General features: G+C 41.3%; 1 protein-coding gene, 1 long non-coding RNA gene and 1 pseudogene across 4 annotated transcripts; 2 read left to right on the top strand and 1 right to left on the bottom strand.

Moving 5' to 3' along the window:
* The first annotated feature begins 46,198 nt into the window (after positions 1–46,198).
* Positions 46,199–55,251, top strand: LOC309837352 (large ribosomal subunit protein mL37-like; annotated as a pseudogene). The gene is made up of 3 exons: positions 46,199–47,041; positions 54,360–54,580; positions 54,978–55,251. The product of its transcript is annotated as a large ribosomal subunit protein mL37-like (transcript).
* Positions 55,252–56,067: 816 nt separating this feature from the next.
* CDH11 (cadherin 11) lies at positions 56,068–201,048 on the top strand. Its single transcript, XM_082676114.1, has 13 exons — positions 56,068–56,223; positions 116,707–116,834; positions 153,756–154,153; positions 158,914–159,208; positions 162,437–162,556; positions 164,391–164,558; positions 167,590–167,777; positions 174,270–174,523; positions 180,817–180,953; positions 181,792–181,925; positions 182,154–182,271; positions 197,083–197,334; positions 199,692–201,048. Exons 3-13 carry the CDS (start codon positions 153,926–153,928, stop codon positions 200,186–200,188), a joined length of 2,391 nt encoding a protein of 796 aa, XP_082532240.1. The 5' UTR covers positions 56,068–56,223; positions 116,707–116,834; positions 153,756–153,925; the 3' UTR covers positions 200,189–201,048.
* LOC309836865 lies at positions 70,570–84,632 on the bottom strand. Of its 2 annotated transcripts, none has more exons than XR_014298185.1 (5): positions 84,494–84,632; positions 82,922–83,030; positions 78,047–78,156; positions 74,417–74,499; positions 70,570–70,766 (listed from the first exon to the last, which is right to left on the bottom strand). It is a non-coding gene; the product is annotated as an uncharacterized lncRNA (long non-coding RNA). The 2 variants fall into 2 exon arrangements; XR_014298186.1 differs by lacking the exon at positions 70,570–70,766 and adding an exon at positions 71,659–71,704.
* Positions 201,049–288,358: the final 87,310 nt, after the last annotated feature.

Here is a 288,358-nt window from a genome sequence, read left to right as displayed (position 1 = left end):
TCCCAAACCTTGGCACTGTGCTGCATCAGCACACAGCTGTGGGATGTCTTACAGAGAAGATGTTTCTTTTCACTGACCCTTCCTCTCCCAAGGTTTAGTGTTATTTTTTTTTTAATGGGTTTAAGTGTGAACAATCACCATCCACATGAAATCTTCCAGCTGCTTCTGAAGCTCTTTGGAGACCAAGGTCCAAAAGCCATAGTCTTCCCTCTTTGAGGGAAGAACTCTAGAGCAGGGGCAAGGCTGGGAGGGAGCACAAGCCAGGGAAAAATCCAAGCCAAAGATGCCTCTGGACCCTCAGTGGCTGAGGGGGGCTGGCTGCTGGGATGATCAGCGGACATGGAAGTCCTTCCAGCGCTGCTCCTGTTTATTTCCCTACTGGTTCTTTTTGTGGATTTCAGGACTTGCTTCCAAGTGATTTTTATTTGGTCTAAAGGAAAAGGCCCCAAGCTTTCTGTCAGGAGCTGCAACTTTTCACCAGATCAGAAGGTAATGAGATCTACTGGATACATTCCAAGTGTATTACAATGTTGCATTACACACTTAAAAAACAACCAAACAAACCAAACTTCTTTACTGAGATAAAATTCACCATTGTAACCATTTTAAAGCATATACGGTGCAGTGGTTTCCGGAACACTCGCAATGTTGTGCAACCATCACCACTATCTAATTTCAGAATATTCCCATCACATCATCTCACTGAACCCCATCCAATATCATGAAGGAGGTGTTCTTGTTGGCACTTTACAGATGGGGAAATGAAGTCTCAGAGACTTGAAGTGACAAGGGTTGCAGAGGTGTGGAGTGCTGGAACTGGGATGCACATACCAGACTGCCTCCTTTCCAAACTCAGCTGAGCCTATGCACCGGGGGCTGCTCATAGTAAGGTTTCTCGATACATGGAGACATTTAAGTGCCACTAAAAACAAGTGATTTACTTCTCGTAAGAAACCCAGAAAATCGGGTGGAGGAGAAACAGTTGGTGGCATCGAGTTTAAAAACCTATCAGGGAAAAATTAGAGAGGTAGCAGGAGACTGCAATCTGTAAGTTACAATGGGCCCTGGGGGGTTTTGACTTGCACCTCAATAGAGCTGAGGGTATAAATGAAAAAAACAAATAATGCAACAATAGAAGTATGTGTTCCCACCAGAAAGTCAACACATAGGTTCGTCCCTCAGTATCTTCGGGGGACTGGTTCCAGGAACCCCCCCATGGATCTGCAGATGCTCAAGTCCCTTATATAAAACGGCAAATAACCTAGACACATCCTCCCATATACTTGAAATCATCTCTAGATTACTTATGATACCTAATACGATGGATGTAAATACTATGTAAATAGATGTAAACACAATGTAAATGCTATGTTAATAGCTGCCTTGTGTGGCAAATTCAAGTTTTACTTTTTGGAACTTTCTGGAATCTTTTTCTAGAATCCTTCTGATCCTCAGTTGATTGAATCTGCCCATGCAGAACCCGCAGATACAGAGGCCTACTGTATGTTGGGTCTGCATCTCGCTATTTCAGCCACGTCTCTGCAGAACTCTTCAGCACGTTACTCTGATGAATGAATGTATTCTACACTCTTATCCAAGTATCAGTAATCTAGCCAACAAGCTAAGCAGCTCGTGGAGGGCAAGACTGGGTTAGTATAGATGGGAAACATCAGTTAGGAAGAATATTTACAAGATTGAGGAGAGGTCATGCCTGACACATGATCACTCAGCGTTAGGGGGAGATCAACTTGGGCAGGAAAGACAGGCAGCAGGAGAGACCCAAGGATAGACGGTTCTAATCTCCTGCATCAGAGAGGGCTTCAGGCAGAATCCTAGAGGAGAAGGGATACTGGGCAGCTCCTGAGGCCACAGCCAAAGCTCTTATTCCTCAATTAGGAGGCTTCCCTATTGCTTCCTCTCTTTCTCTGTAACATTCTGTCTCTCAGAGATGCTGCTTCTTTATGTCACAGCCTGGTTCACATGGGTCCCCAGCATAATCCTCATCACCTCTTCTTGCTGGGCTGGAGGTGAGAACTGGATGTGGTCTTCCAGATGGAGTTATATCGCCCGCTGGATCTAGAGGACTGGCTTCAAGGTCAGAGGTGTGGATTCCTCTTTCTCACTGCTGGTCAGTTAACTCCCTAGGATTCTCTTTCTCCCAATTTATGTTGGTCTTGGGGTCTGAGGTTTGCAGTTGAGCTGTTCTTCTATCTGAGCCCTGAGCCTCAAATCTCTTTTTCCTCAATGACCCCACTTCAACATGACACATACCCCTTTTTAATTCCTTACTCTAAAACTGCTGAAATTTCCCATTTAAAAGACAATATATAAGGGCTTCCCTGGTGGCGCAGTGGTTGAGAGTCCGCCTGCCGATGCAGGGGACGGGTTCGTGCCCCGGTCCGGGAATATCCCACACGCCGCGGAGCGGCTGGGCCCGTGAGCCATGGCTGCTGAGCCTGCGCGTCTGGAGCCTGTGCTCCGCAACGGGAGAGGCCACGGCAGTGAGAGGTCCGCGTATCGCAAAAAAAAAAAAAAAAAAAAAAAAAAAAAAAAAAAAAGACAATATTTAAAAGCAAAGAGGTCAATTTCTCTCCAAATTTATCTCTAAGTACCTCCTATGCAATTCCTATCAAGCTCCCAGCAAGATTTCCTTGTAGACATAGACAAACTTATTCTAATATTTATATGAAAAAGCAAAGGGTTTAAAACAAGTAAAACAATTTTGAAAAACAAGAATGAAGGAGTCACTCTATCTGATGTTAACGGTTATCATATAGCTACATTAATTGAGACAGTGTGGTATTGGCAGAGGGAAAGATACAGAGCCATGAACAGAATAGAAAACCTAGATATAGACCCATGTAAATATACCCAACTGATTTTTGACAAAGGCACAAAAGGATAGCCTTTTCAAAATATGGTACTGGAGCAACTGGACATCCATAGGCAAAAAAAAAAGGAGTCTTGACCTAAAACTCAACTCAAATCTTGCACAAAAATTAACTCAAAATAAATTGCAAACTTAAATAAAAAATGTAAAACTATAAAACTTCTAGAAAAAAATAAAAACAGGATAAAATCATCAGAATCTAGGGCTAGACAAAACACCTTTAGACTTGACACTAAAAGTATGAACCACAAAAGGAAAATGCAATAAATTGGACCTCATCAAGATTTTAAAAATTTGCCCTATGAAAGATCCTGAGAAGGGGATGAAAAGACAAGCTACAGACTGGGAGAAAATATTTGCAAACCAGGTATCTGGCAAAGGATTAATTTCTAGAATATAAAGAGAACTCTTGAAACTCAAGAGAAAAAAAAAAGAAACTAACAGAAAGTATTCAATTAGAAAATGTTCAAAAGACATGGAGAGATATTTCACCAAAGAGGATATACTGACGGCAAATAAGTACATAAAAAGATGCTCAAAATTAATAGCTATTAGGGAAATGCAAATTAAAGCCACACTGCGATATCATTACACGTCTGTCAAAATGACAAAATAAAAAATAGAGAAAACACCAAATACTGGCAACAATGAAGAGCAACTGACCCACTCATACATTTCTGGTGGAACTGTAAAATAGTACCACCACTCTGGAAAAGAGTTTGGCAGTCTCCTATAAAACCGAATCTGCAACTGTTACATAACCCAGCAATCACACTCTGCCATTTATCCTAAAGAAACGAAAACTGACGTTCACACACAAACCTGTACATGAGTGTTATCAGAAGCTTTATTCACAACATGCAAAACCTATAAACAACCCAAATATTCTTCAACAGGTGAATCGTTAAGCCACCTGTGGCACAGCTATACTGTTAAATACTATGCAGCAATAAAAAAGAAATGAACTATTGTTATACATAACAACTTCAGTGGATCTCAAGGGAATTATGCTGAGTGAAAAAAGACAATCTCAAAACATTAAATACTATACAATTCCATTTATATATCATTCTTGAAATAACCAAATTGGAGAGATAGAGAACAGTTAATAGTTGCCAGGCCTTACGATTGGGGTGGGGAATTGGTGGGTGTAGCTATAATGGGATAATGAAAAGAAGCCTTGCGATGATGGAAAAATTCTACATCTTGATTTAATTGTGGTGGTGGTAATAAAATCAACACATGTGACAAAACTGTACATAACTATATATGCATACAAATAAGTGCATATGATTAGCAAACCTGAATAAGCCTTGTGAATTGTACCAATGTCAGTTTCCTAATATCAATATTTTACATAGTTATAGAAGATGTCATCACTGGGGTAAACTGGGCAAAGGATACACGGGAACTTCCAAACATTCTTTTAAACTTCCTGCAAGTTGATGATTATTTCAAAATAAAAAGTAAAAAAATAAACATTTCCTTGAGCACAGTATGTCAACAAATGATCCCCATTTTTTTCCTCCCATAAAAAAGAGCCTACCGACATTTGCCTCTCATGCTTCTCTTTCATTGATTCTATCACTCACAATCTCATTGAACCTCCTACCGATTCATTCAAATTCTTTTCCTTGAGGTCCCTGGCAATGCTTTGGTCTCTTCTCAGTCTTTTAGAGGGATTTGATCATATGGTGAATATTCACCAAACTCTGTCCTGAAGGACACTGATTTGATTAAAGATATTTGAGTAGGAAAATGTTAGCTGAGTCTGTTATTCAAACGCATTTCTAAAATGTTGAGCAAAACAACTTGCTTCACTGCCAAATTGCTGAGAGCCTTTAATGAGGTGATTTACTTTATGTACTTCTAAGAATCTGTCAGGGCTTGAAACAATCCCCTAAGTATCTTTCCACATACGCTTTCATTCAGGGAGCTAATGCATGGGACTGGTGTTCCACATGAGACCACTTTTGGCAACTCTGCTACGCAGTACATAGCCCCACACCCCTATACACCCACACGCACTTACACATCATTCTTTTTATATTCTTTCTCTGACCTGTGTGTTTCTTTGTGATTCGTGTTGCCTGTTCTATTCATGTATCCCTAAAGGCTCATTATATTCCTTTCTTGCAACTTCCCGTCCTGTTTCCCAAACAGTAATGTTTATTGTCTCACGACAGTCAGTATCCAGGACACATATCTTTTTATTCTGCCTCCCCACACTCCGTGTCAATTTTCACGGTTCCCTTTATCTCTATGGGGCATCTTCTAAATGTCTCATCAGTCAGGTGTTGCCTCTCTAATTCACACTCATGTACCCAATCAACAACTGGCATCTCCATCTGGGTGCTGTGAAAGCAACTCCAAACCAACTTGTCCAGAGCTGAATTGCAATTTTCCAATCCTGACTTTATGGACTGAATGTTTGTCTCCCCCTAAAATTCATATGTTGAAGCCGTAATCCTCAACGTGGTGGTATTTAGAGGTGGGGCCTATGGGAAGTAATTCGTTTAGATGAGGTCATGAGGGTGGGGTCCCCATGATGGGATAGTGTCATTTAAGACAAGGAAGAGAGACTGGAGCTCTCACTTTCTCTGCCATGGGAGGAAGGACACAACAAGGAAACAGCCACCTTCAAGCCGGGAAGAGGGACCTCACCAAGAACTGAATCTGCAGGCACCTTGATCTAGAACTTCCTTGCCTCCGGAACCGTGAGAAATAAACATCTCTTGTTTAAGACGGCTATGGTATTTTGTTAGAGCAGCCTGAGCTCACTAAGACACTGGTCTTCTTCTTAGTTTCCTCATTTCAGGAAAAGCCACCTCCACAAACCCAATCATCTAAGCGAGAAACTTGGAGGTGGTTCTACCACCTCTCCCTCCAAATCATAGTACCAGAATTAGCAGTTACAGAGTACCAGTACTCACCATATGAATTAGGTCATATATACCCATTCCCTTAAGGAAAACGTGATTTAGATGTTAAGTTCACACCAAAACCAAAGTAATGCACCTATGTCATAAACCTCTATTTTTCAGACATCAAAATCCAGTCTTTTCACTTAACCATTCCACCTCCTTTAAATTCAATATTTCAACAACCTTCAATATTCATTCTCCCCTTTCCACCTTCTCTGCAGTTCCCCATGGCTTCTTTCCTAAACACTTGTGACAGTCTCCTTAGCTAACTTTTCACCTCCAATCTTTCCCTTCTCTATTTACTATTTCACAGTACCATTACATTTTCATGACCTTCAGTAACAATTATCACCTTCCACTGGATACTGAACTAAGTTTACAATTTTTAATCCCAAAATTAACGTGACTTACAATATGTCCCACCCTCTAGCTCCATCTGTATATATAAAACTGCACTATTTTAAAAAATCAAACCCTCCTCTTTTTAACTACTTATTTATATCTATGTCTTTGGTTTATCCATTTATTTACTGGTATCAGAACCTCTGGATTGGAAGCTCTGGGTCCAGTCTCTATCTTGCTTAACATCTTTTAGCAACTTGTATAAAATAACCTAAAGAACTTTTAAGAACATATGTGAGGAGGAAGCCATATGGGAAAGAAGGTGATAACAAGAAGAGATTAACGTGAATTCAAGCTATTGCCCACCTTCATAGCTATCGGGTTGGCCCAAAAGTTCATTTGGGTTTTTCCATAACATCGTAGGGAATGAGCTGCAAAAGGATTAGTGGAAGAATGGATGCACGAATATAAGCATACATGGATGAACAGGTAGCAGATCACAGTGTGTGTTATAGAATAAGATTTAAATATGTGGGGAAAAAAACAGCTAATGTCCTACATTGCTCAGCCTAAGACACCAAACAGGGAGAATTGGCCTTGCTAATCCCCTACAGATGAAAGCATGAAGACTCTAGCATTATCCAATCCTCAGACTCTGCCTTTTTCCTGCCATCCTAGGAGTAACTCCTACCTAGTCACCCCACATGAAATGAAAAGATACATTGAAAGACCATAAAACGAATGGCAGGATATGTTGTCCTGCCTGATCAGTGGATTTCCAATGGATGTGAGTTTTCTCATCAGTAAATTGAAGACACTGGATAAAATAATGAGGTAGGATAACCCTCTCCTTAATCATGCCTTGTGAATCGGCCATGAGTTAAGCTCTTTCCTAGTGTGGCTTCCACTATAATGGCCTCAGAGAACCATGAATCACTTCCTGCATGAGCAGGATGGGACTATGGGGTCTCAGTAGATCACCTGCCTCTGTCTGAACTTCCCTGGATAACCCACCTATCTGTCTTCATTTCCATTGCAGGCTTGGTTCCCTGAGACGAAGATTAATGCTGCAGTAACTTTATTATGGAATATTCTTGGGATCAACACCTGTGGAAGGATAGGGGTAGAAGCAGAATTGGCTAGACAGAAAAGTCAAGTGCAGTGTGGTCTCAAAAAGGGATTCAAAGGGCTTCCCTGGTGGCACAGTGGTTAGAGTCTGCCTGCCGATGCAGGGGACGCAGGTTCGTGCCCCAGTCCGGGAGGATCCCACATGCCGTGGAGCGGTTGGGCCCATGGGCCATGGCCGCCAGGCCTGCGCATCCGGAGCCTGTGCTCCGCAACGGGAGGGGCCACGGCAGTGAGAGGCCCGCGTACCGCAAAAAAAAAAAAAAAAAAAAGGGATTCAAATGACTTCAAGAGGAGTGCTGAAACCTGGATGGCCTTTTAGAGTTGTCTCCAGTTATAGTGGAGAGATGGGCCTTTATATCCCTGTGTCAACTACACTTTGGATATAGGCTGCCCCAGTTTGAGCAAGGAAGTTCTCTTTAGCCAAGGCACTTCCCAAAGGGACTGACTGCCTGGGGGATATCTGCCAGTGGCACTTTCAGTAGCCGAACAATAGGCTCTTTATTCTTGTAATGGGTCTGGGTGGACCATTATAATGAAGCATTCTGCTCCCAGGTGTCCGGAAATCAGTAATGCCTGGCGAAGAAGTAGGAAGGCTTTGTGTTGGCAGAGGTGTCTTAGAGAATGGTTGGAATTCTCGTGTCTTTCTCACTGTATGGAGAATGACCTGTCACTAGTTAAGCTACCTACACATCCCTCAACAGGCTCGCTGTCACTGACACTAGTAGAGTCATTTACTGCCTGGCCCGCCCTCTCTCTCCCAATATTTTGTTGCCTGGCTAATTTCATTCTCCCATTCTCAATTCACCTCCTGGCCAGAAGACTTCATTGTCATTCCCTTCTGATAGGTCTCCATTGTTCTTCTGGATGGATTGCTTGGAATAGGTTCCTTCATATAAGGCTGACTTGATGGGTTAAGCAATTTGATGGAAATTTGTGGAAAATGGATGGATTTATGGATGAGTGGATGGGTATATTTGATGGAAAAAGAGTTCCCTCTGGCCAGTTTATCTTCAATTCCTCCCTCTGTTCCTTTTGTTGCAATATCAGAAGAGAAAGAATGAAGCTCAAACTGGAACTTTGGTTGGAAAGAAAGAAAGAAAGTAAAATAAAGTACACCAGTGCCAAAGGGAATCAATCTTGCTGATCTCAAATGTACCAGGCTCAGGTCCGCTCTGTTTCTTGCCTATGCACAGTTCTCTCCATCTGTGATTTTCCTGGTCTCCACTCTCATTTCATCCATCCTTCCTGATCCAAGAGAATTCCCCTAGACATCTCTGCCTTCAACAATTTATCTTGTTCTCTGAACCAATTTAATACTCGCTGCCTGAATAACAGAACTCAAGGTAAGAAAAATTCATTGATCACCTATTCTGTAGGGGGACTGAGTTATGACTTCAAGATTAAAGAAGAATGGCCAAACTTGGTTCTTCTTTCAAGAAGTTTGTTTTCCTTTTATACATATTTCATAGTAGTACAACACGGTAGTCATTACCACAGAAGATGCAAGACGTGTTGAGAACAGAAGGTGTATGGTAAATGCTCACTAATTTTTTTAAATGAATGAATGAATGAATGAACAGATTTGCATTTTAGCAATCATTCAGGTCGTATAGATAGTTATGATGCAGGAAGGCCAGGTAGAGGGTGTTGCCTGAAATGAGATTGTGAAAGAGGACAGTGGCAGAGAGGTCACAGAATTAACCAGATAGTTGAGAAAATGTTGCCCTGCCCAGGGATACACACACAGCTTCTCTCAGGGACTTAGCAACACAGCATCTTGGGTCAATGAATGAATGGTGACGAGGCTTGCACCCTGTCACATCCAAAGTAATAAATTCACAGACTTAAAAAGAGTTTATTTTCTTTTTCTTACTATTTTAAGTCTTTTCTTGCAACTTCCATTTCTCCTTTTTCACCAGTTTGTAGCAAATTCATTTATAGTTCAATTTAAGTAATGGAGCATTTTACATAGTGATCTTTTCACATTTAGAATAATCACCCGGTTGTTTTCCCCAAACATATTTATATTAAGACTTTTTGGGAGCAAATTTGTAGTCTGCCAGCCATCAAATGTATAATAAAGCCAAATTTTAGCAGTTTACCAATGAAATAAAACAGACTGAAATCTGAGTTGTCAAATCGTCATTTTGGGTTCGGGAGTGACCAAATGAGGAAGTGCAGGCTTTCTCCTAAGCTCAGAGCTATAGTGCAAAGCACCTCGTTTATTGCTGATTTCTAATACTCGTAGTTTTGAATTTCAGACTTAAAAAAATTATGTCTCTTACCCAACCCCCTGCCACAGATGCATACACTCACTAGCTCAAGCTATAAAAAACAATGAATTGCACCCCCTCAAACACTGTTTTTTTATTCTTCGTGTTTTTGTTCATGGGTTTCTTCAGTGATAAATGTCCTCTGTAAGTCCCTGTTGCTTAACTCCCAGATTTCCACTGTGAGAATTAGCCACTGTCTTCTCTGTCTTGTCTACATCATATTAATATGTGTCATTATTGATGTTTGGCACAAAAGCTGTGTTTGATAAACATCTACTGAATTAGATAAATGCAGAGACCACAAGAGAAAATAAAAGACCAAGAAAGAAATGCATTTGTAAAATCTCAATGAACATACAATTCAGATTTTTGCATTTCATTGGATATAAACTATTATATTTAAAGAAAAAATACTGTAAATAAATATTAACTTTAGTTAGTAATGTGCATACTGAAGTAATTAGAAGGAGTGTACAGGTATCTACCATTTACTTGGAAATGTGTAAAAACTAGATGGATCAATGATGGATAGAGGGATAGATAGATGGATAGATACGTGATTTGCAAAACAAGTAAGATGTACATGGTAGAATTTACGTGATAGGTATGTGCATGCTCACTGTAAAATTCTTTCAACTTTGCTGTATGTTTGAAAATTTTTATAATAAAATGCTGTGGGAAAAAAGGTGAAAAGGAAAGATTTACTAAGGAATGGATAAATGCAAACAAAGTAATCAATATGATCCCTTTTAACTCTGACAATCAGCATTACCTCAATTTTTTTCTCATTAACTTATTTTTAAGTACCCACTATGGGTCACACAACAATGTTGTGCTATAAAATAGGTAAGAAGGAACCTTTGCAAAATATTTCCATGCGAGAAGGAAACCACTAAAGGTCACCCAGGTGGTCACTCCCTTTATGCATACTTACCCCAAAATTTATCCATCAATCTGAGATGAAAACACAACTCATAAGTTCAGAGATTAATGATGGTATATATGTGTTTTTGAGGTATGGGCAGAGACATTTTTTGGAAACAGCCAACCCAAGATTTGTAGCAGGATCACAGGGAGCTCTGGCCTGAAGCCAGTACATCACTCATATACAAAATTTTATTTATTTGGATTTCAAGGAAATAAATTAAGGACACATTTGAGGGGTGAGAATGAAGCTTTGTAAATCACATATATCTGTCTTTAGACTTTAGAGCAGACTAATAAATAAAGGCTGGAGCTTGGTTGGTTAGATCTAAGGAAGGTGGGTAAAACACTGCAGTAATGGGGACCCAGGTTAGCTAGTCCCTTGGGACGAGCCCCTACCTCACAAGTTAATTCACAAATTAGTTCACTCACTTTATACCTTAAGTATTCTCCAAACTCTCCATACCTTAATTGCCTCATCTGTAAAATGGAGCAAGAGTCTTTACCTGAACTTCCTGCTAAACTTGGTGGACTGAACACATTGGTTTGTCTCTGATCCCTCCTAAGAGTTAACTAAAATGACACTATAAGACTAAAGGGGTCCAAGTCTAAAAGCACAAGGAGAACAAAAAAGGAAATCCAAGAAGAAAATGAATGAAAACACAGGAAGCACATGAACAAGAACACTGACTTAGTAGAAGGAACACAGTTAGGGGCATCAACAAGGCAGGCCACTTTGTGTCTGTTTTGAGAAAAGCTCTGAAATCAGACACTCCTGTTGTCTCCGAAGGCAGAATGCGCTGTAAGACTGAACTCAGGCAACTTCCCTGGTGGCGCAGCAGTTAGGAATCTGCCTGCCAATGCAGGGAACAGAGGTTCGAGCCCTGGTCCGGGAAGACCCCACATGCCACGGAGCAGCTAAGCCCGTGTGCCACAACCACTGAGCCTGCATTCTGGAGCCCACGCTCTGCAACAAGAGAAGCCACCACAATGAGAAGCCTGCCCACCGCAACGAAGAGTAGCCCCCGCTCTCCACAATTAGAGAAAGCGTGCGCACAGCAACGAAGACCCAACACAGCCAAATATAAAAAAAAAACAACAAAAAAAACCAAAAAGACTGTACTCAGGAGGGCTTCTTCACTGTCTTTATATAAGGTTGCTAGGATGCTCAGGCCAGTTCTTCCATGCTGTGGGACCAAGTCACCACCATCTCCCAACTTCAGTAGAAGACTGAACTTAATACTTAGAGAAAGAGAACCAGAAACTCTAGCCCCAGGCCATGAGGTACAGATGAAAGTTTAAATGAGACAACATACCCGAAAAAGAGAGATTAGTGAATGTTTACAGACTGAAAGATGAGACTCCACCTCAAACCCTTTCCTCGTCTGGCTCCTGGAATTCTGGTAAGCAGTCTTAGAATTGCAGGAAATATGAGGATTCATTACTGGAGAAACTGACCAGCTCAACATAAATGGAAAAAAAATATTAATAGATGGATGGATAGATGGATGGATAGATGGATGGAGAGAGAGAAAGAGAAAGAACTACATAAAGCTTTTTTAGAAATAAAAAGAGAGGGAGAGAAAGATGGAATATTTGACAAGAGGAAGTGGATATAAAAGAACTAAATCTTATCTTCATGCTATGAAGTCATCAGATTGTATCTAAAAATGAAAAAAAACCCAATATGACCTTGGGCATATTAATTAGAAATGTGAAGGTATACACTTGGTGAAGACAACCAAAGGATTGGAGAGCAGTTGTTTCTGGGTAGAAGATACAAGGCTGGGGAAAGTTCGGGCAAGAAACTGCTGGTTTTTGTTACCTGTTATAGAATAATGTGATTTTTAAAAAACTATGCCCATATTGTACCTTTACAAAAAACTAGTAAACATAACACTAGGGTAACATACGCCACTGCAAATAGTAGGCAGTGGGTCCTAGTGGTTAAGATGTAAGCTCTGAGCTAGGTTGTCTGGAGTCTTCCTCTGGCTCCATAGCCTTACAAGTTGTATGGCCCTGGGAAACTTATTTATGCTCTGATTGCCTCAATTCTCCTATCTGTAAATTGAAGACAATTTCATAAAGAAAATGAAGGACTAGATGAATAGATAAAGAAGATGTGGCACATACAATACATTCCATTGTATAATGGAATATTATTCAGCCATAAAAAGGAATGAAATTGAGTTATTTGTAATGAAGTGGATGGACCCAGAGTCTGTCATACAGAGTGAAGTAAGTCAGAAAGACAAAAACAAATACCGTATGCTAATGCACATATATGGAGCTAAAAAAAATGGCAGTGATGAACCTAGTGGCAGGGCAGGAATAAAGACGCAGACATAGAGAACGAACTTGAGGACATAGTAGGTGAAGGGGAAGCTGCGACGAAGTGAGAGAGTGGCACTGACATATATATGCTACCAAATGTAAAATGGATGGCTATTGGGAAGCTGCTGCATAGCACAGGGAGATCAGCTCGGTGCTTTGTGACGACCTAGAGGGGTGGGATAGGGAGGGTGGGAGTGAAGCTCAGGAGGGAGGGGATATGGGAATATACATATACATATAGTTGATTCACTATTCTGTACAGCAGAAATTAACACAACATTGTAAAACAAGGATACTCCAATAAAGATATTAAAAAAAAATGAAGGACCCATTTCATAGCTTGGCTGTGGGATTAAAGAATTAGTAAATTTCAGTGGATTAGTTTACAGCTAAGTAGGAAGTGCTAAAAAAGTATAGTATCATTATTATACAAAGCCATTGAAAAATGATGTTTCTATGTAAAAATATACAGTAAATAATAAAAAGATAATAAGGTCTATATTGGGATGTTTGGTATATTTTTTTTTTAAATAGGAAAATCCTAGAAATAGAAGCAACATGTAAAGACTGATTTTCTCTTAGTTGTGAAGATTTCTGTACCTTCAAAATTTTCTACTGTGAACATATCTCACTTTTATAATCAGAAATAAAACCTTGATTTTAAAATGCAAATGAGTTTTGGAAGATAAATCTGGCTGTCATAGGGAGAAATGATGTGCAGATTAAATGAGAAATGGTAACATCTGGCACAGCCAGACAAGATATTAGCTTTGTCCAAAGGTAATATTCCGAAAGCAAGGTGACTTCACTAGTTTTATCCAATCTGGGCTCCTGTTGTGACCTGGGGTCCTGGCAACACACATACCCATCTCCACCAATATCTAAAGAAATTCCTTTAATCACATGTATGTGCAACAGTGATAAAATGCTTAATCAAAAATGACTTAAATTAGTCACAAGAACTGCTATATATCAGTGTTTAATAGATAGTAAACAATTTAAAAATATTTATTGATTGAACAGATAAAAACTATTGGGATAAGAACTACATACAGCTTATTGTATCACTGTCTCAAGTGTAATATTTTAAAACAACCCATAAGAGTTGCTGATTGTATTCCTGATATAAACCTTTAATGCCGTATTCATCAGGGAACTATTAACAACCACTGTCATGGGGCCAGTGTATCAGCTGAAGTTTCTCCTGGACTCTTCTCCTGGTGCTGCCCACATTCTGCTGATGTGCTTCTATTCAGTCCTCTCTGCTCCTTTTCACATTGACCTGCATTCCACTTTCTTGTATTAGAGCTCTTGTTACCCTATGCATAAAATCCCTGGCTTTTGCTGATGTTCTCATTAATGTTCACTTTATGTAATTTAACATGGCAAAGAAAACTCGTTTCCCTCCAAAATGTATGTCAAATGTTTTCATTCATTCATTTACTCATTCATTCATTCATCTGTTTTGTCAACAAATGAGTACTGAGAACGTACTATGTTCCTGATGGGCCCTGATGAGCAAGACATAGATAGTTCCAGACCTTGAAAGCTGAAGTCTAGTGGAGACAAGAAACATTTCCCTTTACCTCCACAAGGGAGTGGATGCATGCCTCAGCAGAGGAAAATATAGGGTGCTGATGGGCATGTATAAGGAAGCACCTGATCCAGAGGGGGTGAGTCAGGGTGAACTTCTTAAGGAAGGGAAATGGTTTATTACCTCTGTTCCACTTTTCTAAATGGAATGCCAACTGGTGCTGCACTTCATTCTTCTGTTATTTCTGGGACAGGTATAGTCTCCTAACGTATGATCGACATAACACATCAGTGTAACGTCATCAAATAAGCCCTACATTTAAAACAGCTCAGGGAGCTTCTGTTTAATTTCTTCTCAGTCCGTTACTCTAAGCAAAATTCTGACTTCCATTAGAGCTGAAGAGCAAATCTGTCTTGTTCGTGTTTTAACAAAAGTTTTTAGCACTGCTTCTCACATAGTAGGTGTTTTATGAATACTGGTTGGATAAATAAGAGAATGGACTGTAGAAGATGAATGTCCATTCATCTTTCAAATTAAAGGGCTGGAAGAGATGCTCACCAAGTCCTGTTTCAGCCCAGAAATGTTTTTAGTTATATGTCAAATAGATCTTTTCATAAGAATATTGGCCTCTTGGGGCTTTTCTTCAACTTGCCTTCAACTGCCTCAAATAAGACAGGAACTTCCCTGGTGGCGCAATGGTTAAGAATCTGTCTGCCAACGCAGGGGACGTGGGTTCGATTCCTGGTCTTGGAAGATCCCACATGCCGTGGAGCAACTAAGCCTATGTGCCACAACTACTGAGCCTGCGCCCTAGAGTCCACGAGACACAACTACTGAGCCCGAGCACCACAACTACTGAAGACCGTGTGTCTAGACCCCGTGCTCTGCAACAAGAGAAGCCCGCACACCGAGAAGCCCACACACCGCAATGAAGAGTAGCCCCCGCTCGCCACAACTAGAGAGAGCCCGCGTGCAGCAATGAAAATCCAACGCAGCCATAAACAAAGAAAGAAAAGAAAAGAGAAAAGAAAGGAAGAAAGACATCAAACAGTAAATCAAGGGGCTTAGAATCAAATGCTTATGGACCAAAGGAATGACATAATGGACTTGGACCAGACAGTTCTGCGTTCTGATCCTGGTGCTGCCAGTTACTAATTGTGAATCCCAGGGTCAATTCAGACCCATTCTCTGGGTCTTGGCTTTTATCATCCTCAAAAGAGAAACAGCAATATGTGCGTGATGACATACAGAAGGCACTCAATACATATTTGTTGAGTGAATGAACTTAACAGAAAACTAGATGAAATAACCTATCTGTATTACCTGACGTAAGTATTCAGGTGTCCATTTCCTCCTTCCATGCATTTTACAGTCAAATGCAAGTAAACAGGATGATGGCAGGAATAATGTTTCCTCTGGATTTGAAAAAAGTATGCGTTATGGCAAATATTTAAAGGAATAAAACTGCACGACTTTCCTACTTTCCCACAGAATTTAAATAGAAAAGAACAAGTGAAATGAGACAAGCAATTTATTAATCCATTTCACAATAGGCCCCTATTACATTACCTTTAAGGTCCTTTAACAAACAAAAATTAATTTCCAGACCCACAAGTTGTTGGCACATTGACAGACTCCTTAATTACAGGGTCTTTGGTTTAGAAAATAATGATTGATTATTTTAGACTATATTTCACTTAGGTATGGATGAGACCCTGAGTATGTACACAGAGAAATTATTTCAAAGTTATTATGATTAATAAGTGTTATAGACAGGATGTCTGAATTACTGCAAAATCTGAGACAATGAAAGCAATTTTCTCGGGTATCTGGAAGGGCTGTTCTGAGGTAGATGACAGGAAATTGGGAAAATGAATTGTGCTTCTGTTTATTTATTCCACAAATATTTATTTGGTACTTTCTAAATATCAAACCTTGTGTTGGCCACAGGAGATAGAAAGTTAGAAGAGACATGATTCCTGCCCCAAGAAGATTACAATACTATGGAGGAAACCAAATGCTACACAAATAAATTCAGGGCAGTGATAGAGGTACCACGATAGAGCTCAGAGAGGACTCTCAAACGTGCAGCTTTATTTGATGTGCTAAACGAACAAACACACATCACCTCCTACACAAGAGGACACAAGCTGAAGTTGTAGAGATGAGTAAGGGCTTCCTGGGTGGACAAGGGCAGGGAAGAAGTCCCCGATAGTTGAACCAGCCTGAGCAAAGGCAGCATTATGCTTAGAGGCCCCTTCCAGGAGCGTGACTGTGGAGTAGAGGGTACCAATAGGTGAATGGCAGGGAGGTGAACTGTCCATTGGAGGTTTGCAAACAAGCAAGGAAAATGATCACGGTCACATGTTAAAGAGACCATTCTGGTGTCAACATGAAGGCCTGAAGATGGCTAAAACTGGCCCCATGAGGCCCTTTGAGAAACAATATAGTAAAGAGGGGGAGGCAATGCTGGGATTTAAAATCGCAATTGGATGCAGTAAAGGTAAGGTGACCCTCAGATTTCTGAGTAAGGGTACTGGGTGTGGGGTAAAGAGTGAGGTCACTCACGAAGGTAGGGAACTCAGAGAGAGACAAAGTTTGATGGGTAGGATAGATCAGAAAAAAAAAAGTTCACAGAGATCTGAACTAGAGGTGTTTTTCATTCATTAGAGATATAGTCTTACCTAGATGTGATAAAGTATTTGACATAGTTGTCTTGGTTTTCCAAGTAAGGATCCAAGCTCTCTCAATCCTCTAGTTATTTTAACACTAAGCAATGTGGAATGCTTTATCCTTTAGCCTTGCCAATGGAGTATAAGGGGAAACAACAGTCATAGTAATTTCTGTGGTAGTTGTTCTTGCTTTGGGATTCATTGCCTGCTGTAAAAAGGGAGAGAGACTCCTACCTGATTCACAAGGTAAGGATATTAGGAGAAGATCCGGCTAGAGGTAAGGAAAAGTATAGAAATTCATGGCTTTTCTCAAGCTGGGTTCCAAGCCCATGTTTGTGTGTTTAGTTACACAGGAATAAAAATTACAGGAGAATAAAATCTAACTCCAGGGCGACCTGAGGTGACTTCCATCTTCTTCCCATGGGTAATCCTTGAGATGAGGTTCTTTCCTATTTTGTCTGTCCCTTTTTGTTCCATCTGCATCAAATGCCTTGGCAGAAGAGTTCAAGGAAACAGCGCTGACAACAGAGATAAGATGTCACTGGATGGCCAGCTAAGGGTGCACCAGGACAAACAAACTGAAAACAAGTTCTATGTGTGCAGACAGTGGAAAATAGGGATTGTTCCAGGAACTGTGAAAAAGCAAACATTTAGAGAAGGGAATATAAAGCCCTGGACAGGCAGAGATCTTCCTCTTTTCACTTCCAACCTTTTGATGTAACATCCCTTAGACTAAATCCCCACAGAGGCGGTCTTATGTTACTAGAACACCCCAAAATGGGCTGGAACTCTGGCTCAGTTGCTCTGTATATGACCTGGGGAAAAGCTGCTGAATCTCTCTGATGTTTATTCACATTTACATATCCATTCATTCATGGAGGCAGGGCGACCACAATTGTCATGTAGTTGGCAGGGCTTAAACGAAAGGATAAATTCACATTTTACAGGTGAGGAAACTAAGGTGCAAAGAGAGGCTACAGGGGGTCATAGTGGAGCCTGGGCTTGATCCCAAGTATGGGGATAGTTACCGCGAGCATTTTCCATAGGAGATGGTAAAGGAGATCTCCTACCCTCTGCTTCAGAGGGTGGCAAGACTATGAACTTGATTTGAGTTCCTTGGAATCATATCACCAGTTTTCTTCTGTTCTCAGACCTGTTTAGGGTTGTGGGGCTTCAAGGGTAACTTGGGTAAAAATATTTAAGTAATTTATCAACCCTCCACTTTGCTTAGGCTGTTCAGCTCTGGCCTAAGGGAGTCAAACCAGGAGCCTTGCTCACCAATGAAGGCCATCAATCATTCAGTCCATCCTTGTCCCCAACCCACTGAGAAGAGCTGGAGCAGCTAAAGGGAAGTTTGCTATTATTTATGGAATAGCCAGCACATAAATATGGTCATTCAAGATGCATGCCTTTTAAAAAAGAATTTTTCACAAAGCACCCAGCTGATCTCCCCATGCGATGCAGCTGCTTCCCACTAGCTATCTATTTTACATTTGGTAGAGCATATATGTCCATGCCACTCTCTCACTTCGTCCCAGCTTACCCTTCCCCCTCCCCGTGTCATCAAGTCCATTCTCTACGTCTGCGTCTTTATTCCTGTCCTGCCCCTAGAGGGGTGGGATAGGGAGGGTGGGAGGGAGACGCAGAGGGAGGGGATATGGGGATATATGTATACATATAGCGGATTCACTTTGTTACACAGCAGCAACTAACACAACACTGTAAAGCAATTATACTCCAAAAAAGATGTTAAAAAAAAAAAGAATTAAGGTATAAAAGAGAGAAAAAAAGAATTTTTTTCCTGCAATAAAAGGAAGTAATGATTATCAGGGCAAGATCCATGAAATAGCAGATAAATAAAATAGGCTTTTATTAAGTCACCATTTCCATGTGGTGGAAAGGGAAATAAATAACAGAAGGTAGAGCTAGGGGCTGAGAAAATATTGCCAAGGGTGGAGTCTAACGACTTGACTACGAAGCAAAGACCCAGCGAATTAAATATACTGGTGAAATCAGAATGAATTTTCAAGTTCTCCACTGACCTTATGTGCAAATGCTTCTTTGTTCCCGGACTTTTAAGCTCAAGATGGACCCTTTAAAATTTTTTTCTTTTTCTGATCTCTCCTGATTTCATTTTAAGAAGTTCTTAGCCGTTGTTAGGCTCAAATAAATCCTCTGGTTCATTAGGATTCATTGAGATTTTATAATATGCTATTTTAAATAATACTGCAATTAACATTCTTTGTGCTTTCATTCTCTGGTAAGCTCTCTTGTCTCACCTCTGTGTGCTGCCTTACAGCTATCATAGTCAATTTCATATGTGTATGTATATATATATATATATGATTTCATATTGTGTATATATAAATATATATAATTTTTCTGGTAGGTTGCCTAGGCTAGATTCTGACTGCTTTTATTTTGTAGGTCACTGCAATGTCATATTCATATTGAAGTCTTTAGTAAACTGTGCTTTGTGCTAGGAAAAAAGTAGAAACATGTTAATTTTCCTTCTCTTCTATCCTTAAAAAAAAAAAATCTCACTTTTTAGCATCTTGATGAATTTATACATCAGGCTTTAAGGTTTTATTAAGTTTCAGGTAACAGTAAATTAAAATCTCATTCACAGATGCTTCATTAATTTCATGTTACCAATAAATGCATCTAGATTTCTTGCTACATTTGAATGTGTCCTATAAATATATATTAATAATGAATTCCTAGCAAGAAATATAACACATTGTTGTATAAAGCATATTATAATGTCAAGTATTTTTAAAGTATGTGTTTAATACATAATTCAAATGATCAAAATGTGGGTGTAATAAATCATAGCAGAGTTTAGAAATGAACTTTTCAAATGTGTATATGTAAATTTCTAGCACGAATCTTTCTATTTCTTTCTATTTTTTTTTTTTTGTGAATGTGTGGGTTTGAACAATTACTTGATAGGAATCCACACATACTAATGGTTTCTAAGCATATCATAATTAATATGTCCTCCTAAATGTAGTGCAAAGGTAAGTTTCTCTTTAAATTACTTTAATAGAAACAGTAAAAATACCACAGCTTATGTTTACCGGATAGAATATCCTAACTGTGGCTTTCCTCTTGTTTCAATGAGTTCAGATACTGATATAGGCTGGGTCACTATTTTTGCTTTTGTGTGGTTTAGACAGAGCTGAGGAACTTGGAATGTAGATGGAAAGAAAAAGAACCAGGGACATCCAAGCTGTCTTCTCTCCCTGGATACTGTACCTTCAAATATTTATCCTGAGGGTGTCAAAAATAAGGATCATCAGCAGGGAAGGGGGCGGACACTGGCTCTAAGTAGATGACATTAGCTCAATCTAGTCACAAATAATTAAATTGGAAACTATGTGTGAGTGTAATTGGTCCAACTTTAGAAAGAATGTCTGATCAGCCCAAAATATCACAATATAAAGAAGACAGCCTTAGAGCTAATGTGTTTCCTGCTACTGGAAGTATTTATGCAAAGGCAAGAAAACCACTTGATAAGGAAGGTGGTTTCCTCTAGATGACCATGAAAGGGTCTCTCAACTTGGTTATTTTATGATTCTCCCCGTAGGTCAGAGGCTCCTGAGAAAACAAGAGCTCTTGTGGATTCTTAAATCAGCAGGTCAAATAGTTGGGGGTCACCTAGGTTGGTTTTATCCTCTATGAGTCTGGTAACTCAAAATCTTAGAAACTTGAAACAGAGGGTACTTCTAGACATTTTCTGGCAAAGAGATGTCACGTTAAAGAAACCAGTGTTGAAGGACAGAAGAGTGAAATGATTTAATTAAAAATCACATAGTAAGTTAAGCCTTGTTATGGCTTGAATTGTGTCCCCAGAAATTCATATATTGAAGTCCTAACCCCCAGTACCTCAGGATGTCACCCCATCCGGAAACAGGGTCATTGCAGATATAATTAGTTAAGATGAGTTCATTAGGGTGGGCACTAATACAATATGACTGGTGTCCTTATAAAAAGGGAGAAATTTCAGACACAGAGATAGAAATGCACACAGAGAAAACACCATGTAAAGACTGGAATGCTGCCCCAAGTCAGGGAGCTACCAGAATCTAGGAGAAAGCCCTGCTGTGGATCCTTCTCCAGCACCTTCGGAGGGAGCATGGCCCTGTGGACATGCCTTGATTTCAGACCTAGAGGTCAGATTTCTCTTCTAGAATATGTCCAGTTCACACCCATGGCTGAAGACTGATCATGAAAGAGCAGAATTCCTTTACATTTAAAATTGTACGCTCTTTAATATTTTGACATCTCTTTGAAATCAATACTGTAAATTAGAACTCTTCCAAGATGAAGCAAATCTTCACTTATTTTCTTGCTCCATGTTACAGATATTGCCAGGCTATAGTATAGTGGATCTCCCTGTCTAAGACAATCCCTGATCTGTAGCATGAATAAACACAGTGGCATCTGATACCTGGATCCCCCTGGAATTTTATTTAGGTTTTGCTTGATTTACAAAACACTTGGACTCTTTCATTACCTGATCTCTTCCTACTATCAATTCCAGAAAGTAAGCAAAGAAGCTAGTATGCTACTTTAAATTTTAAAATGTCCTCATTGGTAGAAAGATTAAGTGGACTGTTTAGGATCACACAGAAAATTAATGACAGATTAGGGACCAGTGTATTGGTATTTTGTGCCAAATGCTTTTCATCTAGTGGATGTCTGCATGTGTTTTACTTCCTTCGATATGGAACTCTCAAATATCTACTGTATCTACCTTGGCAAGGGTTAAATACTTTGGCTTCATTGTTTTCTGGTTTGGCCACATGACTTGCATGGTGAATGCAATATGAGGGGAAATAACATGTTTATGTTTAAGCAGAAACCTATACATCATCATGTGGTCCCAACATGCATGGCCCCTCTGGCATAAGACTGGTAATATTCCCAACAGAAACTTTTCTTTCAGCTTGAGTTCTGGCATAAAAGTGGCACATTGCAGGCCACATCCAACATATGATGGTCATGTAAAAGTGGATGAGAATAATCCTTGGTTGTAAACTATTGAGATTTGAGGGCACTTCCTTAGCACAACATAATATAAGCTACCTGACTAATACAGACTTCAAAGAAGTTATCTTCTCTATCCAGCCTTGGAGGGAAGGTTTTATTGTTTTCCAAAAATCAATATAGAGATTTCCCTGGTGGTGCAGTGGTTAAGAATCTGCCTGTCAATGCAGGGGACATAGGTTAGAGCCCTGATCTGGGAAGATCCCACATGCTGCAGAGCAACTAAGCCCGTGCGCCACAACTACTGCACCTGTGCTCTAGAGTCCACGAGCCACAATTACTGAGTCCGAGTGCCACAACTACTGAAGCCTGTGTGCCTAAAGCCTGTGCTCTGCAACAAGAGAAGCCACTGAGATGAGAAGTTCACGCACCACAACTAACAGTAGCTCCCGCTTGCTGCAACTAGAGAAAGCCCGTGTGCAGCAACAAATACCCAATGCAGCCAATAAATAAATAAATTTATTTTAAAAAATCAATATAGTAAAAATAGATATTGAATGTATTATGCAGACTCTTAATTTGATACATTAATACAGATACATTAAATACCTGTGTGTGATAAGACCTAAAACGTACTGAACATCTATTATGTTTTTAAGCATTTTATACCTCATTTTCTCGAACTCTCTCACATCAACCCTGAGTTGTTGTGTGGTAGACTGTAAAAATGTTAACAAATTCTTTCCCTTCCTGTACCACACCTTAGTAACGTAACATAGCAGGTCCTCCATGTAACGTAAGAGCTAGGAAGTGTTAAAACAATAACAACAAGAGCAACAACGCATTTCCTTTTTTAAAAAATGTGAAAATTAAATCTCAAAGAAAGGAAGAGACATATTCAATATTTCTCAGTTAAGGTTTGTGAGAGCGGCAGTACTATAACCCAGTACTCTCTACATCAGTGTTAGCATAACTGACTACCTCAGAAGAAAGGATTTTCTTGAGAAGTGTTGGATTTGTGTTCTTTCCCTTTCATCTATTTAACAACATTTATCTAGAGTTCCCCCCCAGTCTAGAAGGTTGAATTACTCCTGCTTTGCATAAAATTTTAATTGTGAATCATTTTAATGATTGGTATCATCAGGGCTTAAATCATAGACCCACTGTATGATATGTAGACAAGAAGGGGCCCAGCATCTCAAGGGAAATGTGGAGTCGAAAAGTTTGGGACAACATTCAAGTAAATTCTCAGTTTAGTAAGAGTATCTATGAAGATCACTATCTACATGGAGAGCTACTAGGATGGAAACCAAATACACTAGACCAGAGAACAAAGGTGGAAGTTAAAATCTGGTGGAGTTCCCTGACAGTGAAGAGGGTTATCAGAGTGTATTTTCTTAAAAGATCCTGATCTGTGAATGTGGACACTGATGGAGCTGCTCCAGGTGCTAACCTGGCCTGGACATCCAGAGGTGGGAAATGTTCCTTTCAGCAATTCAGGGGCAAAGAAAGTGCTAGATCCTGTGAATTTATAGTGGCATCAATTAAAAAGCCACTGTAGAAGATGGTCTCATGCAATTGACATGCCTCAGAGAAGGTTGCAAAATAAACCAAGAAATGAGTGTAAGATGTATCAACAACTCATCCCCATACATTTGAGAGTGGAGAAAAGGTCAGAGGACATAAGCAGCATCTGTCCTCACATCTTACAGAGGGAAAAATAATACTTGTGGAAAACATGAGACAACTGTAAAGAATGCCTGAGATCAACTACATATATTGTACAATATAAATCACTGTTAAATTGTTTTGGCATCAGTATAAAACTTAAATGATTTCAACAAGAATGAAAAGAAAGAAAAAAAAAAAAAGCAAACCTGTAACGACCAGAAGAGAGAAAGGTAGGGGTTTAGGAAGAAAATATAAATGTCTTAGGTGTAAGAACAACATGGACAAGCATGTGTATAAGTTGGCATACAGATGGACAAGAATGCTTGTGAGGGTGGAGTTTGCCAGAGGAAGGGAAAGGACTTGCAAATATTTTAGTACACTTAGGCCTATGACCTGTTCATTATAACCGCTTGCCCCTGCATCCCCTCTTGGTAAAATCAGAGCTCTTTCTAGATAAGCCACTAGGAAATATCTGTGTGATGGGATACAATGAAGAGGCACTGGCAGGGATCCTTTCTGGCCCCTGTAGTTCGCATTCTAATGATACTCACCCACATTTCCTAAGTAGAATCCTAATGATTGAGACCTTTGACTTTCTCTTTCAACATTTTAAAGCTTTGCTGAAGTGTCTGAAAATTCATTATACTTTGACTTCCTTTTATTGTACAGAAATAAGAAGTCCCTGATGGAATTCTGGAATCAACATTACAGATACTGCACCCAGCAAAGTAGAGGAGAATCTTTAAAAAAATGATGCTCCCTGTAAGTCAATTAAGCATTTACACAAACATGTATGTTTACACATGTGTGCAAGCATATGCACCCACCCACTCACATGATATGGTCACACATTTCCAGCAAAGCCAACCCCCCACCTCTTGCAAATGAGGTCTACCCATCTTTGAAATAAATTACACATGTGGCAAATTACATGGGAAAAGAAAAAAACAAAAAAGTTAAAAAAAAAGGCAATTCAAAAGGGTAATAGAACAGACAGTAGTAGTTAATTATGATTTATAAACTTATTAAGTTGCTAATCACTGCAGAACCAAAGAACACATTTAATTTTAAATAACATTAAAGTAGTGAAGTTGCCTAGTGAAAACACAAGCTAAGGAAATGTATTTAAAGACTGAGAAATCACTGTTTTTTAGGAAATAGCCCAAATGTCACCTTTTAATTCAGCTTTCATCATTTAACATGAAGGCAAGTAGAACTAACACAGCATAATAACAACTCAACATTTCCTAGATAATTGTTATTCAGTGAAATAATGTGAGTTTTTTTCTTCCCTTGACGCAAGTTGCGTATTACTGGCAAAAACAAATCACCATGCAGTTTATAGTTCTGAACTCTAATGTTCTTTGTGCACCTACTCCGTGCAAACCATGATCTAATAGTCTCTATCTTATGCACGTACAACTAAGCAGAAGAAAGCATCATGTCTTCTACTTTGAAAGCAAAAAAAGACATTAAAATGGTATCGAAATTTTGATATTACAGAAATCACCTTCATAATATGTGACGACAAAGGTAACAGCTATATTTGATTACATAATATGAGGTTGAATTATAATTCTGAACTTCCCCGTTTCTGCCTTCTAGCATGTGAAACAAGAAGAAAATTTTAGTAAAAAATAAAACAAAATGTGCTTCTTTAGGCGTATTCTACTTGCCAGTTCTTTACCACCTGGGAAGTGATTCTGTTCCTATACCAATCACTCCAAGTTTAACATGGATTGATGATCAGACGTAAAGGAATAACTGTGTGTCTCCCTATACTAAAAAGTTTTAAGAGACTAAAAACCTACCATACTCTCACCCTTTTTCAAATGAGGCATACATTTCTACATAGCACCTGAGTTTTAGGTTCATATCCTCCTCGTTTTCCTGAACTGCCCAAGTAGAGCTCAACTGTGCCCCCATAGAATCTAGCTCTTTTTTTATATTTATATATAATAAAACTGCACACGTGCTGAGCACTTATTCTATGTCAGGCACTGTGTCAAGGATTTTACAGAGATTACCTAATTCCTCAAAAATAATCCATTCGCTGATGGGAAAATTGAGGATTAGAGAGTTTAATAATCCTCCCTGAAACATCAGGCTGAACTGGTGGAGCTGGAAGGGATCTCAGGCAGCCGAGCTTTGCAGGATGTTCTTAAGTCTCAAGCAGTGGGACCCATTTGGTGGATGGTTGGATGGCTGCTGGGTTGGTCAGTTAGTTGGCTGGTCATCCGTTTGACTGGTTTGCATGCCTTTCCCAATTAACAGGGAGCTTCTTGACAATAAGGATTACAATTTACTTATTTATTCCTGAAGCACTGATTTTCTACCACAGTCTAGACACTGTTCTGGGTAATTGGGATATAACAAGGAATAAAATAGAAAAAAACACCGCAGTCTTGGAGTTTACTTTCTGGAGGGGGAAGAAAGACAAATACAACTTTATAAATAGATAGTGTGTCTGGTGCTGTAAAGTCCTTATGGAGAAAAATAACCCAGAAAGTAGAATAGGGAATGTAAGTATTTAGAAGGCAGGAGAGCTAATTTATAAATGGTAATCAAGGAAGGCTTCAAACTGAGGTGGTACTAATTCCAGATCAGTTATTGCAAAGGCCATGAAGCATGGCTGTATGAACTGTGTAAAAGAAACACCAAGAACAGGTGGTAGGAGGTGAGGTCAGAGAAGTAGCAAGATGAGGGAGGGACCCATCAGATAGAGCCTGAGGCCATTTAAATCCTTTAGTTTATGTATACAGAATGGTTCCCATTCAAAAGATTTTAATTTTAAAAAACAAAACAACTTGACCTGACCTTGACCAGGTCACTCATTGTCTCACTGATGCAGAATCATTACCAGATAAATAATGGGGTTGGTAATTGATTCCTTGACCTCCGCAAATCTGATTTTAAGTTTCACATGTAATCATATCAGTATAAGGTCTATTCTTTAATGACTTGATAAAATAATTTGCAACCAAGACCAGCAATGTCCAAGATCAAAAAACCAAGAGATGACCCTAGACTAATGCTAGGCAACTATACTGTGCTCAGGACCATCTTTTTTTTTTAAGAATCTGGCCATTTATAGGATAATTTAAGGTGTTATGTGAGGGATTTAGTTACCTATTTAGCACTGGCTGTTGGAATACTCAGAGCAAAAGTGGACTGGAGGGGGAGAGCGGAGAAGGAGAGGAATGACAGAGAAAAAGGAGGAGGAGAAAAAGACAGAGAAGAAACGAGGTGAAGGAGGAAGAGAAGAAGGAAAAGAGAAAAAAAATGATAAGTAATTTCTCAAGGACAGAAAACTGGACAGTTGAATCAGTCAAATCTGGGTTCAAATCCCAACTCTTCCACTTGGACACGAGAGAAGGCTGGCTGCCAACCTGCAGACATCCCATTTCCCTTCTTCCTTGATCACCTTGGTCTTGTCTTTATTATCCTCGAAATGGCAATGTCACCAGGGAGACTAAGCCCACCTCAACTTCATGATCTGAATCTTTCTTGGTCTAAGGTCATATTATGGTGGTCTCATTTACCTTGCTAATTGAAAGATTTGGTGTATGTAGGTACAAACTCTATATACACCTACAGTAAGGCTCTGGGAGAGCTTCTGGAAAAGCTTTCTTTGATCTTAAAGAGACACAGGACAGAAATGTTCCCTTAGTTCAGCCTCTAGAGAATGCCAGCTGCATGTGCCAAGCTGCCTTATTTGGACAAGCTAAATTAAGGGTGGCAAAATGTGAAGCTGTTGGAAACCTGATCCACTGGAGTGATGTTGAGTCACTGAATTAAACTGTCTTGGTCTTGAAATAGCAGTAGTATCATTTAAGCCACTTTCAGATGGGTTTTCTGTTTGTTGCAACTCAACTGAAAACCAGCTAAGCAATGAAATTCACAAGACAAGTGATCTCCTTCCATCCACCAAATATTTAGTGAGTCCTAAGAACCATTCTAGGAGTGAAAGGCTCAAGGACGATAAGGTTTCTTAATCCTGCTGAGCCTTAACTTACAAATTTGCAAAGTGGTGCTACTAATACTGACCTCGTAATCTTGCTATGGAGAACAGGTTATTATTATTATTATTCTTGAGCTTTGGAAACTGTAGGAAATCAGCTAAGGGATTATTATTGTATAAGTGGAAAAGTTCAATGGATGCCTTTGGCTGATAAAAATGGTTCCAATACGAGCTTTGGTAATTAAACAAAGACCCCTCTTCAGAATATTAATGCTAAATAAGGATGTCTAAAATGTAGGTAAGTTTTAGCTCCTTACCCTGAAGAAGGTTAGGTAATACCATTGTGGTGTCATGGAGAGAACACAGTTTGGAATCTGGGATCCAGACAGCTATATGATTTATTGCTATGTGACTTGGGGAAAGAACGTAATTTCTCTTGATTCACTGAGAAAATGGAAACAATATTCAGAAAAGAAGTTCCACCTGCTCCCATCAGCAAATATACTAACGTCTCTATCATTATCTGCAAAGGTGTGTCTTTGCTCCTGTTATGATGAGTGAACTCACCATGCTTTGCAGGCCACTTTCTCCAGTGCGCCCTGGGCCCTCTCTGACCTAGCCAAGGATCTCTCTTTTGCTGTTATCTTCTCTCTTTTTTGCATTATCATGTTTCCCCTATTGACTGCATTGTCATCATACAAAATCACTGTAATATTTCCCACGTCACCAAAAGCTCTCCCTTTATCCCAGAACCGCCTTAAACTATTGCCTAATATCTATGTTCTCCTTTACAGGAGAACTCCTAGAACAAGATGTACATTCACTGTCTTGACTTTTCCCCTTCCTTGTACCCATTCCAATTAAGTTTTTAGTGTGACCATGCCCCTGGAACCACTCCTGTCAATTATTTCTGTCACCTAATACAATGGTCATTTATTAATCCTCACTGCACTTATCACATCAGCAGCAATTGACATAAACTCCCTTCATCTTTAAATGCATAACTTGGTTTTAGAGAAAAACCGTAATTCAAAACGATACATGTACCCCAATGTTCACTGCAGCACTATTTACAAAAGCCAAGACATGAAAGCAACCTAAATGTCCATCAACAGATGAATGGATAGAAGATGTGGTGTATACACACACACACACACACAGGAATACAATGGAATATTACTCAGCCATAAAAAAGAATAAAATAATGCCATCAGCAACATGGATGGCCCTAGAGATTATCATACTAGGTAAATTAAGTCAGACAGAGAAACACAAATATCAAATGATATCAGTTATACATGGAATCTAAAAAAAAGATACAAGTGAACTTATATACAAAATAGAAATAGACTCATAGACACAGAGAACAAACTTATGGTTACCAAAGGGGAAAGGGGAGGGAGGGATAAATTAGGAGTTTGGAATTAACAGATACATACTACTATATATAAAACAGATAACCAACATGGATCTACTGAATAGCACAGGGAACTATACTCAACATTTTGTAATAACCTACAAGGGAAAAGAATCTGAAAAAGAATATATATATATATATATATGTGTGTGTATATATATATTTATGTGTGTGTATATATATATATATATAACTGAATCACTTTGCTGTACACCTGAAACTAACACAACATTGTAAATCAACTATACTTCAATAAAGGATTTTTTTAATAAATAACTACATAACTTGGCTTCTGGGACACCACTCGGTTCTCTTCTTACATCACTGGTCATCACCTGTCAGTTTCTTTTTCGTGTTTTCCCTCATTTTCCCCCACTTTAAATAGTGAAGAATCCCAGGGCCGACTCCTCCTTTTATTTATCTAGCTCTACCTAATACCTAGGTTATCTCATTCAACCCTTTGAATGTTGAACTAATGTGTTTATCTGCTTATTTGATTAAACATCTCCAAAGTATTCCATCCCAAGCCAAATTCCTCATTTTTTCCCATCCCACCATGAAATTGGTTCCTTCTACAGTTTTCTCTTGGTAAATGGCAACTTTATCTTACTATCTTTATCTATCTTTATCTCAGTGCACAAACCTGGGTGTCAGGGCCGAGTCCTCTTCTCTCCTCACACCCCATTTCAAATTCATAAGCAAACACCGACAGATCCATCCCTGAAATATTTTAAATTTATTTATTTATTTATGGCTGTGCTGGGTCTTCGTTTCTGTGTGAGGGCTTTCTCTAGTTGCGGCAAGCGGGGGCCACTCTTCATCGCGGTGCGTGGGCCTCTCACTGTCGCAGCCTCTCTTGTTGCGGAACACAGGCTCCAGACGTGCAGGGTCAGTAATTGTGGCTCACGGGCTCAGTTGCTCCGCGGTATGTGGGATCTTTCCAGACCAGGGCTCGAACCCGTGTCCCCTGCATTGGCAGGCAGATTCTCAACCACTGCGCCACCAGGGAAGCCCCCCTTTTTTAAAATAATTAATTAATTTATTTATTTATTGGCTGCATTGGGTCTTCGTTGCTATGCGCGGTCTTTCTCTACTTGCGGCAAGAGGGGGCTACTCTTCGTTGCCGTGTGTGGGCTTCTCATTGCATGGCTTCTCTCGTTGCGGAGCACAGGCTCTAGGCACACAGGCTTCAGTAGTTGTGGCTCGCGGTCTCTAGAGCGCAGGCTCAGTAGTTGTGGCACACAGGCTTAGCTGCCCCGCGGCATGTGGGATCTTTCCGGACCAGGGCTCGAACCCATGTCCCCTGTATTGGCAGGCAGATTCTTAACCACTACGCCACCAGGGAAGCCCCATCCCTGAAATATTTTGAATCCAAGCATTCTTCATGTTCCCTGCTGTGATCTTCGAGTCCAAGCTACTAATTTCTTACCTGATTCTGTATTGCCAATGCTGCTCCCAATCTCTTCCCCTCACAGCAGCCCAAATGACCGTTTTAAGATCGATCATGCCACACCTTAGCGCAGAATCCTCCAAATGCTTTTTATCTTTTTCAGTAAAAAAGCCAGAGTCCTGAAAATTGCCTACAAGGCTGACGTGACTCCCCTGCCACCAACCCACCCCGTGACCTCCTCTCCTACGACTTACCCCCCTCCCTTTTTTTTTTTGCAGGGTTCAAAGATTATGTTTATTATATAATTCTTTTCATATTTTTATCATGTAATATTCCTTAACTTTATTTATTTATTTATTTTACATCTTTATTGGAGCATAATTGCTTTACAATGGTGAGTTCGTTTCTGCTGTATAACACAGTGAATCAGCTATACATATATATATCCCCATATCTCCACCCTCTTGCGTCTCCCTCCCACCCTCCCTATCCCACCCCTTTAGGGGGACACAAAGCACCGAGCTGATCTCCCTGTGCTATGCCACTTGTATATATATGTCCATACCACTCTCTCACTTCACCCCAGCTTCCCCTTCTCTATTACTCAGCCATAAAAAGAAATAAAATTGAGTTGTTTGCTAACACATATACATAGAATCTAAAAAAAAAGGTTCTGAAGAACCTAGGGGCAGGACAGGAATAAAGATGCAGATGTAGAGAATGGACTCCCTCACTTCTTTCAGGTCACATTTGCTTCCTTTTCTCCCTGAAGACTCCAAGTACCTCCAGGGCCTTTGTATCTAGGGTTCTCTCTGCTTGTCTCCAGTTACCTACCTGGATAGCTGCCCCACTTCCTTCAGACTTCTAGTCAAACATCATCTTTTCTATGAGGCTTCTAAGACCAACCCATATAAAATAACCCCAATAGCCCTCTAGCCCCTTATTCTAGTTCGTTTTCTCCAAAGGAGTTTGATCATCTAACATACTATACGTTTGTTTCTTTCTCATACACCCTCCCCTCTTTATAATATAAGCAGCACGAAACAGCAGTTTGGTCAACTTTATTCACTACTGTGCATGGAACTGTGTCTACAAAGTTATAACCTCTCCATAAATGCCCACTGGAAGAATAAACAAATAAATGTACTAATCATCTATGGTCATACAGACTATATACACAAATACTAACGTCACATGTGAGTAGATTTAGCATTTGTGTATCTTTCCTTCTTATCTTTTCCTACGTATACACATACCTTGTTTGCTTTTCTATTCTTTTGTCTTATAGAGTGGATATCTTACATATATATATATATATATATTCATTCCATTTTATATTCTAATTGTTTCACTTAACATGAAAAGCAAACCATTTCACACATTAAACTTTTCATATATGAGTCTTTCAATGGTGAGGTAACCTTTCTTCAAAGAGGTGAGGCAGATTTTACTTATCCATCTGCCCATTACTGGACATTTAGGTTCTCTCCATTTTTTATTTCACTCTTCTTATTAGCAGGATAATAAACATTTTTACCAAATAATTTTCTACTATTTCAAATAATGTCCTTAGGATCGGGTGAAAACAGAACGGGTGGGAGGGTGATGAGTTCTCTGAGACTTGAAAGATTGTTTACATAGCCTCCCAGAAGGGTTAAACCTACTCATACTCCAATACTGGATTTCCTTGGCCAGCCTTGACTTTACGCTGATGTGAACGTATAGCCTTGGTAAACTCTTTTCTTGTATTATTAATGTATTTATTCTTATCAATTCTCCAATCCTAGCCATTACTAGAAATACATGTCTTAGTCCTGTTTCCAATGCTCCAGAAATACAGTGATTTTTTAAAATTAGTTTTCTCAAAGGAGTTGGATCACCCTTATCTTGATGGTCAGTGAGGCTCACGCTTTTTCATATGGAAAATGCATGACGTGGAGTAACTTGGCTATTTTTAGTACCACTCTGCTTCCAGAACTTTAATCTTTTCCACCAATCTTTACATGCTATGCTTTTCACCTGCCTAATCAATTAATATGAGTATTCATATTGGGTTGTATTATTGAAAAAATGGTTTTCACAATAGGGTTTTAGGCCTCACTTTGTCCACACACCAGTGTGGACATCACTATGTTGTCCTGGGAAGAACATGGCCTTTGAGTTAGTTGGGTGTGGATTCGAACACCAGCTCTAACTCTGTGACCTTAGACAGGTTTCTGAGTCAACCTGAACTCAGCTTCTTCACCTATCGGAACAGTAGCGGGAACTCATAGGGTTGTGGTCAAAACTGAATGACAACTGAATGAGAACAGTATATAAAAGTTCTTGGAAAATTATAGAGTTGTTGGCTCTCTTTCCCTTTGTTCAACCAACTGTAGATTATTCTTTTGCTGTTGTTGTTGTTGCTACAGGGGTCCTCCCTAAAGGAAGATTTTACAGACTTACACTGTTAAACTCTAAGGACCAAGTGAATTGCTTTGGCCAATGAAACATGGACCAAGCGATGTGTCACTTCTGAGCAGAAGCTTTGTCCGTCACGCCTTGTTGTACTCTAGGTAATGACAGCCAAAGGAAGACTGCTCTATTAGCCTGGGTCCCAGACTAAAGATGACAGAGAACAGAGCTATAGCTGACCCTCCACGGACATGCAGCATCCGAGAAAGCAGAACCTCCATTTTCTGAGTCACTAGGATTGGGGGCATTTATTATCACAGTTTAATTTTAGCCTAACCTGACAACCGACCCCTACAATAAAAGAAGCGTCTAGAGTGTCTCCCCACTTCAGTAACAAAAAAGAAGCATCTAGAGCATCCAGGTGAAAAAAATGTAAAGCAAACCAAAACACACACACAAAGAGCCATGCTAAGTATGGCCAAGGTTCTTTGTGAGTTATCAAAATTATCTATAGGTGTTATTTGCCCTCAAAGAGATCACAGTCCATTATTTCAGCATATGTTGTTATAAATTATCTCTTTTCTGTTCACACAAGGGAAGATGCTCTCTGACCTGGAAACTTGAAGGAGATGTCAACAAATGCCCTTCTGCCAAAAGGGTGTGGAGTGAAGAGAATTTTTTTTTTCTCATTGTATCTACATCATATTCTACGTATATCCCAAAGCGACGAGCTCGCTGCAGTGTCTGTTATTGTACAAGGACAAAAAGCAATTCCACAAGCTATTTTAGTTTTCCTAATGGAAAAACTAGATGCTGCTGATGAAAGAGTTATTAGAAAAATAAGTTTTAGCTACTCTGTAAAAGCATCCAAAATGCACTGCCCATCGCAGCCAGTCCATCAGCACTGTGAAGGGGTACATTAACAGACAGGATCTCTAATCAAAACATACCTTACATTTCAAGACTTTTTTACCAAGAAAGTAGCCAAAGAAGAAGCAGAGCCAGAAAAGACACCTGAAGCGAACGTGTTCTGATGCATCTGTTTGAGGCACCTGTTTCCAACAGCAGACAGAAGCTCTGCGGCTATGTTCACCCAGGCCACTCGCCCAAGCTCTAGTTTCTCTCCTCCCTTTCCTGGCATTATGGTTCCTTGTCTCCACTCTCAAGTTCTGCTTCTGATGATGTGCTTCTCTGTCCCTGATCTTTGCCATTTCTTCCTTCTTTTGTTTAAATGTTCAATTGTGATAAAATACACATAATATTAAATTTACCATCTTAACCATTTTTAGGTGCACAGATCAGTACTGTTGCCCAATCAATCCCCAGAACTTTTTCATCTTGCAAAACTGAAACTCTATAGCCATTAAATAACAACTTCCAATTTCTCTCTCCCCAGTGCCAGCAATTACCATTCTTAGCTTCTGTTTCTGTGAGTTTGACTACCCTTGATACTGCACGGAAATGAAATCACACAGTATTTGTCTTTTTTGTGACTGATTATTTTACTCAATATAATGTGCTCAAGTGTCCTCTGTGTTATAGCATGTGTCAGAATCCCCTTCCTTTTTAAAGCTGAATAATGTTCCACTGTGTGTATATATGACATTCTGCTTATCCATTCATCAGTTGATAGACATGCAGGTTGCTTTCATCTTCTGCCTATTGTAATTAATGCTGCTGTGTACATGGATGTTCCATCCCTTCTTAATGCTGACTTTATGCAGAACCTCAGCACAAGATAAAATGAGTTTGCTCTTCCCTCCCCAGGTGGTCTGGGTAGGGATCAAACATTGGAGCTGGTAGTGGAGTGAGGTGATGAGGCACTTGCCTTGGGCATAAAGTCAAAAGGGCTCCAAAAAACTCAGCAATCAAGGCCCACAGTATTTCAATGCACTCTTTAAAATACCAAAATTCATACAAAAAATCCATGGTAGACAAACTATCAAAATTTTATGTAGAGACAATAACAGTAACTACTGTACAGAGCCGTATTAGCACCAAAAGCAAAAGAAAAACATTAGTAATATTGATCTTGCCTTTATTTAAAATTTGTCATTTTGTTCATCATGGATGTTTTGCATTTTTTTAAATACTGCATTAAAATATTATCTGAATTAGTGACCTTTTTGGTACCTTCATAAATGGCGTGACACCCATGACAAGAGCCTCCCTTTCCTCGCCCTAGTCCCAGCCCTGGGGAGCAGATTAGAATTAGGTGCTTATGGTCCCCACTGGCTTTATAAAGTCAGATCAGACCAAGCAATAGCTTCTTTATTATTATCTTTCTAAACTGAGAAACAGGCCAAGTTCTATAGCTTAAGTCATCATCAATCTTGCCCATGATCCTGCCAAATATATCATTCTTTGAAACACCCCTTTTTGTGAAAATAAATTTTTCATGGCCAAATTGGTTTTGTAAGTGATCAGTTAAACACAGCTAAACAGATATTACTTGAGAATGTCCAGGAATATATGCTGAATGTGCTACTATATACTTATGTGCCAATATACGAGTCTTTTAGGTAGGCGGAGGCTGTATTATGTTCGTATTTGAGTAAGAAAGCACATTTTCAAGCACAGATCCGACTTGGACATCCAGAGAAATGCCCAGACAGTCTTGGGGAAGAGATCTCAATAAACTCGAAGTACATGCACACAGCTTGTGAAAAGGTAAATTGATAAGAGGCACGCTGACACAACCTCAAAAATGGTGTCACAACAGAAAGTTGAAAATAGCGCACTTGCTACTCGGGGGAAAGGAAGTTTACACTGGGTGATTTAACATCCTCCTGTTGCTAGATAACAAACAGATTCATGGAGGAGAGAGTAGGAGAAATGTGAGTTATTGTTCACAACCCTTTTTTGGCTGATAGACTTTTCATTGACAGAAAAGTACCATTTTGCTGATTTCCTTTTAACTTTCATAAAATCATCATTTAGAGTTGAAAGACAGGGTCAAAGCTGGCTTTACAAAAAGGTAGGGAAATGAAATTGATTAATTTGAAGGCATGGGAAAAGGCTTCTCTCTCAGCATAATAATGGCGAAATCCATTTCACTGAGTGAGACAATGCACAGGCGTTTCTTTTTATTAGATATTGGCAGATCAGTGGTCTTAAGGACATCCCATTATAGAGTAAACAAGGTTTACTCTATAAACTTTGTATAAATAAAGTTTATTGGTTGTTCCCCATATGCCAGCTCCTGTGCTAAGTAAGCACTTACGTGGATTATCATTTTTAATACATACGACGGTCCCATGAGGTAGAAATTATAATTACCCCCATTTTACTCAAGAGGAAATTGGGTTCAGAGAGGTTAAGTCACTTACCTAACTCACATACCTAGTAAATGATGGAGCTTGGAGCAGAAGCTAGGCAGTCTGACTCGCTTTGCCTCATAACCTCTAGAGGCTAGAACCTTAAAACCTTTGCGTACTAAGTATCAGCAAGCATTAAGTTGGCATCTATCTGGGAATACAAACCATCTGGCTAGGAACAACTTAAATAATGCTATCCTGAAAGAATTAAAGAGCAACAAAGGGAACTGGTGGCAGGACTGTCAGCAGCAATTCAATAGGTTCACATTTTTTCATGCGCACAATAGTCGAAGAGAAAACAAGAACAAGCACCCCGTGCCACGGTGGAGTTGTCACAATAAGGGCATTACTTCCTACAAAAACAGAAGACTAAATCTATCTATACTACATCATAGCCACAAACTTCCAGAGAAGGAAAGAAAGTTAGAGGTAAATGATTCTCAAAACCTGACTGTGGTAAAGACATTCACTCTCCTCCCCAAACCTATGTCCCACTCCTCGTTTCTCAGCTCCCTACCAAGAGGGCCATGGGGTGAGGTCTGACCAAGGGATTTGTCAAAGATTTAAGAACTACTACTGCATGACCCTTCAGCTCTTCTCTTTGCCTCTTGCAAGAACATAAATGGCAGAGTCAAAGAAGGAGTATCTTGGATGTTTCTGCAAAGACGACACCTTGTGAATAATATTGCATCGTATGTATGTACCACATCTTCTTTAACCTTCCATCCACTGATGGACACTTAAATTGTTGCCATATCTTGGCTATTGTAAATAATGCTGCAATTAACATGGGGCATGCAAACATCTCTTCAAGATTCTGTTTTCATTTCCTTTGGATATACACCCAGAAGTGGGATTGCTGGATCATATGGTAGTTCTATTATTAATTTTTTGAGGAACTTCCATACTCGTTTCCAAAGTGGCTGTACCAATTTACATTCCAACTAACAGTGCACAAGGGTTTCCTTTTTTCTACATCCTCTTGGAATCTAAAAAAGCCAAACTCATAGAAATAGAAAGTGCAACGGTGGTTACCAGAGACTGGGGGGAAATGGGGAGATGCTGGTCAAAGAAAACAGACTTCCAGTTCAAAGATGAGTAAGTTCTGAGGATCTAATGTACAGCAGGGTGATTAGAGTTAATAATACTGTATTATGTATTTGAAAGTTGCTAAGAGAGTAGATCTTAAATGTTCTCACCACAAAAAAGGAATGGAAATTAATTATGTGACATGATGGAGACGTTAGCTAACCTCTGGTGATAATCTCATTGCAAAACCTAAGTGTATCAATCAACATGTTGTACACCTAAAAATTACACACTGTTACACATCAATTATATCTCAGTAAAGCTCGAAAAAATAAAGGAAAAAATAAAAAAAGAGGACATCTTCTTTAGAGAGTCATCCAAGCAGTGGATTTGTTGAGTAAGAATAAAATTTAATGTGATATGTTTCTGATATTTCATGTTTAATTTGTTACCACAGCATTACATAGACTATCCTGATAAATACAAGGTATCAGGATCACGTAGGGAGCGTACAAAAAAATACAGGTTTTAGGCCCAGATGTCAGTCTACTAAATCAAGGATGGAGCGTGAATCTCTGTCTTTACACAGCTAGGATAGTCTAATGATTAGCACTTTAAAAAAAATACTGTTAGATGTCAGCTTCCTGCTTCCTCTCCAAACCCTACCATGATTGAAACACACACACACGAAAGTCCACATATGTTGGAGCTAAGCCTTGGGTATTCTGGTACAGTATAAGGAAGAGCATGGATTTGGCTACCAACTCTGCTATTTATTACTGGCCTATTTATTGGGCAAATTATATAACTCTAGTGAGCCCACTTTTTCTCATCTGGGAATTAGAGATAAAAATAGCATCTACTTCTGGGGTGATGGAAATATTCCTTTCTTGATTAGAGTACCAGATACACAAATATATACATTTGCCAAAACTTATGAAGTTATACAGCTAATATAGGTGCATCTCATTGAATTAAAGTTGTATAATAATAATAATAATACACCAGTACCTACTAGGCAGAATAGTGAGGATTAAATCAGATAACCATGGAGAACACTTAGCCTGATGCCTGGCACTTTTTGGAAGTCTTGCTATTATTAGAAAATGCTAGCTATCATTACATTTATATTATATGCTGTGTGTTATGGGTTCGTTATCATGTATCATTATCAGAATATCCTCCAAAGTTACACATATTGAAAGCCATAGATTTGAGAAGGTGGGAAGAAAACTTAGACTATTTTAGACTGAATTGCGTTCTCAAGATATATTTCTTCATGTTTTAAGTGCATACATTCTCTTTACCAAAAGTATTTCAAAAAGCAAATTTCATACTTACTCTGTGTCTTACAGAATGCTTTGAATTCATACCTCAGCTTATCCATGACTTATAATTTTGCAAATGGTGCATGCTCCAACACACAATATATATTTTATTATGCCTCTGCTATAATTAATCAAGCAAAAAAATGAGTATTATATTTCCTAATGACGACTTTGTGCCTGCAAAGAAAAACCTTTGCCACAATGTTAATGTATCTATATGATCGCCTGCATCAAAATGCACAATCCTTAATTCTAATTTCAAGCTTTAGTTGCTACAGGCCATACTAATAAGGGATTTTTTTTTTTAAATACACTTTCCGTAGGTTTTCTCTTTAAGAAATGCTACGTAGTATAATGATATATGACACCCAGAGAACAACAGGATAAAAAATACCAAGCATTACAAATGTGTTTGGAGAGAGACAGATTAAGTTCCTACAAATTTTAATTTACTGCAACACAAGAAAATGCACCTAACAATAATATACTTTAAGAATAAGGCAAGGCGCTTCCCTGGTGGCGCAGTGGTTGAGAGTCCGCCTGCCGATGCAGGGGACACGGGTTCGTGCCCCGGTCCGGGAAGATCCCACATGCCACGGAGCAGCTGGGCCCGTGAGCCATGGCCGCTGAGCCTGCGCGTCCGGAGCCTGTGCTGCGTGGCGGGAGAGGCCACAACAGAGAGAGGCCCGCGTACCGCAAAAAAAAAAAGAATGAGGCAAAGGTTTTTGAGTAAGAAATGTGTGAAATGGAATATAGACTCTTCCTTCAGGCAGACCCCAGGGAATATCTGAGTGTTTACTGAGCTTCTCTTCTGGGTGGGGATGCAGACAATGAGGAAGGCAGGATTCCTTTCCTAAGAAACTTACACTTCACATTGGGAATGTTACCCGTAGTTGGGGTTTTGATAAATTGCCAGTCTCCTGTCTCTAGAACTCAAAACAGCAGCAACAACAAACACAACAAGCTCAAGATTAAAAGCCTTAAAATAAAATAAATGATAAGTATGATCGTCACAAAGAGATAAATGACTCTTAGGCAACAGAAAGATTTGGCTGTAGCAGAACTGCTTATATTAACATATTTGAAGAAAAGTGCGGCTATCAAAAGAGAGAGGAGCAGGAAATGACAGACAGATTTACAATGTGTCTGTCCCAGCAATGTTTGGGGGCTGAAACAGAGACCAGACATGCCCACATGGACCCCTCTCCTTTGACAGGGCTGATCCTATTGCAGGGGTGGTGCACAGTGTCTGAAGCACTGACAACGTGGACCATCCCTGTGCTCTCCTCCTTCTTTTGTGAGGCTCCCCAAAACCTAATTATAACAGGTCTTTTCATGCAATTCCCAACACACACACACACACACACACACACACACACACACACACACACACACACACACACACACACACACACACACACACTCTTCTTAGACTTTTCATTGTTACCAACTTCACTAACGTGTTTAGTTTCTTATGAATAGTGGATATAAGTTGGCTTTCCCATAAGAAGATAGTAAGCACATGTTGAGTATTTACTATTTCCATATAGTTTACATTTTCTTTTTGTTTAATACTCTTAAGAACCCTAAAAGCATTATCAAACATGATAGAACTGACTGAAGGTGTTTGGCAGGAAAATAAAGATGAGGACTTAACACTGCATCTATATAGAAAAAAAAAATTCCGTTAGACATTCCTCTGCTCCACAGCCACCTCCTAGCTTTGATGCCAGTGGTATCACCTGAAGTGGTGTGATGTAGCAGCCTGGTACAATTTAGACTCTGACTCCCGATTTTTCATCTCTCCACCAGTCAAGGTGCTCAGTCACAGCAAAAAATTCTCCTGGAGCTATAGTGTCCTTGAGAAGGCAATCTGGGAGCCACACTGAGTGTCTTCTTGCTGCTCACCACCCATACCACATATTATTCATTTCTTCAAAACACATATGGGGCCCCTCTTAAGGAAAATTCTGGTGAATGATGTTTCTTCCCTGCCTTACAATGAGATTGTGTGCTTCTGTTTTGCCCAGATTCAGTGCATTCTTCACAGTTAGAATACCCTGTAAAGCTGCTTAAGACCCCCAGCTGGCATTTCCCTAGTGATACTGTAACTTGCTATATGCATCTCTCGCCACTTGCACAGGAAAGGAAAACAGAGTCAAGAGGGGAAAAAATCCAGTAGGACAAGACAGCACATGATCCTGAATCGAATTTTGTGATGCAGAGGTTAACATCTACAGGATCTTGAGAGAAAACACCAGGAATCAGAGAAGTGAATAAAGACTTTGTTGGGGTGCAGGTCTTGAAAGATGGCTGGAGAATGTATGACACATAAAGAGAACATCGTGTGTGTAAACAAAAAGAAGGCGCGTGTACTTCCTATATATTTCCATATATTATTCCACTGAGGCTAGCATCATTATCTGAATCAGCTCATCCAACTTGGGTTTTTAAGTCCCTTGGGGGAAGAGACTATCTCTATTAAAATTGCTTACAATCATTTGTTTTCAGATATCTTTAATTTTATTATTCTTGATGTACTGACAATATCTCCAAATCTTCTCACCAACTTTGATTTTCCAATTCCTATTCAAGTTCTTCCACTTACCCTACATAGGTCCCTTTTGATTTCTCCTTTGGAGAAGATGTGTGTGAGCCATACACATAAATTGACCTGTTCTCATGCAATTGTGAGGCAGCTCTTCCTATGAAGGATGCAGTGGCCACAGAATCAAGTGGATTCCTCATAGAAATAATTAAACAATCTGTCTTTGATACCTGCAATTTACACAACCAGCAGTGTACACCTAGGTACTCAAGAAAGAACATTTCAGGAACAGAGTATCATTTTTTCCCAAATTAAATCTGATTTAAGCCTAGGATTATCACATGTTATTCCTCTCCTTTGATTTCCTCTCCTCGCCTCTCCTTTCCTCTCTTCTCTTCTCCCCCACCCTCTCTGTAAAACAGACAGGTAACTAATTTTGTGGTGAGACATACATGGGCTTGAGCGTTATTATCTGGCCAACCAGGAGCTGAGGGTTTCACCTCCCAGAGCTTCAGTCCCCCACAACTGCAAAATGGGGTTGAAAGCACGGACCATTCAGGATTGCTGTGCAGGTTAAATGACATAGTGCATGCAACATGCAAAGTGTCTAGCAGAGGGAATATGTACCTTTTACACAGTAGCTACCCTGCAAATCAATAGTAATAGTAATCATAGTAGTGGTGGTAGTAGGAGTATAGTAGTAGTTTTACCATTAGTAGAAATACAGTTCTTTCCGAGGCATATGGTACTCCAACTAGACTTTTTACAATTTCTATTAAAATTTATATTTAGATGAGATCATGGTGGTCCTGTAGTATCTTCTCCTACCCACAGCAGAAGACCCCTGTGAAATATGATAATACCTGTCAGGGGGACGGCCAGTCTGAGTTCCTGTGCCTGACGTGAACCAAAGCCTCTGTTCTGAGGAGCACAAGATCTAGTGGCAGAGACCTTTCGGGCCAGATATCTGTCCTTAGACTGAGCAGCATTTTCTCTCCCTCCCTGAAGTTTCTATCCATCAGTCCCAGTTTCGTACCCCCCCGGGGCCAAGCAAGATGAATCCAAACACACTTCTTCATGACAGTGCTTTAGATATTTGAACAAAGTGATCATGTGCCCCCAGAGCATTCTCTTCTACACACGATACAGCCTCAGATCATTTCTCCACGTGGCTTACATTCCGGGCTCTTCAATGTCCTGACTGTCAGGGTGACGCCCAGGACTGAAAACTCTAACACCGTCTATGGAAGAACACAGAGGGCAGAGAACCACCTGTGATCTGCACTGTGTGTTTAACAATGTGGCTAAATAAGTTGCCAATCTCTTTGTGTTGAAAACTTATCAAGTGCATGATTAAGTAAAACACCCAGCTCTATGATGCGCATGTGTTTGTACAGGTAAGTGTGTATGTGTGTTTATGTATACGTATACACACATGTATCTGTGTGCATATTTCTTGTCCTCTCTCTCTCTCTCACTAGAAAGGATCCTTGTTAACAGTTTTAATCTCACCTGCAAGTTAGGAGATTTAAATGAGTCTACATGTAAACTGCTTACATGGATCAGATGACTATAATGCTACCTATTCTTATTTTATCTTCACATGCATTAATATGGTCTATTTGCCAGCCAAGGTCTGCGACAGGTTCTAGAGATATTGATATATCTGGGAATATGTATCCCTAAATGATGTATAAAATATGGCCTCTGCCCTTAAAGAAATAAGAGCCCTGGGAGAAAAACATTTTTTTACATAATGGGTCAAGTACTGTACACTGTTCCTGACTTATGATGTTTCAACTTTACAATGGTGCAAAAGTGATACATGTTCAGTAGAAACTGTACTTGGAATTTTGGATTTTGATCTTTTCTGGGGCTAGTGATATATGGTCTGATAATCCCTCGTGCTGGGCACGGCAGCGAGCCTGAGGCTCCCAGTCAGCCACTCAAAAACAAAGGTAAGCAACGAATACACTACAACCATTCTGTACCCAGACAACCGCTCTGTTTTTCACTTTCAGCACAGTAAATTACATGAGGCATTCAACACTTTATTATAGAATAAGCTTTGTGTTAACTGATTTTACCCAACTTCAGGCTAATGTAAGTGTTCTGAGCACATTTAAGGTAGGCTAGGCTCAGTTATGATGTTCTGTAGGTTAGGTTATTAAACACATTTTCGACTTAACAATATTTTCAAGTTACGATGGGTTTATGGAGACATAACCCCATTGTAAGTCAAGGAAGACGTTTGGAATTAGGCACGTGGTGGGGTGCACAGAACACAAAGGAAGGATACTAAGTTCATACTGGCAGCAGGGGAGAGAGATGGGCAAGGAGTATCAGGAAAATATTTCTGGAGGATAGGACAGCTGAGCATGGAATTTTCAAAGAATAAATTGGAATTAGCCAGAGCATAAAGGAGCAAACTTGTTCTAAGGAGGGGGAGGAATATATGCAAAGAGGATGATGCTATGGGCCTCTGAACACGGGCAGAGTTGAATAGGTTTCCATGCACTTGGCTTCAGGATATAGATGCATTATGAGATGTTAAATGTCCAGTTTATAGGAAGTTACCATCCCCGCAGACTGAATGCTTGTCAGTTTACATCTGAGAAATACCAGCGCATACTGGAATGAGAAAGCTCTAGGGAGACACCCAAGCTCTAAGCTGTACCAACCTGGACATACAGCTTATCACCTGGCATTACAGTTTCTTCATCAGCAAAATCAGTGTAATTACACTCAGCAATAATACAGAGAAGGCACCTCCTTTCTAGTAACTGCTTAGGACGCTGCTGCTACTACTGCTGCTCACTTGTGACATGATATTTAAAACAGACATTGGCCAAATAAAATGTGGAAAGTAAAAGGAAAGTAAAAGATGTTTATCGTGGAAAAGCAATTACTGGGTGCTGGGCATGAGGGTGAGAAATAGGGTTAGGAGGAAAAGGCTGGAAAGCACTAGCTGCTATTTTCAGCTGCCTTTCTGCTTTGAAATCATACCTCCTTACAAGTGCTGATCTGGATAAATCTATTTGTTCCACCAGAATCTTTTGTAACTACACAAACTTTTAGCTGGAAAAATAATCTTACTTCACTTTATACATCTGCCACATCCAAAACAGTCTTATCTGATGATTGATTATTTTATAGCACATCTTCCAACATTTGCTTCTGTGACTCAACTGACATAAAGAAAATAGACTGTCTGGGTGCATTTTCCCCTTCCATAGATATAAGAAAAGCTATAGGAGGAGAGCAAATCGACTGTAAATACACATGATAAATTTTGCTTCTGTTGATAAACCTTTCTTAGTCAGTCAAGAATTGCTTGTACTGGGGGGCTTCCCTGGTGGCATAGTGGTTAAGAATCTGCCTGCCAATGCAGGGGACACGGGTTCGAGCCCTGGTCTGGGAAGACCCCACATGCCACGGAGCAACTAAGCCCATGCGCCACAACTACTGAGCCTGTGTTCTAGAGCCCGTGAGCCACAACTACTGAGCCTGTGTGCCACAACTACTGAGCCCATGAGCCGCAACTACTGAGCCCTGTGCACCTAGAGCCCGTGCTCCGCAACAAAGAGAAGCCACCTCAATGAGAAGCCCGCGCACCGCAACGAAGGGTAGCCCCCGCTCACTGCAACGAGAGAGAGCCCGCGCACAGCAACAGAGACCCAATGCAGCCAAAAATAAATAAATAAATGAATAAATTTATTTAAAAAATATATATATATAAAAGAATTGCATGTACTAAAGACTAAATGATGACTGTATGTCACATAGTAGAGAATTACTAATGTAATTTGGGCCAGTTAATGGCTTCTGCTTTTACTCTATTTTCCCTTCATATTCTATACCAAATCTCTTTAGAGGAGCTGGCCTGACATACGTGATTTTTTTTCCCCTCCTCTTTGGTCACCATCCCTCTTCGAGGATGCCTTCTTTAAACATCCTCTTTGGCAGTAAACGTTAGCAAACATTTATTGAACACCTACCGTATGCCTGTATGCTTGAGAGACAGTGATGAAGTATCAGTAATTATTGGTCTCTAAATGTCTCCTGCAGAGGGACAGTGGTGGGACAGACAAGAATTGCGGATAATATAATAATACATAGGGGATAATAATAATACACTGTAGCAAAATCAAATTGTAGACAAGACTGTGGGAAGGGAAAGGTCAGGAAATACTTTTCTGAAACGTTTGATGCCTTAGTTCAATTTTGAGAAACGAAAGCTAATGAGAAGTAGGAGTGAGATGAGTGAGGAGCAGAGGAGAAGAAAAACACATTCACTGAGTATTTACTATATTCTAGGCACTGCGATGTGTCACCTTTCTAACTTACAGCAATTCTCTGAAGGAGGTACCGATGTTATTAGATGTGGAAAATGAGGATCACAGAGGTAAAGTATCTGCCAACAGCAAGTAAGGGCCATAATCAGAATTCAAACTTGGGCAGCTCAATTTCCAAGTCCATCGTCTGTGTCATGGAATCCTGCTCCCTCCCCTGATAGGAGCAGAGAAGGAGAAAATAAGATGAGCAATGGTATGGACACTTTAGGTAAGAAAGTGGACAGGTAAAAATCTTTGGAGGCCTTGAACAGCAAGGAATTGTTGACAAATGGCCCTGAGTGGCAACATCAGGGGACCTGGCTGACCTCCGCACTGACCTCTGGGGTAAACTGAATGCCCTCCGTGTGTCCTACCACTTGTGTTTCAGGGCAGGACTCTGACTGACACAGAATCAATATAAATGTATCCTTTGGACATACTTTTGAAAAACTGTGCCTGGAGTGAAGGTAATCAGTAACCATGGGCTTTCAGAGGGAAACAGAAATGTAGAAATCTTTCAGCCAAACTCCTCATTTTAGACAGGAAGTATCTCAGAGAGAGGAAGGTATTTGTCCAAAGTCAGAGTCTGCTCAGAGCTGAGGGATTTCTCTTTTTAACTAATTAAACATCAGGTGACACTGTCTTCCTGACCCAGGAGGATATCTGCGGGCACAGGAAAGGAGAGCAGCCTAGTGCCCAAAATGATTTCATAAAACTGCAGGTTGGGTTCCCAGCACGCCTTGCGCGCGGGAAGATGGCGGCGTCCTGGTGTAGGTCTTGAAGAGATCGGATCGGTATGGCGTTGGCATCGGGGCCAGCAAGGCTGGCACTTGCTCGTCCCAGGCGTCTCGGTCTTGGGAGCTGCGGGGCCCCAAGACGTGGGGCGTAAGAGTGGGGCATGCGCTCCACGTGGAAGCCCGAGCCTCCTCCCCCGGACAGGGTGTACGAGATTCCTGGACTGGAGCCCATCACCTACGCGGGGAAGATGCACTTTATGCCTGGTCTGGCGCAGTGAGTCTTCCCACCCTGGGACCTCGGCTGGACGCACACGAAGTTCCGCCGCTTGACCCCGCTTCACGAGCACCTGCTGTACAGGGACGAGGCCTGCTACATCTTCCACCAGCGTTGCCGCCGCCTCGAGGGTGTAAAGCAGGGCCTCTGGCTTACCAAGACCAAGTTAACAGAAGGCCTTCCTGATAAAGTGCTTAACCTTGCTGACAATCCAAGGAACCACAGAGAACCAGGATGAACGTCTTCTATATGTGATCTCTCACGCTTGTCTCTGGCACTGTAATGAAGACATCCCCAAAAGAGAGACCTCCTGCCCAGTCATTGTGCACAGTCTGATACAGCTGTGTAAATCCCAGATTCTCAAGCATCCTTCTCTGGCCAGGCAGATCTGTGCCCAAAACAACACGTTATCCACCACCTGGAATCGAGAGTCTACTCTTACTCAGGTCCATGGTTCCAGTGGAGCCCAACTGAATGCCAAGGATCCTCTGCTCCCCCCAACACCTTCCAAGAGGAAGTAGAAGCTACTAAGAATCATGTTCTTGAGACCTTCTCTCCCATATCTCCCACTGTGGGTCTTCAGGAATACAACGTTTATGATGTGAATGATGATACAGGATTCCATTTTGTGTGTGTGTGTGTGTGTGTGTGTATCTCACATCTTCTTTATTCATTCATCTGTTGATGGACACTTAGGTTGCTTCCATACCTTGACTATGGTAAATAATAATGCTGTGAACACTGGGGTGCACATGAAAAGACCCTCAACATGACTAATCAACAGGGAAATGCAAATGAGGTATCACCTCACATCTGTCAGAATGACTATCAACAAATAGATAAGACGTAAGTGTTATTAGCAAGGATGTGGAGAAAAGGGAACCCCTATGCACTGTTGGTGGGAATGTAAATTGGTGCAGCCACTATGGAAAACTGCATGGAGGTTCCTCAAAATATTAAAAGTAGGACTACCATATGATCTAGCAATTCCACTCCTGGGTATATATCCAAAGAAAACGAAAACATTAATTTTAAAAGATCCATGCATCCCTTCTTTCTCTCATCCACTTGAAGCCACTATGCTCTTCGTCAACAAATACAATCAGATCACTTCTGCTTAAGAAAAAAAAAAAAAATTCAACAACTGCCCATTGCATTCAAGATATGATTCACGATTCTTTCCTTGTCCTACAAAGCCCTGTGTTATCTGTCTCTGTATTTCCACAAAGCTCATTAAGCATCAGTCTTAGAGATATTTTTTAGCTCCTCAAAAGTTCCAAATTCCATCTTGCCTCAATGCCCTTATGTAGTCTATTTCTTCCATGAATGTTCATGTTCTCTCCCTACACTTACCCTAACTAGCCCGTCTGCATCTTTTAATTCTCAGCTTTGATTCACACCTTTAAGGAGACCTCCACTCACCTCTCCTTACCACCTCTCCCATATAGATTAGTTCCTAGTTATATTCCCATGTAGGCTCTAAGCAATTAAGTCACATTTAATTATTCATTTATTAGCAAACTATTTGAGTAAGCTGACCAATTTTCTGAGCTTCCCTGTTCTTCCCTATAAAATGGGCATAAGAATACTTGCTCTGTAGAACAGTTGTAAAGACTGAAATTAAAGTACTTAATAGGCATTCAATGAAGAGCTATTAAAAGTGTTATTCTTTAATTCTACCCATGCCCAGAACAATACTCTTTGCAATGGGGAATCAATCATGGCTCAAGACCCAGAACTAAAGTGACTGTCAATTAGAATAGAGAGACTTTTCTGGAATATTGTTTCCAAGACGCAAGCTCTTGGGCCACCTGTGTAAAATACTGCATTCCATTTTGACCTACCTTTGCTCTATGGAGACATCACTATTATCTCTTAGCCACCAAAAAGGCAACTGAATAGGGAAAGGGAAACACACAACCACTAGATAAAGCACTGAAATAGTCTATGCTCTGTAAGTTCATCTATCTTGAGCTGAGGACACTAAAGAAAGATTTTTTTTAAGCCTTCTCCATCAGCTAAGGATCATTTCTGCCTTCCCTTCTCAGCACTGATAGTCAATGTTTCAACATTCATGAAAACTGGAACACAGAGCTCTCAAATCCTGTAGTCTAAATTGTAGACTATTTGCAAAGCAAGCCGGTACCAATCTTGAAAATACTTCCAGTGGTTCTCCAGGAGCACAAACATATTTTAATGCACCTATTCACAAGTTTAAAAAGTAACGTAAATGTATGCACATACAAACATTGAAATAGCCCTCTGTGAGGCATTCTATTAAGCCAATTTCTTCGTCCATACATCAAACAAGAATTAGAAATCAGAATCAGAACTGTCATTATGCATACCTGTAATTCATTTTAAGAAATTCATATGTTCTAGAAAAGCTGTCTGCACACCACCACTTTGTAAATTGGATTATATTTTTAAAAGCACTAAACAAGGTAGCTATTTTAATTAGCTTTCCAATAAAACCTTTGGCAAAATGCAGAATCATTTTGTAGTGTGAATAACTGGCATCATTGAATTCACTTTGTAAACAAGGGACACTTGCACCACATTTAGATTCAAGCACATGATTCATCTGCTCTTGGTTTGGGGATTCATTCATTCAGTTAGCATTTTTCATGCATATATTATTCATGTATTCATTCTTCAAATATTTATTGAGTGCTTACCATATGCCTGGCACAGTACTGGATGCTCAAGACACAGGAGTGAATGAGAGAGATGATGTACTTTGCCCTCCTGAAGTTATAGCCTGGTGGAGCAAGATGACCAATAAAAACATGTAAATTAGAATATGTAATATGTCAAGTACATATGTGTTATAAACAAGAAGAAAGCAGACTAAAGGGATAGAAAGTGGTAGACTACGGGGGATTCGAGCATCGAATGGGTGATTCTGCTGGTGAGAGAGCCAGGTAAATCCTGATTAAACAGGCAAAATGAGGGAGCAGACCATGAAATAGGGGCAGGGTGCTTCAGGCAGAGGGCAGAACAAATGCAGATGTCTTGAATCTGGAGTACACGTGCATTTGAACAACAACAAGAAAATAAGTGTGGCTTGAGTGATCAAGGGAGAGATTGGAAGATCAGCAAGATAGTCAGGGGCTGGCTCAGGTTGTAGCATCTACACTGTGGAATGGAGGCATGCGTGAGGCAATTGTTCTCAGCAGCAGTAGGGGCAAGGGATGAGTGACCCTCAGAATCCACACATCTCTGCCCATCATGGAAAGGCATGGTTTTTCCATATAGATCAACATCCTTGTATCTTTTCACTTATATCCTCCTTCTTCCTCTCTTACTTTCTCCACTTCTGCTGACTTCCCCTTCCTCTCTCCCTTACCTCCTTTCACCCTTTCATCTTTTACCCTTCCATGAAAACTTTTTTGTGTACCTACTATATTGCAGACACTGTGCCTAGGGATCCGATAAATGCCCTCTGGCTTGGGTGTAGAGGAAAGTTCCTCTCTCTTCCCCACACACCCGCAAACATATCAAGACTAGAATCTGTTGCATGAGCTTCTCCACTGAAAGGGCAAGCTAGTGGGATGACTTGTGAGTCAAACATACATAGGCTGGAATTCCAGTTCCAGTACTTACCAGTTGTATTTATATTGAGCACGGCATATAATTTCCTTGTCTCAATTCTCTCATCTGTAAAATAAGGATAATACATACTTTGAAGGAATGTTTTGAGAATTTCTAGTTTTATATATAAGTTGGTGATTAACATTATTACATTATTATTTCTGCTTGCTTTCTTCCTTTACAACTGGAACTTCAAAGTAAAGGAAGGACATGGTTAGAGTTTGGTAAGACACTGAAATCGCCTTCTGATCTTGTCTCCTCTAATGTTCTAGAATATTGTATTCGTGATTATAGGATATAACCCCTGGGACCTGACAAGCCAAGATGACCCAGAATGGTGGCATGATGGAACTCTGTTTCTGCTTGTGGGCAGTGCATTAATGGCCCCAACTCTTTACACTTCTCTGTATTCAGACTCTTTGCCATGCAACTTCTGAAGCTTCTTCCACTAAGAAAGCAGATTATATTTCTCCACCCCTTAACTTTCAATCTGGCCATATGGTGTGCTCTGGCCAACAAAATGAGATCGAAAAGATAGTTTCCAGTTCTCAGCCTACACCTCAAGACACCGTGCATATTTCTGCTTGGCATCTTGTGCAGTGGCCATCACCATGAGAATATGCCCAAGCTAGCCCTAAGGAGGAGGATGAGAAATACAGGAAGCTGAGTGGAGTTACCCCAGCCCAGCCCCAGCCAACCCACAGATGTATGAGAGTAAATAACTCTTATTTTAAGTCACTGAGTACCGCGGTTATTCATACCCTAGTATTACTGTGGTGATAGCTGACTGACATACTGGCCTTAAGTTAATAAAAATATTTCTTAATTAACATTATCAGTTAATCAAATATATTGATTGGACTTCTAATGCTGGAGATACAGACAAAAACCAAAAAAGGTATCATCCCTGCCCTTGGGGAACTTATAGTCTAGGTGAGAGGGAAAGACAAAGAAACACTACAGATAAGAGTTAAAGTGGGTTATGTTTGAGAGAGAGGGGATCCTTGGAGTCAGGTCTTAGCCTGAGATGATTGCCTGACTGCTCCTAGTGGTGGAAAGAGGAAATGCACCTAAGAGATGTTTTCAATTTAACAGAGTCTGACTTAAAAAACTCCAGAATTTCAGCTCTGGAAGTATCCTCCTCAGAACTTATGTTGAGTAAGCTCTCATTTACAGCCACGGGAACTGAGGCTCACAGAAAGAAAATTACTTCCCCAAGGTGATTCAGTGAATTTGCAGATCTAGGACATGAAACCCAGGGCCCCTGCCCCCAAGGCTGGCACATCTAATTCTATATGACCCATGACAGGCCTTACAGTGTCAGTAAATTTTGAACTGCTAAAATATTCTTGACCAGAAGTTTTATTACTGATATCATTTATAATAAGATTAATCTCCATCATTATTATAATTCATACTGTAACATGACTCCTTTCTTGCTCAGGTGATTTAAGGTGTGACAATAATCAGACCTCACAATTAATAACAGTAATTAATAACTTTCATTTATTGAGCCTCTGCTTTAAGCACAGTGCTTACTGCTCTAGGTACGTGGGCACATTTAATCCCTGCAACAATCTAGGCACAGATAACAAGCCCCATTTTACAGAATTGGAAACTGAATCTCACAGAGATTAAAGTCTTTGCTAGTAAGCAGCAGAACCAGGAATCAGACTCAGATCAAAGGCCTGTGGTCTCCTCACTTATCTGTGGCCTCAGCTGTGGGAATCTCTATCTGAAGTGCCCGGTTCAGAACAGGCATACCTGTTCAATCTTTCTCAGTGTTCTCCCCCTGCCTGGGGAAGGCATGATGCGGGTCTACTGCAATGTGATAAAACCATCTCCCTATTTGGATCCTGCCTCACTTTTTATACCATTTACCAAAGGATGCCTCTAGAGCAGGAAACTTTGAGGAGGCCTGGGGTAGCCTGGGGCTTCTAAGTGAAAACAAGGAACTGACTCAGCAGGGCCTGGCTATCTTCAGAGTCTGAGGACAGAGGCATCAAAGGGATGAGAGCCTGGTAACTTTGATGAAGGAACCAACAGGAAATTACCAGCCTCTTGCTGACAAGGACAAAGACAAGAAAAGGCCCATTTGAGCCTCATCTCTGTCTGAACTGAAAGAGTCAGGAAGCAGAAGGGACCGTTCAATCCTGCCTCCAGAGCAACCCTGAACCCTGGCTTCCTCCCTTGAAGAACAAGGTGAAGGAAAGGTGAGGCAAGTTAAGATAAACACCCAAACTTTTGGCTGCTGGATGAACTGAATCTTTTAATTTAAACTGTCAGTGGGTTCTTTTTTTTTTTTCTCTTTTCCTTTTTTAATCCAAACTGTAATCACACAATACTCCACCCAAGTGCTTGATATGGATTTCTAAGACAGATCCTAACATAGTCATACAAAAATCCCCTCGGAAATGTGCACTTTGTACTGTGTCTATGTGTAGGTGTGTTTAAAATGTCACGAACTGGAATGCCTAACTCTAGTTCCCAGGAATTAATCACTTAGAAGAGTGATAGGGGGGAATTAACTTGCTTTAACACTTATAAGACTCTCCAAAGCAATCGCCAAAATAGAACTTGCTGAATAGAAGTATGGTTATCTTTCCATAAGAACTAGAACTCTTGTTTGTTTAAACATTTATCTCTCTATAAAACTGCCTTGCAAAAAGTTTTTCCCGTGGGGCTCAGCTGTAGGTCATAGATACTCTGGGAATAAAGGTGTAAAAGAAATTTTTGCCTTTCTTTTTGGTTACAATTCAATGAATTTTAATAAATGTATAGATTTGTGCAACCATCATCATTATCCAATTTTAGAACATTTTCATCTCCCAACAGTTCCTTCATGCCCATTTGCCGTTAATTCCTATTCATACCAAGACAACCACTGATCTGTTTCCTGTCTCTATAAATTTGCCTTTTTTGAATATTTTATATAAATGGAATCAGAAAATATCTGGCTTTTAGCATGTTTTAAGGGTCATTCATACTGTAACATGCATCAGTATTTCTTTTCTTTTTAATGCCGAATACTATTCCATTATATGGATATACCACATTTGTTTATCCACTCACCCGTTGATGCACATGTTAACTGTTTCCAGTTTGGGGCTATAATGACTAACGCTGCTATGCACATTCAGGCACATGTGCCTGTGTGGACGTAAGTTTCCAGCTGTCCTAAGTAGACTCCCACGAATAAAACTGCTGGGTTGTACAAAGGAATATTGACTTCTGCTATACACTGGGTTCCATCTGATTCAGGTGTGCAATGTCAGTAGAAATCTACCAAGCAATTTTTTTTTTTTTTTTTTTTTTTGCGGTACGCGGGCCTCTCACTGTTGTGGCCTCTCCCGCAACGGAGCACAGGCTCCGGACGCGCAGGCTCAGCGGCCATGGCTCACGGGCCCAGTTGCTCCGCGGCATGTGGGATCTTCCCGGACCGGGGCACGAACCCATGTCCCCTGTATCGACAAGGGGACTCTCAACCACTGCGCCACCAGGGAAGCCCTACCAAGCAATTTTTAACATACTTTTGAAAATCCGCTGACGCTATCATTAACGGAAGGGATGGTCTAAAAATAACCGACCACCACCAACAAACAACTGCTGTCACTTAACGAATTCTTAACCAAAAAGCAAAGAACACATTCCGGATAATGTCAGGTCAAATGTGACAAGGCTCATCCTTGGTCCTGTCTCCAAAATGGAATTAATGAAACTTTTCTCACGGATCAAGCGCTGTCCTAACCATCACCAATCCCCGACATCACTGTATACCTGCAATTAGACTGATGAGGCCTTCCCGTTCCCTTCCTGTTTCCACTTTCACTTACGTGGAAAGCATGAGAAAATTCAGACAAGCATTAGTAGACAAGGGCAAACTCCGAGTATCTCTGAGGGAGAGTGGGGCCCTGTTCCCTCCTCTCCTCTGTAACTTCATTTATAAGTGGAAGCGTTGAGGTCAGAGCACCCCATCACCATGTACTGCCCCTTTAGAGTGCGGGGACCTGGGCGGTGGCGTAGGACATACTAAGCCCATACAAAGTTTTACGGCTTAGAGCAGACAGAAGTGGCAGATGAAAAGACAGGACCAGAGAGGATGATAAAGGAAGTAGGCAGAGTGTGGAAGGGACCAACCTGTGGAGGGAGAAGAGACAGGCACCGCGTCCCACTCACTGCGCTCTCGGGGAAAGCGCTCCGCCTCCTCGGCCTCGCGAGGGCCTCGCACCGGCACGTGTAGGGCGAGGGTGGGGGGGTATGTAGCGCCCAGAGGCCTGTCTCCTTGCGGCATTTGGGAGGTAAAGGGGGCCCACTTTACCTCCCAGCGGGAAACTCACCGCCCCCGCCCCCAGCCGAGGAAACGGCAGTTTAAAGGCCACGGCCACACGGAGGGCGAAGGACGCGGCAGCTTGGCTCAGGACGCCGGCTGGGGCGGCGGCCGACGCCTCAGGGATCCCGGAGTAGCCGAGAAGCCGGCGGGCGCACGGAGGGGCGGGGGCGTGGTAGCCGGATGGCCCCGCCCCGCCCGTCGCCCCCGCGCGCAGCCCAGCGCAGTCCCTTGCCGCGTGCAAACGTGAGGGTTCTGAGTGTAGCTGGGACTCAGGCGAACAGGGCTAGGAGCCCGAGAGCCGGCTTTGGCCGCCCCCACTCACCTCCCACTACTACAGTCCCTTCCCCCTTCGCGCACCCTCCGAGGCTTTCTCTTCATTCTTCGACCTCATTAGTGTTAATTCCTCTACTCCTCTCCGCCCCTCCCGCCCGGCTTTCCCTCCGCTTCCTCCTTCCCCTGCTTCGCGGGCCCATCACTCCTTTTCCGTCCTCATCCCCGTCCCTCCTGGGATTCCTTTTCCCCATTATCCGTTTGCTGCTTCATCTTCTCTCCGTCTCTGCTTTGTCCGCCGCCTCCCACCAAAGGAACTTGTTCCGGCCAGGGGTTCCCACCAGGTCACAGACGTCCGCCTCCACCCTAGGGACGGCGGCGTGTGCGGGTCCCAGCACCACTCCCGAAGCACGAGCGCCCCGCCCAGTCCCTGGCGTGATTCCGAAGCCGAGGCCCCGCCAGCCTTTTCTCCCGGCGACTCGCGAGGGCAGGAAGCAGGCCCGGGGCCCCCTCCTCCAACGAGTCCTCCTGGAGGGCTACGGGGACCACCCAGGGAGGATGCAGGCACTGCGCCCTCAGGCCCGGTCTCCCGCAGAACTGCACTCTCCACCGAGCCGGGGCGGGCGTGCGGCGAGGGGGCCTGAGGCAACAAGTGACGCTGTGTGCGGGCGGGGGCCACTGTACCTGCCTGGCGCGGGGGCCGGGCCGACCCTGGCTAAGCGATCCCGGCACCCGCCTTCCCCACACTAGGCTTTGGGGATGGGGGGAGGGGAGGGAGAACTGGGAGAGAACAGAGACGTGGTTCTTCCCAAGTCCAAAGTCTCCCTCCCCCAGGTTTCACCACCCGCGCCCCAAGCAGAGTTTGCTAGGCATGGGGAGAGGGAGTAGGGCAGAAGCCACTGACGTGGAGGGATCTTTGGAACGTGGGGCGATGGGGTGAGGAAGCACGATGCCGGATTGCCTCCCCCACTTGGCCGACGCTTTCCCCCTACCCACCACCCAGGCCTCCTGGGCCAAGGGCCCAGCCTGACCAGCTGGAGCGGATTTGGGCGAAGGAGGAAAGAGGGGCCCCGGAGCCCTCCCCAGTATCCCTGTGCCGCCCTCCCTGATTGGCTGTGCGTCCCTGGAGCCCAACTTCAGTCGCTCCGGACTCCGTCTGAGCCCCAGGGGAGCCGGAGTGCGGCGACCCAAGGCGGGAAGGGGGCGGCCACGAATCCCGGGGGCTGACATCCCGGGGGCCCCTGGGGGGAGGGACGCGGACGGGCCGGCCCCCGCAGCCTCTGCGAGGCCCAGCTCGCCGCGACTAGCGGCCTCCGCTCCTCTCCACCCCCCGCCCTTTCCTTCCCTCCCAGCGGCGGCCTCCCTCCTCCTCCGCCCCCCCACCCCGCCCGCCACCTCCCCCCGGTTTCTCATTCCTGCCACCAGCGCGCTCGGCGGCTCATTCCGCGGCCGCCGCCAGACGAGGGGAGCGTCGCGAGCAGATGCCGCGGGGGCCGCTCGCAGCCGCCGCCGACTTGTGAATGGGACCCGGACTAGGGCCGGGGCTGACACCGCTGCGCTCGCCCTGCGCCAGATACCGACGGCCCGCACCTCGTGCCCACCCTCCAGGGCCCCAGGTGAGGCGCGCCGCCAGTGCCTTCCTCTCGCCTGGATGGAGCTTCTTCGGGTGGGGTGGGGGTGTCTCTGGATGAGAATGTTTGGGGACGGGGGAGAACTGACTCGAGACGGTTTCACTAATGCAAAGCAGAACCGGGGGGAGGGCGGAGGTAAGATTTGTTTAAAAATCGAAAAGGAAGAAGGGAGCCAGCTGTGGACGCGGGCAGCTTAGGGGGCAGAGGCGCCAGATGTGCGCTCCAGCCTCTCCCCCAGCTCCGGCCTTTTATGGGGTCTGCGCCGAGGCCGCGAGACAGGGGCTTTGCACCCGGCTGGAACTAGAGGCTGCAGAGCTGCGCTCCGGACACGCCGACTGCCCCCGGTCAGGTCTCCGGGGAAAGTCGCCCCCGGCGCGGTGCCCGCCCGCCCGCGCTGCGACTCTCTGCGAAAGCGACGACATGACCGCGCTCTGCAGGATCCCTACCCCTTCCTCCCCATCCCCGCCGAGTGCTCCCGGAGACTCAATTCCTCCATCGAGACCGCCGGGGAAACCCCGGAAAACCGAAGGAACCCAGCTCGGGTCGGCGATTCCCCCGGCACTTTTATAGCGTGGGTTTGGGTCCACTGACTGCGGCTGGGGCTGCCGACTGCGATGCGCGCGCCAGCCCTCAAGCCGAAGTCTCTTCGGGGGCTCGGGGGGCCGTTTGTCAGCACCCGCCAGCTCAAGGGGTGACCCGTAAGCGGCTCAGACTCGGGCTCGGCTCTGGCTGGGGCTTGGCGGAGCTTGCCGGGGTCAACGTTAACTTTGCGAAGCGAGCCTTCCCCGCAGCCTGCGCCTCCTCCCGGAACGCGCCGAGCCTCTCCAGCTCCGCACGCACGGCCTCCCTCCCTCATGTTTGCCCCGGAACGGGAGCCGGAGGTGAGGAGCTTGGAGAACCCCGCAGAACGTGGGGTCCGGCGAGGAGAGCACCCTTCTCCCCCTACACCCGGGTACAGCTGTAGGAGGCCTGCCTGGTGCTGTGAAGAAAAGAGTCCCCAGAGAAATTGGGGTCAGGGAGGCCCACGGGTCGCTCTTCTTCATCCCTTTCTTGCCAAGGCCTTGCTCCTTGCTTTCTGGGCGGAGGGGGGGGGGCTCGGGGGCGATTGTGTCCACACGCCTCCTTTTCCCGGGTGAAAGGTTTCGAAATGCTAGAAAAAGAAAGCCCTGTTGCTTTTGCTGATAATGCAGCAGGAATTTCACGGGCCAAAGCACTGCTATTAAGAAATTGCATCTTTTAATTATTTAATAATGCCATCCCTGCATGACGACGGGTCATCCCTAAGGGGTGGGGTGGAAGGTTGTTTCTAAAATCCTGCTGCATGTAGGTATACATCTGCCTATAAAGTCTTCCCTCCCGTTTCCCTCTAAAGAAATCGTTTTCGGATGGCTCTGCAATCTTTCCTGGTTTTCCTCTTCCTATCATTCCTATCAGTTTCATGCGAGGCAGAGTAAGTTTTCGATTTAATCACAGGGAAGACACGATAACTAATCTGGTGAGAGGATGGATCGATTTATCACTTGGGCTTACAGCAAACATCGATGGTTTTGCGGGGTGTCTGGATTTCCCGGGGACCGAGGTGTAGAAGTGTTCTCAGGAGCGAGGATCTGCCAGCATCGCATGAGCACATTTGCCACGCTGGGCTCTGAGAGCTAGAGCCTAATACCATGAGAGAGAAGAGAAGAGGCTGACCTTCATTTCATTAATCCTGGAATTATTTTCCCTACAAATACAGAGATACAGCCATCAGAACCCAGAAGTAATCACTGCCCAACCCCAGCTGCAGGGAGCCTGGTCTTCTTCCAGTAGAAGAAAGGAATAAAAGTTGCAAAACAAAGAGACAGAGGGTTGGGGCCAATGCCAGAGGGACCCTGAAGCTCCTGGTCACTAAAGTTCCTTAATCATGAGCTCTAATTCAAAGTTTTAGAGTTGGCCAGTGGGCCTTGGAATTCAAACCTCTGTGCAAGACTGAAATCCTGCCTAGTACAAAGGAATGTGAGTAGTTTTCAAGTACAGACCAGGAAAAGGCATCTGAGAGGCCAGGAAACTTTGCTTGAGTGAGAATTATCTTTACATCTTGCTTCTGAAACACTGCAAATTAATACATTTAAAATGTCTTGCAGCTGCACTTTATTATTAATAATTATTATTACCATTATTTTCCTTGTTATTTCAGAGTCTGTATAAGCTGGTCATTTTATTACATTGTCAGAAAAGAAATAAATAAATAACCCTCCCCACCCCTGGGGGAGGGAAAATGAAGAGCCGCACTGAACGGACTGAGATACGATAATCTGTTGAGGCCCAGACACGTAGATTTGCTCAAACTGAGCTTATTGCTTACTAGAAAAATAGGCTTTTGAAATAGCTCTAATTGAAGCACTGGACCATCTTGATAGCACTTCAGAACTTTCATTATGTTCAGCATTCTTATCGAAACACCAGACAGTAAAATTACTAGAAACCTAAATTCTGTTTTCAATTAAGATGCAATTTTTTGTTAATTTGAGAATTTTTTAAAAAGTTACATCTGTTTTTTTACGACCCAGAACTCATGTTTCCTCTTTGCAGTGTTGGCTGTGGTTGTGTATGTGTGTTTGTTTATTCGTGTGAAGAGGAGGGGCAGGGTTGGAGAGCCATGCTGTGATTTGGGGGAATACAGATCAATTTCATGGTCCTTTAATGCACTTGTCTTCATAATTCATGGTTTTTCTTCCACTTTGAATAGAATTACATGGCTGCTTTGTAAAGATTCTGGTTTGGGGACCCTCATATGGGAAACGCCATGACTTTGACCTCAAGGCTTGATTTACAATGCCAGAGCTACAGTCCCATAAGCATAGTGTGTCCCAGAACCTTGCCTGTGAATGTCTGTGACTTATGAAGTTGACAGTTCATGTAAACTTTGATCTGTGATATTCAAAGCTATTTTCAGAACCATCTAAATATCTGCAAATCTGATTTTAGTCTGCCTTCATTTTCTACACATTTATGTAGGCAGATGTTCCAAAAATATGATCATTTCGTTTAAGTTTATTTTCAATATTGATTTTTTTCACTTTGATCATAAGAATACCTTATCATTAAATAGTAATGATAAGACAGTGGTCTATAGAGTTTGAAAGTAGGTAGCAAATCTTTTTTTCTTGAAGTGTCAAATTTGCAGAATAACTATAAATTCCAAAGTTTTTATTTTCCCTAGAAAATCTCAGCATTGTGTAAATTCACCAGCCAGTGGTTTAAGGGATTGGAATGTGTTTGGGATGTTTTTCCCTCTTATGCAATTGGTCCTTGTTCCATAAAAAGTTACCTGATTTGTCAAGAACCCCTGTTCTAGATTTACCAAAACATCGTAGTTGTCAGCCTTTCCAGTCCAAAGTTATTACCCCTGAAATATGTAAATATCTTTGGTCTCTCTCTGTCTCTCTATTTATAGATATGTGCGTGTGTGTTATTTAAGGGACTAGGGGAAAAACATCAACAGGTCTGCTAAAAAAAAAAAATAAAGCTGGAGAAAGTTGGACAAATTCTGGTGCACCAGTAGGAATGAGCTTTTCCATCAGGATTACTATGATAGCCATCCACAGCCTCCTCTATGGGCAAAGAAGGACTAAAGAAGACACTCGAGGAGGATAATTAAACATCTTTCTGCTATAATTTTACACTGACATTGAGAGCCTTGTGCATCTCTGGAAATGGGCTCCTTCGCGGAAGATTGCACTTTTGGCCACTAGAGGGCAATGGCACCCTTCTCCAACTTTGTGCGTGAGGCCCATCTTCTTTTGAGGGCACCATGAAAAGCGGTTTTGTTACCAGCAGCCTTGTCTGGACCTCTCAGGAGAGACCGAATTCAATCTAGCTGTGGTTCAGGCTACCGCTTGAGCAGTTTGTCAGGATTAACATCTTTCTAGTCGGTGGATCCCCTTACCTTCACTCTCTTCCCACCTTGGAGCTTACTAGAAAGTTGCAATATCTGAATCTTGAGATGTCTGAGCAGGAGATGGATGGGGGCTGGGCTGTATGAGAAACAAGGTCAGTTCTCACTGAGTCAGTGATCTGGGAGGATTTTCTTTTTTTTTTTTCTTCCCTGCAAAAAAGCATCATTTCAGACTCTGAGGGGAAGAGAATGAATAAAGAAGAAAAATATTAGTGAGATTGCTGTGATATCATTGCCTGTTCTTTCAAGAGGTTTTTGAAGACGTCTGCAAGACATTTTTAATTTGCAAAAAAGAATAGCACTTTGATCTTTGGTAAACACTTTGGGGCCTGGAGCTTTAATAAAACAGTAAATGTTTTACTACTACCTTTAAACCATTCTTGATATTGCTGTACAAAACCTAACTTTAGCAGAGTGTAAAATTTAATTCAAGATTGGTCCTCATGCCCTGGAGTTTAATCATTTGACTTTTTTTTCCTCCTCAGTGATATGGAAATTACTGCTTATGATTAAATTGTGTATTCCAGGCTGCACAAATTTATATTTGTTACTGTTTGATAGTGTCATTAGGAAATTCAGAAGAATGAAACAAAAAACTAATGCTATATTATAATTAAGAGGAAAGCTCTCTTTAAAAAAATAAGTACTGTCTTAAGTAGATTCTTATTTGTATCTTTTTTTTTAAAACTGAGTCCAGTTGCCTCCCTGGTGAATCAGCAGTGGAGTTCTTTGCAGCTCTCAGTGTGTTGGAATGCATGGGCAGTTGATGAAGGAGGGATCAATGCAAATGGATTATGGGAGGGAGTATTAAGTAACTCAGTGGAAAGTAAGACAAAGTGTTTTGTAAACCGAAGCTCACTTACCGCGGGACAGTTTATTTAACTTTTAAAACGAAGCCACTTTTAAATTGTAAGTGCTTGTGAATAATGCACGCTCATTAGAACTGGAGGGAAAATTTCACTGTTATTTGGTTTAATTAGCCGTCAGACAGTCACAGAGTTCCAAGATGCTTATAGAGATAAAGCATTGTTCTCGAGTCTCTGTGGTCAGGGTTTCTGCTCAGGCAGAGAACCTAGTACACAGGATGTTAAATGAGATGGGAGTCTGAGAGAGAAGAAGAGAGGAAAGGAAGAAAGAGGAGGGGGAAAAAAAAAGAGTGTGGGAGAGACTAATGATGCTGTTTCTCATGGCAGGCCAAGGACTGGTGTCTCTCTCCCCTTTCCTCTCTCTTTCTACTCATTTAGACCATGTGAGGTGCTGAATCCAGAAAGCTGGCATACACAGCCTTACAGGCCACAGTAAACAGTGGCCAGAGCCTTATTCTATTGCCGCCTGGCACTGAGTACTCATCAAAGGATGTTGTGAATAAGCACTGCCTTTTTCTCGAAGTTTTCTGGTTATTCCAGTTGAAGAAAAACCTTCATTTACTCCATGAACCTCCTTATTTTCTGGAAATCCTCCTGACACGGTCCTCTGCACTGGCATGACTTCACAAATTAAGATTACTTCTCCACGTTCACTTTTCTTGAAGAAAATCGCCACCATGATGATCACCTAACATAGCAACCATAGCAGTGGAGGCCCCTACCTGAATTTAGTTTAAGACACACAGAGATCTCTTTTCAGCCATTGTTAGGCTCCACCAGTGAGATCAAACAGTGAGAATTTAGAGCAGCATCCCTGCCATGGATGCTGTTCTATTCTCAGTAAGAACAAGCATGGATGAAGGCAGGGATAGACATAACCTCTGATTATGGTACATTCACCCCCACCATGATCTCTGCGTTATGTGTTACTGCTGATCACATCCTGAACACTCCGGCCTGTTACCATCATCCCCCAGGCCTGGACCACCTATTCAGACTTAGAGGCAGTATTGCCAAGCGGCAGGGCCAAGATCAGGGTGAGGAGAGTGAGGCTAAGACATACAAGTGCAGAGTTAGATCCTGTCTGTATTTATTTATTTATTGGCCACACCACACGGCATGCAGGATCTTAGTTCCCCGACCAGGGATCAAACCCGCACCCCCTGCAGTGGAAGCGTGGAGTCTTAACCACTGGACCGCCAGGGAAGTCCCAATCCTGTCTTTATTGAAAATGTTGATATTTTGCTCATTGTGGATTTCTTCTAGTGATCTTGATTTTTTAAATATTTCCTTAAAATATTATTTATCTTGATTACTGAGTTTTTTGGCATCCCCTTATATTCTGTGCCCAAGGACAGAGCTCCACCTGACACCCTAGTTCCAACCCTGCCCAGCAGTTTGATTCTTCTCAATTCCAGCTCCACTGCTTACAAAGTACTAACCAAAAATGAGCTACCTTACTTCTGTAAGACTCGGCTACCTCACCTGTGAAAATGGAGCCCCTCACAATACCCACATCCTAGGACCGTTGTAAGGTAACATAAGGATTGGGTTCAACGCCTGGTTCACAACAGGCACGCAGTGACTGCTCAGGCCTTGTTGTCCTCTCAGAAGGAGACCTGAGCTTCACTTTTATAGACTAATGGTGGCAGGTAGAAGTTCTTCCTCACAATTTTTAGGCCAAAGTCCTTCACTAAACTTTCCCTTTGGCTTGAGGCCTCTCCGAATTAGTGACGAATTGTTTATTAGTACCTGCCTTTTTAAAAAAATCATTTCATAAGTTTAAGTGACCCATCCCTTTTGCATTTAAAATGTTCAAGAGGCAGTTGAGATTTTAGAGAGAAGTATCGCTTTTGAAAAGTGCCTGCCTCCTTCCTACCTTTGCATTTTCTCCCCGCTTGTTTTTACATATGGGTTGCTGTGGAAAAGCTGCCCTGAAGTAATATCTTACTGGGAAAGCTTGCTAAGCATGTGATGTTGAGTTATTCCTCACAAGGGCTGCTTCCCTTTAAAAGGGACGCATTACTATTCCAGACTAGCTTAAATGATAATTAGTCTCTTGATAAATTGTCGCCATTTCCAGAATATGCCTGTTTGTTTTTCAGGTAAATGTAGTTTGGGGTTTTCAGGAGGGTGAGCAGTGACGGTCTGACTTGTGGAAAGACTGCAGCTTGAAGAAGCTCTTGCCCTGTCTGCCGTCTTCCTCGGGCCCAAGCAGAAGCCCAGGGATTTGGCATCACGTTAAAAATAGCAGGAACCGTCACCCCCACGCAGCTGTTGATGGTGCTCTGTTTTCACACCCAGTATCACAGTCAGGCTGGGCTTTCCAAGGCTCCTGGTTCTTCCAGATTGTCCTGCTGTGTCCCATCTGTGGCCTCCTTGTGTCATCTGTTCCTACCCCAGGCCCTGTGCATTTGCTCCTGAGTGCAGGGTGCAATGAAAGGAAGGCTCTGCCTGTGTTTGCTGGGAAAAGGGCAGGGGAGAGAGCCAACTTTATGAGATGCTACTCTGTGAAAGGTGCTGCACCCACTACCTCCTTAATTCTATGCCGTCACCCCATGAGGAGGGTACTGTCAGCTCCATTTTACAAGCGGGGAAAATGACCCCCAGGAGGATTCCAGACACTTGTCCAAGCTCACCAGGCTGAAGGAAGGAAAGCTGGGTGTCCGAGCCTGTCTGACTCCACATGCCCAGCAGCGTTCTGCTCTGTGTGACATGTGTGGCAACCCTGGGCCTCCTCAGCTTCCTGGAGAAGAGCAGCTGGACAGAGAGCTGAGCTGACGGCTTGACCCTGTGCCCCTACAGGATCCCAAATCTTGACCGTAAAAGGAGCCTCTGAGATCTTATGGTCTAACTCTCCCTCTCAGCAGGTTTTCTGCTTGCCACTCACCCTGCGGCTGCTTCAGTGTCCTGATGACAGCACGCTAGTGACCTCTCTGGAAACCCATGACATGAGAGGTGATTCATTACCTCTGCTCATTAGAATGCCCCCTCATATGAGGAGCTAAAATACCCCTCTGCTGTAACTTTCTCCCAGCAGTCACTTTGCCCCTGCTCGCCATCACTCTTTCCTTCTCTGACAGCCCTACAAATATTTGAAAATGGCATCCAATGACAGTTAAAATCCAATAAAAAGTATTTATTGAGCACTTAGCTAGTTTCGGGCACTGTGCTAAGAACATTCTATAACATGAGACTTATCCACAGTGACCCTACGAGCTGGTAAAATGATTGCTAGCTCCTTACAGAGGAAAAAACCCAGACATTCCCAGTGTTCCACAGCTGGAAACTGGCAAAGCTGGGATTCAGACTCGGGCATCTGACACCGAACTTAACCCCTATGTCCGTGTGCTCTGCCATTCAGTGCTTCAGCTAATCTGGCGAGATACAGTTTACAGACCTCTCACCGTCCTCATCTCTCCCTTCTACTTCCACTCCATTTTGTCAATGTCCCCATTAACATGTGACATCTTACATCAGAGTCTCTATTGCAGTCTAACCACCATACGGTGATTGGACCTCCTACTACCTGTAACAAGGACTGGACATCCCACTTTACCAAGTAGAACTCTCAGGAATCAGATGTTTGAAGCCATTAACTGAACTATCAGCTATTCCAGTCGATCTTCTTTTAGCGATGAGGGTCCAGGGACCCAGAGAAGAGCCATGGCTTGCCTGAGGTCACTGGGTGATTTAGGAGCAGAGGGGAGCAAGAACTGGGGAGTGGGGGGTCTTGGCTCTTAACCGGATCTTTTACCACTATCTGAAAGCAGAAGCCTTTTTATTTTTTCTTTAGAGTCTATATACCTGTGGTCTGATTCTTATTTAAACAGATCATTGGTTCAAGTATATAGATGTGTGTATATATATATATGTATTCACCCTGTAACATCATTTGGCAGTTAAATCGTAACATCTATATATGGGGCTTTGCATGAATCTACTATTTGGAAGTCATGGTCAGCCAATGCAGTGCCATTTGATAATATTTTGCAATATGTACCATTTGACTTCACCCTTCAGCTCTGTCCTATCTGAAATACATCTACCACTAATACCTCCATTCCAAGTTTCCAGAGATAACAGAGTAGGAATGGCATCCTCACCTTGCCACCCCTAAGCTTTCACAGGGCCCTCTGGCAGGGTTTGGTTTGAACTCCATCTCAAACTCATTTCTTTGTCCCATACTTTATTGAAAGGCCTGGGCTGGGCACAATGAAGTGGTCAAATCACAGGGCCTTCCCTCAGAGAGCTGACAATATCAATGGTGCAGAACACACTAGGTCTGTCTGTAACATCTCAAGGCCTCATACTGTCCATGCTGCAAAGGAAGTATAAACAAAGAGGGCCACAGTGAGGACAAGCCACATGCAGTTTAATGACCAAGGACGGTCTGGGGAAGGAAAAACAGCATTGCACTCCTGCATGGTAGGAGGGGACCCTAGAGGCCACCCAGACCAACACGTTACGCCATTCCTGGCTACCATGTGGTGATGGCTGGAGCATCATTAGTCATATGGAGCTCATTACCCCTGGATGCAAACCACTGAGACATTAGGAGCTTTCACTTTTAGAAATACTTCCTTAGGTTGAGCCAAACTCTGTTTCCCCAGAGGTTGCATTCTTTGGTACAAGCCTTTGATGTCATGCAGAATAGATATAATTCTTCCTCCCCATTGCAGTTATTCAGGATCTAAGTTGTCTTCCAGGATGCCTTCTCCCTGGTCTTAACATCTCTAGAATGAACACCCCATTCATTTTTGCTCCAGCCCTCCTCGGAGGGAAGGACTGAAGACAGAAATCTAGAGGCAGCTAGACTCTAGACTATCAACTCCCTTCTACACACTTCTTTTATTGCATCCCGAGGCTACATTACATTAGCTTTTATTGCCAGCCACATCACCCAGAGGACTTATGCTCCACAGTTTATTTGTTTATTTGTTTTTCCTTATGTGCTGCTGTTAAGTCACATTTCCCCACCTGTCCCTGTGCACATAAGACATGATAAGGCACCTTCAGCAGTGCTAGGGAGTCAGGCTGCCTTGCTTCAAAGCTTGCCGCTTCCCAGCTGTGCAAGTCACTATATCTATTTCTCAATGTCCTCAACTGTAACACTGGGTTAATGATATCTACCTTATAGGATGGTTCTGATATTAAACGACATTAATATATAAAAAAGTGTTTAAAGAGTGCATGGAATGAGGTTGCTGTTATTATTATCTCTGTTATACTTCATATCTATAGTCTGGGTCCATTGATCCAGCCTTCCAAAATGTTTTTTAAATTTAAACCTTTAGTCTCTTGTCCAGAATATCTGTCATCCCTCCTAGCCCCATGCAATAGGTTGGTTTACTCAGACACCTACCTTTCTTATTAGAAACAAAACACAACACAACAATAAAAAGAAACAGAATAGAAGCAGGGACAGAATCTTGTTAAACTACAGAAGACACTCCTTTTGAGTGATTCCACCCTGAAATACAATATTCTTCATGTTACTCATTTCTTGTAATGCATAATTGCCATTTTGTTTGCTTGTTTGTTTGTTTGACTGCATGGCACCCAAACCCCCTTCCTGTGTTTGGAGACTAACCCACAATAAGACTCTTCAGAAAGAAAGCCCTCCTTCTACTCCACAGCCTTGAAGGGCCACAGAGTTGCTTCCCTAGCTCTCCTGGAAGCTAAAATGCTGATTCAACTTCCCAGTGTGCTTTAAATTTGGATTCAGTATCTTACACTTACGCTTGTGCACGTGAGCACGTGCACACATGTGCACACACACGCACACACAATCACTGGTCATGAAGAACTCCCTCTGGTCATTGTGGCAGTGACTGCTGTATCATCCAATTTCCAAGGGTAACCAGGGTGGTGGAGCAAGCTATCGCTACCCGTGTTCAGCGGGGACAGCCACAGTGCCCTCACCCACCTGGTTCTGTGGCAGGATCTGGTCTCTGGTTCTGACTGCCCAGGCTCCTACATTCCTGACCATTTTCTGACCCTGCTTCTCTAGTCTTCCTGCAAGCACTGTGTTACCCAGAGTCTGTATCTGTTGCTTTGAACTAAGAAACCCAAAAGGCTTCATTTCCCTGCATATCCTTGCAAGACTGTTGTAAGAAAACTTATCCCCTGCAATACTGAGTGGGGTATCTGGCTTTTGAGTTCCTCTCAAATGCTTAATAGAATGTTGATAGACAGTTAGATGTTAAGGTGTGAGGATAGAGCAGAGAAAGCCCTTATTAAACATTGAATGGTCCAGTTTGGGTTGAGCAAGAATTGGGCAGGAGGTCAGGACCTAAGCAGAAGCCTAGTGATAGGCTCAGGAGCTCAGAGGATGAAGTAGGATTTCCATAGGCAGCCATGGTGGAGAGCATAACTGCTAGGCATCTGAATGGCAAATGGTCTCTTGGAAAGAACAGGGCAGATTGTATGGTAAAGTGGCCCATGGATGCTGGCTCTGGAACCAATGCAAAATTTCCAAAAATATTATCCAGAGAAAACTAAGGCCAGATTCAGGGACAAGAGTCCAAATTGTATTCCTAATCTAAGGGCAGCCAGATAGAAAGGAGTATTCTGAATTCAGAGCCAAAATCTTGGAGAAGGCAGGATGGAATACATAGGAGCTCTCTAGGCATTGATACGAGCACAAAGGATGCCCCCATAAGAATGGGCAAGTGACCTCACCACATCCCAGCTTCTGGAGGGGACAGCTCCCACACCCTCCCAGCGTGCTGGCCTCTTTGTTGGCCCAAGGATTGGAAGATCAGGTGGAAGTTGTCAGTGCTTAAATTAGGGCAGATTAGGGCAGCAAGGAAAGACAGAGGAAAGCTTCCTCTGCAGCTGGTCCCTGATCATCCCAGGACAGCCTAACCAACTGCTGAAAGGAATCAGCGTCATCCTTCCAGAGAGTGGAGCTTTCAGGGAAGCTCAGAGTTTCAAAGCTTCTGAGACTTGCTAGCCCGTCTGCTGGGCCAGGGAGTTAAGCCATTGAACGGTTCTGACGTTGTGGCTGACGGCACCCCTTGCCCAGGCCTGAGCCAGCTGTCACCAAGCTGCACAGAAGTCTTGGAGCCGTGCATTTCAGCTTCTGTGTGGCACTCCCTGACAGACCACCGTGGACACAAATCCAGATCATAGACCAAGAACGACCAACTAAACATAGGCGAGGCTGTTCGGGCAGCTACATCGATAGTTATCTTTCCATTGTCTAACTTTTTAAAGCATGCATATTTAAAGGTTTTAAATATTTAACAACATATTTAAAGGTTTTATAAAATAGTTCATTGACAATAGCAGCAAAACTGTGTTTAGATTCCAAATCCAAATTGAAAATCCGGCGTACTTCATGCAAACAACTCCAATTCACAACACTTTCCCCTAAGATATCCCAATAGCGAAGGGAGCTGCTCTTGAACTGCCTCACTCCACCGTATACTTCATATATGGACACACCTGTAGTGTAAGGGGTAGTTTTCATTTTTATTATTATTCTAGGGAACTTAAGAAGCACTATGTAAACGAAGCATCATATTAGTATTATTATCTTAGAGTAAAAATCGCAATTTAGCAGTTAGAACTGGGCACACTCGCCTTCAAAGTAATGCATTGGCGATTCCTGTGTTTTATTCATCACTGTTCCTCCTGCAAACCTTACAGAGAATCTTCAACTTCAGCAAACCTCCACAGTGCGTTTGGGAGCATTAGTCAGGAGACTAATGCAGCCTGAGAGGATATGTCTCTGAAGTGAGGGATAGATCCTGCGGAATCATTTCAGCTGCTCTCGCCATGAACCCCCTCCTGCCGTGCCCCACATTGCAAGCCAGAGAGGGACCCGGTTTTCACTTACACAGAGGCATGTCTCATGTTCTTTTCTCATTGGGTGCTTTTCTTCTGTCTCATTTCCCATGAATGGAGAAAGATAACCTGTCAGCAAGTTTGCAGCCAATTGCTGACAGATTTTCCCTAATAGGCTGCCCTGTGGTTTCCTCCTTCTAGGCAGACCAGCCTAGTGAAACCCTGGTGTTCTGATAAATAGCTGTGTGGCCTTGGGCAAGCCAATTAACCTCAGTTTCCTCATCTGTAAAGTGGCCTTTTGGGTCCTTTCCAGCTCTAAAATGGTCTGGCTCTCAAATCTTCTTCCACAAATCACTTGGCATGGTGCCTTCTGACCGTCACATCTCAGCATTCTGGAGAAGGAGCCATGCAGACAAAAACGCCAGGATGTAAATGCACAGCTTTGTTTTGCCTGCTGGTGATAGTGGGCAGAGGAGGCATGCAGGGTGGTGAGTTTGGGACTCCTTGTGAAGTATGCTGCATGTCAAATTTAGGGCTTTGGACTTCATTCCCCAGGTTCTAGGGAGCCTTTGCGAGTTTAGAGCAGGGGAGTGATGTGTTCAATGCTTTATTAAATGATTTCTGGACCGGCATTGAGAAGAACTGACAAAGGGGCAGAGACTCTAAACAGGGAAACTGACAGGAAGCCGGGAGTAGAGGGCAACATTATTACAATCACTGATGTGTACTGAGCATTTACTATGTGCACACACTGTGCTCAGCACTTTCCATAAATTATGTCAATCCATCCTCACTACAACCTTAACGAGGTGGAAGCTATAATTATCCCCATTTATAAAACATGGAAACCAAGACTCAGGGTAGTTAAACAACTTTCCCCAGTGTTATGTCTCTGGTAAGTGGACAATCAGGGATTTGAACAGAGAGAATTTATGTTCTTCACTGCTCTGTTACAGAAAGACAGACTCAAGAGGCTTCCAGGATAGGTTCATGAGACTTGCTACTGATTGTCAATAAGGAATGGGAATGGGTATTTTGCCAAGCGCTTACTGAGTGCCTGCTACTGAGCCTTCCAGAGATTATCTCTTTGCATCTTCCCAATAAACCCCAATACCACACTGATAGACAGTTGCAAAGGATTTGAACCCAGGACCTGAAAGAACCAGAAAGCTTTTCCTGTGACTCTTCTAATGCATCCCAAATTGCCGGATTCTTGGCTTTCTCCCTACCTGCGATGATTTATAGATGACACCAAATATTGTTTTCTGTCATGTGCTCATACGACTTAACTATTTTAAAAGATGTGTTAGGCAGAATAGAAGTTGTGATTCCATGATCCATGTTCTCTCTTGATATTTTGGTTCCTGTCCAGCCCTGGCATAGGTGAAGGGAAGATGCCGTCAACAGTGTCACAGAAGAACATTTATTTGGCACCCAGGGTTCAAAATGTGTTTCTAGGGGATGTTGAGAGAAGACATGTAAACCCACTCTTTGTCCTTCAGTGGGCACTCTCTCCTTCTGCAGCAAAGGTGGGAGAGTCACACTGCAGCCGCTCTGATGCATATTAATAAGGACCCAGGTTTCTGAGAGAGAAAAAAATATCTACACTGGATTTGAAGAGGACATGAAGATTTGACACTCCAAGCTAGGACTCAAAAACAAATGCAATTGCAAACACCAACCTGGCAGAGTCTTGTTCAAAGAGATGAAGTCCACAGGGCCTCTGTGCTTAGTATTTCTTTGTCTGCTCTCATATTCTTTGAGCATTTTCATCTGTAAAATGACCCATCCATTTCCTCATCCCTAATTTGTTAATCAACTCACCGTGGGACAAGAGGGAACTCACTTCCCTTGTCTGGATTTGTTTCCTCTTCTGTAGAATAAGAAGGTTCCAATGGAAAACTGCCTCCCTCAGGAAGAACAGCTGAGCTCTGTTTAAAAAAGTCCAAAAAGAAGAGTCAGTCACCTGGTTGACCCAGAGAATATACCTGTATTATTCTCCTCTTAACCCAGCTCCTGGACTTCAGATTTTCATTTGGACCGTGAAAACCCAATGGGTGGTAGGCTCTTGGAAACTCAGAACTTAATCCTCAGCTCTGGCAAAGAGCCTCCAGAACCTGTTCCCTAACTCATTTAAAGCAACGGTTATAAAAACAAAGCAAGTGAGACAAGCTTTGTGGGTAAGAATGTCAATTGATTAAATTCATGGAAATAGCATCACTCAAAGATTGCCTGCCTTTGCTTAATGTTGAAACTACTGATACTATCTCTAGTATTGTTTCCCCTGTTTTTACATTTGCATGGGAAATGACTCAACATTTATTTCTGAAGGTTGTTTTCTTCCTCTGAGAAAGTTACATTGACTGTATGGGTTTGGCCCACTGATCATGCCTCCCCATGCAACGCTGATTTGGATGCAAAAGGGAGCTATTTTAGAAACAGTAACTTCACCTGCTTTGTCGCACCTCCTTTCAGGGCTCAGTTGGGCTTGCTACTGGAGAGCATCGAGAATGCCATTCACATGCTCTTGAATGTGAGAAATTGTGCTAATATAACTTTAATTTTTGTACCAAATTGAACAAAACTAACTAAGAAAACTAACTAAGAAATTAGTTTGTTGGAAATAATCATGGCTCCTGCAGAGGTGCCAGGTTGGCTAGTTACTGAAATGTGACTGTTACTTTGTGAGGTGACATTTGTGTTGGGCGGGTGTGTAGATGGAGGTCATCCAGCGTGCTGGACCCGGTTACACCCCCTGGGGGATTCCTAGGGGCCATTCGTGGCAGAAGCTTACCCCAGGTAGGAATATTCCCTCATCTCCCACTGTATTTGGCTCCCCTTCGGCCTCATTCCCAGTGCCCTGCTGGGCCTTGTACAAAAACAAGACAAAACAAAACAAAACAACGCTTTATGTAAATAGTTTGATTTCTATGACATTTATGCTTGACCTTAAATAAAGACATTGTGACTTGATGCTGTGTCTACAAAGGTGACCCTAGGGATGCAATGTAGTTTGGGAAAGACTTCTGTCGCTCATTATACTGAACATGTAGAAACAGATTTTAAGTCTCTTATCTGTGAGGCCAGAAGTCTTTTGGCTTCATATTTCATAGGCTAACTTTTTTTTTTTTTTTTTGTGGTACGCGGGCCTCTCACTGTTGTGGCCTCTCCCGTTGCGGAGCACAGGCTCCAGACGCGCAGGCTCAGCGGCTATGGCTCATGGGCCCAGCCGCTCCGCGGCACATGGGATCTTCCCGGATCGGGGCACGAACCCGTGTCCCCTGCGTTGGCAGGCAGACTCTCAACCACTGCGCCACCAGGGAAGCCCCCCATAGGCTAACTTTTCAATGTTATTTCCCCAAAGCACTCAATAATTTTTGCAGGATCCAGGACACTGCTAATACTTCTGAGTTTCCAAAGTCAGCGTGGGTTCCTCCTCATCTTTTGGAGTTTCTCTTTTGACCTAATGCAGCACAGAGTGATATAAATTCAATATCCTCTCAATGCTCTGTTGTGCCTTCATAACAACAGTAAAAATGTGTACCATTCCTTGATGATCTTGATAACGTGCTTTAAGTTCATTATCTCTAGTTCTGTGGACAGCAGGGAAAGTCTGATCTGAGTATAGAGCAATGATTAAAAGCTCACTGAAGAAGGTTCAGACTAGGAAGGTTGAGATTTCACTGCCACCATTTTTCAGCATGTGTGGCCATGTGTATATAACTTATCCTTTTTTTGTATCAGTTTTCTCATCTGCACCGTTGGGATGACAATGGCATCTACAAAGATCTGAGTACTTAGTAAACGTTAGCTAATAATCTGTGAGTGAGAAGTGTATTGTTATTTCTGTTCTGCAGAGAGGCAGTGGAGATGCAGTGAGTTTAGACACTCTTGCCCTGGGTTATACTGCGAGTGACACTGTGGATATTGTATCCAAGTTCAAGGACTCCAAATTCATTTGTTCCTTTCTGTTCCCTCTACTGAAGTTGACTCAGCTATTGTTTCTCTCTTCCACCCCAAACTCTCATCTGGATTTGAGGGGTAGTTTTCCATTGCTTATGAAGGTTTCATGCTGTACTTTTTTAAAAAACTGCCATAAATAATGCTCTCTTTCCCAGCATGACTCGTATTTGCATAGCTCTGAGGATGTTAAGAACTCAATTTTCTCCACTAAATCCTTTGTTTTTGAGCTTTTGTATGTTTATAATTGAAATATCAGGACAAGGACGATAGCTCTCTAAGCCAGTGCTGTCGAATAGACATGTAACGCAAGCTACCAATGTGAGCCACACATGAAATTTAAAATTTTCTAGTAGTCCAAGTAAAAAAGTAAAAAGGAGATATGTGACAATTGTAATAATGCATTTTAAGCCAATATATCCAAAATATTATGATGCGTAATTAATATAAAATGACTGATGTGATATTTCTCATTCTTTCTTTCATACTAAGTCTTTGAAATCTAGTGTGTATTATACACATAAAGCACATCTCAGTTGGAACTAGACACATTTTAAGAGCTCAGTAGCCACTTGTAGCTCGTAGATACTGTGTAGATAGAGCAGGTCTTAATTTTTCAAAGGACAATTTATACAACAAAAAATTTTTAAACTATTGGTGAGGAAGATGCTCTGTAAGACACATTATTATGTTATCTAATTTTATTCTCAAAACAACCCTGTACTTTCACCCTTATTTTTCAGACAAAGAAACTTAAGGCTCAGGTTATGTAACATGCTTATCATTATGCAGCTGGCAAGATGCAGAGCTTGAATTTAGATTTCACAGGGAATCCCCTGGTGGTCCAGTGGTTAGGACTCCGCATTTCCACTGCAGGGGATACAAGTTCAGCCCCTGGTCAGGGAACTAAGATCCCGCAAGCCGTGTGGCACAGCCAAAAAAAAAAAAAAATAGAAATTAGATTCCACAAATTTTGTCTCCCTTTCCAGGGCTCTTCCTACAATACTGTAACCACCTGACGATGATGATGATGGTGATGCCACGATGATGAAACATTAGTAATATGAGCATAATAACTCTGTTAACCCCGGTAGTGGTGAATTTATAACACTTTCTCTTACATTGTCTCACTTAAGGTTGTGTTTATTCACATATGATACACAACCCTTTAAAATAAGTACTTACATCCTAAATGAGCCCTGAGCAGTTTGCAGATAGAAAGGTCCAAAGCAAACCAAGAAGATGTGATAACTCAGTGAACCCAGCTGCTTCCAGTGCCATGTTTATCCAGGAAATCAGATTCATGTGAAGGTTAGAGAGAGTTTCAATGGAACGAATAAAGTCTGAACAGTAGGGAGATGCAGTGTGGTGCTTGGGCCATGTGGGTACACACGTGTGTGAACATGCTTGTGTTAAGACCTGGACAGAGGGAGACAAGGAAGGCACAGGAGACAGGTTCACAGCCACATGTCAGTCTTGGCACCTTTTGAACCACAGCTTCCTTAGCCCCCTTCTTTAACACTTCTTAGCTCCATTGCAGCTCTCCCAAGTCTCCACCCCAAAGCTGGGTCTAACAGAGGGATCCACAGAAAGGGGGTGGCCAAGATAGAGTCATTCTTACCTACACCCAGAGATAATCCTGGCTTCTAGAAGTAGGAGTGAGCTAACGTTGACACAAGCTTCAGACCTTGCAGTGTGGGCTACCTGAGTACAAAGCAAAATACATTAGATTAAAAATGTGTCATCCATCAATCCATACATTTAGCGAGTTTTCATGATACACTGATAATCAGTTAGGCTGGAGATAAAAGGGTGGGCAAGACAGACATAGTTTCTACTCTTATGGACCTTATATTTTAGTTTGAGGGGAAAGCCAATAAAATATAAACAAATGAACAAAATATTTTTTCAGTAATGATGAGTGTGATCAGTAAAACATGGCACTGTGATGTGTTAGGAAGTGACTGACATTTGAGAATGACAGCCACTCTCTCTGCCCATCCCTGCTGAGGAGTACAGCTGATGAAGATGAGGAAGGTGATTGTGATGTTACTTACCATTATTGGGGGCCTCCAAAGTGATGAGTAGAGGAGAAGAAGGAAGGAAGAAGGAAAATAGAAAAAAGAAGAAGAAAAGTGAAAAAGAAGGAAGGCAGGGATGGAGGGAGGGAGAAAAGGAGGACAGGATATCAGTGTCATGGCCGACATTTTTCATGAATGATTACAGGGAATCCCAACATTTGTTCTGAGAGTCAGGTCCCCTCATGTTGAAGGACAGCCCCAGAGAGGGAAAGGAACTTGACCAGCAACACAGGTGAGGTCAGGGCTCTGCCAAGGGCAGAATCTGGGCCTCTTGGTCACGGCATGTGTGTGCATGCCCATGTCTCCTCATGGGTGTTCACTGCCTTTATGCCAGGGACAGTCTGTCTTAGCAGTGATGTATTGGGGTAGTGGTATGCATCTCTTGGGGCTTCTGAGAGGTGGATGAATGTGTACAACAAGTTTGTGTAAGTAAATGGTTGAAATGGATAGATTTATTAGAATATAGTTCCTCTGAGTAATGAAAAGAAGCTTTGAGATGATGCCTGGAAGAATACAGCCCACACATATTGGAGGGATTGCTTTGAGGGAAAGTTATTAGGTTTTCACTTCTGACAGTATAAAAAAAAAGCAACTAAATGTCCATATCAGGAAGAAACATTTACATTAAATCTGAACTTCTGCCTTCATAAGAGATGTTAACTATTAGTGGAAGAACAGAGAATTGTTTTCTCAGAGGGCATTAAACACAGCAATTGTCTACCCATCTTTCGTATCACCAACAAACGCCATTCTGGTGGAGATACCCTGGTGGCCCCTTAATCCAACTTCCTTAAATTCACTGTCTCTTAGGTTTTCTTAACAAATTTGAAATTTTACTTTTGGATGCAGGTAAGGAGACAACCGTCATTCAGGGGAGTTAAATTGTGTCCCTGACTGCTGTCAGGAGATTGTATAACCCCTTCCATTTCTTTTGAGTATGAAATTTTCTGTAGTTTCCCATTTGTAAATATTGATGTACGCGTAGTGCCTCATCCAGGATTCTATGAGGGAAACGGAATCAATAGGATATACATATATTAAGAGATTTATTGAGAGGAATTGGCTTAAGCTATTGTGCGGGTTGGCGAAGCATGTCTGAAACCCAAAGGGCAGATGGGCAGGAAGGGCAGACGGGAGCTGTAGGGTGTGAGCTGATGCTTCAGTCCTCAGGTGGAATTTCCTCTTCATTAAAGAAGCTTCCATTCTCTTCTTAAGGCCTTTCAACTGGCTGAATCAAGCCCACCCAGATTATCTAGGATAATCTTCTTTACTTAAAGAAGATTGAGTCTAGAGTTTAATTACATCAACAAAATACTTTTGCAGCAACACCTCGATTAGTATTTGACTATATAACTGGAGACTGTAACCTAGCCAAGTTGACACATAAAGCTGACCATCACATGTAGTAACTACATTTTCTAAAAACTGTATTTTAGATGGTGTAGTATAGTAATCAAAGAGTATAATGAGTATGAAGGAATGTAAGATATGGTATTTCTCTTAACAGTGTGAGAATATGGTCGGCCATACCCAGCTATCTAGAGCTCATCTCTTCCAAAGATGTTTGGAGACATCTTTGCATACAACCAATTAGTTGTGATTCTGTCTTGAAACTCACCGTGATGTCACACTGAGAGGCAATGCAGCAAACTGGACAGAGCTAAGAGTGAGGCCAACCTGGACTCAAAGCCTGGCTGTGCTATGTAAGAGCCATGTGAGTGCGTCTGTGACTTAACTGCACGAGAGAATAAAACACTGCCTCGTAAGTTCTGGTGAGATTTGCTTGAGACTTGAGAGAGGCTTGTGCAGTGAAAGGCAATATAGATACATACATGCAGAGATATGTGTATGTATGTATGCAAACACACACACATGCACACAGAAGCTATTTTAGCAAGCATGCATTTATACACAAAGCATCTACTAGGTAATAGCCACAGTGCTAGGTACTAGGCACACTGAGGTAAAACTATCAGTCTCTTCCCTTAAAGTGCTAATAGTCTGGAGGAGGAGGATGTAATTAAATTGGTAATTTCAGTATGTTCTGATCCACGCTGTAATGCACACATTTAGAACCATAAAAAGGCCTCTTAGATGTTGAATAACTGAAAGCAAAATTAATTAGCCAGAAGTCTGTTCTTTGAGTATATGCTCCTTGTACGACCATGAGGACCAACTCTGCCTTAATAAGGAATTACTATGTGTTAGGGGTTAACTAAATCTCTGGACAGGCTGCCAGGAGAAAGGTGGTTGGCTTCCCAGAGGCTGGCCAGGTGAAGAGCTTAGACAGTATGGTTTATTTACTTGTCCATTTATTTGTGGCTGTTTCTGTTCTTAAGAGAGGTTGAAATGGCCTTCATAAATACCAGCTCTGCACTAAGATTTCAACAAAATAAACTTAAAAAGAAATTAAGATGGGGGGAAGCAAGAGGAAGGTTGTAAGGTAGAGCAAGAAACTTCACTGAAAAGCACACCATAATTTATGACGTGCAGCACTGTTTCCTAGTAACCTAAGCAGCTGGAGAAACACCAAGAGTTAGACAACCACCACAAATGAAAAATGCATTAGTTTCCAGGTGAGACAAAACATTTCTTGGCACTGATGCCCGTAGAATTTCTTTCAAAGAGCCTTATAAAGAGACCAGTGCCTCTAACAGTATAACAATAAGCCCAGAAAACTGTACACATAGTACATATGTATTTACATATAGATGTATAGATGTACGTATATATCAATATATATATAGAGAGATGTATATGTATGTATAGATGTGTGTGTGTATATGTATGTGTACACACATATCTCTAGGGTTGCTTAATTCAAGTGGGGGCCCAAGCATACTAGACCACTTAGTAATCAAGATTCTTAGGTAGTGACACTTCCATGGAATTTAGAAGATCCTGTCTCAGTCCAGCATCTCCCCAGTCCTCTCCTTGTTCCTTTAATACACTGCTCCATAGCTTTCTCCCAGAAGGAGCCAAGAGGGCATGGACTAGAAACAGAGGAATATAAGCAGGTAAACCAGAGCTGCTGATTGTTCTAGAACCACACCACTCTTCAGAGTACTGGGCTCTGAGCCACTGAGAGCCCCGAGTTCTGGGCATCTCTGTCTCTAGTCTCCTCTACTAGCTTCATACAAGGCTTTTCCCTTTGTGGCCCCAGAGTTTACCTGTCTATGAGTGGGTCACTGGACTCCTAAAAGTCTTTGGGTCTCAGAAATAAATAGTGAACAGGTACAGCATCCAAGGTGGGTTTTAGCCTTTGGCCTCCCATGAACTCCTGAGAAAAGAGATATTTTTTTCTCATTACTGGAAGTTTAATGAATCTGTTTAGTATATCACATCACTACATAAACAATATTAACACAGGGTTCTTTTTATTTATATACAGACATACCTTGGAGATAGTGCAGGTTTGGTTCCAGACCACTGCAAAAAGCAAGTCACACAAATTTTTTGGTTTTCCAGTGTGTGTAAAAGTTACACTGTAGTCTATATTGTAGTCAAGTGAGCAATAGGATTATGTCTAGAAACATGTACATACCTTAATTAAAGATACTTTATTGATAAAAAATGCTAATCATCATCTGAGCCTTTAGCAAGTCATAATCTTTTTTTAATAGTCACATCAAATATCCCTGGTCACAGATCACCATAACAAATGTAACAATAATGGAAAAGTTTGAAATATTGTGAGAATTTCCAAAATGTGACACAGAGACACGAAGTGAGCAAATGCTTTGGGGAAATGGCCCCAATAGGCTCGCTCAGCGCAGGGTTGCCACAGACCTTCAGTTTGCAAAAAACGAAAACAAACACAATACCTGCAAAGCACAATACGGCAAAACACAAGAAAATAAGGTATGCCTGTACTTTCCTGTAAGGAAAAGCCTCTCAGGATGAGGAGAAACCACAGTGTCTGCTGTAGAATCATGGTTCATGGTTTTGTGCAGGAATGGGACAATGGGCCTATGATTTGAGCTGAGTTATAAGAGAACTGGGGAGATGTGTCTGTGGACCAGGTAAATGGCCACGTGGCACCTGGCCTGGGCTTGGTCACATAGCTGTAGCCATGTCCCACAGCTCCTCTGTGTCCCAGGAGTCCCTACCAATAACTGGAAGATAGTGACAGCTGCCATCTATATTATGGTTGATGTGCAAATGGCTATATAAAGAGAGAATTATACTTAGGGATTTGATAGTGCCAAAGACACCAAGAAAAGGGATTCCTATCACTTTTTTAAAAAAATATTTATTTATTTTATTTATTTATTTTTGGCTGCTTTGGGTCTTTTTTGCTGCACGTGGGCTTTCTCTAGTTGTGGTGAGCGGGGGCTACTCTTTGTTGCATTGTGTGGGCTTCTCACTGCAGTGGCTTCTCTTGTTGCAGAGCATGGGCTTCAGTAGTTGCGGCGCACACACGGGCTTAGTTGCTCCGTGGCATGTGGGATCTTCCCAGACCAGGGCCCGAACCTGTGTTCCCTGCATTGGCAGGCAGATTCTTAACCACTGCGCCACCAGGGAAATCTGGGATTCCTATCGCTTTGGTCCAAAGGACTTCCATTTCCCTTCACTCAGTGTGAGTGAGCATCTCTTTCCTCTGCTCCAGGCTTAGAGATAGCATCACCAAGAAGCTGTGGAAGAACACTGCCCTGGGAGTCAGGAATTCCAGATTCTCACCCAGATTCTGTCATTTTTTAGCTATACCTCGGGCAATTAACTCTCCCTCTTGGGGCATCTGTTTACATTTTCTTTTTAAATAATGGAGCTAAACTTGATAACCTCTAAGAACCTTTCCAGGTCTGAGAGTATACCACGTACTAATTAACAGTTCTACAAGATGGAGCTATGTTAGTGAACCAGACAGACCCTGCCCTCTATGAGACTTCTGTTGGAAGAGGCAGAACGTCCATGATAGGACCATCTCAAATTGGGGTAGTTGTCATAAAGTGCATAAATAGAGTCATGTAATAGAAAGAGCTGAAATGGCTCATTCAAGCTAAGGAGACCCAAGAAGACGTCTCTGAAGAAGTGACATAATTTGATGTTCCTGTTCATCCTTGCAAACTAAACAGTTAAAATGACATCTGAAAGAATAGGCTTGTCCTTTGCAAATTCATCTCAGCAATAGCATTAGATGACAGAACTGATTTACAGAGAGGTCTCCTGCACTAAATTCTTTGTGGAATGTGCCAGGATATAAATAAAGGAAAATAAATGGAGAAGATCTTTACATCTTGAGCAAGAGATACATTTATAGCTCTGGGACAGGGATGGGGCTCCATAAATAATTTTCCAGATGCATTAATCAATTCAGAGAATGTTTATTGAGCACCTACAATGTGCCTGACTTCAAGCAGGGAACTGAGGCTAGGATGTTTAATCATCTAGAATCTTCCTGCAGAAAAGCCTAGTCTAGAGAGAGAAGCAGTATATAAAAATAAATCTCTCTCTCTCACTGTAACAGTGGTGGTGGGAAGGGATATGGGACACCCAGGGACATTGGTAACAGTGCTGGTTTGCTGAGGTATGATCAAAACAGTTCACAGAAAACAATAAGGATGAGTGTTTCAGTGCAAAAAATAAACCACCGAAGTTATTTTAAAGTAATGATATTATTTCTGCTGAGATTTTACAATATTCATCTCACATTTGGGGGAATTAAGACTAAAGAAGTAGCTTGAAATGTTAAAAAATCAGATGCACAAAATATTCATCATAGCAAAAAAAAATGAAAAAGAAAAGAATGCTTAAATATCTATCAAGAGTAGATCAGTTAAATAAATTATGGTGTATTTTTATGGTGGGCTGTAATTGTCACTGGAAGTATTCACAAAGAAGATGTAGCTACGTGGACATATGCTTAGAGTCAAATGTTAAGAGGTGCAAAGTAGGCCACTGAATTACCTGTTCAGTGGGATTTCAACTTTCTACATACACACACCAGAGGATGGAAAGGAGTCATGGAAAGGAGTCATTCTGAAATGCCAGTGGCAATTATGCAGTGAGGGTATCATGAATTATTTTGTTTTCTTTTAAAATTTTATCATTTTTCAATTTTTCATTACTGCACATTAGTACTTGAGAAAGAAACATATTGAACTCCAAACCTAGGGTATTTGGAGAAGAATGAAATAGTGGTTGCTTCTAGTTCAGTCTGTTTCTGATGAATTAGTCATTATTCCTCTGGAAGAGAAGCTGAACCTTGAATTTAAAAATAAACTTTACATTTTGTTTTTAATTCTAGGCTTTTGCAATATCGCAATTCATTTCTACTGTCCACATTTTTTTTCTCTCTCTCCAAATTTAAATGAAGCAAGAGTAAAAAGCATATGTGAGTTTAGAAAATCTGGTTTTATTGTGTGTTTCTGTTGGCAGTCAGGAAGAGCTGAGGAAAAGGGCAGATCTATTAGAAATAAAAAGGACCTTAGCATAGCCATTTTATAGCTAAGAGCAGTAAGGCTTAAAGATGACGGGTGGTTTGCCTATGCACATAGCTAGTTTATAGGAACATTAGGCATCATCATGGTACAGAGGTGGAGAGTAAGGCTAGGAAGGATATGGCCCAAGATTCAGTGTTGTTTTGGTGGTGATGGTGGTGCTGTTTGTAGAGGTATTGGTGATAATGATGATCATGGTATTTAGAGGCAGAATGAAGACTAGGGATCATGCTCAGTTAGAAGTTCAATGCAGTCGTCCTAAGAGTGTAGAACCTTCAGGATACATCCTTTTAAAACCAGAAGCACAATGTCAGAAAGAGAGCCAATACTAAATCAGATAGAACTTAAGGTCTAGATTTAAGCATTGCTATTCCATGAAAACTCAGAACATGTCAATTTTCAGAATAGAAATGTTTATCTCCATATCTGAATTTTAAAATTCATTGTGCATATGTTCTGTGATTTAAAAGTAACAGTCTTTCCCATTTTTCTCATTCTATTGCAAATTGCAATCGCACCATGCCATCAAAAAGTTATTTAGTGACAACTTCTGGGAAGCCACAAAGTTTCCTGTAATTTGCATATATTTTCCACATTTGGAATGCTAGTGATTACATTTTTTTGTGTTCACTTAAAATAATATATTATTATTGAAAATAAATATAATAAAAAATGCAAAATGTTGGCTCTAATGACATATGCTAAACATTTTCACAGTGCAGCACAGCATATGCTTAGTTCTTCATTAAGAGATTTTAAAATAACTCGTATTTAGCAAGAATACATTATCTTTTATTCAAAATTAATTATATGCTGTTTTGTGTACCATAATTTAAAGTGCTACCCACTTCTAATATGTAATACGCAAAAGAAACTATGGTTACAATTCATTAGAATTGGCTTCTTTCCTTTGCAATTTAGTGGCATAATGAATACATAGAGCGGAAATGGTATTTGTTACTTAAATCAAAAGTTACATGAAGTGCTGATAACTAACAGTTACAAATCCTTCATTTTTTTAAATCACAGCATGCCTCAAGAGAATGGAATAAGTCATGAGAGTAGTTCAGGCATAATTAGTTATTTTGCCATTCTTTGATAGTTTTTTTCTAATATAAATTTATTTATTTATTTATTATTTATTTTTGGCTGCATTGGGTCTTTGCTGCTGCCCACAGCTTTCTCTAGTTGCGGCTAGCGGAGGCTACTCTTCGCTGCTGTGCTCGGGCTTCTCATTGTGGTGGTTTTTCTTGCTGCGGAGCACGGGCTCTAAGTGCACGGGCTTCAGTAGTTGTGGTTCATGGGCTTAGTTGCTCCGCGGCGTGTGGGATCTTCCCGGACCAGGGCTTGAACCCGTGTCCCCTGCATTGGCAGGCGGATTCTTAACCACTGCGCCACCAGGGAAGCCCCTTTGATAGTTTTAAGAACAAGTTTTTAGAAGGGCTACTGGAACTAGAGGGTGGAAGAATATTTAGAAATCATTTTGTATTCTTCAAACACAGAGTGTTATTGTTTGGCATGCCCAGACAGACCCTTCTTTGAAAGCAAACTATGACTTTTGTAAAGAATTTAATTCTAGGTATCTATTAAATAAATGTAACATACCTTCTTAAAAATGAAACCCCTTGTCTCAAACAGTGACCTGGAGATGTATTAGTTGTCTGGTTAAGTGACTGCAACTTTTGTTTGATCATCTTCTATTTCAACTCTTTTTCTAGTGATAAGGAAAATGATAAGGTTAAATCCTTAGAGAGGGTAATATAGCTCATGACTGGGAACCCAGAGTTGGAGCTTGTCTCTTTGTTTAGGTAAGGCTGTTATTTGGTTTGCATGCAACTTACTCATATTGTCACTCAACCTTAATTATTAACGAGAAGTTCAATAAGGGAAGCCCCTGTGAATACCATGTTACCTTAAAACTAAGCAGGATGGAAGGACAAAAGCAAAGTGCATCGAAAGTGAAAATGAAAATTCCTAAATGCACTTTCCATTTTTGAACTGTATGGTGACATCTTGACTTCTTCATTAAAAGTGACAGGACCTTAAATACTTCTCCTACTACTCAAGCTGACCAGGGTAGAATAAGATGAGTACTCTAATACTTTGCTGATGGCAGTATGAATCAATACCGGAGGGCATTTGTCAAAGTTTTTCTTGAGATTTAACATACACAGACCCTTTGTCTTAATTGTTTTACTTCTGGATATCTAGCCTTAGGAAACACCTGAAACACAAAGATTGAGTCACAAAAAAAATGTTCTTCCAGGTGATTTCTTATGGTATATGAATCATACTTTAATAAAGCTGTTAAAAATTGCTCATCACATTTTTTTTATTGGAGTCAAAAGTGAAAACATGCTAAATGACTAGCCCTTAGAGGAAATCTCTAACTAGTAACAGTTCATTCATACAACTTAGATTTGAGAAGTCATTTGTTAGATTTATGAAGATATTTTTAATAATATGGGAAAATGTGGTATAGTTTTATCAGAAGATGCATAAAAAGAATTGCATGTAAACCACAATCTCTACTTTGAAAAATAAGTTTTAAAAAGCATGGTTAAAATGATTAGACGGTAATAAACTCAGATGGTAACTAATGACGGTTATCATTGGGTGATAAGATTATCAATAGTTCATTTTGCAGTCATTTGTTTATTTATTCAAATAAATAACTTGAATTTGTTTTAAACCTCTGCATTTTCAAAATGTTCTTCCATGAAAATGAATTACCATTAAAAATTAGGAGAAGGGAATTTTAAAATATTAAAGTGAGTCGTTGTCTTTTAGCGGCATCTTGATGATATCAAAGGATGACCACGTGTGGCATATTTTAGAGTAGATTCAGCTATAGTCCAAAGATAGTCCTTACCTGGGAGGAGGACCCAATTAAATAGGATTAGCAAAATCCATTATCACTTCACTTTCTCAATCATGGTTATCGTGTATCAGCCTTGAGATATCAGGTGGAACATGTTACATCACAAACAATTCGCCTAATGCAATCAATTTACATAAATCCTCCCTTTGACATTTAGCCAACAGTGGGGTTTTTAATTTCCATCATTTGTATCAACTGTAATCAGAGTGTTAAGAGCCTGGAATTCAGAATTTGCTCACTACAGCAGTGTGTGGTGAATGATTGGCATTAATAAGCCAGCCCTCACTGCTCGATACCTTCTCATGGACAGGTCGTCGGGTCCAGTCCAGGATGTAAATGCATTTCCTGCAACTTGTTAACTCAATTACACAGTCCTCTGAATTGCTGCAAACAGTTTTTATACAAAGCGACTTGCAGAGTCTCTATGGTAGCTGACACTCGATAATTCCTACGGGAAGGCATGAAGAATTAGACTAAATTCCCTGCATTCTGAAAGAAAGGGAAAGCGATTAAGACACTGAAACTGCTCAGGCTGTGCTGCTGTCATTACTGGAGGGAGCAATCCTGTGTCAGGTGCAAAATGTAGTAGCTTTGACTACCCCGTACCTATCTTCTGGGACATTTCCAATTCACACCTGACTCTGAAGCCTGCTCTAAATGGAAAGATTCCAGGGTGTGCTGGTCTAGAGCTTCCCCTTTCCTCTCAAATGATATTTTTTTTCTCGTTTAAAATTCACTCTGAAGGTCCTAAAGTCGAATATTTGACTTAGATGTTTTCACACACACACCCAAATTAGATGCACTTTCTCTTACTCTCTGTTATGGAACATCTAAGAGCATACAGTTCTGTGGGATGTCCAATCTCTAGGCCAAACCCTGGCCTTCAGAGCAAAGGGTCTTAGAACCTATTTCCTTACAAGCTCTGGGATTTGTCTTTGTTTTCCAAGGGTTTTATAGGAGGTGGTCTGCACACCGTCTGCTTCCATGTTCCTGGGGACCCTGTTTCAAAGGAAGCTTCTAGGACCCTAAACCCAGCCTTGTGCAGCCAGATGGGGTGTGGGTTCTGAGAAGCTCCATTTATAACAAGTCTCCAGGTGATGGGGAAGCTCTGTAAAGTTTAAGTGCTGGGTTAGCTCTTGTCCATTTTCAGAAAGCGCCCACCCCTACTGCCCCATTCTTTACTTCTTGTCAGCTTTCTTGACAGAGGCACATGGATACTCAGAAAGGGGGAATAAACATTCTAATATCTCAGAACCAACAGAGATGAGTCTAGGACTTGACTTTCAAAATGTGCTCCCTGGACCAGCAGCGTTCATATCACCTGGGCTTGTGTTAGAAATGCATTTAGGTGGTCCAGGCAGTGACTTTCTGAGTCAGAAACACTTGGAGTGGTTTGAAGAGGTCATCGGGTGCTTCTGATGATTTATAAAGTTTGAGAACCACTGGCCTACAGTATAGATGACCCAGCACAAGCTGCATGCCTTCATTTATGCAAGGTGTTCACCCTTCTGATTTCTGTAAAGGATGAGACACTGCTTTCCTTCAGACCACAATTCTTTTTAGAGAAGCTCACAGACCTAAAGATCCAGAAGAGATTTTAGAATCAATGTCATAGGCAGATGATGCCTTTAAAACAGACAGCGGCCCTACCAGGAAGAGGGAATAGTTTGGTCTCTTAAAAGCAGCCTCCAGCTAGTCTGACAAGATCCACTGGGTTTTAAATTAGAAGACAGGCTCCTAAGTTGAAGCTGGTTCAGGTGAATCTTAGTATTGACATGTACCGGCTGTGCAGCTTTTAGGAACGCTCAAGATCATCTGGCAGCCTTACTTTTCGTATCTGAAACAGATATAATGAGAGTTCCTCTCTTTTACATGGCGATTTTGAGGCAGTGAGTGAAAAGGGCTTTGCTGAGGGCCCGGTAATCAGCAAAGGCCCAAAGAATGTCAGAAGACCTGTAACCATGATATGCATTGCAGTTTTCTGATTTTTAGTTCCCTTATTTTAAATTGGAAGTAATTGTAGTGCCTAAAAGTGGTGAGTTTCAGTAATAAAAAAACGGAACTGAGTGAATCTACGCAGCAAGAGAATCTCAGATCTTCCTATGAAAGATGAGAGGACGGAGACTGGACCTGTCTGCATCCCCAGCCTCCAGGACTGGTTTCAGCACATGTTCAGTGCTTGCTGAACGGACACGTGTGCAATTAATCAAGAGCTAAATTTTACAAAAGGAGCTATTTTCAGAATCTAGTTAGAGTCTTTCAGAATCTACTGTATTCTTAAGATAATCTAGATATCTTATTTTGCTTATGATAATCTTTATGATAATTATGCTTATTAGTACGAGCAAAATTCTTTGTCTGATACTCCCAACAACCCCATGAGCAAGGTAGAAGGTACTTATCTCGTTTTACAGAGAAGGAACGCAAGTCAAGGAGCGTGGGTGAACTGCTACGGTGGAACGGAGTGACAGTTTAGGTTATCTGACCTCAGCACCTATGCTCGATTATTCCGCTTGCTGCTTTAACACTCTGGGCGACTTTAGCCGGTATTCTCTAGAAATAAGCAACAGGGGTGGACAAGGTTAGAAATAACTTTTTAAGTACCTGTGGGAAACATGGAAAAAGACATAGAAATGCACTTGGATGAATCAGTGATTTTTTTAAAGTCTGTAGCTATAAGCTAATTAATTCCTAGCCAAAGTGAGAAAAGAAAGGCTTTTTATTTTGTTGTTAATATAATGTTAAACTCTGTTCTTGTTAGATATAATACAGATAACACAAAGACAATTGTACAGCTAAGTGCATTGTTCCAAGGTGAGCACCTCTAAGCCACCATCCCTGTGAAGAGGGAGAAACAGGCAGGACATTGCCTCCGCATAAGCCTGACCACTTTTCTGACTTGTTTGGTGATCACCTTCTCATTGCCAACGTGAGCATCCCCAGACACTATAACTGAATTTTGCCTGTTTGTCTTTACGTAGTCCTTTCCAGTTTATTTTAATCTGTAAGTGCTTCCGTCACTCCCTGTCGTTGAGGAAATGGAATAATCCTATAATACAGGGTTTCTCAGCCTCAGCATTACTGACATTTTGAGCAGGATAATTTTTCTTGTGGGGGTTGTCTTATGCGTTATAGGATGTTTAGCAGCATCCCAGGGCTCTACTCACTAGATGCCAGTAGCATCCCCTTGCCAGTTGTGACAACCAAAAACATCTCCAGGTACTGCCAAATGCACCTTGGGGCTAAACTTGCCTCCAACTGAGAACCATTGCTGTAGAGTTTCCCTCAGTCCTCTTAATCTTCTGAAAATTGGATCTTGGATGAGAGTCTTGACCAGATTCAGATTCAATTTTTGTGTTTCTTTTATTCATTGTTAAGACTACTTCCTAGGTGGTGGTGTGTACTTCCCCCAGGAGGCACATAATGTCTGTAATTTCTCTTTTTGTGTTGCTAGCCACCATTGATGCCAGTGCCTAGATCCTTTGTAAGGGGTTGCAGGATGTTGATATGCCAATTCTATCATCCCCTAGCCATTGATTTGTGAGAACATCTGTATAAAGAGAAGCCTGCCTCAGCTACAATTTGGGTGCCAGTATGGTCTGAACGGGAAAGGTATGATACAGGTGAGCACCTCTAAGCCACCATCCCTGTGAAGAGGGAGAAACAGGCAGGACATTGCCTCCGCATAAGCCTGACCACTTTTCTGACTTGTTTGGTGATCACCTTCTCATTGCCATTCTCCTGGAATGCCTTCTCATTGCCATTCTCCTGGAATGCCTTTCACCTAACAGCCAGCCTTTACCATTCTTGCCATTTAGACACACTCTCAGCTTTTAAGACCCAATTTATCAAATGAGTTGGGACCAGTGTGACCCCTGACATCAATGACCTCATAAGGTCAGCCAGCGCTCCTGTGCTGCTCAGGCTCAGTATGAAACGTATCATGTTGGGCATAATCATTGGTTGTGATTGGTTCCCATGTCCGCTCTCACTAGGAAGTGAGGAAAGACTGTCTCTCACTCTTCCTTCATCTCACTGCCTAGATTCGGACCAGGCAGCCTGGTACCTTGGAAAAAGCACACGCTTGGCAGTGAGACAAAACTGGACACAAACTCCAGATCTGAAAAGCAGCTGCTGGGTAATTCAAGTGAGACACTCAAAGTGTGGGGGCTTCAGTGTATTACCTGTCAAAATATTAAAAGTAAGATCTCACAGAGCTGTGTTTCCGGATCGAGTCATTTGGAACAGTGCTCATGGGAGACACATTCACTACAAGTATACGGTGTGCTTTCCTATGAAAAAAGTATGTCCTGTTTAAGGAACACTTACTATGGGCCATGCTCTACTACGTGTGCCCCTTGTGTGCCTTCTCATTTGATCCCCCTGCAGTGCCCCTATCCTGTGTGGTAGGTGAAGAAAATGAGGTTTATCACAGTCAAGTGGCCTGTCCAAAACTTCCAAGCTGATGGTGGGTTGACTCTAGACTAAACTCAGACCTTCCTGATGCTAAAATCCATTCTGTTATCCACTGTGCATCCTGCCTTTAACTGGGTGTTAAGCTTTGAATGAATGGATGGATGAATAAATGACTGGATATAAGAAGATGATGCTAGAAGTTTATTATCAAATAATTCTTTCTCCCCAGAGGGCCTCTTTTTCCTGAAATTCAGTTAAATCTGGGCTTTTCATTTCACATTAAGGTTGAGGCAAGAAGGAGCAGAGCCGTGATTTGGGTGTGGATGCTGGGGGACAGTAGCATGTCAGGTCCCGTCTGGCTCCTGTGACTGTCCGGTGGTATGGTTTGCATGTTTCTCACCTGTGCTCACACACTGCCTAGCACTTTTTTCTAACCAACTCTTCCCCCTCTTATGATGAGAGGCTCACTGGTCTACACAGTCCTATTGGCAGCATAGCGCCCTGGGTGAGGCCTATGTCCCTGCCTCTTCCTTTCTACACAGCTATTACCTGTTAAAGGGGGAGTTTCCTAGTTGTCACCTGGGCAGACAGTGGAGCTGGGAACCTGGCCAGATGTCAGGGTGCCACTAGAAGGAATTTAAGCCGGCATGGCCCAGGAAGCTGAGCCTTCTTGAAAAGGATGTGGGTGGACAAGCAGCCCTATGGTTTCCTCCAGGGGGTGGGGATCTCCTGTCCACAGCCTCTGAGTGGGACCTCATCCAAGTGGGAAGGGGAGAGACTGTTAGGTGAACTCCCACTGAAATGGGAAGCTGCAGCACCGGGCGTGGTGCGTGGACCAGAGCGGGTCATCGGCACCTCTCTCTTCTTTGTCCCCCTCCCTGTCGGGAATGCTACATGGACTTCGTGTGACATTTCCTGGAACCCATTCTGTGTTCACACTACAAGTCACATCTATGTTTTCAACACAAATTGATTTCAGAACACATTAGTGAACTATACAGCTATTTGAAATCAAGTTTTATTTCAGAATATATTCAGAGTGAAGATTTTTGAGTTATATGATGCCTTTATGGTTTGGAGAATACAAAAAAAAAAAAAAAAAAGTGCCCAGGCTCCCTTTGGGATGTTCTGGGTTTTGATCTAGCAGATAACATTCTACTCTGATAGTCATCCACCATTTTGATCGGCTCTGTTGTATTGCATTGTATTGCAATCGATAGCAGATACTCTCCCTACCTATCTTGTGTGACCCATCCTAGCATTACTATTATATTGAGTGGCTCATCTTTGCAATACCATTAAATTTTCATATCAATTTTTAGGATATGTAGTTTGATGGATCAATTTAAGTATTTAAAAGAAATAATAGAATAGTGAATAAAGAGAGGTGTGTATTTGCAGTATTATCCAATATGAAATATATTCAATATATAAAAATTATATATATGTGCATTTTCATATATAGAAGCAAATCATTTGAGAGATGAGTTTTACTAAGAAAATACAATACAGTTCTATCTGGCAAGGATTTATGGAGGAATGATTATATCCCGGGCTCTGCCATTCCATAAAGTGCTGGAGATACAAAGATGAATAAAGAAGGACACCTGTCCTAATGGAGGTCATGGTACATCTGGGAGCCAGGCATGTGAAGAAACAACCATAAAGGAAAAAAAAAATCACAAAGTAAAGAATGGACAAATTAAACTGCCAACTTTTGTACATCAAAAATATCATAAGCGGACTTCCCTGGTGGCACAGCAGTTAAGAATCCGCCTGCCAATGCAGGGGACACGGGTTCGAGCCCTGGTCCGGGAAGATCCCACATGCCACAAAGCAACTAAGCCCGTACGCCACAGCTACTGAGCCTGCGCTCTAGAGCCTGCAAGCCACAACTACTGAGCCCATGTGCCACAACTACTGAAGCCCACACGCCTAGAGCCCGTGCTCCGCAACAAGAGAAGCCACTGCAATGAGAAGCCCGCGCACGGCAACGAAGAGTAGCCCCTGCTCACCACAACTAGAGAAAGCCCGTGCACAGCAACGGAGACCCAACGCAGCCAAAAATAAATAAATTTATTTTAAAAAAAAATCATAAGCAAAATTATGATTAAAGAGCAAATCTGGGACATACTCAAAACTAATGTGATCTAAAGAAGTATTTTAATATTTGAATAAACAGCTCTTGCAAGTGGATAAGAAAAAAATACCATCACCCCAATGGAAAACAGGGGAAAGACCTAATCATACAGTTCCCAGAATTGTATGTGTGACTGTACACACACACACACACACACACATACACACAAACATATGAAAAATTCAACTGTGTTGCTATTCAAAGAAAGAGAAATTGAAGCAACTATGCATTTACACCTTTTACAATAAAATATGGGTGGAGCAGTTGCTACCATGACGGGACAGAGGAGTGTAACAGCCATTTCCACCCTACTGGTGGGTTTGTTAATTAAAACATATCTTCTGGAGAATAATCTGCAATATGTACATAGAGCTTTAAAATATCCTCTCTTTTGTCCCAGCAGTTTTACTTGTAAGCATCCCTCCTAAGAGAATACACAGGTATATAGACAGAGATTAATGCACAATTAAGTTTTCTTAATTAAGAAAAAATTAAAACTACTGAATAGCCCAACAGTAGGAGGTTGAATGGTCATATAATCTGTTGTCCATCCTGACAGGCAATTACACTACTGTTAAAAGAGGGTTCCCTGGGCTTCCCTGGTGGCGCAGTGGTTGAGGGTCTACCTGCTGATGCAGGGGACATGGGTTCGTGCCCCGGTCCGAGAAGATCCCACATGCCGCGGACCGGCTAGGCCCGTGAGCCATGGCCTCTAAGCCTGCGCGTCCGGAGCCTGTGCTCCGCAACGGGAGAGGCCACAACAGTGAGAGGCCCGCGTACCGCAAAAAAATAAAATAAAAAATAAATAAATAAAGAGGGTTCCTGAAGAATGTTTAGCAGTGGTGAGGTCAGGTGCAGTAGAAGAAAGACCTCAATTGTGTATAAAAATAGGGGAAAATAGCGGAAGGAAATGTTTATTTTCTCATCTCTACATTTTATTTCTCAAAATTTTGACACTGAGTATGCATTATCTGGTAATTTAAAAATATCAATAAGTAAAACCTAAGAACTGAATTGATAATCATAATGCAATGTGAGTCGAGAATTATACAAAGGAGAGAAAGGTTTCCAGGAGATTGATCCGTTAATTCCACCTGATGAGTCAGGCAGAGAAAGCTAGGGAAAAGACGGATTTTAAAGACTGAGACATAATTTACCCTGTGGGAAAGGTAAAGAAGTTCATTTGGGGACCTCCAGGAGCATGTGTTGTGCAAATGACAGAAGCATAAACATACCTGGCATGTTGAAGGGATGAAATTGATCTGGTGTGACTGGACCATGCACTCTGCAAGGCACAGGGCTCAGCTGAATCAAGAAAGGTAAGAGATGCCAGGCTGTAAAAGGGTTTCCATTTTCAGGCCATGCTAAGGAGTTTAAGCATCAAAACCTAACCACAGGGTCTGGAAGACTCACAGCTGAATGCTGATTGGGAAAGACACACACACACACACACACACACACACACACACAGTAAGATAAATTTCATAACACAAATCAAAGCAAAAGCTTACATATAAATATATGTACAAATGCTTTTCAGAAAACATCTTGGGGAGGGGGTAAAAAAATCAGTGTTTTCTCTATGATAAAATTCAAAGAAAACCACGGTAGGAAAAGAATTACCATACTTAAAAATACTGTTTTTTCCCCATCGTTAACTCTTCCCTGTCCTTCAAGGCTTCCCAGCCTTCAATAAATCTGTTGGAGAGGCTATTCCTGAGCAACTCTTCCCATAGCAGCTGTTCCTTCCTCCTGGCTATCTATTAGTGATCACTAATTAGATTGTAGACTTCATACAGACAGTGAAGAGACCTACCGTACATGCCATTGTATCCCCAGCACCTAGTAAACAGAGCATGCTTATACTCCAATAAAGATGTTAAAAAAAGAAAAAAAAGTAAAAGAAACAAAACGCAGAACTAAGAAAGGAAAGGTTAGTGACTAGTTAGGGTAAGTTTAAATTTAAATTTACTCAAAAATAGAGTAATACTATTTTGATTGCTGTAACTTTGAAATATAATCTTTCTCAAGATTTAAAACAAAAACAAAAACACAGCATGCTCAGTCACAGTGCCTACCTGAATGAATTCACCATGCCCCTGCATGTGAAAGGCTTTATCAGCATTCAGGAGGCTGGCTACTTCTGTAACTTCTCATGACTCAGACCACTCCTAGTTTAGGAATAAATGCAGGCATGCTGGAATGGGGTGATAGCACCTTTTATACACATATGGGTGTTCATTTTGAAATTGTTTTTAAGCTTGGAGACAAAGAGTGGCTAGATAACACTTTGCTTGTGGTTAGGCAGTCAGAAGCCCTGGGCTTCTGCCACAGAGGCTTCTCATTTAGCCTCTGCCACAGATTCCCCAAGTGGTATTATTGATAGTTTTGCTTTGTTCCTTCAGTTTCCCCCCCTGAGCTAAGAGGCTCTGAACTTCCTCTGAGTGGCTGATTCTAGCATCCCACCACAGGAGCATTTATTGCTTACCTACCTCATGATCTCTAGTGCAAAGTACAGCAGGAAGCAGCAGCTGATAAATGCTTGATGGCTTGTTCATCAAAATGTCTGTTAGAGGTCTTCCCTCGTGGCGCAGTGGTTGGGAGTCCGCCTGCCGATGCAGGGGACACGGGTTCGTGTCCGGGAAGATCCCACATGCCGCGGAGCGGCTGGGCCCGTGAGCCATGGCCGCTGAGCCTGCGCGTCCGGAGCGCTCCGCAACGGGAGAGGCCACAGTGGTGAGGGGCCCGCGTACTAAAAAAGAAAAAAAAAAAAAAAGTCTGTTAGATTAGAATTCTTTACGTTTTGAGACTGATAACACCATCCTATAAAGTTTCTGGGAAGTTCTTGAAGAAAATATCTGTTTCTTCCAGTGTGACAGGGGATTTTTTACAACTGTACTTCAGTGGGAGAGTCCATGGTTTCCTCTGGGGACTCTCTATCCCTTTATTAGGGTAATAGCATAATATGAAACACAGTTAGCCCTCTGTATCCCCTGCATTCATGGATTCAAACAACTGCAGATCAAAAGTACTTGGAAAACAATTCCAGAAAGTTCCAGAATTCAAAGCTTGAATTTGCTGCATGCCAGCAACTATTTACATAGCATTTACATTATATTAGGTATTATAAGTAACCTACAGATGATTTAAAGCATATAGAAGGGTGTCTGTAGATTATATGCAAAATCTGCACCATTTTATACAAGGGACTTGAGCATCCATGGATTTTGGTATCCGCAGGTGGGGTTCCTGGAACCAGTCCCCCTCAGATACCAAGGGACAACTGCAGTGTTTTTGCTGATGCTAATACTGAAGGTATTTTATCCCCACTGATATATTAAGTGTTCCTGCTGCCACCAGGAACACTGATGTATCACATGTCTCAAGCAGAAGGCAGAGGTTTTGAGCTCAATAAATATATTCATATTTACTCCATAGCAGGGGTCTGTGCATTGTTTTTCTACACATGGAAACAGCAGAGTGAGGGCAAGAAACTGTGAAGTCTTGTAGACAAACACCATCACAGATTTAGCTCCCTTGATTTCACTCTCAGTGTTGGGGCGATTCCTTTGACTTTTATATATTGTCAGGATATATATCTATATCTAGGGATAGACATGGAAGTGATTTCCAGAAGAATGAACAGACGACACCATAATTTGCTTTCAGTGATAATGCATCTCCTGGGGGTGGGGGTTTCTCAAGCAAGTGATTATAGTCCGCAAATCAGAGGATCAACATAATTGCCACCTCCTGCTTCAGAAACACTTGAACTAAATGTCTCTGTGTTTCCATACCTGTGAATGATGTGGACGTGGGTGTTAAGCACACAGAGAACGTACAGATGCATTTCTGGCCAACGTAAATTGAAGTGAAGATATTTGAGAAGAGTAGGCTTTATCCTTGATAGGAAGAGGTAAGATGCTGCAAAGTCTTGAAGATGAATAGAAGAGTGAACTACATAATGTTAAAGCTGTTTTATCTGTCCCATCAAATATGTGGGAAGCTTGATATTGCTGAGGTCTATAGCTGTCTAATGACTTAGTATTTAATTTAAAAGGATTTCCTCCTTTAAGCGTGTGGTGTTGATTGTAAAAACCTGTACACTTCCTCTTAAGGTACCTCATAATTCACTTTCTTCATTGTCTTAACTGCAAGAAGCTTGTTAGGATACTGTGTGGGTGAGATGTAGCATTTACTAATTTTATTTTTCCTTTCTTTTCTCAGTTGCCATTGTGTTTTTGCATTTGAGTACCACCTGTATAATCAGCCTATGCAATAGCTTCAGTTTCATTGTTATCATCCTCTTTACATTAAATTTTCACTTTTCCGCCACAGGCGCCTTATGGTAAAAAAAAAAAAAACCATTTTCTTCTGGAGCCAAGAAAGGAAGTACACACGTGTAATGAGCTTCTGTATCGTGCCAGGCTCTTTGCTCCATTAGCTCATTTTACCCCTGTGTAATCATCAATAAAGATGCTTATACCCATTTTTTCCTCAGATAAGAAAACTGACATTTAAAGGCATTAAGTGATTTTCAGGTGTTCATATGTTGGAATGGAAGTTACACCTGCCGGTGGCTTTACTTCTTCGTGACCTTTGCATAGAGTGTTTGCTGAGGAATAAGAGCCTACGGGATATTTTTTTCCACTTAGAAATAACGTGGTGTTATGGAAAGTGCACGGAATGTGCAGTCAGGCAGGTCTGGGTCCCACTTATACTCCTGATTCTCCCTAGATGCCTGTTGGAGATTGGTTAGACTCTCTTGAGTCTTAGTTGCGCCTTAAAAAATGGGGTTGGCCAGAGCTCTTTCCATGTGTCTGCAGGATTAGAAATACCACTCTCCCGGGATGGGCTGGATCAGAGGGAGCTATTCTTCTCTCTTTTTTTTTTTTTTCTCCACCCATCCTCCGTTTTTTCAGTCTGTGAGCCATTGATGGAGGTTATTGATGGCTTCTCCAGGTGGAAAAGCAGCTCAGTGAGCCCCAGAGAAGGAGGGTTTTCTTTTTCGGTCTGTCGGCATCACCCTGTAAAAGAGAAAAGAAGAAGCAAAGACAGCCATGCCTTTCAAGCCAGCATACAGGAATTGGAAGAGGGGTTTGTAGGCGATAAATCAAAGAAAATAGTCTAGAATTGGTACAAACGAAATTTGAGCTTAACAAGTGCTGGAGTGGTGAGGCGGGATTTGTGCTCCTCTAGCTGAAACGCAAGTACTGTACCTCCAGGGGGAAGGCAGCTTGTTGGCAAATTCTCGGAGGCACAGCAGTACTAATCTCATCCTGCCTGGGATCGGGGACTCACAGCCTTTCTCAAAGGCAGAGCTCTAGGCAGTCAGTCAATGCCCCTTCTTTCCCGGCACACCTCCCTTACCAAAAATATCAGGTACTGTGTACTGAGCCCCACCACAAACCGGGCGCTTGACTACAACAGGGGAGAATTTACAAACAAGTGTATATCCATGGAGCTCCTTATTAATGTTCAACTTCTTGGGTGTTTTTTTGGACTTTGGGAAAGGTAATGTTATTGTTTGTGTATCATACAAAAGTACATATATATGAATTATCTCACAGCAACAATTTAACCTTCATGACAGTCCCCTAATCATGTACATTTTGTCGATGAGACCGCCTGTTCAGAGAGGTTAAACAGCTGCCTCAAGGTCACACAGCTATTTGGGACACAGCTGGTCCATTCAGTGCCATGTGGTCTACACTGGCTTTGCAGTAGCACCTTGTCCAGGGACAGTATCCTGGGAGCATCGGGCTGTGCCCGTTTCATCAAAAGAGATAAATCTGCAGGGCTGTATTGCTTGTTAGAGGTAGATTCTCCTGAAATACCCTTTTAGCTATACTGTGAAAGCCAGTGATTCAAAGATCCTTGCCAAAGGATCATCATAAATCCTGTTTAGACAGAGAAATCCCTGAAGGAAGAAAGGTTCTTTGCAGTGGCCCACAGCCTGGAGCAATAGTGTCCAGAAGAGAGAAATTTGCAACAATGCTTGAATGAGAGCCAAGGGGCTTGTTTACATGGGCAGGGGCACAGATGGCCCCATAAGTAGGATTTGATGAAGAGTGCCCCTCCCCCCACAGGAGAGTGGGTAAGGGCTTTTGGACAGTGCTGCTGAGTGGCCACTGTCACATGTGGATTCTTATAATCCTTGGCCTGAGTTGCTATGTCTCATTCAGAGACAAGCAAGCTTGTCTGATATTCTGTCCCAGACCTTGGTGAAAATTAAAGGCGTGGCTGACAGCCATTTCTTCCAGTCTTCTCTTCTCCATCCTTTTAGTCTAGTGAGGCTGGCAGACCAGTCTGGCAGTACACACCCCCCAAATGGTGGAGAGATGAGCAGATCACCAGACACACAAGCTTTTCCTTCTGTGAAATCAGTCTGCTCGTGTTTGCCAGGATCCACCACGTGTAGGACACAGTGCTCTGTGCTACAGGGTGTGGGATACGAGGGAGGAGAACGGTGAACTTTGTGTGTGTGTGTGTGTGTGTGTGTGTGTGTGTGTGTTTAGGGGTGCTTTCTTCCTTTTGAAAGGATATTTCCAGGTACATGCATTTTAATAAAAAATATATTAACCATTTCTTCCACCCAAGGATGGAAGATGCTTTAATATCACCATAATAAGTTTTGCATTATTCTGTATAACAATTAGGAAAGGCTTATACAGAAAAACACTATTTTGAACACACACCTTCTGAGACAGGGTTGGACTTGGAAACAGAGGTGAAAATTAACACACAGCGTACATCCATGGGAGCTTCTTATTAATGTTCAACTGCTTGGGTGCTTTTTTTGGACTTCAGGAAAAGTAATGTTATTTTTCATGCATCGTACGCAAATCTATATGAATTATCTCACAGCAACAATCCTATAAGGTAGACACCATTAGTATCACATTCCAAATTTTAAAAAAAAGAAGGTTCAGAGCAGTTAAGTCACATGCCTGAGGTCACACAGCTAATATGTGAAGGAACCGTCACCTGGACCCCAGGTTACTAAGTCCAAAGCACCTGCGTTCTTGCTCCTCCCTGGAATTTTATGGAAGGGCAGTGAAAGAGTTAATTCGGGCATGTCGAACTAGTGCTGCTTTATTACTGTCATCAGCAACTTATTCCCTATGGAGCCTGGGTGTTTTTGCAGTGCTAACTGATGCACACCCCCATCCTGTCCTTTGTGACATTCCTGTGCCTGCTTCCACAGCCAGGCAGAGGAACAAGGGAAATAGGAAGTTAAATGAACTCCCCAAAGGGCAGTCACCAGAAGTCAATGGGTATTTGCTTTATTCTATTTGTTTGATTTAGAACAAAACAAAACAACGAATGTTCCCTGCCTCTGGGTCCAAGGACTTAGCAGCAGATTTAACAACAGAGGTTCCCATGAATAATGAAAGAATTTCCAAGTTGTCTGAAAATGACCATGACATCAAAGAGACACACCAAAATGAAGCTCAGGTGTTTACTTCCTTTCCCAAGTGACCCAAGCCTCAGCAGCATCATATCCATCACCTGGGCTCTTATTAGATATGCAGGGCCTCGGCCCCCTCGCCCACACCTGCTGGAGCAGAACTACATTCTACTACTGTCCCCAGGTGACTTGCCCAGTACCTCCCAGCCAAGGCCAGGGCCAGGATGAAGTGAGGGAGTCACTCAACAGGGTCTAAAATTTGAGTGCCCCAAAATGCAGTGATCAACATGAGCAATTATTTAATGCAATATTTTAAAAATATTTTTAAAAAGTTTTAAAGGTAGCTGAACATCTGCAGTATTCTCCTTTCTGGATCCTTGGGGGAGAGGGCAGGAGAAAAGGCTAGAGAAGGTCTGGGAGTTTTGATTTCTTGTTTTCTCTAGATAGTCTGAGTTTTCAGCAAGATAAATTGCATTGAGTTGTTTCTATTTTGGTCTGCATACCTCTATAGTATTGGATTTTCCATAACTGTAATTATACACAAAGAATGTACCATTATAACCTGAACATTTAAGTTCCAAGTTCAGTTCGACTGCCGAACATAGATCATACTAATGACGATGATAATGATCACAGTAAGTAGGTAGCGTTTATCGAGGCCTTGCTGTATGCTAAGTGCGTTACATGAATGAACTTATTTCATTTTTACAAGAACCCTATGAGGGAGGTACCGTTTTTATCTCCACTTTAGAGATGAGGAGATGGAGGGATACAGAAGTTAGGTTAGCTTGTCTGAGGTTGTCCAGTTCGTAGTAACTACAGGAGGACGAATTCAGATCCAGGCAACTCGCTCCAGAGACTGCTCTCTTTACTGCTTTACAAATCTACAAATAAAATGTGAAAAATGAATTTATATGGTATCCAAAGTTATAAAGCAAATTTATGCACGCTTTTATTCCTTCAGTGTGCAAGTATTAGGTTGCCAAGTGTCTTTTTATTTTGAAAATGTCCCTTTTTACATTTGTTTACGTTAAAATGCTCTTTAATTAATGAAATGAGAGTAATAGACGATAGTAGTTGCCTTTTAAAAATGTCCATAAAATTTTGGCTGCCATTTTCTTTTTAATTAAGCCAGGAGTGGGTTGGGGAGAAGATGCTTTTTAGCTGGAGGGAAGACAAATATTTCAGGGTCCTCCTTGCTATGCCGGCAGCACCTATGAGCCCAAGTGGGCCCCATGTGGCCCTGCCCCGCCCCGTCTTTGCTTCTGCTGCAGCCCCTGCTCTTGCCTCTCCGGCTGGTGTCTGTGTGGAACTCATTAGCAGTGGGTGTGTGTCTCGCCACAGTGGCTCATTCTCAGGGCTGCCAGCAATGCCAGGGATCGGGGCCGCCTCTCTGGCTGTCCTGGGAGGCTGCCTCTCTGGGCTGTCCAGTACAAAGCTGGGCTGCACCCTCTCATGGCCCTGCAGACTTTGGTGTCCCCACAGGAGGTGTCCTAAGATCGAGGAGGAAAGGTGCCTTGGAGATGGCATTGTCACCACCGGATCCGGCCTCTCAAGGAAGACTCTAGGTGGCCAGCTGCAGCTCGGTGACCTTCGTGGTGGTGGAGTGAGTAGGCACTGGATTTAATGCGCCTGGCCTCTCCATCTGCCAGCCCGGGGGGGAAGATGCCAGCGACACTGGCCGGCCTGGATGAGGGACAGGAATGGTGGCACAGAGATCCCAGCAAAGGGAACTGGCTTTTGTGGACACAAGCTCAGTGCCGTTTTATGTATGCCTTGCCCACGCTGTTGCAGCTGTCCCCTCCGTACCTCTCTGTATGCTGTGCACTGTCTATACCTGCTACTCACGTCCTGACCTCCATACGATTCAGGGTTTGTTTTTAATTCTGGCTTGGGCGTTGCTGCTGCCAAAGCCAAGGCTCAAGGCTCAGCCTGGACTGTTGATCCTATGTTAGGAGTTTCCGAAAGTTTGTTTTGGCCCAGCTGTGAGAGAACTGACGTGGGCTGGGCCCCGTTGCCAGATTGTAGTGCCTGGGGACATGCGCTTGGGGCATTCTTTCCATCTCTGTCTTTGTCTGGTCTCCTCCTCATTAAATCTTCCTGGGTCTGTGGAGCTGACTACCAATTGGTGCCTGACCTACTTACAGGGAGCCACCACGTTCCCCTTTACTCATCATAATAAATGGATCATAACGGCTGGTTCGCTGTGATTCAAAGTGGACTCTTATTTTAGAGTCATTTCTACCTCCTTGGGGTGTGTATTTCTGCATGTGGATACATACATGTATTCACGTGTGTGGATGCACATACATCCAGGTGTGCGGGTGCGTGTGCGTGCTGTGCAGCTGCCTGAATGAAGGCTGGCGCTTTCCATTGCTATGTTGGGATTTTGCTTTTGGACAGCAGTCCCGTTGCTTTGTATCGAAGACTAGTTAAAGGGCCCGCTGTTTTCCCTGCGTCCACCCCCTTTCATTTTCTACTTGGAGCACTTTCTCTCAAGCCCGGGTGCTCACATTTTCTGCTCTTGGTGTCAGCTCTGTTTGCCTCTCTTCTGCCAAAGGGCACCATGGAGTTACTCAAAGGACCTTTTGAACTGTTTGTTCAATGAATGAAGAGCTCATTCGGGACAGTTACTGGGACAGCACATGCTTCCAACTGGTCCCTGACTCATGCCTTTTGGCTTCTGCCTCTGCTGATCTCAGAAGCCACATGGGATGTTGGTTTTGTCGGTGTATCCCGGTGTCTGACCTTTTCAACACCATTTTATCATGCATTTTGAAAGATACTTTCCCCCTAACAAACTGCATTTATAAAGTAATAACCAATCTGTGTTCTCATTTTTAATTAATCATATATACATAATTGTCAATCAGAGTTTCCAATCAGTATGAGTTAATCAGAGTTAACATTTATTTATTTACCAAGCACCTTCTATATGGCTGACCTATGCCAGGTGCTGGGGATAGAAAATTGAACAAGATTAGCGGGAGTTTTAGTGGGAGTTTCCAATATATAATATTCCTGTTAACTCATCATTTTAATTTGGGTAAAATTTACTGAGCGCCCTTTGTGTGTTTGGAGTGGTGCCGAGTGCCTCGAGTGTATCACCTCTTTACCTGCTCAGAGCGACCCGGTGAGTTAGGCATTAGAGACACACCACTTTTCACGTGAGGAAACTGACAAGAGTTACAGAGTTGAGTCATTCGCTCCAGGTCACCCATTTAATTACAAGGCAGAGGATTTGAACTCAGGATTATAATACTCTAAAGCTTTCCCATGGATATTTCAGTCACCAACTCCCTGAATTCCTTCCTTTTCTTTTCTACTGGGTAGGTGTTTTCTTTTGTGGGCAGGAGAGTGCCCTTTGTTTTCTCCATGTTCTACTGCTTCTAGTTTAGGATTTTCCCCTCAGTTTTACTGAGATATAATTGACATATAACATTGTACTAGTCCAAGGTGTACAATATAATGATTTGATATAAGTATACATTGCAAAATGATTACCACACTTAATTAACATCAATCACCTCACAGTTACAAATTTTTGTTCTTGTGATGAGAACTTTTAAGATCTACTCTCTTCGCAACTTTCAAATATATAATACATGATTGAAGTCTCTGTTTATAGTTTAGTTTGAAGTCTCTGAATGAGTCTGTTCAACAAATGAGTCTGTTGCCTCATAGAATAAATGGAGCTTCAAGTTTCCTAAGACATTCAACTTACTCACCTCCTGATTGCTTAGATGGGGAAACTGAGTAGCAAAGAGGCTTGCCCGTGGTCACAGTGTCAGCGTCTGAGCTTGAACTCAGCACCCCTGACGTGCAGGCCAGTTGTGTTGATCACAGCACATTTCCTTGTTACTGGCTAATTTATTCTGAGCTAGGTGGCACATCTCAAGATATCTTCTGGGTACTTCTATCCAGGCGTGAGGTTAGAGCAGCCAAAATTAGATGATGATGCAAGCTCACTAAGTGCAAGGTCTAATTTTGTCCACCCCTTTGTCCCCAGTCTCCAGCACATTCCCACGTCCACCCTAGGAGGTCAGCAGGTGTGTGTTGGATGAATGAACTGGATGAAATGAAGGGGGGCCTCCAGGGATAATCCTCTCGTGCTATCTTTTTGGTAGTTGCTGACCTCCCTTCTTGGATTCTTCCATACCACAGGGTACTTTAGAATCAAATTGATGGTATCCTTATTTAATTTGACACTTCGATGATTCAGTCATTTAGTATCGTAAACTATTTTCCTGTTTCTATTTTGGAATAAACTGGCTGGTTCTTTTGGTACCTCTTGACAGAATAGGGTTTTTTTTTGTTTTTTGTTTTTTGGGGTTTTCTTTGGCTGTACCGGAAATTGATAGAGGGATCTCAGTTATTAGACCACTAGTTCACTTTGGGTGTGGCCAGCTCACATACCTTCCTTGCGAGAGAGACACTTCGAGTTGCATGATGAGACTATAAAATTACAAATTTATGTCTAGGACAGATAATATTTTTTTAAATTATAAAGAAATGAGGAGGAGAGGAAAAAAAAAAACACTCATGGTTCATTCACTCTGACTCATAAATTGTCCTTATTTTTCTCCTCCCTTCCAGTACTCAACTTAGTCAGGAATATTTTTACATCATCGTAATTGGAGTAAAGACTGTGTTTCATAATGAACCACATTGAAATATCCCAACATGTTCTTCCACATTGCTTTACAATTCACATAATTTCAGCTTTGGGGAAGGACTGCTATTTCATGCAGGGTGTATACTGTGTCTTACTTAAAAATTGTTCTATTACAAGAAGGCAATTTTGGCTTTATGTGAATAGAAAGATGTAATTCTTATTGGGAATCTGGGTGAAATAAAACGGGATTAGAAAAGATTTGCAATACCTAGAAGGTCCTGTACTTCAAGTCAGTTATTCCATATCCATCAGCTTGTTAAAGCTCAAATGCTCTGTTTCCTTAAAGAAAAAAAAAGGACACTTGAAACATGCATAGAGAAGCCTAGAATTGGTCAATACCAGAATTGTTTTGGTCCTTTTTCTAGTTTTAATAATTCAGATAGTTAAGATGCCTTTAAAAGCAAGCATCTTTCCTGATTGCCAGGAGCATTTTCCTCATTTCTGAAGATGGGTAGCATTTAACTGACAGGCAAAACAACCACAGCAATAAGCATTGAAAGCTGAGTACTTAGGAAAGCTGACCTGGTCTTTAAACTTCTTCAGGAAAAACAATCAGAAAGGCAGAAAACAGCTGAAGTAAATCCATCTGCTCACGTTCAGGTCAAAAGCCTGTGAGGATTAGTCCTTAAAGGACGTTATGGGGTTTTAGGGGATGCGGCTGCAGAAGTGATCTGGTGACGAGCTGACTTGGAAGAGAAGGTTGGGAGAGCTGTCATTAATTCTGTTTGTGTCGTAATTCGGCAAGGTCACTGGAGAGGATCTTCCTTAGGCCACTAAAAATAGACAGTCTAATAGATCCAAGCGTGCTGTCATCTCTCCTCTCCTTTCCTTTCGTCGTGTCTTATTTTGGGAGCTCTCTTCATTCTTCTCACCCGCCTGCCTCCTCTGTCAGCTTGCTTTGGATAAGCCATTTGTCCCCGTGTGTCGGGCATGAGAGGGAAGGCAGGGAATGTCAGGACCCCCGCTCACCTTGCAGCTATCAGATCCATCCTTCCTTCCATCCTCCTTCCCTCCCCCTACCTTTCTGTCTCACCTTAACTTGGCCTCCCAATTCTATGTGTTTATCTCTGCAAAGAAACTGGCACATAGAACTACTCAGTATGTAATTATTGAATCAGTGAAGGAAAGAATAAATGAATGAATGGTGAGAGCTGTGGAGAAGGCAGTATTCTAGTAAGGGAACAGTGGGGCTAGGAAGACCTCTCTCTCCCTTCAGTGTACATCCTATTACTGTTGTAATACCCTCCTCTTTCCACTCCCTTGTGCCCACCCCCACCTCCTATGTAATATGTCACCTGTTCACATATGTGTTCTCTCTGTCTAGTCATCTGTCTGTTGTTGTGTACATCTGTCCCTATCTAAACATGCACATCCACTCAGCATGAGATTCTGTAAAAATTCCAAGGAGTCATTTAACTCCTGGATTCATTATTTCTATTTTTCCCCTCTTGATTCTGTGAATTTCATGCAGATGTTTGTGAACAAAATCTTACTCCCAACCCTGCTATGTATAAAATGGACAAACCAGAGCCTGTGTGAATTAAACAGAAGAAAGGAGGAAGCTGTGGGGATCCCAGAACCCTCCACCCATACTGCCCTCACCCACCATAGCCTGCAGTAGCCTTTGGGGTATCTGGGAATTACCCAGTCTCTGCTAAACACAATTAATAGAATCACTGGATTAGATCACCACCGAGTTTCCATTTTGCCCTTACATCCCGTGATTTGTGATGTCCCTCAAACTTCAAGTCTGCGTCTCTGTGTTTAAGGTTTGTAGCAATGCAGATAATCATGCAGTGGGTGCTATAGGAGCTAAAATTACTGCAGACAACAGAGCTTCCGCTCTTCATAAGCTCACAGGGATTGGGGGTGGCAGACAAATGTAATTATTCCCTAAAACAATGAGGTATCCTAGGACTTAAGGCCAGAATGGTTGATAAAGATTATAAGCAGTAGGTATTGCCTCTCATTCCATCAAATGTTGATTGAGCATCACAGCTGATTTAAAGGGATCCTAAGATTCAAACCACCTTAAATGTTCTGTGTCATTCGTCACTATGGTTTGCTGTTTATTTTTCTGTTCACATCCTAACTCTGCCACTGATGACAGCTCTGCAGAAATAGCGGCTGTGCTGTTTGTACTCTAGGGTCCTGAGTAGGATCTGGCACATAGCAGATACTCAAGAAACACTGATGGACAGGTTGAATGGTTGGTAGGGATGATGCTGTGATGAGCTGTGTGTGCAAAGTTGGTAAAGGAAAGTGAATTATCAGAAGGTAATCATTTTGTTAGGGCCTTGGAGGACAAGAAGTTTATAAAGATGAAAAGATGAAAATGCATTCTGTGTAAGGCAAAAGCGGGAGCAATGGTAGGGAACAGTGAGATCATATATGGTAAGTTGAGCAAAAAAAGATCAGTTCCTGGAAGGAGCTGCCCTAGGTGAGGCTGAAGGCCGGCTGAGCTCGCTCATGAAGGGCCTTCCCTGGGGGTCAGGGTGAGGTGAGTATGGAAGCCCTGGAGTCAGTTTGCCTGGGTTTGAAGCCTTATAAGCTGGGAGACTGGGGTACATTAACTCAGCCTCTCTGTCTTATGTTTCTCCATTTTCAAATTAATGTGACGATCCCTGTAAGCACAGAACCTAGAACAAAGCAGGCTTGCTTGTTGTTAAAAACAGAAGAGGCCAACCCAAGGAGACATTCGATGCTTTGAAATCAGGAGTGGCACAAGCAGACTCATGGTGTAGAGGGAGCATGTAGCAGCGTGTGGAGGATGGACTGGCTCTCAAGTCCTCCTGGGAGAAAGATGCTGCCTGCATCCTCCCCCAACCCCTTCCTTCCCTTACCTGCTAGAGACTCTGAGTGTCCTCCATGTGCCGGCACTGCCAAATAATTCTAGTTCCATTACGTTTACTCTCAGGATATTGCTCGTTGCCTAAGGCAGGGTCATCTATGTGAGAACCAATGGGATAAATAACTGTCTGGCATCAGTATCTGGAATGGCTGTGATCTAACTGAGGACCAGTTCTCCCTTCGTGGGCACGTGGTCTTGCACCTGATCGTGTTTTCCTGTCCCTTTGTGTGACGCAGCCCTGGCAAGTGTGTGACTTCTTAGCCAGAGCTCTGCCTGTGAACCTTGGCTCAAATTATTTGATGCTGTCATCTCTCCTTTTCTCACTTTTGTTATGTAAAGCAGCACTGTATGTTTTCTGTGCTACATGCATCTTTGCAGGCAGCCTTAAATTCCCTTTGGAATGAAATGGGATGTGCGTAAAATGCATGACGTGAATTGTAGAGAGAGGCAGGGTGGGTTCTGTGCCCAGTGAGTTTTCAACCTAGTTTCTTCTCCAGGAAGACCTAGGTTCCTGGAGATTTCTAGACTCTGCTCTCACCTCCACCACCAGGTGGGGACTGACATTTGTCTCTTCCTGTCATTCTGTCTCTGCCCTTGGAAGAGAGCCAAGGTCATTCCCCTCACACATATGATCTGACACGGGGTATTGATGAGGATCCTGCAGAGAAACTGGGGGATGTCTGGGGCAGGGTCTCTGTGGGCCCTGCTCATCACCCACTTGCCACTCGGGGCCTCAGTCTCTCCTTCCAGAAAATAATTGCAGCGTGACGGATCAGCGTCCCCTCCTTCAGTCATTCATGTTTGTCTTCACAATATCTGGGTACCACCCACACCGTTATTTACTTAATATGTTCTTTTGACTCATTCTGCTTCCCTTAAGTATTTTTAAAGAAAATTATATCATTATCATTGATGGCAAACTAGTACCTCTTATCATAAATAGAAGGTAACCCCCAAATAGGTAAAATTAAAAGGAAACTATAATACAGTTGACTCTGCTCTGAGCCTGAGACTGCCTTTTCTGTTAAAAGAGAGATTTGCTCAGGAATCACTGCAAATGGAGACATTCCCTTTGCTGAGATCAGGATTGAAAGGTAATTGAAAAGGTACTTCTCTGCTTCCTGATTCATTGTCATTTAATGCCAATAATAATAATAATAATAATAGTAGTTTGTTGGGCCCCTATGGTGTCAGGCATTGCACTATTTTTTGTATGTCTTTATATAGAGTCTGCATAACAGAAAAGTGATAAATTTTTGATCATGATGATGTTGACGAATATTTAGTGAACAATTAATTTGTGCCAGAAACAGCAGTATACTTTACACGTATTGTCTCATTTGTCCTCACCACCAGGGGCTCTGTGGGGTATTGTAGCGCCCGTGTTACAGGTAAGGAAACAGTCCTAAGTCATGCAGCCGGTGAGGAGTCAAGCCCCATACTGGGAACAGGCAGAACTCTGAGTTCACACCCCAGCAGAGGCTGCGCTTCCTGCCACGGTCTGTCTAATCCACAGTGTGGCCCCCTGCTCTCTTCCTGCTTGCTGGGGACAGGCCCACTTGGCCTGGCTCCTGGACAGGGTCATCTGGCTTTCTGCAAGGTGACCAGACCATCTTGTCAGGGACCGTGAAGCCTGGCTGTGTTTACACGTCTCCCCAAGAGCTAAAGGAAGACTGTGCTTGCCCTCATGATCCCCTGCACATGCAGTGTCCTCTTAAAGATGGCTTCATCACGATACCAGGTTTGCCCCATGGAAACACAAACTCCTAATGACTATTAGAGAGGGAAAGATCCCAGAGATCTTCTAGCTCACTATTTTCCCAACTGTGGTCAGAACTCTGCTGGAATGAGTTGGGCTGCTTTTAGCTGGGGAACTGACTTTTTCAATTACAGAATTTGGTAGACTCAGAATAGGAAAGGACCTTACTAACCATCAAATCCAGCCCAGTCCCCAGGGTCAAAATTTTGTATAAGTTGCTGGATAAGGAATGTGGTTTAAATATTTTAAGAAATAAGTGATCAACATGTTAATAGTGTGTGTGTGTAACTTACACACTTACAGTTTCACACAGCTACAGATATCAAAGCCAGATATCCAGCCCAGGCTGAATTCTGAAAACCTGTTTCAAAGTTCAGCCTGGTTTTCTTGGCTGAAGCCTTAAGACAGAGATTTAATAAGTGGGTATTGCAGCGGGGGACCTCACGGAGCCTCTGATTTGAGTACAGATAGGACCATTTGCCTGTCACTTCCACACTAATGATCCAAACCCAGTCTAATAAGATGACCCAACTCACAGCTGTGGACAACGCCATTTTTCTCTTCATTTTCCGTTCTTATCATTGAAATTGGTAAAAACGGACTTCACTTGTAATCATTTCAAAAATTTTTAAAAAGATGAAAAGAAAGAAAGGGATGATGGTGTGTGTGTGTGTGTGTGTGTGTGTGTGTGTGTGTGTGTGTGTGTGTGTGTGTGTGTGTGTGTGTGTGTGTGTGTGTGTGTGTGTGTGTGTGTGTGTGTGTGTGTGTGTACATCTGCCTGGGAGGAGAGTCCAGGGGGAACAGCCTAGATAAAGCTTCCTACGAGGACATTAGATTCTTGACATTGGCATGTGATTTTTCCCAAGATCTTTAAGAATGTCAAAATTGGTGCACACAAGTAGAGAATACTATTCCACCAATAAAATGCAGCAAACTGTAGCTGAAACATTTTAATGGCCCACTTCCCCTGCTGAACCTGAATGAATCCAGTGTACTTAATGAGGTGTGATAAGGATGCAGAGCGCCTGCTAGACTCGCTTGCTGGCTCGCATCAGCCTCTCTATGGCCAAATTCATATTTGTTGTTGAAGAAAATTTCAAGTCACCACCTAGTGTGGGCCTTCATTGGCACCTGTACGCAGGTGGGACTTTGGTATTAGGGACTCACATGGGGTCATTTGTTCAGAAGCTATTTGGGAGCATTAGTTTGTGCCTCTCTCCACCTGGTTTACAGTCAGCAAGAAAACATTCATGCTTCTTGCCCTTGTGGAGCTTGTAGACAATTTGAATTTGTACAGCTTGTGTCTTCAGAGTAAGTGTCTAAGAAGACAGAAATAACAAAATGACATTTTCTTCTTCTTAATTTAATTTCACATTGCAAAAGGACAGTTCCGCTTAATTTTGAGAAGCCTGTTGCTTTCTGAGTGTAACGGCCTCAGAGAGAACCCTCTCCTATTACATCATAAATCAGTCTCACTGCTATAGCCAGTGCAGCTTACTCTTTTTACTATGAGAAGATAGTAGGAGGTCGTGACTATTTCTAGCACATAGCAGAAAGTCTGCAGTGTGTGTGTGCGTGCGTGCATGTGTGTGTGTGTGTGTGTGTGTGTAAATACTTCCCTGACTTTGTGAATATGAAGAGTTGCAAATAAGTGGCTTTCTTGGTTGTATGGAAGTTGCTCAGATTTGATGAAACATTAGAGATACTGTTTCAGGCCTTGGGCCATAGTCAGAGGGCTTTGCTGTTATCGTTTCATTTGGGGGTGGTGATTCATCAATGTTTACGCGCTCTCTCTCTCTCTCTCTCTCTCTCTCTCTCTCTCTTCCTCTCTTCCTCTCTCCCTCTCTCTCTGTCTCTCTCTGGCCTGGTAAAGTGATGCATTCATTGATCTTTTTTTTTTTCTTTAATCATTGGACTATTTCCCTAAATTAGTGCCCTAATTTATGTCTGGAGAAAATAGTTGAGTGTAGCTGTTGGATGAATTGCTATAGGTTCAAACTGCCTGTGTCCTGACTTCGCCGTTTAGTGGCTTTATGAATGAGGGCAACTTTATTCAACATTTCTGTGCCTCAATTTCCTAGTTATGAAATATAATCATAGTACCTGATTATCAGATTGTTATAGGATTAAATTATATATTATAGGAAAGGACTTAGCCCAGGACCTGGCACATTGCAAACTCTCAGTAAATGTTAGAAATCATCTCACCTGTTTGGATTAAGTTGTGTCTACATGACACGCAGCTCCTGGGGGTGTTGAAGAGCTGAAAGAGTTAGCATCACATGTACGTGACTATAATCATGCCCTTAAGTCCTCAAAGGTGATTAAATGCTTCACTTGGCATCAGAGGTATTTGGGAAATATCGATCACACTTTTTCACACTCAGTACATGTACAAACACATGGATTTACTGTCAGTCACTCAGGAAGTACCTGTTGTTACCCAGTCTTGTTAATAGCCGGTTGCTTACAAAATGATAGTCCATTTTACCGATCTTAACTATTTTAAAAAACAAAGTGGACAGCTCCATATTACTTTTATCAAGGCTAAATAATATGGGCCAAGTGAGTATATTATTATAGTCCTTTGAAAAAATTACAAATTTTATCTGTCATTTGACATCAAGTAGATAAAAAGGCAATAGATTTTCAGTGTTTCAGAATTTTAAAAATAGTTTTATGGTGGTTCTCTGTTTCACCTCTACCATTTCTCTATTTCTCCAATAGGCCAAGCCCTTTAGAGGGTTAGCAGGTTGACCCAGGTCAGACAAAAATGACTATAAGATGTGATTTCTGTCTTCAGGGAGCTCAAAGCTTCCTTGGATGCAATGTTGGAAGGGGCAGACAGCCATAATAACAAGGACCTCTACCCGTGGGAGAAATCAAGACGTAATACGGAGTTCTGACGGAATCCGGAAGCCCTCCGAGTCCAGCACAGGGAGCAGGGTAGAGTCCCACCACCATTATACCAACCGTGAAGGGGAGGGGAATTCAGCTGAGGGAACAGTACGTGCAGGGAGGAGCAGAGGTGCTTAGCCTGCCGGGCTCACCTGGGCAGGAGGTGAGGCCAGGACAGACGAGCGAGAAATGCGTAAGCTCTGTCGTCCAGTGCGGGCATTTCCTGACCTGGTAGGAAACCATTTAGAGTTTAAATATTCTCGAATTCTTTACGTAAAGATTGCTGTCCTTCTAAGAAGTAGGTGGCTCCTACCCAGAAGGAAGTTTCTGTCTTGTCCTGTGCTTTACTGTCAAATGTTGAGCTATTTGTTCATTCACAGCAAGGAGACAAATTAGCTAAATAAACTATGGAAGAGGTAAATACTGTTCCAGAACAGATGTGATTGCGTATGCCCTACCTGCTTTGTTTACTCCAGCAATTCTTTCTGAAAGTTTTCCAAATGACCCAGTAGATATCCCAGAAATTCTCCTGAAGTTGGGTTATATTTATTTTTACTTGCTTGCCACTCCCTCCTTACCCCCCTCCCACCAAAAAAATAAATAAATAAAAAGCAAAAGTGCTGCTATTTTAGGGCAAAAATAAAATATACTCTCTTGGAGAAAGGCTTTTTCTTTTCCTTCGATTCTAAGTGTTCCCGGGTTCTATAACAATATAAATAGACTTAAGTGTGTGTGTGATCTTTATAGTGGATGTGTTTAGCTTTTCCCCCTTTTCTGAGGTTGAATTCCTTTATTATTCAGTAGAGAAATCATCATGGCAAAGTGGGAAGGCAGATCTTTGGGAGCATGGGAAATTTAGATTTGCATTCCCATTCTGCTGCTAATTAGCTTTGTTATCTTGGGCAAGTTATTTAACTTCTCTGAGGTTGAATTCCCTTCTCTTTTAGGAGGTAGGAACAGAATAAAACAAGCCCCGCCCAGTGCTGCTGGGAAGATTAATTAAAAGAAAAATGCACGTACAGGCACCAAGGCTATATATATTGGGGATATGTGGTGGGTGACAAATAAAACTGGAGCTCCCAGCACTGCAATTGTTAAAATGTTAAAGGGGAGAAAGCGAAACTCCATCATTTAGGCGAGAAATAGGGATAAAATGTAGAGTAGCAGGAGGTTTGCTCATATGCTAGATGACTGTTTGTTTATTCATTTCCCAAAGATATTACAAAGGCTGTGAATATTTATTTAGTTCTGCTCCCAATAGCCCTTCTAATAGGGAATTATTTGGGTACAACGAAAGACATTTGTAAATGCGGCTGATAAGACTGACACTGGACAAGGAGTGTTTTGTTGGACACAAGAATTCTATTGTCACTGGCTTCAGTTGTCAAGTGCCCGGGGAACCCAGAATTTATGGTGACAGCACAATGGGCCTTTCAGGGCCCAGCAAAAGAGCTGTGAGATCCCGCTCCCCGGCTTTTCAGGGCTTCTAATCTTTTTATCGGGCCCGGACAATGCCGGATTCAGCTGCTGCCTGCGCCTCCTGACTGTCCATTGGCCATCAGGTATTGTGCGGTAATTACCATGGTGACAATGGACTCTCTCTACACCAGTCCATCGGTGCTTTGGAAAACGGCAAAGGTTGTCACTTTGTATTAGGTGCCTCTAAAGGCATGGCTTACTTAGAAAAACTACTAAAGAGAAATAAAGATAATCATGCTAAGAGTTTGATTTAAAGGGCCACTGTGTCAAATCCATTTGTAACCCAGGAACTCTTTATGGATGTTTTCCCGTAATTACAGCCAGACGCTGGGCGTCATCCCTGTACAAGCAGTGAGTGGCCGGCCTTCGAGATTTTGCAGGGAGCCCTGAGCTGTGGGCAGCTGGCAGCCCTTGAAGTCCTATGGGAGCAGAGGTCTAAGCTGAGCCATTGTACTTTGAGGGATCCCTGAACTTCTTTAAAAACTCAGTTTCCTCATCTGAAAAGGAATGGTGTGGAAAAATGCTCATAGATTAATATTAATTATATATCCCGTGAATGTATATTAATATATACAAATGTATGGTTATTAATCAATATATGAAAGCTTTTCCATCTACCATAGGGCTTTGTGAACAGCAAATAGACAATAAAAGGTAAAACTAATGTTATAATCGTGCACAATTGAAAAAGCACCATCTATACCTTTTCATAATCACAGCTACTAATAATCATTGAGTGCCTACTCTAAGTGAGGTATTGCATTTATTATCACTGTTCTTTACAATAATCCTACAAAAGAGTTATTAATATCCCCATTTTATAGTGAAGAAACTGAGGCTCAAAAAGTTCTTGCCAAAGTCAAATTAGCTTGGAAGAGGCAAAGCCTGGATTTTAAGTCCTGTCCCCTCACATTTAATAGCGTCTTCCCTCATTTTTTTAAATCATAATCTACCAATTTATCTTATAAAATATGCTTCACCGTATGGTTTTGGAACTTGGGCAATAACAGGAAAGAAAAACACCCAGTGGTGAGTATTTAATTGGGTTTATTCATCCCTTCAACAATGTCAGGAACATGTGACACCCATAAAAGGAAGAAGCCCGCATCTGCAGGGAACCCAGGCTCTACTGCCTGTGCCCCTTCTCCTGTCTGTGGAGCAAGAAAAACACACAGCAATATCAACAAAACAACTTGGTGTTTCTAGACCAACAGAAAAGTATATGGCCTTTGCTTGACTTCTATGCCCAATAAAAGTTTCAAAAACCTGATATTTTATCGTTTAATAGTAATGTATTTAATCATAGTTTGTATTACTCAGCTCCATACCAAAATATCTCAAATTCCCTGTTGTGTTGTTATACCAAAAAGTAGAAATTATGTTATCACATCCGAGAGAAACGGGCATACTTTACCCGGGGAAGTAGGTCTCGTTGTGGGTTCTTAAAGCTGGCAGGAAAGAAGTAGATTTTTTAGTGATTTGGTCTCTGCTGCTTCCTTGCTCTATGAATTTGGATATTTACCACTTAGCCTCAGTTTTTTCACCTGTAAAATGGAGCTGTCACTCTCTCCTTGGGCTACCCTGCTCCACTCAATGGCAATTCTTTCCCTTTTATACCCATCACCCCTGTGTCATACCTATATATGCACAGTTAGTGGCCTGAGGATCCTGAAGCATGCACTGATGGAGTAAGTGGGGCGGGGACTATTTTAATCTAATTCACATATACTTTCAGCCCTTATCCTCCCCACAGCACTATATGTTGGTGTTTTTGTTGCTGGAGTGCTGTTGACAATGATCCTGGCACACACCTGCCCGGGCTGAGCCCACATTCCGGAAGAAGACCCACACATGGAGAGCTATAAGCCGGGGTATTTGATTTGGAGCAGAAATCCTAAGAGAGGGATGGCAGCATGACTCGTGGGTCAAAGGGAAGGATATGGCTCTGCATGTACTGAGTCTTCAATACAGTCAGAGCTCAGCAAAAGAAATTTGCCACAGTCACATCCCCATCTGTCCCTGAGTTTCCTCCTTGATTTTGATATGCTTGCCAAGTATTTTCTCCATCCCACTTTACACCCTTGGCTTCATGGTGTTCCTCTTCCTGATTTCTCAGTCTCTGAACTAATATATGGCATGGAGTGTCTTCGCCTCTAAGAGGTTCAGTACTATGGGTAGCCGAGCACAGCAATGGAAGGGGCTGGTAGAGAGCAGTGTTTCCCGTACTTGAAGAGGGCCCGTGATGGCATGCAAGCCTTGGGAAATGAAGGGAAGATGCCCTGAGAGTAGGTAGGAGTGCGTGCAGCAGGGCTGCATTGTATTTTTCTGTCTCAAAAGGGACCACACGATTCCAGGCCTCGGGGGAGTCATTAGATGTGGGGAAGGTCTGGGGGGAGAGGGAAAATGAACATTCCAACCAAGAACACCAATGCAGAAAGAGAACATCTGCACTATACCTGCCCAGCCCTCTCAAACCTAATGAACTCTTTTTTCCCATCAATTCTGTTAAAAGCACAAAAACAACTTAGATTTCTTCTGTTCATTTTTTTTCTAAGAAAGATGGTGTAATTGTATACTACAGACATTGTCCACAGAACCCAGAGCCCTCTTTCTCAAATGTTTGCAGTGATCAGAATCATAGACAATTTACCCATTTATTTTTGCTTTCCTTCCATGGCTCTTAATTGTCAGTGCAAGCTTTTGGTGAAAGGAGTTTTAAAGGAGACATTTTGCAGGGAGGTAAAGAATGCAAGGCCAAGTGGGAGTTCAATTCCTTTTTATAGATTAGAGAAGTAAACTTTTAAGAGCACAATGGCTGTATCATGAACTGATTGGAGACCAGAGAAGAAACACAGGCTATGAAGTCTGCACTGCTGGATTCTGATCCCACCTTGGGTGTTATGGGCTGTACACCTCGGGCAAGAGTTTGACCTTTTTGAGTGGTGGGGTGAGATACCCTGATGAGTTCATGATACCCAGAGTGGATATATGCATTTAAAGAGAATACATTGGTAAGGACTGCAACAAATGCCCATTCCATCCCTGTTTATGGTCTCCTATTCATCCATTTCTGGGTAACATACCACCCCCAAATTTAGTGTCTCATAACAACTATTTATCATTACCTCTTACAGTTGAGTTGAGTGAATCATCTGGGCAGTTGTTGCTTGGGCTCTCATGCTGTGTAGTCAGATGGCTGGAGTCACATGAAGGTTTGAGTGGGTTGGATGTCCAAGATGGCACCTTGGCTTACCATCTGGCTCTTCAGCTTGGATGCCTGGAACAGCTAGACATGGCTGGGCATCTCTCTCGCTATCTATGCAGCTTCTCCACATGGCTAGCTGGAGCTTCCTCACAGCATGGAGGTCTAGAGCATTCAGACTTCAGACGTGGCAGCTGACTTCTCCCAGAGGAAGCTTTCCAAGAACACAAGACAGGTTACCAGGTTTTTATGACTCAGCTTCTGAAATCATATAGTATCACTTTTGCAGTGTTTAATTGGTTACCCAGGGGCAACTCGGAGTCACATGGAAGGGGACCACATAAGGGCATGAATGTCTGGGCGTGTGATTCATTGGGGGAGGGCTGCTGGAAACTGGCTACAATGTGGTTGCAAGTTGGGTCCTTCCTTATCAGTTATGTGCTGAATGAACTGCCCCCTGTGACTCCATGTGCATCTTTTATGACTCCATGTGCATCTGCTACTCTATCTTTGACATCCTGGAAATAGCACACATTAGGACAGTTTTCCTGTTCTTGATACAGTCACCAAATCAAGGAGCCATGAACAGATTTCAGTAGATCAGTTCATCCTCAGCCCTTCACCAGAGGGTTTTTCACATGTTGTTGTTGTCCTTGTTTGTTTTGGAGAAGGCATTGTGTGTGAGGAGCTGTTAGGTGGAACCAAGATGAGGCAAGGAAAAGTGGATTTAGGAAAAATGAAAGATAATAAAGTCAAAGTAGGAAGCTGTTTAAGCCCTTAGTGCAGCCCAAGTTGATCCTAGAAGGTAGAAGTTCTGGAGAGGAAGGACATTCAAGAACTCCTTTATGCTGCTGTGTTAGGGACGCTATGCCAGCCGCACCTTCCTTGGTTCAGTGCCTCAGTTTTGGAAGACGACAGCTGTTCAGACACTCCATATTCCTCTCTTCATTCATTCAGCAAATATACATTGAACAGCTGCTCTGGGCTAGGAAACGTGTTAGACACTTCAGGAGACGTGAAGATGAATCAGACCCGAATCGAGGCAGAACACAGCCCCACACAGAAACTCCAGAATGTGGTGCAGAGCAGGAGGGGGGCGGAGAGGAATGTCATCTTGACAAAGAATTGCAGCTCTGTCAGCCCAGTGCTCTGCTTTGCCAGCATGGGGATGACATCTCCTATCACAACTGCCACCACTGTCACTTTCTGCCCTTGAGTCTGTCATTCCATGAGGATTCGACAGCACCAGAACAGTGCTTCTCCCTTTAGGAGGGAAGGAACTTGCTTTGGACGCCAGTAAAATGTGGATTCTATCAGCAACCGGCTCTAAGACTTCCTGTCTCCCCTACAGGTTTGTCGTTAGTGCTAGAGCAGATGCGTGTAAAGTATGTAGCGTATTATAAGAAGTTGGATGTATGACTGCTTTTATCTTTGTTATCAAAGTTCCAGATGCACAAATGGTTCATCAAACCATCCTGTGGGTACCTCTAAATCCATGACAAGTTTTTCCCAGTTTGCACACAATTGTGATAATTTGTTTACATCTTTCTACACCTGGACCGTTATTGTCTGAGAAAAGTGTGTCCTATGCAACTGTGTACCCCCAGTGTCTACTAGTGTATCACTTTATTGATTCATTTCACCTCTAGGTTACTGACGATCCTTTCACTTTTTGCAGAAATCACTGTATATTCGGCTCAGTGGCCTCCTGACGATCATTCCTGTTGCCATTTGTTGAATGACCAATCAGATGGGTGGAGTTTTGCGTTATAGAAATTGGCAGCAAGTATCCAATGGGTGAAGAAGGTAAGATGGACCGGCGTTACTGAGTGTTTCAAATGTAACTGTATTTGTGGAGATGGAAACGATGGCTTCCAGGCCCATCGCATAAACCTGCGGTGGTTTGAACCTTCACAAATCCGGAGTAGAATTTGTCAGGGAAGTAGGCCTGCGCTTTGAGGAATGTGATTATTCACTGTGGTTATTGGGTTATCTCTATGGAGCATCTATTATGTTCCCGTACAAGGATGATGGTAGTTTTTTGTTTTGGGTTTTTTTTTTTTTTTTTTTGACTATAGAAGGTTCAGAGGAGAAAGAAGGAACTAAAGGGGGTTATAATTCCTTAGCAAGAGCTCAGCTGGATAGACTGACTAAGGCAACCGACATGTTGTTTTTTATCCCATTTTCTTCTTTTGAAAACAATTCTCTAAATATGTACAAGGTGGCTTACATCCCATGAGGAAAAGAGATCGCTAGGAGGCTGAACCTTTTAGATCTCAAAAGACAGAGCACTAGATCATAAGCCAGGAGGATGACTTCAACTCCAAGACCTGACTCTGCCGTTCATTGTCTGTGTGCCCCTAGGTTAAGGAGCTCTTCTCTGGGACACAACAGTGGTTGGATCCAGAGTCTCTAACAGTCCTTAAGTCTTAGGATTCTATGAATGTATTTACCTCCTTTATCTGCTCAGTGGTAACTGGAGCTATATTTTATAGGATGTCCAAATATTCAGATAAAAATTTAAGAATTAATTCTACCAGCATGACTTTCCACACTTTAGTGTCCTAGACCCATCCTTCCACGTGTCGGTGGCTCATCTCCATGTGTGTGTCCATCAAGTGCCTTAAATGCAGGGGCCAAATGCAAGTCATGATTTTCTCCTCTAAAGCTTTACCTTGTCCTGTGTGCCACATTTCAGCCACAGCACCAAAATTCACTCACACCAAAAACGTGGGAGGGATCCCACATGCCTCCCAACCCCTACCCCAATAGCAATTGATTCCTGTTGATTTACTCTCTATCTCTGAAACATTTTTATTTTTCTCTATCCCCACTGCCACCATCCAAATGCAAGCCAGATCCCCTTTCTCCAAGATTTTGCCACAGCTGCCACCTAACAGATCTTTTTGCCTCCAGTGTTACTTCTCCCCCTGTCAGCTCCAGCATGATCCATCTTTCATACACATCCTGAACAGTGTCCCTAAATCCAGAGATTATGTTACTTTGCTACTTAATTGCTTTCGATGTTACAGATCTGAACTCCTTCTCAGGCTTCTAGGACCCTTCGTTGATGGGGCCACTGTTCTGTTGTCCAGAGTCACTCTCAGCTGCTCTCTGCACACCCACCCTCACTGTACACGTCCACTCTAGGATCTACTATAAGGCACAACCTTTATTTCCCCAAAGCCCAGTAATCTCCCTGTCTTCACAAGCTAAGTTTTACTCATTTTATACCTTCACTTGGACCTCACTACCTCTAAGGAGTTCTTTCTGATCCCTGAAGACTGGGCTTTGGGTGTCTCCTAGGCTTTAGTCATCGAGATTACACCATTTACTGTGATTCCCACATTGGGTTGTAATTGCCTGTTTAGTTGTCAGTCTTCCCAGCTAGACCTGAAGGTTCTTGAGGATTGGCCTTATTTTGGAACCACCAGGCTCCCAGTTGCAAGCACTGTATCTGGTGCAAAGTAGGTTCTCAATAAATATTTACTAAATGTATGAATAGAGACTTTAAGTATAGTTTAAATAGAAGATGAAGAAGGGGACCTGATGTTACCACAGAGAGAAAAGTCACAATGTTGACAGCTAACAGGTATTGAGTGCTTACGATATGTCAGGCACATAAGGTCTTGAAAGGTATCACCTCCCTTAATCCTTGCAAAAACCTACTGTGATAGATTCTATTAATATCCAAGATATTACAAATGAGAAAACCGAGTTTTAGAAAAGTAACTTGCCTATGGCCATATTGCCATACTTTTATCCTTGGACGTTTTTATCCTTGGAGGTCTGACTTTAGCTAGAGCTTTTATCTTTGCTTACTCCTTTCTTTTGTCTTCCCCAGAATTAATCTGGTCCATTATGGACAAAAAACATTTCCTCCACGTAAGGCTAAGACTTTTCCTGCAGCCCACACAAGCTATTTTTACTTAGATGGTCAGCCCCTGTGACTGGGGCGTGTAAATCTTTGGTGATTTTCCAGGTGTTTTACACTCATATTTTAATGTGGGTTTGTTCTGGGACAAAATTTCAATTTGGGGAGCCCCCCTACTCTTTCCCCCATGTTCTGGCCAATGTTTGTCATGGGAATAAACCAATGAATGAAAACACTCTTAGTGAAGGCAGAGCCATGCTTTCCTGCAAATGCACCAGTATGACTTGGAAATTATGTGGCCGACTCCTCTCATGTTAGCACATTTTGCACTCATTTGCTCTGAAGCCTGGCTCAGCAGAGGGAACGCATCCCTCCTCTGGAAATGCCTGTGAATGATGATCATCTCATTTCTGCCAAGCCAGATGGGTCTCTTCATTTCCTCCGACCTTTGAATTCTTCAGTAGGACTTGCGGCTGACATTTCCTTTTTTTCTTGGTAATAGGGACAATTAGAATGAGGTATCAATGAAACAGAGTCAGAAGTTAAATGGAAAGTACTTCAATTTAATTTGTCTTCTAGGAAATCGTTTAGGTGTTTTTTTTTTCCCACTTAGAAATTAAGAACAGCCTGTTTCGAAGAGTTCTGCATAGCTTTTATTCCAAGGAGAGGAAGGTAAACTATTCTAATGTTTGTAGCACCCTTAAAAAAACACAGGATGGTACAGATGGAACAGTCCTTTGATCTTTCAGGATAATCTTCTTGTTTTAGACATAGGATTTCTTTTTTTTTTTTGCCTAGAGGCAGGAAAGGACTTGGATCATACTATAAGATTTTGGAAGGGCAAAATGAAACTTACCTACAACTTTGGCTCAAGACTCAGATTCTTGATCCCCAATCCATTCAGGATGGCCGTGTTCCTTGAACAAGTGCCTGTGATGTGCCAGGATACAGGCAGGGATGAAAGGCTCTTTCCCTTTCTTCAAGGAGCTTACAGTCAAGGAGCTCTGTATAAAGCACTCAGAATCCTAGTGGGAAGGGAAGAGAGGGGGATGGGAGGTAGAGAGAAAGACTTTTCACAAATGGTTGTGAAGTGGTTTGGACTTAGGGATCAACTCTCTGGCTGACTTCTAGGGAAATCCACTTGAACCTCCGTTCCTGGTACATTTTTCTTACTTAGACACCTCCTCAGAGCAGGAGAGGAATGACCTGAGTAGCTACAGGACAGAGCTTCCTGGCCCCGCTACCACACTGAGCTTTTAGTAGGGCATTGGGGCACAGATTCGAACGTCTTGAAGCGAAAAGTATTTGTTGTTATCCTCATGAAAAGTATACACACGTTGAGACCCTCTTGACTGATAATCAGCAGGGGCTGATCATCACAGGCCACCCAATTACCTTTCATTTGCATAAACATTTGCATAAAAATCAATCCCAAAAAGCCCCCTGGGGGGGCAGCTCACCTGCTCTGGAGCAGCCACCAGGCTCTGCATTGTCCCTGACAGTGTGAAATGTCAGCAGCCTGCCTCCTAACCCCTCTGCCTGCTGGGTCTGTCTGTGAAGGCACATTTCCTATTTTGGGATATAGGCCACTGTGGAGAAAGAGGCCAAGTATCTGTCTGTAGCTGGTGCCCTGAGAATCATAAACAGACACTCAGTTCACTTGCTGACTCCTTTGCAGATCCTCAGTGTGTACACTGTGACTGTCACTAATGCAGTCAACTAAGGGATACAGGAAGCTCTGATGTGCCAGGTAATGTAAATATCCCACCTTTGCCAGAATCAGTACTAAAGGACAAACTTCAACCGAAGCCATGGTTCTGTAATCTTGCTTTATTTAAGGAATGGTGAACAAAGTGCACAGACCCTCCTGATCAGGACAGTGAGAGCTGATGTTTAATGCAACGCCCATGTGCAGACACTGTGCTACGTGCTCTATGTTCATTGTCTTGTTTGACGTCACCAACACTTTGGTATGTGCCATTGTCCTGATTCTTTTATGATGAGGACACGGAGGTTCAGAGAGGTGAATGAACTTCCTGAGGGCCAAACGATGAGCGACGTGTAGAGCTGGGGCCTCCACGCCCCAGTACAGTACCGTAGTGCCTCCAGTGTGTCTCTTCCAATTCTTTGGTGTCTTGCCTTCTGGTCTTAACCAAGTTGGATGGTGGTTATATTATAATTCTTTTGGTGGTCATATCATAAATCTCCACGTGGGTTATAAGGGAGACAGACCTAGGTGCTGCTGGCTAATGTTGCAGTGTGCTGCTGAATGTAGGCACTGAGTGAGAGGCAACCCATGGGGACGGGAAAATCATCAATCATCTCTTGAGAACCATTCCTACTTTAGGCCTTGGACTAGGTGCCGATACAGCAATGAACGAGATGCACATGTATCAACACGACAATTGTACCAAAGTCATATCTTTAAAGAGCACCCCTTCTTGTGGTGGAGCCAGGTCAGCAGAAAATAACCATGGCTTAGAGTTTCTTAGCTCCATGGGTTCGTAGGAGCACAGAGGGACTGACTCTGATAAGAGAAAATCGGGAAAGGCTTCAGTGAGGAGGTGACCTTTGGGTTTAGATGTGACGTATGAGTCAGAATTTACCAGGAGACAATCAGGAAGGATTTTTCAAGCAAAGAGAAAAGTGCAGAGGTTCTTGAGGCAAAATATTCATGACTAGGTGGTTTGTTTGTTTGTTTATATCAATAGGTAAGACAGTTACAAGGTCTACAGAAAATTAAGCATCCTTCAATCCCTATCTTCTAGTCTCTCAATTTCCTTCCCTGGAGGCTGCTACTATTTTCAGTTTTCTGTGTGACCCTCCAGAGAGTTTCCAGGCAGTTACGACGCTACAACCACACACCCATGTACTCGCTTCTTCCATGTTTGTATACGTAGGTGGTATCCAACTGTAAACACTCGTATGTACACTGTTCTACACCTTGATTTTAAAAAGAAAACTTTATTAAGTTTCCCCCCTTGTTTTTGTTGCTTGTTCTCTGATTTTAAGCTTTCTTTAAGTTTTAAAACATTTCAAACCTACAGAAAAGCTGCAAAAATAGTAAAATTAATTCTTATAGACCCTTCATCTTGAGTCACTGATTTTTTTAAATCATTTCCCCCATGTTCCATGCAACAGCTGTATGAACGTAATGCCTAATCGAGGTACAGCTTGGAGGTCAGTTACCCAGACACTTAGGTGAGCTTCTTCTCTCTCCCCAGCACTTACTTAGCAAGATAACCAAGATGTACTTGAAACCAAGAATACGTTCCTCTCTTTGTCAGTTTCCCTGAGATGCCAGAAGCAGCAAATGTACCCCCAGGATGGAGATGGCAGGAGGGGCCCCTCTTTGGGCCCCTTGCTACCCACTTGATGCTCATCTTTGGGAAAGGATCTTCCCCTGTCTCATCAAGTAGGGGAGTCTCAGGCAGGTGATCACGCTCTCTGCACACTTCCCTTCTGGACCCAGTGGTCCAGGATGGGAACAGACAGTCCCGCTGAAATCTACCCACTTCATTTCCGGCAACCAGCCATGTAGATAGTGTGACTTTTCTGTTCTGCTTGTCAGAGTCAACACGGCATCTCAAAGGCTGGTGTAGGGTTCCCTCCTTTTAAAGATCAAAGCACTTGAACACTGCTTGTTTATCTGTGCATTTCCTCCGTGCATTACATGGCAAGGAATAGTTTGTTCTCAACGTGAGAGGGACTTTGAATACTGTGACAGGCAGGAAGTAACCCAAGAAGACAGTGTGATATGGTTTTGCCGTCAAGTGCTCTGGGCCCAGGAGGATTGTTTTCAGGTATTCATTCATTCACTCATCAAATAATTCCTGAAAGACACCGTGACATTCTTTCATGCTTTGTGCCAAGACCTATGCATGCTCTTTGCAGGCTGGGTACTCAGTGTCTGTGGGGTGATAAACATATCTGGGCTGAAGAAAGTAGGTGAACCTGAGAGGGGTCAGGTGGAATCACCAGGGAATGACTTCCTGGCCATTCAGTAATTGATTTATTCGTATATCAAACACATTTACTGACTGCTTACACTGTGCTAACTCCACACATTCACCTGTGACTAAGATTACTGCAGTTCCTGTTCTCATGGAACTCATGCCAGTGAAGAGGGCTCCCCTGACCCCCTTCTAAGTCTACCTGTTTTCTTCAGTTGGGCACATCAGGAAGGTTCAGCTGCTCCCAGAATGTTTCAGGAAAAAATCAGGCCACTGCCCAGCAGCCCTCCCAGCCCCATGTGATTTCCAAGCCAGAGACTCACCATTTCCTCCAGAGGCTACTAACCCAAATTACCCTGTGCCCTGTGGGGCATGCAGAGCTCAAGGCAGTTGGAGAGAGCAGAGAAGGAAGGGTAACAAGACATTAAAATCAGCCACCAATTAACTGTGTCTGCTGAGAATCTAGAAGACTGCAGCCTGACACCTGGCAAATGCCTCCATTTGGAGGCTTTAGAAAAATTGTGGAGGGGCCAGTGAGTTCATCTTTTCAAGAGGCTCTGAATTTTAGAATCTAAGCACCATCTGAAATGATGTTAGGTTTCCACAGCAACAGTTCTTATACTTTTTTTTTTTTTAAAGAAAACATGTTTAAGAGTTTGGCCACATACCTGCAAGAGCTAGAAGGAACCTCTCTAAATGAATATCTAGCAAGTTCCCTTAAGTATCACATTTCTGTCCATAACAGATGCTATTTTGGATCTCTCAACATTCCCAATCTCTTTTCAGAATTTCCACTTGAAAAATGGACCCAGGAGCATTGTTACTCAATGTCCCTAAACCATTCACATCATGCTTTGGGCAAAGAAAAAGTCTTTTTCGCTTGTGTAGTTGCATTCTTGTCCAGGGTTTGCGCTGGACCGCACAGTGGCAGGGAGCAGCCTGTGCTCACACGGGAGGGGCCAGAGTCGCTGGTGACCAGGATCATGGGAGCACATCCGGCTCCCTGATCTCCTCCCGAGTCCTCCTCCACCGAGCTGCAGCAGGATAGATTTTTCTACAGTCTAAATTGTATCAAGTTCCTTCAGTCTAAAACTCCAAGCTTCAGAAGTTTGTGGTCTTTCACAGGATAAATTGCAGTTTCCTCCGCCTGGCTTCTAAGACTGACATGATCCAGTCCCCAGCCCCTCTCATCTCTTGAAGCCCCTATTCCACCCTCCCAGTTAACTCTCCATCCATACCGTATTGCTGAGGGTACCTGTGCTTCATGATGCTTAACACTCCATCCTCTTGCATCAGTTCTCCTTCTCAGTCTCCATTTGTCTGAAGATGCTGTGAAGGATCCTCTCTTCCAGGTGGGTTTCCTGACTCCTGAGTGCCTTGGTACCTTGGGGGTCTCGATATGTCTTCATGGGCCCTGGGCATCTTTGCCTTTATGAGCTCCTTTTTCTATTAAAATAATTAAATGTTATATTTTATGGCTGCTTTGGTATGAAGATGAATATAATCTTTACCCTCAAAGGTCAATTTTTCTTCTGACCTTAAAAGAAACTGAAACATTCCTGTGAGCCCGTAAAGGTATTGTGGACCCCAGGCACGATACTTCCACCTAATGGAGAAGCCTCAGGGGCTTGGCACCTTCTGTTCCCTCACATGCATGGCTCTCCATTATGCAAGGCCTTTCCTGATGTCACAACCTGTAAAGGCACATCCACCCCTCGGTTATTCAGTATTTCATTATTCTGTCTTATCCTTCACAGGAGTCATCATAATGTGTGAATATAATGTCTATTCCCTTTCATGGTTTACTTTTTTATTAGTTGTTTCCCCCATGAGAGTCTAAACCCCTCGAGGTTCAGAGACATGGTCTGCCTTGCCCACCCCTATATTTTCAACGTCCAGAGCAATGTGGTCCACACTAGTAGTAGCTCGGTAAATATTTCTTGAATGAATGACTAAACCAACACCTAATTCTTGAATGTTTCTCTTATGGGTCGACAGGAATATGATGGTGGGTTGCCTGTCTTAGAAAATTGTGGGGGGCCGAGGGCTGGAGCGTGAGCTCCTCCGTGCTGCTGGGTTGCTCAGAATTTTCAGACGCCTGTCTCTCTATTCCTCATTTTCTCCCTCCCTCTCTCTCTCTTGCTCTCGCGCTCGCTCTGAGTTCCTCCTGGGCCACCATTCAGATCGGAGTGGCATCGGTCCCCAGAGCGCTCCACTCTGGGGATGCCAACAGCTGCATCATGGCTTTCTCTCATGTGCATCTGCACATTAACACAGGCCTTTCGGGCCTGCTCTGGCTTGCCTGACCCCAATCCCACCAGGAAAGAATGTGCATCTGTAATACTCTGGAAAATTGGGGCTGACATGTAGCTTGGTACCCAAAGTGGTTTCACTCAAGCAAACAGAGAGAATAATAGCCATGCACTTAAATACTTGAGCAGATATCAACTGGAGGAACGTTCCAATAATCCGTGTTTATAAAGCCCGTGAGTATGAATTTTTGAAATAGCACTTACCCCACTTTATTCTTGACAAATGATGTTTGTAGCCATTGAGATATTTTATTCCAATTATGTGCCAGTGTTGTGGGGAGAAGGCTTCTGACGATAGCAGGATATAAGCCATTTTTACTGTGCCTCTATCACTATTCCCGTTGCTAAACTCGACTGGACAGTTCATTAAGATGAAAAATTAACAGCACATGCTCTGGGGAGAATAATCATGGAACATGACAGCTTGTGGAGGCACTGGCATTCAGAGAAGCAGACAGATGACAAACGTGCTGGTCTTCGGAAGAAGTGCTGATTGGCCAGTCGGCCAGGGGCCAGGCATTTACTGAGCGCCGATTTGTGTGCTCAGCCCTGAGCTGAGGTGCTGGGGGAGAAAATGCAGGCAGTATGGCCTTTGCACTCCAAGAGCATACCGTCTATTTGGGAAGGCTGGGGAGATTTCAGCTGTCAATCTGGAAGCCCCAGAGGGGTGCACATGAAACGCCTGACACTTTGGTGCCGACTGTAAGTTCAGGAGTAACTCAGTGTGGACTTTGGAGAAGATTTCTTAGACCTTGAAGAAGAACAGGATGTTGATTAGTAAACTGTACTCTAAATATAGTAGCTGCTAATGGCTATGATTTTGATTTGGGGAATTGGTGAAATGTTCTAGAATTAGATAGCAGTGGATTGATATACAACTTTGCAGATTTACTGAAAACATGGAATTGTACACTTTAAAAGGGTGGACTTTATGCGAATTATATCTCAAGAAAGCTGTTATTTTTTTAAAATGCTAAATTACAGTAAATCTTATTCAGAGTAAATCTTGTTCAGGGAGTTGAGCTTAGTTCCAATAGAAAAAAGGGATGGGACACACTGACATTGATAGGAAGGAAGCTCATACCCATTTTACCGATGAGGAAGTGAAGGGTCAGACCAGCTCCTGCTTTGCCCAGGAAGCCACAGTGAATAGTGGGGCTGCGACTTCATCTCTAGCCCTCCTTGGCTCCAGCACTTAGATGCTTCCCATACCACGCTCCTGGTGCCCAGAAAAAACAGACCCTGGAATACAACAATAACACGAATGACAACGATGACAGTGAGTTCCCTCTGTAGAGCACCCTCTCCTCTCTTTTCTCTCATTTGTTCTTATGGCACCCCTGTGATGAGTGATCAGTATGAGTGTGCCTGCATCTGTGGAGGTGGGGTGTGTCTTACAAGAAAAGGAGGACCGGGAGAAAGGAGATCACATCTGCTTTGCAGGCTGCATAAAGAATGCTGAATTCTCTTCTTCAGGCATTCAGGGTGTTTCCACCTCCACTTAGGGCTCTGTCTCTCCCTGGACGTTTATATGCATCCTATTTCTCCAGGGCAAGCAGAATTTCTAAGTGAAACCATAGAGATGTGGAATCCACGGATATTTAGAAACAAGGCTTGGAATTGGGTGTCCTGCCCGTTAAATATAGAAGTCAATGCTGTTTCTCTTCTCCTCTGTAGAAGGAGCAGATACACATTTCTGTTGTAAAGCACACGTCTAGATTGAAGTCACTTAAATCATTATCTCCCCTGCAGTTCATAAGAGAGCTTTTGATGTCATTCTCAGCTTACTAGTGTAAATAATGGGTCAAATTCTCATCCTGTTGGACAGGATGGAAATCTGACTCAGGATTTGTAAATACTGCTGCATTTCATTTATTTTCACGGGGACATTTTCTTCCCCAGCAGACAGTGAAATAACAGCATCCTGGGAAACAGCCTGTGGAGGAATCACGACGCATTAACCTAAGCAGTGAGATCTAAACAGAAGCTCTGCGATCTCCCGCCAGAGCCCAAATCCCGGCAGTCCCCACTGTTTGGCTGCGTTCAGGAAGCATAAATAAAACTAGATCTTCGGAGCTTCCCTGGTGGCGCGGTGGTTGGGGGTCCGCCTGCCGATGCGGGAAGCGCGGGTTCGTGCCCCGGTCCGGGAAGATCCCACATGCCGCGGAGCGCTGGGCCCGTGAGCCATGGCCGCTGAGCCTGCGCGTCCGGGGCCTGTGCTCCACAACGGGAGAGGCCACAACAGTGAGAGGCCCGCGTATCACAAAAAAAAAAAAAAAAAGATCTTTGTAGAGTAAAAAGGAGCTGAGATTTAGGAGACGGGAGTCTTTCTCAAGCAGCAGACATCCTCTTTCCCAATTTCATTACAGTTTTCTTAGCTTTTAAAGAAGTTAAAAGAATAAAAAATAATAATAAAAGATTAATACTTCCTGAAATATATCCCTGCCTATTTCAGAGTGTTTGCTTTTTTCCCCTCATTGAAGGGTCTGGACTAGTGGTCTGACTCAGCGGTGGGAATGGCCAGGTTCTAATCTTGTTTCTTGCTGGAAAGTGACTGCTCTGTGCTCCTCTTTGATAATTTGTCAAATGTGTTCAACAATGGGGTGATTATTGTAATCGCCCAATAATTAGTGTCTTCTCTATAGGGATTTTGTGACAGTTGACGGAGCTATTACCTCTAATGCACTTAGAACAATGCCTGTCACATAGAGACGGCTTCCTGAACAGGGCTCAGGGTGGTAGTGATGGCAATGCCTGAGTCTATACAATTCCAAATATCCAGGTGTTTCCAAATTCAGGTTCCTAAACAGAAGTTCGCAGTGAATGACGGAACACAGGTCATAGCCAGGTTTGTAGAGCACAGGCACGCAGGTTGGCCCTGGAGGGCCGGCCTCCCCTCGAGCTGGCCTGAGCGTTAGCCTGTGAAGGTGGCAACAGGCACGGCCTCCGCTGGGCTCTGTTGGCACCATGTGCTGGTTTCCATGAACAGGGTGCTCCTCTTTGCAGAAGGGTGGTGCCAACTAAAGTGCCCCACAAAATACAGAAGAAGCACAGCGCATGGGCCGGGAGTGGCGTCACACACAATGACCTGGGTTGGAATTTTGGGTCTTCCTCTAACTGTGACTTTGAACAGAACAGTAACTCTCTCTTGTGCTCGTGTTTGTCTGTTTTTGTTTTTAATGGAGCAGGAAGCAGTGACCGTCTTGACCGTCTCCCAGGGTTGAAGAAGGACTTGCATGTTTTAAATTGTGAAACTGTACTTTCCTTCTCCTTCCCCAGCGCGATGTAGCTCAGCACAGAGGAGAAGGAGCTATGGCGTCCCCCTCTGTGCATCATCTCAGCTTCCTTGTGAACCGCTACGTGTGACTTCTGCTGAGTGCTTTAACCTCGTGAAGCTTCTGCTTTCTCATCTGTTAAATGGGCGTATTAGTTTCCTGTTGCTGCTGTAACGAACTGCCACAAACCTAGTGGCTTTAAAACAACACAACTTTATTATCTTACAGTTGTGGAGATCAGCAGCCTAAAATGGGCCCCATGGGCTAAAATCAGGTTATCCATAGGGCTCTGTTCCTTCTGGAGGTCCTAGGGGAGAATCTTATTACTTGTCTTCTTCACATTCTAGGTGTCTCCTGGGTTCCTCAGCTCATGGCCTCTTCTTCTGCCTTCAAAGTTCATCACCTCATCCTCTGCTTCTCTCATCCATTCTCTCTCTCTCTCTGTCCCTCCTGCCTCCCTTGTATAAGGACCCTGTGATTACACTGACTCCACCTGAATAATCCAGAATGATCTGCCCATTTCAAGACCCTTAATTAAACCACATTCACAAAGTCCTCTTTGCCTTACAGTTTACTACATTTATAGGTTCTGGTAATTAACACGTGGACATCTTTGTGCTGGGGCATTGTTTGTACTCATAGGACTGCTGCAAGGATCAAATGAGACAATGCATGTAAAGTACTTAGCACGGTTCCCAGCACATAGTAATAACTCGATAAATGTTTATTCTCCTCCTTAGAATCACTGATAATGACATTTGCTTGCATACCACCAGGAGACAGCTAGGGATTGCCACAGTTGTAATTGCCCAGCTCTGCACGCTGGCAGGAACAGTGGCCTTGTTTGGCCGTGGCCGGAGGCTTCCACTCATCTTAGCCCTGTAAGGAAGCCAGTCTGCAGAGACACTTCTGTCTGAATAATGCTCCCTCCAACAGAGTTAGCCTGACCAAGTTTTGCCTCTTTTCTAAGCTTCAGCTTTCTTATTTGTAAACTGAGGTTAGGGGGAGGAGCTTGACTCTGGGGCCCCGGGGTTCAGTGGTTCTTCTGTTGAAAATCTATGAACTATAAGAAATGATCACAGGTGAACCAAAAAAAGTGCAGGTTGGTATTAAGGTATGCTTACTGGCTTCTCAGGGAAAACAGCCCATTGCAAAACAACAACAATAGAAACGGCTATCATCTTCTCTTGCTTTCCATGAGCCTTCATCAGGGTTTCTACCTGCGGGTGCTTCTGGCTCGGGCTGGGCTATGTGATGATGTAGACAGGAGGCTGGCACTGGGTGCTTTCTGTAATGTGTGGATCCCAGATAAGTGAAGATGTGAGCACAGGTTTCCAAGATTAAGGTGGGGGCTGAATTCTTCTAGTTAGAAGATACATCGTTCATAGATCCAGGACTGGAGAGGAAAAAACAGAAAGAGGAAGAAGCCTACTACGTGTCAGACACGTAGGGATGCTGTCTTTGTATCATTTAATTCCCACCACTTTGCCTGGGCTGGGGAGCATTTTATCTCCCTTTTTCAAATGAGAAAACAGAGTGTGAGAAAGATTGACTAATTTGCCTGCTGCCTCACAGCTGGTAAGTGACTCGAGAAGAAGGAAGTTGAATTAATACTTCAAATCCAAAACGGAGCTTCTTAGCTATAGCAGTGAGCCTTCCTCAGTCTGGGCGATCTGGCTTTCTCTGGTACATGGCAGGCCACTGTGAAGTGACTTGGTCAGCCCCCTGAATGTCTCCACTCTCCCCCTCTAGTGGACAGAAAGCCAAGGCCACGGTATATTTCATTTCCTCTTTTACCCAAATTCTTGCGAAAAAAATCTCCAGCTGCCCTGTCGTCTCCTTTACAGTCCTCTGTCTTCCCATCTCAAATCCCTCTTTTTCCAAGTCATTTGAGGCAAAGTCAAGTGATGGATGTTTGCAAACAAGTTGAAAACCTAGCACCCCGGTGATCCCTCTCGCCTTCAGAGTTCACCTCCCATTGGAAGCTGGACACTCGTTGCCTGTGGCACCGTCTTCACTGATGATCTCTTTGGGACTCTTCCGGGGGATCTGTGTTTTGAATCATTTTAGAAGTGGCAAGAGCACTGTCTTGGGAGAATGTTGGAAGTTCGTCAGAGCCACCCAGAGACAAGATGGCTGCAGGCCGTGAGGAGGTCCTGCCACTTAACGTGGGTTGTGGTGAGCAGTGACTTGTGACTCTGATGAGCTGGGTCTGCATGTCTTCTGTGACTTAGAAGCTGCCTCCAACAGGACATTTGGATGCATGGATTCAGGTGTTGGCACAAAATTAATCTCTTTAATTGCAAACCACAGTCCGTACAGAGGAGGAACACAGCAGGCACCTTCCAAGCAGGTGCAGTATCAGACCCAGCACCTCTAAGAGTCCTGAGCAGATGAAGCCAAGCCTTGAATCTGACCTGGTGCGAGGGGCAGTGAAGTCAGGAGGCTCTAGGGGTGGAAGAAAGAAAACAGATACTATAGAGTATTTGTTTTCTATGAGAAAGGCTGTACCAGTTGGGCAATCCTTACAGGCAAATTGCTAGAAGTAGAACCTCTAAGATCAGATGGTCAGGGGTGGTATTAGTTGTGTGACCTTTGGTGAGTTATTTAACCTCTCAGAGTTTCAATTTTTCACCTATAAAATGGGGATAACAGTAGTAAAAAAAAACCCATAGGGCTGTGCACAGATTAATGAAATAAAGCACATAGAGTGCTAGGTGCAGTATTCAGCATGGAATAAGCACCCCGTGATTGTGAGCCCCCCCTACCACTGGCCGCTGTTAATCAGCTGTGTCCTCCTGGATGAGAAGAAGGCCAAACGGGAGCTGATTTTGGAAACCCTGTTCCCCCTCAAGGAAAGTTTTTCCTTTCTTGGGGCAGGATTTTCAGCCTAAGCCCTACTCTCAGATAGCAGCCTTCACCTTCACTAGTAGCTCTGAACATTAGTCTGACTTGTTCTTTCACTCTCCATCAATAAAACAAGGATAATAATAACCCTCGCTTTTGTTGGCTGGTGTGTAACATGAGCTAATGTGTGTGCAAGTCCTTTGTAAATTACAAAGTGCTATAAAGTATGAATTATTGTTGTGATCGTTCCATTCTAGGCATCTCATAAACAATGCGGAAAATTAAGGATGAGTACTACTGGTATTCAAGAAGCATTTATGCCTTTTTAAGTGTGTGACTATAAACTATCAGCAGAGGGACTTGATACTGCGGTCTTCAGTCTGGCTTAAATACTGCCCGCTGAGGGCAACGTTCCAGCAGGGACAGTGCCGGCAGGCAGTGGAGCATAATGGTTAGCTGGGGCAGCTCTGTGATTCCACCAGGTTGGAATACCAGCCACTGATGTGCTTTGCGACTTTGCCCGGAATTACCAAAGGACTTCTGAACCTCACTTTCCTAATTTGTAAAGTAAAGATAGTAATTCTTACCTCACTGAGTTGCTGTGAGGGGTAAGTAAGATAATAATCATCGAGCTCTGGACACATTACACAGTATGGTGATCTGGAGGACCTAGAAACCTCCCTCATTGCAGCCCCCTTGCCTTCTGACTGACAGGTGTGTTCTCTTTCACCTGAGGATTCCCACTGAAACGCTAGTCAGAGTTAGAGCCCTCGCTATCACCTGGGCTCCCAGCAGCCTCACCGAGGCCACTGCCACGCTCACTCAGCAGCCCAGCCCCTGGCTTGCCCTGCTGTTGTTCAGGCCTCCAAGGTCAGTTCCAGTATGGCCAGGCCTTTGCAGATTCCAGTGCCTCCTATTGATAAATCTGTGTGTGTGCTCAGTGGGGTGGGGCATGATATAGGGCAGGAGACCACCTGTTAAAGCCAGTGTGAACAGCCTGAATTCTTGGCCACAACCCTCCAATGGTGAGGGGCCCACCTGGACTCCAAGCACCGTACGTTACCAGCCAGATCCATGTGGACAGTCCAGACACAGCCATGTGCACACTGATTCGATGACAAACCAGAGAAATGTAAAATTGACCTCAACACTATAAAGTTCTAGGGGCTGAGGCTTTAATGCTGACAATGATAAGAAATAGTATTTATTGAGCACTTACTACATGCCACATACAGTGTCCAGCACCTCACAAGAATTATCTCATTTAATGCTCACAGCCACCCAAGGAGAAATGTGCTATACTATTCCCCCGCTTTTCAACTGAAGGCATGTGATGAGGAAGAGCAGAGGTAGGCTTTAAACGCCATGCTCTTGGCCACAGCAGTGCCCATGGCTTATGGGGTGGGGGGTGTAAGCTCATGGCCCGGGGGCGGGTGGCTGGGAAGAACTGACAATCACAATGGGCTATTTTCCCGTCTTGCTCAGCCTGCACTCTGCCCTTCTCCTTCTGTGTCAGTGTCCTGGGGCTGCCATAGTAACCAGGTACCACAAACTGGGTGGCTTGAACAACAGAAATTTGTCTCACAGTTTGGGAGGCCAGAAGTCCAAAATTGAGGTGTTGGCAGAGTGGGCTTCTTCTTGAGGGCTGTGAGGGAGAATCTGTGCCCTGCCATCCTCCTAGCTTCTGGGGGCCTCAGGCAGTTTTTGACTTGTAGATGGTGTTCCCCAGTGACCAAATGTCCCCTTTCAATAAGGACAACAGTCATATTGGATGAGAGTCTACCCTAATGACTTCATCATCATCTTAACTTGATCATCTGCAGAGACCCTATTTGCACATAAGGTCACCTTCACAGGTACTGGGAGTTAGGAGTTCAGCATCTTTTAGGGAAACACAATTCAGGCTATAATACCATCCAAGCTCATTTCTAGGATTACCACTTTAGACACAAATGTGTCCACTATAAGCCTTTTCCCACAGACTCAATCAACAAGTATTCATTGAATGCTTCCCACGTGCTCAATATATCAAGCTACCCACTGGAAGTAAGATGATGAACAAAACACATACGAGCCCCATCGTCATGGAGCATTGATGATGCACTCTTGGAGAATTTCAATCACTAGACCCTCATGGTACTACAGCTAAGCCTTTTATCAGTAATTCCAAATGCCTCATCTAAAGGGATAAGTGAATGTAGCTTCATCGTTCTGAGTAAATCTAAAGAGAGAGTAACCGGACATAAATATTAATATTTGATCAACTTCATTTGCATGTACACATCTCCAGTTCATCCATTGCTTTGCAAAGTGGCATGTGATTTCTTAAAATCTCTGTGTGTTTTTTTCCCCTAGTTTACTGGTAGGGTGTCATCACAGGCCTCCCAGACCAAACACTGTAAATAGAATGATTTTAACCAGTGTACCACTTATTAGATGGGAGAGCAATTAGCCTGTGCTCTGTTTAATTAAGCCTCACTTAATGGGCAAACGTTTTCTTTAACGGGCTTGCTGTCACCTCCTCAGTTATTTAAGGCAGTGCATTTCACAACAGGGGGAAAAAAGAAAGAGATAGGAAAAAAAATTCTCATTTGCTCCAAGTCGATTGGTCTGAGGAAAAGCTTGGCTGTCTAGAAGATGCCTAATTGCCTCTGTGATCCTGTGCTTAGTCTCTATTTAGTCTTAGGCTTCTTATTGAAACGCTAATCAGGGTTAGGTCTCACCTCTTGAATGATTTTGTAAAAACTTGATATTCCTCTGCTTAGCTAGGAATGTCTGCATGCAAGTATAATGCCACTCTGACTGAATGGAAAGATAACTAATCCCCTTAATTTTGCAAAGAGGGCTCTGATTTGGTACATACAGTACAGATCAGGGGAAATCAGAATAAAATTAATTTCCTTCTTTGCATAGGCACCACCTCTGTTATACCAAGAGCCACTTTTCTTTGGCTGAGTTTGTTAGGGATTTGGAGAATGCTTGGCACGTGTATTTGAGCTTATTTCCTGTAGCTGGGGTCAAATTTAGGTTATGCCATTTTATCTGGTGTCAGAACTTGGGGAACTTAAGTTCTTTGATTCTCCGTTTCATCTGTCAAGTAGGAATAATTATCCCTACATCACAAGACTGTAAGGAGTTCAAGTACCATTCATGCTCCTAGCTCAGGGTCTAATTATTGCAGGCATGCAATACAATATATTATCTGCCTCTCCCTTTGTTCTCTGTCCCTTCCCCCAACCACCAACTCTTGAAGGTGGGACAGATGTGGTTGGTTTTGGGTTTTGTTTTTCCCCCACAGCCGTAACACACTCACCTTAAATCTGAGTCGTAGGCACTCTGCTGCTTCTGAGTTCTAAGGTCTTAACACATCTAACGATGAAAAATGACTAATTGAAGCAGACACCCATTTATTTTTGACAGAGGAGAACCACAGTGATGGACATTTGGCTATTCTTGCATGGTCAGCTGACTTGCTGCTGACTTTCCGTCTTTCCATGCTGCAGTACAGGTATGAATTCAAGCATTGCCTTCACCTGCATTGGCCAAAGAGTAAACGCTATCAGTATTATAATTATTATTTATTATTTCTGCTTGTGGTCTGCCTTGTGCCTACCTTTCCTGCCTCACCCACTTCCTCTTCTTGAGCAGTTCCTGTGCTTTCACAGTCCCACATTCCCATTGTTACCCGAACACAGCATCTAATTCCACGCCTTAGATGTTTGTTCCCGCTGGTCTGACCCTGAACATCTGATTCATTCATATATTTCAAGACTTAATTCTGGCTTATCAAGTTAAGTCTTCTCTGCCCAACCACGTGCTCGTGCCCTCATTTATGTGAGTCTCCTATGAGTTCTCTCAGCTCTCTCACTTCCCCATCAAAGCACCTTCCACATTGTTTCCCAATTTTCCAGGCTGCTGCCCAGCCCGCCGCCACCACCATGAGACACTCGGTGACTTGAGGACCATGACAACATCCTCTTGTTATTCCCTCTGCTTAACACCAGGTTCCCACTTCATGCTGAGGGAACGTTTGGCAAATGCATTTTTATTAATTTGTGTGTGTGTGTGTGTGAATAAAGGTCCACGAATGCTGCCTCCTGAAATGACCTTGGAAGCTGCCTGCTAATCCAGCATGGCACATGCTCCTAATATGAATGATCCTGACTCTCAGCTTTGGGTAGTGGTTATTTTCTCAGAACCAGTGTCAAGTCAGAGGATGAAAGAGAACATTCATTCTTCCTAATTCCTCAATCAATTAGCACTATAGATAATTCTTTCATCCTTAGGCCTTTTACACTGTAGGTCGCCTGTCAATATCCAATGGCCTATTCTACCTTCTCCTGGGAAATCTAAAATCCTTCCGTGGTTTTCTCTGACCTCAGTTACACTGATTTTAAAAGCTCCCAAACTGTCAACATTTACCCAAGTGTGATCTCTTCTGCCCAGTGATGTTGCTTCTGTGAAGAAATAGGCAAGAGAATTCTGAGTTCACAGAGAAGATATTTGAAGACAAAATGATTCTGGAAATTAGGATAAAAATAATTTGAAGCTTGAAGATTGGCTTACCTAGTCCAGTTCTTTATTTGTACAAATGTTTCCACTTTGTCAGACAAAATACAGGACTTCCAGTTAAATTTGAATTTCAGATAAACAACGAAGCGTTTTAGTATAAATATGTCCCCCAAATTTTATAAGACATACTTGTACTAAAAATAACTGTTGTTTCTTTGAAACTCAGATTTATTTGGATGTCCTGTACTTTCATTTGCTAAGTCTAGCACCCCTGCTTTCCACTAAAGTTAATGACCTGCCCACTATGATTTGATAGGCTTGACATCAGGCATGATAGGGTTGGAAACACACAGGCTTTCTGAGGCCCAAACCAGTATTCATTCCTAAATCATATGATTGGGAGTGGAAATTTTTCTGCTGTAACACAAAGGGCTTTTGGCAAGTTTGTGATCCTAGAAATCTGCCCCATCTTAGCAAAGCAAGAGTTGGTTCAACACACAACCCAACTCAAGAAAAGTGAGCCATATTAAAACAGTTTTATCAAGGGTAATTGCAACATAGTTTTGTCAGTTCAGCACACCACAAGCCCGACTGCAAATGCCAGGTGTGTGCCCATTGACACCAGGTTCTCTCTAAAAAAATTGCTTTTGTTTTCTGTTGTGTAGGACATGGGCAAAAGGAACTGTATTGAGGATTACCAGAGCCATACAATAGAATATGGGCAAACAGTTTACTCTGAAGCCATCCATTTATCCAGTATGCATGATGTCTAGTTGTCTCCAAAATAAACTCCGATTCTCCATGCTCACTAAGGAACTGACTTAAAATTCTTTAGCCAGTTATAAGTAAAAGAATTTTCACTATTCTGCTATAATCTGAATTTCTCCTCCTTATCATGCTTTCTTGTTCCAAGATGGCTTCACTGGGACAAAAAAAAAAAAAAAAAAATCACATCCTTCTCTTAAGGTCTTCATTACTCTTTTTTTTTTTTAACATCTTTATTGAAGTATAATTGCTTTACAATGTTGTGTTAGTTACTGCTGTATAACAATTCATTACTCTCTGCAGGAAAAAAAAAAATGTATCTTTTCTCATCTACCTGCTCAAAGTGCAATCTCAGTGCCAAGTTTGTGACTTGTAATGATTTGAAGGAGATGTTGCTTCTTTTAAATATGTTCAACAGAATGTCTGCTTGCTTTTTCTTATGACCCCAGGAAGATATTTTTTGGATTTTGGTTTAGATATCACTGGTGTTTTCACTCTGAGTGTTCTCAAAGTGAAACCTCCATCCCCTCCTCATGTCAAGAAACCTATACTCTATTCTCACTTATGGTAAGAGTCACTTTTCAATCTGGATACAATCTGAAAAGCCATTCCCTTTTCAGAAAAGCCATTCCATCCTGTTGCCAGGATGCATCCTGGGTAACAGTTAAATCTTTCCTCTCCTGTAGGAAGATCTTAATGGTTACCCAAGAACTGAAGGCTGGGCATCTGTTGAAGAGGGTGTACAAGCTGGTGAAATACTGACATAAAATAAGAATTTAACTTATGTAGCAGCCGAGGGTTCAGTTCACTCCCTGCTGGATAAAACATGATTCAGCAGCAAGGTGCAGAGACTCTGCCATAGGGCCTGTTGGGACATCTCAGCTGCAGAGTGGGAAGGGCAGGAAGGTGAAACACAGGCGTGTGTGTGCGCGTGCGCGTGTGTCTTTGTGTTTGGTTGGAGCGGTTAGCTAGAATAACTCTAATGCAATAGAAAATATTAAGATCCCAGAATCCCAGAGCCCTTGCTCTGGGTTGGTCCAAAGGGTATACATCTGAGGGAGAAGTACAGTCATCACCAGAGTTACACAGCAGATACAGGCAGGAGGCAGCATCATTTACTGTCTCCTCTGCCCAGATACAAGGGAGACCCCAAGAAGTAGGTAAAAATGCCAAAGTCAGGGGCAGACCCCAGGGAGAAAAACCTGGCATGGCCTAGGTACAACCTCAAAGTCCTAGGCAGTCCAACTGGGCTTATCACCAGAGAAGCAGTCATGGTGAGGATTAGGTAGTGGGTTTCCCAAGAAACAAGGCATCAACTCATGATGTGGAGGGCATGGCTTCTGAGGAGGAATAAGAAGGGGGCTTTAGTACTGTCCTTCCACTTCTACATTCCAAAATTCTACCCATCTGTTTCCAGATCTAGGTCCTATTTCCTTTCTGGGTGAAGTGTCTATGCCATCCTGAGTATATTTTGACCTCTCTGAATGTTCATCTTTACTGTTCATTTTAATGAGCTACTTAATCTGGGGTTGTTAGTATTTTCTGAATGTGTATATTTGTCAAATCAACTAGCTTTCAAATTCTGAATCTCCCCTCCCCAACCCGCCCCGACCTTGTGAGTTCTGGGTGGGATTTACTAGGTTGCTGGAGTTTAGATCTTAAAATGTCTATGCATAGAAGATGGAGAACAGGAATTTAGACCTTGGGGATGCAGAGGGTCCCAGCCTGGGATACCCAGTGAAGAGGTTGTATTCAGAAGCAGGAAGAGACTGAATGAGGAGACCAAGTCATGTTTCTATGTCCCTGAGGGCAGCCATCCTTGAGATGCAAGAGTGGGCATCTCTGTCATGGATGTCTTGCCAGGAAGGCTAAGTAAGTCCTTGATGATAAAGTTCATGACTTATACAATAACTACTTTGTTGTTCAGTCTCCTTCTGCCCCTTGTGTGACTGGGGCAACTCTGGTCCAAGGGACTTCCCCGTAGTGGGTGATGCTAGAGAGCCCATTCCACTTTACCAGCAGTACCATGGATTGCAAAAGTCTGCCCTTCTGATAAAATCTTTTTGGAAAGAGGTACTTGATTAAAGGATGTAAGATTCTTGAGAGCAAGGGCAGAACCCATCCCCTGCTGCACATGCTTCTCCTGGGGAGACATCATGGCATACCTGGGAAATATCCCATTGTACTTTGTCACCTTGGTGCTCTATACACTGATTAAAGTTTTATATTTTTTGTTTGTTTACGTAATTTTGTTAAAAAAAAACAGGTTATTGTCACCACCTCTCCATTTGCTGTTAAAAACAGGATTGAATCTCCTTTGCAGTGTGGGTATTGAAGCAACCAGTGGTCTTCCTGTCAGAGAATACTTCTGGGCCTCACCTTGGATGCCCTCAGATGAACCGTTGATGTGTGGGACTTGCCTCCATGAAGGCATAATCCTTCCTTCCATGAGCTACATACCTAATCTTTTCAATGATGATTAGCTCATGAGATCTCACAGAGCTATCTCATGTTGGGCTGGTTCCTATTGTTGGAAGACATTTATTGTCTGGCTGCCTTCCTATAGTTCCCTGCACCACTTGCATATTATTACTCATTAGCACTTTCTCTGAGGCTGAGGCAGTGAAGGATATAGAGGAAAATTTTGTTCTAAAGTGGAAAATGTTGTGAGAGAGAGGTTTGGAAATCACGATGCATTCCTTCAAGGACTGTTTGGAAGAGTCGGGCAGGCTGGAGAACACCTAGGGAAGGGTTGGGGCAATTCCTCTAAGGAAATGTTAAGGGACTGGTTTTGTTTGAAGTGGAGAATTAATTGCAAGACTCTTGGAGGAAATACGCACTCTCTAAAAATGCTAGTAACCTGAGTTTCTTGAGAGCAAAGAATATGTTTCACCTAAGTTTGTAGCAGTTAACAATTGCAGAGATCCTACAAATATTTATTAAGTGGTTGTGATGTGGAATAAGATCCTGCTGAGCTCTGAGCATCCCCAGAAGGAAAAATTAAGACCTTCAGAGGACAATTACAGAGACGTTCATCATCAAAGGTGGAAAGATAAGAGCTTCCGAATGGGCCATATACGGCTTCAAATTTCATTTCAGGTGCCAACTAAACCGAATGCTCTGAAAGTGAAGTTCCTCTGGCCCTTGTTTCCTTATCTGGACAAAGGAGGCGATAATGCAAAACTCAAAGATGCTGGAGGGAGAGAGGCTATAAAGAATCTACATAAAGCATCTAGCACCTAGCAAGGTGCCTACCACACAGTAGGTGCTCAAAAAAACAGAACCTAGATTGTAGATGATAACTCACTAACAGTTATGCCACCCCCCTCTTCCCCATGGACTGGGCTGTTTCAAGAGGAGGCTGAATGGAGAATGAGTGATTTGCCAAGATGGCCTCCCCAACTCATCCGGTCAGGAGAGCCCACCCTCTCATGTGACAAGTACTTGGCAGCTTTGTCCATACTCCTTATCATCGCTCCATTCTCATCCCATATCAAGGATAACTGAAAGACCCCTTAGTCTCTGCAGAGAAACTTCTGGCCTTTATCCCTATCAAGTCTGGGTCCTTGCTGGAATCAGCCAGCCCCCTCTCCCCAACACACACACCATCCTCTAGGCAAGGAGGTCAGTGTCTTCACAAGTCACCACTACAGAATTCCCTCTGGTCCTGGGGCAAACAAAAAGGATGCCCATGTACATCTGTAGCATCTGGCAGATTTTATAACCTTGTCAGAGAAAAGGAGTGAAATCACATCTCCTTTCTGTAACAGTAACAGGTCATTTACATTTATCTACAATCCACACCACTAAAGGTTAAAAGCCAAAACTTTAAAAATTACTCAAAGAAATGGAAGTTGCCGCTGCTGTCAGCATTTCATCATGCGTCCCCTCACCTGCGTAGCCCACATTATGCTTTTACAAAGAGCTTCCCAAACCATTATCTTATTCGACCCTCAACTTAACTTGGGAGCCAGGGAGGTCATGCATCATTTGCCTTTCTTTTCATAAGAGAAAACAGATTCACAGAGGTGAAGTGAGCTGTCGGTTGTCAGTGGTCCCACGGTTTCCTGAGCCCGGACCTCCTCCCTAAACCAGGAGATAATAGGCACTGAAGCAGGAACGAACTTACTGTTGCTGTATTGAGACAGCAAGTCTGTTATGTATCAAGATCTCAGAAGCGGTTTCTTTTTTCCTTTATTGTTTCTAAGGCAGCTGAACTGCTTTTCAAGGAAGCATTTTGCCCAGTCTAGCTGTGTGTCCTGTTTGCTGTGGAGTATGGGGCCTGTTGGTTCAGCCATCCCCCACCCATTGTAGTCCTATCCCTTGATTTTTCCAGGCATTCTGCTAATGTCATGTGGAGAGTCACTGTGTCACCCAGCCCTTTATTCCACAGATAGGAAAACTGAGGTCTAGATGATTGGCCGTAGCAATGAGTTCATGGCAGGTTTTGAATGCCTAGACAGTGTTCTTTGTCTACCTTCATTCCCTGAACAGGCATTTCTGCTTAAGATGAGGATGTTTTGGTGCCCAAGACCAACGCTGACTAATAAGAGAAGTTGTTTTTCGATGATTGAAATCACCATTGAGCACTTGAAATGGGACTAGCATGTGCAGGAAGTACATTTTAAATTTCATTTAATTTAGATGAATTTAAATTTTAAAAGCTACATGTGTCTAGGTTGCTACCACATTGGCGGGTATAGCTCTAGATCAGTGGTTCTCAGCTTGAATGTACACTGCAACCACCCGGGGAACTTCAAAAATACTGAATCCTGGTTTCTTTGCTTTCGAGTGGTTTAGAGTAAGGCCTTGGCAATGGGATTTTTCAAATAACCTCGCTCCCCTCTGGTTAATTCTAAAATGTAGAAAAGTTCTTGAGACACTATAGTCTAAATTTTAAACCCTATGAGGGGCAGAGGCCATGTCGGCATATACATCACTGTAGCCAGGGGCAAGGAATTCAGTGAGAACTTGGCTATGTTCCCAAATCTTAGGGAAAAGGAAGGGTTAAAAGTGCCCTTATTAAATTGCTTAAAAGGACAGTGTGGGCTTCCCAGGTGGCGCAGTGGTTGAGAGTCCGCCCGCCGATGCAGGGGACACGGGTTCGTGCCCCGGTCCGGGAAGATCCCATATGCCGCAGAGCGGCTGGGCCTGTGAGCCATGGCCGCTGAGCCTGCGCGTCGGGAGCCTGTGCTCCGCAACAGGAGAGGCCACAACAGTGAGAGGCCCGCGTACCGCTAAAAAAAAAAAAAAAAATGTACAGTGTGATCAAACGAATGGAAATGGTCCTTCTTCCTGGCAGAGAGAGAGGATGAAGTAGGTCTCTTTGTGATAATGACTCTGGTAATGAATTATAAGTAAGGTATGCATTTTTTGAAAAATGCATTTGTAGCAGTAGATGTTTTGGCCAAGCAAGTGAACTCACGTCTGTAATTCACAATAGGATTAACCTGGGATTATAGAAAATCTAATTAAGTGAACCATATCATCTGAGAGCCACAAAAGACACTTAGCATTGCCTTTGAAAGTCCTGCCTGTCTGAGAGTGTTTGGCATATGCTTCAGAAAATGCTCTGCACACGTACAAGGCACTTGACTAGTTTGCTGTATCCCATTACTTTTCTTTTATGCTTAACTTTTTTCAAAAAAAAACTCTTACTTTTGATAACTGATGTTAGTGCATTTGAAAAGAAAGAATTGGGCTTCAAAGATTGGATTATTTGAAACCACAATGCGATCATTATGAAGCTATTGTTGGTGTCTGGTTTCTGAAAACAAGGAGGGGCAGGGACTCTCTGTGGGGTATGTAAAGATACAAAAAAAAGCCATTTAAAATACGGCAGAATTTAGTCTACTCCTAGCATGATAGCATAGTTTGGGGAGGTCCATTAGAAAGAGACCTCCAGAACAGCCCACCCACACTCGGGTAAAAATCAAGCTTCTGATAATTGGAAGCAGCTTGACTCTCCATTCCTCACTCCTGTTCAGCGGCTGATTAAACTGGACGGATGCACAGGGACCGCAGTGGATTGAGGTCACAGGCTGGCCTTCTCAGAATTCTAAAGGCTCTCGGAGGTGGTGATTGGAGGCACTCTCTCTCTCCTCGCCTTAGTAATTATTTCAAAAAACCACATCAAGCCCTTGTCAGTTATTAAGGCCACCCTGAGATAACTCCTCCTCTTATTGTTTATGCTTTAAAAAACAGACTTTGTGGTTCCCTGCAGGATGTCACATTCTAGCAAGAACATGTAGATTGCTTTTCCTCTTCCAGTTCTCCACTGATCATCTTTAAAGAGCTCCCAGGTCCTTATTTCTGAATGTCTGTTCCTTTCTTGAACCTGGACTGGCCGTTTCATAGAAATCGTTTGAAAAGGAGGACTGCTTTTAATCCAGGTTTTGAGGGGAAAGGGCAGGATAGATGTTATAAAAATTATCTTTCACTGTCGATACTTGTTCCTCCCCCTATATTTTCGCTCCATACAGTGAGGTCTTTAGGTTTTGTTCATGCTGTCTTTTATTTTGCAAGTTACTTATCATTTCTGTATCTCAGTTTTCCCATCTGTCTGTTGAAGAAGGATGAATAGTGGAAAATCTAAGCTAGGATTTCCCCCAGTTCTGAGATTCTAAGATTAATTAATGCAGCAAAATGTCCGAACTTGAAACAGAAATGCTGACATTGACAATACCTACTACTGGAAGAAGTTGGGAACTGGACTTACTCTGAGCTTTCCACTTGAGCATCAATCCATTGGCTTTACAAGCTTAATATGTTTAAAACCAAACTCATGTTTTTTATCCCCAAACCAGTGTCTTCTTCTTTTGAGGCCAGAAGTAGCACCACTGTCTTCTCACTCTCCCCAGACTGCAGTTGCATCCTCTATCCTCAATCTGTCCAGTTCCCAAGGCCCTTCACATCGCATGATTTCTAGAAAGGCCTTCTTTCCTCCATACAAGGCTTATTTTTCTAGTTCAGAACCATACTATCTCTCACCTGAACTATTGCAATGACTCCAGGAGTCTCCCTGGACTCATATGTTAGTATCATTGCATTTAGCAATCCCTATTATAAATATCGGTTTGTCTGTATCTCCTTAATGGACAGCCTCCTGGAGACCCTTGTGAGGCTTGCACCATACTGCATGTTGTATGTGTATTATATGCCATATTCATGCATCCAGGGCTTATAGTACATATTTATGTATTCTTGTTGAAGGAACAAAACTCCTAATTTATCGTCTTTATCACCTGCTGTGTGCCAGCCCATGTCAAGTACTACACGGAGTTCCCTTCATGCACCATCTTGTTTCATTTTAGAACTCCCCCGTTAAGACCGGTCCTGGTGTTCTTCACATCTTCAGTATTGCAGTGTGGAGACCTACAGAGGTTGAGTCACACAGGTAGTGAGTAGTAACTCTTGAGCTGTAATCCTCTAACCCCATCTGACTCCTGAGCCCATGCTCTCAACAATTTTGTCAGAACTGCCATTTCTCATGTTGGTTTATCCTGTATACCCCTGACAGCTCGGACTCCATCAATCTCCTGACCAGAGAACTTAATGGATTCCCACTGGCCATCAGGTAAAGTCCTGACTTCTAATGCTGGGTTTTAATACCTGTCACATTAGCAGGTCTTGCATTGCCCAGTCCCAGAGGGCCCCATTCACGTTATATCTGATGTAAGTGGGACTCCTGGAGTTGTGCATGGAGCAGCCCTGCCAGTGCAGCAGGATTCAGACCTTCTAAATGAATTTTCATCTCTCTCCATCCAGGGAAAGTTGCTGTGTCTCAGCCCAGCACAGACTCACAGGCTCCTTTAGACAGCTCCTTAACAGGCTGTTGCCAGTCTTCTATTTTATAGAAGGAGAAACTCAGTCCCAAAGGAAGAGTGTCTTTTCTAAGGTTATACAACTGTTTAGTGGCAGAACCTTTGCTACAACACAAGTGTCTTGACTTTTGTTCTACACCTCTCCCTATTGCCCAGTATTCCTTGGAAATTTAGAGAAGAAATAGGCATTTTCTACATCTGAACAAAGGATCTCCACAGCTATAGTACTTCACCCTTGACCAGGGGAAGAACCACCTAACTTTTCCTCTTGATTATTGTATTGATAGTTTACTAGGTTTGCTGTTTGATGATAAAAGAAAGCACTCAAGTTAGCTCATGTACAAGGGGCTAATTGTCATCTGATGTATAGGGAGGGCAGTGCAAACAACCTCATAGAAATTCAGAAACAGAATATCAGTAGGGCTGGGCCCTGTGGAGACAACAGCTGGAGGAAGTCCTTGATTGCCAAGATCTTCAGATAACAGGGCCATGTGCTCTGCCATTTACGTGGCTCAGGGACAGAGGCCATGTTTGTTTCTGTTTGGTTTCTAACTGACTTGCTCATACTTTGATTTCACTGAAACACTGGCCATAAGATGTCACTTTGTGGCTTTGTGGCTACTCCACCCCCCAGGTGCCTCATAACCTTCTGTTTCAGCTCCCTTACTAACTGGCAAATGGTCCTGTTTTCTTTCATTAAAGTTCCCCAGTGAATCTGATTCACCCAGGTTATCTTTTTTTTTTTTTTTTGCGGTACGCGGGCCTCTCACTGTTGTGGCCTCTCCCGTTGCGGAGCACAGGCTCCGGACGTGCAGGCTCAGCGGCCATGGCTCACGGGCCCAGCCGCTCCGCAGCATGTGGAATCCTTCCGGACCAGGGCATGAACCCGTGACCCCTGCATCGGCAGGCGGACTCTCAACCACTGCGCCACCAGGGAAGCCCCCCAGGTTATCATTTTGAACCAGGTTACACAGCTTGATAAAATCAGGGGTTGGTTTATGGTTTGGTTATCACTGGACTATATGTGGTTCAGTCATCCATGGCTCTGGGTGAGAGTGGAAACTCCAGATGTGGGAGATTGTTAATATAGGTATTTGCTTGGAAGGGGCTGGAGTAGGCAAGTACCAGAAGGCAGGAGTGATATGTTACAAATTCATCTGCAGAGATGTGGTCACTGATTCCTCTGTGTTCTTTTACCCAGTCCTGTTTGCACTTATCACATCATATGATCATTCATCTGCTTAGACAACTGTCTCACCATTGTTTGAGTAGAGTCTACAGATCAGAGAGGCACTGCAGCCTCCAGGGTCCAACCCAGGTCTGGCACTGTGAGAAGTTACTGCTGAATGAAGGAACCAGGAAATAAAGAAAGCTTTATAGATATTCACTGCTCTGAGACAAAGAGAGATTTACGTACAGGCCTTTGATACCACAAATGACGTTACATTATGTCGAGCATCTGTTTATCATTACCATTTTTGCCCTAATCTTCCCTCAGGTACTTTCACTCATGCAGAAGAAAAATGGAAAATAAGCTCTCTCTCTTTCCACACATTCATATAGGGTGTGTATTCATAGCCCGAGATGATACTGATGACAGTGTTATTAACTATGTGATGATATATTTTATTCATCTTAATGATTAACATTTTAAAATATTACAGTGAGAAAAAGACTACCTTAAGGATTGAGTAGAGCAAAAATAATAAGTTCTTCATATCACAGATTGTGTTTAGTCATCTTATCATTTGAAGATGATTTAATTACTTGAAAAGATTAATAAATAATCAGTGAATGATTCTATATGTTTGGGGTCTGGGGACTTAAGATGGATTTCTAGAATACTCTGTGGCCACAAAAGCCTAAGAATGGAAAGGCTGATTGTACATGCTCAAATGAACTTCACATCTAACAAAGATTTTTTTCAATGTCAAATACAATATGGAGTTTAGACCATCCTTGGAGATGGTCTGAACCATGTCCTTGTGTTGAAGATCAGGAACATGGACTCTGGTGTTTGGGAGCCAGGCAAAGCCGAAGCTTGGGTTTTGCAGTCACATGAATTTGAATTTGAATTGCAGCCTTGCCCGTGTTTCAGAGTGTATCCTTGAGTGATTTACTTCATCACTCACAACCTCGGTTTCCTGGTAGATTATATTGTGGGTGATATTTACATACAGTTGTGGTGAAAATACAGTTAAATGGTGTATATCAAGCCCTGAGTATACTGCCGAGTACTAGAAAAATCAAGCACCTCGTCAAGGATAATTTCAACTATCATTACCTAACTTTATATAGCCCATAAGTGATGGAACTAGGATTTGGACCCAGGCCTTCCCAATACCAGGCATGGTCTGATCTTTTCACTTCCAAAGCTGACACTCCTGTGGTTCTCTATTTCTCTAGAAGCAGAGAATGAAACTTACATGGAACAGTTTTAAACATTCCACTTGCCCTTAAAGCACGTCATGGTCATTGATAAGGAGCCCTCTTTGCCACCTACTTTTTTTTTTTTTTTGCGCTACGCGGGCCCCTCACTGTTGTGGCCTCTCCTGTTAGGAGCACAGGCTCCGGACGCGCAGGCTCAGCGGCCATGGCTCACGGGCCCAGCCGCTCCGCGGCATGTGGGATCTTCCCGGACCGGGGCACGAACCCGTGTGCCCTGCATCGGCAGGCGGACTCTCAACCACTGCGCCACCAGCTAAGGGAAGCCCTTAGCTACCTACTTTAACATTTGAATTTGGTATCAGAGAGTGGAGTAACATATACAATGCCTGCTTGGCAGTCTCTGCTGTGTATTCTGCACCTGAGCAGAAGTGACTTACCACAAGCTTATGCTTTGCTCCAAGCGTAGAAATCGGGGAAGAAATGTGATTCAGTAGTTCTTGTAATACTTCCTCTCTCCATTCTCTGTGATTTCCACAGACATGGCATAATTCCTGTGATTTGATTTGAAACTAGAGACCAGCTCAGTGCTGAATGATGAGATCTGAACGGGGAATAAAATATGCTTGAATTAATTTGCATAATGGAATCCGATTGGTCACAAAGCTGTGTTTGTTGCAGTGGGGACCAGAGCCCCTGAGCTCCTGACAAGAGGACACTGCACTTGCAGAATAAGGTTTTGAGTTGTGGTGGGCTCGGTAATATTCTTAATGTAATGATAACCTGTAATGATAACCTGTCTTTAACTGTAAATTAACTCCCTGGAAATGAAAAGAACAGGTCAGCCTGTCTGATCCTTCCAGCTCTGTGGGGGAGGAGAAAGCTAAAAAACCAAAGCCGTTTGATTTTTGCTAAGCGTTTTCGTCTTTTTTTCTCTACCCGATAACAATTTCCAGCACGAGTCCAAATATACTTAAACACCCGTATGTCATTTTCTTTAACGGAGACAAAAGCAAACACAGTGAGTTTTATGCTCAAGGCTCAGTAGCTTATGACGGGCTATCTGCTCTCAAGATAGAGGGGCGAGCCTTCCACTTAGAGCTGGTGGTTTTGCAAATTCATTTCCCTGTCACGTTATTACTCCTGTGACTTTCAACAACATTTATTTTTCCTTGCAAGCAATATCCTCCCATCATAAAATAAAGTCCTCCTGTATGTTTTAGTGGAACCTCAATGCTTAGACATTCTTGCATACTGCTAGAAAGTGCTTAAAAGGAAGGACTGTTCAAGAACTGCCTTGGGGGGTCTTTATTAAAACCAGTTAGAACACTGATATATTTCCTTAGTTGTTAACAACATGAAGGTCTTCTTAGGAAGGCGGTCTCCTGTTCATTTTCATGAGTGATTCCTGCAGACTCTGTACCACTGCATACATCAACCAGATCTCTAGATTTTAGAAGCATTTCCAAATAATAATAATCTTTCTGAACACATCTTTTTTAACCTATACATATAGAAATCCTGAAACAGGGTGTTTAAAAATAAAAAAGCAAAGACTTACTTTTGTATACTAGTGCTGTTCAAGGACCTGGTTGTACTGTGTTGTTGATGAACTGATATAATCACTTCCTGTTCCTCTTCACTTTGATCATTGCTATAAAATGCTTTCCTCTTTCTAGTTTGGTTTAATATTTTAGTTACAGTATTACCCCCCACCAGAGTGCCACCAAAACTTAAATTATTTTCATCGTTAGACTATTATGATATGTCTTATGATATGTGTCCATATTTGATCTTCAGCCTTCTCTTAGAGAGGCAGTATCACATGGGATTATAGGGGATAACAATGCAGGTCTTGGAACCAAGCATCCAGTGTTCATATCTCAGCTCCTCCACTTGCTGGCTGTGGAACTATGAGCAAGTTACTTAATCTTGCTATGCCTCAGACTACTTATCTGTAAAATGGGGATAACAATAATACTATTGTGCAGACTTATTGTGAAAATGTATGACTCAACTCATTGAAAGCACTGAGAAGAATGTTAGGCAGACAAGAACACTGGACAAATGTTTACTGTTATTAACATTTTCATCATAGTCATATTATGAGTATACACTAGGTTCTCATACTGGTTTACTGCATGTGGCATCTAGGTTACTGTTTTTATCACAGTGTCCATATCGTCTCCTTATGAATCTCAGAAACCAACAAGTGGTGATAGCTGGTATTGCTCACTGGTTAACGACACAGACTCTAGAGCCAAACGTCATGGGCTCAGATTCAGCACTACAATTTATCTGAAGCATAACTTTGCAGAAGTTGCTTAATCTATCCGGGCCTCAGTTTCCATCCTTTAAAATAAGAATATTCACAGTACCTATTCATAAGTTTGTTATAGAAATTAATGGATGAGTTACTATTTGTAAAGTTTTTAGAGCAATAGCTAGAAAAAGCTTTTGCTAAGTAAATTTTCACTCTGAAATTGAATTTAAAAATGTCTTAGGGCTTCCCTGGTGGCGCAGTGGTTGAGAGTCCGCCCGCCGATGCAGGGGACACGGGTTCGTGCCCCGGTCCGGGAAGATCCCACATGCCGCGGAGCGGCTGGGCCCATGAGCCATGGCCGCTGAGCCTGCACGTCCGGAGCCTGTGCTCCGCAACCGAAGAGGCCACAACAGTGAGAGGCCCGCGTACCGCAAAAAAAAAAAAAAAAAAAGTAAAAAAATGTCTTAAAATTCGTCTTAACATACCTGAGATTAACCATTAAAATAACTTTATATAGTACATACAGCCATATAAGCATTTATAAATAATGGTTTCAAGGAATTACTTTTAAAAGCAAGTTGATTTTGCTATTCTCTCCAACAGAAGAAAATAGATAATTTCACCTTTTTAACAAAGGGTGAAATTTATTGTTTATTGGTCATGTGGAAACTCTTAAATTCATTAGTATCACGCCAGAATTTTTCTTCTGTAAAGGAAAAAGAAAGTTGTCGTCTAGTTTCAACACATTTAGTGTCAGGAATAATTGTGCTTTATAGCAAAATGGCAGCCAGAAGAAAGAGGTACAGAAATATCAACTTGAATTAAACCCTTTCTTTCAAATACACTTCACAGTTTATATGCAAGGATAATTTGTCACCGTGTGAATGAACACTTACTAATTGGCATGGTGTAAAATGGGCAGAGATCTTGTTGCACCATATGCTTTTTTTCTTTTCTATTTCTTCTTCTTGAGATTCTCAGGTGGCAATATCAAGTTTGAACTTGAAGTATCGGGTTCAAATCATACATTCAGCTTTTACTGGTGTCCTGCTTTGAGCTCAGGCATTGGCCATCTACTTGTGAATAAGATATCATCCCAACCATTAAGAGGAAACCAGTATAGTAAGGAGATGGTGTATGAATCAGAAGTGCCCCCAAGCTATCTCACCCCAACTCCAAACAAGAACATGAACCCGGAAACCACTTGTAGAAAATGTCACCCAGTGGCTTCACTTTACAGGGAATGAGGCAGAGCCACCACTCTCGGAGCTGAGGGAGGTCCCACTACCAGCTAAGTGGCAGATTCTTAATCATATTTTTGGCTTTTTGACTTAAATGCAGGTATCTTCCTATGGCTTCACATTGCCTCAGTGTAGGATCAAACTCCTCCTGGTCCCTCCCTGTGCTCTTTCCATGCAGTCAGTTTGCCTTGTAAGAAACAGCATTTGATGTAGTATTGATATGCCTGAGTCTCAGGGTGAAGCTGTTAAGTGATGACACTGCCTTTTGAATCTTTCTCTCTCTTCCACACAGCCATTTGCATATCCCAGAGTCTGTCTACAACAAACACTAAACTCCCTATTCCCTGAAAAGAGACTTGCATAAAACATCATAAAATGGTCCTGAGGACAGTGATGGACGCCTGAAATGAATGCACATCTGTGGCCTCCCCAGATAATATTTTTGCCATATTACAAAGGAGCAGAAAGGCTTAGGTTGATGAAATCAAAGAGCCTCAGAAGAAAAGGGGTTCTGCCAGCAAATTAGAATGCCACCAGTTCCCTTATTTTTGAGACCTCTAAGGCCAGATGGCTGTGGTACCTCCATGTAACTATTATTCCTCAATTCCTCTCTTAGAGAAAGCACCTCACCCCTGTCTTCTGGGCATCTCCACCTGCAGGGCAAGAGCACTTCCTTCTGCTGAGTGAGGGCTGCATGCTTGGACTGTGATGCTCTAGAAAGAGAGGAAGAGATCCAGTGTGTGCCCAGTTCCCTCTCTGTCTTCAGCCCTGCATGTGTGTACCAATTCTTGTCATCCCTATTGTTCACATGAGACTGAGGGGGGCTAAGAGTGCCTGACTGACATGTTGAAGGCCACCCTGATTGAAATATGTAGAAGTGGTGTTCCAATTCACGTTTACCTGACCTCCAAATCTAGGTACATTCCACTCTGCCAAGATGCATTCTCTCTCTCTCCTATTCCCCTCCCCCCCATCTAACCACTTCATCCAAATCATATAGCAAAGAATTAGGTGATGGTTTTTATTCCTACAACACTCAAGAATCTCACCAATTTCACTGGTACAGTCACTATGGAGAACAGTATGGAAATTCCTTAAAAAACTAAAAATAGAGTTACCATATGATCCTGCAATCCCACTACTGGGCATATATCCCGAGAAAACCATAATTCGAAAAGATACATGCACCCCAATGTTCACTGCAGCACTATTTACAATAGCCAAGGCTTGGAAGCAACCTAAATGTCCATCAACAGAGGAATAAATAAAGAAGATGTAAGATATATATATATAAGAACCAGAGTGCTAGAGAGAGGACTGGAGTGACTGTAGGTGAGAAACCACAAGAGGCATGGAAAGGCATTAGCAGCTTATGTGTGTGTGTGTGTGTGTATATATATATATATATATATATATATATATATATATATATATATATATATATATATATATATATATATATATAATGGAATACTACTCGGCCATAAAAAAGAACAAAATAATGCCGTTTGCAGCAACATGCAGCAGCATGGATGGACCTAGAGATTATCATACTAAGTGAAGTAAGCCAGACAGAGAAAGAAAAACATCATATGATATTGCTTATATGTGGAATCTACAAAAAAATGCTACAAATGAACTTATTTATAAAACAGAAATAGACCCAGAGACACAGAAAACAAACTTAGAGTTAGCAAAGGGGAAATGGGGTGGGGGAGGTAAATTAGGAGTTCGGGATTAACATATACACGCTACTATATATAAAATATATAACCAGCAAGGACCTACTGTATAGCATAGGGAACGATAATCAATATTTTGTAATAGCCTATAAGGGAAAAGAATCTGAAAAAGGATATATATATATATATATATATATGTATATATATATAAACCTATATATACACACATATAACTGAATCATGTTGACATACACCTGAAACTAACACAACATTATAAATCAACTATACCTCTCAAAAAAAAAAGAATCTCACCAATTTCATTTAGACCCACTGGTGTTGAAATGAAGTGTCATCCTCCATGCCCAGCAACTTTCTGAGAGTCCCTCCTGTTGGGGATGGGGGTGGTAGTGAGGACAGTCTGGTTCTGGGAACTAGGGGTCTGACTTGTTTCTGAGAGGTGCTCCAAGGGGAGAGGATGACTGTCCAGAAGGAGGTGTAGGATCCTAAGATAGGAGAATGAGCTTTGGAAGTTCCTTAGGGGAGAATTAAGTTTCCAGCACCAGAAAAACAAAGTCCCGTGAAGAAGTCCAGAAACCTGAGGCAGGAGTTAAGGACCAGAGAGAAGAACCAGAGTGCTGGAGAGAGGACTGGAGTGACTGTAGGTGAGAAACCACAAGAGGCATGGAAAGGCGTTAGCAGCTCATCTTTACTATCGATGAGTAGCTGAGTCATGGCTGGGTGCCAGGAACAAGACCTTTGGACCAGCTGGTGGGGATTCTGTCTTATTTTGCTTTTCCTTGTTGCAGAGAGCTTATAAAGTATCCTTGGAAAGACTGTCAAGTTAAGGTAGGATCTTCAGGTTCTTGGGTGGACACTGGACCGGACAAGAGCAAATCTTGCTTACTGAATTGACACTATATTGATCCAGCAATGAGAATTTGACCCATTATTTCACTGACAGATGTTTTAGTGGCCATCAGTGACCATCGTAGGGTCTGCCCCGACCTCCCATATCTAGAAGGATTCATTGCTGGCTTCCTCCTTTCTTATACCGTCCAGTAAGCCGAACAGTCTTGGGACGTGCTATGCTTGTGACCAGCTCTGGGCTTTGGGGCATGCTGTTCCTTCTACCTGGACATCCCGTCCATTCCCTTCTTAGCACAGTAACTCATCTGATGGTTGTGCCCATCCATCCCATCCTTCAGGAAGTCCTCCTTAACGGTCCCCACTCTCTGCCATCTCCATCCTCACCCCCCATCAATTATGTGTTCCTCTCCTGGCCACCCATAATGCCCTAAGTTTCCCTATTACAAAAACATACCCAGGCACAGTTATGATCATAATAATAACAGATAAATATGAAGCGTCTACTGTATAGCAGGCCTTGTGCTAAGAGACTTCGGGGTGTTACTCGTGTATCCCTGTGTGGATCTTGCAGTGAGTTCGATTCGCGAGCCCATTTCATAAATGAGCAAGCTAAGCTCAGTGTCGGCTTACCCCAAACCCAGAGCTAGTAAATGGTAAAACTGACACTCAGACCTGGGCAGCTGGATCCCACAGCGCACACGTTTTATCCTCCTGTAGACCTTGAGGGGTTTCTTCGTGTATGTGTTTATCTTACCCACCGCGTGGTAAACAGCCAGAGAGCAGGGACTATTCCTCACTGGCTTCTGCATCCTCAGTACCCAGAGCAAAGCCCTAACAGGGTCCAAAGTGGGTCAGTGTTCACAGAATGGAATTGAAATGAAGTGGGGATGGAGCCTGCGACTAGTCTGACCTTTCTTTCTGCCTGCAGAGGCCGACCGGGGAAGTGGGCAGCCCTGACGTGATGTGCTCAGCGAGGAGAAACATTCCAGTCCGAGAGAGCTCGGCGTGACGCGTGGGAGGCCACCAGTGGCCAGGCCGCAGCACAGTCGCTGGAAGGGGTGACAGCCGCATCCTCCTGTGCCTACCACGTAACCAAAAATGAAGGAGAACTACTGTTTACAAGCCGCCCTGGTGTGCCTGGGCATGCTGTGCCACAGCCAGGCCTTCGCCACGGAGCGCAGGAGCCACCTGCGACCCTCGTTCCACGGGCACCACGAGAAGGGCAAGGAGGGCCAGGTGCTGCAGCGCTCCAAGAGAGGCTGGGTCTGGAACCAGTTCTTCGTGATAGAGGAGTACACCGGGCCTGACCCCGTGCTCGTGGGCAGGGTAAGGCTGCTGTCACTCCACATTTATTTCTCACTCTCCACCATCCCTGTACTAGGGGATGGTCAAAACAAAAATATAGGAGGGGAAATAATAATGGTCTGGCCATCAGTAAAAACCACAAAATCATTGTTCATACATCCTTTATCCTTTTTTTTTTTTTTTTAGTTCATAGGCTTATCTACGTTAACACTTCAGTTTTCCACTTGATGTTATGCCCTCAAAACTCTGTTTTTTAATGGTTACACAGTAGTCTACTGAATAGAAATGATGATTATTTATTTAACCATTCTCCAACTGGGAACATTTCCCCTACCACATCCAAACCCAAACTTGGATGCCATCGTTTGTGTTCTTTTGATGCTCTGGGCTCTTTTCATCATAGCTTTCCTTTCTGTAGTACACATGTCTACATATTCATCTATCTCCCTCACTGGACCCTAAGCTACTTTCCATCAGGAACAGCGTCATTTTTGTATCCCCAGGTCCTGTACCAAAGTCCAGCTTTGGGGGCGCCTCTGTGAATATTTGACAAGATGAATGGATGTGTCATAAGAATGGGTGGTATGTTATCCACTTTGGCTTAGGGATGGCACAACCCATTTCAGAAGGCTTGAGAGTCTTAGTACTACTGAGAAATCCTGCATTCTCTGTGTACCCCCTCCAAAAAGTGCAAGGGTAGAGAGTTCAAAATATGTTTGAGGGAGTTCCCTAGTGGTCTAGTGGTTAGGATTCAGCACTTGCACTGAGGAGGCCCGGGTTCAATCCCTGGTCGGGGAACTGAGATCCTGCAAGCCGCACAGCACAGCCAAAATTAAAAAACACAAACAAACAAAGGATGTTTGAAAAACTGACTGCCTGCTATATCAATTATGGTAAAACATACAGCCACCTTTTAGAGAACAGTGACCTTAACTGCGAGGAGATAGGTGTTCACACACATAAGAACATAAAGCCTGCTATGGGAAGGTACAGAGTGAGGCAAATGGTAAACTAGGGTAAAATAGTCCTTGGTCTCAAAGAGTTCAGGGACTAGTGGAAAAGAGACACTTACCTAAGTAATTAAAAAACTAAAACAGGGCTTCCCTGGTGGCGCAGTGGTTGAGAGTCCGCCTGCCGATGCAGGGGACACGGGTTCGTGCCCCTGTCCGGGAAGATCCCACATGCCGCGGAGCGGCTGGGCCCGTGAGCCATGGCCGCTGAGCCTGCGCGTCCGGAGCCTGTGCTCAGCAACGGGAGAGGCCACAACAGTGAGAGGCCCGCATACCGCAAAAAAAAAAAAAAAAAAAAAAAAACTAAAACAAGGAGTAGAATAATGAAGAAATTCACTAGCAATTCAGTCTACATGGTAAAGTTTGGGAGGGATGAAGGGAAGTTTCATGGAGACAGTGGTAATAACTTGTGACCTGAAGGATGAGTAAAAGTTATCCTGTGAAGGGGGAAAGGGACAAGAGCAGATTTGTGGGGTGCTCATTTCTGAGCCTCATAGATTTCAGTGAAGTTATCTTAGTTGCTGCTTAACTTGAGAATAGCATTCCATATTTATGGAATTGACATCTTTGGAGGAGGTTCATATTAGCATCTCAATAATATTGTTAAGGGTTGGAAAAGTGCCTTTTTGAAGAGATGTACTAGAGCAATTTCATCATTTATATCCAAAATGGAAAGATTATACCCAAAGTAGAAGTATCCTTGAGAAATGGAGCACAGGGAAATAACTGGCACATAGAATTCCTTCCATCAAGGAGATGGGCTGTATGCCCAGAGAGGAAGAAGAGACTTGAGCCACAGCAGGAACAGTGTGGCTTGAACAATGTGGAGAGCTGTGCATGAACTGTTCTGAGAAAATAGAACATCTGCCACGGGGACTTTCTCAGTGAGAAGCAGGGTGTGTATTAGGGTGGGGAGTGCAGAAGAGACAGGACCTAGAGGGCCATTTCAGCATCTCTGTGGAGCAAGCAGGTGTCATGCCTCCTAAAAGTCAGCAGATGGAAGAGGATGGAAAATCTAGACACACGAAAATGAGCCTGATGTCGGATTGGATGGGGGTAAAAAGAAATAAAGTGGTTGGATCCTATGGAACTTCCTTTTGCGACAATGCTGATCTGTAGTTCCCCATGAATAGGAGGACTAGACTAGATGACTTGTTCCCTAAAAACCTTTGATTTGATGACATTCAAGGCTGAGTGATACAAGATGCTCTCAGTGGAATTTGGGGGGCTTCACTGGTGGTGCAGTAGTTGAGAGTCCGCCTGCCGATGCAGGGGACACGGGTTCACGCCCCGGTCTGGGAAGATCCCACATGCCGTGGAGTGGCTGGGCCCGTGAGCCATGGCCGCTGAGCCTGCGCGTCCAGAGCCTGTGCTCCGCAACTGGAGAGGCCACAACAGTGAGAGGCCCGCGTACCGCAAAAAAAAAAAAAAAAAAAAAAAGTGGAATTTGGCAAACCATGGACTCTTAGATTTCCTGCAGGAAGCACAGTCTGCATCACGCTGTGCTCTGCAGAGGGGATGCCATCAGTCTTGGGAGTTAGGAACTGGCTGTGTCCACCTCAGCAACTGATACCTTGATAGCACTGAATGGTTTGCCAAACTGCTTTTTGTGTTGAAACTAATAAATATCATTGCTGGTTGTATGGCTCATGCTCATCTTTGTTGGAGAGGGAAAAAAAGGAATTTATATCCAACTTTGAACTCTGAAAACAAGATAAAAATAATGAGCAGTATATTTGAATGTTTTTCAGTTATTTGGTTGATCATGAAATTCGTTTAATTCCCAAGAGTCTTGCCGAATTCATATGTAATATACGAAGGTCCCTAGAAACATTCCTTGTCTAAACACTCCCATTAAAGTAAGTGTTGCATTGATTTCCTTGTTGCGTATTCACATGGCTGAGCCCCTGACTTTTGCCAGGTCTGAGGCAGGGAAAACAAATGAACATAAACTATTATTGGGGGTTAGGTGGGGAGCCAGAGGAATGGGGGCAGGGATCCTGCCCTCACTGTGGAAACTTGTATGAAGACTGGGGCAATCTGGGTCATCATTTGTAGCTTCATGTATTCCAATAGCTTTGTATATTACTCGCAAACTGCCTTATTCATAAGAAATGTGCAGTCATAATTTCATGACAGCACATAGCTTGTTATGAATAACAAGTTCTGAAGGAAAGTATGCTTTTTTTCTTTTCCTGAGAAGCACTATAGACTAAAATCAACATGTAATTTGTACCTACAGGTATCCCCCTGAGCTGAAATATTTGGTGTTTCACTGAGGCACTGTAAATCAGTTAGATATTTTGGGGGAAACTGAAACAATACAAAAAGTTTTTTAAAGCAATGTGTTCAATCCTGCTTTGTGATTCTGGACAAGCTTTCTAAGCCTTGGTTTCATAATAATAATAATTAAAATCGCATTAATAATATTAAAATGGAATTATAATAATAAATAATAAGATAATAATTATAAGTAGTAAGCATTATTATATTTCAATGTCATTTGAATAAAGCTTTTTAGTTTATACTAGGTTTTCTTACGTAGTAGGTAGAACCAAGGGCTTTTTATCCACTTGGTTACTCTTGAAGCCTATGAGAATGGTGAAAGTAATGCTTATCTGTTCCCACAAAGGGTAAAATGAGGGCAGAGGAACTCATCAAGATGACAGCTGCAGAAATTGAGGTTGGGCAACAAGGTACAATAAAGAGTTTATTGCTACAGGAAAATTGGATGTGGTCTTTGGGGGGAGTTCCATGTTACAACACACAGAGCAGAGTCAAGGCAGAAGGCACAGGTGGGTAGTTAGGAGACCTGGATGACTTCCTGGCCCTGCCAACTGTGGATTTAGGCAAGTTCCATCATTTCTCTGGGCTTTGTCAACAGAGGGGGAAATCCCAAGGATATATAGTCTTTCTATAGTCTAAGAGCTGCATATATATCAACCCACCCCACTCACCCCATGCTTACGATGGGAATGGGGGCTTGTTCAGGCAGGTTCCATCCTCAGCTCCTCATACGTCCTGCGCCACACAGCAGGTCTTTCAGAAAGTCTGACCAATGGATTGTTTGAGGTAACAAAAGCCTGGTGTCCTTTGGAATCTTAGTGTCCTTTGGAAGAGGACTGAAATTATAATAACATCCATACAGTTGATGAGGTCGATTTATATGTACCAGTGTGGAAGGGTCCTCTGAATTTATTGTGGTAGGAAAGCAGAAGTGAAGAGTGGTTTGTGCACTATGCACTTTATTGTGTAAAAATAAACCAAAGCACGTGTATCTGTATAGATATTCTTGCACATGCATAGAATATGTCTTAGAGGATTCACAAGAAACTGGTCATAAGAGCTGTCTCTGAGCAGGGAAAAAGAAGGAATGGGAATCAGAACTTATAAGATTTACTTATTGCACAAATGTGTGTTTTTTATTTTCTATAGTATGTGCATATTTCTTTCAAAGTAACTGAACTAATATATATTATATATATTTTGTATGTGTGCATATGTAATGGGAGAGTGGGAGGGACAACATGAATCTTAAAATTTAAAAATGTTTGGACCCTGGCTTCACTGCTCCCCAGCTGTGTGACCATGGCCAAGACAATTATCTTCTCTAAGATTACATTTCTTCATTTGTAAAATGGGGTGAGAACATCTCCCTCTCAGTGTGTGTGTGTATGTAAACAGTGTATTGTCTCAACAGCATGTAAGTGTGTCTCTACCTCCCCAGTGCATCTGTCAAGGAATTACAAATCTCGATTTCTCTTTTCCTAGCTTCATTCCGATATTGACTCTGGTGATGGGAACATTAAATACATTCTCTCAGGTGAAGGAGCCGGAACCATTTTTGTGATTGATGACAAATCAGGGAACATTCATGCTACCAAGACATTGGATCGAGAGGAGAGAGCCCAGTACACGCTGATGGCTCAGGCGGTGGACAGGGACACCAACCGGCCCCTGGAGCCGCCGTCAGAATTCATCGTCAAGGTCCAGGACATTAACGACAACCCTCCCGAGTTCTTACACGAGACCTATCATGCCAACGTGCCTGAGAGGTCCAACGTGGGTACGTAAGGGCAGGGGAGGGCGGACCCACTCCACCTGCAGGCCTGGTATCTCTGTGGGTGGGCAGGCTGGTGCCTATTCTCCCAAATCAGGAAGTAGAATTTATGCTGTATCTTCTATGGCAGAATAACAAGCAAAAAAATTTCATATATGTAGCTGACGTTTCAAATATTTTAAATTGCCCTGAGGTTTTAAACTCTAAGCTTACAAAGTATGAGGAGGTGTGGAAGAGTAGGAAAGACATAATCAAATCCATGTCATCCTGGCCCTGGTGCTAATTAACCTTGTGACTGGGAATCAGTTGCATCTGTTCTCTTAGCCTGAGTTTCTCCTCTGTAAAATGGGGATAAAAGTTTCTAGTCATGCAGGATTAGAAATAACATACATCTGGTCACTAGTGCATGTTGGTGTTCAATAAGTAATAGAAGTATTTGTGCCATGTAGGCACCATGCTAATTAATGATTTACATGCAGTATTGCATTTAATCTTGGCAGTGACTCATCTTTGCAATGAGGTAGGTCCTATTGAAAATATTTTGCAGATGGGAAACCCAAGCTAGAAACAGGTTAATGAATTTATTCAAGGTCATCTGAGCTATTAAGTCAATCCAGAATATATATCTAACCATGACACTATGTCATCATCTGTTAGAATAATTCAGAAGCAGCTATGTCTTTTATCATGCATAAAGACACATCACATTGTTAGAGGACAATTCTGTGAAAGATTTATTCAACTAGCTACCTTCTCCTGGCAGTAACCTTTGTTTGGCTTTATAGAATGCATGTAGTTGTGGTCTTTTGAGAAGCATGCCTCATATTAAGAAGGATTTGTCTTTCAGACAATGATCAGAGCTGTACTAATCAGGGAGTGAGTATGCTTACTCGAATCAGAGATTTAAAGTTCCCATGAGGACTTCCCTGGTGGCGCAGTGGTTGAGAATCCGCCTGCCAATGCAGGGGACACGGGTTCGAGCCCTGGTCAGGGAAGATCCCACATGCCACGGAGCAGCTAAGCCCGTGCGCCACAACTACTGAGCCTGTGCTCTAGAACCCGCGAGCCAAAACTACTGAGCCCGCATGCCACAGCTACTGAAGCCCGTGCGCCTAGAGCCCGTGCTCCAGAACAAGAGAAGCCACCGCAATGAGAAGCCTGCACACCACAATGAAGAGTAGCCCCCGCTCGCCGCAACTAGAGAAAGCCTGTGCACAGCAACGAAGACCCAATGCAACCAAAAATAAATAAATAAATTTTAAAAAATAATAAAGTTCCCATGAACGTAAGGATCATCAGGGCCATTTGACAGATGAGGAAACTAAGCATCAAGATTGGGAATCAGTTTGCTCAAGAGTGTTAGATACAGAAATGGCTCTACAACTCTAAGCTCCTTCCATTCTGCATATAGAACTTTTGATGCTAAAAAAAAAATGTCCCCTTCTTCTCCTCCAGCTAAAGTCAAACACTTCTCATACTTTATGAAAACCCAGCTGAGCCTTTTCTGCCTTCTTCTCTTCCCTTTGCCCTGCCCAATTCTTTAGTTTCTCAGTATTCACCTGGGGACTTTAATGAGAAATAGCAGACATCAAATAAATCAGTAAATAGGGGACAGCAGTGTCAGCAGCTGAGCCAGGGGACAAAGGCCAGCCATCATACATGATGCTCTAGGGGAATTTTCATTGATCCCACCTCTTGGGGCAGCTTGGTGCTTAAGGAGTAACATCAGACTTTGCATCATGGCCTATGAGAGTAGAGTCTGCTGCCAGACAGTACTGGGTTGGAATCATGGCTGTGCCTCTGACCAGCCAGGTCAACCCAGACAACATCTTACATCTTTCTCAGTTTTTGTTTTGTCATCTATACAATGAGGATAATGTAAACTCTAATGCAAGTTAAACAACATAGATGTAAAATATAACGAGTTGTAATGAACTTAGTGGATTCCTCGAAGCAAATTAAGCATAAAAAATAATACTTTCCCTAGCTCTACCATGAAGGTAGAGAATAGAGCTTATTAACTCCCTTATAAATCTCCACTACTTAGAACAGTGCCTAGTTATGTGGGAAATGCTCAGAAAAAAGTTATTTGTACGAAAAAATGAATTACAGAAAAAAAAGTGAGATTTATTCTTATGCCATGTGAAAATCACTGACAGCCTTGTAAATTAAAGGGTTGTCAGAGGCTGTGTAAATGGACTCCCTTGCCTTTCACATAGAACCTGGCCCCTCTGCTGAAACTGTCTCGGAAAGCACTTGGGTTTGGTTGTTTGCTGGGTAGAGGTTAGACTCCTGACTCTGGCAATAACCCACTCTGAAAAATAGGTTGCAAAACTTCCTACCTGTCATACTAAGTACCTCACAAGCACAGTGAATGTAAAAACACCCAGCAGAGGGGCAGAATACATGGAACATGCCCCAAACAATGCCTGGCACTGAGGAATTCTATAATAACCAGCTCTCTCCCTTGAGCATCTCCCCTGCCCCATTCTGAAGCCCAGCATTTCATGCCCTCAGATACTTGTGACCATCAGGGAACAGAGGTTTTTTCTAGGAAAAACTGAATCCCATCTTCCTTCAATTCCCTGGTTTCCTTCCATTGTGACCCACAAATGCTTGCCTTAGATCTCACCAGATGTCTACTGGTGGTTTCTGTTATATGACTACCAGACCTGTTAGAGATGGGAAGATGCAATTTTCATGCCAGTAGGGAACAACATTCTGTACAATATTTATAGCCATCACTTAATTAAAATGTAGTATTAGCAGCCATTTTATTACATGCAAAGCAACAATAAAATGATGTATTTATTGCTCTGCTACAGATGGAGGACTGCACTCTGTCCTTTCATGAAAAGCAATTCATCATTAATTATCCTTTATTATACTATTTGGGAAGATTTTTATTTAATTATTTGATATACTGAACATTCCAGTTGCATGGGTCTTAGAATGTTTTTGCAATAATGTTCATATTATTATTTTAACTACTAAGTATAGCAGGATGTACTATGAATATAGAAAGTTCATTTTTAAGCTATGGGAATTAAACAAAAAGGAAGGGAGAGAGGGAGGGAAGGAGGCTATTTTTGCATCTCAACCCCGGAAAATGAAAGCATATTGAATAATTTTGGGGCTCTCCTCAGTTTTTAATCTTAAGATAAAACTTTGCAAACTAGAATATAATTTGAAAAGCTGAGGGACTGTTGCTAATGACTGTATTTCACTTTTAAGGAACATCAGTAATTCAGGTGACAGCTTCAGATGCAGACGACCCCACCTATGGAAACAGTGCCAAGTTAGTGTACAGTATCCTGGAAGGACAACCCTACTTTTCAGTAGAAGCACAGACAGGTACCGTGGAATGGCATTGCGATTTGCGACACATTGTGAATAAGGAGTCCAGGCCTGCTCACTAAAACTTATTTGAGTCCTAGTTTTCTAAAATATAAAAAGGGCCACCTAACAAGGCTATTGTGAGGATTAGATACTGTCTGTATTGCACCATGTCACAGTAATAAATATAATCTTAGATGCAACTTTTCTCTTAAAATCATATCTTAAAATTCAACTTAAGAATTTATCTTAAAGTATGTTTTATCATAAAATTCAACTGTGGATCCAAATTAAGAGACCACAGGACTTGAAGACTGGTATGAAAACTGGCAGCTCTCAAAGCCAGGGCTGGGGGTGGTGGGGGTGGGAACTGATGCTAACGTGTGTCTGGGAGGAGACATATCCCCAGCCTCCTCCACTGTGCTTAGATTCCCAGCGGCATTAGCATCCAAGAAGGAGGCTCTGCAAATTCCATACAGAAAACAAACAGCAAACCGAAAGAGTGAACAAATACAAACAACCAAAGCCCACGCCAAAATGGTTCACTCCATTTGTACCAAATTTGATTCTAGGATCCTTTTATTAGAATAAACACTAAAGTCCTGTGAACATGCTAGTCCACGATATTATACCCCAAACTCATTTCTTTTTTTCCACAGTATACCCCCATGTGTTTGAAAGATGTTTACAAACAATCCGCTTTTATTATTATAGTTAAAATTTATCAAATATATATGTTTATATGTATATATATAGCCTTCCAATCAGATACTTTGCCCACTTATTGAATATAACTTCCACTTACCTATGTAATCATTTATTTGTAGCCTCTTTGCTTCAGATCACAATTTATGGGGCTACTTGCTATGATTTCATCAAAGGCATTTACCAATTAATTTTGCCAATTAATTTTCAGATTAACCAAGGATAAATGTGGGATTTCATATGGATTTTTGAGATGTTAAAATCTCTGGAAGGACTCCAGTTGCAACTTTCGTGTCTCAGGGACTCATAGTTAAGAACCACCAATTTGAACCTACCAAATTATTTAACAGACAAGAAAAACGAGGCTCAGTGAGTTCAAGGATGTTGCTGAGGAACATATAAACATCAGGGTCAGAAAAGGATAAGGGCTTAAAGCTTCCACAGCACTCTCTTATATTTCCAGTATAAATGTTACCGTTATCTACAGACAGAAAAAGCTTGAATATGTTCCCAAAAGATTTAAGTGAGCATGGTTTCCACACCAATAATGTGCTAATATCCAGAGATAATGTAGAATTCAATTATTAACGTATCATTGTTTCCAGTGATAGCGGATAGTAGACAGTAAGTGTTTGTATAAGCATTGTATATATTTTTAACCCATTTGGTATACACTTAAAAAAAATTAATATTAACATTTTAATATATCGCCTTCTACTTTTAACTTAATATGGACCATAGAAATGTTTCTAAGAATTGCATGCAGGCATAGATAGTCAAAAGATTCTGCTGGCAGTCCAAAAGCATGGGTTTGTTACTGATGTTCATGCAGTGCGTCCTCAAATATATCAGTCTTTAGGATCTTTAAGTGTCACACCTGGGAAGGGTGAGGTTATTACTTGAATTTACAGTACAACATATGAAACATTAAATTTTAATGCTGTATTAATAATTAGGACAATTTGCTAGAAAGTATATCTATATGATGCTCCAGGTATGGCTACTTTTGATGATAATTGCCATGTTTGAGTGACTCTTCTGTGAGGGCAGGTGCTGTTCTATTCATCTTTGCTTCCCCTGTGCCTAGATCGTTTTTGTTATAATGTTATCAATGAATATCTGTGATGTTCCCTGCTCACCTGTCCAGGTATCATCAGAACAGCCCTTCCCAACATGGACAGGGAAGCTAAGGAGGAGTACCACGTGGTGATCCAGGCCAAGGACATGGGTGGACACATGGGTGGACTCTCAGGGACAACCAAAGTGACGATCACACTGACTGACGTCAATGACAACCCACCAAAGTTTCCACAGAGTAAGTAGGTGGGCTTGGCTTTCACTTTCCAATGGTGCCACAGCCAACTCTTCTCTGACCCATTCCTGCTGTACTCAACTTTCCAGAAGAAATCTAGAAAAATGGAGGCTCTTTATATCATTCTTGCAAAAAACAAGACAACAAAAAACTTAAGTGGAGGACAACAAAGAACTTAAGTGGAGTAACGACAACAAAAAACTTAAGTGGAGGAGAGGTAGTGGGAGAAAGTGGAGACATAAAATGTTCTACAACCCTGGGAACAGAAAATCCATTTTGCTAAGTGCTCATGATGTGATGTAGTAATTAATTAACCTTTCTCTGTCTCAGTGTTCTCATTTCTAACCTGAATATGTAATAGTACCTGAATCAGTTATCTATTGCTACCTAACAAACTGCCCCAAATCTTGTGGTTTAAAACAATTATAATCGTTTATTTTTGTCATGAGTTTGCAATTTGGGCAAAACCTGAAGGAGGCAGCTTGTTTCTGTTTCCATAGCATCAACTGGCACAGTTTGGGGCTGGAAGATCTACTTCCAAGATGGCTCAGTCACATGGCTGGCAAGTTAATGTTGGCTGTTGGTTCCCCTTCATATCAGCCTCAAAGGAGTGGCTTGGATAGGTTCTAAAAGTGAAGAGAGCCCCAAGGACACCAAGCAGAAACTGTATTGCGTATTGTGACCTAGCTTCAGAAATCACATAGCATCATTTCTCCTGTAGTCATAAGACTGCCCAAATGTAAGTGGAGTTCTTGTAGACCCCACCTTTCAAGGGAAGGACTGTTAAAGTCATGTTGAAAGAAAAGCATGTGGGCTTGGAGATACTGTTTGGACTATTTTTGCAAGATACAATCTTCCACAGGGCTCAATTAATAGGATGTTGTTAGAACTAAATGAGCTAGTGTAAAATCTTACAATGTTATCTGGCATAAGTTGTCAACAAATGTTAGCCATTATTATCAGTATTATCTAGGGGATTATGGTCCTTCTACAAAACTGATAGGCTTGCAACAGGAAATAAAAGAAAAAATGATTTGAAAGGTCATTATTAATCATTATAATTACAACAACTACCATCCTTTAATGAATAGTTACTACTATTACAGATCTCTACAAGAGCCTCCATTTTACAGATAAAACTGAGTCCCATGAAGGGTGCAGTAACTTGCCCGAAGGATATGGCAAAGCCAGATTTTGTACACAAATCTGGTTATGTGTACATTATAAGTAGAGGCAGAGGTACAGTGTGATCGTAATGATGCTGCCGCTGCTAGGTCACGGGGGGTTCACCATGAAAGTGTCTTCTTCATTAATGAGGAGAGTAGCTGGTAGAGACTGTGAGTTTATTGCCAGAGAGATGGCACTTTTTATAAATGAGAGAACAGGGAGGGCCACCAAGTATGGCCCCAGGAAGGCACCATGCATGGTCACTCAAAGGAATCCAAAGACAACAACCTATGCAAGGGAGACATTGAGATAGAGGATTACAAGGCAACAGCCAGTTCTCATAAAGTCACCAAAGAGTTGAAGACTGCCTTGCCTGGTCAGCCACCAGGTTCAGCATCTCCAATAAGCGTAAAGCCTTAAGAAACTGCATGCTCCGTTATCCACTCTAAAGCTGGCTGGTATGCTGGATGCAAAAGGCCATGCAGGACTATTGGCAGATAGTGATTAATGCCCTTGCTCACATACAATCATAGAGTAAAGTTGCATCACTACTGTGAAGATACCAGGTTTACAGCTATGAACTTGACGAAGACTGGGAGGAGGTTTTTCTAAACCTTCATGTAAATTGGTAATTATCTGCAGAGACTCCCACCTCCTACTTGTCCTCTATCATGGAGGGCATGGTGTGTTTAAGTTAAATATGGGTCTGAATCGAAAGTATTCACAGCCAAACAATATATTGGGTTGGCCAAAAAGTTCATTCAGATTTTTCTAAAAGATGTTATGGAAAAACCCAAACAAACTTTCTGGCCAACCCAATAGATAAATGCAGACAGAGTATTAGAACTGATAAAATCCACATAAGGGGAAACTAAAGCTTAAAGAGCTTAAGTAACTTGCCCAAGACCACTTGGCTTAAAAGTGGTAGAGGCCAGGTTTCCAACCCTTGCTTCTCTACGTTGTTTCGCAGAGAGTATTTCTGAATTGTGATAATGCAAATAAGATTATCTCCAATCTCACTTCTCTACTGAAAACCTTTCAGTGGCTTCCCACCAAGTTTAAGGAAAACCTAGTCTTTTCCATCTCCTGCAATGCCCTTTGTGCACAGTTGGGCCCCAGCCTCCCTATATACCCTTACCTCCTACCAGAAGGCTGCAGTCACACTTGTGGTCTTGCTGTTCTGTATGTATTCACTGTGTTCCCACTTCAGGGGTTTCTGCAATTTGCTGTTTGCTTTGTTTATAATTTTTATCCCCAGGTATTCACATGATTTGTCTGGCCCAGTGAGAAGCTTTTCCATATAAGGTATCAGTTAATCAAATGGTGAAGGAGGTAAAGTAAGAAGAGTCAGATATACAGCTGGAAGGATCATGACCATGAAGGATACAACTTGCATTTGATTTTAAAATAAATATGGAGCTACGGAAGGCTTTTAAACAGGGAAGGGTGTTCTTTTTCTGGGCACCTGGCAGTGCCACATGTGAGCCTTAGAATTAACTTACAGACCATTCCAAAGACGGAAAAAAGAAGTTTTGATTTTTTTGAATGTGTGAAAATATACATGGCTCTCCATCAGTTCCTGATGGGAAATGTAACTGGGCATTGTTTTCCTCTCTCACATGTGACGGGTGACCCCACCCTACCACCCTGGACCCTGATATTGTTTCATCATCCTTTGCAGAAAACATTTCTTTGACAAGCAAGCCATGTGGGATCTTTCTCCCATCCATTCACTTCCTTCATGTTTTCAATCAATAGAAAGTTCAATGTCAAACCCTTTGAGAAATTTATTGAGATTCAATGAAATCTAAAGTCTTACAGCTGCCAAATAAAAGGGAAAATAAAAATAGATGTCTTCTTCTTCTAGGCGTATACCAGATGTCTGTGTCAGAAGCAGCTGTACCCGGGGAGGAAGTGGGAAGAGTGAAGGCTAAAGACCCAGACATTGGAGAAAATGGCTTAGTCACATACAATATTGTTGATGGAGATGGGATGGAATTGTTTGAAATCACAACGGACTATGAAACACAGGAGGGTGTGGTGAAACTGAAAAAGGTGAGTTAGGGTGAGGAATCAGATGTGGCAGTGCTGTGGCCTGCCTTGCCAAGGCACCGCTGCTGGAAACAGGGAGTTGAAGGCTAAAGAAAGGAGAATATGGACAACTGAGGGCTGGACCTGACTCTGCAGTTAAACTCTGAGCTTTGGGGAGATAACAGAACTGTATTCCAGAGGAAGCTGGCAGAAGGGGCCAATGATGCCTGCCTGAGTTTGATGGTTAGTTTTTGTATGATTTGGGGAGTATAGTCAATAATAATGTAATATCTTGGTATGGTGACAGATGACAACTAGACTTACCATTTTGAAATATATAGAAATATCAAATCACTATGTTGTGCACCAGGAACTAAGATGGTATTGTAGGTCAATTATACTTCAAAAACAAGCAAACAAATAGACTCATGGAAAAAGAGATCAGATATGTGGTTGCCAGAGTGGGGGGTGGGGGGAGGGGAAGTTGGATGAAGGGGGTCAAAAGGCACAGACTTCCAGTTTTAAGATAAATAAGTCTAGGGATCCAATGTACACTGTGATTAATATAATTAACACTGCTGTATGTTATATATGAAAGTTGTTCAGAGAGTGAATCCTTAGAGAGCTCATCAAAAGGAAATTCTTTTTCTTTTGTATCTATATGAGATGATGAATGTTCACTAAACTTATTGTGGTAATAATTTCCTGATGTATGAAAGTCCAATTGTTATGCTATACACCTTAAACTTAGACAGTGCTGTATGTAAATTATATCTCAATAAAACTGGAAAAAAAAAAAGGGGGGAGTGATAATACCTGCCCTGAGATTGCTGGTTAGTTCTTAAGTGACTTGGCACAGTTTCCCCATGGACAGAAAGATAGCTAGATAAATCTAGATTTTGGACAGACAGCCCTGAGCATACATGGAAGTTCCCTCTTTAGCTCTGCCAAGCTGAGTCTGTTAATATAGGCTCTTTGGAACTTTTCTTACCTCAAACATCCAAGGTCCATTACATTGCTGGGCCTTCTATGAAACTTAAACCAAACCTCTGCTTGATTTTCCCTCAAAATTGAACCTGAGAAGCAATAATAATGGGCCTTCCCTCATAGTCAGCTAAATTGTTGCTAAAAATGTGTCCCTGAGATTAATTCACTACAAAAATGAGATTATTGCTTGTTCTTGTTTGGTTTAAAAAAAATCTAACATTTACTCAGTTCTAAATATTGGCCAAAGCCTGAGCCTCTTATCAGCATTCATTTATTTTACATGATAAAAATCATATAAAGTAGATGTTATTATCCCAGTCAGCAATGATACCTCAGTTTAATTGTGAGGAGACTGGGGCTCAGACAGATTAAATAATTTGACCCGGTTGTAATCACACAGCTAGTAATTTAAAGACATGGAATTCAAACTTGGTGTATTCTAGAACATCTTCCCACTCAAGACATTTTGCAAATAGACAGACCAGAAAGGGGGTATAGAAGAGAGCCAGATTTGATTCACTTTCAGGTAAAGAAACAGTTACAGTATATTCTAAAACGGTTTTACCCCTGATTTACCACTTGAGAAATCAACACTTCTCCATCATCAAAGTATATGGAGTATTAAATCTGAATTGGATGATGGGATTACCCTGGTTTTAATCAAGTATTCATTTTCAACTTGGTTTTGTAACATGAATATGAAGCTCCTTGGTGTGATGGAAAAGATTGGCCTGGAACACTGATAAAAAAAATAATTTGAAGAATCAATAAAGAGGCCAGTAGCTGGAGAGGAGGCAAGGGTGGGGTAGAGGGAGATGCCTGGGAGGAATCTTTCGGTAAGGAGAGCAGGGAGAGAGGTGTTCTAGGAAGCCGACTTTTCACAACATAAGGAAGCATTTTTAGGTTTGGGGGAAATATGAGGGGACCCAAACAAAGAGAAAGTAGAAGTGACTCTGTCATAGAAGAATATGGAAGTCGGGGTGAACTCTGGATACTTGGAAAAGTCAACATTAGTGATGATGAATGGTGTAGCCACAGAAGCCTAATCACCAGCCACAAGGGGCTGGGGTAGTCACTTCTGGTTTCTCCTTTGGAAAAGTAGCTGTGTGACTATGTGTAGCACAGAGCTGTCAACTGGCTTTGTTAGTTAACATTTCTATCCCTCCTCCTTGCCACTGACATATGAGCAGTGACTTCCCATCCTTTGCTGTTCAAGTAATTGGGTAGTTGGTTATGCTTAGGTTGTCACCTGTTTTCAAGGTATTCAGGGTATAAACACACACTGTGTCTCTAAAATCTGAAACATGTAAATCACCCCATGGAACTAACACATCGCACGTGAGCTCTCTGCATATGATTAATTTGCACATTTTCCCCCAATTCAATGTGTTTCTTCCAGGCAAAGGAATAATCTTCTATAAAGCACTGATGTTTAGGTTTAAAACAGAGTAAGATGTTCTTTAATTTGTAAAAGAACGTTTGCTTAAGCTTATAACACAAAGTTCCAACTGTCCAGCAGGAAAAAATATTGAGAGGTGAATTTTATAGAGTAAAATGATGGATCCTTATAGAAATTATTATATATATGATTTAATAATATAAAAAGATAGAGATCCATGAAAATATTTTTGTCTTTTAAAAATATTTTTAATATAGTTTTTTCACTTATTCCTTAATTCATTCAACCTTTTTCTACCAAGAGTTATTGAGTTATTATTATTTGTCAGGCACACCCTTTGTGAGAGGCTGGACATCTAAAACTGAAGAAACAAAGTCCTGGTCACAAGAAGATCACAATTTAACAGGACAGTTAAAAGCGAAAAGACAAATAACATAGAGGGGGTTTTCCCAGCCTTGACACTATTAACATTTCAGGACAGAGAATTCTCTGCTGTAGGGGCAGGGCTGTGCATTGTATGGTGATTAGCAACATTCCTGGCCTCTCCTCACTAGATGTCAGTAAGCACACATCCAGCCCCACCAGTTGTGATACTAAAAATAGCTCTAGACATTCCCTAACATACCTGGGGTGAGGTACAGCAAAATCACTCCCCAGCTGAGAAGCAACTGTGATAAAGTATGATAAGATCTGTGACTATGGGTCATGAATGACTGCTTACAGGGGGCAGTTCTAGAGCTGAGCCTTCATAGATGAATAGGAAATTACCAGATAGATAAGGAGAGGAAGGTCAGAGAAAATGAGCTCATGAAGGACCGGTGTTGAGGGAAATAGGACACAGTTAAGAAACTTGAATAAGTTCAGTCTTGAGCGTTTTGAGATGGATAGAGTGGGACCAGTTGAAGACATCTTGTTGGAATGCAAGGGAGGAATTACAAAGACCTGAAGAAGGCAGAAGAGGTAAAGGTGAAGAATTCAAGAGTTATTTAGGAGCTAGCGTCATTCATTTATTGAATAGCTTAGAAAGCAGTAAATATTTCTTGAGTACTCTGTGTCAGACACAGTAGGTGTCAGGATTATAATGGTGCATGAGAGAGAGAAGCTGCCTTCAGGATACTGAGACAATCTCTGTGTGGTTAGCAAAACAAAGATGAGACTTGTAGGTGGCTTGGTAGACTTGGGGAGGAAAATCCAATCGTGCAGCACCTTTGACCGAGTGGGACTCCAATTATCACTGAGAGATCCTGGCACAGTTTCTGAGGTATTTACTTACAAACAAATAAACTGCCTGTAAAGCAGTGTGAGAACAGCATTAGAAGGCGTTTAAAATATTTTTTAATTAATAATTTTAATAAAGCCAATTTTATGCCTGATTATTTCTTTATATTCTCTGTCCACATGTATATAGATGTGGATATGTAACATTTAAAACAGTTGCAGTCATAGGGTGATCTGATTTGTTAACTTAATGGCACATCATAAACATTTTACATGCTGCTATATAATATACATAATTATTTTTAATGACTACATAACATCCCATCCTATTGATGGACCATTATTTCCTTAATAAAATCTCACAGTTGGATTTGGTGTTTTGTGTGTATGTTTCCCATGATTAAATATAACCCCTCTATGATATCTAAACATCATGCTGGGTTTTTTTTTTGCCATACACGGGCCTCTCACTGCTGTGGCCTCTCCCGTTGCGGAGTAACAGGCTCCGGACGCGCAGGCTCAGCGGCCATGGCTCACGGGTCCAGCCGCTCCGCGGTATGTGGGATCTTCCCGGACCGGGGCACGAACCCGTGTCCCCTGCATCAGCAGGCGGACTCTCAATCACTGTGCCACCAGGGAAGCCCACATCATGCATTTTTGAATATTGTTTGTTTGGGTTTTCTGTTGATTTAATCCCCCAGGAAGAATTTTTAGAGGTAGGATTAGTAAACTCAGGGGTATTGAGATTTGTATGGCTTATGTAGTATGTTGCCTCATTTAGCTTTATTTCAACTACTCATAACATGGATATAAAGGTTCACATGGGAAACTACCTTAAATCCCTTTTGGAAGGAGGCAGGGAATAAACTGTAGGCAAATGCTTAAATGTTGTCCATCCATCAACTCTGCTTCCCATTCAGTCGCAATGATTGGTACATGTGATCACTTGGTATGGTCATTACTGGGCATTGGGGAGGCAAAGATCAACAAGACTCAGTAGAGTCCTTTGGGATGCTCCTCACCTAGCTGGGGTGGGGGATGAGGGACTGCAGATGGGCAACTAAGGGGCCACACAAATCTGTCTGGGGAAGATGGGGAGGACTTCACAAGCCTGGGATGAGCACCAGAAGACAGTAAAATCTCACCAAACTAGGAAACAGACAAACACTTGCAAAGATCTGGGGACCTTCACTTGAGATTCAAAAAGTATCAGTCAAACTGCAGCATGACTATACTGGCTTCAACAACAACAAGGCTTTCCAGTGGAAACAATGCTCTGGGTCCTTAGGTATCTGTCTAAACCAAGTTCAAAACTTTCTGTTCTAGGAGAATCAACAGGCTATCTGAGATCAGAAAATTTCTTCTTACCTGGTCTCAGAATATCATATTCATGTTTTAATTTTGTCTAATAATCGCAGAGATTTTTGAGGAATTGCAGCAGTCTCATACCTTCAGCCTATAAATATCATTTCTTTCTGCTGCTCAGTAACCCAGTGAAGGACAAAGATGCTGCTGAGTTCGGAATGACGGAGCAGCTGGTGACACATTTTGCTTCAGGAAAAGGGAGTGTTCTCTGACTCTGGGGAGGTGGGGGTGGAAAAATGATGGAAAAAGTGTCAAGGGTGTTGAATGCGTTTAACCTTCCTGAAACTGGAATAATCCTCAGTTTAGAGTGCTGGAGAATTAGGTTAGGACTAAGCCCTATGATTATATGCCCATTCAAAATAATACCAGGCAGATGATGACAACATGGCAGGCAGATGCTAGCCTTAAAAGACCCAACTCTTTCCAAACATTTGGGAGTTCAGTATCATCCAGAGTGCTAATTAGAAAGTTCTGTTTCCTAGGCAGGAAGGCTTGTTTCTCTTCTGTAATTTTACTTTTCACCCTTTACTGATTGATTCACAGAACCTTGTCTCCTTCAGATTTAGGGAGTGCTTACCATCAATTTCTTAATAATGACAGCCATTCAAATGCTGCTTCTTAATATTTTTTCACGTCTGTGTAAAATCTATATTGTTTATAATAGTTTTTCTTTAAATGGACTTTTTTTACATATATGTATTCTTTTAATGGGGAAGTATTCACACTGTACTATATCACTTGCCATAAGTAGGAGGTAACCTAAAAATGAATGCAGTCAAAACAAAACGATGTCATTACATTCTAGCTAGAGAGTTATATCATAGTCTCCTGAAAGGGAGATCAGGAAGCGTAACAGGAATGTTAAAAGTTAGCAGTATACTGAGATATCCTTGACGTGTTTGGGAATGGAAGAATTGGAAAAGAAATAATAGGATCAGTAATTAGGATAATGTCATTCAAAAAACCCACCCACGCAAAATTACCCATAAACCACCTTAAGTCAGTGTATGGGTCACTGCTGGTAAGGGTCCCAGACTTTGAGAAATGCTACATGGTCAGAAACTTTAAAAATGAGACTATCAATACGATTAAGCCAGAAGTGTGTATGTGTGGAGGGGAGCAGTCATCTAACAAGACATTGCTTTTTCTTTGCCTGAAATTCATTGACTATTTTTATTACCAAGATTCTTAGTACTTTTCAGAATGGGCTATAACATTTATTTTTGTAATGTCTTAATTCCTTTCCTTAAATGATTTTAGTGACTGAATTGGGCAGCCTTAGTGTGTTCATAGAATGTGGTTCACTTTTGATGATGTGGTCCTTCTGTGTCTGTCATGCTCCTAGAATTACCCATTAAGCACATTCCAAGTTTCAGCAATTGATTTGTCTGATTTTCTAACCAAATGGCTCAGGTAACTGGATATTGAATAAACACTGATTTTCTCTCTTTGAACAACTATTCATGGTGCCCTATAAAACAATCAGGTTTTTCTTTTCCATTATTCTTCAAGGAATTGGTTGTCAATCTTCTCTTCTTTCTTGCCAGCCTGTAGATTTTGAAACCAAAAGAGCATACAGCTTGAAGGTAGAGGCAGCCAACGTGCACATCGACCCAAAATTCATCAGCAACGGGCCTTTCAAAGACACCGTGACGGTCAAGATTGCCGTGGAAGATGCTGATGAGCCCCCCATGTTCTTGGCCCCGAGTTATATCCATGAAGTCCAAGAAAATGCAGCTGCTGGCACTGTGGTGGGGAGAGTGCATGCCAAAGACCCTGATGCTGCCAATAGCCCGATAAGGTACAAAGAAATTTATTTTTAAAGCCTGGATGGGCAATTCCAGAGGCAAGAGATTTTAGGAAATCCCTATAGGAACCAGGTCCTTCCGTCTCAGAAAAGGTCCAAGATATCATTCAGTGTAAACAAGATGAAGACTTAGAAGACATGAGTTCTACTCCACCTCTGCACCAACTCTTTGGATAGACTTGTTCAAGCTCCAGGATTTCTGGAGCAGATTTCCCAATGTATACTAGGTGATGTAACCCTAAGCTTTGCCTGTCTCAGAGAACTGTGGTGAAGTATAAATAATGATTGTGAAATAATAACAGTAATTCTAATTTATTGAACACCTTCCTATGCTCCAGTTACTGCACTAGGGGTATCAGATATATAATCCAATTTATCCCCTCAACGTTATTTTCTAGGAATTATTATCTCTTAAATTAAGAGGAAATTGGGGCTCTGCAGGGCAAAGTGACTTAACCAAAGAGACACAGACAGTGAACAGGAGGCTCAGAAGGCAAGCCCTGTCTATCTATCTGCTGAGCACTTTGAAGAGATAACAAAGTGCCCCTCAAATTTAGGATGCTTTTATTATCACAAATATACTTTTGTGACTTAGACAAGAAAGCTAGAAAAGCCATTCAGAACCCTGCCTCCCCTGCTCCCCAACCTGAGCTAATGACCAATGAGATTGATGATGAAGATGAGAGGGTGATGAGAAAGAGGCTGAGAAGGAGGCTTGAGTCACAGGTTCAAGGCATGTCCATATAGGGCAGAAATGTAAAGTTGGCTGAAACCTGCCCTAGACTGGATTCTAGCAGGTGTTTATTTTTCCATGGCCACTCCCCTAATTCCCTTCTTGCCTAGATTCCTTCCTCGGCCTCCTCATGGTCCCCCTGCCCCCGATCTCCCACCTACCTTTCCATCATCCTGTAGCCAGACTGATTGTTTTAAAATGCACATCCAAACATCACATCACACTTCAGTTAAACAGCAACAATGACAAAAATAATCACTGATCAAATTGTTTCCCATTGTCCCCTACTCCAAAATAGTCTCAATTCTCTTACTTGGCTTAAGGCTCTTCTTCGAGCCCCTCCCCCCCAGTTCCTGCTGTGTCCTGCTGGTCTCCTGCTTTTTGTCTTACTCTCCCTTCTCATCAGACTCTCAGTTGCAGCTAGACTGGGCTACTTCCTGTCCCCTTCTAATTCCTGACCTTTGTGTGTTCTTCCTTCTGGTTGGAGATCTCACTCTCATCCTTTCCAACTTGCTACATGGTACTCATTTTTCCCACCTCCACTTAGGTGTCACCTCCTCTAGGAATTCTTCCAGGGCACCCTAAGATGGATCAAATGCGGCTTCCACCTCACAGCTCTCACCATACATCACAATGACAGCTTACACTGTGTTGTCCCTGGCACAGTCAAAGAGGGCCAGGGATGTGTCTGTCTAGGTCAGGGGTTAATAAGCTACAGCCCACAGAACAAATCCAGCCTCCATCTACATTTTGAGGAATCTCTATACTGCTTTCCATAATGGCTGCATCTTGAACACGTATCTGCACTCTCGTGTTCAATGCAGCATTATTCACAATAGCCAAGATACGGAAACGATCTAAATGTTCGTCGACAGATGAATGGATTAAGAAATAGTGAGATATATATATATATATAGATATATATACATACACACACACACACATATATATGTGTATATTATATATATAAAACAGACTATTATTTAGCCTGAAAAAAGAAAATCCTGCCATTGGTGATAACATATGTGAATTTGGAGGATACTGTGCTAAATGAAATAAGCCAGACTCAGAAAGACAAATATAGCATATCACTCATATGTGGAATCTAAAAAAGTCTGATTTATAGAAACAGAGAGTGGAACACTGGTTGCCAGGGGCTAGGGAGTGGGGAAAATGAGGAGATATTGGTCAGCATGGTAACTATAGTTAATAATAATGTACTGTAGACTTGAAATTTGCAAAGAGGGTAGATCTTAAGTGTTCTCACCACACACACACACACACACACACACACACACACACACACACACACACACAGAGGAAATGGTTGCTGTGTGAGGCAGTGGCTATGTTAATTAGCTTGATTACGGTAATCATTACACAAGGTATACTTATATTAAAACATCATGTTGTACACATTAAATACAGACTTTTTTATTGTCAATCATATTTCAATAAAGCTGGGAAGAAAAGTAAATAGATCTGAGTATGAAAAAGATTGCCATGGACAATGGAGTTTTTCTATTTATACCAAAGAAAATGCTGACAGAGCAGAAGGAAGTCCCAAATGTAAATGCTGTTCAGTTGCCTTCAAGTCTTTGAACATTGCCCCTTTGGTGAGAAAGGAAGGAAATTACCCTTTATTGAGCATCTTCTTGGCCCCAGACAACCCTGCACTAAGTTATTTAAGTTAATCCTCAGACACCCTTGAGGCTATGATCACGTTAGGGTCCAATAGATGGAAATACTGAGGCTCAAAGAGATGATGTGAATTACCCAAAGTCACATGAACAGTCAGTATTGGAGACTGGATTTTAGTCCAGAGCTGCCTTGAGTCCACTATGAGCTGTTTACTCTCGCTGGGCAGCCACTGACGGAAAGATTTCCCAGGAAGGTTTGAGTACCGTGCTCTCTGTGCAAGAAGATACATCAGGTAACGACTGAGGAGCTTGGTAACACCTTTAAACTACTCAAAAATGTTCATGGTGTGAATTTTAAATAAGTTAACTTTAGCCTAGAATATCAAGGTGCATTAGCAGCTTTTTAGAAGAGAGATGATATAAAAACACATGGAACAGCTGCTCATTTCCTTGACACCTCGTTATCTCCAAGGATCCACATCTGTGATTGGTTATTTGGGTCATATTTTCATTGGAAGCTATTCTGTGCATGGAGCCATTTTTCATGTCTATAATTATCCAAAGATGCTCACTATGGCCCTTGAACCAACTCCCCTCACTCACTCAGGTCCTCATTCTTAGAACTGCCAAACAATTCATAGAATAACATTTAAAGGTTTTTATTCAGTGGGTCTCCTAGCCAGACTACCTACTTTCCTGAGTGCTTATCGTCACCTTTAAGGACATTTGTGTCCTTAAACATATGGGTAGGAGGGCCTTATAGTGTCAGCCAAACTCTTAGCTGCTTCGAAATGTTTGCAGCTTTCTTCTCAGACTCTAGCATCAGAGACCTTTTCGTTTACCATTGCCTTCCTGAAATATTCTTTCCTCTTAGCTTCATTGGCAGTAACCTCTTCATGCCTCAGACATACCTGGTGTCTTCAGTAGTCTGAGATCCCAGTCCAGGCACTGGGGGCTCCCTGACACTCAGCCTTTCACTTCAGACTTTCTCTGTGTGCACTTATCTATAGAGTTTCCGTCCATGCTACTAATTGAATTGAGTTAATGCTCTAAATTTTCTGCCTCTAGGCTGATCTTTCTCCCTGATTCTAATTCTGTACTTGTTCTGCTGTCTGCTCTGCATTTTTACCCACTTCCTTTTTCCTTCACCGGCTCATTCATTAAAAACATATTTTTGAGCCTATACTTCTTGTGACATACTTAAAAAAATAAAGACCGACTATACCCCTGACTTTGTGAAACCTCTGATAAAGTTGAATCTTGCTCTCCTGGTGTGGCAGCATAGCCCTAGTGGAAATTCAACCTCTCCTTCCTGGTAAGTTGACTTTGTATTTCCCAATGTCTCCCTCTCTGCGACACTCAGGCTAGAAACTCTCAAGGACTCTCCCAGCCTCCCACAGATCTCCAAATATCAACTGAGTCCCACTGGTTCTGTCTTTATCACAGTCTTCCATTCCCTCTGTCGCTTCTATACCTCACTCTCTCATCACCTCACTCCTTAAAAACTATCAATACATCACCTCCTTAAGTTTCCTCTGTTCCTTCCTCCACTCTCACTAGCTCAGACCACCTTGCCCACCCTATCTTATTCATCACCCTGATAGTCTGAATTAGTTTATTTGTTCCTCTGATCAAAAGCCTTTCATGATTTTTCACTGGCTATAGTATGAAAGTCATACTCTGTAGACTGACATTTGATCTATCCACAGTGTGTAATAGCAGCGACAACAACAAAAATCAGAGCAGCTATATTTGTTGTTCTGTTTACTATGTGTGAGGCACTAGGTTATGCATCTTCAACATCTATCATTTTATGTAATTCTCACTGATAACCTAAAAGTTAGGTTACTATTAATATTCTAGTTTAAGTGATAAGTAAGCTGAAATTCAAAGAACTTAAGTGGCTTTTCCAGTATCACTCAGCATATATGTAGCTAAGCATGAACTTGTACCTAGGACTTTACAAAACTAAAATCCATACGCTTCACTTCTATAGAATAATACTTGTTAATTATCATTCTTCCTGTGAGCCTGTCTTGTCATGTCAACTAGATAGTAAACTCCCTAGTGGCAGGGAAAAAATATTCTATTATTTTCTCTTTATTTTCACATAGAGCTCTGCTGAGCGTTTAGTCACTGAGCCTCTACTGACATTTATGAGGTGTGTGATAGTTTATCTCCTCTTTCCTCACTGGGGAAGGGGACTCATCATTCCATTCTCATAGGGAGCTGTGAAGGCATCGATATCATGGATGAGCTCATGTTTTCTATATTGCGAAGTGCTGCTCTGCACTAAATTCCTCCCCCTTGGAAAGAACATGATCTAGAACTGGAAGATCCAGGTTCTAATATTGGCTCCCCCAGAAGCGAGATAATAGACCATTTGCAAATCCTACCATTTGTAAATTGAAGAGATTAAACTCTGTGACATCCATGGTCTTTGCTAATATTCTCTAATATTCTTTGGTTTTATGGCCCTCAATGAATGCCTTCAGACATATGTACAGTTGGCCTTCTGTATCCATGCATTCTGCATTGATGGGTTCCATGTCAATGGATTCGACCAACCACATGTCCAAAATATTTGGGGAAAAAAAGTCCAGAAAGTTCCAAAAAGCAAAACTTGAATTTGTGGCACACCAGCAACTATTTACATGGCATTTACATTGCATTAAGTATTTTAGTAATCTATAGATGATTTAAAGTGTACAGGAGGGGGCTTCCCTGGTGGCGCAGTGGTTGAGAGTCCGCCTGCCGATGCAGGGGACACAGGTTCGTGCCCTGGTCCGGGAGGATCCCACATGCCGCAGAGCGGCTAGGCCCATGAGCCATGGCCACTGAGCCTGCGCGTCCGGAGCCTGTGCTCCACAACAGGAGAGGCCACAACAGTGAGAGGCCCGTGTACCGCAAAAAAATAGAGATAAAAATAAAGTGTACAGGAGGATATGTGTAGGTTATATGCAAATATTACACCATTTTATATGAGACTTGAGTATCCATGGGTTTTGGTATCCTCAGGTGTCCTGGATCCAATCCCCCATGGATGCCATGGGACAACTGTCAACACTTATTAAAGCCAGGTCTCCAGAACTTTATCCTGGGCAAGTTATTTTACCTTACTACACCACTCCTCTTGACCCATCTTCTACCTCACCTTGCCCCATAATATTCTGGAAATTTTTTGTCTTTTGTTAGAAAAAAGCAAATTTTTTAGTGGACAGGAGTAGCTGAAACCTTCCAACTATGCTGTTAGGCTCAGCCTGGGGTCATTAAAGTGTGGGGAGAATGCTCTACAAATGAATGGCCAAGCCCTCTTTGCGTATTTCACAATGGAATTCAGAACCAAGCTACCCGAGAACCCCTAAAACCAAATAAATTGAATAAATTTACTCAAAATATAGTTACCATTTTCCCTTAAGTAAGGAGAAAACTGATTTTTCAGTACCGTAAATGATCTTTGATGATAACTTAAGACTATTTAATATTTCATATGCAGAAATCTGGCAAGTGTTCCGTACACTTGTGACTTTCTGAGTACTTTGGAAGCAAGGCAGACCCACTTCCCAAATGCAGGTTCATAAATTCAGATGGTGGGTGATTGTAGTAAATATGAAGAAATATGCAGCATGCTAATTCCATTTTTCAATCAGATATGCAACATATTATTCCATTTCTCAATCAAATATGCTAAACAGCTCTTTCATTCATTGTCCTGAATAAAGAATTCCAATGTTGCAAAGTGATTTCTATAAAAGATTCATGTAAGAAGTTTGAAAAGTAAATTTGATTAAAAAGAAAACCTAGCTCAAGCAATTCACTGAAAAAGTTGCTTTAAATATAGCATGGAGAAAATATTCAAATATTAAGCTGCTTGGAATGTCTTGGTCTAATTGCCTCATTTGCATTCTGCTTAGGTATTCAATCGATCGTCACACTGACCTGGACAGGTTTTTCACTATTAATCCAGAGGATGGTTTTATTAAAACTACAAAACCTTTGGATAGAGAAGAAACTGCCTGGCTCAATATATCAGTTTTTGCAGCAGAAATCCGTAAGTATTATCCTAAGGGTTTTGATTCTACTTTACCAAGTATTATTCCTTGAGACTTTCTATATATTCTGGAAAATAACAGCTGAGATAGAACAATTTTTTTTTTTAGTCTTAAACATATTTTTCAATCTTTAAAATTTATTTTTGGTTGTCTATCTAGGGAGACATATAAGCAAATAGAGATGTTTTCATTTTCTTTGGCAGAACTGGGTACAGACTTGGCACATGAGCTGATAGTCTGTAGCAGCTTGAAACTCTTAACCACCGCTGAAAGATTCCCCACTTTATCCTCAGTTTTGTTTAAACCCAGAGCAGCAGAATCCTTAGAGCCAAGATCTGTGGGTTCTTTTTTACCTATAGACCGGTGGTTTGCAAACTTGATCATGCAATGGATTATCATGAAAGGCTTGTTGTAACAAAGATTTCTGGATCCCACTCTCAGAGCCTCTAACTCAGGTCTTGGGTTGGGTTTGAGAATTTTCACTTCCAACAAATTCCCAAACTGTTTGATGCTCCTCTGGGGATCCCACTTTGAGAACTGCTGTTGTGGACTACACTCTGAGAGGGACAGTCTCCATTATAAGCCTTTAGAATTAAACCTCAACAGAAAGGGAAAAGTGGTTTATTTCTTACTGGTCTAATGTCGACCTTTATTCTAGGACATCCCCCTCACATTGGATTTGGCATACTTTGGATTTTAGATGATTTTTGTGCCAACAGTGCCTTTCCCTGCAGGGCCTGAATGAGTGGCTGGAGCTCACTTTTTCCCAAGAGTAACCTTGGACCAACATGGATTCCTCCCTTGCACATGTTTACTGTCTCAATTCTCTCCTTTCAGACAACCGGCATCAGGAAGCCAAAGTCCCTGTGGCCATTAGGGTCCTTGATGTCAACGACAATGCTCCCAAGTTTGCTGCCCCTTATGAAGGCTTCATCTGTGAGAGTGACCAGACCAAGCCACTTTCTAACCAGGTAACGCTGCTCTGCCTTGGCTATGAAAAAGCATTTAGAAACAGAGTTTGGTTTTGAGAGCATCACCTGGAGATCCTTCCCACTGCCCAAGAAGGCTTCAGAGCTCTGGTTTAGCTCTGGAGCTATGTTCTCTAATTAAAATCAGGCTTCTCAGCCAGCCAGGAATTTTTGAATGAATGATGTGCCAATGTCAGCATGATTTATTTATGGGCCACCTTTCTCTTTCAGCCAATTGTTACAATTAGTGCAGATGACAAGGATGACACAGCCAATGGACCAAGATTTATCTTCAGTCTACCCCCTGAAATCATTCACAATCCAAATTTCACAGTCAGAGACAACAGAGGTTCGTACCAAGGTTCCTGTGCATTCAGAGAAGTAGAAATGGAAAATAAATGGCTTTTATATTGCAGAGCACAAGTATTTCCCCTAATCTTAATAATGCCTTTCTGTTGAAGAACAAACAAAAAATAATAATGCCACCTTCATTTTGAGATATGGGCTCTCTTGGTGCATAGGAATAAGTGAGTCTAATTTTATTTTACGTTTTTTGTTGTTGTTGGCTTTGATATTCACGAAGCAGTGCGAAAACCAAGTGGGGGGGCTTACAGGGTCAATACGCAAACAATTTCATTTATCTTTTTTTAAGAGGTTGATACATCCTTAGGGGGAAGCATGGCTTTATGAATATTGATATTAAGTAAAGCGTTAAAAGAGATCAGTTCAACCTTGTAAGGTAATGTAATCTTTCAGCTGTCCTTCCCTTCCCAGCATAGTTTTAATGCAATGTGGTTGATACCTAAAGGTAGTTATGGAATTACTGCCTGAAGGGCATGAATAAAGCATTGTTCTCCACTGTAAACATGCAAAATTTGATGCAATTTCTACTTCTCATTTCATTAATCAAGGAGGTTCTAGACTTGGAAATTATTCGAAGTAGTTGTTTTTTGTTGTTGTTGTAGTATAGGCCCAAACTGATGCAGTCCCTTGACAAAGTGTATAGCAGAGCCAAGATCAAAAAATAAATTTCTTGACTCCTGGCAAGACTCTTTTGGCCTGCACCTGTTCCTATAAGCCTGTGACAATGCAGGTCTATAAAAACAGGAAGACAAATGCCATGATTTGACATAGGAATAAAATGTGGTCCTTCTGAACACGTTTTCATTAGACACGTGCTAGCTATGTACGAGGTTATAGATATATTGCTTTCTTGATGACTGAGATCAGGTTTATAGGATCTTAAATTAATCTAATAAGTAATGTTACTTTCCCCATCACCATTATCAGTGTTATCTATATTTCACATACCAGTAACTATGTTCTAAACACCGTGCCAAGATCCTTCCCATACTTTATTTAATTCTCTCAACAGCATCATAGGTGAGGATTATTATTATCATTCCCATTTTGAAGATGAGGAAAATGAGGGACAGGCCATTAAGTAAATCAGCCATGTGAGAGCGAGACCTAGATTTTAAACCTGGACATTCAGAGGCTAGAGGTTGCAGCCTAAACCACTGTGCCCCATGCTCCTTGGATTTGGGGGGATATGACCTGGCATACTTTATTATTATTTCTTGGACTGATTTGAGCTTTTCATTATGATCCTTATATCTATGTGTTCATATAATCCCCAATTTACATTTGAGGTCTAATTGCTGGATGTATTCCTGGCAATAACCCTGTTTATCGCTGGACACCTCCTAAAACAGCTGGTGTTTCTAGGCTTTTCTTTGCCAACTTTGCCTCCATCACCTGCCTTGTCTTCTTTTTATGTGTGCAATAATATTTAGTTGCTGTTTACCCTCTGAAAATATTATACTAAGACCTATTGTTCTCTAGGGACTTATAAATATTTCACTTTGTCACAGTACTTCGGAATGCCATCTATATTTTCAAGGAGATTATATTACCATGGAGAAGCCAACCTACTGCACAATTTGTTTCCCCTGCCCTTTCCTATAAGAAACTAATCCTTTGTGGAGCTACCACTTTTGCAGGGAATTGCTACTTTTTAAGAAAAATGACTTTATTAACTATGGCAAACAGTTAATGAAAAGTCCCATGTTTAGAGCTATTACAGAACTTTAAAGCAAATACAGTCCTATAATTATCATTTAATAGAGTTTCTTTCTACCAGATCCTAAAAGTAATTACATATTGAAGTGATCCAAAAAGAGTAATCACATTCTACATCCTATTAATAGCCTACTGAGTTACCAAATTTCCCAGCTGAGACTGTTTTCCATAGAAAACATGAGATAATGGTTTACAGCATGCTGAGTAAAAGCATCAGATTTCTCTCTCCTTGAGTGCTTACTTCCATTATGCCATGTAAATAATCAGGATTGTGTTTGCCTAAACTCGGCATAAGCGTTTGGCCTCTTTAAAAATATGAGGGAAAGCCATCTTAATACACACAAGCCTTTTATTTCATTTTTATCTTACTCCGTTCTACAGCCCGAGCTTCAAAGACAACTCAGCAGGCAGCAGGAAAGTAGAACACTGGATAACTCTTCAACATTTGAGTCCATCTGGGGCTAATAATATCAAGAGTGGTGCTGTTTGGGGAAATGAAGAGCTGATCCACCCAGGCTTTGAGATGCATTTACTTTGAAAATATTAGACTTATGGCATCTTTAAAAAAAATAAGGAACACGTAATGAATAAGAAAAGTGCAAAGAAAAAAATACTGAGAAGAGCCCATCTCATTTATGTAGTTCTTCATTGGATTATAAAACCTGCTAATGGCCATTGTTCCACTTAGTTCCTAAACAGCCCTAGGGGTAAACAGCCCTAGAGGGTAGGCATGTTGGATATTTTTATCCCCATTTCCTAGATGAGGAAAGAATATGAAACATCAGAAGATTCAGAGACTTGCCCAAGGTCACTCTAGCAATAAGTGAATTGAACTAAAATGTTTGAGTGTTTGAAGGGTTCTGTCTCATGTAGTAACACTTTATATATTATGAATATAGAGCTTGTGTCTTTTCTAATTAATTATTTTCTTTAAAAATCGTTGTTTACCCCATAATCAAATAACAACAATCTTCAGAAGAGAAAAAATCTAAAATAAATTCATCAATCTAGTATTCCAGGGAAAGTGAATAGAAAAGGACAAACTGTACTTCAAGTTTAATTTTAATCACAGCCATAGTAATTGTAAAATATATTTGCAAGGAATTTTGTAAGTTTCTTCTACTGCATAATTAATACATATTCCTTGTAGGAAAATTATAAAATACAAACAAGCAGAAATAAAATTAGAAATAATAAAATAACTTAATATACTATCCAGAAATAATCACTGCTAATTTTTATAGCCTTCCAGACTTTTTCTTGGCATATATATATATATATATACATATATATATATATATATTTTTTTTTTTTTTTTTTGCGGTATGCAGGCCTCTCACTGTTGTGGCCTCTCCGTTGCGGAGCAGAGGCTCCGGACGCGCAGGCTCAGCGGCCATGGCTCACGGGCCCAGCCGCTCCGCGGCATGTGGGATCTTCCCGGACCAGGGCACGAACCCGCGTCCCCTGCATCGGCAGGCAGACTCTCAACCACTGCGCCACCAGGGAAGCCCGGCATATATTTTGATCTTTAAAAAAGGCAACCATAAAATAATGTCCGCTTTTTTCCCTGCATAATAATACATGATATGCATTTTTCAGCATCAGTATACTTATGTCAACATTTTTTTCCCCTAAATATCCTCCTAACTTCATTACAAGGGTATATGATATCTGTTGACTATTGTTGTGTAAGTACGTTGATTTCACACACCTTTGCCAAATATCTAATTATTCTTTTAGGATAGATTCCTAGAGTGGAATTACTGTATCAGAAGTTTTTGATACTTAATTGACAAATTGCCTATCAGAAATATTATACCAATTTATAATTGCATCAGCAAAATAGGTAAGCTCCCATTTCCTCACATTCAAGCCAACTCTAGATACTATTATTCTTTTTAAATGATTCACAAATTGATAAGTGAATTATAATCACATATCACATTTAAAATTTTCAATTCCTTTCATTACTAGTAAAGTTAGGATTTTTTAAATAAGTATTCTTTTTTTTTAATTGAAGCTCTTTTTATTTTTTGCTTTTATTTATTTATTTATTTATTTATTTATTTATTTATTTTGGCTGCGTTGGGTCTTCGTTGCTGTGCGTGGGCTTTCTCTAGTTGCAGTGAGCAGGGGCTACTCTTCATTGGAGCACGTGGGCTTCTCACTGCGGTGGCCTCTCTTGTTGCAGAACATGGGCTCTAGGCCACGGGCTTCAGTAGTTGCAGCACACGGGCTCAGTAGTTGTGGCTCGAGGGCTCTGGAGCACAGGCTCAGGAGCTGTGGCACATGGGCTTAGTTGCTCCGTGGCATGTGGGATCTTCCGGTACCAAGGATTGAACCCATGTCCCCACATTTGCAGGCAGATTCTTAACCACTGCGCCATCAGGGAAGTACAAAATTTTTTTTTTTCTTTTTTTTGGCCACATGGCATGTGGGATTTTAGTTCCCTGACTAGGGATCGAACCCGTGCCCCTTGCAGTCAAAGCCCAGAGCCCTAACCACTGGACCACCAGGGAATTCCCTGATTCTTTTTTTTGCTTTATAAATCGGCTACTCATGTCCTTTACCCAGTTTTTGAATTGTATATTCATCAATTTGCAATTGATTTATAAAGTCTCTTCATCTTTTAATGCTGTTAACTTGTGACTTATCATACCTATTGCATAGATTTCTGCAATGTTTCAATGTCCTTTCAATCCTCATTATGCTATGTTCTAAAGTATAGATGTTGTACTTTTTGTATCAGTTTTTCTGCTTAAAATTATTCTTAGCAAGACTTTCCTCATGGAAAAGTGATATCAATATTCACCTAGCTTATCTTCTTATATATCATGTTTCCCATTTCAATCATTTATCCATGTGAAATAAATACACAGGCTCCCTTTGTTGGCCATTTCCTAAATATCATTTAAGAAATGGTCATTTCCAATTGCTTTGCAATGCCATCCTTATTTTCACCTACATCACATACTATTAGATTTTATTTTTTTGGACTATCAACTCTCCCTATTCTATTTATTCTCATGATAGTATCATATTTTTCTTTAACGGTTGCACACGTATAATATGTGTGTTAAAATCTGACAAGGGTTTTGTCTACATTATTTTCATTTTATTACTCTTTCTTAGCTTTTGGTTTCTTTGCTCCTCCAGGTATAATTTGGAATTATTTTTCAGGTGCCTGATAAGTATCTTCATGAATTTTATTGAGTTTACCTTAAATTTATGGATTAATTTAACAACTAAGAATTTTAAAATATTCTTCCTATCTAGAAGCATGATCTGACTTTCCACTGATTCAGTTCTCTTTTTATTACCATCAGGAATGTTTTATAGTTTTCTTCATTTTTGTTCTATGCATTTCTTACTAAGTTTATGGCTAGCTACTTTATATTTTAGATACTATTATGAGGTAGATTTTTAAATTATGTATATTTTCTAAGTGACAATTTTTAGTATAAACTATAGCTCTTTTAGTTAGTTCATTTATTATTGGACATTGTTCTAAAGTGATATAACTTCTAAGCTTATTTTCTTAGGTTTTCTAGGGAGACAGCTACATAAAAATTAAATAATAATAATTTGCTTCATTCTTTTTTTAATATTTGGGTTTTTTTACAAATTGCATAGATTTGCATTTTATATGTTAAATAATAGCAATAATAATGGCTTTACTTGTTACTTTAATGGGGATATTACATCTAGAGTTTCATCATTAAGCATAATATTGGTTGTTAGATTAAAATTAAGAAGATTAAAATTAAGATTTGTGTTAGGGTGTGTGTGTATTTTAGGAAGTTTCCTTTCCATTAGCATTTTATTTTTAAAAATGGATGTTCAATTTTTAATCACGATTTTTGGATTCTAACAAAGAGATAGTATGATTTTGACCCTTGACCTAATGACTCAATAAATTAAATTGACATATCCTGATACTGAACCTCATATTTTAAAGTTCCAAACCTCTTATTCTAAACAATGATAAAATATAGAGAAAAGAGCAAGAGCTAAAGATTAAATATTGGCTTTAGCAGATAGTCCCAGATGTCAGGAAATTCCCAAAAGCACATGCAGCAAAGTTAGTTATATTGTGAAAGCACAGCTAATTTTGATAGTGACTATTTCATGACCTACCTGCAGAGGAGCTGTAGCTATCATGATGGCCTCCAAACAGGCTGTCTGACTCTAGTCTTGCCCCCCATTAACTCAGCCCTTACTGATAATGTCTTTCTTCTTAAAATTATTCTATGGGTCTCCATTTCTGGTGGATTTAACTGAAACTTTATAGCCTAGTGAGCAAGAAATGATATGACCTACCTCCCATAAACGTTGCATCTATTATCTCCTTTCTCTTGCTACCTTAAAACGTAGGCTCCAGAAACTTCAAACCACCTTTAGTTTCCCAAATATGCCATGCTCTCACATGTCCATGCTTTTGTTCTGTGGAAAATGTACCCCCACTGCCTATTATACCACCTCTTTCAAGTCTCACCATAGATGAAGTCTCTTAGGGGAAGCTTTGCTGGACATCCCTAGCCCATTTGGATGCTACGTCCTCTATGCACCAGGAACACTGCACTAACCTCTAGTATTTTTCTTATCACTCTGCGTTCTAAGCATACATTTCCCTGTCTGTCTCCCATTAGAATATGAGCTCTGTGGGGGCAGTACCCCAAAACTTAAGAAAAATGGGTTAACTGAATGCAGGAATTAAAGTGAAAGAGTAGATGGAAAGACATGTAATGTGCTTCAGACATTTCAGGGATTAGTTATTACTGTGGAAAAATGATTATGTTATGAGATAAGCTTCAGGCTGAAAAAGACAACCCATCTTTTGGTGTTGGAATGTTCTGTAGGAGCCAATACCACATCATCCATCCATCCATCCTTTCATTATTTATTATTCCACAAAGTTATATTGGACATCTAAGGTTTGGATCCAGGAAGAAGTGACTTTCAAATGTATTTATTTTGCAAGTGTATTATCTAATATGGGCCAAGTTATAGATCAAATGAGCTCTGATACCTGATACATTCAGAGTTAAGTTTGAACTGCTAAAAGATAAAAAAAAAACAAAAAACAAAGAGAACAAAGAAGAGTTTGTATGGGAAGCAGGCTTGGCTGTGTAAGGAAAGATAGCCAAGACAGATTGACCCTGATTAGACCAATTGGCAAACATCTTTCTTTCTTTCCTCTTCCCCCTCCCCCACAACCCCCACTTTTTGGTCTAAACTAAGGACAGTTCTTTTTTTGATGAGCATCACCAAAAATCATCTAAATATGCTTCTGGTTTTTCACTTTTATAATTCAAAGATAGCCAAACAGATTTCTGTGGAACTTTTTCCCCCCTTAATTGCTTCAATATGGAAGATGCTCTGTTGGCAGATCAAAATGGCAGATGGCTTTTAATGCCCTGCCATTTTCACTGTATAAATAATTATGTTCTCTTTTCTGCCTGAAATTCATGCTGCAGCTTGTCCAACACAGAATACAATTTATCTGGAAACCCACCCCCTCCCCAATTCAAGAGAAAGAGAAATAGGTCTTCTTGGTGGATCAGACAGATTCTTCTTTCAAGGTTCCCTCTGGTCACTGACTTAACTACTCTTGGGATTTCTCAACTCACTAAAAGACCCTAAATGTTTATATCCCGCTGAATTCCTTGGTAGTTTTCCTTGTCTTAAACCAAGAAATATATTCCTTTCTCCCTCCCTATCACCAAGGAGAAAATTGTCCTCTAACAAAAGTGCAGGGAGAGTTGATTCTAAGGGATGTGATAATTTATAACAATGAAAAGTCTATTGATACCACGAACAGGGCACACTTAGATGCCTCATACACACATGCACATAGGCAATTATTCCACAGCGTTATTTGTTGCATTTTGTATTTTGCCGATCCCTCAGTGTCAAAGGTGTTATGTAAAAGATCATGATCCTCCCCCTTCCCCTGTAGTATGTAGCCCTTGATTTAGAGGGGAAACATTACAGCCATCAGAGTCTTGGATCAAACAATTTTCTGCATTAATATTTTAAGGCTAGTCTCATAGAATTTACCTCATTGTAGCATTTCCTTTATTCCAAAATATTGAGAAAATAATAGATTTCTTTTTGCCCCTTGCATGTTGGCTTGTTTCTGAAGGCATGTGTGTGTTTCTGGAAGTGCTATGGGAAGAGAGGTGTTGAATGAGTGCCCTTAATTCTTTGTAGGTCTCTCTGACATAAACATCTTAGGTTTCCAAGAGCAGCTCTTTTATCTGGGACCTGAGTCTATCTGGATTTAGCTATAGGCGGTGATGGTGTCCATCTAATTAACTAACCATGTTGGGGAAATTTGGTTAAAAAAAAAAAAGAACCAATGTAATTGGCATGCAATAATATCAGGATTCTAGGGTCTGCTGTGCACTGGGAAAAATATAGTGAAACCTAGAGGAGTTTGAATCCTAGTTTCGTTTGCATTTTCCATGTTATTGTGATCAATTGCTTCCTCCATTTCTTTTCATATAAAATAAAGGTAATTATACTTTATGCACATAATTTAAAAATTCTTTGGGATAAGGTAGGCGGAAGTAACAAGGAATAAGGTTTGCACATATTAGCAGCTCGATAAATGTTACTTAGTTGGATCTGACTCACCCTAAATAATGAGAAAAGAATAATGAGACAAAGAGATGATATTTACTGGGAACAAGATCCATAATATTGATACAGGCAGCGCTGATGGAGTTGGGTTCAAACGTACAAAGTGGGAGAAGATGGAGTCTGGAAATTGATGGCAAGCTAATCAGTAAAATCTGACTGTGTGGGAAAGCCAGATGGATGCTGAGATATAGTGAAAGAAACATCCTTCAACTGTTTATTCCTCTAACACACAAAATACTGCTAACCGAACAGTGATGAGTGAGCAAGGTTCTTGCCTTCAGGGAGGTTACTGTCTGATGGAGAGGACAGACATTCAAACAGTTACCGTAGACTGTGAAATGAAATATGAGCAGTGACTATGGGTAGATAGACGGCTCGTACGGTGTTCAGAAAGACAAGAAAAGATATATATGCAAGCTATTAAGTTCACCTTTAAGCATTAGTCATATCAGAAAATTAATGCTACAAACTTTAAAAATGTTATTTGAAATTTCTATTATTTCAGTCCCTCCCTCAGATTCAAGGTGGCAAATACTGGCGTCAAAAATTGAAATTAATTTTTCAAAAATCACATCTCTAAATGAGTATTAAAAAACCTAAATAATTACACTTTTCAATGATGTCTTTTGTAATTGTATAGCATGTGTACTTCTGAAATTATTAAACTTGAAACTCCACTGAGACTTTTGGGACACACTATATATATATATATATATATATATATATATATGTATGTATATATGTATATATATATATGTATTTTTTTTCATTATTCTTATACAGCTATTGCCACATTTCTAAGGAAAGTAGAGAGGACCCAGAAGAAAGTAATCAAATAATGATTATTCTACTAGTGACTGCATAACTGTCTTCAAGTGTGTGGAAGCTTTTAATGTGGTAGATAGATCTACTTTGTCGCTGAGGTTTGAGCGGAAAGGGTAGAGTGGGTAGATTTGGGTCAGAAGTGAATTAAATAAGAGCAAGGCTTAAGGCTTGGCCTAGATTCTCCATATTTTTTTTTTTTTTCTTTAACAGTCTCAAGAGATGGGCTCCAGTCTGATGCAGACAGCGCCTATCTTCACAGGCTGAAGTATCTCTGATCAAGTTGATCAGTGGGGGAATTTTTAGCTTTGGAACAGAGAGGGACAGAGGAAAAGAAGTGGTAAGGAAGAGCATCTTAAGATGCTCTTTAGGAAAACTACTGGGGCAACATTCTCTCACCTTAGGCCAAGCCTCTCTCCTGACATCATGGTGAGAGTAGAAAGTACTAATCCTTTGCTTCAGTGATTCCTCTTTTCAGGTTGTTAATATGCAGGGGCTATGCCCATATACTGCCCATTTTGCCCTGTTCCCATTATTTTTTTACCTAATATAAGGTTGGCACTCTGTGCAGCCTGTGTATCAAAGGCTGCTCCCCTATCATAATTTTCCCTTTTAATATCAGTTGTATATATTCCTCCCTTGTGTGACATCATCATCATAGCCCATACATTTGCATCTCTAAACTGGTACCATGGAGACATCATTATCAGGAACTTTTACATTTTGTTAGTGTAATGACAAAGTGTGCAGATAAAAACAGCATACGATTAGGAGTCCAGGTTGTAGCCATAAAAATTTGAAACCTGAATTTATTTTCCATTAATAGAAATACTACAATTTGTACATCACATATACTAGTAATTTATAGCCTCATTTACAAGTTTTTGCCTAAGTAGGGGTAAGAAAAAGGAACTGCTAACTGCTTCCATGTTTGTGGCCAGGGAGGAGAACATTGGGTGTCAGGATGAAACACCGAGGTGCTTGAAAAACATTTTCTTGGGCTTCCCTGGTGGTGCAGTGGTTGAGAGTCCGCCTGCCGATGCAGGGGACACGGGTTCGTGCCCTGGTCCGGGCAGATCCCACGTGCCGCGGAGCGGCTGGGCCCGTGAGCCATGGCCGCTGAGCCTGCACGTCCGGAGCCTGTGCTCCGCAGCGGGAGGGGCCACAACACTGAGAGGCCTGCGTACCGCAAAAAAAAAAAAAAAGAAAAACATTTTCTTACCATGGGAAATATATCACCCAGGATTGAAGAGCATGAACTATCTCCTGCCTCTGGATGATGAGCCCTTCTATGTAGGCAACTGCATTCAAAACTGCGATGACATTTCCAAGAATTCACTTTCCTCTCTTTGTCAATATGTTTCTCTTCCTCATTAGTCTACTGCACCAAGAGGAGAGCTTCCAGAATAGAATTAATATTTACTGAGCATCTCCAACAGCCTGGCACTATGCTAAGTACCTTTATGAATGGAATCAAATTTAACCCTAAAAATTATTAGCTTTCTGGATGAGAATACAGCAAATCAAGACATTTACCTAACATGTCTAAAAGTCAGGCAATTGATATGTAGAAGAGTCGAGATTCAAACCCAGGTCTGTCTGACGCCAAATACTGAGAGATTTGCTCTTTGCAAGCTTTATAAAGGAGAAGGGTCTGAGAAATCTCTTGATGGAAATTTAAAAATCCATACAACATTTGTCATTTTCTGCCTCATCTTATTAACCATGGAGCCAATTTGACACTTCCCTGAAAACGTGTCCTCACAGAAGCTCTTATTTTTTTCTTGGGTCACCGATAAACCTCAGAAATGTGTATGTCCGAAGTAAGGGGACCCTCTCAAAGAGAGATAGGGAGTAGCTGGCTAATTAAAATAATTTAGATGAGAGAATCTGTAGCCAAACATAAGATGCAAAATTGATTTCCTAGAGGGTTTTTTTATTACTGTGTGTTTCTTTTTCCGTTTGTTTTTCTAGAGTTGATTTTCATGGAGTCCCTGCCCATAGTGGCTCTTTTTGTTAGTAAAAGATCAGTGATCAGAGTGGACCACAAGAAAGACTATCAGAGAATATGGCACTGTCTCCTCTGATATGGCCCTCCCCCAGAAAAACTCATCCCTGCATTGGTGCTGGGGCCACTTAGATCTAGAGGGGGGATATTTTATGCATTCATGCCACAGCAACTACCTATGTACCACAGTAACCACCTAAGTGCCAAACTAGTCTGGTTAGACATGCTTCTTGTCTAACCATATCTACCCTTCACCAGTTCACCATCCCTGGAGGATCTCAATACTAGTGCTAGGTTTTCTGGTAGAATGATTCCTGAGCCCTCTGGAAGCACAGCCCAGAGGACAACCATGGGCTTTTATTATATTATTTGGTTCCAATAGCAACCCCATGAGGCATGCTTGATATCAACCAGTGTCCTCATTTTAAAGATGAATAAGTGAGGCTCTGACAGGACAAGTGACTCATTCTAAAGCATGGATTTAGAATATGCCCAGAAAGAGACCTTCACTCCATTTATTTTCCACCTCTCAAACTAATCTTAAAATCCATATGTGAAACATGTTTGACTAGAAGACACTTTTTAAAAGTTCTCGAGAGTCTACTGATGAATCACTCAGCGACAGTAAATGGTTCAGTCAGCAGGGTACTTTGATGAGCTTTCATTTCATAGTTAGTGTGTCTGAGAGGACTCAGCTGTTCAGAATGTGAAACATCTTGAATTCGCAGGCTGGTGTCCTGCTCAGAAACATGTTTTCCATTAGTGTGTGATTTTCAATTACCTTCATGTGTAAGCCAGCCTGCTATGATCCGGAGGTACAGTCTTGCATGGATGGCACATTGAAAAATAGATTTTAAATTATGGCTTCCACGGGTTTAAAAAAATAAAAACACTCAGGTCACATTCCCTCCAAACTACACCATGGGTAACAGGGTGGAACCCAATAGATAAACTAAGTGAATGCCCTCTTGGGGATGTCATTTGTATCAGAGAGGTATATTTGACTGAGCAATTAATTTGCTTTTCTTCGTAAATTTTTCATATTCATTTTTATTTACGATGGCATTTGTGACATTTCAGAGCATTAAAATGTGGTAGATATTTTAACTTTTTTTTTTTTTTTTGCGGTACGCAGGCCTCTCACTGTTGTGGCCTCTCCCGCTGCGGAGCACAGGCTCCGGACGCGCAGGCTCAGTGGTCATGGCTCACGGGCCTAGCCGCTCTGCAGCATGTGGGATCTTCCCGGACCGGGGCACGAACCCGTGTCCCCTGCATCGGCAGGCGGACTCTCAACCACTGCGCCACCAGGGAAGCCCCGATATTTTAACATTTCATTTGTGAAAATCTTACTTGAATTCAAAAGAAATTTGTGAGATGGAAAAAATAACATTTGAATTAATTATGTAGATATGTAAATTTTTTGTATTTGTTAAGCATACAACAATGTTATAGCCTAGAATAGGAAAGAACAGTCAGGAAACTGAATATTAACATTCTATTTGACCAGCTTATTATTATTTTTTCATGATTTTTCATAGTACATATAATTTTCCTCCAGTGGTAAGAGCAATATACACCAATCACACAAACTTCAGAAAATACAGAAATGAGGGCTAGCTGTTCTGCCCTGTTTTTATTGAGAGATTGGCAGCAAAGGGCAGAGGATCCGTCATTAATAAGTCTTGCCAGGGGCTTCCCAGGTGGCGCAGTGGTTGAGAGTCCGCCTGCCGATGCAGGGGACACAGGCTCGTGCCCTGGTCCGGGAAGATCCCACATGCCACAGAGCGGCTAGGCCCGTAAGCCATGGCCGCTGAGCCTGCGCGTCCGGAGCCTGTGCTCCACAACGGGAGAGGCCACAACAGTGAGAGGTCCGCGTACCGGAAAAAAAAAAAAAAAAAGTCTTGCCAAAAGCCAGCAGGTACACACACCTTACCTTCTGCAATACTCAGAATATCTGCTCAGTCCTAAATGAGACTGAATCTGCCATTTGTATGTATTTTTTATCTCACACAGAATATATTACATTTCCTTTAACCTAAAATATATGAATTCAATTTTTAGATTCTAAGATAATTTTTCTTACCACAAGAGCTAATTCATGGTCCTGTCAATCCATTTAAAGCATGCTGGCTATTGGGCCCTCATGTTGGTCATAACATTCTTATTGCTATAAATTACTGATTCCTAACTCACACAAAAACATGTGTGCCATATTGAGGATGTGTGTGTGTGGATGTGTGTGTGTATAATTTGATGGAGTATATTCAAAACTTCCACAGTTTTATAATAGCGATGTTTTCCAAATGCAGAGCATATGGCCTAGAAAAATTCTTTATGGCTGGTAGAGATATGCAGAAAACACGATGAGGAAGCATTTGGAGGAATAGGTTACAAACAATTGGGAAATACATGAAAACCAACATCTGGAACTTGGGTGAAACTTTTCCCAGAACAAGGTTACGACATTTGTTCAACAAATATTTATTGAATGTCTGCTCTGTGTCCAGCACTGGAGAGACTGAGATGAATCAGATAAAAGCCCCTATTGTCTAGAAGTTCACAGTCTAGGAGAGACCCAAGTAGTTATGCCACCAAATAATGACAGAAGAGTGGGAGGCTGATTTCTGTAGGAACGCAGTGGGATTGGTCACAAAGGAGAAGAGGGGAGAGGTCTAGAAACGGCTCCCAGAAAGTGACTTTTGGATTCAGTTTTGAGGCTTGAGAAGCTGACTTGTAATGATCAAAGGAACGGCTTTTGGGGGCATTAAAGCAAAGGGTCAAAGCCAAGGTGTACAAAGAGTGTAGTGTGCTGGGGAACAGACACGAGTTCTGCACAGCAGGCTGAACTGGGGCGTCTGGAAAGGGGCGGGCATGAGCCTAGAAGGCAAGGTAAAATCTAGATCAGAGAACTATCTGGTGATCCACCATGTAGATGTGGGCTGTGTTGTGTGAGCAGCAGAGAAAACGTCATCTTTTTAAGCAGGAATGACAGGTTTAACTGGGTGGCTGAATTTCAGAGAAACTGTAAACCTGCTGCTGGGTTTATAAAATATTTCCACTTTAAAGACAATATTTTCCTTTAGGACTTATAAGTGGGTTCATAGTTTGGGCAAGATTTGAGGGTAGATTAGAAATCTCTCAAAAAAGTAACAAAAACTGGCGAAAGGCTTGTCACAAAGTAGAGAAAGTACAAACTTGAAAAAGAAGGGTTTTGTGTGTTTTTTCTCACACTCGCCTATATATTTAATTTTATCGTATATTAACATTGAAGCCCATACTTCCTTGTATTTGAGGAAAGCGACAACACCCAAACAGAAAATGGTGTGGTTACCCGGCCACTGAAGGCATTCATATCGACGAAATAAAAAAGAGCTGATTTCTGCGTTTCATTTCGAGATGGGACAAAACTCAGGGATCCTTTTCATGCCAAATGACTGTGGCTTCTATAGATGTCTAGATTAAAGAACAAGTGGGGAGGATTCAGATTGCAGCCCTGGGGTGAGAAGAGCAGATTCAGATCAGCCAAGCTGAATGCAAAGATGTGAAGTCTGTGATTCCGTGGTCTTGCTCTGCGAGTACACCTTGTCTCCCCTCTTCCAACAGATAACACCGCAGGGGTGTACGCCCGGCGCGGAGGGTTCAGTCGGCAGAAGCAGGATTTGTACCTCCTGCCCATTGTGATCAGTGATGGTGGAATCCCTCCCATGAGTAGCACCAACACCCTCACCATCAAGGTCTGTGGGTGTGATGTGAACGGGGCACTGCTGTCCTGCAACGCAGAGGCCTACATCCTGAACGCCGGCCTGAGCACTGGGGCGCTGATCGCCATCCTTGCCTGCATCGTCATTCTCCTGGGTAAGGGACCTCCCAGGTTACCTGTAGGAAGGGCCTTTCAACCAGATGCCCATCCTTGAAACACATATATTTCTCAAGTTACCGGGAATTGTGCTATATGCCGTGGAGGCAATTTGAGACAAAAAAGAGGGGATGCCTGCCTGCTCATGTATTTTAGGGTATGGTGGGGGAACAGGCAACTTAACAAGCATTAGAGCCGAGTTGGGGGTGGTTGTGATGAGCAAATGCCAGGCATCACAGGACTGCATAACAGAAGACATCTGGGGGCATCAGCAGGGGACGGGGTTGAACATCAGAGATTTTTCAGGAGAGGAATTTAGGCAAAGACCTAGTATATGAACAATGGTGAGCCTTACAAGAGGAATGAGAAGAGTTAGAGGTAGAAAGAATAATCGTGATGTCAAAGACGGTCTATGAAGGACTCAAGGAACTGGATGAAGACTGGCCTGGCTGAAGCTGGATCTGGGCTCCTCCTCTAGATGTCATATGTAATATCTGGGTGCATGCATCAGCTCATGGGGAGCCCAGAGCAGCTTTTCCTGCACTTGCCTGCTGAGTTAGGTGCCCCTCTTCTGCACATAGTCCCATCTGTGGTTTACTCTGTAACAGCAGGAATGTGCTGATGCAGGTAGCATCTACCAGTGCCGGGCCTCAGGAAGATTAGATCAGTCGTCCCAAAGTCTCAGAACTCGTGTATGACAAAAAAATCAGGATTCAAATCTAAGTATGTCTGACATCAAATTTATACTTGTTCCATGATGGTTAGTTCTTCACTGAATGAATTAATGTGTCCCTGATACATAGGGAAGAGCCAGCAAGTTTAGTTCAACCAATATTTCATGAGTATTTTCTGGGTACCAGGCCCTGTGTTCAGCCCTGGGGGATAAAGAGAAGAATCATACAAGATCTCAGTGATCAAAAAGTTCATAGTCTATTGAGGAAAATAGGCATGAGCAGATAAATTTCAGAGGCACATGGTGAGCACCATGATAGAGACACGAACCTAAGGCAGTGGGAGCACAAGAGTAGAAAGTACCTGACATTGACTGGGAAGGTCAGAGACAACTTCCTGGAGGATGTAACATACTTATCAGATGCTGAAAGAGCTTTCCAGCTGGGGAAAGGGGCTGGGATGGATGGATAGTCCTAGCAGAGGGAGCAGAAAACAGAAAAGCTCTAAGTTCATAATCTAGTGGTGGAGGCAGATGTGTGAACAGTGTGACACGTGTCACGGTGATGGCCAGGTGGGTACATAGAGTGGATACCAATAGCCCTGTCTGGTATCAGAATGGCATATCAGGAAGGATTTTTGTGATGAAAGATAAAGAGTCAGCCAAGCAAAGAAAGTGAAAAAGAATGAGCCTGGTGAGGGTGCTGTTACAGAAGGCACAGGGGAAAGACACTGCCTGCTGAGCACTGGAAGCCGTTCACAGTCTGGTCCAGTGCAGACCCTCATCCCTGCATCTCAGAGTGATGGTGGACCCAGAGGGGCTCTCAAGTCACTTGCCAAATTCAGCCACAAACACTTTCTTCAGTCTTGCTGAGTGTGTGGGCGAGTGTTCCAATGGAACATTGTGGGGAGGTGGGGGGGTTGATAGGGAATGAAACAGTGTCAGAGCTTTCCTTATAAGCAACTCTGCTTATTCATCCTAGATGCCCTGAGTTTAGTGGAATCCCCTCTCCCAGGGAAGAGACAGTTACAGTGGTTTCATCTGGAGTTTCAGCTGACGCTGTTTCCCTGTATTCAAATAGAGAAGATTTGTCGTTTGTCTCTTGGGGGTCTTTATAAACTACCCCTCTTCTATACAGTGGTCTGAAGAGAGTCTAGCCATGCTTATGATAAGATTTCTTATAAAGGTAGAGTAAGGTCAATGCTGACCCCACCTCAGAACTCTGGGCAGGGGCTCAGCACCTCCTGTAGAAAGTTAGGACCTCAAGTCTCTGAATGTCCTCATTTGTAAACTTTGGAGAGGCAGCTGTCTTCCTTTGCAAAAAGAAACAGGCATAACCCACTTTTAAGAGGCTGCAGAGGGACACATTTAGAATCTTCCTAATTCTTCTGAAGATGACTTCTAAATAATGTTGGATTCATTTGTAAAAACTCAAAATAGTTCCAACTTGCCAGTTTGTTTGGATATAATATTTTCCTGGAAGCATTTTGCAAATGAAGAGCCAGGTGTAGGGCAACTTTGCACATCTTTGGGGATTCCAGGTAAAGCTCTCATTTCATAGACTGGTCCCAGTTCTGAAGCATGTGTACACCATGCTTTAAGGTAAGCAGAGTTTCCCTGGGAAAAGAACCCAGAAGACTGGGCTTAACCTATGCTTCCTTTCTTTTTCTTTTTTTTCCCCTGTAGTCATCGTAGTGTTGTTTGTGACACTGAGAAGGCAAAAGAAAGAACCACTCATTGTCTTCGAGGAAGAAGATGTCCGTGAGAACATCATTACCTATGATGATGAGGGGGGTGGGGAAGAAGACACAGAAGCCTTTGATATTGCCACCCTCCAGAACCCTGATGGTATCAATGGATTTATCCCTCGCAAAGACATAAAACCTGAATATCAGTACATGCCTAGACCTGGGCTCCGGCCAGCACCCAACAGTGTGGATGTGGATGACTTCATCAACACGAGAATACAGGAGGCGGATAATGACCCAACCGCCCCTCCTTATGACTCCATCCAGATCTATGGTTACGAAGGCAGGGGCTCTGTGGCCGGGTCCCTGAGTTCCTTAGAGTCGGCCACCACAGATTCAGACTTGGACTATGACTACCTGCAGAACTGGGGACCTCGATTTAAGAAACTAGCGGACTTGTACGGTTCCAAAGACACTTTTGATGACGACTCTTAACGAAAACGATACAAATTTGGCCTTAAGAACTGTGTCTGGTGTTCTGAAGAATCTAGAAGATATGTAAACAGGTATTTTTTTAAAACAAGGAAAGGCTCATTTAAAACAAGCAAAGTTTTACAGAGAGGATACATTTAATAAAACTGCAAGGACATCAAAGTGGTAAATACTGTGAAGTACCTTTTCTCACAAAAAGGCAAATATTGAAGTTTATCAACTTGGCTAGAGGAAAACCACTTGGCATACAAAATATTTAAGAGAAGGGGAAGTCTAACGGTGAACTCACAATGAAGGGAAATTGTTTATGTGTTATGAACATCTAAGTCTTTTTTTCTTCTTTTTTTTTTAAATTTGTCAAAGAAGCTTCCACAAAATTAGAAAGGACAACAGTTCTGAGCTGTAATTTCGCCTTAAACTATGGACACTCTATATGTAGTGCATTTTTAAACTTGAAATATATAATATTCAGCCAGCTTAAACCCATACAATGTATGTACAATACAATGTACAATTATGTCTCGAGTATCAATCTTGTTACTGCTGATTCTTGTAAATCTTTTTGCTTCTACTTTCATCTTAAACTAATACGTGCCAGATATAACTGTCTTGTTTCAGTGAGAGGCGCCCTATTTCTATGTCATTTTTAATGTATCTATTTGTACAATTTTAAAGTTCTTATTTTAGTATACATACAAATATCAGTATTCTGACATGTAAGAAATGTTACGGCATCACACTTATATTTTATGAACATTGTACTGTTGCTTTAATATGAGCTTCAATATAAGAAGCAACCTTTGAAATAAAAAAACGATTCTTTTTTAATTCTGGGTTTGATTCTTAACATTGAAAAAAATTATTTCTAATGACCCATTTATAATTCTAATTTAAGATATTTGTGATCTTTTAATAACTCTATTTATGATCTGTTGTAGTCTGCTGCTTTTATTGTTTATTTAAAATCAAATATGTTTTACAAATGTTTTTTCAGACAAGATTCTGTAGCATTGTTTAAAGCTCTTTTGTACATTCTCGGTGTTAGCTTCCTGACTTCTCTTCACACGCATCTTCTATAAAAGAAGGATGCTAAAGATCTAGGTCAGTCTATGATTTTGCAATACTTGTTATATAATATGCGTTTATCTTGTGTATCAGTAATTTGATGGTTATGAGAAACGAGTCCATGAGGGAATGAAACTATCAGAACTCTGAAGTTCAAGATGGAGATTTTATGCCCCATACCGAGCATTTGAGGGTTGGCGGGGTGAAGAGTCAAAAATATACATTTGCCACGTGTAGTTATCAGATCAGACCTCCAATGTTATTCTATTCTTCCTTACTTTGATCTTGCCAGGCTATCATAATGACCCTGCCAGCTGAAACTGCTTATTTTTCCTTTTATAATTTTAACTCCTCTTAAAACAATGTGGCATTCTAAAGTTTGATCAAAGAAAGAGCAATTCATTTCCAAACCTTGTTTTAAAATATGCTTTGGGCCATAAGCTCAGAATGAGGACAGGGACCATGGTGGCTTCTGAGGGTCAATGCCATTTGATCTGTGAGTATGCCTGCAGTCTCCTGCAGTCCCATCTTGCTGCCTGGGGGTTGGGACTTCTGTGAAGGACACTTCACCTGCTCCGTAGGGCCAAAGGTCAAAACATAGCAATACTCGGGGAGAGGACACACAGGTTATGCTATGCTGTAAGTGCTTTTCCTCTTTCCCTTAGACAGAGGGCACACGCTTTCTCTATGATTGCAAATAATTTTTAGATTATCTTCTTTTTTTTTTTAACTTTATTGTGGGAGTTTGTTTCAAGCAATTTCTTGATATCCTGCTACATCCTATTTTTATGACTCAGTCAAAATGCATACAAAGAGAAATGTTTTGATGAAGTGCTCACTTCCATATTCCTTTGCATTTAAATCAAATTGTCTGAACACTTCAACGGAATAAATTCTGTGGACAATGTCACCTTGGAATCTTTCATTTCAGTGAAGGATTGCACACTCTCAAGACTTCCGTAATTGCAGGTTTTGTTCATTTTTTATATGTTTTTTGTAATCCAAAGAATATTTTGCTAGATTTGCACAGATCTCCAGTTGAATTTGAAGTGAAGAAATAACTCAAAAGGAAAATGAATAGCACTGGGCCTTCTCTGGTGGCGCAGTGACTAAGAATTTGCCTGCCAATGCAAGGGACACAGGTTCAAGCCCTGGTCCGGGAAGATCCCACATGCTGTGGAGCAACTAAGCCTGTGAGCCACAATTACTGAAGCCTGCGCGCCTAGAGCCCGTGCTCCGCAACAAGAGAAGCCACCACAATGAGAAGCCCGCACACCGCAAGTAAGAGTAGCCCCCGCTCGCCGCAGCTAGAGAAAGCCCGCATGCAGCAACGAAGACCCAACGCAGCCAAAAATAAATTAATTAAAAAAAGAAAATGAATAGCACTTAAACAAGTATACAGCTGTAAGTAAACCTGTCACCGTGGATGATCCTTTTTTCTAGGAATGTATTTGGATTAGATTTGACAACTACAGTTTCACATTTTTTATGTTTAATTTTTTTTTTTAAAAAAAAGGCTGTCTACTTTTCAATAGTTAAAAATACTTGTTTTTCTTTTTATCTTCTCTTTTTTACTTTAAGCCTCTATTGTTTGTAGAAGAACCCTCTTAGAAGCTTGGGAATAAAACGTCTTTCCCAACTAGTGGAGTCCTTTTTTCATTTGGAACATATTACCTTAAAAGCAATCTTAGTTTAAGTGGTCCTTCCTTATTTCAATATAAAGTAATCACTGCTTTATGACATGGATTCAGCTAAAGAAAGGACTCTGCTTTGTTATTCTTGTCCTTCAGTAGTAGGTATTGTTTCAGTCATCATTCATTCACTCATCAAAATCTTATTTTGTAGACCCTGTGCTAGTTTCTCAAGCTTGCAGAATGAATCTTGCTTCCTGATGTGTTTCAGGCTTTCCAACCCTTTCCAAAATATCTATCCTTTTGCCTTGTAATCAGCTATTTACCTCTATGCTCACCCACCTCCCCAGACAATGCATCAGGCTATTTCCTCTCCTTCAGAGTTGAGGGAAGAAAATAAATAAAAGACATAATAGGATATGGTGAGATGTTAACTGTGAATGGAGGGTACGCCAATCATGGCTTTTCTGGACAGATCTTGTGTTTAGCTAAGCTGCATTTTATATGCCACTGTTCCTGGCATGATGGAGAAAATAAGAGAGCAGATTATCTATATCACTTGGAGAACTCATTAAAAAGTACACATTCAAGTTGCCCAGAGAGTATAACCCTGTGTATAGGGTGACACCTGGTCAATAGTATTTGAAATTGCTCCTGGGTAATTATGCAACATCCTTCACCTCTTTTTGAGAGCCTCTGTAGGACAATGGGGGGTGAGTTGGGACCTCTGAGCAGAAGAGTGGACAAATCTAGCTGCCAGGCAGTGTGGCGGACAGATTAGGAGCATATAAACCTAGAGGCATGTCAGGAGGGTTATTATGAATGTCAAAATGTGATAGAAGTATCCAAAAATAATTCAGTAAATTGGTGATGGAAAAGAGGCAAGGCTTTGCTGTTTCTCCACTGCCACCAGCCTGGTCTAACCCATCATCATCTCTGACCTGAAGGACGAACACAGCCTCTTAGCTGATCTGCTCCCAACTTCTCCACAAAGAAGCCAGAGGGATATGAACTCCCAACTCAGACCACATGACTCCATAACTTAAACCCCTTCACTGGCTTCCCAAAATCTTAAATATATGTCAGTTCCCTTACTTTATTGCTTTACATGATCAGCACCCTGCAAATCTCTCCAACTTCATCTTACTCCATTCTCCTATCAGTGCACTGTGATCCAACCACCTTGGCCACCTTTTAGTTCCTCATACAGACAAAATGTGCCCCCTTTTCCATCTAAAGTAGCTCACTCTCTGTTGGTTTCCTTTGTATCAGTTACAACTCTGTAAACTTATTTTACTTACTGGCTTTTCCTGTATCTGTGAGTCTGACCACCCCACCAGAATGCAAGCCCCAAGAGGGGAGAGATCTTGTCTTCTTGTATTCCCAGTTCTTTGCATTTTGTCTGAAACATATCAGTCAATACTTGAATGAGGGGCTTCCCAGGTGGTCCAGTGGTAAAGAATCTGCCTTCCAATGCAGGGGACGCGGGTTCGATCCCTGGTCAGGGAACTAAGATCCCACACGCCACAGGGCAACTAAGCCCACATGCCACAACTATTGAGCTCGCACGCCTCTATAAGAGAGCCCGCATGTCGCAAACTACAGAGCCCACAAGCTGTGGAGCCTGCGTGCCACAACTAGAGAAAGAAAAGCTGCATGCTACAACTGGAGAGAAGCCCACGTGCTGCAACAAAAGATCCCGTGTTCCTCAACGAAGATACCCCATGCCGCAACTAAGACCCAATGCACCCAAAATAAATAAGGAAAATAAATAAATATTTTTTAAAAATACTTGAATGAATGACGGTACACTGATAAGGCAGACTGATCAAGATTTGATGACTGATTAGAGAATGCCAGTGAGACACTAAGCTTCCTTACTTGAGAAATTGTGCTTTTGGTATCTGGGATTGTAAATCCAAAAGGAAAAGTGGTTTAGGGGGAAAGAAGTTGAATTAAGTTTGGGTTGGAGTTGTAAATTAGAGATGCTTGTGTGGCAGCTAGGTGGAACTAGGTAATCAGAAACATGGATTTGCCACTTAGCTCACTACAGAAGTAGGGCTGGGCATGTGGAGTAAGGGTCGTCAGGTGGTGAAGTCTCAGGAGTGACTATTTCTAACTGGGTTTCACTGCTCTCTCCCAACTTTAAAGGAGTACTTTGATGGTAAAGTAAGTCCCTCTGGTGTTGAAGAGTAATGCTGACTTTAGTTTTATTAATAAGGATAATTAGTAAGCATAAACCTTATCGTTATATGTCAAACACTTTGAAAAATAAGAAGGGAGTATTAATTAATGCACTAATTCTTTTCTTCAATTAATGAGGCTTTTTTTGAGCCTGTACTGTGTGGGAGAACATGTACTAGATACGACACTGACCTCATTCCTATGAGAAGACAAAGTATGTGCTACAATCCCCATCTTACTAGACCAGAGAGGCTAAGTGTCTCTCCAACACATACACAGGAGGTGATTGTCAAAGCTGGATGGGAATAGATCTCGTTTCTCCCACCTTGATCAAGGGTTTTATCCTTTAAGCTTGAAGAGCTAACCGCGATGACTATTCCTCATAATCAGTGACTTAGCTCAAGCTTGGCAGTAAGAACTTGGGATGGACGCTCCTTCAAGCTGCCATTCACCACAGAGCTGGACAATAGGATCTAGTCACACCTCTGAATGCCCAGCCTGCCTTCCAAGTCCAAAGTGATAGATGAGGCAGGACTGTGAATTCTTTTTGCTGGGGTTTGCAGTCTTTCTATAGTATGTTGCAAATCAAATATAAAAGAAACTGGTTAGGCATGTCATAGCTCTTTATAATATGTCTCACAGGGAAGTTTGATATTCCATCCTCTTCATTGCACTAAAATTGTGTGAGGGGAAAAATGTCAGTCTGGAGACTTTGTCAGGCCCCAGTAGACTGGGAGTAAGAACTGAATTTTCATCTTGCAATCTAACTCAGCTAATGATTTTTATGATCATAAAAGGGCCTACTGTCTTCATAAAAGGGCCTTCTTCATTCAAGGTGTTTTAATACATTTTTACATGTGATTTTATAGCTCTTGCCACTTTAATCAGCTGATCGCCGGCACATGGTCATCTGTCACAGGCTCACAGAGGCAACACTAGTCTAAGGCTCAAACTTCATGAACCTCAAATCTTCAGCTCAAGAGTAAAAGCAATATACTACTCCTTGTTGGGTGTGGCATTCATTGCATCACTGTGTGTAAAGCCTGGCTCCAACACTTACTAGCTGTGTGACTTTGGCCAGGTACCTTGACCTCTCTGAACTTCATTTTCCACAAACATGCAATGCAAATAACATGGCCAGTGGTGGTAAAGAATAAATGAGCTCATGTTTCTAGAGCCACTAACAGTTCCTAGAACAGGGCAAACCCTTAAAATAAGGTAGTAATTATACTATTAGTGTCAATATCCTTTTCCCAATCCCAGGTTGCAGAACAATGTAAGGGAAGAATTTCATTTCCTTATGCCTCCCTTTTCCTCTTCAAAATCAATTCACTCTCTCATCTCTCTGTCCTGAGCCAACAATAGAACATAGCTTGGCACACCATAGTTTAGGACAGGCATAGAACTGATTAAGTTTCCTACCAGCAAAAAAAAAAAAAAAATTTTTTTAAATAAGGCTAATTACCTGATGAACGAATTCGCCTGTTTGACTACAATGGATAGCAATGATATTGGCAAAGCGCCAGGTAAAATAGGTTTTAAATGTTCCATTAGAAGACAATAAATAAATTCACATGATTATGAATTATATTTAATTGGGTAGAAACTGTGTATCAAGTGATACATGGAATTTGGATGAGCTTGTCAAGAACTGCACAAACTTACATTTAATACGGGGAATTTCATATTTGATATATTTTTGCCCATTTGTTCAAAAAATGGGACTCCTTTTTAATAGACATAACTCTGAAAATATTTAGATTTGAAGACATATAATTTCATTAGCATACTTTTTTTAAAAATGACCATCCTGATGAGTTTAGTTTAACCACAATTTTTACTTCATTTAGCACTCAGGAAATTGGAAATTATTTTATGCTACAGTAATTTTCTTCCTCCTTTTCTTCCCAAACACTAACTGGGATGTGAATGAAACAGTAGTGCTTGGAAACATAATTTTCAAATTACTTTCTCTTATAAATCAGTAAAGAGGTGTTCACTTTGATGATGGTGACCTAGCAAACTAGATCAGTGGGGCACCCACCTTTTCTTTTTTTTCTCTTTGGATTACTAGCACAGAATAGGTTCTGAGTAAATATTTGGGGCAGAAATATAGGGATGAATGGGTAAAGGAAAATAAATCCTTCACTTTATGGTCTAGGTATTATAGCATTTTAAAACTACTGGAAAGGTATATGTGAGAATTCCTCTGGGTATCTTCCCTCACTCCCCGCCCCCATGTTTTGATAGTACCATTATAATGCTTTGGATTTAGATTTGCCATGACTGGATATTCACCCAACACATAGATCACATTGGGCCTGGATGCACTGAGCAGATCGGTGAAGTGCCATCTGATAATCTATGTGACTTACTAGCCCTGGAAAGTTCACTTAGTGTCTGTGGGTCTCATGGCCTTTATACAGTGGAGATATCTAATCTCTGTCTGGCATTCCTCTAAGAACTCTAGGAAAGATGGACCTAGAATAGGAAAATAATTAAATGTATAATTGTAGCACAAATGAATGACTTTATTGTTGTTTTTGCTGTTATTTGGGCTGTTTCCTACCATAAACCAGATATTTCTAGCATCTGCAAGAGGTAACTTCAGATCCAAAAGTGAAGACAAGGGAGATTAGGCTTCTCTTTTGAAGACTTTGATCCAATTGCGTCAGAGCAGGCTTTAAAATGCTTAGAAGAGATGGCTATTGCATTTTGCCATGTAAGGACTGTGGCCCCAGGGGTTCTCCCAGACGCCTCTCAACTTTGCTGCAGATACTCAAGTCCCTTATATAAAATGGCATAGTATTTGCTTATAACCTAAGCACAACCTCCTGTCTACTTTAAATCATTTCCTGGGGGATTGGTTCAAGATGGCGGAGTAGAAGGACGTGCTCTCACTCCCTCTTGCGAGAACACCAGAATCACAACTAACTGCTGAACAATCATCGACAGGAAGACACTGGAACTCACCAAAAAAGATACTCCACATCCAAAGACAAAGGAGAAGCCACAGTGAGACGGTAGGAGGGGTGCAATCACAATAAAATCAAATCCAATAACTGCTGGGTGGGTGACTCACAAACTGGAGAACACTTATACCACAGAAGTCCACCCACTGGAGAGAAGGTTCTGAGCCCCACATCAGGCTTCCCAACCTGGGGGTCTGGCAATGGGAGGAGGAATTCCTAGAGAATCAGACTTTGAAGGCTAGTGGGATTTGATTGCAGGACTTCGACAGGGCTGGGGGAAACCGAGACTCCACTCTTGGAGGGCACACACAAAGTAGTGTGCACATCAGGACCCAGGGGAAGGAGCAGTGACCCCAGAGGAGACTGAACCAAACCTATCTGCTAGTGTTGGAGGGTCTCCTGCAGAGGTGGGGGGTGGCTCTGTCTCACCATGAGGACAAGGACACTGGCAGCAGAAGCTCTGGGAAGTACTCCTTGGCATGAGCCCTCCCAAAGTCCGCCATTAGCCCCAGCAAAGAGCCCGGATAGGCTCCAGTATTGGGTTGCCTCAGGCCAAACAACCAACAGGGAGGGAATCTAGCCCCACCCATCAGCAGACAAGTGGATTAAAGTTTTACTGAGCTCTGCCTCCGCAGAGCAACAGTCAGCTCTACCCACCACCCGTCACTGCCATCAGAAAACCTGCACAAGCCTCTCACATAGCCTCATCCACCAGAGGGCAGACAGCAGAAGCAAGAACTACAGTCCTGCAGCCTGTGGAACAAAATCCACACTCACAGAAAGACAGACAAGACGAAAAGGCAGAGGGCTATGTACCAGGTGAAGGAACAAGACACAACCCCAGAAAAGCAACTAAATGAAGTGGAGATAGGCAAAATTCCACAAAAAGAAATCAGAATAATGATGATCCATGAACTCGGAAAAAGAATGGAGACAAAGACGGAGAAGATGCAAGAAATGTTTAAGAAAGACCTAGAAGAACAAACAAACAGAGATGAACAATACAATAACTGAAATGAAAACTACACTAGAAGGAATCAATAGCAGAATAACTGAGGCAAAAGAACGGATAAGTGATCTGGAAGACAGAATGGTGGAATTCACTGCTGCAGAACAGAATAAAGAAAAAAGAATGAAAAGAAATGAAGACAGACTAAGAGACCTCTGGGACAACATTAAATGCAACAACATTCTCATTATAGGGGTCCCAGAAAGAGAAGAGAAAGAGAAAGGACCTGAGAAAATATTTAAAGAGATTCTGGTAGAAAACTTCCCTAACATGGGAAAGGAAATAGCCATCCAAGTACAGGAAGTTCAGCGAGTCCCAGGCAGGATAAACACAAGGAGAAATATGCTGAGACACATAGTAATCAAATTGGCAAAAATTAAAGACAAAGAAAAATTATTGAAAGCAGCAAGGGAAAACTGACAAATAACATACAAGGGAACTCCCATAAGGTTAACAGCTGATTTCTCAGCAGAAACTCTACAAGACAGAAGGGAGTGGCATGATATATTTAAAGTGATGAAAGGGAAGAACCTACAACCAAGATTACTCTACCTGTCAAAGATCTCATTCAGATTTGATGGAGAAATCAAAAGCTTTACAGACAAGCAAAAGCTAAGAGAATTCAGCACCACCAAACCAACTCTACAACAAATACTAAAGGTACTTCTTTAAGTGGGAAACACAAGACAAGGAAAGGACCTACAAAAACAAACCCAAAACGATTAAGAAAATGGTCATAGGAACATACATATTGATAATTACCTTAAACATGAATGGATTAAATGCTCCAGCCAAAAGACACAGGCTTGCTGAATGGATACAAAAACGAGACCCATATATATGCTGCTACAAGAGACCCAGTTCAGACCTAGGGACACATACAGACTGAAAGTAAGGGGATGGAAAAAGATATTCCATGCAAATGGAAATCAAAAGAAAGCTGGAGTAGCAATACTCATATCAGATAAAATAGACTTAAGGGCTTCCCTGGTGGCGCAGTGGTTGAGAGTCCGCTTGCCAATGCAGGGGACACGAGTTCGTGTCCTGGTCCGGGAAGATCCCATGTGCTGCAGAGCGGCTGGGCCTGTGAGCCATGGCCGCTGGGCCTGCCCGTCCAGAGCCTGTGCTCTGCAACAAGAGAGGCCACAACAGTGAGAGGCCCACATACCGCAAAAAAAAAAAAAAAAGACTTTAAAATAAAGAATGCTACAACAGACCAGGAAGGACACTACATAATGATCAAGGGATCAATCCAAGAAGAAGATATAACAATTATAAATATATATGCACCCAACATAGGATCACCTCAATACATAAGGCAACTGCTAACAGCTATAAAAGTGGAACTCAACAGTAACACAATAATAGTGGGGGACTTTAACACCTCACTTATACCAATGGACAGATCATCCAGACAGAAAATTAATAAGGAAACACAAGCTTTAATTGACACAATAGACCAGAGAGATTTAATTGATATTTATAGGACATTCCATCCAAAAACAGCAGATTACACTTTCTTCTCAAGTGCACACAGAACATGCTCCAGTATAGATCATATCTTAGGTCACAAATCAAGCCTCAGTAAATTTAAGAAAATTGAAATCATATCAAGCATCTTTTCTGACCACAATGCTATGAAATTAGAAATCAATTACAGGGAAAAAAATGTAAAAAACACAAACAAATGGAGGCTAAACAATATGTTACTAAATAACAAATAGATCATTGATGAAATCAAAGAGGAAATAAAAAATACTTAGAGACAAATTAAAATGAAAATACAACGATCCAAAACCTATGGGATGCAGCAAAAGCAGTTCCAAGAGGGAAGTTTATAGCTATACAAGCCTACCTCAAGAAACAACAAACATCTTAAATAAACAATCTAACCTTACACCTAAAGGAACTAGAGAAAGAAGAACAAACAAAACTCAAAGTGAGCAGAAGGAAAGAAATCATAAAGATCAGAGCAGAAATAAATGAAACAGAAACAAAGAATAGTAAAGGTCAATAAAACTAAAAGCTGGTTCTTTGAGAAGATAAACAAAATTGATAAACCATTAGCCAATCTCATCAAGAAAAAGAGGGAGAGGACTCAAATCAATACAATTAGGTATGAAAAAGAAGTTACAACAGATACCTCAAAAATACAAAGCATCCTAAGAGACTACTACAAGCAACTCTATGCCAGTAAGATGGACAACCTGGAAGAAATGGACAAATTCTTAGAAACGTATAACTTTCCAAGACTGAACCAGGAAGAAACAGAAAATATGAACAGACCAATCTCATGTAATGAAATTGAAACTGTGATTAAAAATCTTCCAACAAACAAAAGTCCAGGACCAGATGATTTCACAGGTGAATTCTATCAAACATTTAGAGAAGAGTTAACACCCATCCTTCCCAAACTCTTCCAAAAAATTGCAGAGGAAGGAACACTTCAAAACTCATTCTAGGAGGCCACCATCACCCTGATATCAAAACCAGACAAACATACTACAAAAAAAGAAAATTACAGACCAATATCACTGATGAATATAGATGCAAAAATCCTCAACAAAATACTAGCAAACAGAATCCAACAACACATTAAAAGGATCATACACCATGATCAAGTGGGATTTATCCCAGGGATTCAAGGATTCTTCAATTTACGCAAATCAATCAACGTGATACACCATATTAACAAATTGAAGAAGAAAACACATATGATCATCTCAATAGATGCAGAAAAAGCTTTTGACTAAATTCAACACCCACTTATAATAAAAACTCTCCAGAAAGTGGGCATAGAGGGAACCTACCTCAACATAATAAAGGCCATATATGACAAACCCACAGCAAACATCATTTTCAATGGTGACAAACTGAAAGCATTTCCTCTAAGATCAGGAACAAGACAAGGATGTCCACTCTCACCACTCTTATTCAACATAGTTTTGGAAGTCCTAGCCACGGCAATCAGAGAAGAAAAAGAAATAAGAGGAATACAAATTGGAAAAGAAGAAGTAAAACTGTCACTCTTTGTGGATGACATGATACTACACATAGAGAATCCTAAAGATGCAACCGGAAAACTACTAGAGCTAAACAATGAATTTGGTAAAGTTGCAGGATACAAAATTAATGCACAGAAATCTCTTGCATTCCTATATACTAATGATGAAAAATCTTAAAGAGAAATTCAGGAAACACTCCCATTTATCACTGCAACAAAAAGAATAAAATACCTAGGAATAAACCTACCTAGGGAGACAAAAGACCTGTATGCAGAAAACTATAAGACACTGATGAAAGAAATTAAAGATGATACCAACAGATGGAGAGCTATACCATGTTCTCGGATTGAAGAATCAATATTGTGAAAATAATTGTACTACCCAAAGCAATCTACAGATTCAATGCAATCCCTATCAAATTACCAATGGCATTTTTTACAGAACTAGAAAAAAAAAATCTTGTAATTTTTATGGAGACACAAAAGACCCCGAATAGCCAAAGCAATATTGAGGGGAAAAAATTGGAGATGAAGGAATCAGACTCCCTGTCTTCAGACTATACTACAAAGCTACAGTAATCAAGACAATATGGTACTGGCACAAAAACAGAAATATAGATCAATGGAACATGATAGAAAGCCCAAAGATAAACCCATGCACCTATCATCTTCTAATGTATGACAAAGGAGGCAAGGATATACAATGGAGAAAAGACAGTCTCTTCAACAAGTGGTGCTGGGACAACTGGACAGCTACATGTAAAATAATGAAATTAGAACACTCCCTAACACCATACACAGAAATAAACTCAAAATGGTTTAGAGACCTAAATGTAAGACCAGGCACTATAAAACTCTTAGAGGAAAACAAAGGAAGAACACTCTTTGACATAAATCACAGCAAGATATTTTGTGATCCACCTCCTAGAATAATGGAAATAAAAACAAAAATAAACAAATGGGACCTAATGAAACTTCAAAACTTTTGCACAGCAAAGGAAACCATAAATAAGATGAAAAGAGAACCCTCAGTATGGGAGAAAATATTTTCAAATGAATCAACGGATAAAGGATTAATCTCCAAAATATATAAACAGTTCATGCAGCTCAATATTAAAAAAAGAAACAACCCAATCCAAAAATGGGCAGAAACCCTAAATAGACAGTTCTCCAAAGAAGACATACAGATGGCCAAGAGGCACATGGAAAACTGCTCAACATCACTAATTATTAGAGAAATGCAAATCAAAACTACAATGAGGTATCACATCACACGAGTTAGAATGGGCATCATCAGAAAATCTACAAACAACAAATGCTGGAGAGGGTGTGGAGAAAAGGGAACCCTCTTGCACTGCTGGTGGGAATGTAAATTGATACAGCCACTATGGAGAACAGTATGGAGGTTCTTTAAAAAACTAAAAATAGAATTACCATATGATCCAGCAATCCCACTAGTGGGCATATACCCTGAGAAAACCATAATTCAAAAAGACACATGCACCTCAGTGTTCATTGCAGCACTATTTACAATAGCCAGGTCATGGAAGCAACCTAAATGGCCATCGTCAGACAAATGGATAAAGAAATGGTACATATATACAATGGAATATTACTCAGCCATAAAAAGGAACGAAATTGAGTCATTTGTAGAGATGTGGATGGATCTAGAGACTCATACAGAGTGAAGTAAGTCAGAAAGAGAAAAACAAATATCATATATTAATGCATATATGTGGAACCTAGGAAAATGGTACACGTGAACCAGTTTGCAGGGCAGAATTTGAGACACAGATGTAGAGAACAAATGTATGGACACCAAGGGGGGAAAGCAACGGGGATGGTGATGGTGGTGTGATGAAGTGGGCAAGTGAGATTGACATGTATACACTAATGTGTATAAAACTGATGACTAATAAGAACGTGCTGTATAAAAAAATAAAATAAAATTCCAAAAAAAAATCATCTCCTGATTACTTATAATACCCAATACAAAGTCAATGTTATGTAAATAGTTGTAAATACAATGTAAATGTTATGTAAATAGTTGCTGGCCTGCAGCAAATTCAACTTTTACTTTTCGGAGCTTTCTGGAATTAAAAAAAAAATTTTTCCCATCCGTGTTTGGTTGAATCTGTGGACATAGAACCCACCTATGTGGAGGGTCAACTATAGTGATTTTTAGGTCTAGGCTATGAGGAACCTTGATCCTTCTAGTCCATTGTTTTCCAAGTTTGGAATGTGCATTTCTGCATCTCTGGTGGTTGGAAGAAAAGGTTTACATGGCATTAACAATACTAAAGAGAGAATAGTGTCCTCTTTTAAATTACTAAAGTGATAATACACACACAATTCTCCCTCTGATTGGAATCCACTTCCTCCTTAGCTGGTTCTTTCCCAGTTTAAAGTTTCCTTCTATTTCCTATTACCTATCACCTATTACCTATTGCTCTCCTGTCATTCTTTGCAGAATGACAAAGACTCTCTCCTTTGACTGAACTTTAATCAGTCTCCTCTGACCCAGCTGCTGGATTAGGCCCAAACTTTGCCTTCTTTGTCTTTGTAGAATCCAGTTTGAGCAAGAATCTTGCTAAATCTCCTGAAGGAAAATTCTCCACCCTCCATGTCTTAATCACCATGGCCTGTCCTCAGCAAGAATTCTGTTGGGTTGGTCTACCGAGAATCCCCCTTACCTTTGAGGTTTCCTCTTAGTAATGTTCTATCCACTGACCTGCTCCTTGGATACACATCTCCACTTGTCCTACTGGAACTGAGTTTGATCTCTCTCCCCTACGACAAGACCTCACATAGTAGCCCAACTTGAAGAAAGCGTGCCTTACAGTCTTTAAGAGATATCATGGATAATTTTTTCTTTAACAAGAATACATGTATCACTTTTTAATTTTTTTTCTCTTTTCATTGCTTTGTTTATTTTCAGTAAATCTATTTACTGTCTAGACTGTAAGCCTTTTGGGAAACAAAGACTTCATATTTTTCTCCATGTATCTCCAATCCTAGACCAGAGCCTGCTGTATTGTAGATGTTCAATAAACAATTGTTGGCCCTTTAGGTGTGTTGGTAAAACTTACATTGCTCCTTCTGACGGGGTAAGGCCTAGTTTGGGGCTGTATGTCTAGCCACTGCAAATCCCGTTTTAGAAAAGGAGATAAAACCTCAAGCCTAAAGTCCTCAGTGTCAAATGTCAAGATAGAATTTAATAACATGGTTTTCTTTCCATGCATATATTTGTGCAGTTACCTTCCATACCATGGAGAGTTTTCCACTCAGCAATAATACAACATTTTCTTTTAAAATTGTGACATTGTGATTTATAATAAGAAATATATATTTGGTCTCCCTCCCATTTCTGGCACAGAGCTCTGTAGTGAGGTGGATGATCTTAGAGTCTATCATACAGAGTGATGTAAGTCAGAAAGAGAAAAACAAATACCGCATGCTAACACATGCTAATATAATATATATATTCCTTATATATATATGGAATCTAAAAAAAAAAAATGCTACTGATGAACCTAGTGGCAGGGCAGCAATACAGACGTAGAGATAGAGAATGGACTTGAGGACAGGGGGTGGGGAGGGGGAAGCTGGGGCAAAGTGAGAGTAGCATTGACATATATACACTACCGAATGTAAAATAGATAGCTAGTGGGAAGCAGCTGCATAGCACAGGGAGATCAGCACTGTGCTTTGAGACGACATAGAGGGGTGGGATAGGGAGAGTGGGAGGGAGGCTCAAGAGGGAGGGGATATGGGGATATATGTATGCATATGGATGAGTCACTTTGTTGTACAACAGAAACTAACACAGCATTGTGAAGCAATTATACTCCAATAAGGATGTATTTAAGAAAAAATTCCCTAAGTAGAGAGAGGTATCTTTTGTTATGTTAATTAGGTGACCTTTTGAACACACCTAAGGATATGCGGGCTGGTTGCTGACCATCCGGGGAGGCGAGAGAGGCTGGAGTTTGAATCTAACCACCAATGATTTAATTGCCAATGATTTAGTCAACCATACCTATGTAATGAAGTCTCCCATAAACCCAAAAGCAGAGGGTTCTGAGAGCTTCCAGGTCGGTGAATATGTTAAATTTGGGGAGAGTGGTGTACCTGGAGAGCTTAGAAGCTCCATGCCCCTTCCCCTTCCCTTGCCCTATGCACCTCTTCCATATGGTTGTTCCTGAGTTATATCCTTTTATAATTAAGCAGTTACCTAGTAAGTAAAATGTTTCTCTGAGTTCCCTGAGCTGCTTTATCAAATTAATCAAACCCAAGGAAGGGGTTGTTGGAACCACCAATTTATAGCCAATCAGTGAGAAGGACAGGTGACAACTTGAACTTGTGATTGGCATCTGAAATAGGTCAGGGTGAGGGGCAATAGTCTTGTAGGCCTGAGCCTTCAACCTGTGGTTCGGTAAGAACACCATCTCCAGAATAGTTTCAAAATTGAATTGACTTGTAGGATATCCAGTTTGTGTCCAGTGATTGCTTGTTGGTGGGGAAATTCCACCCTCCACTGGAATTGGGTGCTGAAACCTTTAAAAATACATCTGTTTAGATAAAAAATGAGCTATTTAAAGATAAATGTATATTATTTAGACAGTTATTCAAATGCGTTGACTGGGAAGAGGGTCGGGGGAGAAGGGTGATGTTGAATTCAGCGGTATCCTGAGGGTTTGGGCAACACTGATGATGTCCAACCAGTCCATTTATGGATAAAAGAACTGAGGTCCTAGAAGTTGTTACCTTGCTTCAAGAATCAGAGGACCAAGAAGAGGATCTGAAAAGAAAATATGGATCTTCTGCTTATGACCTTACTCTCAGTTCTAAGAAACCTGAACTCCAGAGTTACCAGCCATTGAGTCACTTTTTTACTGCCAGGTGTTTTTTTCCTGCCCAGATACATTGACTTTCTCCTTATATCCACCATTGCTCTACTTAAATGTCACCTCCTCAGAAAGGCCTCCATTGACCACATTATGTAAAATGATATCCCTTCTCTCTGAGTCCCTTTCCAAGCCCCTTATCTCAGTTTTTCTTTCACTGCAATTACCACTACTTGACATTATAATTGATATCTATGTATTGTTTATTATTTGTGTCCCCCATCCCACCAGGATGAAAATTCCATGAAAACAATGGTTTTGTGTTGTTCATCTCTGTACACACAGAATTTAGAACAGTGCCTGACATATAAAAGAGCTCAATAAATAATTGTTGAACTAATGAATGCATAACAATAAGCATTATCAACCCTAGCTTTTTAATGTGTAGTTTTAATCGAGTGAGACTTCATTCAACTTCTTCTTTCAGTTCCAATTATTAATAGCAATGATGTTGTCAACCAACTGAGGATTAGAGAAGACAGTGTAACTGCATTCACTCCTTGAATACACGCATTTCAGATACTCAGAGCAGTGATTGATCAGCAATTGTTAACCCCTTATTGGGGTTTTCCCTCTAGCTTTTCCAGCATCCAAAAAGTTACAGCACTGAACAGCTTGGCATCCCCAGTGCTAAAGAAGCGACTCTAGATGAAGTGAATACAGCCCTACGTGAGTGCACTAAGAGCTCATCTGGCCATTTTTGAGGCCAGATGAGCTCTTCTGAGGATCCTCTTTTGAGGGTTCCCAATGTTTAAGTGAAAGAAAGCTTCAAGGGGTTTCCCTGGTGGCGCAGTCGTTAAGAGTTCACATGCCAATGCAGGGGACCCAGGTTCGAGCCCTGGTCTGGGAAGATCCCACATGCCGTGGAGCAACTAAGCCTGTGTGCCACAACTACTGAGCCTGAGTGCCGCAACTAATGAAGCCCATGCGCCTAGAGCCTGTGCTCCACAACAAGAGAAACCACCGCAATGAGAAGCCTGAGCACTGCAACAAAGAGTAGCCCCTGCTCGCTGCAACTAGAGAAAGCCCACACTCAGCAACAAATACCCAACGCAGCCAAAACTATAAATAAATAAATAAATAAAATAAATTTTAAAAAAAAGAAAGCTTCAAAATCCCATTTTAAGGACCCACAAGGATGTAGAAAGCTTTGCTATGAAGTGAGTTTCTAGTTAATGAGATACATTTTTGTTTAAACTATGATGCATTATTATACCCAGACAGGGTGGTAGAAAAGGAACTAAAGTAGTTGTTAGTCATTCTGCTAATGTTAAACACCTGCTCTTACATCTTACCTGTAATGAGTGCAACATGAACGTGATTCCCAGGCTCAAAAATCAAATGGACAATTTAATGGCAGCCTGCTCTGTTCTAGAAATTAGACCCATTTAATATTCATAGTCCTTCCCTTTCAATTGTTCAGCATTATGGGTAAAACTCCAAATGAAATAGAATATATTCTAGATACCACTCACTGTGTGGGATTTTTTTTTTTAACTCTCCAGCAGGATGATTGAAGTCCCAAAGATCCAAGTATCCCATAGCCATAATTTTTGTTTGTTTGTTTGTTTATTAGAAACAAGTAGGGGCAGAGTTCTTCTTATGGGTATGCTAGTTCTCCCTGAGACAGTCCCAGTTTTTGCTTGTGGTTCTACAGCAATTTTTTTAAGAGTGCCCCTTTCATTCTCCAAAATGGCCCATTATGGATAATATTTTATATGGTCACCCTACCAATAATTTTATCCCACAGTATGTTGACAGTGTAATAGGTTTTCAGTGGCTCATAGAGACTTTTCCCACAACTGCAGAAAGGTGATCAGCCTACTGCAGGAAGGAAAGAAAAGGAAAGAGACCTGAGACTCAGTCTCATTAATCTTAAAGCAATACTTCACATAAAATTTTCCCATCTTTGCAGGCTTAAATTTTAAGACTGATTTTTAAAAAGCAACCTTAATCCTCTTCCCCAGGATACAGAAATAACTGAAAATAAAAAAAAAAAGAATATTGGGTTTATATTGTTTATACAGTTTGATGTTCTGTATGCTTCACTTAACATAAGAGCAGTATTCAATATCAAAAAAGTTTTTTTTAACCCTTACTTAAATTATATTACATTACTTAAATAGTATTATATAGTGTGGATGAATCCCCACTTATGTTTTCATTAAATTAGCAAATATTTATTAAACACCTAATTATAAGCTGGACACTCATCACTGCCCAGGGAAAACAATAGCAAAATAGACCAAGTGCCTGCTGGGGCTGTTCAGATGGAGGAGAAACCTAGAGATTAAGACTTAGGGGATATAGCAACCAAAAAAATATCTTGGATCCTTATTCAGTCTTACTTAGATCTTTATTCTAACAAACAAAATGCTAAAAAAAAAAAAAAAGAAAAAGAAAAAGAAAACTTGGACACTGGGACACTGATTGGATATCTGATATTATTTAATATTTGATAATAATTTGTCATTATGTTATTGCTAGTGTGATTCATTTTTTTAAAGAGTTTTTTTCTTTTTACAATACATACCAGAATACATATATTATGATGTGTAAAATTTACTTCATATAAATTGGGACTGGGGATGAGGTGGGGAATAGTAAGGTATATGGGTGAAATAAGATGGTCCATGTGTCGGTAGCTGCTGAAGCTATGTGATGGCTACAGGTGGGCTCAGTCTACTCTTTTTTCTACTTTTGTTTTACATTTTCCATAATAAAAAATAAAGAAAATGTTCAAGTGGCTTTACTGTTGTTGCTGTTCTTGATAATGTAGGGGAGCAAAATTTGCCATCCCCAAATATGTCTCGTTGGCATAAAAATCAATTTAGGCTGATTATTTTTAAGGCCCAAAAGACTCAGAAAGAACCTTTGGCCTTCTTCTTAACCACTTAAAAGAAGGGAGCCATCACCATAGATAACTAAGGTATGAACCAGGTGTGTAGACAGGAGGAACCTAGCAAGGTCCGTTTGTTAAAATTCCTCTGTGTGCCCCACTGTCTCTGCAGGGCCCAGCAAACATTTGGTTTTCCAGCTCCATGTGAATATTCATCCTCCCCACTGAAGGACCACACCACTAGCCCCAACATCCTCTTTTGTCTTTAGCTAAAGATACTATTTGAGGTTGAGGATTTCATTCATTTTGGCAAGTTACTCAGTTTTCCTGGGTCTCTACCACATATACATGTTATTAAATTTTGTTTGATTTTCTCCTGTTAATTTGTCTCATGTCAATTTAAGTCAGACCAGCCAGAAGAACCTAGAAGGGTAAAGGAAATTTTCTTCCTCCACAACAATGTCTTGCCCTCATCCCAGACTGATTGATTCAGAATGAGATGGTACTTAACACATCTGTATTTTTCTAAGCAGTGCCTTATCTAGAAATATTGGAGCCAGAAAAAAAAAGGAAAAATTAGTAATACTAATTCTGCCTTTATTTAAAGAGTCGATATTTTCTTCATCATGTATTTTTTGCATTAATTCTGACTTTCAAAAAAAGTTTGCATTAAATTTTGTTTGCCTTGATAATTGAATTTTCAGAGCTCCCTTGTACTTTGCAGCCAAGGCCAGTGCCTCAGGGGCAATTCCTCCCCCTTGGGATTCTTTTTTTTGTTTTGTTTTGTTTTTGGTTTGTTTGCAGTATGCGGACCTCTCACTGTTGTGGCCTCTCCCGTTGCAGAGCACAGGCTCCGGACACGCAGGCTCAGCGGCCATGGCTCACGGGCACAGCCGCTCCGCGGCATGTGGGATCTTCCCGGACCGGGGCACGAACCCGTGTTCCCTGCATCAGCAGGCGGACTCTCAACCACTGCACCACCTGGGAAGCCCCTCCCTGGGATTCTAATGCATGTACAGTGAGGGCTGAGAAGCCTTCTCCAGTGACTAGTCTAGGCCAACACATCTCAAAATTGAACGTGCATGTGAACCAGTTTGGGATCTTGTTGAAAACTGACTCAGCAGGTCTGGAATGGAGCCTGGGATTATACATTTTTAACAAGTTCCTAAGTGATGCTGATGCTTCTGGTCTACAGAACAAACTTCTGAGCTAATCTGAAAGGTATGAGGTAAAACATTCCTCATATGTACATGGAACCAAAGTGAATGCTATCCCACTGCAAACAGTCCCCTGTCCACGTGGAGTCAAGATAGACTGGATGGGGATCCATGTGCTGCAGAATGTGACTGACAGTGACAGAACCATCTGAGGTGAATCATTTCATAACCCACAGGACTCCCCCTTAAGTAAATGGAGATTTGAAAAACAAGTAGCAATAGGTCTGAGACTCCTCTAGCCATTAATGTTGACCAGGGCATGACCTTGATTCTCCCAGAAGAAACCCCCAAACACAATTTCTTGGAAATCACCATTGGCTGCTTATCTTACTTTATATCCCATTAAAATATGTCCTTCAGGTCCCCAGTCAAGCCTGCCACATTTGGATGAAAAAGTCCCTCTCAGCTCAGCTGTCAGTGGGCAAAACCTCCTACCTGGAGTAGGTACCAAATTCTGTTGCTTTGGTTTGATGAGTTCAGCTTAAGGTGGGTCAGGCTGTGACTAAGAGCTCTCTGACTAGCGAAATTGTATAGATTTTGTACCTCAGACAGCAACACTGTACTGCAAAGAATACCACTGTCCTTTTTCTTTTTAAGTCTATTTAATCTCCAGGGGCATGTTCATTCTGCCAAACTGGAAGAATTGCACCCCAGCCTTTATTGCCCCTCAATTTCCTATTCAGGGTTGCACTGGAATCCGGGAACCTTCTGGAAAATGGAGGAAAGACCTTTAATCTCCACCTCAGTGCAGTCTCAGCAGACACCTTGTGGGTCTTGTGGGGCAGCCCAGTAAGATGGACATCACACCTTTTTGCCTCAGTTGAGGGTGAAGGTGGAAACTTAAATGTCTCCCCTCTCACTGCTATTATTTCTTCATTGGGTTTCATGTTTTACAAAACAGTTGGAAAAGCTATTTGACTTCAGGCTATGTCTGCTTTCTCCAGGGCAAATATCCTTGAGGCTAGAAGCTCAGAACGTTTTGGCAGCTTTTTTTTTTTTTTAATAGAATAGAGTCGGGTAGAGAATATAAGAAGAATCAGGTTTGATTAATATTTAGCAAAAGTATTCTGCTATTTCATTCTGGTGATGGGAGAGGACAGACAGTAAGCACAACAAATCAGTCATAGATAATATAGTATATACAGTTATAATTAAAGTTGAAGTTATATATAGTTGTACAGTGAAAAGTGGTAAGGAGAAAAAAAATGAAAGTGGAAAAGAATTGTCAAGTGGAGGAGAAGTTACTCAAATTTTATATCGTCTGGCCAGAGAAGTCCTCAGTGAGAAGCTGGTATTTGAGTACAGCCCTGAAGGGGAGGAGTAGCTAATCACACAGACATCTGGTGTAAGAGTATTTCAAGCAGTGGGAACAGCTAAAGCAAAGACAACTGAACCAGAAAGGCAAAGAGAGAGATGGGAAAATACGTATGTGAAATACAGCAGGTAAAGGGATCCTATCTTTTAAAAACTAGATAGCTCAAATAAGTCAATAGAGTACTAATAGACAGATGAGTAAAGATTATGAACAAACTGCAGAAGAGTAACTGCACTGACTAGCAACAGCCCAGAAAAATCAAGTATATATCGTCACCGACTAGTAATCAAACAAATATATACTAAACTAAAGTAGCATTTAAACTGCTGTATTTCAAGGAAACCAAGATAAAAACAAATAAAAACAGCTAAAATTATAATGCTTGTCCTGGCAAGAATGCATAGAAGCAAACACATTAGTGTTCTGATGGCAGAAATGTAAATTGGTATACTACTTTGGAATATCAATTTGGTAATCTGTACCATAAGCCAAAATGTCACAGCAGCAGTCATTCTACTACTGAGAATCTATCCAGGGATGTCACCCAAATACAGAAAAATACATGCATGTGTATATTCATCAGGGTGGTCAGTGGTATCAGAAGCAAATTAAATGTCCAGCAATGTGATGTGAGCTAAGGAATTATGGCACAGTCTCTCAATGGATTAATATGTAGTTATCAAAAGTGATGATTCAAAAATGACTAAGTAACATGGTGACATGGTAAATGCTTATGACATGTTGTTACACAGGAGTGGGTAGGAAGAGAGCAGCCTCAGTTGTACCATATGAAATAGATTTCTTGGAGAAAAGAGATACAAGAGGAAGGAGGACAAGTTAGCCATCTTGAGCAGACAGAAGTTCTGACTAGAGTTTACTGCAGGCATTATCCTAGCCAACCCGCTCAGAGCTTTCAGTATGGCATTAATACCTTCTCTAAATAATCATTTTATTTTCCAGGTACATTCCTTTATTTGTTCAACATAATAAAGGGGAAGATAATATATGTCTGTCTGTCCTAGTCACATCACAACTATAGAATCGTTTCTAGATATGAAAACCCCAGTTGTCAAAAAGCCCTAAAAAACTGACATTTAAATGATAAAGGATCTTGAAACCACTTCACAAGGATAAAGGCCAAAGGTACAGTCCTGGTAGTCTAGAAAATAGACCTTTCTGGATGTGTTTAGGACTGACAATAATCCCAAGGATTATCCTGTGGGATGGGGTTAGGCTTCCTCCAGGTAGTATAGTGGGTGGGAATAATAATTTAAAAAATTATTCTCAGTGTAAGGAAGGACTATGGAATTTATGCTTTGGAAACTAATAAGCTCCCCATTACTGGTGGTATTTAAGGAGATATTATAGATTCACTGATTAGGGGTATTGCTTATACATTGATTGTCGGGGATTTAAATCTACAATCGAAGGGTCCTTCATTTATTTATTTTTTTTCAATTTCTAAATACTCTTACCAAACCCAGGAATGTTAGGGTTGGGTGTGGGTATTATAGGTCTAAACACCTATACTTCTCAATGTCACAATGAATATTTTGACACAGCCCCATTTTAAGAAAATCTAGCTTTTTTTTAAAAAACTAAAGAAGATGTATGGATGGCAAATAAACACATGAAAAGGTGGTTAACATATTAGTCATTAAGGAAATGCAAATTGAAGCCACAATGAAAACCACCACTAGACACCTCTCAGAATCGGTAACATACAACAAATAAATAAAAACAACAACAAAAATACCAAGTGTTGGCGAGAACATGGACCAACTGGAATTCTCATATGTTTCTGGTTGTGTGCAAAATATTACAACCGATTTGGAAAACCTTTCAGCAATTTTTCATAAAGTGAGGCGTACCTACTCTGAGGTATTTAACCAAGTGAAATAAAAACAACTGGGAATGGAAAAACTGTGGTACATCCAATAAAAAGAATGAACTATTCATACAGTTAACATCATGGATAAGTTTCAAAAGCATTTATGCTCAGTGAAAGAATCCAGCTTCAAAGGCTGCATACTGCATGCTTCCATTTCTATGACCCTTTTACAAAAAGAAAACTACAGGAACAGTAAGCAGACCAGTGTTTGCCAAGAGCTGGGGGTAGGGGGGAAGTCAACTACAAAGAGAGATGGGGGAATTTTCTTCTATATCTTAATTATGGTGGTAGTTATGTAACTGTCTATATTTGTCAAGACTGGCAGAACTCTGCTCTTAAAAGTGTGAATTTTACTGCATATAACTTACATCTCAATAAAAGAAATGGGAAAAAAAAGTATTAGGATACAAAACTTTGAGGCCTTAATAAACAAGAGCATCTTCATCCTGTGCCATCCTCCCAGAAGGCTTCCTGGTCCAGATCTGAAATTCCAGAAGGTGGGGACCTAGCCACTTGGCATACCTATGTGTACTTAACATAGGGTGGGCTTAATGCCAAAACCAGGCAGCTTCTCAAGCTGCCAGGATGTATTCATCAACTCCCATTAATCCCATTAAGAACAAGCCAATGACTTTAATTTGGATTCCTGATTGAAATATAAACTACACTCCATCTGCTTCGTAGTCTAAGCAATGATAGGCCAACACTTCTTGGAGAGGAATTCACTTAAATGCTCGAATAGGGGAATTGGGCAGCTGAATATGTTGTTGCCCAACCTCTGGTGATTAGGGAGACCTCCTTCAGTTTGAGTGTGAGAAGGGACATTTTCTTGATACGTTCATATTCATCACTTTTAGGCCCATCTGGCATTTGTGGGGGTACAGAAAGTTCACTGCATCTGTTCACACAGCTGTATGAGTACATTTCCATCATCTGTTTGTGCACTTCCACTCCAGGCTAGCAGACATGCCCCAAGCAGTCCTGCTCATTCCTGATGTGGGCAGAAAGGAAGGTTTTCCAATCTGTGCCTAAACTCTCACATCTTAGTTGCTACTTTACTTAACTTTAAGAAAATAAATTTTTCTGGTAGGGCTGGGTACTTTACTTTGTGACCAGAGAAGGATTTTTAGAGCCTTATCAATACAGAATAGTTCCAGGGGAGAGGATACAGCTGAAGTCTGAAGTCCAAAAACCTGTGTGATGAAACAAACAATTGAAGTGATTACCACAGGTAAATAGATTCGGTCCTAGGTTGCTTCCATGTCTTGGCTATTGTAAACAGTGCTGCTATGAACATTGCAGTGCATGTATCTTTTTCAATTAGAGTTTTCTCCGGATATATTCCCAGGAGTGGGATCGTTGGATCATATGGTAACTCTTTTCTGAGTTTTTTAAGGAAACTCCATACCGTTCTCCATAGTGGCTGCACCTATATACATTTTCACCAACAGAGTAGGAGGGTTCCCTTTTCTCCACACACCCTCTCCAGCATTTATTTGTAGACTTTTTAATGATGGCCATTCTGACTGGTGTGAGGTAGTGCCTCACTGCAGTTTTGATTTGCATTTCTCTAATAATCAGCACTGTTGAGCATCTTTTCACATGCCTGTTGGCCATCTATATGTCTTCTTTGCAGAAACGTCTATTTAGATCTTCTGCCCATCATTTTTGATTGGGTTGTTTTTTTGGATATTGAGCTGTATGAACTGTCTGTATATTTTGGAAATCAATCCCTGTTGGTCGCATCATTTGCAAATATTTTCCCTTATTCTGTAGATTTTTTTGTGTCGTTTATGATTTCCTTTGCTGTGCAAAAGCTTCTAAGCTTGATTAGTCCCATTTGTTTATTTTTGCTTTTCCTTCTATTGCCTTGGGAGACTGACCTAAGAAAACACTGCCACGATTTATGTCAGAGAATGTTTTACCTATGTTCTTTTCTGTCTGTTTACATGGTTCTCTCTATTGAACTTCTGTTGGCTCTGCCATTTTGTTTCTACAATGGATTTACCAGCCTCCTCTTTTTTTTTTTTTGTTTTGCGGTACGCGGGCCTCTCACTGTTGTGACCTCTCCCGCCACGGAGCACAGGCTCCGTACGCGCAGGCTCAGCGGCCATGGCTCACGGGCCCAGCCGCTCTGCGGCATGTGGGATCTTCCCGGACCGGGGCACGAACCGGCGTCCCCTGCATCGGCAGGCGGACTCTCAACCACTGCGCCACCAGGGCAGCCCTACCAGCCTCCTCTTAATTGCTCTCCACCAAGATCTCATTTGTTCTCCACAACATCTATTGTCTTAGTCCTTTTGGGCAGCTATAACAAAACAGACTCATTATCTTATCAACAACAACATTTATTTTTCACAGTTCTGGAGGCTGAAAGTCTAAGATCTGGATGCCGGCATGGTTGGATGAAGATCATCTTCCTGTTTCACAGCCAGCACCTTCTCACTGTGTTCTCACATGGTGGAAAGGGGTAGGCATCTCTCTGGAGCCTCTTTTATACCCTGCTGACAAGTACCTCCCAAAGGCCCCACCTACTAAAACCATCATCTTTGAGGGTAAGAACTTTAACATATGAATTTGGGGGAAACACAAACATTCAGACCATAGCACTCATAGGTAAGGAAGAAGAGTGTGGAGCTCTTGTCTTTATGACCTGCCTTTCCCCTGGGCACTGCATAGAACTGGGGATGGGACCCAGTTTTCCAAGAGTGACACCAATGCTCCATTATTGGACATTGTGTGGAAGCAGAAGTCCATGGTCTTCTCAATTTGCCTCTTGCAGAATAGAACCTCCTCTCTATGAATGAACTGGGGTGGAGGTGATGGGGAGGAGTTGATGGAGGGGTGGGGCTGGAAGCATTCTCTTCCCCTAGGAGGGAGGGATGGATGAAGGGAAAACAGCCTCACCTTTTAGCCTATTGACTGAAATAGAGAATAGAGACTCTGTGACATAGGGGTGGGGGATAAAAACCCCCGCAAACAGCCTGCCTCTCCCAGGTGGACCAGTAACCCCACACTGTGAGCTGAGGAAGGGGGAGCCTCTCTCTTCTTGGGTCCAGAGTAGAGTGCCCAGGGTAGAGTTTTTTGTAATGTGGAACTAGCAGGGAAATGGAGTGGGTCCTGGCTCAGATGCCACAGATTCTTGCTTTTCATATTGAAATTTAGTAAATTTTCTTGAATACATATTTCTTCATTTGAGTGTGTCCTTGAAACCATTTCCAGATACCTTAAGTAATCTTTTTTTGTTTTGTTTTATTTTTTTATAATTTCCACCAATAAAATATTTTTTTTGGTAGGGAAAGGGTCCACCACCCTCCTTACTCCACCATTTTAGAAGTCTTGGAATTATTTTCTTCCCACAACAAGTGTATAGTATACCAAACCAGAGAATGAGTGATGTTTTGTCCACACATGATCTCTATTTGCTTACCCTGTCACTTTAATTTTATCTATACAAACTTATATCGCTTAAGCCTGGATTTTTGAAATTCTGCTCCAAATTCACCCCTCTCCCCACGCACTGAGTTTTCATTTATCTTTCTGTTCTTTCTATGAAAATAAATACAATTGTGAGTATTTATTGACTTCTTTCAAATCACTGACTTTATTTCTCTGTACCACATTTGTATGTGCTTAGCATATGGAAGGGGCTTAATAAATATTAGTTTCCTTTCTCCCTTCATCCCTTCCTTCCTTCCTTCCTTCCTCTGCATCACTTACCTGCTATGCCTTAGGTTTAGATGCTGACCAAACCTATCTTATCTCCCTCACTAGACTATTCAGTCTCTGAGGGTAAGGATGCCCATTTTTCTTTCCCTAACTTTCCTATGAAGTTGGCACTATACTTTTCAAGTGGCAGACACTCAATACATGTCTGTTTATTGATTAATTATACTCAGCAAAATTGCCCATGCTGGAGCTCTTCTGGAAAAAGGAAAGGTAGAGAGAAAGTGACAAGACAATGACCAGAATCAGATTATGTATGTTTCATAGCAGACCAAACTGTGGAGGAGGCTACTAGCAGTCTCGCTTCCTTACCTGGACTAAAACTCAGGCTGGATGATCATGGGTACATGAGAGCTGTAGGCAGTGGAAAACCTGGGGCAACAATGAGCATGTCATCACAAAATGTGAGAAAGAGTCCATCCAATGTGGGAAGAATGCACTGGCGTTGCTAAACATGAAGTCCAGGTGTTTATGGAAATCTTGCGGCAAAACTCTGCTAAGATAACAGAAGGCTGGCAGTGCCAGGTGCAGAGACCTTCCAAAAGGAGTTGATATTGACATTTGTGGGACACCAAACTCATGCCAAATGAGAGAGGTGTAAGAGTAACAGCTGAATCAAGACCAAAGTTTGCATCAAACAAGTTGGAATTTTCTCTTTAGCACAATGCAGGGTTCAGGAACACCAGACAAGTCACAGAAATATGTATGTTTATTGTATATTAAAGTAGCCAGACTCTCTGTGCTCTGTGGGTGGGCTGGGTAGAAATGACCCTGACCAGAGAGGGAGCGAGTTGGCCTCTGTGTCTGATGTTGTGTGTGGGGGCTGAGAAGCCTCAAATGTGAAATTTATGAGCACCCGAGTCTGATAATGAAGGGAGGCAAATGGAGACATATGGGCTCAGCGTGTGTGCACAAAACATCGCCCTGGCAAGGACAAGAAAAACTTTTTGATAAAAAGGTGCCTTTTAAAAATTGACTGCAAATATTACACATTAAAAAAAAGAAGCCTGTATACCATGTTCTTGGATTGGAAGAATCAATATTGTGAAAATGACTATACTACCCAAAGCAATCTACAGATTCAATGCAATCACTATCAAATTACCAGTGGCATTTGTTACAGAACTAGAATAAAAAATCTTAAAATTTGTATGGAGACAAAAAAGACCCTGAATAGCCAAAGCAGTCTTGAGGTAAAAAAACGGAGCTGGAGAAATCAGACTCCCTGACTTCAGACTATTCTACAAAGCTACAGTAATCAAGAAAATATGGTACTGGCACAAAAATAGAAATATAGATCAGTGGAACCAGATAGAAAGCCCAGAGACAAACCCACGCACCTATGGTCAACTAATCTATGACAAAGGAGGCAATGATATACAATGGAGAAAAGACAGTCTCTTCAATAAGTGGTGCTGGGGCTTCCCTGGTGGCACAGTGGTTGAGAGTCCGCCTGCCGATGCAGGGGACATGGGTTCGTGCCCTGGTCCAGGAGGATCCCACATGCCGCGGAGCAGCTGGGCCTGTGGGCCATGGCCGCTGGGCCTGTGCGTCCGGAGCCTGTGCTCAGCAACGGGAGAGGCCACGGCAGTGAGAGGCCCACGTACCTCAAAAAAAAAAAAAAAAAAAAAAAAAAGTGGTGCTGGGAAAACTGGACAGCTACATGTAAAAGAATGAAATTAGAACACTCCCTAACACCATACACAAAAATAAACTCAAAATGGATTACAGACCTAAATGTAAGACCGGACACTATTAAACTCTTAGAGGAAAACATAGGAAAAACACTTTTTGACATAAATCACAGCAATATCTTTTTTTGATCCACCTCCTAGAGTAATGGAAATAAAAACAAAAATAAACAAATGGGACCTAATGAAACTTAAAGGCTTTTGCACAGCAAAGGAAACCATAAACAAGACCAAAAGAGAACCCTCAGAATGGGAGAAAATATCTGCAAACGAATCAACAGACAAAGGATTAGTCTCTCAAATATATAAACAGCTCATGTAGCTCAATATTAAAGAAACAAAAAACCCAATCCAAAAATGGGCAGAAGACCTAAATAGACATTTCTCCAAAGAAGACATACAGATGGCCAAGAGGGACATGAAAAGCTGCTCAACATCACTAATTATTAGAAAAATGCAAATCAAAACTTCAATGAGGTATCACCTCACATGCGTTAGAATGGGCATCATCAGAAAATCTACAAACAACAAATGCTGGAGAGGGTGTGAAGAAAAGGGAACCCTCTCACACTGTTGGTGGGAATGTATTGATACAGCCACTATGGAGAACAGTATGGAGGTGCCTTAAAAGACTAAAAATAGAATTACCATATGACCCACAATCCCACTACTGGGCATATACCCTGAGAAAACCATAATTCAAGAAGACACATGCACCCCAGTGTTCATTGCAGGACTATTTACAATAGCCAGGTCATGGAAGCAACCTAAATGCCCATCAACAGATGAATGGATAAAGAAGATGTGGTACATATATACAATGGAATATTACTCAGCCATAAAAAGGAACAAAATTGGGTCATTTGTAGAGATGTGGATGGATCTAGAGACTGTCATACAGAGTGAAGCAAGTCAGAAAGAGAAAAACAAATATCGTATATTAACGCATATATGTGGAACCTGGCGGTGTGATGTATGAACATTTTTAAGACTCTTGATCCATTAATGTCAAATTGCTTTACAAGACTTCTACATCAATTTACATTTCCATGCAGTGTATGGGAGTTCTTAGAAAGATAAATATTAAGACACAGAGAGAGTATGTATGCCAGAGTCTCTAGGTAGGAATTAATGGAATGAGCTGCTGGGTATCACCCAAGAGATGAAAGGAAATATCATCACATCAATCATTTACAAATAGAGAATATTCCTGGCATATACCTGAGTAATAAGTGCGTGCTTGTTCTTGGATAATCACCTTTATTCAAGAGCCAATTTCTATGATACTACCTCCATGACATCCTCCTACTTACTCCAGCCAAACTACGTTACTCTTCTCCTTGCAGATATTCCTTCAGAACCTTTCCTCTGACCTCTCTTTTTAAAATTAGTCCTAACCACAGTGCTGACTCAAGTTCAGGTTCATCACAGGGACTCAGAAAATGTTTGCTGAATTTAATTTCTATGTCCAAAGTCCACGGGAATATGAAAAGAATGGAATCAAGAAGAAAGATGAGCTGCACATAACTATGGAGAGACAGGATGAAGTTAATGAATCAGTTTATTGTGCAAGGTTGGCTTTCTCTTTGGTCATGATGAGGAAACTACTGGCATCAGGATTTTCTGAAGCCTTTGGGGAGGAGAGCAGAGAACTGGTATAGACTGAGATCATCCCACATGTGGGGATGTAAGAGATTGAGTAATTCATATCTTGAGAAATGTGCTGATGTCTGTGAACTGTGATAGGGTCTCATGGGGGTCTCCTGTAGGGAGTGTTAGGGATGGAGGTGGGGAGAGCGGTTCTTAAAGGGAATGGGGACTCCAGCTATCTCAATTGCCCTTGGAGGAAGTCATCTTGAGTAGGAAAGAACCAGGGTGAGAAAATCTCATTTCTGTAGAGGCGTTCAGTGTGGCCTGTGTCCAAAGGAGGGGACGAATAGACTGTACTTCTTTCTGCTATAATCAGATCTTCAACGCAACCTTCATGCACTTGCTGGCCATGTCTATGCAGCCCTTTGTGGATTTCAGGGAAGGGGCTTATCCTAGGACCAGAGGACAGGAAGGTAGAAGAACACAGAGTGGCGGCATGCATAGAGTCACCATCCAATGCACAGCTTTTCCCAGGCAAATGGGGACTTCTTCAGGGTCACTGCCAGAGAGTGAGCTGAGGTCAGCTAAATGAGGAGGTGCAGAAAAGATCAGAGGACCTGATCCTAAGCACACCTGAAGCATCACCTTGGGGACCAGTCAAGATGAGCTCATGATTGCATTCTGCACAGCCAGTTTCCAAACACAAAGGGTGGAAGGAGCTATGTCCATTCTAACTCATGTCACACAGCAACACAACAGGGACAAGATGACTTCCTCTGCTCGGGTTTTTCTTCTCCTCCTGCTACAGAACTTACACATATGTAGACTCAGTAATTTCTCAGTCACCCTATATAGTCAATGGTTATTCATACATTTTTCAAGAGATGATATATATAATTTATATTAAACATAGGTATTAAATTCTGGTTCAGGAAAGTCAGAATCTGGACATCTATAAAGAAAAGTTCAAAGGAAAAAAGAATAAAAAGGTTAAAGAGGGAGAAATTGATCCTTTTCTTTACCAAAAAAAAGTAAAACATAAAACCTATGAAATCAGTGAGCTTTGATTGACACAGCCCACCTATTCTGGGCAAAGTTCTGTGCTCAGCATGGGGATGGCTGAATCAATAGAACACTAAAGCCTCAAACCCATCTTGGAGATGTTTGAATGCCCGAATGGAAATGTTGACCTTTTCTTGCTGGAAACTCACTCCTCCATTTAATGAAGTTGCAGCTGCAAAGAAAAGTGTGTGGTCAGCTGGAGTCAGAAAATAATTTCACAGTGATTGGATGTTGATCATTCCTGACATCAAATCCCCTACCCTGATGCTGTTACTCTAGGCCCTCATTAGAGGGCATAACATGGAACGGTCTAGTCTCCAGCTCCTCTCTGAAGCAGAGCCAAGAGAAACGAGATTTCAGGAAGACTGGCCAAGGGACAAGCCACCCATACATTCTCCGAGGGACTCCAGGGTGGATCAAACAAGACATTGAAAAGCTATCACCTGAAAGGTTTCAAAGGAGAAAAGAACAGTAATGTAAAATTCTGGCTTCCCTCCACTTTCTAGGAAGAGGAAAGGTGATATGTTCCTGGAAGACAGAGATCTTAGAAAAGGATGCTGAGGACACAGTTTTCCTTGGGCTCAAGGTGAGGTCCAGGGATTTTTCAGTGAAAGCCTTGACATTTTGGGGGAAACCAGTTTTCCTCAATACCCTTAGGATGAAGGATGTGGTCTTTTGAAAAAGAGACAGTGCACTTTGAGTTCCTAACAATGAGGATATCAGAACAGGTGCCAGTTTCTCTGTCTCATAAATGCTGAGTTTGTCACTCAGTGGGAATGACTGGTCCCTGTGATGCCTTTGAGTCATATCTGAACAGAGAGATAAGAACTTTCCTCCTTGACGTTAGAAGACACAAATAGAGCCTAAGGTCAGAAAGGGTCAGGAAACTGGAGGTAGTTAGATCTCAAGAGTGTTGTTTTGTTTGTTTGCTTTTAAACGGTCAGACCAGAATGGACTGAGCTCCCTTTGGAGGAGGAGGCATGAGCTCATATCCTCAGAGGTGTCCAGACATGTGTATTCAGAAAGACTTCTCTGCAATGTTGGCAAGATATTAAAGATGCCTGTGAGCAAGGAATGGATGGGGCAGTGTCTTGGGTGTCCTTTAAGGCTCATTTTGATCCCCAGAGTCTGAAACTTCATTTTATCACCTGTAAAGTGGGAATTTAGAAACATCCCGCCCTCATAGAGAGCTCATGAGAATTGAACATGCCTAACACTGCACACCTATGGCAGGACCTTAATTAAATTCGGTTCTCTCCTAGATAATTCAGCTCCAACCCAAGCTTCACTGTTCCTGGAGTTGTGATTAACATTTTAAATACGTATCATGCTCCAAGGTGTCCATCTGCAATGTCTCAGGAAGAAGAAGTTTTAATAAGTACACATGCTTACAATGGTGATATGCTGACATTTAAAAGCAATAATATTTGAACTGAGCAAGGAAAAAGGCTGGCACCCCAACGTGACTGCCTTGCGTAATTGCCTCGACCCTTTTCTTGTTATGAGGCATGACTATGCACCCAAGCTCAGTGTGGCACTGCACGCTTTGTTTGCAGGTGAACTCTAAATCCAATGCCACTCATTGATTTGCTATTGCCCTGCTTGTTTAATGTCGCTGTCAGAAAGTGGAAATGAAAATCTCGTGATTTTTCTCGAAAACACTCATACCCAGATCTCTGGGAGGTAAGAAACTCAGTCTAAAAGGAGCAGTATCAAAATTACGTCCTCAGTAGAGACACAAGGTAATCACCTTTTTTTCTTTGATTCCTAATGGGTGGCTGTGAGTGTTAGGAAATTTCACTAAGTGTTCAAAAAAGCCATTTGCTTAACATGTCTTTAGTCCATAAGTTAATGTACATATTTAATCTAGTCCGAAATAAAACATCAAAAGGAAATTCTCTGCAACAAAGTAAAATTATTATAAAATATATTTGGGCATATACATGTCAAGTAATGGCTTAATGAATTAGCAGATGCTAGCTCTTTTGGGTATAAAACTATATCATACAGCAGCAAAAATAACACAGCATGGTGCTTGTACAAAATCAGACAAATGGATCAATGAGACAGAAGGGAAAACCTATATGTGTAGGTACCCATAGAACTTGTAAAATTGTAGCATTATATAATTGGAAAGAAGGGACCATTTTATAAATGATGTTTGTAAAATTAGCTAATTTTTGAGGGAATGAAAATTTCAACAAATCCTTTGCACCTATATACTAGTATAAATTCCCAATGGATAAAGGACTTACATATAATCTAAGCACAGAAAATGAAAATAAAATCAACCTTTTATGAGAAAATACTTATACATTTTGAAGTAATATAATCTTAAAGGAAAAATCCAACAGTTTTTTCTCCCATAAAATGAAAATGTTCTCTACAGTAAAGTAAAACAAACAAATTTAAGTCAGATTTAGAAAAAAAGGCTAAAATCATCAGCAGTGATGATGATATCTAAAATACCTGTTGAATTTACACATATTGATAATAAAACAATTCCAGATTATAATATATATTAGTACAGAAAAATTCTCAAGTAAGGAAGAACAAATTGTAATCAGAAATGAGGATACAGATGGAATGTTTTCATCTGCTGTATAATCAAAAACAGAAAAATGGACTAATTTGGCATTTTACTTTTGTGGTGAACTAGCAAATTGTTATGCTATGTCGGGGGGCAATGAAGATTGATAGAAACCTTTTGGACATTAACATACAAAACATCCAGAATCATGAAAATATTCAAGCCATTTGAAAGCGCTAACCAAAGAATTAATATTAGGGAAGTTATTCAATGGCAAACCATCTGTCTGATAAAGGGTTAATATCCAAAGTATATAAAGAACTCATACAACTCAATAACAAAAAACAAACAATCTGATTAAAAAATGGGCAGAGAAACTGAATAGACATTTCTCCAAAGAAGACATATAAATGGCCAACAGGAATATGAAAAGATGTTCAACATCACTAATCATCAAGGAAATGCAAGTCAAAACCCCAATGATCTATAACCTCACACCTGTCAGAATGGCTATCATCAAGAAGACATGAGATAATAAGTAGTGCTGCTGAGGATGTGAAGAAAAGAGAACCCTTGTGCACTGTTGGTGGGAATGTAAATCAGTTCAGACACTATGAAAAACAGTATGGAGGTTCCCCCCAAAGTTAAAAGTAGAATTACTACATAATCCAGCAATCCCAAAGGTAACAGAAACAGGATATCAAAAATCTGTTTTCGCCCCATGTTTATTACAGCATTATTCATAATAGCCAAGGTATGGAAACTACCTAAATGTTTGTCGATGGCTGAATGAACAAAGAAGATGTGAAATACACACACACACACACACACACACACACACACACACACACGTATGCAATAGGATATTATTCAACCATGAGAAAGACAGAAATCCTGCCATTTATAACAAAATGGATAGACCTTGAGGACATTATGCTCAGTGAGATAAGTCAGACAGAAAAAGACAAATACTGTATCACTTATATTCGGAATCTAAAAAAGCTAAGCTTGCAGAAACAGAAAGTAGAATGGTGGTTTCCAGAGGCTGGGGGTGGGGGAATTGGGGAGATGTTGACCAAAGGGTATAAAAATACCATTAGAAATGAATAAGTTCTCTAGATATAATGCAGAGCATTGTGATTATGGTCAACAATACTGTATTATATACTTCAAAGTTGCTAAAAGACTAGATCTTAAATGTTTTCAACACAAAATGCAATGATAATTATGCCATGACAGAGGTGTTAGCTAACTAGCTAAGGCTACTGTGCTAATCATATTACAATATATAAATGTATCAAATCAACACACTGCAAACCTTAAACTTACACAATGTTATGTGTCAATTATATCTCAATAAAATAAAATAAAAAAGAGTATGTTGTAAAGGATAAAAACTTTTTTTAAATCTCAAGATATCCTTTGGAGCATTGTCTGAAGCTTGAAAAGAAAAATGAGGGAGACGATAGAAGAAAATTTACAATAGTGTCCAGTTTAGAAGTAGGCTTAGGTCAAGCCACTGAGTATATGTGTATGGGGGGAGGGTGTGAGGGGAAGCATTTCCATCACCGACACTCTGAAATGCTTGCCACAATTTTTGGAAAGAGCCTTTGGAATTAAAGGATACAGTCTAATGATTTTCAGCCATGGCTACACAGCAGTAGCAACTAGGAAAGTTTAAAAAAACAAATACTGACTCCTGGGTCCAACACCCCACCAATTAAGTCAGAATTTCTTGGAGTTGAAGACCAGGTTTCTGTTACCTTTAAAGTTCACCAAGTCATTATAATGTGGAGACAAGATTAAGATCCTTATGTCAAAAAAGCATTTTAACATCAGCTCTCTTATAGCATTCCAGGAATACATAGTTTTCTGTTTCTTTCCTTTTCTTTTTTTTTCTGTTTCTATCCTAAACAAGCATAGAGACAAAGCCAGACTACCTCAGGCCTCAGTAAAATTGAGTAAGAGAAAATATTTACTACTGTTTACTTATGTATTTAATGTATTTATTTACATACTTACATGTTTACACTCTTTTAAAATTAATATTTTATCTGAGTATATGACTTATGGTTATAAAATGTTCTCATTATAAAAATTCAGGTTCATATTGAAATTTTAAAGGAACATGAACATAAAACTCAATACCACCTTAATTTACAGCTCAAAGAAACAACTACAAGTTTTTTGCTGGATTTTTTTCCCCACTCTCCTTATGCATGAGTTTGTATGAATTTTTTACAGTTAAGATTATACTATGTATAAAGTTTTAATGGTATGTTTTCCTATCAAGTCCTGTATTTTTGTTTTTCCCATATTAATAAAAAATCTCAGGATATCATTTGAATTGTTTCTAATTATTTGCTTGCTAGATTTTCTTTTTCTTTCCTTCTTTCTTCCTTCCTTCCTTTCTTTCTTTTCTTTCTTTCTTTCTTTCTTTCTTTCTTTCTTTCTTTCCTTTCTTTCTTTCTTCCTTCCTTCCTTCCTTTCTTCCTTCCTTTCTTTCTTTCTTTCTTTTTCTTTCTCTCTCTCTCTTTTTTTTCTTTCTTTCCTTCCTTCCTTCTGCTGCACTGGTTCTTAGTTGTGGCATGTGGGATATTTAGTTGTGGCAGGCGGACCTCTGAGTTGTGGCATGCAGACTTTTAGTTGCGGCATGCATGCAGGATCTAGTTTTCCGACCATGGATTGAACCCAGGCCCTCTGCATTGGGAGCGAGGAGTCTTATGTACTGGACCACCAGGGAAGTCCCTAGATATTTTTAATTAGAAAAAATTTAATTGTGTGAGGAGGGATAATGAAGTTGCCTGGCTTGTATATGGTTCCATATGAATTATAATAACAATATTTAATCATATCTGCCCTCGGAGAAGTTGTGAGGCTCAAATGAGATGAAGCATGTAAATTCCTTAGCATAATCTCTGTCATTTAGTAGCAGGTAAATAAGTGATTAGAGTGATAGGGCATCTTTTGTTCTATTATTTGGTTTTAGTCCTGGGTTCCTAAAATAACTTCAGATCCAGAAAGGTGAAATGGGTGTTTTGTGTTATTCATAACAATCCCCCTTCAACTATACCTGAGTTTATGTTAATAAGGTGATTTTTGGAAAGCCCCTAGATAACTACAGGATGGGAGCTGGTTGCCAGGGGAACCAACCAGGTGATTAAAGGGTTGGAACTTTTAGTCCAGTCTGGACCTTCTGAGAGGGGAGAGGGGCTGGAGACTGATTCAATCACCAATGGCCAATGGTACTTAAATCATATGTACAATACAAAATGAAGCCTCCATGTAAGTCCCTTATGTACAGATTCAGAGAGCTTTAAGGTTGGTGAACACATGGAAGTATTTGGAGGATGACAGCATGGGAGCTCTGTGATCCTTCCCACATACCTCGCCCTATGCATCTAATCCTCAGGCTGTTCCTGAGTTGTATTCTTTTATAATGAACCCATAACTTAGTAAGTAAACTGTCTTCCTGAATGCTGTGAGCTATGCTAGCAAACTATCAAACCCTAAAAGGGGGTTGTGGGAAACTCGCATTAATAGCCAGTGGGTCAGAAGCACGGGTTACCACCTGGACTTGCAACTGGCATCTGCAGTGGGGTCAGTCTTGTGGAACTGAGCCCTTGACCTGTGGGATCGGATGCTACCTCTAGGTAGAGAGCGTCCAATTTGCGTAAAAGTGTAGGACACCCTGCTGACGTCTGAGAATTACTTGGTGTGGGGCATCCCACACACATTTAGTGACCAGCAGGGTCAGAAATGTTCTGGAAGTAGAATGTGAGAGTAAAGAAGAAACAAAGTTCTTTCTTCTTCAGGATATTTATCCAATGATTCATTTAGTATAAATTCCTAAGGGTGATAGGCACAGAGCATGGTTAAAAATTTTTCAAACATGTCATTAATGAGTAAGGTGGTGCTAGGTTTTGTTCCTATATAGTACATGAGGGTTCCAGTTTCCAAAACTCTTACTGGCACTGGGTATTATGTCTCTTATTCATTCATTCATTCATTCATATTTGCCAAACTGATAGTCAAATTATATATCGCAAATTTTCATGCATTTGATTGCAGGGAACCTGAGACTAATTTACAGGCTTATTGGACAATGTGTTTTTTTCTTTTATGTTCAGAGTATCTGTGTTTCTCCTAACCATACCATGTTGCTTTTCAAAATCTTAATTTCTCATTTCCATGGCTGTGTTGCCACCAGAATCTTCAGACTCTGTATTCATAATGACAACAACAGCAGAAGGCTCTCAGTTGTACCTCTGGAAGGAGTGGCAAGTACCTAAGTACACTGCAAGGCAGTAAGGACGCCTGAGGCAGCCAAGTGTCTGATTCGTGGCTTTGCATTTCCAGCCTTGGAATCCCTTTTGCTGGTAAGCCACAGTCCCCTGGGAAGAGAAAGCTTGTCTGCTGTGCTTCCTGTCTGGCAGCTGTGTGGGTGTTGGCTCAGCTCCCTGCAGAACTCCCCAAGGATCAGGGCTCCTCCTTTCTTAGCTGGCTACCACTTTTAGGGGAGGAGAGGCTGGGATGGGAAGAATGGGGGTGCCTTCTGCTTTGGTCAGACAAGGTGCATCAGAAGGAATGAGTCTGAGCCTCCAGCACTCATCGAGGGTGAATGGGGGAGAAAGTCGTCAAGACCATTCAAGACAGATTGGCTAAGACAGCATGCTTACAGAGAGGATGCTGGGCTACCAAGTAGGTGATGCTGGGCTTTATAAATGTCATCATTTTGCCTTTGTACCTGGTTGGCAAGAGGTGTGTATTATAGTCACCGATTATAGATCATGAAACTAAGCCTTCAGTTTCAGCTATTTCTTCTTATCATGATTCTGGTTCCATCTGGCTTTTGACCATCTTTTCTCTCCAAATCCTAGCAGATTTAGAGTCCTATGCGGAATTCACTGGCATCTTCCTCTTGTGTGTGAGATAGCACCTGCCTCCCTACCCATGCTTTCAGCCCATGGGGGCAGGAGCCAGGGGTTATTCTCAAGCCAGAAGCAGCAGGATCACAGGATGGCTTGGCTGTGGTCTGTGCCGTTTCTCCCAGAGGATGTATCAGAAGTACGCTCACTACCTTCCTGTGCAGTGGGGCTTGATGGTACAGTAAAAAATTATACACTTGTTCCCTTAAGCTTTTATATCACCCCTTGCGTCTTCTTAAGAAGTTTTCTTGCTGTCTCTTGGTCTTTGATCAGGGAGCTCAGAACACTCAAAATGCAGCTAACTTTGCTACCTTCACAAGATTGTCTAGCACTAAGGGAGGGTCAGCTGGGATGGTGACCACTCAGCCAAAAATAAAAGAATTATTCAAAAACAAGATCAAGACACATTTAGTTGTTTGGTTTAAACTATCTGCTACTATAATTTGTCAAGTGCCTGTTTTCTTTGAGCAAAACCACATCCTAATATCAATCTCTGCTTTTCCGTATCTTATATGGCATATACAAGAGAGTATGTTCTGTTTTTTGGGGGGTGGATAATAAGTATTCTGAGTTCCTTTCTGCTACCAAAATTATCCCATTGTATTAAAATCTGCCCCCTACTTGCCTGTCTCTTCCAATAAACTTTGAACCTCTCCGGCAGACACTAAATTGTTTTGATCATTGTAACTCCAGCTTCCCATGCAGTGCCCAATCTGTACATAAATAATTACTGAATGATGAATGAGTGAATGAATGAATGCTTAGATATTGCTTTGAGTTCCAGTCCTCTAGCAATAAAGTTAAGGGTCAGCTTTTTCTCCCTCTGACAAATATGTAAACTCAGACAAAATATCGGAGAAATTTATAGCTAAGGAGGGACCTTTAAGAAATCCTATGATCCAGACATTGTTTTTCCCTAGATGTCTAAGATTATGGCAAAAATGGTCTAAAGTCACAGGGTGCATTCAAGCAATAGTTAGGCAGCTAGATGGATAGATACTATGCTCTATATATCTGTATCAACACACATGTCTATAAATCTAAACATACCTGTTTATACATATCTGTGTGTTCATGTGCACATATATATATGTATACACACACATAAAAAAATATATTTTGTTAAACTGGCTCACTTTTTTTTTAATAAATTTATTTATTTTATTTTATTTTCATTTTTGGCTGTGTTGGGTCTTCATTGCTGCACACGGGCTCTCTCTATCTGCGGCGAGCGGGGGCCACTCCTCATTGCGGTGCGTGGGCTTCTCATTGTGGTGGCCTCTCTTGTTGTGGAGCACGGGCTCTAGGTGTATGGGCTTCAGTAGTTCCGGCACGCAGGCTCAGTAGTTGTGGCTCTAGAGCTCAGGCTCAGTAGTTGTGGCACACGGGCTTAGCTGCTCCGCGACATGTGGGATCCTCCTGGACCAGGGCTCAAACCCGTGTCCCCTGCATTGACGGGTGGATTCTTAACCACTGCGCCACCAGGGAAGCCCTAAACTGGCTCACTTTTAAAGAATACTCACTGGATGCTAACCTTCCACACCCCTCGCACCCCCCCCCCACACACACACACTGTACAAACTTCTGAGGATCACTGATTTGAGAGACTAGCTTGAAGATACTAGGACAGATGCCATGGAGCCAACCAGAGGCCCATTGTGATAATCCAAGCTGACAGGGACAAAGCCCTAGGCTCAGGCGGCATGGAGAGAAGGGCTCTGATTGGGGTGCAGCCAGCAGGGGGTGACTATTCAGGAGATAAAAGCAAGGAGACAACATTCTTGTTCCTCCTCTTCTGAGAGTGGATCGTGCCTTGAGTTTGTCTGTGGTAGCACTGTTACTGGCCTGAGATGTTCTTTTTTTTTTTTGCGGTACGCAGGCCTCTCACTGCTGTGGCCTCTCCCATTGCGGAGCACAGGATCTGGACGTGCAGGCTCAGCGGCCATGGCTCACGGGCACAGCTGCTCCGCGGCATGTGGGATCTTCCCGGACCAGGGCACGAACGCGTGTCCCCTGCATCGGCAGGTGGACTCTCAACCACTGCGCCACCAGGGAAGCCCCCTGAGATGTTCTTTTTAAGTGAAAGACCAGAGGGGCCTTCCTTGGTGAGGACACATACCAGGGAGAATATTGTTTCCAGCTCTTGAAAACTTAGAGCTGCAATTTATCAAAAAGTCCCAGAATTTGAGGTGTTCCTGCATTGAGCAGATGACCCCTCCTCCCCCTGCCCCAAGTAAGAAGACCCAAAGGCTGGTGACACAAAACAGTCCTTCCTCTGACAAATGGAATCATGCATTCCGGAACAAATCCCCAGGCGCCTTCTGCCTCACTTATCTGTGGAGTTTTCCTCTTGTCTCTGCTCTCCCCTTTAACTCCATCTGTCTTGTCTGTTGTTTGCCTCTGAGTACCATAGGATGATATTTTGCTCTCTTCTGGCCTTTGCAGGCAAACACACTGCCCCAGAGGAAACTCTGGCCTTGGGCTTTGCAGTAGACCTGCCGATATTCTTGACCTTGACCTCACTCCTCTGAAGCAGGGCTTTCTGGCAGCCTTGTCTAGGCTCTTATCTTTCCTGTCCCTGGAGGGGAGTCAGAATGTCCCAAGGAATCATTAATCAAGGGCCCTATCTGACATCAGCTCTTTAGAAGCTCTTGGTGCCTTGAGGGCATCTGGAGGTCTAGGCAGACCTCACCCAGCAGCTTTTATCCACAGACCCTTCCCAGAGCAGTGAGCTGATTGATGGCAAAATGGAGAATTAAACACCTATGTGTGGAAGACCAGAAAGGCACAGAAAGAAAGGAGTTTAAGTGCACGTGCGTCCTGGAGGAACATTATCCGTATCAGCACGGTGGTTTCTCTGAATAACGCCCATTTCCTCTCATGTTTACTCACCTGTAAGGAAAATCACCCCAATGTAACATCAGTCCTGGTTTGTCAAATCATATTAGGAAATTGAGCTGCTTCTCCATCCAAAGAATTGCAAAAGACCTGGGATCTCTTTCTCTTCCTTTAAGATGTGTTCAAGTACTATCCTTTACAGTTTGTTTCCTGACAACTTCTCCCACCCCAACTCTGCAATGAATCTCTACTCCCAGAAATAGTTGAGACCCAGCCACCACACTTCAGAGAATACTCTGGGGGTTAGGGCAGGGAGGATGATATCCCCTTTGTCTTATTGAGTATGTGTCGTGATCAAAAGGGGCCACACTCATGCTGGGTGAGGTTGGAAATGGAGAAGCAAGATTCATCAAAATAGGGGCAAGAACTTCGAACAATATCAGAAACAAATCAAATGCACTGTCTTGGCAGGTAATGGGATTTCCTGTATTTGGAGGTTTTCAGAAAATGTTAGACAGCTGTCTTAACAACAGTGGAGGAGTCAAGGTTATGGTACGGAGCCATGTGCTTTGAAGGGCTCTTCAAAATCGAAGACGCTAGGAGTTTCTTCTGCACTTTTCACACTTCCCAGCTTTCTCCCCATAATATTTTAGAATCAATATTCTATATTTTAGGCTCAAATCTCTTACAATGACGGCACATGTTTTCTTCATAGAATCTTGACCAATGGACACAATTATTCCATAATGTAGAACACTGTTTTTGCTTCCATTCCTCAGATGAAGTCCCCAAATAGGTCTATGGGATCAGATACCTAATTCTTCATGCTTCTAAAGTGGTTTAGAAAAGTTACCTGCAAACTTAAATAGCTGCATTGTTCTAAGTAGAGAAGTAAGTTACCTACTTTTTATGATTGGAGAGTTCTTAAGTGTGAGAAGAACTTTTCTAATGAAATGCCAGCGTTCTTAGTATACTGGTAGAGAGTGAGGATACCTTCAGATCCCCAGGTGCCCCTATCCTCTACCTCTTTTTCTCACTGTTTCTGTCAGTCTGTCTATCTCTCTTTCTCTCTGTTAAACTGTATCATTCCCCTGAATATATGATACAAGTGCAGATGTCGTGAGTACCTTGTACAGCCCAGGATACTATGGGAGGAGCCAATCAGAGAATAGGCAAGTTATTGGGGAAGCATTTTGGATTTGGAGCCACACGATGCTTGAGCACAGGATTTGAAGTCTGTTAGATAAATACCAATAGATCCTGTCTCAAGGATCTATTGAAATTATTGTAGGATCTACCGGTATTTATCAGTATTGACCTGTTGGAAGCAATAGGTATTATTAATTCCATTTTATTAATGAGGTATTCATTAATTCAGATTCAGAGCTATAGAGGTCAAACCAGAATTAAAACTTATTAGCAGACTATAAGTACTGATTTATTATTAATTATTAAGATAATAACTATCATAAGACAAAAACCACAGATGATATTTTTTTTTCAACTAAACGGTCCATTGGTTTTATAAATTTGATAGAGGGGTGAGCTATTTCATAGGAACTGAACTTATGGAACTGACATATATAGAGAAGAAGTAGAAAGGAGTCACTTCTACTGTTTAGGTAGAGCAGTTTTGAAACCCAGTAATTCTCAGTGGTGGACATGGTGAGCTGGTGACATAATTAGGTCTAAACTACAAGGTTGAAAGGGATTCTTGCTGGTAGAATTTGATTTTTACATATTTAAAATGTCAGAGGGGTTTGAGGACACTAAAGAGCTTAGCTCTCTCTGGATAAAGATTTACTCTTATGGGCTTAGTTTCATGATGTGGCCAGATGGCCTAATAGGTTGAGGGATCCTGGGCAAGTAGGTGAAGAAAGTCATAGTGGTCATACACTATACACTAGGCACTCTGCTTGGGTCTTATATGTGTTTCCTTGTACCTTTACCACAACTTGAGAAGCAGATGCTATTTTTGTGAAGCTTTTTCTATTTTCAGGAAGCATCATATTTTAGAGCAAAGAATGTTCTCAAAATTGCTAGCTGTTTTGTGACATGTGCCATGCTTTATCTGCCCTAAAATGCTTCCATTGAGTATCCTTGCCTTGATCTACTGAAGTTTGGTTCATTCTAGCCAAAGCCTCAGTGACTCCATAGTCTGTGAGTGATCTTTATCTCCTTTTATCCTTTGCATTTTAAGATAGACTTCATCATTCTTATCAGATTATGTGCACAAACACACACACTATAGAACTAATCACATTGCATTGTAACTGTCGATTTATGAGTCTTTCCATTTCCTGAGAGTACAAACAAGGTCTCAATCATCTTTGTATCCCCAGCTCTTAGCATAGTTGTTATACAGAGGATGTATTCAAATTGTTGAATGGATGAATTTATAATTGAATTTTAACTTTTTTTTTGGATTGTCTCAGCGAAGATGATCTTTAGTGTCAGGCATAGGTAGTACTGGGTGAAGAATAACAGGATTACAAGGTCCACCATTCCACCCCAGGGTGAGATGATCCTTTTGTTTTGTTTTAGAATCTTCTTTTAAGGAAGCAATTTCAGATTAATGGAATGCTTTTCTGCCAACTTGTATAAATCATAAAAGAAATCAGAATAATTTATAAAATTTTCATTCCAGCACTAACCAGTCATTTTCAAAGCAATCAAACATGAAGGCATTTCTTGATGATAATGAGTGTGGTTGAAGTGGGAAAACTGGGTTTCTGTAACTCAGGCTTTCTCCAGGATAGAGTAGTATCACCCTTCTCGGAAACTACATCATCATCATTATTATGGGGGTCCCCTTGAGAGATCAGCCCTATTCACACACATGCATTATGGAGGGTCTACTCCATCCTGCTGTCAGATGGGCTCCTAGTTAGCTATTTCAGGCTTAGCGAAAATAGCTCTTTGATGTGTGATCTCATACATAAATGGCTATTTATGCTGGGCTTTCCTCTATCCCAACCCATCAAACCACACTCCTTAGAGATTGCTTATTGAGTTTTAATGTATTATCGAAGCAGAAGTTATCACGTGGCAATGGAATTTTCCTCCACATGCTGCTGTCTGTCATAATATATAGTCTTTCCTCTACTACATATCAAGCTACTCAGATACATATGACTGCATTATATCAGCCTTTGTCTTTCTTAAAGAGTTCTGAGACAAAGGATACATTTGGAAGAGAAATACTTTTACTCTTTTTTGGAAAACGTCTCTGAATTCAAATGTGGGTAACAGGAATGACCAGGAGTGTGGTTTCTTCTCTTCTCTTGCTGGAGTGTCTAATCAAATAGACCACATTGGACATTTCTGTTATAGAATCACAAATGTGGTCCTATTAATGCAGGGATAATTCAGAAAGCTTTGCAGTCCTGATCAGTCCTGGTATTTGATCTTGACTCTACCTCCAATCCTAACAATGACTTGTATATAATATGTTTAATAAGTTATAAGTGATACTATCACTGTTGTCAGACCATGTCTTGGTGACATGACCACAAGTCTCAGGCACTCCATACTAGTCCTGTCTTACATGCTGGCCCCTCAGAGATGATTTCTTCTACTTGGATCCTATTATCGGCTGTTGTAGTGGAGCTGAGCTCTTTGAACTCATGTTCTATATTGCAATGGACAAAGTGCTTTATATCATATGGCTTTTGCCTATCTCTTCAGTGTCAACTATAACTTTTCCCTTCTCCTAGTTTGTATACCACCCTAGAGAAGTACCTATAGACAGAACGATCTTAGACAATTTACTTAACTTCTCTGAGCCTCCTTGCCTGTAAGGTGGCAGTGATCATGGTACCCATCTATGGGTTGTTGGAAGACTAGTTGAATTCATGCACACAAGGTACTTATGAGCATTTCAAGCCTATCTACAGTACGAAGAGGCTGACTGGATACAGAGAGGTCAGGTAGGAGTAAATTGTAATAGAGGTAACGAGAGTTCAGAGTGGAGCAGTGACAGCAATGAAAACGCCTAACATGTTTTGGCAGTTTTACATTCCAGGTACAGAACCAAGCATTTTATCTGAATTGACACCCTTAGTCCTTGGGAGACCCTGAGATGTAGGTATCCCTATTTTGAAAATGAGGAGTCTATGTTTCAGAAAGAGAAAAAACAAAACAAGACAAAAATCCCTTTTGGTTGGTAGAACCAGGATTTGATCACCATTTATGTGAAGCAAAATACTAACCTATTCTTGAAATAGAAAAGAAACACAAAAATAAGTTTGCATTGTGCTCATTATTTATAAAATGCTTTCAAACATTTTGTCTAACATGCTTCCAAAGCATATAGCAAAATCACAAAGAACCATATTTAAAGTCTGATATAAACAGGAATATTACGATTCAAAGAGAAAGAATTGAAAACTAGGGGAAACGGTTCATTCAGGCAATGAAGTACCATGCAGCCATTCAAAAAAAAAAAAAGACGAAGCCTATTTTGATGTTGGAAAACGTGCTCTGCATGTTTTGAGTTACTGAGTGATACAAGCAGTGTAGGGAGCAGCACGCATGGTGTGATGCCATGTTTATGAATGAGCACACGTTTTTTCCATAATCAGAAAAAATAATTTAACTATTTAAATTTGAAAATCAAAATAAACTCCTTTCCCCACACTGGCCAAAACAAAACCAAATTCCCCATTATATTAGTTTCTAATGACTGTCTCCTCTACTAACCTGTAAACTCCATGAGGGCCATGGTCATGTCTTTCTATCACTTTATCCCAGCACTTAGTACAGGGACTGGCATAGGGTGTATTTTCAAAAGGAAAAGGTTTTGTTTGTGTTAATAATGGATGTGTGCATATACAATGTTATGTGTAGTAGAAACCTAGTAGTTTAGATGCATCTCTCCTCAGTTTTCCCAGCTGTAAAATGCCAGATAAAAGTTTTTCATTCACTAGTCTGTAGTTGGTAGGAAACTTTTGCGCATCTGATAATCTTTTACTTTTGAAGTTTCTTCTTAAAACAAATAAACAGAAATTATCCATAGTCCTGAGTTCCCATCTACTCCCCATCACAGAGAATAAGCTTTGCTATTGCTCCAACACAGAGGACAGAGCTGGAGGTCCCAGCTCTCTGGGGCAAAGGGTACCACGTTTTCCCTTTGCTTCCCACTTGTGATGAGAGTGTCACTGGAGCCCCACGTCATCAAGTTTCAGCATTTATAGCGGTCTTGGTCTTGCCCAACTGAACCTTTTCCTAGCTGTCTGATAATGCTCTTCCTTACCCACTCATTTAATCCATCTCCCACTTCCAAAGAGGAAGTGAATGGACATTATTGTAACTAGTATTTGGGCAAATTTATTATCTGATTAACAAAACGAGGAAAAGTCCCTTCAAAGAGACGTGTGAAGGTAGGAGCAAAACAAGGGCAGGGTTTTTTTTACCCAAGGCAGCTAATGACAGTGGAACTCAGTGGGATTTGAATCGTAGACCAAAAGTGCAGCAAGAGGTCATAGCAGAATATAGCAAATTTAAGAAGAAAATTGTTAGTAAGAAAACACACACACACACACACACACACACACACACACACACACACACACCATCAAATGATGGGAAGAATGAGAAAGGTTTGAAAATGTTGTGTGGGTTAAGCAAAGATAAGTCATTTAAAACAAAAATATGCAGCATGTACCAGAGGAGGTCTTTTATTTGATGCTGTCAGTGACAGACTTGATAACTTAAAGCATTTGGAATAAGCAAAAAGAGTTAAGTGCAAGGAAAGCCTTTTGTGGCAAATGCTTTGTGGCAGACACACCCTTCTCCCTAAATCTATTTCAGATATGACAAGCTTCCTAATGCAGAGACTTAAATATTGATGATCAGCTTTCATACCCCACTCTATCCTTCTTTAGATTTCAAAGAAAGAAAAAGAAGACAATGTGGAAATTCTGGACTAGAATTCTTCTAAAATACATATATATTCTCCTTCTAAGACACTTTTTTTTTGTTTGTTTTTTTTTTTTTTTTGCGGTAGGCGGGCTTCTCACTGTTGTGGCCTCTCCCGTTGCGGAGCACAGGCTCTGGACGCACAGGCCCAGCAGCCATGGCTCACGGGCCCAGCCGCTCCACTGCATATGGGATCCTCCTGGACCAGAGCACGAACCCGTGTCCCCTGCATCGGCAGGCGTACTCTCAACCACTGCGCCACCAGGGAAGCCCACTTCTAAGACACTTTTAACTTTCTTTTATCTTTTCAATTCACCATTATTAAGGTTCACACCATTTTTGCTCTTGAGTTCAAAATTTTGCAGGAATGGCACACACATGGATGTTCTGGGTTTGTCTTGACTTCATTTGTGTTCCAACTTTGCTAAGCTTGCAGACACCAGTTTAGGGACATTCTGAGGGAATGCAAATGGCCACCAGGATTTTTACTGATCAAAGGGAACATGTTTAAACAATCCTCAATAGATATACAAATTAGAGAACTCCCCACATTAGAATTTCATTCCGCGAGCACTTCCTTCCTTTTAATTGCATGCTAGCTCCTTCATTACATTGAAGTTCTCCATCGATGTTTAATGCTGCAGCTGTTTTTTCCCCCGGTTTTTGTCTCTTTTAGAGTAAACCATTAACTTGCCATTTCAATCTTCTAAAAAAATGCTTATGATTGACAAAACTTTGTGAAACAGTGGCAAATTGGAAGAAAATTAGTGCCACGAATGAGGAATAGCTAAGCAGTACTTGGAGAGAAATTTGCCATTGTGGGCTAACAGTGTAATTGGCCAGTTAAATATATTATAAACAGGTTCAGCTTATACTCCCACCCCTCTCTCTTTTTACTTTCTTTCTTTTTTGTTCTGCCAAGGCTTAAAGTTATACAATTTCATGTCCCTTGGCTTTGCAAAGATTTACCATTTTTTTCTAAAAATTTGAAACATTTTTGTTTGGTTCATTAAAAAATGCACGCCACGAATATAGAAGGTACTATATGATAATCATCTTTGTAAACATGCAGTGGCACAAAACCTTAAGTCTTGTTGCCTCACTAGCAATGAGTGGCTCTCTTAATCAGTAGATGCCACATTAAATTAGCCAAGCAGGCCAGGAATCTAGGTAAACTGGGCTTTTATATTCCTAATACTTGTGTATTTTAAATTGCAGCATAATTTACATATAGTAAATACACACATTTTAATGTAGAGCTGAGTGACTTTTGACCACTCAATACTGCTATATTGAAGGAAATCAGATTTTTAAAAAGCAGACTTGAGGGACTTCCCTGGTAGTGCAGTGGTTAAGACTCCGCCTGCCAATGCAGGGGACAGGGGTTCAAGGCCCGGCCTGGTAATATCCCACATGCCGCGGAGCAACTAAACCCATGTGCGACAACTACTGAAGCCTGTGTGCCTAGAGCCCGTGCTCCACAACAAGAGAAGCCACCGCAATGAGAAGTCTGCGCACCACAACGAAGAGTAGCCCCCACTCGCCACAACCAGAGAAAGTCTGTGTGCAGCAATGAAGACCCAATGCAGCCAAAAATAAATAAATAAAATAAGAAAAAAGTATACTTTGAGGCATTAGTTTTATAGGTTTTCATGCCCCCCACCCCTGAATGATATAGGCAAAATCCCTTGTGAAGCATACTCTTTTAATTCTTTGTAAAGAATCCATGATTCTAAATCTAAAACTAGCCTTGTCCAGAAGACCTGATTTTTGAAACAGCAGTTGGGTAAGTGATGGAAGGAAATTCAATGGGGTATGATGACTAGGGTGAAAAATCAGCTACTTTTTTCTGGACTGAAATTTAAGTCATTTAAGAGGTGCCGATTTCAGTCTTTCTATAACTACCCTCGGATCCCCAGTTCACAGCTCTGTGTTCTGAAACAGAACACTGCCATGAGACAGAGCTGGCAAATCATTTATGTACTTATTTACTCATTTCTTTATATTCTTTGGGTCTACAGCAGCAAAATGCTGGTATAACTGCTAATTAAAACAGCTTTTAGACATTATACTTTTCAATTAAGATGCAATTCACTAAAACAATCAATTATAGGTTATTACAAAATCTCAAAGGTGACAAAATTAAGAGACCATAATTTGCTCAAGAGGGCCACCTGTATTTTGAAGTGTTAGCTGGCAAACAGTGTATGATCTCCTAAAAAGTGTGGTAATTATGTCCACTCCCTTCCCATGTCTGACTAATGTATTAAATTAAAAGGGAAGTTTAGAAATATGTCTCTGAAGTTGCCCCCATATTATTAAATCAGGGCCCAAGAATCATATTCTTTATGCCAACTTGCCAGAATTTTTACTGCCCTTGAGATAAACACAAATTGGGAATAGCTACCATCAGCTTTTTGAAAAGAAGCATGTGCTATTATGAAGGCTTGTCCTTCTTTCAGATTTGCTAATACACCCCTGTATGTACCCAGATGTGGACACGTGCATCATTCTGGTGCGTTCTTCTCCTGACAGAAGCTCATAATGGGAAAATTTTCATTAGGCAAGAGCTGTGGGTGTCATTAAAAAAGAACACGATTAGTATTGACTGTGGGAAGCTAAGGTCAGAGAGGGGCCTGCCTTTCCCATTACTGCTCTTTTTCATATGTATCTAATCATTTCAGGTCCCAATGAGTCCTTTGTGTATGGAATTCCTGCTTTAAATGTTGTAATACATCACATCAAGGTTCATCTCAAAGAATGTGCTTCGAAAGCTGTTCCAATTTTGCTGCAGTAAATTTATTATTTAAAGAAAATGCTGTGACATACAATATTTTAATATCTTTAAAGTGCAGGAGGGCTAACAGAGAGGGCAAAGACAGGGAAGCGAAGATGAGCAATAACCTTCGTAGGCTGCTATTGGAGAGGGACTTCCCAGTCTGGCCAGAGAGATCAAAAGTGGTGGAGGATCCAGAAATAACAGAGGAGGTCAGAGAAGGCCTTTTTTTGGCATTGCCCTGCTCCTAGAGCACTGTCTGTGGCATTGGCCCCAGGAGGCAGGAGCTATAGTGCAAGGCCTGATGCAGAGCCCATTTCCCCTCCTAGACTGCGGCAAGGCTGCCTTAGCCTCTCACTGCCCCTCCTCCTTCCAGGCTCTCTGCCCAGAAATGCACACCCAAGGACCTCAGGCTATGCCCCACACCCACATCTTGTCTTATCAGCAGAAACCAGTGTGGCTGGTTATTGTCTCTGGTCACTTCCCAAATCTCCAAGGAATTAAAAACCAGTGCAGGACTTCCCTGGTGGCACAGTGGTTAAGAATCCACCTGCCAATGCAGGGGACACGGGTTCGAGCCCTGGTCTCAGAAGATCCCACATGCCACGGAGCAATTAAGTCCGTATGCCACAACTACTGAAGCCCGCACACCCTAGAGCCTGCATGCTGCAACTACTGAGGCCTGAATGCTCTAGGGCCTATGTGGCGCAACTACTAAGCCCGCATGCTGCAACTACTGAAGACTGCCTGCCTAGAGCGCATGCTCCCCAACAAGAGAAGCCAGTGCAATGAGAAGCCTGCGCACCGCAACGAAGAGTAGCCCCTGCTCACTGCAACTAGAGAAAAGCCTGCGTGCAGCAACAAAGACCCAACGCAGCCAAAAAACAAAACAAAACAAAACCAGTGCAGTCTGCTTGGGCCAAGTCCTGGAGTTCAAGGGCATCCCCTCCCCAAGAAGGAATCTGCAGCCCCAAGAAGCACATCGGTGATGTCAGACAGCCTGGGTTCCCATCCTCCCAGGCATGCACTTGGAGAAGACCTTTCAGTGGCCTCATTTGCAAAACCATAGGCCTGCCTCATGTTGTCTGGACACATCAAACGTGCACTGCGTGCGACATGCTTGGCACAGCGCCTGCCACAAAGCAAGGACCCAGTGTGTTACTTCTTTCTTCTCCCCTTCCTCCAAAGCAGCTCCCAGTATCTTACCTCTTGTCTGCCAACTTTTTAATGTTCTACAGCCCCAGACAATTTGTCGGTGCCATCAACACGCCCTTGGGGAGGGAGATTGTTTTCTTTAGCCTAAATCTTAAGGGTTTTGATGCAGGAGGCATGTAGCTCTGTGCCCTTATGAACTTTGACAAGCACACAATTTAGCATGGGGGAGAAATGCGTATGTGATTAATATTCATATTTATCTCTATAACTATGCCTATATCTATATTTATACCATCTCTCTTTCTTGTTCTAAACTTCCCAAGAATCAGATCTGGGATTTGCCTGTATATTTCATAGTGCGTGGAAGGGAAGGGACACTAAGCATGGATTTTGGGGGAAACCAAGAATCCAAAATGAATTCTGCTATCTCCATGAGGTGGAGGAAGGGTAATATTCCCAGTGCTGGTGTTAAAGTTAATGGACTGGATCATAAATGAATTAGATAGGTGAATAACAAACTAAAAAAATTTAAAAGCCCTCTCTCCTATATGTGGCATTACCCTCACCTTTATGGTAAAAATATTCCCGTATCTGAACATACAAATAAAAAATAAAATGCTCTGACATTTAAAAGTGTGATGTGCAGAAGCTTCAAGAATCCTCCAGTGTTTAAATACCTTTCTAACACATCTTATTCCCACTCATAGATGAGGGAACCAAGGCTGAGAGAACAAATGTCAGCCAGAAGGAAAGTGGTAAATCCAGCTAGGGATCAAGATGATCTTTCTGAAATTCAGTCCATGTGACAACTGCTCTCCTCAGGAGTCTTCACTCCATAAGGCTTGGCGCTAAGATTCTGGGTCCCAGACTCAATTAGATGTGAGAGTGTGCTAAGCTCTGCCAGCCCTGGGGACTTCAGTTTTTCCATCTGAAAAGCAGAAATGACATTGTCTGCCCCATGAGGCTTTTGGGAGTATGAGGTTTGATTGCATTTGTGAAAGTGTGTCTTGCCAAGCTTGGCACGTGCTTCATGCTTTTAACAAATGTTGCTTTCACTTCTTTCCCTTTGGACAGTACTTTTGATAAAGTAAACCTTACCCCATTTCTCAGATTAGGATGCCCAGGTCACAGCTGCCGAGAGCTTGCATGACTTTATGTTTAATAAAGAGGCACATGGAAGATTTATCACCCAGATGTGACAAATGGGCCCTTTCCCTTTTCCTTAGCTTGTGGCAGGCCATATGTTGAAATTAGAACCTGTCATCTCTCTTGATGACCCTTGACCTATTGATCCTTGTAATTTTCTTAAATGAATATTCCATCTGCAGGACATGTACCTGCCAATTTCAGAGATCAATACCATCCTTTTTGGTGGTCATTACAGGAACTTGTAATGTCACCCCTCAAATGGATGCTTGAGTCACAGGGAAGCAATTCATTCTGCCCAGTGCAAACACACCTCAGCATTTTTGTTGGGAAATACAACAGTCTCAGGGAATCACTTTCTCTAAAGAGCATTTCTTAGTGGGAAGGATTCTACACTCAACGGGGAATTTGAGTCAGTCATTTGTATGGTCACTGAACATTCTTTTATTACTTTAACCACCTATGAGGTGTCAGACTCAGTACTAACCACAGTAACTATAATCGGTGCTACCTAGGATGTACACACACGCATACACACTTATGTATATTATGTGCATATGCACACATATGTATGAATATATATCTATACTTGTATGATAGAATCTCTGATTTGCAGAGATGACATGCACATAAATAACTACTAAATGACGAAATATATGTCCAAAGGGAGAGACAGCAAATAAACTATGAAAATCTACAAAAGAAACCATTTCCACGTTGGCTATATCAGAGACGACTTCATAGATTGTAACGTTTGGGAAGAACATGGACAAATGCACATCAGGAAGCAGAAGGTATTGAAGAGAGAAGAAAAAGCATAAGTGCAAAATGTGACTATGAAATAGTGGGTAGATGAGGTTCAGTATAAACTGAGAGCAGGGACTTTTCTCCCTTATCTTCATTTCCTGGCACCTTTCAGCAGCATGTAGGTGCTCATTAAAGTTTTGTTGAGACACCAGAAATACATTTACACGTGGAACAACTCCTACAGAACACCTACTGAACGCTGGCAGAAGACCTCAGACCTCCCAAAAGGCAAGAAAGTGCCCAGGTACCTGGGAAGGGCAAAAGAAAAAAGAAAAAACAGAGACAAAAGGATAGGGATGGGACCTGAACCAGTGGGAGGGAGCTGTGAAGGAGGAAAGGTTTCCACACACTAGGAAGCCCCTTCGCAGGCAGAAACTGTGGGTGGTGGAGGGGGGAAGAAGCTTCGGAGCCGCGGAGGAGAGCACAGCAACAGGGGTAAGGAGGGCAAAGCGGGGAGATTCCCACACAGAGGATCGGTGCCGACCAGCACTCACCAGCCCGAGAGGCTTGTCTGCTCACCTGCCAGGGCGGGCGGGGGCTGGGAGCTGAGGCTCGGGCTTCGGTTGGAGTGCAGGGAGAGGACTGGAGTTGGCTGCGTGAACACCGCCTGCAGGGGGTTAGTGCACCACGGCTAGCCGGGAGGGAGTCCGGGGAAAAGTCTGGACCTGCCGATGAGGCAGGAGACTTTTTCTTCCCTCTTTGTTTCCTCGTGCGCGAGGAGAGGGGATTAAGAGCACTGCTTAAAGGAGCTCCAGAGACAGGCATGAGCTGCAGCTAAAAGCGCGGACCCCAGAGATGGGCATGAGACGCTAAGGTTGCTGCTGCCACCACCAAGAAGCCTGTGTGCGAGCACAGGTCACTATCCACACCCCCCTTCCGGGGAGCCTGTGCAGTCCGCCACTGCAAGGGTCCCCGGATCCAGGGACAACTTCCCCGGGAGAACGCACGGCGCGCCTCAGGCTGGTGCAACGTCATGGTGGCCTCTGCCGCCGCAGGCTCGCCCTGCATCCGTACCCCTCCCTCTCCCCCGGCCTGAGTGAGGCAGAGCCCTCGAATCAGCGGCTCCTTTAACCCCGTCCTGTCTGAGCAAAGAACAGACGCCCTCTGGTGACCTACACGCAGAGGCGGGGCCAAATCCAAAGCTGAGCCCCGGGAGCTGTGAGAACAAAGAAGAGAAAGGGAAATCTCTCCTAACAGCCTCAGAAGCAGCGGATTAAATCTCCACAGTCAACTTGAGGTACCCTGCATCTATGGAATACATGAATAGACAACGAATCATCCCAAATTGAGGAGGTGGACTTTGAGAGCAAGATTTATGATTTTTTCCCCTTTTCCTCTTTTTGTGAGTGTGTATGTATGTGTATACTTCTGTGTGAGATTTTGTCTGTATAGCTTTGCTTCCACCATTTGTCCTAGGGTTCTATCCGTCCTTTTTTTGTTTGTTTTTTCTTTAAAAAATTTTTTTCTTAATAACTATTTTTTATTTTAATAACTTTATTTTATCTTCTTACTTTCTTTCTTTCCTTCCTTCCCTCCTTCCTTCCTTCCTCCCTCTTTTCTTTCTTTCTTTCTTTCTTTCTTTCTTTCTTTCTTTCTTTCTTTCTTTCTTTCTTTCTTTCTTTCTTTCTTTCTTTCTTTCCTTCCTTCTTTCTTTCTTTCTTCTTTTTCTCCCTTTTCTTCTGAGCCGTGTGGATGAAAGGCTCTTGGTGCTGCAGCCAGGAGTCAGTGCTGTGCCTCTGAGGTGGGAGAGCCAACTTCAGGACACTGGTCCACAAGAGACCTCCCAGCTCCACATAATATCAAATGGCGAAAATCTCCCAGAGATCTCCATCTCAACACCAGCACCCAGCTTCACTCAACGACCAGCAATCTACAGTGCTGGACACCCTATGCCAAACAACTACCAAGACAGGAACACAACCCCACCCATTAGCAGAGAGGCTGCTGAAAATCATAATAAGTCCACAGACACCCCAAAACACACCACCAGATGTGGACCTGTCCACCAGAAAGACAAAATCCAGCCTCATCCACCAGAACACAGGCACTAGTCCCCTACACCAGGAAGCCTACACAACCCACTGAACCAACCTTAGCCACTGAGGACAGACACCAAAAACAACGGGAACTACGAACCTGCAGACTGCAAAAAGGAGACTCCAAACACAGTAAGATAAGCAAAATGAGAAGACAGAAAAACACACCGCAGATGAAGGAGCAAGATAAAAACCCACCAGACCTAACAAATGAAGAGGAAATAGGCAGTCTACCTGAAAAAGAATACAGAATAGTGATAGTAAAGATGATCCAAAATCTTGGAAGTAGAATAGACAAAATGGAAGAAACATTTAACAAGGACCTAGAAGAACTAAAGATGAAACAAGCAATGATGAACAACACAATAAATGAAACTAAAAATACTCTAGATGGGATCAATAGCAGAATAACTGAGGCAGAAGAACGGATAAGTGACCTGGAAGATAAAATAGTGGAAGTAACTACTGCAGAGCAGAATAAAGAAAAAAGAATGAAAAGAACTGAGGACAGTCTCACAGACCTCTGGGACAACATTAAATGCACCAACATTCGAATTATAGGGGTTCCAGAAGAAAAGGAGAAAAAGAAAGGGACTGAGAAAATATTTGAAGAGATTATAGTTGAAAACTTACCTAATATGGGAAAGGAAATATATACATTACGGAATATAAAAGAGTTAGCTAGTGGGAAGCGACAGCATAGCACAGGGAGATCAGCTCTGTGCTTTGCGATGACCTACAGGGGTAGGATAGGGAGGCTGGGAGGGAGGCTCAAGAGGGAAGGGATATAGGGACATATGTATGCACATGGCTGATTCACTTTGGGGTACAACAGAAACAAACACAGTATTGTGAAGTAATTATACTCCAATAAAGATTTAAAAATAAATAAATTGGAAAAAAAAAGTTTTGTTGAGTAAGCGTAGTTGTGGATAGACTAAAAAACGGTTGGTGACAATTATTTTTTTTTATAATAACATAAATGTTATAGATCTGATCCCTGGGAAATTTAGAGCAAGAAGGGAGATATAGGTAATGGCTATGGCTAATGGATATAGATATGATTATATATATATATATAATCATATATATAGATATAGATATAACTATGGATATCAATCACATATACATTTCTCCTCCTGTGCTAAAATGTGTGCTTGTCAAAGTTCACAAATTATTGTGCTAATTGTTGACCTTAGAAATATATAGTATTTGAAAAAGAAAGATTACTTCATTTCATTTAAAATGTGGTCCAAAGTTCGATTTTTCATTGTAGAGGGGAAACTGTCAAGGTCTATCTGCTTCATCAGGAAAAAGCCCCTTTCTGAGCTGTAAGTCTGATGTGTGGTCTGAAGCGCGGTGGTTTGGGAGAGTCTTCTTTTATTTCTGGCTGTCCTTCAAATTTGTAAAGGCCTGGTGCTGAAAGAGGCTGAGATTCTCTAAGGCTGACCCCATCGGAATTCATCAGTGAGCACGGAACAAGCCCCTGAACCCATACCCCGTCTGGGGTGCTCAGGAGGTACACAGCCTGGAGGCAGGGTGAAGGGCGGCACCCTCACGGGCACTCAGCATTTGACCTACATTCCCTTAAAACTGGGCACTGGTGGCAGCACCATCTTTGGAGCTGGTCATGTCCTTGTTGAAGAAAAGAATTTGAAAGAAGGCATGATAAAGGGGTTGAAGGTACAAAGGAATGGAAAAAAAAAATTTTCAGTAGCAAATAAGAGAAATCTGACTCAAACTAACCTAGGGCAAGGGGTGAGGGGTCGGGAAGGAGGAGGATGGGAGGGGAGGGGCGGGGAGTATTTACTTTCTCACATAATGAGAAAGTCTGAGGTTGGAGCCAAATGTCTCCAGTGACTTCAGGAATATTGTCATCTCTCTCTCTTCCCCTCCAGGTCTCTTCTCCTTTTTCCTCTCCATTTCTACATGTCTTAGCTTTAATTCTCTCAGTAAGTTGCCCTCCATCCCATAGTCAATTATCCTGGAAAAAAGAGACACAGGCAAACCCAGCTCCAGGCTTCCACCTGCTTAGTTTTCTGAACCTGAAGGAAATGGAGAGCTTACTTCATCTATATGCAATCCAGGCTGGTAACAGACTCGTCATCGTGTAGTCACTGTGGCCATTGGGATGGGGCACCCTGAGTGTCCAGACCTGGGTCAGATGTGCACACTCAGGAGGATGGGATACTGTGATTGGCAGCCAAAGCAGAAGAACAACATGTTCCAAGAGGGATGCCTGGAGTGGGAGGCTGTTATTAAACACAAGAGAAGGAACCTGACATTTCAGAAATGGAGGAAAGACTTTTTTAGGCAGTTGACCGCACTGACTGGTGAAGTAAAAAACTTTTTCAGAGTCCTCACTAGTTTGGTAAGGGTAGTTGGTTAGAAACAGAGCAAAGAAAGCAAAGCTCCGGGCATAGCCACAATATTCCAGTATGTGGCAGAGTGGCCTGATTCTGCAACAAAGAAACTAGGACCTCTTTGAAATGTTGCAGCCCATACTCAATGTTAACTCTTTTTAAAATTTCAGTCATACTTAATGGATGGATACAGCTTTTGCAACAGGCATAGTCTTGTGTTCATTACATAAATAGTAATATTGATGATGATGATGATAGTCTGAGGTCAAAAATATACTATAAGTCAGATGGGCTTAATCATAAGAGCTGTGCATTCTCAAACTACATGGTGGTCTGTGGAAGGAGATGGAAATTAGGCCTGATAGGATCAGGGGTGAGGGAACTGACTTGGTTCTTAAAATAAAAATAAAAGATAAAAAAATAAAAATAAAATAAAATACTGAGCATCAGCTCTATGCCCAACCTCATCCATTTCTCTTTATATGAAGCTCTCATTCAGTCCTTCAGAACTTCCACCAAGAAGCTATTACCACTTCTGAAGAGAAGACCAAAATACAAAGATTTTCTTGTACAAGGTCCAAGAGTGACCAGGTTAAAACCTACTTTGCCACAAAGAAACAAAAGCCAGCAGCAGGGGCACACGATGTCAGGATATATCTTTCCAACGCAGTTAGCATTACTAGAATAGGAAGACAAAATGCTTCCGGAACACAAAGGAGTGAGCACAAAAATGCTGCTGGTCTTGAAGGCTACAGAATATTAGATGGAGCGAGCAGACGAAAAGGAAAGCTGCAAATGACATTGCAAAGGCTCAGGGTTCTTAAAGATCAGATATTCCATTGTGAACACCTGACCCCAAAGGTACTTGGGAAATGCACATTAAAGGAGTAAATGAAAGATAAATGAAAGAATGAATGAATATTTATTCATTCAGTATTTTTACTTATAAACCTTCATTATTAATTCGCATGATATATTATGTCTGCTTGGGTCTTTGAGGAGTTGAACAAATCCATTCCACATCTCATTTCCACAAAGCTTTCCAGAAGAATGAAGTTGAGAGAGAGATAGTGTGTGTGCTGGGGGTAGGGGGCTCATCCCTGCCCTCTTCCCATCCCTGCCCCTGGACAGCTCTTCCTAAGGGGTTTGTAAATCTCTGCCTATGCACCCCAATCCTGGTGTCTGACGAAGAAAAACTTCCTGTGAATTATAATTTGCAATTTTTTTTTCAATATAGGGCAGTTAGAATGAAGCTTTGTTGTGGCCACCTAATTTGGAGGGCATTAATTTTAGCCCTGCAAAGGACCAGTGGTACGAAAACAATTAGGATCTTTTGTCAAGTTAATTAAATTTTACTAAGTGTAGTAATCTCAGTGGGCTTTGTACACCAGAGGTAAAACTAATTAAAAGGCAAATTCTTCCTAGTCTAATAAGGAGTTCTAACTTGGGTAGCTGAGGAATGTTGTGCATACTGAGAGATATTCAAAACTAATTTATAATAAGATGAGGGCAAACCCTTAAATGGCTCAGCTCTGTTGAAGGCTCACTTGAGGATGCCAATAAATATGTTAAATTGGAGGCGGCCACTTAAAGAAAGGAAGGCAGACTGGCAAACCTTGCTGGGCTCAGGAGAAAAAGGGATCCTGCTTTAACAAATTAGGATGGGAAGCCCATGGAAATGAGGTATCCGGTTGTATCTAAAAAGTGCTGTTTTCTCTACAGGTTCCTTCTTTTCATTAAATTCTCCCAGGGCAGGCTGAGCTAACGGCAATTGCTTTTCCTGTAGTATTCTTTTCTTAGAAAGCTACATGGAGCAAGAATGTTTAGTTCACAAGGATTTAAATCAGTAGTTGATCCACACCAAGTCTCCTATTGCATTGACAACCCCATTTTCAAGATGAGGTCATTGAAAGACTGAAAAATTCACTGTATTCCAGATATTAGCAGAGTATTAAGACGGCAATCCAAAAATGGCTCAGTCTTAGACCTTTCTTTAGAAACAACTGACACCAATTTCTACCTCCTGTCAAATGTGTATGAATATTTGCGGTTGAGAAATTCAAAATGATTGTTGAATCACAATGGGCAACCTTCATATAAACTTGGGCACACTTCAATTGATATGCTATTACTCACCCATTGATTGAAAGTGGTATATACCTGCTGACATTTTCCTCATTTCTCTGTCTTATGTCACACCCTGTGGTCTGGCTCTGGACCTGATACCCCACCGACTTTGGCATGTGCTGCCAATATCCTTCTAATCACCAAATCTAATGGCTTTTCTTTTTTGTGTGTGGTACGCTGGCCTCTCACCTCTGTGGTCTCTCCCGTTGCAGAGCACAGGCTCTGGACGCGCAGGCTCAGCGGCCATGGCTCACGGGCCCAGCTGCTCCGCGGCATGTGGGATCTTCCCGGACGAGGGCACGAACCCGCGTCCCCTACATCGGCAGGCGGACTCTCAACCACCGTGCCACCAGAGAAGCCCCTAATGGCTTTTCTTGGTTGCTACTACCTTCAACCAGATTGGATCATTTGTCACCTTGACCACCCTGTCCCTCCTGACCCACGCTGCTTTATTTAGTTCTGTGATGCTGTTATAAATGCAGCAGGACTTGCTGGGAACAAGCAGTAGTGAAGTCTCTTTCTTGCCTAGTTTTGCTCAGTGGGAACACTAGGATCTGCCTGAAAATAAGCGAATGCCATCTTATTTGATATCTACAATAAAACTGGAATATTTCCTTGTCCTATATTATTTTAATATTTGCATTATGTAAGTAATGCCTGCTCATTATAGAACAACTAGGAAGAACACAAAAATACAAGGAAAAGAAAAGGTGTGTAACCAAACCACAAATTTATTATTTCCCTCTTTTTTTTTCTTCTATTTTTCCTTCATGGTCTTAACATAGCACCTGTATCTGTAATCATCTTTGTCATGTAGCACTGTAGCCTGAACGTCTTTCCCATGTCACTGAAAGTATTACAAGCAATTCAGTGAAGTGGGAAGAATATGGACTTTTTCATTTGGCACATCTGGTTTGAATCCCAGCTTTACCTAATCACGTAATGTTAAGCAAGACTACATTTTTTTTTTTTTTTTTTAGTGTAGATTGTCTGTCTGTAAACTGGGGATGATAATGACTATATCTTAAACTTGATAATAGGATGAAAATAGCTAATGTTGAAAAATTGTCTAGCTATGCAGTTGGTATTATTATTATTTGGAATAAGTGTTTAATGGTTCACAATATTTCATCATGTAGATATTACATAATTTACTAGAATTAGTCCCTACTTTTAAACATTTAATTTCTTCAGTAGTTTCTCATATCAATAATTCTAGAAGGAATATGCTAATATCTTTATTAATAAAATTTTCTACACACAGACGTACAAGTTCCTCCCTAGAAAGTTTGCACCAACTTCTCCTCTTGCCAGCTGTGCATTAGAGAGTTCCTCTCCTCTTAGCGCTTCTGGCTGCCTTGTTGCCTTCAGCAGGAAGAGGGAGGGCCATTCTAGCACCATAGCCACTGGTAAAAGACCAATGGCCTCACCAGAAGTCTCAACTCAAGCCTTCTGCCCAAGACTCAAAAACTGTTACCCCAACCCAGGTTGACTTACCAGCCTATATTTTTAAAGGAAATACCACTTTCTACAGGATTCTACCAGTAACTCTGATTAACTGCTCCCAGTTCTTCAATATCACTTCTCTCTCCTTACTCTAAAATATAAGGAGGCGAAACACTCTGTAGTGGGTAGTCATCAGTTACTCTCTTCACTGAATAGGACCAAGCTGCAATGTCCCAAACTCTGTTCTTGACTCTAGAAATACAAGATAAGTATGAAAAGTATTTTCCTTTGAAAAACTACTTGATTGGGTCGGGTCCACAGAAATAGGCTCATCACTAATGACACTCTAAAGTAACAAGTGATATGGTGGGGAGACATTGGAATATGGAGGGGAAAGGTAAGAAAGGTGATGAAATAGGAATGCTTCTCATTTGAGCTGGGTCTTTAATATTGAGGGTAATATTGAGGGTAAATTTAATATTGAGTAGTCTAGGAAACCCAGTGTTGGAAACAGTTTAGATGGGAGGTCATGTTGGGTAATGCATCTCCTATAGTTTGTGTGGCTGGATTGGACCTGGAGGAGATGGGATGGGAGATGAGGCTGAATCAATGGGGGAATCATAGGACAGGGCTCAAGCGCCATTCTAGAGAATCTGAATTTTATCATCTATGTGTTGGAGGATCATTGCAGATTTTGATGGAATTTGCTTTGTCAATCAATGGCTTAAATTTACTGAGATATTTTTCTGAACCACGGTGATCGTGGTGAAGCTAAGAGACTCAATTCACTCATCTAAAGCTAAGGGAAGGGTGCCGCTGCCTGTCCTAACCCACAGTTTGGTGGCAGAATCATGTGGCATTCCATAAAACAAGCAAAATTAAGCTATGTATAAAGTAACATTTTCTTCCAAGAGTGTTACACAAAGGGAAGATACCTCTAGGGACTGCCATCACAGGCTTTCAATAATGACAGGGCAATAAGCTAATTACTGTGTTTTATCTTCTTCCTTCATAGAGCTCCAAGCTGAATGAACAAACTTAAGAAATTAATTTAGGGCTATGAACAAACAAAACCACCAATAGAAGTGACATATTAGGGTACTCAAACTTTGCATGTTAACCTCAGCTTTCCTTCCCAAACCCAAAGGCTCTTTATATGTGCTCATGGGTTACCAGAAAAAACAGTGTGGGGAAACCCTGCTCAGGGTCAGAGTTCTAATGCAGTCAACATTTCTACAATACAAACATTCTAATTCTTGCTCTGTGACCTTGGATTCAATTCTAGGGTCCAACATTCAACCCATTATCCACTGTAGACTTTCTAATCCCAGGAGCACCGATGACAGTAGTTATTCTAAATCCTATTGATCCAATGCCTCTTTTTATAACACATATTTTATAATATTCCCTTTATCATCCTGAAATGAAATTCATAAATAATCTAAATTATCTATATACATAATTTTTATAAAATCAGTGCAATGCCCTAATCGTGATACAGAAGAGAAATTAAAGATAATAGATTACAATAAAGTAATAACTATTATGCACAAGTTAAGTACTACTGTGATAATAGTAATAACTATTCCCCATAATTAAGTTATAATGTCTGACATGACGTTACAAGAAGATATAATGAAGTAGTAAGATACCTATATCCATACATAAAATCACCATAAATGGAACAGCCAAAAATACAGGCTGAAACATATATTTTACTGGCAGTATAAACACCAGTAGGGGGACTTCCCTGGTGGCACAGTGGTTAAGAATCCACCTGCCAATGCAGCAGACATGGGTACGACCCCTGGTCTGGGAAGATCCCACATGCTGCAGAGCAACTAAGCCCGTGTGCTACAACTACTGAGTCTGCGCTCTGGAGCCTGAGAGACACAACTACTGAGCCCACGTGCCTAGAGCCCATGCTCCGCAACGAGAAGCCACCGCAATGAGAGAAGCCCGCGCACCTCAATGAAGAGCAGCCCCCGCTCGCCACACTAGAGAAAGCCCGCGCGCAGCAACGAAGACCAAATGCAGCCAAAAAAACCCCAAAAAACAAAAAACCACACCAGTAGGGGGTATTTCTGTAACTAATAACCCTTTGTAATATTTTTATTTTAACTGAAGTATAATTGACTTGGTAAGATTTTAAAAATCTGTCTTCCCCAATTTACAGAGAAGGTGTATTTCTGAAAAATTCAGTGCATTTTAAAGCAATGAGATAAAAGCCACATGTTTATATGTAAAATGGACTTGAATCTAGGTACATATAATTATAAAGAGGTTTTAATCTACCTAACTACCTGGTGGACTTTCAAAAGTCATATAGAATGCACGATAATTTTTCATTGTACAGGACAGTTGTGTTGCATCCCTGACCCCCACCCATTCAAATACCAGTATTGCCCCCCACCATCCCCATCATCATTAAAACACACACTCTGTGGTGCTCTCTTGGTTGAGTATCCAAGGTCCAATGTCTTACATTACTTAGCTTAGCTTGGGCCACTCATCTACTAGGTGGCAAAATGGGCTTTAGACCTAAATACAGTCAGACTCCAAAGCCCACGTTCTCTACTTCTATACTGTATTCTCCCTCATGTTCAGGTGAATCATGCTTGAGGTACATCAAATGTTTGGAACACAAGTCTGAAACCTCTTGGGCCACTATTAGGGATTACGCCTATGAGTATTCTGATTGTGAAGAACTTGTTCAGAGAACTTGGCTAACTCTGCAACAGATAATCCTAAAATGGCAGGCATTTATAAATCATTTATGATATATTAGAAGTGGTACGGTATAATGGTTAAAAACATTGATTTCAAGGTAAAGTTGCCTGGGATCAAATTCCAGTTCTGTCATTTACAAAACAACTATCTTGACCTCTTTGAGGCTCTGTTTCCTCATTTGTAAAATGACAGTTCCTATCTCATAGGGTTACTTTGTGGCTAAAGCGAATTGATTTATATAAAGAGGTTAGAACAGTGTTATGAAATGAGGTGTCAATACAAGCTACCTAGGGACTTTACAAATGCCATCTCATTAGTCCTTACAGCAATTGAGAGAATTTTGCTCGCTCTGACCTCCAATCAAAGATCAGAGAGGTTTTGCAATTTTCTCAACATCACATAGCTAGTAAATGGAAGATCAGTGTGACTCCTCAGCCTTGTTCTTTCCAAATGATCTATTCCTTTTCTCAAATATTTCCAAAGATCTTCTACATATCATGAAGAAACAACACTGTCCCTCCCCTTCTCCACCCTACAAATAACCTCTATTCTTTCTGCCAAATAATATACCTAGCTTTTTCATGGCAAGGTGAGATAAAATATCAAGCCCTGAGATTGTGTGGTGTGTGGCTATTTTCTATTTTGCTGGAGAAAATAGAAAAACACTCATGGGTTAGTTTATTCATTCAAACCAGAAATAGATCCCTGCAGCACACCATTTCATATGCCCCACAAAAATGTGTAGATGTAAAGGGAAAAATGTAATCTATCACCTGGATTTTTCTTTTGCTATTTGCTGCCCAATACTTGAAGACATTGAAACATCTATATGCTCAGTAAGGAAAAAAATATCTGGAACAAGCACCATATTTTTTACTTTCCACTCAAATGTTGCAGCAGCATGTGGATATACCCAGGTCTCTAAAGGAGTTAAAACCTTTTTACCTGAATCTGAAGGTCATGTTGCAGATGGAACTTGGCTGTGTCCACACCAGAGCATGGGAAATCACTATATTTTGGTTGCATGAAAGAATTGTCCCCATCTGTCCCCGCACCCCACCAAGAAGTGTAGGAATGTATTCACCACCAGGTTAAAACCAACATCAGTTTGAATCTTTGCTCTACTGCACTCTGAGTTCTGTGAATATTAATGAAAATTTCTTTGTTGGATGGTTCGCTGCTTAAATTCATCTGCCATTCTTCGGTCGGAGTTATTCAGGCAATTAATGTTGAGCATGTGCTCACTCTAATAGGGGCCAGGTGTAGGGCATGGGGATGCAGGCAGTGTTATATGTCTAAAGGTCAGACTTGTGAAATCCAGCACAGGAAAGATGGTAAGGCACCACCAAGATCAGTAACTTCGAGTATATTTTAGTTGCAAGTGATATAGAGGCAGCTGACTTTTTACTCTTATTTGATAACCTTTGATAAGTCCGAGGTCTAAAACAACCGGCCTATGGTGTTTCACCTATTGCTTTTATGCTACCAGTGCAGTCCAGGTGGCTCTTGTGGATTCCACCACTGTGTCCGCAACGGGATGTAAGGTGTTGCCAGGAACACCTCTGAAGCAGGACATAATTATGAAGATCTGGGTGATAAACTCAATTACCGCATGCAATTACTTCACAGCTACAGACCAATTTCTTAACCTTTTTGGGCCTCTGCCTCCTCACTGTAAGATGAGACTAATAATGGTACCTACCTTGTGGGGATGTTCGAGGTTTAAATGACTTCTTAGAAGTAATGTTCTTGGAAAAATGCCTGGAAGAGCATAAATACTGTGTTACCAGTTATTGTTTTCAGAGAGAGTTGGACCAGCTAAACCACTTCAAAACAATGTCGAGATCAAAAGGATTAAAAATATTGACTTGCTAAGTCCAACTATCCAAATTAGTTTGCCTGGTGCCAAAGTACATTGTGAGACAAAGAGGATGATCATAGAGGTCAGGTTGGTTTGAATCCAAGCTTAGTGGTTCACTAGTTGATTGTTCTGGGGGAGCCGGAATTGAATTTCTCCAAACTTCTTAGAACATATTTTCTCATCTAATATGAGAATAATAACACTTGCCCATAAGACTTCAACAAGAATTTAAAAAGTAAAATACATTGTGCTTAGTAAAGAGTAATTTAAATAAAGGACTCAGATCAACCTTTCCAGCCATTTTTCTCATCACTCTTTGAGATGCTGAATGTTTGTTTACGTATTTAACTAATTCCTGGAAACTTTTTGTCCTTTTATCCAGCTGTACCTTTGCACATAAGGTCAATTTTATGCAGTGCTTTTCCCCTTGGTTTGTGCCCAGCACAGCCTACTCACTCTTCGATACCGTTGTTTGCTTTTACAGAAGAGTGGGGAAGCAAAGCTATGAAGAACGCCCTGCTTTTCGGTCAGATCCATGGGCATTATAGCCATGGATATGGAACACAAGTAGAGTGGCTAAGAAAACAGGCTGGTAGCTGAGTGGAGAAGAGCCATCACAGGTAGGAGAAGGTTTGTCCCTGGTTAAACAGCTTAAGACCTGGTCTGTTCCCTCAACTGCCAAGCATGGAACAGTGAAAATGTCCTCTTGTGACACACTGTAGCACCAGCTGTGGGTAATGTAAATTGGTACAACTTTCTTGGAAAGACATTTGCCAATATGCATCAGAAGCCTTAAAAATGTTCATAACATTTGATGAGTAATTCCATTGACAAATATTAATACATAAACAAAAGTGGACTGATAAATAAGGACAAGATATTCATCAAAATTCATCAAGGGTCATGTGTGCCTCCTTAAATTTTACACCCTAGGTGCCTCTTTGACACCACCTTCATCCTGGCCCTGCTCAGAGAGGTGAAGTAACTTGCTCAAAGTCATGGAGCTGGCAACAGATTGAGTTTAGGATCAATTCCAAATTCAACTGATTCTGAACCCCTTGTCTTTTTATTTATATCCATCTGTATATTTTAAAACGTGCAGTATAAGTAGACAGCACACTTATTTGTGTGTGTGTGTGTGTACCACGATGCAGTAGAATTCTTCACATTTAAACACATAAAGAGGTTGTCTATTTGATCAAATGGCAAGCACAGTTTTCAAATATGAGCCATCTCCCCCATTTCGAAGGTGAGCACTGTCAGGCACATCCCAAACTCTAACTAGAAATTGACACATAGGGAAAACAGCTACATAGTCAAAGAAATATGATACACAAATGGTTCTCCCAGCAGTTCATGAATTCTGCCACTCTGTCCTTGGCACTCAAGAGTAACGTAATTAGAAATTGCTGCTTCCCCAGCTGAGCTGAGTTCTGGGTTCGCAGAACAGTCCAGGGCACTGAGCGGCCAGTTAGCAGTTCACTCATGGGCCAAACCACAGTGTGGAAGGAAAGAATTCAGTAAAGGCTTCTAGTCAATTTCATTTTATGGTGGAAATATAATGGGTCTAGAAGAATCTTCCAGTGCCCGAGAAAGGAGTGGTATTTCCTCCCTGCTTGGGATGGTGTTCCAACACCGGGCAAAACAGAGCCCAGCCTTCCAATTCCACTTCATAATCCTTGAGGCGGTTTTATAGTAATGGGTTCATTTTGCTGCACCCAAGGAATAGATGGGTTCTGTTTTAAGCAGGTCCGCAAGTAGAGAAATACCAAAACATCTGTGCAGAAACAGAGAATCACCAAAAGAAAAGTGAAAAATCCCAGAGTGTTTTTAAGTCACTCTGCACTTAGGAAACATGTATTAAGTACTATGTGCCAGGGACTAGGTGCAGTATGACTTCATTTACTAGGTTCTGTACACAATGAGGTCATTAGTTATTATCCTCCTTTTCGTGATGAGGAAACTGAGACTTGCAGAAGTTATATGTTTCACCTAACATTACACTCAGGAAGTACTGAAACCATGATTCAAAACTGCATCTGGTGTTCTTTCCTCTCGCTGCCTTTCAAATACTTATAAAAATGAACGGAATTTAATTGAATTATGGTGCTGTGTACACTAGTGATTAATACATGCTGGCTGGATGAATGGCTAGTGACTATATTTATACCTTGTATCCATAAATTTAATATATGTTATGCTGAGGGAGATGCCTCAATGGGAAGATGACAGTTAACAAGGTCATTTTCTGATATGGAAAATACATAAATGTGTACGTGCCTCCTACATTTAATTTATCCACTGCTTCTGAAATGGATATTTGACAGTAAACTGAGAGCTGTTACTCTTTGTTATCTAAAGGTACCATATCATCTTGGTTGCATATACTGCAGAATGAAGAGGGGAGATTAATCCCCCTGGAAATTTGCTCACATCTTCCTAGAAATGGAAAATGCTAAGGCAGCCAGAGACTCTCACTTGCTCCATGAATTCTGATAACTCACTCCCTGACCCTTGGTTTCCTTGCCAGTAAGGGGAAGGGCTATGACTCAAGCTTTTCTCAGATTATTTCCACTCCTGAAATTACATGCAATCTTTTATATCCTGAATATTTGGGGACTGATAATAAGTATTGCAGCCTTACCCAGCCTTTTTGTAACATGAGACTAAGTCCTTGTTAGAAAAAAAAAAAAAAACTTGATTTTTTTGATCTGATATTGCTTATTTTAGTTGAGGATAAAGTGGAGATATCATTTGCTACCTTCAGAAGATCCCAACTAGGTAAAGTCTTCTTGAGGTTGCCAGTCTACCATGTAGTTACATCACCCTTTTTCTGCCCAAGCTGTTATAACCCTTTAGACACGTCCCACTGATTTTTTAGAGATATGGTAAATCCCAATGGCTTAGAGGACCTGTTATAGTCTGACCCCCACCCACTTCTCCATCCTTAGCTCATATTACTCATATCACAGAGCCTTTGCTCCTTCTGCCTCTTTGGACTAGAACATGCTGATCCATACACAGTATATATACATTGTCTGGTTAATGCCTATTCATTCTTCAGATTCCCACTAAACTGTATTTATTTATTCCTTAGACATGTCTTCTCCGAACTTTTGGTCAGCTTCTCACCTGACCATATTTCTTTAATCAGGCTTCGTGTTGCTTAATATTCACCTGCCCCTTCAGATTGTGACAGTGCTTGCTAAATACAGTATTCCCAGTGCCCGGCACTGTCCTGGGCACAGAGCAGACACTTACGCGTTTGCTCATTAAATGAATAAGCGATATACAGCAATGTCATCCAGCAGTAGGTCAAGTGATCAAACTGCTGGAGCTCTTTGTGGGTAGTTGTGGTATGAAGTTGCGGCTCTAGACTTAGAAGATGAGCATGTCATAAGTCAAAGCTCTTCCACTGACTATCAGAGTCAAATTAGGCAGTCAGTGTAAGTCTCTGGTCCTCTGTTTTCTTCTCTGGAGAGGAAAAATTATCACTGTTCCTGGGGTTTTTGTGAAGACTAAGGAAACAGTGGACTCCTAGAAATATGAACGCACTATAGGCATCACAGGCATTGCTACTATTTCCTAAGGATAAGTGTGATCCTGATTGGCTTATAAGAGCAGTTCACACAGAGCACCCTGTTGGAGTAGAGACAGTGATGATCCATAAGATCATAGTATGATCCAGACCAAGTTCCATAAGTATTTTAATTTCTTTTGGAATTTCATTAATAAGTTTCTAGGGTACAATAAAGTTCTGCCCCAGAGAAAAAATAATTTCCTTTATAAATGGATGATTGGCTGCCACGTACTTAGAAACCTAAAAATGGAATCCATAGGAATGTGAAGTTTCTCTGCATTTTGAAAGAATAGTGAGATGTAATTCTGTTTCACATCAAAACAAACATTTTACCAGTGTTACCTTGTTAACTGATCACACTACTATTGACATTAAAAGAATGTATGCATGAATGCATGAATTTATCACTTCATAATTTTTCCCCCATGGCTAATTTAAACGGGCATCTAAGAAGAAGAATATCAGGCCCTCTTGTTTTAGGAGCAAACATTATACACCCACATATGCATACATGCTCAAACATAATAAATTTACTGAGAAAAAGATACCTCAAGCATCAGTAAAAGAAGAATATTATTAATCCAATGGATTGTAGTTTCCTATTTAAGAAAAGAGGCAGGACTGATTGTTATATTTTATAGGAAATTGTTTAGGGAATTGAATTTCTTTCTATCAGATTCTGGCTGTGCATATTACTAAGTGTTTGTGTTCAAGTTTGTTTTGTGTGTTCCTTCACTGAGAAGGATTATGCCTAAGAAAGTGGGTACTGAATTCTGAAACCTGAGGTTTAAGTCTTAGATCTTCCCATGTTCAGGTCTACAATCAGGGGCACATTACTTAAAGCCACCCAAATTTAGTTCCGTCACCTGAAAAATCAGGATAGTTAGGATCAAACCTCATCAAACCTCATGGGTGTTCTGAGACAGTAGCCAGTTAAACCCCTGGCACAGAGTTTGGGACACAGTAGGCACTTGATAAATGCTGATTCCCTTCAACTAAACATTGCCTCAGTCTCTAAAAGTATTGTGGGAGATTAGAGAAGATTTTAAACACTTTCTATTCTCATTCTCTTGGCTCCACTTAAAATCATGATTTTTTTTTTTTTTTTTTTGTGGATGACCTTTCCCTAAACTACTTTGTTGCTGGCAAGAAACGATTTAATTAAAAATTAAAATCAGAAAAGTTTCTCCTGGGATTTAAAGTGCTCCTGCCCTCCTCAGCATAAAATGCTGGCTTTTAGACAGCAGTATTGATGAAAAGAATTTGTTCTTACTGCTAGAGCAATCCAGTCGGGGCAATTCTTCGAGACGTAGCCTTTTATTCATGATTAGATGTTTTAGTTTCAAAGTTCCTGCTTTGAAATATAAAGGTTGGACTTTAAGAAAAAAGATAGTTTAGTGATTTAGGGACATTCCCATTTCCTTGAAAGATGTTATCTGAATGTATTTGAAGAAGGCCACTGAATTCTAGAATTGCTGTTCCACCCCCCGTCTCTCCTATCTTAAAAAACCAGTCACCAATTAAGGCTCCTCCTCATCTAGATGCCTTTACACAGACATTTTTACACATTGCCAGCATGTGTTTCTGTGACTCTCCTTTACTAGGTCTCCATGGCAGACCACTTCCTCCCACCTTTTGGATGGACGTGTTCCGACTCTGGATAAGTTATTCCTATCAACTTTACTATCAAGTCATGGTGTCCAGGGAGCTTCAGGACACCATGATCCCTTCAGAGAGGCATGTTTAGCTTCCTTCTTAGAACACCAGCTCATTTAATTTATTTGCTGGCTTGGGGAGCACCTCTATATAATCCCCAAGAGCTAGTAACAAACATCGTAACTAATTTATGAGTCCTTATTTACCTGGCTGTACTTTCCAAGCTCTTTTCAGGCCCAACACCACCTCCTCTGAGCTCAGAGACAAATAAAGGTGTGATGCTTCTTTTCCTGACTTTCCAATGCGTCATGGGGCCTGTGTGAGAAGCAGCAGGCCCAGATGTGCCAGGTGGTGGGCCCTAAAGTCTGTCTGTTGACCCATTAACACAAGCGAACACTGGCTTCCTTTTTTAATCTAACACTTACTGCCTAGGTAACATTATTATTATTTCCCCCAGCCTATAAAGAGATATTCGGCCTCTGAATGAGATGTTCTCAGCAGAGAGTTTTCTCAGGTTTTTATCTTTTAACAGAGTCAGGATAAAGGCTCTTAAGAGAGTTATATGTGGAGAGAGAATTGAAGAAAATACTCAATTTTCTAAGCACTTCTTCATAGTGTGGGGCAGCTGTTCTTCTTAAAAGTTTGCAGAAACATTTACAGTTTCAGATGTACCTAAGTGAGACACATGTATGGAAGCATGTTTGTTTCATTTTCAACGGGACAGATATTGTACCCATTAGATGGAAATGAAGTTTCATCTTATGTGGCAAACCTCTACCTCGTTAGTAATGGCTACTAAAGCCTTGTGTTGAGAAGAATCCTGAGGCTAAATTTTGGTTCAGTGGAACAAAGTGCTGCACATAATCAGGGCGGTGTGAAATTAATAGAGACGTGCGGAGCTTCACAAATGACTAGCCTGTGTTAGCAAATAGCATTTCGTTAAATTATAGTCTTCACCCTTTTGTCTCTTGAGTTTGCTATGCTCTTTGTATGGTTTTGTAAACAACCAGCTTTCAATGATCCCATATATTATGGATATAAGATCTAAATAATATGTAAAAACAGCTCTTCATGAAAACTTATTCAATTAAATGTAGCATTTAGTCCTCCCAAATGCTTTATATGGTGTTTATAAAATAAAGAATCATTGATCAATTATTATAAATATTAATAACAAGAAACTATTCCATAAATAACTTGTTATTTGGAAGAAAAAAATGAATAGGATTGTTAAAATAAAAATGATCTTAAAGAGTATTTTGCATAATTTCTTAATTTCTCATATCAGAAACCCAAGGTCCCAAATTCTTGAATCACTATTTTCAAATTGGAAGTTTGAAGTAGAAATAAAATTAACACCCACCCTTCCTCACTTTTTTTCCCCTCTACTCTCACATCTCCTAAGGTTAGCAAACTCATTTTCAGTCATACCCTAAGTCTGAGTTTACAATGATAAATTATCCCTTCACAACTACTTTTCTGATGCAAGATTTTTTATGTGAAATTAGTTGGTTTTATCCCTAATATTAATGCTAATAATAGTATTCACCTCAAAAACTTGTTGCAAAGATTAAACATGTAAACCCATGTAAAACACTATAACAGTTATACCACCTAAAGTTTTGGCTATAGCATCGTAACTATTGCTCAAAATTAAGTTCTGGCTTTTTGACTATAAGTGTAATATATAGGTAACTTACACAACCCCCAGCCTAAAGTGGTAGTTCTATTTAGGCCAATAATCAAATATTTTTTGAACAATAAGGCAGAATCTTCATCCCTTCCTTTTTTTTTTTTAACCTATGGTCAGGTCGCATCTTTTGCCATTAATAAGAATGAGGGTGGCCTGGTTTCCTATGAACACTGTGGTTTCAATGAGCTTCCCAATAGTGTTTGCTCCTTGATAAATTTCAAATCCCCTGTCTTCTCTACTACTGTCTGGTGTGGGCTTTTGCAAAATTTCTCTATACTGAGCTTTCTACGTTCATTCTTTCTACCCTGTAAGCAATCTTATCTAATCCATCTTGTCCACTGGTTAATCACCAGAGTGATATTTCTAAGACACATATTGGATCAGATCAATGCTTAGAACCTTCCATTGTTTACCTATAGCTAACATTATGAAATGATGTGTGGAAAAACCCTGACCCCAGCTGCTATCTGTCATTCTTGCCTCAGATATCTACATATACATCTATGTGACCAGATACAAAGAACTATTTAGGGTTCTTCAAACACATGAAATATTTCAAACAAAGGATCTTCCCTATTGGAAGATCAGGTCTGTTTTCATATCTTCTGCATAGTATCTCAGAAAGTTTAATTGCCAGTAAAGTGAGGAGTGTGTTACTCTAGGGATTGCAATAAAATAAAATGAAACAGAAGGGTACATCACATATCTGTGATTAGTGGGTGGGGGGGCGGAAACAAACAAACCTGCAAGAACAGGTGGTAGTAAATAATGCTTGATATGATGTGATAGATCTGTCCGGTTTTCCTTGTTTCTTTGGTCATTCGTAATTCCTAGTGCTTACTGTTTTTCAGAATGTCAGTTATGTTGCTATTTAAAAAAATAGGAACCAGAAAAAGAGAAGCTAGCTGACTACTTGTCTATGCAGGTTAGTACAAAAGTACAGTATCACGTACAGTGACACGATATTTTGGAATGAGGAATTTAATGCGTTATCTAATACATTGTATAAGAATTTGTTGTTCTTATCAAGTGATCAAGTTTAGAATGGAGCATTAATTAATTTGAATGGATGCTTGCTAGTGTGTCTCTAAAAACATGGTTTATGTATGTTGTATGAATGTGAGTCTTTATAAAAGCAACACACACACACACACACACACACACACACACACACACACAATAATCACATCAGAAAATTTTATAACCTGCTTTACATTCAATAAAAATCTTTCCTTCCCGACTCTCAGGAACTTTCAACACTTTCATCTCTGTGTTGCCCACATCACCTGACACCTTTATTTGTCCACTGGGGGCACTCTGAAAGTGCTTGGTGAACTGATTTCCTCATGGATTATTCCAAAATCGCAACACTAGGAGATATAGAAGTGTTGGATGCCACTGGATGAATCCTTCAGTCTCTACATACGCAACTTATGTGTGATTAAATAAGAAAATAAAAAGTACAAATCCCTGAGCTATTTGTTCTGGCTAGAAAAAAAATGTCCTTTTTACCATCTTAATGGTATGTTGTTTTAACACTTCTCACTTGCCATTTTCCTCCAGAAGATAGAAGTGCATTTTAATGGCAGAAACAATTATAGGAAGCAAACTAATATAGCCATTATTAAACATTTATTAAGGCCCCACTGTGTGGGAGCCACTGATGCATTTTAAAAATAACATTCTCACCATAACACTTGTACTCTAACCTAACTTACTTTGCATTTAATTTTTTAATGTAGATAGAAAATTGTAATAGTTAAGTTTTTGAAATTCCAGTGGTGGCCAAGGCAGAGGGAAATGAAAAAAAAAATCAAAACTGAAGTGATATTCTATATTCTATTAGTCTTAAGGAGTAATGCTCTATAGGGGTCATGCCGACAATGAAACAGCAGTACAAAGTGTATCCCAGGCTCTTCCTAACTTTGTGGTGACAAATGTTATCTGGGGTTCTTCAAAGCCTGAGATATCTGAGGATTTGGGGTGGGAGGCTCATATTAATTGATTAGTGTAGGAGAGGTGGACAGTTGCTGCTCCTAAGTCATTAAAGATTGTGAGGGGTAGACATTCTTATTGGTCATAGGGAGCATAGTAGTAACAACAGCTGCATATAGTAGGCGCTTTCAGGGGGTTTCTGTTGTTGTGTCTGTCCCGTTCCATTGAGAGCTGTGCCTGATCACCACATTTGTTTGTCCAGGGATTACCTTGCATGTTGCTTCTCAGAAGCCCGTTGTCTTACATCATTTGCCTGTCCACAGAGTTGTATACAAATGGTGAACATTGGACTCAGGCAGCTTCTTTCATGAAATTAGGAACCTCTATGGGGATACAAGGGTTTCTTTTCCTTCTGCATTATAAACTTGAGGATATGGTTTCATGGCTAGCAAGAACCACTTTCCCAGCTCTAGGAAGAAACCATACGTGAAACAGGAGAGAATCAGACTGATAGGTAAATAGAAGTGGAGATACAGAGAGAAAAGTAATGCAGGAAGGGAATTGGGAGGGGAGAGAGGGAGAAGAAGGAGTGGGAGAGAGAGAAAAGGAGGGAGAGGAAAATACCATGAGAGGATGGTGAGAGTGATGAAGATCATGATGAGCATGACAGCATCTTTGCATCTCCTGTGACTCAATTCATATATACCTACAACCTTCCCCGATTATGGAAGCCAATAACCACCTCTCTTGTTTAAGCTTAACTTCTGTTTCCATTGCTTACAACCAAAAATCCCAATTAATACAGACTTCAATGATTTTCAATAGAAAAAGCATTACTATATACTACTATTATTAATAAAAAATAATACCAAACTCAGTGCCAGGTACTAAGCAACTAAGTTTAATTCATTTAATTATTTCATTATCACATGCATTAGAACTATTTACTGTCATCACCATGTTGTAGATGAGAAAGCAGAGGCACAGAATGGTGAAATGACTTGTTGAGAAGCATTCAGATATCAAGCAATAGATTGTCAGAACTTGAGCTCACGTGGGTAAGCAAAACCCGAGTGCTGGGCTGTGCTCCTGCAACTTTGACTTATAGCAGTAACACCCCAGTCAAGAGGCTCTTCACAACTCTGAGAGAATAAGTCTCAGAACTTAAAACATAATAGGAAAACCAAATAAACTAAGTTGAGGTGAAATGGTTTAAATAAATACATTATATATACATTTTACAAACATTGGATTAATAATAACATTTAATGCTATACTATAAATTTCTTTCTTCTGTCCTATGCTCATTGAAGACTTTTAAGATCTTCTTTCTCCTTGGCCCCAATTAAATATACCTAAATATATTTTGTGTTGTCACAGGTAATATATCCACTAAAAAGCATTTTGGGATATGGTTCTCTATTCAAACATTAATTCATTCCTGGCTTTATGTGCCAGCTGATGGAGTTCTGATATCACATCACTTTCCCTTTTTATCTCCCACTGAGGCTTTCAAAGCTAAAATTCATTGAATTTTCTAATTTTCTACACTTTTATATTCCCAAACTCCGGTTTTCTTATGCTAGAATTTTATTCAAATAGAATTTGTGTTTGGGGAGGGATTGCTTCGCATTTTATCTTATTTTATTTTTTATTGAAGTGTAGTTGATTTACAATGCTGTGCCAATCTCTGCTGTACAGCAAAGTGACTCAGTTATACACATAGAGACATTCTTTTTTTAAAATATTCTTTTCCATTATGGTTTATTTCAGGAGATTGGATATAGTTCCCTATGCTATGCAGTAGGACCTGTTGTTTATCCATGCTGAATGCAATAGTTTGCACCTGCCAACCCCAGACTGGTAAGCCCATCCCTCTCCTCCCCTCCCCCTTGGCAACCACACGTCTGATCTCTATGTCTGTGAGGCTGTTTCTGTTTCTGTAGAGAGGTTCATTTGTGTCATATTTTAGATTCCACATATAAATGATATCATATGGTATTTGTCTTTCTCTTTCTGACTTACTTCACTTAGTATGATAATCTCTAGTTGCATCCATGTTGCTGCAAATGGCATTATTTAGTTCTTTTTAATGGCTGAGTAGTATTCTATTGTATATATATAGCACATCTTCTTTATCCAGTCATCTGTCAATGGACATTCAGGTTGTTTACATGTTTTGGCTATTGTGCTGCTATGAACATAGGGGTACATGTATCTTTTGAATTATAGTTTTGTCCAGGTATATACCCAGGAGTGGGATTGCTGGATCATATGGTAATTCTATTTTTAGTTTTCTGAGGAGCCTACATACTGTTTTCTATAATGGCTGCATCAACTTACATTCCCATCAACAGTGTAGTAGAGTTCCCTTTTCTCCACACCCTCTCCAGCATTTGTCGTTTGTAGACTTTTTAATGATGGCCATTCTGACCAGTGTGAGGTGGTACCTCATTGTAGTTTCGATTTGCATTTTTCTAATAATTAGTGGTGTTGAGAATCTTTTCTTGTGCCTATTGGCCATCTGTATGTCTTCTTTGGAGAAATTTCTGTTAAGATCTTCTGCTCATTTTTTGATTGGGTTGTTTGTTTTTTCTTGTTGTTGATTGTATGAACTGTTTGTATATTTTGGAGATTAAGCCCTTGTCAGTCACATCGTTTGCAAATATTTTCTCCCATTCCATAGGTTGTCTTTTTTTTTTTTTTAATGGTTTCCTTTGCTGTGCAAAAGCTTGTAAGTTTGATTAAGTCCCCCCATTTGTTTATTTTTGTTTTTATTTCTATTGACTCGGGACACTGACCTAAGAAAACCTTGTTCAATTTATGTCAGAGAATGTTTTGCCTATGCTCTCTTTAGGAGTTTTATGGTGCCATGTCTTACGTTTAAGTCTTTAAGTCATTCTGAGTTTATTTTTGTGCATGGTGTGTGTTCTAACTTCATTGACTTACGTGCAGCTGTCCAACTTTCCCAGCACCACCTGCTGAAGAGACTTTTTCCCACTTTATATTCTTGCCTCCTTTGTTAAAGATTAATTGACCATAGGTGTGTGGATTTATTTCTGGGCTCTCTATTCTGTTCCATTGATCTGTATGTCTGTTTTTGTACCAACACCACACTGTTTTTGTTTTTGTTTATTTTTTGTGGTACGCGGGCCTCTCACTGTTGTGGCCTCTCCCATTGCAGAGCACAGGCTCCGGACGCGCAGGCTCAGCGGCGACGGCTCATGAGCCCAACCGCTCCGCGGCATGTGAGATCTTCCCGTACCGGGGCACAAACCCGTATCCCCTGCATCGGCAGGCGGACTCTCAACCACTGCGCCACCAGGAAAGGCCACACCACACTGTTTTGATTACTGTAACTTTGTAGTATTGTCTGAAGTCTGGGAGAGTTATGCTTCCTGCTTCATTTTTTTTCCCCCCTCAGGATTGCTTTGGCAATTCTGGGTCTTTTACGGTTCCATATAAATTTATGGATTATTTGCTCTAGTTTTGTGAAAAATGTCATGGGTAATTTGATAGGGATTGCATTAAGTCTGTAAATTGCTTTGGGTAGTATTGCCATTTTAACAATAATAATTCTTCCAATCCAAGAGCATGGGATATTTTTCCATTTCTTTGAATCTTCTTTAATTTCCTTTATTAATGTTTTATAGTTCTCAGCATCTAAGTCTTTCACCTCCTTGGTCAGGTTTATTGCTTGGACACTCCTGCAGTGCATTTTTTTACGGATGTAAATTTGGTGATTTCATGTACCAAATGGCCTATAAAAGAAAGTTTTGATAGCTGCCCAATATCCTAGTGGAAAGTTAAGGCAAACCAGGTAGAGATGAATGACTGTATGGCTTAAGGTGATCCTGAAGGTTCAGTCTTAATTAAGTGAGCTGGTTATCTGGGTTGACTGGAACCAGAGACTGCACAAAACACAACTGGCTTCATTCAAAGCATTTTCATATGTGCCTCCTCTGTGCCAGACACTATGTACACTAAGAGTTAGATCAGTGAACAACAACAACAAAATGTCTCTGTCCTTTTGTAAGACTCTCTCTCTCTCTCATGCTGCCGGATTGTTATTTTGTATAAAATGGTCAAGAAAGCATCTCTAATGAGGTAACTCCCGAGCAGAGATCTGAAGGATGTGGGAAGCTGGTTGTGCTGACCCACAGAGGAGGAGTTTTCCAGGCAGAGGGAACAGACATGAGTCCTGACTGAGGCCTCGGGCATACCAAACAGGGAGTGTATTCAGGGAAAGGGACCACTCCAAGCTTTGTGCAACCAGTTTTCTGAGTTTTCCTCCTCTCATCAACTCTGCAGATGGAAATGAGCATATATTGAATATTGTTCACAATTAGATGTATGTAATTAGGCATATGACTATGGGACTTTCCAGCTATCTTCAGCAAACACTTTCGTTTTCTTTATGGAAGGCTAAATTTTCTAAATCGTTGATGTAGGGAAATATAGGTTGGATATATGTGTGGATGACTTGGTGGCTGATGGCTAGGTAGGTGGAAGGAGAGAGTGATTAATTGTTACTGGGTCCTTCTATCATGATTATTGTTAGAGTAAGCAAAAGCAAATAGACAACCTCCCCCAAAATGTTGCTTTATTTATTTCTGCCTGATAGTTCTATGACTTACACTTTCATATCTATTTATCTCATTGAAACTTATGAGATGCACTTGCCTTCATTCTTCTCATTTTATAGCCAAGTAACCAAGGCTCTGAGACCCAGAGTCTAATGTAAGTTGTCACTGTCATTGACGTGACAGTGTGTGTGAACCCTGGTTTTCACTAAGAATTCAGCTCTAATCTTGCACTATGAGTTACAACATCTCCTTCACAAATTCTGGGACAGAAGTGTTGTGTATGATGTTTTGTTCTTTTTTTTTTCGCTTTTCCTTCCTTATTGCCTTTTTCCCCCCTCTAACTGTCTCCATAAAATCTTTCATCCTCTATTCCCTCCCTGTCTATTTAATTTCAGATGAGTTCCTTCTTTCTAGGCTACTTCATAATAGTTGTCCAAGGGCTACAAGTAAGGCAGAGAAGAGAGAACTTTGACAGGTTTTGTTTTGTTTTCCCATGAGATATGTATACTTTTCCACCAACTGAGGTCAGGACTATTAATATGACTTGCTTTGGCTAATGAAATATGAGCAGGTTTGACACATGACACATTGGAGCAGAAGGTTCCAGAACCACCATAGGGTTCTACTATCGTTTTTCCCCTACACTACCGAAAACAATCCCCAGATAGGGGGTTACCCTGAATCCTGGAGTGAAGCAGAAAGTGTCCAAGTGGAGCAGAGTGGCAAGAAACCCACAGACAACATGTATCATGTGTGAGAGTTCAAATTGTGTTTGTAATCCATTTTGAGTTGAAGGTTCTTTGTTATACCAGCAAACCCCAACTCATCAATAAAAAAAGCAAAAGTACTTTTCAGGCTCTTATGAGCTTCCTCATGCCCTATGTCATATGTGTCTCATCAATATTCTAAGTAAGTCAGGTTTGCTATTATTCCCATTTTAGAGATGTGGAAGTTCAGGTTTAGATGGTATGTGAAAAAGAACAAAAAATTCTTATCCAGGAAGTGGAAAAAATAGTCCTAGTTCTTAGTCTTAGTTCTCTTGATATCTTTTTTAGCTTTCTGCCCTTAATCACATCCTGCCACATAAATGAGCTCAGTCCAGGCCGTTTCTGGAATCACTGGAAGCTACATTAAGCCATTCAGGATACTAAGTGCACTTACTGTGAGGAGGACATGAGTCACTAAACATTATCCTAGTGACCTGAAAGGTTCAGGCAAAGAGTCTTCCTTATGCCATGCTGAGGTTTATTCAGCCAAGAAGCCTCATCTCAAAGACATGTTAGGCCCAGCCTTGAAACAGTGCATCCTATGTTGAGGAAGTCCCTTTTGACTATCAGCCCAGCCACAAATGGCTCCAGCTGGGTCAGAAGCTGTGGAGAGCAAGGGCAGGTCAGCCAATCCCTGTTTCTAGGGAAAGAGCAGAATCAGAGAAATGATCGTGATGGGTCCTGAGCTGAATCAGGCGGGAACGAGCCTAACTTTGGGCAGAGGGACACTTGAGAATAGTGCCCTAGGGATTAGTGAAGAACTGAGCTTGAGGTGGGATGGGGAGATCCATTACCCAGGAAATTAAGAGGTATCTCTTCCAAATCTAGAGGAATGAGGCAAAGAGTATAATCTCCAGTCCCATGGGCTTTATGATGACTTTTCATGCTTCAACTTTCTGGTGAGAGAATTGGACTGTGTATTCACATTTTAGATGTTTTAGTTAAGCTGTAATTCCGTTCTTTTTTTTTTTTGCATTCTGTTAATGTTACCTCAGAACAACCACTTCTCTTTCTCTCTCTCGAATGAGATACTATGAATACTTGCCAGAAATATCAAGTTAATGCCCAAGCCAGCTCTATGTTCTGATTTATCTTCCACGTTGACTCCGAGTAACAGAGCCATACATTAAGGAACAAAGCTTGCTGCCGGGGTATTTATAACCTTGTCTTTTAAAACATTTGGCAGACGTTCAAACCTTCCATATGTTCACAGAATTAAACTTTACCATAAAAGGAACTTAAGAGTTACATTTGAAGAAAGCTGGTATTGTATGGTCTGAAAGTCTGGCGGTTAAAAAAAAATAATCAAGTCCAACTTGAAATAACAGACATTCTGTGATCCTGCTGAAAGTTTAAATGCCACACAACAAAGTTCTGCTCTCCCTAACACTGCAGATGTCATATTTCAGGAGCGTTTTCAGTGACTCAGAGCAGACACATTGAGCTTCTGAGCCTGGTTTAATAAGGATGCATTCCTGAGCAGTGAGGACTAGAAAGGAAGGCTATGGGTGGGGCTGTACCAGCCCCAGTGGCACTATTACTTCCTCCCAGCATTGTTAAAGCCTGCAGAAGCTGGGAAGCCTCCTATGGGGGCAGAATCCCTTCAGTGGGCCAAGCATATCTATGGCCATATGGGAAGAAAATACTGAAACCTATTTTAATATTCATATACAGGTATACCTCGTTTTATTGCATTTCACTTTATTGCGTGTTGCAAATACTGTGCTTTTTACAAATTGAAGTTTTGTGGCAACCTTGCATTGAGCAAGTCTATCATTAGCACCATTTTTCCAATAGCATCTGCTCACTTCGTTTCTCTGTGTCACATTCTAGAAGTTCTCACAATATTTCAAATTTTTCATTATTATTATTGTATTTGTGACAGTGATTTGTGATCAGTGATCTTTGATGTTCCTGCTACAACTTGCTCAGATGATGATTAGGATTTTTTAGACAAAATGCTACTGCACACTTACACTATACATAGTGTAAACATAACAGTATAGTGTAAACATAACTTTTATATATACTGAGAAACCAAAAGAGTTTGTATGCCTCCTTTTACTGTGATATTTGCTTTATTGCACTGGTCTGGAACTGAACCCGCAATATCTCCAAGGTATGCTTGTATTTAAATAGAATTTATATCCATTTATCAAAAAGTGAGAAAAAATTTTTTTCCTGATACTCACACATTGATTGAAGCTGGTGCTATTAGTTTCTCCATCTTTCAGAGGGTCCCAAGTCCTGAACAATGTTCAATGTATCCTGTGAAAGAGTGAGAATTCCATAACTTAACAAGATTGGCAATTATTCTACTGCCATTGTGTTGTGAAGTCCTGAAGTTTAGCATGGCTGAGTTAAGTAGATTTATGGATTATTTAACCTGGGTTTGACTAAATTAACCCATTTAAAAAGAAGTGGATTTTTAAAATTCCTGAAAAGAGAATATTGATTGAAGATAATACTAATAAGACAACCAGAAGTAGATTTTAGGACAAGAGAAGAAACTGCTACTCTGAGGATAAGCCTTCATCAGCCACATTTCAAATTAGCATAATAACACTCTAGTCAGATCAATGAAGAATTTGACAAACCAAAAGATAGACTAAATGCAATGTAGTATTTGGATTCTACAGTAATTGAATTCTGAAACAGAAAAAAGGATTTCAGTGGAAAAACTGGTGAAATCCAAATAAAGTGTACAGCTTGATTAAGAGTATTGTATCAATGTTAATTTCTTAGTTTTGATAAATGGTTGTACACACAATTAACATTAAGAGAAACTGGGTAAAGGATATGACATGAAGAGTCTGTACTACCTCTGCAAATTTTCTGTAAATTCAAATCATTCCAAATAGAAACCTTATTAAAACAACTCAAGGTGAAGTGACGAAGAGTAATTATAAAATAAATTTAAAAGCCTGGAAATGAGAAAAAATGCCAATTAACTATAAAGACATTTGAAGTTGTAACTAAAGACTAGGACTGGGGCTTCCCTGGTGGCGCAGTGGTTGGGAGTCCGCCTGCCGATGTGGGGGGCGCGTGTTCATGCCCCGGTCCGGGAGAATCCCACATGCGGCGGAGCGGCTGGGTGTGTGAGCCATGGCCGCTGGGCCTGTGCGTCCGGAGCCTGTGCTCTGCAGCGGGAGGGGCCGCAGCGGTGAGAGGCCCGTGTACCGCAAAAAAAAAAAAAAAAAAAAAAAAAAAAAAAAAGACTAGGATTTTATTTATTTATTTAATTTGTACATTTTTACTAATTTTTTTTCTTCTGTTAAAGATCTTCATTATATACTCACAGATATCTTTGACAAAATACTTTAGATTTACTTTATTTTTTCCAGCTTTATCAAGTTGACCAATACAATTATAATTGTATTTTATAAGATATTTAAAGTGCACAACATGGTGACTTGATATACTTACACAATGTGAAAGAACTTCCCCCCATCAAATTAACACATCCATCATCTCACATATTTACTATTTTGTGTGTGTGAGAACATTTACGCTCTACCCTCTTAGCAAATTTCAAGTGTCAATTATACAATATAGTATTATAAACAAAGTCACTATGCTATACATCAGACTCAGACCTTATTCTTCTTACAAATGAAATGTACCCTTTTACCAACCTCTCTCTATTTCCTCCACCCCTAACCCCTGGCAACCACTTTTTTACTGTTTCTGTGAGTTCAACTTTTTAAGAAAATGATTTTAAAGACAAATCATCATCCCTTAAATCTGTGATATACCTCATTCTAAGTATATAATCTATTCATGAAGAAATAGAATTAACATTTTTGAAAGTAGCTTATGCTATGGAGAGAACATTTTGAGATTGTTTCTATTGTTATGTGATTTTCTTGCTAAAAATGACTTACAAATCTATCAAACATTCACAGTTAAAACATATATTGTCAGTAAGTAAAATACATTAAAATAAATATTCACTGCATAAGAAAAAAAGAGTAAGTGATAAATCAGTAATAAGTGATTTATGGCCTTGGATTTTTCTGTTTCTTGAATAGGATTCACTTGTCTAAGACAGCATTATGATTAGGTGATGATGGGGAGAAAAGGCCAATTGAATTAGTAAGAAATGTAATTGACTGTATTACTAGCTTTTCCTTCATTAATCAAGCAACTCTTCCTCCAAACCTTGTTTTAAAACTCTGATAATCCACAATATCACTATTTTTAGAAACCCTTTCCAAAATTTGGAAAAAGGCGTTATGACTAAGAATGTTCATGCTAGTAAATCTAATTCTAGGAATTCATTGCAGAAGATAACCAGAGATCTGTTCTTCTGTAAATAAGGATGTTTATCATAGCAATATTCACAATACCAGAAAAAAAAAAAAGGAGTGACTTAAATATCTCCAGAATAAATGATGTTACAGACATTTGACTGAATATTATTTGAGCCTGATAATCCTGTTACAAATATTATATAAGGGTGTGGAAACATATTCAAGATTTTTAAAAAATGAGTCTAATGTATACATGCAAGATGATTTAAACAGAAGAAAACAAAAAACAACAAAATGTGCACTTATTCCAAGCCTTATTTTCCTCATTTGGAAAATGGAGATAATGATAACTGCCCATCTCATAGGATAGTTGTAAGAACTCCAAAATGCTTAGGAGGCCAGTCTGATCCAGTATTTTGCACGTAACAGGTGTATGTTGACTGAGGATGATGTTAATTGCATTCTGAAAACCTCAGTGGAGTCTGGCTGCTAGATGGGCTCTGGGTATGTTATTTCAGTGAAAGAAATGTAGCTGGCCAGTGCTTGCTGGAAAGACTTCTGCTTACAATGGATGCGGGATCCCCAAAATGTAGGTGATTCCAAAAGTAATGCCTGCCACTGAAGTTTCTACCACTTGGATGTATCTGGGTCAAGTTCACCTAGACATCCTCTACTTCCTAGCACAGTGATCTGCATTTGCAATGAGAGTTAAGAAGGTAAAATTACGTCTCCCCAGTTGTTCATCAAGCATTGTGTCATCTTTTCTTATCCCTCTTCTTCCTTCTCTTACCCCTTCCTCTCATCCCAACTACAACTGCCTTCGGTCTGCCCTACCATCTCTCTTAGTCTCTTATAGTAACATTCATGTTTCCATCCCTATCTCTATTCTATTTCTGCCCCACACAATATCAAATATCCCCTCTTACAACCAGATGCATCTTCCAAAATTCAAACCTGAGCAATTTGGTTCTTTTTAAAAAATGTTTTCTTTTTCTGGCCTCCTATTTTTCACAGGGCAAAACTGATTGGTACAGCTAAACACATTTATCATTGAATCTCAGTATGGTTCTCAGATGAATTTCAGACCAATCTTGCCATCCATGCTTTGCTTTTCTACTACAGAAAAACCTGCTCTTCCTTGAACACACTATTAGTTATGCCTTGCCTAAAGAACAAGCTGATTCTGTCTTTGGAAAGCTCTAACACTATTTTCCTGTCTTGTGAACTCTTGCTTCATTTTCCATTGTTAGAGATATGGTCTCTTCCAGGAAGCTTTCCTTCTCCTCCCCCAGAAATATTTTCTCTCCTTTCTTTGTCTAAAGAAAAAAAAAAAAAAAACTGTGACTAAACTTCATATTATCTTATCATGTGACATTGTAATTGATTGCTTTGTGCCTGTCTTTACCACTGGACTTCTTGAAGGGCTCTGTTATTTATCTATATCCCCAGGCCAAGAGCAGTATTTCATACAGAGCAGGCCCATAGCTGATGATTGATGATGTGATTGACAAATGCTTTTTGCGCCTTTAAAAAAAATTTTATTGGAGTATAGTTGATTTACAAGTGCTTTTTGAATGGTTGCTGTGTGTAGAAACCTCCCACCATTAATATGCATAAGAAGATGCCTCTAGAAGGTCCCAGGTAATATGCAAATGTTACTTAAGTAGCATTTACTGTATTAGTGTGAAGTATCTATCAAGTTTGAATTTTATTGGGTAATTTACTTATGGCATATAGAGGTGTTACTGGCTTCAGGCATAGGTAGACATGGGTACTTAAAACGTCATCAAAACACTTCCTTCTGTGTCTGCTCTAACTGACTTCATTCTCAGGCAAGCCCTCCCCACATGGTGGTACACATGAGCAATGGTCCCTGTAGACTTACACCCTCCTAAATAACAAGCCCTGAGAAAATCCTTATGTTCTGACAACTAATGAATGCAAAAATTATGGGTGTGATTCTTACTTGGTCAAATGTAGGTCACGCATCAATCTCTAAATGAATCAATGTCTTAACTCTGATTTACTAGGCAGAGGTCAATGACAAATAAAACCTCTGGACTGAAAGAAGAAGAGGGGTGGTTTTCTAAAGGGGAATTTTTATTAAAATAGGAATGTGTGTGTGTGTGTGTGTGTGTGTGTGTGTGAGAGAGAGAGAGAGAGAGAGAGAGAGAGAGAGAGAGAGAGAGAGAGAGAGGGATATGGTAGGTTGGACAAACAAAAAAATAGTTGCCCACCACAGAGAGGTTAACCAAAAAAGATCTTTAACACTGTAAGTCTGTAAGAGTTCCCCTTTTCTCCATGTGTCTTCAAGGCCCATCTCAGATAGAACTTCCTTTATGAAATCTTTCCTGAAGCCCCCAGGAAGTGTGAGTCACTTGCACCTGTGTTCCCCAGCTCCTGATCGTGCTTCCATCCTTGCACAATTATGTCCTACTGCAATTGTTTGTCCACTGTTGTCTTCCCCAATAGATCTTACATTCCTCAGAGAAGGGACAGTCTGTATGTTCCTCTTCTTCTTGTGTATCTTCAATCCCTTATTGAATATGCAAGAGCTCATTGTAGGCATGGATATAGAAGGGGATACAACTTGAGGGAAAGAGTAGGAGTTGTTCAAGAGGTAATATGCCCAGGGTGATTCTATCTACCTCATGAGACTGAGGGCCATAAACAGGGGATACCATTTTCTGACCACCTACTTATCTTCCTCTACCCTGCAATGATACAGTAAAGAATATACTGGCTAGGGCTTCCCTGGTGGCGCAGTGGTTGAGAGTCTGCCTGCCGATGCAGGGGACACGGGTTCATGCCCTGGTCGGGGAGGATCCCACATGCCGCGGAGCGGCTGGGCCTGTGGGCCATGGCCGCTGGGCCTGCGCATCCAGAGCCTGTGCTCGCAACGGGAGAGGCCACAACAGTGAGAGGCCCGCGGACCGTA

The sequence above is a fragment of the Grampus griseus genome (assembly GCF_964374135.1).
Source record: "Grampus griseus genome assembly, chromosome: 19".
Lineage (NCBI taxonomy): Eukaryota > Metazoa > Chordata > Mammalia > Artiodactyla > Delphinidae > Grampus > Grampus griseus.
This window is presented reverse-complemented; position numbering and strand designations above follow the sequence as displayed.

Coding starts and splice junctions, on each gene's coding strand:
- CDH11 (XM_082676114.1), top strand. CDS start 153,926: ATGAAGGAGAACTACTGTTTACAAGCCGCCCTGGTGTGCCTGGGCATG. Junction 154,154..158,913: donor ACCCCGTGCTCGTGGGCAGG/GTAAGGCTGCTG, acceptor CTCTTTTCCTAG/CTTCATTCCGATATTGACTC. Junction 167,778..174,269: donor GTGTGGTGAAACTGAAAAAG/GTGAGTTAGGGT, acceptor CTTTCTTGCCAG/CCTGTAGATTTTGAAACCAA.